Below are 288,358 nucleotides of genomic sequence, written 5' to 3'. Positions count from 1 at the left end.
TTCGCCCGAAGAGAGAACCTGGACCCTCCTCTTACTTGCCCCCCCAGTGGCAAGCAAGGCCTGCAAACGTCCTGGAACCGAGCACAGCCTGACTCACAAGTCATGGAAGTTGCACAGGGAGGAGGCTGGGGTGAAGACGTCCAGGAGCCCGATGACCTAAAGAGAAGATGGCCAGTGAGAGCCGGGCAGCCGCTGCGCCCCTCTGCACTTGTCCTCTGCGGCCCCAGGCCTGCACAGGGCCACCTCCCCTTTCCTAGAACAGCATCTCCAGAAGGAGGCAGGTTCCCAGCCTTCTGGGAAGAAGCAGTAAAAGGGGCAGGGGTGGGGGAGGGATTCCCCCACCTGGGCAGGAATTTGTAGCGCACTGCGATGGAGAGTCAGGCTGGGATAAGGGATGGGGGACATGTCTGTGCTCACTGACCCCAAGTCTGGTGCTCAGAAGAAGCGGCACAAATGCAGTCTCGGCTCAGACAGGGAACCTCGAGTGGGGAAGGGAATCGAGGCGGGGACAGAGAAGGGATCTTCCAGCCAGCAGGCTCCCTGTCCTTGACCTTGGGTCTCACCACATCCAACCCTGCCTGCCAAAGGGCTGATGCAGAGCTGGGGCGAGACTTCCCAGCTGGAGGCCATGGAGAGGAGCTGACTGAGGAGGAATGGGACTTAAAATATGCACAGTGCACATGTTGGGTTTCCCCTGGTGGTTTAGCAGTAAAGAATCCACCTGCAATGCAGGAGCCGCTGGAGATGTGGGTTTATCCCTGGGTCGGGAGGATCCCCTGGAGGAGGAAATGGCAACCCACTCCAGTATTCTTGCCTGGAGAATCTCATGGGCAGAGGAGTCTGGCGGGCTACAGTCCATGGGGTCACAGAGTTGGACACAATTGAAGCGACTTAGCAAAACGCTTGTCTGCCAATACAAGTCCCCTGCAGCAAAGCCTGGGGGCCAGGTTCAGCACTGGGTCACTAGTTTCCTGGCTGTTTCAATCAGATGGGACAGTCTTGAGGTCATGCTCTGGGGCCTGGAGCCAGGCTGTCTAGGGTCAGATCCCAGCTCTGCCACTGACTAACCATATAATCTGTCTGTCTACGGCCATACCACCCTGAACGTGACTGATCTCGTCTGATAACCTGCGAGTCTTTCTGTGCCTCAGTTTCCCTGTCTGTATAAGGCGGTAATGGTACTTATATGACACTGTGAGGATTAAACATTCTAGTTTCTGCAAAGTTCTTAGAACTGTGCTTGGCACATAAGTGCTCACAGGTTTCTATTATCCTTGTTGTAATTATGTGGAAACAGCATTAACCAGGATCCTGGGCACCAGGTCTTAGATCTAGAACAACTACGGAGTTCCTCGGTGCCCATCTCCTCATAACAGTGAGACACCAAGGTCATTCTGCGCCACTGCCAAAAATTCCTTTGCACCTTACCTGGGAAGTAGGCGGGGTGGGTCCTGGCACATAGTTTTAATAATCAGGTGAGGAACAAGGATCAGAGGAGCAGGGAGGAGGTTCCTTTTCTGCTGGCGCTGTTGGGTCATCATCTTGGGGGATCTTCCATGTGTGGGCACATGCGCACACACGGAGGGGCCTGGTCAGGACCCTCTCTGGGGCTGCCCTCCCGCCCCTGCCTCCCCGAAGCAGCCCCCAGGCCCAACCTACATTCTCATGCTGCATGTGTTTCAGCAGCAGCAGCTCCCGATAAGCCCGCTTGGCAAAGATCTCAGACTGGAAGGGCCGGCTCAGCTTCTTGATGGCCACCTTCTCCCCTGACCGCTTGTCGATGGCTGAGCTGTAGGGTCAAAGGCAGGTCAGCAGGGAGCACGCCACCCCCCTCCCCAGACCAGAGGCAGGCAGGGCTCCAGACCCTGGGTGGCATCTCCCAGGCCATCTGGGGCGCCACGGCCATCCTCACCCCAATCCCTCTGGGCCAGCAGTCTTAGCTGGGAGGAGCTGATGCCCACCACCAGGAATGTGAGTGAACCACTGGAAGCACAGTGGGACTGGGAGAACGAGGAGGGAGCAGGCAGGATCTGAGAGAGGTGCCTACACCAGGGTCAAACAAGTTAATGTCAACAGGATCCCGAACAACTTGGCAAGTCGCTTCTTGTTTGCGTCTCCGTGTACCCATGTGTATTAAATAACAATCAATCGGGATTCGGCCAGATGAGCTCTGGGGTCCCTTGTAAATCCTGGACAAACAGATTCAGTCCTAATTCAACCCACAGAGACCCCCACCAAGCAGGTGCGAAAAGCGAGCTGGCGCCTGGGGCGGCCCCATGGCCAGCCTCCACAGCCCGAGGCTCCTACTCCACATCGAGGTCCAGCCTGCTGCCTCCTCCAGTCCCAGAGCTCAGCCTGGGAAAAGCACCCGTGAAAGTCTTCCCAACCCGCCGGACTCTGGGCCTTGGGGTCCTTGATCAAAGGTGGTGGGCGCACAGCTTCGCGCGCCCAGCAGGTGAGGGGGACACGGGAGGCGGGTCCGGGAAGCCGGGGCGGGGGGGATTGGCCGGGCTCTGGCTCTTGCGGAGGTCCCGCCCGTGTCCCGGTGCCTGGGCGCCCACCAGCGGCCTGGCCGGATGCCCCAGGCGCCCCCGACGCCCCAGTGGCCGCGCAGGCGCGGGGGGGGGAGGGGGGTCTCACCATACGGAGCCGTAGGCCCCGCTGCCTATGTGCGTCAGGGACACGTAGGTCTTGGGCAGCTCCCAGGCGGTCTTGTTGACGTCCTGCTTGTAGAAACCCTTTTTCCGGGTGAAGCTCATCCCGGGCACTCGGCGTCGGCGGCCCCAGCGCGGTGGCTGCGCTCGCGGCCCGCCGGGCTCCCAGCACCTGGCGCCCGCCCGCGGTGCCCGCCCAGGTCTCCTGCTCCTCCCCTGGCGAGGGCGGGTCCCCGCCAGGCCACGCGTCCCACCTGCCGGCGCGCCCAGGTGCGCTGCGCCGCGGCTGCCGGGAACCCCGAGTTTCCGCCGGGGTCGAAGTTCGAAACCCCGGCTACAGACCCGCGCGAAGCGGCGGGGGCGCCGCGGTGCAGGGGGTGGGGTGGGGGGGGCGCTTCCCGGCCCCCACGGAGGGCAGAAGGCAGGAAGACAGCCTCCCAGCTGCTGCCAGCAGAGGATTCTGTAGGAAGATCTCGGAGATTTTTAAGACAATTTTGGGGTAAAAAAAAAAAAAAAAACCCACAAAAACCCGTAACTTGTTGAGTATGGGAAGTTTCAAACATACAGAAGTAGCCAGTGCTGCTCACATTTGAATGTGCACACGAATCCCTGGGGTATTTCATTAAATACAGATTCTCGTTCAGGAGATCCGGGGTGGAGCCAAGATTCTGCATTTCTCACCAGCTCCTGGGCTCAGGGATCTCTGAATCACACGTTGATAAGCAGATTCAAATGACCCCGCATAACCCCAGTTGCAAACCCCACAACTTCAACAAGTACATCAACTCTTTTAGACAATTTTGTTTCCTCTATATACTTCCTCCCCCATTGTTTTGAAGCAAAACCACGCATCCTATCATTTCATCTGAAAATAATTTTTTGTATCTCTAAAAGATAAGGATTGTTTTAAAAACACAACTACAGTATCTTTTTTACACCTAGAATCAATAACAGTAATTCTGTAATATGAACCATCCAGTCTAGATTCACATATTTGGTTTCGAATGTGTTTTTGCTTGCTTCCTGCTGCCCTGTGAAGGCAATGACAAGCCAGAGCCTTCAGCCACCTGTGTCTGGTTGTTTGTGCATCCTGAAGAAGATTCTGGGCTCAGATTAAATCATGGAGACCTCCCAGGAACAGGGTCAGCAGCAGAGAATGGCTGCAGGAGGTCCAGATGCCTGACCTGGCTCGTCTGACCCCTTGCTGGCCTGGGAACTGGGTTGTGGAAGGGATGGAGATGCTGTGCTTCAAAGCCAGGGAGCACCCCCTGAGGGAGTCTTCAGAACCCAAGCCCTGTGCCACAGCCCCACACAGTCCTGCAGCATCAGACCCTGGGGGGGCGTGTGGGCGGGGGGTGCTGGGATCCCACAGAAACGCCCAACAAGCATTGTGGGCAGGGGATCTGTCTTACGTGTGTCCGTCACACAGTAGGCTGTGAAAAACTCTATGGAGAATGAGTGGGAGAGTCAGCCCATCAGAGGTGAAAAAAATATTTATCTGATGAACACTTACTTGTGTCTGCCGTGTACCAGTCATTATTCTAAGTGTTTTACATACCCAGCTCCCTTAATCCTGGTGAGAGGCCTGTGAGTCAGTAGTACTATTATCCTCATTTTACAGATGAGGAACCTGAGGTTCAGAGAAGTTAAGTCACTTGCCCAAGGTCAGACATCTGGGAAGAGGCAGAGATGAGTTGAAGAAGTTAAGACCATCTGCTTTGAGACTCCAAGTCTATGCAGTGTCTCTGGTTGAGAGACATTACTTTTTTTTTTTTTTTTTTTTGAGGTATTACTTCTTAAAGGAGATGGCCTGTGTTTCAAATTATCTGCCTCACCCATCCTAAAGACATGTCTACTGATCAAACCATGTCTCCCTCATACATCCTGCCCTGGGGATCTGACAAATTCCCCACCTTCTCCCCTACCTAACCTTCTGCTCCAGCCTTGAGACCCTGTAGGAGGAAAAGGGAAGGGGCTAGGAGCCTGGTGGAGGAGGGAGGCTGCAGGAGTTTTGGACCTTGGGGGTCAGTGACGCCAGTGGAAGGCACTCTGATTCAGAAGTTGGCATACTATCCTGGAGCCAGAGTCTAGGGCTGGGTACAATCAAGAGAGAGTTGTCCAGGAGACTCGGGTCTCCTGGGTTGAGGATCCAATTCTCCAGGGGACAGACAGGCCTTGAGCCTCTCGAAAACCTGAGTGTGACAGAGGTGAGCCCAGACAGGTGATGAATGTCAGGGAAGTAAGTGCTCATTGCCCAAGTGGTTGCAATCCTGAAAAGGCACGAGCTGGTCACTGAGGCTGTGGCTCTGGACGCCTCTTAAGCAATGGTCAGGAAGTGACTCAGGCCCCAGGCTTCGGACACTGACCCCCCTTCAGCCTCCACTGGACCTGTGTTGACTCAGTAGCCGGGCAGCCTTGGAGAAACAGCCTTAGGCGATCCTATCTGGGAGGTCATGAATGGGAGAGGAAGAGGAGGGGTCACCGAGGACCTCCTGGGTGCTCCCGGTTCACAGCCCCTGGGCTCCCTTCTGTTTGGGCTCCGAGGCCCCTCTGCACTTCTCCTCCCAGACACTGACCCTGTGTGGTTGGTTTCTGTCCTGTTAACATCGGGGCAGGGGGCATCTCTTTGGAATGAGACCCGCATTTCCATCCTGCCTCTGCATTACCAGCTGTGTGACCTGGGCCAAGTTCCTTCCCCTCTCTGAGTTTCAGTGTCCTCCTTGTAACATGGAAATGATGTTAAAACATGCTAAGTATATTTAAAGGGTCCTAGGGATGGTTCATTCTGAGTGCAGTAAAACAGCAACCCAGTGAGCTAGGGGCTGTCAGTATCTCCAGCCAAAGATCCTCCCAGAAACACACCTGTGGGTGAACAAACTGAGTTTGTCACTGGTTGCATCAAGGGAGAACATGCACATGGGAACCGGCAGGGGGCGGGGAGCCGTCTCAGTAAGGGAGTGTTGGGAAGGACTTGTTGCAAAGTTAGGTCATTTGGTGGAAGGTGTAAGGAAGCCGGACTTTGTTCCGGATGAGATGAAATCAGGAAGCGGAGGTGATTTTATGGTTAGGTGTCTTAATGAGTCTTACCTGGAAGGAGGAGCAATAGAATGAGGAGGGAGACACAACTGGTAAAGCGCCAGCCTTCGCTCAAGCGTAGCTGGATGGGGGTGTTTGGTCATGTTTGTGGTTTGGACGACACTTCTGTTTTCTCTGTGCTCAGACACGATTACAGAGTGTCTTGTTTTTGTCTCGATCCCATTGTGGTCACAGATGGCCTTGCCTGCGTTCAGTGGGAGCACATCAAGATGAGCTGCGCCAGGCCAGCTCTGAGCCATGCCAGGGCATGGCTGACGGGCCTGGGCAGCTCCCGGGTGTCAGGATGCAATGTTCGCCTCCTCCAGATGGACAAACTGAGGCCCAGAGGTGTTAAGTGATTTGCCCAAAGTCACATATGACCAAGAAGGTGGTGGACATGGTCTTCTAACGTGGTGTCCTGCCCCAGAATCTGCACGTTTAACCACCAGCCAGGCTGCCCAGCAAGTGTCTGAGAAGTGCTTGTTCTTGTGCGACTGTCTTCCCAGTGAGTCTGTGAAATGCTGGAAGGCAGGGACATGGTGTGGGGGATCACTGACCGCTTAGGGCTCTGCATTGCCATTGCAAGGAGGGTGGGGTCGATCCCTGGTCAGGGACCTAATATCCCACATGCTGCGTGGTGCGGCCAAAAGAGAAAAAGAAATGCAAGAGATAGAAGTCCCTGCCGCGTGGAGCTGACATTCTAGTGGGGAGGCAGATCAGAGACCAATGAGCACATGTACAGTATTGGGTTGAACCGAATGGCACTGCTGATATTTGATAATTTTATGTGGTTCAATCACATGTAATGTCAGGCAGTATTAAGTGCTATGAAGAAAATGCTTCCCTCATAGCTCAGTCGGTAAAGGATCTGCCTGCAATGCAGGACATCCTGGTTCAATCCCTGGGTGGGAAAGACCACCTGGAGAAGGAAATGGCAACCCACTCCAGAATCCTTGCCTGGAAAATCTCATGGACAGAAGAGCCTGGTGGGCTGCAGTCCATGAGGTCGCAAAGAGTGGGGCATGGCTGAATGACTAGCACTTACTTACTTAAGGATATATAAAGGACTTGGGAGGACTGTTTTGAGACGTGGGGGAGGAGTGGGAGAGGCAGAGAAGGTCTGTCTGAGAAGGCGTCATTGGAACAACACCTGGACAAGCACAGGGGTGAGGCAGGAGGATCGGGGGGGCGGGGTGCGGGGGGGTTGGAGCAGGTGTCTGCCTTCCTTCCAAAGGCTTCCACTCTGTTCCCACGTCTGACCTGCCCTCCCCCTCCTCCCGGGCCCCAACAGTCTCCGTCAAATCCTCCAGCTCAGAACACCTGGGGGTAGTTTCCTGGCCTCTGGTTTACCTGAATGTCTCCCCCCGCCCCCCACACCTCTTCCACTTCGAGGGGACTCAGGCCCGGAACGGAACATCCGTCCCAAGAACAGAGCATCAGACGCCCAATGCTCACCGGCCCCCCTCCTCCGAGGAGCTGCGGACTCAGCCTCCCCGCTCCTGACGCCGACCTGGTCCTCTCTCCCTGCCACGGCGTTAGCACCCCCTGGTGGACAGTGCGGGGTACGGCCGGCTCTGCTAGACTGGCGGCGCCCCCCGCAGCCTTCGCGGGACCCAGAAAGCAGACCGCCCCTCTTCACACCCTACATCGGCCTGTCCCTCCCACCCTCCCTACTCCACCCCAAGACCCACCTCCCTTCACCCAGCCTACAGGACTGGGCCTCCCGTCCTTGACCCAGTCCTGTGAAGACGTGGCCTGGGGTCCATCTGGTGGAAGATTCCAGCCAAGTCTGGGTCTCAGCTCCCTCTGATCTCTGCATTGTCCTTTGTAGCATCTATCATCCTTTTGAACACTTTATTTTTTTTTGGCCATGCCGGGAGGCACACAGGATCTTACTTCCCCAGGTGTATTTGTGCATGCTCATTCGATTCAGTCGTATCCAACTCTGCAACCCTACAGACTGTGACCCACCAGGATTCTCTATTTGTGGGATTCTCCCAGGCAAGAACATTGGAGTAGGTTGCCATGTCCTCCTCCAGGGGATCTTCCTGACCCAGAGATTGGCCTCTGCTTGCAATGGCTCCTGCATTGCAAGCAGATTCTTCACTGCTGAGCCACTGGGGAAGCCCCTTGTTTCCCGGACCAGAGATCAAACTGGGGCCCCCTGCGGTGGAAGAACAGAGTCCAAACCACTGAACCATCACTTTCAACTAACCTGCATTGTCCTCTGTGAGGTGTCCATCTCCCCCACTGGACAAATAGCTCTGGGAGGGCAGGGATAGTGTCTGGGTCACTGCTGAGCCCCCAGCACCACCCTGGCCCCCAGCAGGTGCTCAGTACAATAAGCCCCCTACATGAGAACCTTCAAGTTGCGATCTTTCCAAGATGGAAATGTGCATTCCATCACCTTAGGCATGAGTGAAATTGCAGCTTGCCCTGCAATTGGGTTTCCTTGGTGGCTCAGATGGTAAAGCGTCTGCCTGCAGTGCGGGAGACCTTGGTTTGATCCCTGGGTGGGGAAGATCCCCTGGAGAAGGAAATGGCAACCCACTCCAGTATTGTCTGGAAAATCCCATGGATGGAGGGGCCTGGTCAGCTTTAGTCCATGGGGTTGCAAAGAGTCAGACACGACTGAGTGACTTCTCTTTCTTTTCTTTCTGCAATTGTGTTAGTTGGGCACTTGGCTAACTTAGGTTGGACTCATTTATATGTAGAGGACTTACTACAAAGACTTAGTGAAGGAACCATATAGATTTGTCTCTTATGGGTACCAGAGGTGGTGAGGGGTCGTGGTGTGAAGACCCAAATGGTGGATCTGAAGGAGCAATGGTGGGGAAGATGCTTGGCGTCTGTCTCCCAGGAGGCAGCCGGGGTGCGGGGTCTGTCAGTCAGACACCATCTGCCCTGCGAGTTCACTGTTCTGCCATCGTTGCCTGAGGCGAGGCCCTGGCGTGCTATGCTGCGTGTGCAAGGCTGGATCCCTGTGTGGTGGTGAAAGGCGCTTGATTAGGAACCAGGGTGCACAACCCGAACTTGGGGACCTCTTCTCTGCCCAAGAATTTGCATGCAACTTCATTCCAAAGTGGGCCCCTCCCTGTCTATGACCCTCACTGCTCCCACTGAGGTTCTAGAGAAGCCAGACCCTCCACCCTTTGGAGTTGCCCTTCCTTCCTGGTCTTTAAAGACGGACTCTAAACTCACCTCTTCTAAGAGGTGGTCCCCAGTGAACCACAGACCTGCTCACCCCAGGACCCCAGTTGCTCCCCACCCCACACCCCCAGGCTTTATGACACCCACATTCTTGGATGGACGTGTACTCCCCCAAACCAGTGGGGGGTAGATGAGGACTGGGAGCAGAGCTGGGTTTGAATCTCAGGCCAACGCATTGAGGTGTGTGGCCATGAGCTGCTGAATGCATGTCTCTGAACTTCCTCATCAGTCCAGTGGGAGAGCGACACCTACCCGGCTGGAGGGTTTAGTGAGACTGGGGGTGCTGGGTTGCAGGCCTGTGCCTGGTATTCCTGCCCATCCCGCAGGACCTGCTCTGAGAGGCCCCCCGACCCGCCTCAAGCCATACCCCACTTGTCTCTCCCGGCCTCAGTTTCCTTCAAGCCTCTATTTATCTTATATGTTGTGTGAAAAGTCAAAGTGTCAGTCGCTCAGTCATGTCCGACTGTTTGTGACCCCATAAACTGTAGCCTGCCAGGCTCCTCTGTCCATGGAATTCTTGAGGCAAGAATACGGGAGGGTAAAAAACAAAAAAAAAAGAATACTGGAGTGGATTCCCAACCCAGGGATTGAACCCAGGTCTCCCACACTGCAGGCAGAGTCTTTACTGTCTGAGACGCCAGGGAAGCCCGTTATTTGTCTTATATCTACACCCTTATAAATGTCAGGTCTACAAGAGTCAGAATTTTATGTTTTGTTTGTTGCTGAATCCCAAGTTCCTAGAGCAGTTCCCTGCATACGCTGAGTGGCAGGTACATAGTAGGGACTTTATAACTAGGAGCTACTGTCATCACCATACACCTCTGTCTTGTTTGTAATGGGGATGTTGGCCAAACTCATCTTTATGCCTGGGGCAGTCCTGGCTCCAGTGACCTGCCAAACTTCGGTAATGGGGTCACCGTGCAGACTTGGCTCTGGTGTGACCTGCTCGGCCGAGGAGGTTATGCACCCAGAGTACATCTCAACAACCTGCCCTTCCAGAACAGAGGTCACTGGGTCAGCCTGCTCCACCCTCTCGATGTAAATATCCAACCTCAGGACACATGGACCATCCCCACAACCCTTGTCAGGGTCAAAGAAATCCAGGCAAGACTAGTCAGGCTTCCGGCTGTGTCAGAGGCTTGGGCTCTGATTCCAGTTCTGCCTCTGACTTGCTATGTGACCTTCAGTAAGTGACACTGCCTCTCTGAATGCGTATCTTTCTGTTTTATGTACTGAAAAAATATTTTTGCCAGAGCACTAATTATTTGCCAGAAATTGTTCAAAGAGCTTATGTACATGTAACTCATTTCTCTCAAGAACCATATGAAATGGGATAAGAATTGCCTTTATTTTACATAAGACAAACATGAGGCACAGAGAGGTTAAGTGACCTGCCCAAGGTCACACAGCTGGTAAATAGCAGAGCCAGGATCCAAGCTCAGGAGGGTCGCACTGCAGAGTCAGTGCTAGTAAGTACCATGCTCAATGGCATTGGATGGTGCCAGTAAAGTCACCTTTTGCTCCTTAGGGATCTGAATTTATTCCTCCTGATGGCGGCTCTATTATTTGGCAGACACTGATTTTCCTAAAGACTCCATTTGGCTTCCTGAAATAAGAATCTCCCGGGACTTCCCTGGCAATCCAGTGGTTAGGAATCTGTGCTTCCACCGCAGGAGGCAGGGGTTCAATCCCTGGTCAGGGAACTAAGATCCCATGTGCCGTGCAGTGTGGCCAAAAAACAAGAGAATCTCGCTTCCTACCCTTCTCCAAATCTAATAACTGAATCCCCCTGACTTCCAGAAGGAGACAGCCAGTGCTGTGTGGGACAACCAGCGTTGGGGGATGGGAACGCCGATGCCTAGTGCTTGTCAATCTTGGCCAAGTCCACACTACCAACCTGACATCACTGAACACAGAATTGAGCAGACAGACATAAAATCAGCTCCCATGAGCCACCGAGAGCAGCTCCAGCAAAGATGTGGCAACAGGGATTCGTAAGGGACTCCTGGGGTACAAACCACCAGCTGGTCCCCTTCACCCTGCCTCACAGGCCCTGCCAGGCCTCCCCTGAGGCCTCGCCCTTCCTAACCTGCAGGGGGCTGGGGATCCAGCTTTGGTCACCTCGGGAGGGCACACCAGCTGGGCAGCCTGAGAGCCGGGATGAGCAGGTGTAACAGGCGAACCAGCTGTGACTCATCTTCCTGGTTGGAACAGCCTCGCCTCCTCGTCACTCCCCACCCTCTTAGCTTCCAGTTGCCTTCAGGATCAAATTTAAACTTCTTAGCCTGTTGGACAAGGCTTGCCCTCATCAGGGCCCTGCCTTTCTTGCTAATCGGATCCTTCACAGCGTCTAGGCTAACCATCTCACAAACATCTTACTCATCTCCATCGCCACACCTCTGCTTGAGCTGCCCTTCTGGAATGCCATTCCTCTGCTTTGCCAGGATGGAGAGGACCCTCATGCCTCAAGGCCTGGCTCAGGAGCACTTTTTGAGGCGGGCCACTCCTCTCCACGGGCCTCTCCCTCCTCTGACTCCCGTAGGATCATGGCTCAGCAGGCCTAGACTTGAACTGTCGGTTAACTTTCAAAGTTAAACTCTAAGTTTCTTGAGGGCATGAGTGTCTTGTTTCTCTCTGTCCTCAGTACCTACTCAGCAATGCTTTATAAAGCTTTAATCCATTCAACCAAATTTTGCTGAACACCTATGGGTTTCCCAGGCGCTAGTGATAAAGAACCCGCCTGCAAATGCAGGAGACATAAGAGATGTGGGTTCGATCCCTGGGTCCAGCCCCTGAAGGAGGGCATGGCAACCAACTCCAGTATTCTTTTTTTTTTTTTTTTTAGAAACGGTTTATTTTCCATCTTGGTGGAAGTCTGTGAAAGAACAGCTTACGACCACTCCAAAAATATGGAACCCTTCACGAATTTGCGTGTCATCCTTGCGCAGGGGCCATGCTAATCTTCTCTGTATCGTTCCAATTTTAGTATATGTGCTGCCGAAGCGAGCACCAACTCCAGTATTCTTGCCTGGAGAATGCCAGGGACAGAGGAGCCTGTTGGGTTAGTCTATAGGGTCAAAAAGAGCTGGACATGACTGAAACCATTTAGCATGCCCACAGAATGCAGGCTCAGAGGGATGGGTAGCTTCCACCTTTACTAAATCCTGCCAGACTGTGTGTCACCAAGTTTATTAGCCTTTGTCTTTATGGCTTCTGGGCTTGGGATATGCTTCAAACACCTTTCTACATTTAAATCTTCGATTTGCGTGTAAGTGATCGTGGCTAAAGGGAGGAAAGGAGGAGGTCCAGTTGTTTCAACACCATCTACTGACACAGATGACTGAATAATAACCATCTGTTTTTTATAAAAGTTACATATATTTACAGATTCAGGAAAATTTTCTAGGAGTTACATCAACCTGACAACAGCTATCATTTCCAGGTAGTGGGACAATAGATGTTCCATAGCTACGTTCAAAAGTTTTCAGCAATACACATGTTTCATCTGTGTCATGAAAGAGCAATAACAATACGTTGTTAGAAAAAGTACCCTAGTAGGTGCCTTGACACTAGTTACGCTTGGTGCAAGTTACAAGGACATGCTAGAGTGGGTATCTGACTCCCAAGCAGGCCTGGGAGAGGCTGGGTGGAGCGGGGAGCAGGGTGGGGCCTGGGGGGGGAGGACAGCCTCCAGATGGGGACACTCCCTACCACAGGCACCTTGTCAGCAGCTATTATCAGAGAGTCACCGCCTTGGTCACTGGGCAGAGCTGTGAGCTTGCGATGGGTCACGTCTGAGCAATGGCAGCACGGGAATGGGCTTTCGTGCCTGGGTACAATGACATCACATCTCAACCAGAAACAGATGGCCACGTGGTCGGCAGCCCTGCTAGTGGAGCCGGCTGATCAGGTCAAGGTAACGCCCGAGGACACACAGGCCCAGGACTCCCACGGGAGAACCCCGCTCCCCGTCTGCTGAGTACCAGGAGGATGTAACCAAAGGTTGCATCTGGCCCAGAAATGGCCACAAGCAACAGATGCTCAGAGGTTCTGTTCTGCCATGCCAGGAAAGCAAGCAGTACAGTCATGGTTGATGAGTCTTACACCCCATTAGAACCTCAACCCCAAGAGGAATCTTATTTTTTCCAATGTTCTCAGTGCCTGATAGTGGAACTTACCCCAAAGCTGTTTGTGGAATGGCTGAATGAGTGCAAGATACCCTAAAGACTTCCAATTCCATTCTTTGCCCCTGGTATTTTCACTTTAAACTGGCAGATGGGTGAGAAAACTAATTATCTAGATCATGGACAACAGACATCTTCAATAACAGTTATTTTCAATAACCTTTGGATTATTGTTCCAGTTCATTAAGTTGTTATGCATCCAAGTTGAATGACAAGCAAGATGAAGCCAAGAGAATCAGAAACTCATTCTAATACTTGTTTCTTAAACTGGAAACTTCCATACAACACAGTTTCTTAGGGCAGATAATCTGTACATATTTGGTTTTCTTCTTTAGATGGTCTTTGCTTCTATGGACTGTCAGCTTTAAAAACAGGAAACAGAGGACAAGATGATTTACAAGTGATAAAAAGATGACAGTCATTCACTGACTCAGTCAATAAAGATGAGATGCCTACTGTACATCAGGTACCATGTGAGGTGATGGGGATACTCTTACACAAGAGTCTGTACCCTCAAGGACATACAGCCCTAAGCTAACATTGAGCACTTACTGTATGCTAAGGGTTTTACATACTTTTAACTCATTTAACCCTCATGACCCTGTGAGGTAAGTTCAGAGAGAAAAATAATTTTCCCAGATTGAACCACGAGGAGAGGCTGGGATTTGAATTCAAGCAGACTGATTCCAGAGCCTGTGTCCTTAAGCTTCGTGTTTTTTCTCTTGAGCAGGTGATACGGACACCAGGCAATGGCCAAGCAACATGATCAGTGCCACCCCTGATCAAGGCAGATGAGTACCAAAAAAGCACCCAGAAGGCACGCCTAGTCCTAGCTTGGGGATGCTCAGGGAAGGCTTACGGAGGAAGTGACAGGGAAGTTAGCCCAGAGGAATGGGGAAGGAGAAGGCAGGGGGTCCTAGGCAGAGGGACTGTCACCTACAAAGACCAGGAGACAGAGAAAGCACTGTGCCTCCAGAGCAATGCCATGGCGGGGGGGCGGGGGTGGGTGGGAAGTGACATGAAGCTGTGGAGAGAAGCACTGAAGGGAGGGAAGAAAGTGGCCGCTGCAGCCCTTCACTGGCCTGCCTCTCTCCAGGCGGAGGTGCGTGTCTATCCCTGATAAGGAAGCAGGGGAGGGCGCTGGGACCTGGGCGAGGTCCAGTGTGGGCTGCATGAGATATGGCAACAAGTGCCTATCCTACCCATTCGAGTCTTTTGTTACTCTCTAATTGATCATATTGTAAGCATATGACAGACAGCAAACATAATACAGATTAACTGCAATAACTGCAAATTTTGCAAATAGTGGATTTGATGAACAAGTAATGCTAGAAAACTGCTCCAATCTCAAGCAAAGGCACTGGCAACTGGGACCTGGTAGACTCAGTAAAGGGAGAGGCGATCGCTTATAAAAGAGTGGTGTGAATATCGAGAGAGTGCCGACCACAGGAAAACTGAGGGAGATCTCAGTCTTGTTTTTGGCCTTGTTGAGCAGAATGAGGGATCTTAGTTCCCTTTCCAGCAATTGAACTTGTGCCCCCTACAGTGGGGGTGTGGAGTCTTAATCTCTGGACAGTCAGGGAAGTCCCAGGTCTCACGTATTTTGGAAAAAATTCCCTCTGTGATTATGCTGCAAAAATGAGATGGGAATAATATTGTAGGATGCTAAACATGGTTTCACTCAAAAAATAATCATATAATTCTTTAATATTTTTGAAATTACAAGCTTTTATAATTCTGTTCAGTTTTCATGATGAAAGTCCCCATTAGACTTCCACACCACCCCCACCCGCCCCCCACCGGCCATCCCTACCATATACAATGAAACTCTGGTTCCCATTTTAAGTGGATTCACTTTTAGGTGAAATTTTTCTGGTGCCAGCCCTCTCCCTCAGCTAAGCAGGTCCTCTGCTCTCAGCAGCCTAGGAGGAAGGCTGTGTCACAGCAGATTTTGTATGGAAAGGCAAAATATTTCCTACAACGGTCGGCTCTTTATAGGGGCTGGTGTATCACATGTAAAAACGGAGTCCTTTTTCTCTCACCCTTAAGAAGTCACTGGGGGGGCGGGGGTTAAGCATGAAGACAAGAGCCTGTGCTTGGTTTGCCTTCTATCCCTGTCATTATTCCCAGCTGCCAGTCAAGGACCAACAGAGCACAGGACAAAACCCCCAGCTGCACACTCTTCACATCCTCACTGGCTGGGCCTCACGACCCACCCTGGGACCCCCGTCAGCATTCCTGGGCTACTGAGAAAGGGAACGCCACAATACAGGCCCTGAGAACAGCTGTGAGACCTCGTGACTCTTTAATCCTGTGATGCAATCCAGTAGTTTTGAAGAATATTGTCAAGGGCCACCATGCAACAGAAGAGTTATCAAATACATTTGCTCAAAAGTCTATGAACAGTGTACACATCCAAACTTCTCCCTACAATTTTAAATAAAAGCATAACTCTGTACAGATAGTCTGAGAATGTCAGAGCTGAAAAGAACTCATACTTAAAAAGACTTCATGTTTCAGATGAGGAAATTCAAATGCTAGGCCTGGGTCAGCAAACTTCTGTAAAATTAGTGAGTAAACAGTTTAGACTCTGTGGGCCATATGGTCTCTGTCACAACTCTTCAACTCTGTTGTAGCAGAAAAGCAGCCGCAGACAGTACATAAACAAATGTGTGATTGTGTTCTGATACAGCTTTATTTATGGACACTGGAATTTGAGTTTTACATTATTTTTCACATGCTACAAAAATATCATTTCTTCTTTTGACTTCAACCATTTAAAATTGTAAAGAGCCCGCTTTTAGTGGGCTACACAAACAGGTGGTAGGTAGACTGGATTTGGTCCCTGGGCCCCAGTATGCTGACCTCTGTCCGAGGCCACTCTGACACCCAAGTGTAGACTGTAGTGTGATATCTTGTTTATTTGTCCTTTGCTTTTCCCACCCACATTGAAGACTCTGATCTGCTTCATCATAAACTGCACAAGGAGCTCTATAAATGTCTTCTACATTTTAGAGGAGTCATACTAAGATCTGTCAGAAACATATGCCAGGCAGCAGCTGAAAGACCACTGATATAATGCTATATTGTGCATTGAACAAAAACAATCAAGAGGAAAATATAATAAATTTGAGCAACTCACTAAATTTGAAAAATAGGCTTTATTTTAACCAGTGGTATTGTATGATATCCTATATGGCATAACTGATTACAGTCAAGTTCATGAATACAAATAAGACGGCATTTTCCTTCATTCTCTCTTTTGTTTCCTGTTCAGAGAAATCAGGAGATGGGAGCATTGCGCTCAGAAACCAAGGAGCTCTTCTTCCACAGGCTCCTCCAGCTGAGTCCGGGCTCCTGGCACATTCAGCCTCTTAACATGTATATGGTCTCATGTGCAAAGACCTTTACGAAAAAAAGTATTCAGAGCAGTATTTCTGTAGGAAATCACACTAGCATTTACAACAAAACATGGCTGATAAAATTCATCTTGCTGTGGATCATGAGGATTTGAACTGCATATAGAGGAGATGAGGACTTTGCGTTCATTTTCCTTTAAAGAGGGGGCAGATCTTGGGTGAGGTGTGATCACCACCAGCTGCCTCCTTCCTTCTTGCTCCAGTTGACTTGTGGGTCCTACCCTGTCCCTCTGGAGTGCAGGCAGTGCTGCACCGTGAGAGAAATGGAAACATCTTGGCCCAAATATGAGATTCTGTCACACAGCCAACACTGGAAGTGGATCTACACTTTTTTCTTTCACAAAAGGTTTAAATATATGGGCCCTTATGTATCACAAGATGCCTGAAATTCAGAAAATTATGAAAACAACTCTTCTCCACCCCTGAGGATATTTCATCTTTATAAAGTTGAAAATACAAAATATTAAAATAATTTGCCCTTTCTCCCCATCAAAAGGAATCACATTCTCAAAGGATTCCTGCCATATAGAAAATTCTGAAACAAAATTTACTTCTCCCCAAACCAAGACCAGGAAGTCAATGTTAAGCTGCCAAGAAGACCCTTTTCCAAAGAAGGGTGGAAAAGATACCTCATCGCTTTTTAAAAAAATAATCATATTTAGACAACGATAGCAAAAGGAGTTTCTGGCCTCATGAGCTTTTATTTTTCACTTTGATTTTCAGCATGTCTTAGCATTGGTTACTGGGAGTGAAGAGAATGACTTGTTTTCCAAAGTCTAAGATATTCCTGGGACAAACCCTGATCTTTCCTGGTTGACGGCTCCCCAAAAATAGTCTGTTGGAAACCAGATGGCAAGAATGGAAATGCTATACATCCATCTGTTCCATTTCTTCATAGTTTTCACATCAAAAGCACCTGGAGTTATCACTTGTGTTCAACACAAAATAGTACTGGGGGCTGAAGAGAGGATGACGTCACCTGCCCTTAGCATCAGCCGAGGTGACACGGGTCCTGAACTACCCATAAGGTCTTCACTGGCAAACCTGCCTGGCACCAGGGCCTCCCGAAGAGAAGAGGACAAGCAGCCGTGCATGCTCAAATAGCAAGACGTGCAAAACAGATCATCACTCTGCTAGGAATAGAGAGCACACAGCAGGGACACTGACAGCAGGAACCAGCTCTGACTACTGGGCCAGTACTTAAGCAACCTCTGCACTGAAGGTGGGGTGTGCAGAGGAGTGGCAATGGCACCTGGGGGTGGGGCGGGGTGAGGGAGGAGGAGAGGGGAGGACGTACACGCATGCCCACACATGCACACGGGGTGCCTTCGAAGGCGCCCTGGCTCCTCGGGGCTCACAAGTGGCCGTCCGACAGCCTGACTACTTGCCTGGCTCAGAACTTCATCTGCTGCACTCTCTTAACCACACTTTCTTCTCTCCTTTTAAGGCACGAACATATTTAATGGTTTCAGGTATACCTGCTGAGTTCCGAGAACCACACTAAGCAAGTTAGTCACAGACTTAGTGCACAGAAGCCAGCTGGTCCTTTTTGGCTGGCACAGAATGAGGGACGGCTCCCCATGTGAAGCAGCCAGGAGGTGTGAGCCTTCTCTCTGTGCCACCGTGGGATGTGGTCAAACCCAACCCTCAGCATCAAGGCGGGGCCACAGAGAGGCCAAGATGGCAAAAGCATGACTGGGGTCTGGGATGTTTAATATTTTTTTACTTTGCTTTTAACAAACCATACAAGGTGGCAGCTCTTGCCTGCTTCACGGCCTCTCACGAACAAGAGCAAGCAGAGGCTGCCACGGAGCATCTGTCACTCCACATAGAGTCACTGTGATAGTTTGTTCATCATGTTTTACCCTCCCACAAAGTCAGACACACACACACACACACACGCACACATGCACGCACACGCACACACACACCCCTTCCACCATGGAGGAAATCTTTGCGACAAGAGGCACTTGAATGATATTTTGAGAGTTCTCATGAAAAGGCGTTCCCCTCACAGTGAAGTGGGATCAACAGAATAGAAACCAGACACTCAAGACTCCATCTCTTCTTGGTCAAGGGGTGGCGGCACGAAGCTGATGACTTCATCATAGGTCAGGCCTAGAAACCAGGAAGGAAAAGGAGGATGTGAGAGTTCAGACAGTCACTTTGCTGGGAAGCCACCCTAACTTCTAAGCTCAAGACCCTCCCCTCCCTGTCTAGGCTACTGGTTCAACGGGCCTCACTGCTTTTTGTGAACGTGTGATGACCCAAAAGTTCAAGGATGCATATAAAAGAACTATTTTTTGTGTCATCAGTGCCTCCTCTTTAAAGCTCTCTGGAGAAGATGCTTAAAAGTAGCAAACCAATTATTTGGGAAATGTACTAACAATGTGAAAGTCGTTTAGTCGTGTCTGACTCTTTGCGACCCCATAGACTATACAGTCCATGATATTCTCCAGGCCAGACTAGTGAAGTGGGTATTTTTTTTTTTCCTTTCCCTTCTCCAGGGGATCTTCCCAACCCAAGGATTGAACCCACATCTCCCGCATTGCAGGCGGATCTTTTACCAGGTGAGCCATAAGGGAATTCCCCCATATGCTACAGCAACAGATTATCCTGGCTTTGGGATTTGACTCAAGTTCTGGATTTGTGTTTTATGAAGAGAATATGAGCCTGGGTCTAGGAGACCTGGGTTCCATTTCTGGCTGTATCCTTAACTAGGTCTAAGCTAAGAGATAAGATATAAATGCTCTTCATTGTTTGTAAAGCTGTAAAAATTTCCTATTCCCTACTTAGCTCAAAGAGATGGTATAAATGCAGACATTCTGAGAACCTCAAAGCTCTATGCAGACGTAAGGGGCTGTGCACAAAATCAGACCAGACAGAAGCATCTCAAAGGTCCAGACAGGCATCATCTACAACAGAGGAACATACTCATTCCACGGAAGAGACCCTCACTGCAAGTTTTAATGAGTTGGATATAACCAGAAAAAACTCCCCCCACCCTCACAGCTTTTGGTTAGTGGCTCACCTAGGAAAGATTTTTAAATCTAGGTTCTCAAAAAGCTAGATGTTCATCTTGCTATGACTTACTTTTCCATTCGTCTATAAGGAGGTCCCTGCTTTCAAAAGACTGATCGTAAGGATCAGCCACTGGTTCGTCATCAGGATCGTGGTACTGGGCAAAGTAGGCATGTGCAAGGGCTTGTGCTGCTGTAATTCTCTTATCTGAGTCCAATACAAGCATCTTCTCCAGCAGGTCGACAGCTGGGAAGGAAAAATGAAGAGTTTTTAACACATTACCAAAATTTATGCTTTATTAAGCAAACACAGAGTTTCAATCCTTCATACCCAAAGAATTCTCTGAAGTTTCTGCTCTGAGATATATTACTTATATCTTATTTACTTTATAGCTTTATCTATATATAGAAATTTTGCTGAATCATTTTAAAATAAAATTACAGACATGCATTTTTTACTTCTAAATATTCCACCATAAAGACAGCTTCCTATACAATCATAAAACTGTTATTACATCTGACAAATATATAATCCCCAAACATCACCTAAAATCCAGGTCATGTTAAGTTTTCTTCAATTATCTTAAAGTTGTTTTTTATATCTAGTAACTAGTTCAAACCAGGATCCAACTAAGGACCATGCATTTCATTTTGTTGAGTTTCCTTAGTCTCTTCTATTTCTAGAATAACCGCCCCCACCTCTAGCCCCTATTTTTCCTAACTTTGACCTGAAAAGGCTTCCCCCCAAAACCGTTCTGTGCTATCACGTATCCGGACCCTTGTTTTCCTCTGTCCTCTGTATTTCCTGAAAACCCTGGTCAATTAAAATCTGGTAAGAACTGGGTTAAACATTTTTGGCAAAAATATTTTATAGGTGATGCTGTGTACTTAATGGCACATTAGGGCCATCTGTCCCATTAATAATGATGCTAAATTTGATCACTGGGTTAAGCTGTTTCTTTTTTGCTTTAAGCAAGTACCCTGTCAGCACTAAGTGAGTATCAGTTTCTTTCACTTATAGCTTTCAGCATCCATTGATTTTCCTTCCCAGCAACTATTTCATTAGCTGGGGGGGTCACAGAACCGTGGGTTTTTTTCCCCGTCTAATTCTTATAAATGATGATGTTTTGAGTTTCAGAATGGTAGCACCTGGGAGGACAAATAATAAATGACCACAGTTATCACTTTTGTGAAGCAAAGGCATTTGTGGCCTTGCAAATTATTGATTGTTCTTTAAATGTGGGAGGGCGCAGGGATGGGTAGTGAAGGCGGGGGTGGTGGTGGTGGTGGTGTGTGTGTGTGTGTCCTTTTCCTGAAGAGATCCACACTGCGTACACTGGAGGTTGTGAAAGACTCCCATCCTTCAGGCTCAATTCCAGAGTTGAATCTCTTCCAAAAGAGAATGTGGGTTTCCAAGGAATACAGTAACAAAGGGAATATTTATGTGTCAAGTTCATAAGTTTACACCTTGAAGCACTCAGAAAACTGCCTAGACATATATCCTCTTCTTAGAAACAATCACCTCATCAGGTGCTGTCTCGAGCATATGATCTAGAGTCTCTGCCACCCCAGGGTAAGATGAACTATGTCCTTATAACCAACACCTTGATAAATTAAGATCAAGGTTAAGAAAAAGATTCCTCTAAGATCCTGACAGATACAAATACACACGCATCAAACAGCAACTTAAGTTTTACTTCATGTTTTGAGAATAATGGTGAAACATGAAGTCAGTGACGGACAAAAAAGGGCTGTCAACCTTTACAGTGTTGGTGTATTCCTGCTGGGTTAACATGCTGGGCACGAGTTCCTGGTCAGGCTACACCATGTTCCGCCTGTAAGAAGAGACTCTACACGATGTCAGCGTCTGGCAGTGGACTGGCAGAATCTGTGTAAATACTGAGAGCTGCAGTGCTGGGCAGCAGGTGGCCCAAAGCCTCCTTCACTCACGTGCCGTCTACAGTGCTAAGTGGTATCCAGTTTTTTTTTTAATGATTAAATGTCACGATCCCAGAGAAGGGGGATGCTTATCAGGATGGAAGTGACTCCAATAAACTGCCGGGACACACATATCCCCCCTTCCCTGGAAGAATGAATGAACAAATCGCTTTGAGCCAACCATCAGGAAATCAAACAGTGAGCACTGCCATGTCTAAAACATGAGCTGAGATGATGAAAAAATTCATAACAGAATTAAAGACAAGGAAGCTACCAGCTTACAACATAATTTCCTAATATCCTACAGTCCTTAATGACTCAAAGAGAGCTTCTCACAGACCCTTGAACTAGATAATACAGTATAAATAAATCATACAAAGCCAGTGAGAGCAAACCAGGGCAGATGCAAACCCAAACCAACCCTGGCAGAATTCTGTATACCCCTGATGAGTCCATGGATTTATTCTTAGACGTAAGCGTGATCCAGCTGAGACCTGACACATTCTCCATCTCCAAGGCCGACAAGCTCAACACTTCAGAAAGCATGAGCATCTCTGCTATTGTAAGAATTATCATAGCAACACTAAACCGCTCTCAAGCAATCACTGTGGATGAAGTACTTAGAAAGGTAAAGCCACTTAGCCTTCACTCCAACTTCTGAAGAGGCTGTCGTCAGCTCTCGGATGAAACTAAACCCGAAGCACAGCTGCTGGGACCCTTAAGCAGAGGAATGACTGAAACCGAGATTTAAAAACATACTACTAAGATACAACTTCAGAAAAAGAAGAAGGTTGATCGTATTATTATCACAGCGTTGCTCCACTCTTGTCATAGGGAGGGCCGTGTCTGATTTTTCTGTTGTTGCTGTTGTTCAATCCCTAAGTTGTGTCCGACTGTGACAGCAGCAGGTCAGACTCCTCTGTCCTCCACTATCTCTTGGAGTTTGCTCAAGTTCATGTCCATTCAGTTGGTGATGTTGTCTAACCATCTCATTCTCTGCCGCCCCTTCTCCTTTGGCCTTTAATCTGTCCCAATATCAGGGGCTTTTCCAATGAGTTGGTTCTTTGCATCAGGTGGCCAAAATATTGGAGCTTCAGCATCAGTCCTTCCAATGAGTATTCAGGACTGAATTCCTTTAGGATGGACTGCTTGGATCTCCTTGCAGTCCAAGGGACTCTCAAGAGTCTTCTCCAACACCACAGTTCAAAAGCATCAATTCTTTGGCACTCAGCTTTCTTTATAGTCCAACTCTCACATCCGTACTTGACTACTGGAAAAACCATAGCTTTGACTATACGGACCTTTGTTGGCAAAGTGACGTCTCTGTTTTTTAATATGGTATCTAGGTTTATTACAGCTGTCCTTCTAAGGAGTAAGCATCTTTTAATTTCACTGCCACTGTCTGCAGTGATTTTGGAGCTCAAGAAAATAAAATCTGCCACTGTTTCCACTCCTATCTGCCAGGAAGTAATGGGACAGGATGCCATGATCTTAGTCTTTTGAATGTTGAGTTTCAAGCCAGCTTTTTCACCCTCTTCTTTCACCCTCATCAAGAGGCTCTTTAGTTCCTCTTCACTTTCTGCCATTAGAGTGGCAACATCTGCATGTCTGAGGTTGTTGATTATTTCTCTGGGCAATCTTTGATTCCAGCTTATGACTCATCCAGCCTGGCATTTTGCACAATGTACTCTGCATGTAATTAAATGAGCAGAGTGACAATATACCGCATTGTCATACTCCCTAATTTTGAACCAGTCATTTGTTCCATGTCTGGTTCTAACTGTTGCTTCCTGACTCGCATACAGGTTTCTCAGGAGACAGGTAAGGTGGTCTGGTATTCCCATCTCTTTCAGAATTTTCCATGGTTTGTTGTGATCCACACAGTCCAAGAGGCTTTAGCATAGTCAGTGAAGCAGAAAGTACATGTTTTTCTGGAATCCTCTTGCTTTCTCCATGATCCAATGAATGTTGGCAATTTGATCTCGGGTTCCTCTGTGTGTTTTCTGAATTCAGCTTGTCCATCTAGAAGTTCTTAGCTCACATACTGCTGAAGCCTAGCTTGAATGATTTTGACCATAACCTTGCTGGCAATGAAATGAGCTCAGCTATACAGTAGTTTGAATGTTCTTTGACACTGCCTTTCTTTGGATAGCACTGTCCCCCATCTTTTCCTAGAGTCAGGGGATTAGAACCTCAGGCAAATGCCACTTTTGGGGACCAAAAGAAGTACACAACAGCCCCCAGTTTTAAGGAACAAAGCAACTCCTTTTCAGCCAAGGTAGTACACATCCTGCAGCTGCCACGGTCACGTCCCTTTGCCAAAGACCCTGGGAATGGTGGTGACAGGAAGGAAGGTAGAGCCGTTCTTCAAAGCTTCACAAAGAAGAGAGAATGGTTAGGTGTCTGAAGGCAAAAGAGGACAGGGGAAGGGAAAAGGACGTGAGGATGACAGGATCTGTAGCACTGGGGAGCTGCAGGCCGAGTGGGCCACACTGTAGGGTGCACGGGGGGGGGGGGGGGGTCGCTAACTACACTCTGTGCTTTGGTTGTTTCCAGCTCAGTGCTGACACCGCGAAACGGCAGCAGTGATGACCGAGTTACAGGCTTTCCGTTTCTCTTCCTTCCGTGTCCCTCGATCTCTTCTCCCAGCGTTCCCATTACTTTCTTTCCTTCCTTCACGTTCCCGCTTATTTCCCCCATCAAATTCTGTGATCATAATTTAAATGATATAAGCATGTCATGAGATAAACAACCTGACAGTACAAACATGGATAACACAGCATTACTTATCACCTTCTGAGATTTAATTAACAGTACATATTTAGTCAAAAGGATCCCTAACTTATGTCACAGCCAATTCAATATCCACAAGACGAGGATACAGTCAACTTACCCAAGGGATTGGCACCAATAAATACATTTGCAAAGTTCATCTTCGGCATCTGGGTCAAAGACTGAATGTAGTTTCTTGCCTGCAAAACAAAGGGTTTTCAAAATGGCTTTGTTCAATATTTTTACTGCTCTCAAAGATCCCTGGTCCTGTCATAGAGCAAGTGTTAACTGACAAAGTCTGCTAGCTTCAGTGTTTATGAATGTTGCTGATATTCATCACAGACTTCTCTCTCCCGCCATCCTAACCTTCTTATTTACCATCATCATCTTTATTTATTCCTGCTCTCTCACAGTTAAATTTCAAGTGAACAAAAGTGCTAACCAGCTAAGTTCCCATTCATTAGCATTCTGGTCACATGATCAGAAGTTTAAAACAATGAGGCCAAGATACCTGAGAAGTAGCCCTTCCTGAGACAGTCTTCCTGAAAAAGCTGAAGTTGGCATAGGGTTTAGTATTCCCAAAGAAAGTCTAAGATCAACCATCTTTTGATGAGCTGATCTTATCAGGGACTCTCAGTATATTAAAAGGATGTCAGTATTAAACCTTGTTAACAAAATATTTTTGGTAACAAGGAAATAAACATAAGCTTTATATTATGCTAAGAGGTTCAAACACATTTAAAAAAAATACTAAACCAACTTAATAAACATAATAAAGAATAGTGGATTATAAGTTACACAGCTTAGGCTTTCCCCTACCACTTATAAGATACATCTTCTTGGGCAAGTCTTAACTAGTGTATCAATGACCTCATCTTTAAAATATTAGTATTACTATTAGATATTAGTATTTGGCTTGCCTATATCATATGGTTATCGTGATACTCAAGCAAGATAAAACTAGTGAGAGAGCTTCCAACTAAAATTTTGACACAAAAGAACATTTATATACAAATTCAGATTTTATAATGTTTGGTTCTTGGGGTGGGACAGACTTGAATTACTCTCTTTTAAGTCTTGAGCTCTTCATCTATAAAGTGGGATTAACAATAGTGCCAACCTCAAAGGGCAGGAGAGAGGACTTGTGATAACAAACCAATACCCTCCTTAGCACCATACTTGGGTTCAGAGGGAGAGCTCAAATAAACATCAGCTGCTATCACTGTTGCCTTTAGAAAGGAAAGCCTGCTCTCATTTTCTAAGGATGTTTCAACTTGATAATTTCTGACTTTATTCTAAGGAACTCAAGGTGTTAAAATACTTTCAAGGGCTGATAGCTCTAAATAAAGGCAAAAATATACACACACATAAAAAGATCAGAAAAAATTCTAGCTGCTAGGGCAACTTCACCTTTTTAAATTTAAAAAAAATTACATATATATATAAATTAGATCACTAATATTAATATATATAATATTATTTACAGTCTGTAACAGTGATTCAAACTTCTTGTCAATTATATTCCATGTAGAGTTATGCTATATTTCCTATCCTTGTAGCTTTCTTTTATACATAGTAGTTTGTTCCTCTTAATAACTTCACCTTCTTCAACACTGCATGCAGAGCAAACAGGAGAGGCCCACTTTGAGAAGCAGCTGAGAATCTTTTCAATTTGAAAAGAAAGCTCTAGGAATTGAATTATTGACAAGCCTGTTATCTCTTCCTATGTGAGCATGTAGATAAGAGAAGAAAGGGAAAACAGAGGTGAGAGAGACCATGTCATACAGAGAACAGTCTTACCTCTAATAAGATAAATAAAAAGACTACCTGAATAAAGCCATGTGGCTAACCTGATTCCCCAAAAGATTAAGGACATCTTACAAAGAAGTGCCCCAATCACCTCTGATGGTAAAAGTAGACTTAGGTTAAGTAGTCAAGCATTGGTAAAAAAAAAAAAAAAAAAAAAAAGGCACCTAACCCTCTCAAAGTGTTCCTGATTTTCTACATTATTTGCATATTTTATTTCAAATATAGAACTTTTCAGCGTTAGATATTTTATAGGTGTTTTTAAATAAAGGCTCTTGTTTTGGTCATTAAGAAAATGGATAAATAGGAAAATGTGCTAATGGCCTTCAGTTAATACACCTCCAATTAAAAATTATTCGATGGTAGCATACCCTGACTGTAGGCATAGGACCCTAGGAAAACACAAACCTCCTCTTGAGCACTAAATTCATAAATAACATCATTTTCTATGTACAAGCCTATAAATTATATTCTCCATTCACAGGACTGGGTGACATTTTAATCCCAAACGTCAAGTCTTGTAATAGCACATAGACAGTCATTGCCTTAGTCGCCCTAGAGGCGCATGCAAACATTCAGTGACGTTACAATCTGTGTTGGTTATACAGTGGCAATAAAATGCGAATGTGGCCTTCTGAAATAGATACTCCTCAACAGTCAATCTGTTCTCACCTCATGGCTTGGCATCCTGTTAATGAGATAAGCAGGGGGAGTCCCCGTCAGACGCATAATCTGCTGAAGCTGGTTAATATCTTAAGATGCCTAGTCAAGGGCATTGTTAAGCATACAGTGCAAAAAATAACTTTCAACTCAAAAAGTTTTAGAAAAGGCCAAAAAGCCACCCCCAAACAAAAAATCTACTCCCACCCACCCCACCCAACCCAGGTCAGAGCCCAAGGCTGCATGTGAAAGCATGCATCTGTGAATGGCATGAGAGTTAGTAGCCATGGAGCCAGTGATGGGCCAAGTGGAGAAGAAAAACTTTTTTTTTGGTTTTAGCATGATCTTTAACATGAAATATTTACGCTCCCTGGAAAGAGACTGCCCCTTGACCCGGGATGCCAGCCAGAGAACTGTTTCCAAGTACTGATGGCCACAACCTATTTGCTTGTGGGGTAAATGAAGAGGATTCAGAACATTTTGATCCAACTTCAGACAAAATAAAATATCCAATGTAACCATTTCAGGTACAGGTTAAATTTCTGTGGCACAGGTTCTGGTGATTCTCTAAAATACCACCCCTCCTTAATGTAAGACCAAGGTGGTATGTGTGTTGACACGCAAGGCCAAGCTTTAAAGACAGTAGTTAGTGATACATTTAAAATACATGCCACAAACACACAATGTAAGTGAAGGGGAAGTGGGGGGAAAATGAGAAGCTAACAGCAGAGACAAAACAGAAGTCACAGCTGCCGATGGTATTACAGCATGCCACAATGATTTCTCCCACAAGTCTCTTTTTAACAGGTGAACAGACTGACTTCGCTTACAAAACATCCGGGAGGAAGCTGGCAAAATACTCTGAGTATCTGATCTGACAAAGGCAGAACTCTGAGGTTTTCCCAATGTATGCAGACATAGGTACACTGCACTCTAACCTTCTCTCTTTTAGCTGGCCCATCAATATTAACACAATCACAGGAACTATTAGTTTATCATGGATTGCTGTTAAAGCAGAGTGGTGGGATTTTTAAAATCCTCAGCACAATAAAAACCTTTTCATATCCCCTTTCTTGGTATTTATTAATTCCCTCCTTCTCTTGTAGCACCATTTTCAGTAAGTACCGTAATCAAATAATTTCACTTCTTTGTGGCTTCTCTCAATGATCTTTCCAGTTGAGCTCATCCTCAGAACTTAAATTCCTTAGTGGTCAGATTACTACAAACACATGTTTAAGGCTGGCTGTTAGGAAAGAGCTGGAGCCATGGCTCCACCCTGCCTCTCATGCTCCCTGGCCCAAAGACAGGCCAGCAAATCCAAAAGATGGTGTGAAGTTCTTCTAACGTTCTCAATAAATTCAGGTTTACCTCTAAACAAATTACAAACAGTACTCTGCATGCTAAGAGAAAGAAACAAAAGGGGGTCACTAACTAAGCCAGCAATAATAGTATCAGCTGCGTTTTAAAATGTTGAAATCCTGCCACCTTTCTCTTCTTTTCTGTGAACAATAACTTGGTCTGTACATTTCCGTGTTTTTTTTTTTTTAATCTTCTTTAGTCAAATAGGTTATTATATCCCTTTTTTGTCAGGAGTTCAGGAAGAAAATATTTTCAGCAAAATTTTGGAGAGTGAGTCAGTGAAAGGGCTTTTGTTTTCTTCATATGATTTATTTTTTATTTTTGTCCTTTCACTGATTACTATAGGTATTGGGTCACCAACCAAAAAATATTCTCTGGACATCCATCATGACTCATTTACCCTCTTTCTCACAGCACATTCTAATTTATTCTCAGTCAGTCCAACTATTCCTATACTCTCTTACTCAGAATGTTCTCGTATTTATTGACCGAATTCCATCAATCAATAATAATGGCATCACTTCACTACTTTTCAGGAGTAAGGAAAATAGCTATTGGCTTTCTCGGTTTACTACATTCCTTCTCTAATACGTTTTTCTTTTCATGTTGAAAAGCTTTAAACAATTTTACTCACTTGGTTTTGCTATTTAGACATCATGTTTCACACATCACATGCTTCTAAGATAAACTGGTACTTGAGCAGTATTACTAACATCAAATTAATCTTGTCTACTCTTTTCAATGTTTAGTTTTTGTGCACTCACCGTAAGGGAAAAAAACACATTTTCTTATTCCTATACTCAGTGCAATGTTATTTAACTTCTGTATTCTGATACTCAATTTTATTAAGCTCAACTTCTATGCGAGAGATGTTGAAATGTATGATGCGCTCTATTTCACATAAATACATTTCATTATTAGGGCAGGCAATTAAAAAAAGGATTACAACAGGTAAATATTATCATTTTATACCCACCCTTTTTCTTCTGACTAACAGCACATATCTATAGGGCAGATGGCTAAGGGTGGGTGAGAAGATTGAGAAAGAGCTGCTAGTGGGCATCCCCAGACAGAGGATGCATTTGCTATCTCATGAGGCTATTCAGTAATAAACTGAGCTCCTCCCTAACCCTACTCCCTTGCCCCCATGTCCTATTAGACAATCTTTCTAAGCAAAAGCATTTAAAACAAAAAGGCACCATCCTCTCTAAGCATCATCTCATCTCTTCTTTGATTCATTCCAATCCAGCTCCTGCACTTCAAAAAGCAAAAAGAAAACACTCCTTCTGGCTGACACTCTGGTCAATAACTCTGACAATGACTTTCAAAACAGTGTGCAATCGCATGAGATTAAAGTCTAGGACATGCTATCAGAACATCTGGGATGTAAACTCGGCTCTGCCAAGTGACGTGGTGCGTGACTTGGGCAAGTCCCAGTCTCCCTGTGCTTTAGCTTCCTCATCTTAAATCAGTGAAACAAATGAAAAGCCTGCCTCTGGCTACCCAGCAGGCTTTCCAACAGGGCAAAGGAATCCTTCAGTCAGAAACACTGGGAGGAGAACCCAGAAGGCAGCACTGTAACCTGGCCTCACAGCTCTTTTTCCCTTTTATCCAACTGCCTGGCAGCAGACAGATGGGAAAACGGGAGAAAGACTGGGCTTTCCTCATTTCTCTCACGTCTGTGGCCCAAGAAAATGACCAACAGTAGGAGCCAAAGTAAGCCAGAGTCACATTCCCATGGCTTCCCTCTAAAAGCCTCCTTAGAAGCAGGAAGGCATTAGCTCCAAAGCTTTTTCTCAGGGTACTCAAACTTGTAATTACACAGGCAGGCTGTGGGAGAAGGATTTACAACCCTCATCCTGTGGATCCGAGGTGTTAGGAGTGGGGATGTTACCTCTGATGGTCTGGAGACGGGGTAGACACAGACCGCTGTGGAGGACAGACACCTTACACAGGATGTACAAGTTGTCTATTCTAAAGCAATAAAAAGCAAGTAACTTCTGGAAAAGGGCAAGATAGTGCAGGCAATGCACTCTTCATTCTTTTAGTGATAAAGCTAGACTGATATACAGGAAAGCTCATGCTTTGAGGATAAGTATTAACCAAAAAAGTGAAAGGAGCCCTTGAGTGAAACTTTGAGAAAGATGATGTCAGGGCTGGAGAATGGAGACAACAAATGTTCCATCTCCTGGAATGAATTAGAATCTCAGATCTCACTTACTGTGATAGTACTGCCCAACACAAGCTCCCATGCTCTAGTACTGTACCCAGATAGAGAGAGAGAAAACAAAACACACTCATGCATGTGAGCAGGCAGGTACACGTACACACACGCCTCACCCTGGAGTCAGCACACAAAGGGCACATGTGCTTACAAACATACCCAGGTCAAAGTACAGACTGACAGAAGGGAAGTGGCAGAGGCTCCCAGCAGGGCAGATAATTACAATCAAGGCATCAACTCACAGACTCTGAGGAGATTTTCTTCAAAAGCTCAGCCCCTGGGGTTCCAACGAGTCTTAAAATGAGCTTCAACTGATCAATATCTAATGGTGGACTATAAAGGAAAATGTTGGGACAAAATAAAAATGAAAAGCAAACAAAACAAACAAACAAAATACCCCAATAACAAAAACTTAAAACCCCAAACCAAGCCAAAATGGTGAATTCATCTAGGTCAAGGTTTCTGCAGGATGGTCACTTCAAGTAGAACATGCTCCCCCTGTACATAGTTTCAAAAGCTACCACACACATACCCGACTTACATTTATTTTGTGCATGTGTCAACATCCCCTGTCAGTAGAGTTAAGCAGCTGTGGCTGGGTACTTAGCTGCCAAAGACAGCAGGTGAAAACATAAAAGCAGCACTCAGTCCATACGCTCAGCCCACACCTACCTCCTTCCCTTCCACCGAAGCACCAGGAGCCAGTCAAGCAAAGAACACGAGTCAGCAGAGGGCCACAGAGAAGAAAGCAGCAGAGAGCACAGGAGTGAGGGATATACACAAGCCTGCCTGTGAACACTCCTCTAAGGCGTGACCCAGGGCGCCTGTAACATGACAGGCTGCACGACCTGCAAAGGTCCCAGGGCCTAACCAGTTGGGATGCCCTCCCGAGAACCTCTCCTGGCTGTGGCAGGCAGTGGTCTGTGAGCGACAGTGGCCAGCAGAGGGCCCCACCACCCCACTGCAGCACAGGTCCTACAGGAGTGCGGCAGTAACGCAGTAACACAGAGCGTAAGGCTTCGACCTTATATAAGTGCGCTACAAACCTCACACACCCCAGAGCTCTACATAATAGGCCACAACACCCAAGCCTTTTACTGTGTCGCCAACTCTTCTATGCATACTCACTATGCAAGTGCATGTACTGACCAGAAATCAGAAACTTTCCACTTAATTCTGCTTTTCGCCTTGCCTAAACAGCTAAAAGGAGAAAAAAAAAAAATCTTGTAAAATAGCTCTCAGTATTTTTTTTATGGAAACTTGAATGTTATCCATGTCTATACTGACATTCAGAGGGAAAAGGAAGAGAGGATGACGATCTCCTGACTCTTGTCATAAAAAAACCTGTCAGGTTTTGCAGGATTAGCTCGTTCTCAACTTCGGGCCTCAGCTTAACCTTCACTTCCTCAGAGAAACTTCCCCTGCGCTACATACAGAAGAGGCACTGCCTTCCTGGTCACCCTCCATCTCGGCACAACGCTTGAGCTCCTCACAATCCGTAACTGCTTTGTTTGCTTACTGCCTATCACCTCTACTGACCTGAGAGAGGGGCTACTCTGCCTGCTCACCACTCGTCCCCAGTGTTCACACTCTCATCTGCTACATGCTGAGCACTCAAAATATTTGAGAAGGTACAGCAGGATGGAGAGGAGGGAGAATGAAGAAAAGACTTCTGTTTATGATTAGAAATATGAAGGCAGCACAGTGTAAAAGATAATGGCCACTGTGGGCCATAGTTGCCGGAGTTACAGGAATTGATTACGCAATAATAACTTGCCCTATTCTTTTCTCCCCTCCAGATATGAAATTGGCTTAAATGCAAGAAAATTCTAGACAAGAGTCAGCAAACCTCAATCTGCTGTCTGTTTTGAAAATAAAGCTGTACTGGAACACAACCCTGCCCATTCGTTTATGGGCTGTCTATGGCTACTTTCACCTTATGTGGGAGAACTGGGTGGTTACAACAGAAACTGTATGGCTCCCAAAGCCTAAAATATTTACCAGGTGGCCCTTTAAGTAAAAGTTTTTAGAGTCCTATCCCAGACCCAAACAATATGTTCTATAAAAAAATAAATTAAAATCAAGTCCACTCACAGACGGGCTTCTGTGGTGGCTCAGATGATAAAGAATCTGCCGGCAATGCAGGAGACACAGGTTTGACCCCTGGGTCAGGAAAATCCCCTGGAGGAGGGAATGGCTACCCACTCCAGTATTCTTGCCTGGAGAATCCCATGGACAGAGGAGCCCACTCACAGAAGTTACTTCTGAATTAAGAACAGTAGAGAATAACATTATAAATCAACTATACTCCAATATAAAATAAAATTAAATTAGAAAAAAAAGAATAGGAGAGAATTTTATTCTTTGCAGGGGGCAAAAATCAATGAGTTCTGGAGGCTAAAATTTCAATACTGAGGGAAAAAAACTGAACTACTTTAAAGAGTCAAGTTTTATGCCCCCACTGAGGAAGACTCTGGGCTGTGGGTTTCTCAAGAGTCTTACCTTCACCCTGAAAAGTAAACCACTCCTACTGGTCACAGTGGTCATGATCTGGAGGACCCCATGTCCTTTTCCCACCTCAGCCAGTAACAAACAATCTCAGGGCTGAAGAATAAAGTAAAGCCCTGAATCCTCAACTTCAAGTCACAAACAGCAATACCCTCCATTCTCCCCTCCTACCAAACCTTTTCTCTCCTTACTTTTCAAAAGTCCTGCTCAAACAAGAACTCTGCCATGAAGTCTTCCTGGGTATCTCGAGCTTGAATTAATCTCTGCTTCTTCTCCATAACTTATTTATACTCTATTATAGTATCTGTATCACTCTGTCTTGTTTTATAAGCAGAGAACAGACAATTCATTCAAACGACTCCTATAACTTAGGTTCTGCTAAGTATGATCATTCTAGTTTGGAGGACAGGTACCATCTTATCTTTAGCACCTTCCACTGAATAGCTCAATAAATATTAACTTGAAAGGTCTTCCTATAATAAGACTTTTCAAAGCAGCTCCACCCCTCTGTATTGCCCTCAAAAATCTAGAATGACTACTCTAGTGGGAAGTCTATATATATACAAAAAAAGTTAAGAAAAGTTGCTTCATTTCATATGCAAACACTCATCTTAAATGCTTACACTATAAAGAGTACACAAATACAGTGCGATGACAGCATATAAGGGGTACAGATAAACAGAGTTGGTACAGCATGACAGTCAATACTTAGGAGATTAGTAAACACAGTGCAAAATAAAAACCTACTTAGTAGCTAAAAGCACTTGCATCAAGAAAGTCAAAGCTGCAAACTTCAGAAGAAATCACCATTGGTTCTCCAAGAGCTGGCAAATCCATTGAAATACAGGTCAGTCTTCCAATAATACCAGCTACTGTAAGGCCACTATAATTTGTCCAGGCAGTTAAGGCCAGAAGGAACTTCAAGTAACTATATAAGCAGAGCAAAGCAAAACTTACCACATTATGACATATTAGTTATTTCCACAGCAAGCCATTCTTCTTACCACGTTTAACCCCTTTTTTCCCTAGATAGCAGATATTTTTACTGGTAGTTAAAAATGTGTTATAAAATTGTAATAAAAATAAATAAAATTGTAATAATCACAATGTCAAAATTTTAATTATAAATCTCCTGATTCTTCCTTAAACAACTTAGGCCTAAGGTTACTCTTTAGGTCCTCTGTAACAAAAGTAAGAGGTAGCCAGAATGAGTAGGTGAGGGAAAAAACCTAAGGGTAATGGGTTATTTGGAAGAAAGTAACAGAGAGATAATCTACTCACTTCTAAGTGTTCCAGGCAACTCCCAGGAGATTTCTGTAGACCAGAGAGTTGAAGATACTGAGAAGCAGGCTAAGTCCCATTCTAGTCCATCCTGTCTGTCACCAGAAGAATTTCCACAGGTCAGTGTTCCACCTTTGCCTCATGGATTTTTTTAAAACTGCTGCTCTTAAGCAGCCGTAGTCTCAGGTTCTACAAATGGTCCTTTTAATTTATCTAATTTGATACCACTTATGAGCAGCACTTTTAAAAAAATCCATGAGGCAAAGGTGGAACACTGGCCTGTGGAAATTCTTCTGGTGACAGACAGGATGGACTAGAATGGGACTTAGCCTACTTCCTTCTCTTCTCAGTCATCAAATAGTCATTTTCACTGTCATACAAGGAAGATTTCTTAAGGTGCTTTAGGTTTGTGGAGAAACCTGAGAATTCCAGCCTTTCAAATGGGGGAATATCATCTCAAGTTAGAGAAGAAAAGGCAAGAAGTAACCTAACATTTTTCTTCTTCAACATTAGGATACTTGCTTTTAGTGTCTGAAGGAAAACGGTTGTTGTTGTTTTTAATGAGAAGCTATTTGAAACCAACGTCTGAAAGAGAGGGGTAGATGTGACAGGAAGGGATATACCAGAAGTTTTGGCTCTGCTAGCAATATTTTATCTTGTAATCTGGGCTACATATACACAGGTGTTCATTTATAATTCCTAGTCTTTTTGTATGTCTGAAGTAGTTCATAACATGTTTGAAAAAAAACCAAAAGAAGAAATAAATGAACTAGAATTAAGGAGCAAGTTTAATACAGAGAAAATTCATTATGGAGTAGGGCAGCAAGCTGATGGCAAAAACCCCATTATCTTAGTTAATGTCTTAAGAGTACCATTTCTATAAAAATGAAAGAAAGAAAGAAAAGTTTTACATACGAAGGAAATTCTTTGATTACCTAGAAAAGGAAAACAACAGTGAGCCAAGGCTGAGACTTTTGGAAGGGAAAACAGTATTTGACAGGTTATAGGGCTATGAAACTCTAATCTTTTCCTTAGGCTGCAGACTGCTAAACATTAGTACTAACATTTCCTAACTGGCTTACTCTTTTCAGAGCCAGTGGCTTTTGAAATAAGTTAGCACTATACCTGAAGAACACATTCTGTGTCCTCACTCTCTTCTAATATAAAGTTCTCTCAGGTGTGTTCACTCGATATATATATATATACACCTAGTCAACTAGACTAATGAGGAAGGGCTCCATTCTTAAATATAATTAGCTTTAATACAAAAATTATTGTATCTTATCTCTTTAGGGAAATGCTAAGGATTATTAACAACTAGTAACAAAGGAATCTTGGGAATTCCCTAGAGTCCAGTGGTTAGGACTTGCACTTTCACTGCTGGGGCCTGGGTTTGATCCCCTATAGTTGGGGAACTAAGATCCTGCAAGCCATGTGACCCAAAAAGAAAATTCTATCAAGACTAATCACAGAGGAAAAAAAGAGAGAGGAAAAAAAGCAGAATGGGAAGATGACTTGTAAAGATCTAAAACTGCATAAAATATCAATACTCACAGGTGATTAAATTTAAATGTAATCTAAATAAAATCTAATAAAACTTAAAATTCAGATCAACACTCATAAAACTATGAATAGAACTCCTTGCCATGATAAAGAGTATTTATGAAAAATGCAGAGCTAAAATTATATTCAGTGGTGAAAGACTGAAGGATAAGAACAGGATAAAGCTGCCCACTTTCACTACCGCTATTCAACCCTGTGCTGGAAGTTCTAACTAGAGAAATTATATAAGAGAAAAAAAAATAAAAGCATCTAAATTGGAAACGAAGAAGTAAACTCTCTATTTGCAGATGACTTGATCTTACATGTAGAAAAACCAAAGAATCCACAAGAAAGCTATCAGAGTTTTCAGCTTTCAACTGTGCAAAGTTGCAGGGTACATGATCAACAACTAAAAATCAGTTGTGTTTTTATACACCAACAATGAACAAATCAAAAAGAAAATTAAGAAAGCAATTCCATTTAAAATAGCATCTTACAGATGCTAGGAAAATACCTAGAATAAATTTAATTAAGGAGGTAAAAAACTTGTCCACTGAAAATTATAAAACATCACTGAAAGAAATATGCCACAGAGCAACCAAGTCCACGTGCCACAACTATTAAGCTTGTGCTCTACTGCCTGGGAGCCCCAACTACAAAACCATGTGCAGTAACTACTGAAGCCTGTATGCCCCAGAGCCCAGGCTCTGCAAGGAGAAGCCCCCCACACACGAGAGTAGCCCCCACTTTTAGCAACTAGAGAAAAGCCAGTGTAGCAACAAAGACCTAGCACAGTCAAAAATAATAAATAAATATAATTCAGCCTTCTTTGCAGACATGTTTAAAGCCTACCCTCAAATTCATATAAAATTATAAGGGAGCCAAAGTGCCCCCCCCCAAAAAACAATCTTGAAAATGAGAACAAAGTTGAAGGACTGAGTGACTGACTGACTATAAAGCTACCATAATCAAAGCAGTGTGGTACTGCTAAAAGGGTAGATACATGGACCAATGGAATAGAACTGATCTTTGACAAGGGTGCCAAACCTATTCAATGGAAGAAAAAAATAATTTTCAAAAAACGGTCCTGGGACAACTGAATGTCCATATGCAAAAGTATAAAGCTGGACCCCAACCTCACATCACATACAAAAATTAACTCAAAATGAATTAGAAACCTAAGTATAGGAGATACACAGATAAAATTCTTAGTAGAAAATGCAGTAAATCTTCACAACCTTGAATTTGGTAATACACTCTTAGAAATGACACCAAAAACATGAACACAAAAGAAAAAATATGTTGGAACTTCATAAAAAAAACTTTCGTACATCAAACGATATTATTTAAAAAAATGAATAGGCAGCCCACAAAATGGGAGAAAATATTTGCATATCACATATCTGGTGAAGGCTTAATATACAGAATATATAAAAAACTCCTAAAACTCAACAACAAAAAGACAACCCAATTAAAAGGTGGGTAAAGGTCTCAAACAAATATTTTTCCAAAGACATACCAACAGTAAACAAAGGAAAAGATACTCAACATCATTAGTCATTAAGGAAATGCAAATTAAAACCACAAAGAGATTCCACTTGGTATCTCTAGGATGGCTATAATTTTAAAAAGCGGGATGGAAGGAAGAAACAACTGTTGGTGAGGATGTGGAGAAATTGCCCATACATCACTGGTGGGCATGTAAAACGGTGAAACTGCTGTGAGGAACAATGACTGCTCTGCTCCTCAAAAAGTTACACACAGAGTAACCTCATGACCCAACAATTCCACTCCTAGATATACAGCCAACAGAAGGGAAAGGAGGAACTCAGAGAGGTACCTGTATGTTAGTGTTCACTGTAGCACTATTCACAACAGCCAAAAGGTGGAAACTACCAAGTGTCTATAAACATATGAATGGATAAATAAAATACGGTATAGCCACACAATGGAATAGTATTCAGTCATAAAAAAGAATGAAGTTCTGATCCATGCTACAATATGGATCAGCCCTGAAAACATGCTAAGTGAAATAATTCAGACACAAAAACACAAATATTGTGTGAGCCCACTTAATATTAAATATTTAGAATAAACAAATTCATAGAGACAGAAAGTAGAAGAGAGGTAATGAGAGGTTGTAAGAGGGACTAGGAAGTTTTTGTTTAATGGGTACAGCTTCTGTTTGGGGTGATGAAAATGTTTTGGACATAGACAGTGGTGGTAGATGCACAATTTTATGAATGTAATTAGTGCCACTGGATTGTATACTTTAAAAGGATTAAGATGGTAAATTTCATGTTGTTTATTTTACCACAATAAAAAAATAAAGTGGCAAATTATATGTGAAAACACTTGACTGCAAAAATATTTTTAATTCAGCTTCTAAGTTCCACTGGCCACATTTTAAGTGTTCTATAGCCACATGTGGCTGGTAGCTACCCACCACCGTATTGAACAGTACATATATAAACCACTTGTAAGACCACAGAAAGTTCTATTAGATAGTTCTTATCTAGAAGCTAAAACCACCAGTTCCAAATGCAAGATGAATAATAAATGAGGAAAACAGGGAGCAAACTGTGCACTCAAGTAAAGAGCACACTCTAGAGGATGCCTTGGCATTCAGCTGCATTTTAAAATCATAAATAAGCAGTAGCTGTGTGCCTTTCTGAGCAACAGAAGAATGTGTGGGGCCAGCACATTCTGCAAAGGTTTTAAGAAAATGAGTTTTAGAAATCAGGAGAACAGGCATCAAAGAGAATATTGGAAAGAAATGGAGACCTGAGGCAGATAGATTTGTATCTATCTTTTCTGGGTTCTTATAACTTCCTCATCTATAAAAACAGGGGGCCCAACTAGATTTTTTTAGCATCTTTTAGATCCCCAAGTCGATAATTCTAGATTCTTAACTTTATCTCATTGGTACCTAAAAAAATAAGGAAGAACTACTACGTAACTTTCAGTCTGAAAGATTACAACTAAAATTCAACTTGGTTAAACTCTAGTTGTACTCAACACTGGATGCACACTAGAATCAACTGGGGACTTGAAAAAGCAACAGAAAACACTTTCCTCCCCCCTTGTCAGGCAATCAAAGCTACATCCACATAGACAGCAACTGACAAGAAGGGAGTTATGTATATTATAAATACAAATCTTCCAAATTTGAGTTTCCTGATCTAGGAGAACATCTGCCTGAAAAGGAGCCAAGTAGAAAAGAAACAGTGTATTATTAAAATAAAAATTTTGAAAAGAACTCTCATGTATTAAAAAGAGAATCTCCTAGTAAAAAGCTTAAATGGTAGGTTTTCTACCTAAAGCTCATAGAGGGAAAAGAAGTATGCATAAAAAGGAACACTTCTTACAGAGGCTGAAAGTTAGCATTTTAAAAGGGTCAATCCATCAGTAGGCACTTGGTACTGAGACAGAACCAAAGGCACACACAACTGCTTTGAAACCTTTATACCAGTAGCCCGTCGAGGGGATCCATCCTTTACTATCTATTAAAAAATTTAAATAAAACAAAAAAACATAGCCTTTAATGATTTATAAGTAGACAATAAAGTGGGAAAATGAAGGGAGAAAATCTTCCTAAAGATCACTGATGAGGATGATGGCTAACATCTACTGGCAGGCCCTGTTCTGAGTCCCTTTCAGATCATCTCACTGAATTCTCACATGAGGTATGTACTATTATCAGTATTTTACAGTTAGGGAAACCAAGAGACTGAGGTTAGACAACCTGCTCAAAGTCAGGGCCGGAAGTAAAAGGGCTAAGTAACACCAACCCTGGAAGTCTGCTTCCAGAACACGTGCTCTAAACTGGCATGCTTTACACTCCCTGTCTCTCCACCACTTTGTGTCTCTATGTAGGTACGAGCGTCTGCGACTGACTGTAGATAGAGATACAGGAATAAAGCAAAGGAAGGGGCAGGAGGAACAGAGGACATCAGAGCAGAATGAGCAGGAAGACAGAGTAAAGAATGGGACACAGAGGAAAATGAAAATCATAAAATGTCCCTGATTCTCTTAGCTTAGACTATAATGTGCATGTCAAATTTCTAAGAAACAGGTATAAGGCAAATGAAACAAAGGACAAAGGGGAAACATTAGGTATTAAAATTAGAATCCGGGGATGAGAAGGAATAAGGTGAGCCATATAGGGAAATTATACTCTATCAATCCAGTAATATTTAGAGGGAAATGCACAGCTGAGGAAAGAGGCTTTTCAGTTCATTAGCAAAGTACATTCTAGCAGAAGATAGTGAGAATATGTGGATTGATGAAATGAACATCACAGTCACCCCAGAAGTATTATATCAACTGTAAGCCGGTAACTGACACTCTGGTTTATAAACTCAGTCTGTTTGCTTAGGTGAGATGCTAAAACAGCTTTTAGATCTCTAATTGTGATAGAACACAGGAAACGGCAGCATCTCTAAATGCTCAATCAAACTGGTGGAGAGCAAGTCAAATGAATTTTACAAAAATCTTCAGATCTAATTCTAGATATAAATTTAAAAATTCTTTCTTGCCTAAACATCTTCCCCAAGTGGAACTGATGAGGGTTACGACAAATCACATTTTGATGATATTATCAGTAAAATGTGAAGTGGGCATGCAGCAGATAGAAAAGAGACTAAAATAAAGGGGTCATGATAAACTATGAACTAGACAATAAATCTGCAACTGAATTAAAGTTTGGTTTCAATCTGGGATAAAAACAAAGTCATGCTGAGGGGAGACAAAGGTACACGACAGGGTGACCTTATCTTCTTGTTTTTGTTTGTTTTTAAGCAACAAATATAACAAGTCAGCAAGTACATCATTACAAGGACCAAATACCGCCTTTTTAATATGTAAACCAAACATAAAAGCAAGATATGCCTGATTTATAAATGGTTATCTTGTGCTCACTGAGTGTTGGTACAAACAGACTTAACAAGTCATTGAGGTCTAGAACTTCTCACCAACACACTCAGTCACAGAATGGCTGTGGGAAGATTAATAAGGAATCTGCTGCAAAAAAGATGACATATGAAAGATTTTAAAGGTTTTCCAGATTATGAGGAATTTTTCCAAATCATAAAAGTAAACTGAAGCCTCTTTCTTGGCACGGCAAGATACTCCGCAGGAGGGCAGATCTCACAATGGACGACAGAAACAAGTAACTGAAAGTCCTTCCCAGAGGCAAAAGCGATACACTTCCACAGACACTACAATACAGACAATAAACAAGAACCCAAAACTTTTTAAAGGATACGGTCTGTACCAGGAAACAACGTTCTTCCAGTCAACAGCTCGGCCATTATGCATCCCACTGACCAAATATCAACTGGCAAAATTAAAGAGAAATAAAAGTATATACAAAGTCACTCTTACCAAACTTGGCTACAAATGGAACTACAGCTAGGGCTGAAATACTCTAATTAATATTTAAGGTATCTGAAGTTCAACAGTCATACTCAACATTTTTACAGAAATAAATAAGCTAAAACCTTCACCACAATTAAAGGCCTTCACAGGTGGGCTAAGTCAAAACACAGTTACGGCAAGAGAAATAAGCCGTTCACAAAGGGGCAGAGATTTCTTGCTGGTAGAAATGGTGGATTCTCCCAAGTAATATTGAGAGTTAATATTATGAACCCGATGTCTTCAGGTAGAATATGAATATGAAAGAACATGTTCAAAATATGTAAAAAGTCAATTAAATCAAAGAGTCTAAAAAACCCTACTTTCTCTGAGCAACTGAAATATCCTCTTTTTGTAGACTTAAATGTTTCCTGAGGGAAGAAAAAGAATGTTTCCTTCTACTCCCCCATCTCCACTTCTGGGAACCCCAAATATACCTAACATGTATTAATAAGGCCCTAAGTAAGCAGTTCAAGGAGTACCTGTCTGGTTGTAATGCATCCAGTTCAGCATGATCTCAGGAGCCCTGTACCACCTGGTGGCCACATAGCCTGTCATTTCATCATCTGTATGTCGAGCCAGTCCGAAATCCAAGATCTAAGGGAGAGGACAGAAGCAGGCACTGAACAGTCCAACTCTCAAGGCTTGTAAAGCGGGAGGGAAAAAACTGTAGTGCAAATTAAAAAGCAAGAACAACAAAGCATTTGCATAACATATTTCCTGGCCCATGCTTAGAATGCATGGGGAACACAGCAAGAACTTTAAAAAAAAAATGAAATTACAAAAAAACAAAGCAAAAATGCCCTGCTTTTGCATTTACCCAAGAGCAATGAAAATATGTGTTCCACACAAACATGAATATTCATAGCAGCTTTACATAGCTCTGAACCGAAACTGAAGCACTTGTGTCTATCAGTTGTTTTGTTTACTTGTCAAGTTGTTTCTGACTTTTGCAATCCCATGGACTGCAGCCTGCCAGGCTCCTCAGTCCATGGTGTTTCCCAGATAAGGATACTGGAGAGGGTTGTCATTTCCTTCTCCAGGGGATCTTCCAACCCAGACCCAGGAATTGAACGCGTGTCTCCTGCACTGATAGGTGGGTTATTTATGGCTGAGTCACCAAGGAAGCCCTGTCTATAAATAGGTGATAGATAAACAAATTGTAGTATAGTCATAAAATGGATCTACTTGGCAACAAAAAGGAATAAACTACTGATACACACCATACAGATGGATCTCAATAATATTACACTAAGCAAAAGTCAGACACACACTGAAAAATACTGTATGATTCCACTCGTATAAAACTCCAGAGAAGACAAGTCTACTCTACAGTGTCAGAAAGCAGATCAGTGGTTGTCGGAAGTAGGGGTCGAGGGGTGGGACTAGCTAGGAAGGGGCACAGGGAACTTTCTGGAGTGATGGACATGTTCTTTATCATAATTGTGTTGGTGGTTACAGAGCTATATAAATTTGTCATATGCACACTTAAAATGATACATTTTATTGTAAATTTTGTTTCTAAAAAATTGAGTAAAATGAGAAATGAAACAAAGAAAAAAAATTCCAGAGCTGCTTGCTCTTTATAGATTATCTCTTATTTGAATTATTTTGAAAGAGTGGGTTTCTGCCTTTTTTTCTCTTAGAAACTTATATAATCCCATAAGTACCTCAAAAGGACTGCTTTCTAGATATTCATACTAGAATTCTCCTTTGTTATCACTAGTATATTAAATTTCTAATTTAACTTCATTTTAGAATGAAAACAAGATACCTGATACTACCTTCAATATCACTCAAACTAAAGCTTACTAAATTTCCAGTTTAAATTTCAAAGTATAATGATATTCCTAAGGACAATACAATATGAATTTCCAGATAAAAAGTCATGGCTTTATAAACTCATTCCCTTTATAAATTTGCCTGGTTAGTCAAACATATAATTACAAAGTGAAACAAACAATTACTAATGTCACTTCATCCTACCTTCAGCTCACAGTCTTCATTCACAGCTAAATTACTAGGTTTTAGGTCCTAGGAAGCAAGAGAGGACAGGATCAACTTCATGATGCTTGGTAAATTCTCTCGCTAAAGGTAATGATGAAGAGCTAAACAGAAAAGACTTGATCCAGCTATAAACAATTTCCATTCTAGAGTCACTACCTAGTTCTAATTAGCCTTAAGTAGGTAAACAAAACAAAACAAAAAACCTATACATCCTCATTCTTTAATTAGTTTAAACCTAGAGTAAAGTTGCAATCAGTCAATATTTCAATGGCTAAAATGCTTAGACTAGGATCTTGCTAACCTCCCCACCCACCATCCCAATTATGTAATCAAAATACAATACCTACCCTGTGAATTATGTCGGCTGAATGTATATACTGTGAAAAAGCACACACACATACAAAAAATAATCAGTGAAAGAAAAAGTTATCTCCAATCTCCTATCATGTTATATGACATGTCTGAAGTGCATTTTTACTTTTTTATGATTCAATAAGAAATGTTAGGATTAAGCAGGATTAGAAATCAGAACACGTAATTATCAGTAGTCTATAATCTTATCGTAACTATGATTTCTATACCATTAACTTTATTCACAGAGCTGGAGTATGAGTGAAATAGAGCTTTCAACCTATTTTCTGGTGGGTGCTCTAGAGCATAATAAGGACTCAAAGCTGCTAAATATTAAAGGTGGTTTAATTTTAAAACATTGTGTATCTGCCCTTTCCACAGGGGCAGATAACCCCTTTGAGGATATTTTCCCCCCTTTTAACCCCCAAATTAACCCTTTTGAGGATATTTTCAAAGTTTCAACATGACACTCAACAGATATCAGATTACATCGAGAAATTATTATTATTGTTTAAATGTAATAATGAAGAGTCCTTAACTCTCAGACATGCCTATACAGAAGTATCAAGGGGGTGGAATGTTATGAGGTCTAGACTTGCCTTAAAATAATCCAGGGTTTAGGGGAATACGAAAGGAACAAGATAGCTGTATGTTGGTAATTGTGGTTGCTGAGTAAACACAGGGGTTCATTATACTATGATTGTACTTGTGATTGTCGTATTTGAAATCTTCCATAAGAAAAGCTTTGTTTGTTTTCCTTTAAGCCCTAAACAGGAGGGAGAGAGGGAGAATTCATTTCTCAAAATTATTAGTCTGTACCTTGAGACCTCTGAGAATCTGGTAGATAAGGAACTGAACGTGGTCATCTGTAAGCTTCTGGCATTTCACAATGTTGTTCAGATCTGCCCCCATGAGATGGGTCACCAGGTACCTAAAAATTAATGGAGAGTTAACACAATCATCCAGAACCCTAAGAAAGCTCTGATCTTCATAAGACTATCAGAAGTCCACTCAATAAGTACCAGCTAAAAGTGACAGCTAAAAGCTTAGTAACTATTGATGGGGGGCTCATTTTCAACATCACTATTCTAACTTTACTGCCTGTCGTCTATTTTTCTAAAAATTTTTATACTTGCTCCAACTTGCCATCTTTTCCTCAGTTCTCTAAAGGAATGAGAAGAAAAAAAAAAAAAAAAGCAGGGACTTCCGTGGTGGGGGGCACTTCTCTGGTGGCTCAGTTGATAAAAGAATCTGCCTGCAATGCAGGGACCTGGGTTCGATCCCTGGGTTGGGAAGATCCCCTGGTGCTCAGTTGATAAAAGAATCTGCCTGCAATGCAGGGATCTGGGTTCGATCCCTGGGTTGGGAAGATCCCCTGGAGAAGGGCATGGCAGCAGGGCATGGCAACCTACTCCAGTATTCTTGTCTGGAGAATACCACGGACAGAGGAGCCTGGCAGGCTACTGTCCACAGGGTCACAAAGAGTCAGACACGACTGAATGACTAACACTTTCACACTTTCTGTGGTGGTAGAGTGGATGAAAATCTGCCTGCCAATGCAGGGGACGTGGGTTGGATCCTAGGCCCAGGAAGATCCCACATACTATGGGCAACTAAAGCCTGTGAGCCGTAACTACCGGAGCCTGCGTGCCTAGAGCCTGCGCTCCACAGCAAGGGAAGCCACTACAACGAGAAGCTTGTGTATCACAATGAAGAACAGCACCTGCTCACAAGTAGAGAAAGTCCTAATGTAGCAACAAAGGCCCAGTGCAACCAAAAATAAAAATAACTATTAAAGAAAAAAAGAAAAGATGGAGATTAGAATGACATACGTGTTTCCATCAGTTTTCTTAGAAACAGTATTACTGCATGAGAAATGTACACTGTAACTAAATGCATGGCCATATTTTTAAATCCACTGTTACATTTTCCACCTCATATTGCACGGTCTAAAATAGGAGTATCTTCAAATAAACTTATTTACAAAACAGAAACAGACTCACAGACATGGAAAACAAACTTATGATTACCAAAGGCAGGGGGGGAGGGATAAATTAGGAGTTTGGGGATGAGCAGATACAAACTACTATATATATCTGAATCACTTTGCTGTATACCAGAAACTAACACAACATTGTAAATCAACTATACTTTGGTTAAAAAAAAAAAAGTATCTTAAAGTTTTCAAATTATAACTCTCCTTTTTTAGGAATGACTGGAAAAAGGATGCTGGCCACTGACAATATTCCTGCACTTACTTTTAATGAAATATGTTATCTACAAGTTAAGTCAGGCATTCTAGAACTTATCCTCGCAGGTGCAGCGCTGGGTATTTTTCATCCTGTCCTCACATCACAGGATTAGGGAATGATCCCATTCAAGTCCAACAGGTTTACCAACAGATATTCTCGATGCAATGCCCTACCCACTCATTACTGTATCACACTGCTATGGGAACATAAAAATCACAGTCAGTACTAAACAAGTGGAATTTTTAAAAATTCGGTTGGGTTTTATCTATTAGGAGAATCATTACCCATTCCTGAGGCAGAATATATATCAGCTGAGCTATTAAAAAAGAGGTTGTGGAGAAGGAAATGGCAACCCACTCCAGTATTCTTGCCTGGAAAATCCCATGGACAGAGGAGCCTGGTAGGCTACAGTCTATGGGGTCGCAAAGAGTCGGACAGTTAGTTTCAAGTGTACAACATAGTGATTTGACATTTGTACACATTATGAATTGGTCACCACAATAAGTCTAGTAACCATCTGTTACCAAAGTTATTACTGTATTATTGACTATATTCTCTATGCTATACACTATATCCCTGTGCCTTATTTATTTTATACCTGGAAGTTTGTACCTCTTAATTCCCTTTGTCTATTTCACCCAACCACCTGCTTACCTCTGGTGACCTCTACTGTGTTCTCTCTATTGGTGTTTCTGTTTAGTCTGTTTGATTTTTAAATTCCACATATAAATGAAATCATATAGTATTTGTCTTTCTCTGTCAGACCTATTTCACTTAGCATAATACCCTTAGAGTCCATTCCTGTTGTTTTACATGTCAAGCTTTCATTCATTCCACTGTGTGTATGTGTGTATCACATCACCTTTATCCACTTATCTATTGATGAATACTTAGGTTACTTCCATATGTTGGGTATTGTGAATAATGCTGCAGTGAATGTTGGAGAGCATGTATCTTTTCAAAATAATATTTTTATTTTCTTGGGTAAATACCCAGAAGTGAAATTACTGGATCATATAGCAGTTCTATTTTTAATTTTTTGAGGAACGTCTACATTGTTCCATAGTGGTTGCACCAATTTACATTCTCATAACAGTGCATAAGGGTCCCCTTTTCTCCATATCCTTGCCAACACTTGTCATTTGTTTGTTTGTTTGATAACAGTCATTCTGAAAGGTGTGAGGATAGCTCACTGTGGTTTATATTTGCACTACACTGATGATTAGTGATGTTGAATACCACTTTATGCATCTGTTGGCCATCTCTATGTCTTTCTTGAAAAAGTGTTTGTTCAGGCTTTTTGCTCATTTTAAAATCAGGTTGGGATTTTTGATGCTGAGCTATGTAAGTTTTAAAAATATATACTTTAGATATTAACCCCTTATCAGCTATATCATCTACAAGTATTTCTTCCTATTCAATAAACTGCCTTTATGTTTGTTGATGGTTTCCTTCGTTGTGCAAAACCTTTAAAATTGATGTACTCTTATTTTTGTTTTTCTTGCCCTTGCCTGAGGAGACAGATTCCAAAAAAAAATACTGCTAAGTCTAATTTTAAAGAGTGTACAGCCTATGTTTTCTTCTAGGAGTTTTTTATGGTTTCAGATTTTGAGTTTATATTTTGCATACGGCATTGTAAGTGATCCAGTTTCATTCTTTTGCGTGAAGCTGTCAAGTTTCCCAATGTCATTTATTAAAGACACTATCTTTTACCTATTGTAAAAAAAAAAAAAAAAAAAAAAAGAGGTTGATTTCTCTTCAATTACTATTTTTTTAAAATATATTATTTTTGTTTGTTTGTTTTAGGCCACCACATGGCTTACAGGATCTTAGTTCCCCAGCCAAGGATTGAACCCAGGGCCTTGGTAATGAAAGTGTGGATTCCTAACCACTGGATTGCCAGTGAATTCCATTTTTATTTTTGATAAATTTGGATGAAAAGAAACCAAGCCAGCAATTTAAATATACTATTAATGTCTTATATAGTTATATATGTGTATGACCTGTCTTTACACACACACACACACACACACACACCCCACTATATTTATTACTTTCTTTCCTCAAACAAGAATTAATTTTCTTTTTTCTGTTTCTTAATTTCACTGTTTGCTATTATGGTCAGTTCACAATTTCATAAAGAGCAACAGAACATAGCATAGATGTAACCTTAAGTAAGATTTTAGCACTTCACACACATATATATATTTTAAAGATTTTTCATTATTTATTTATTGTGTTTGTGGCTACACTGGTTCTTTGTTGCTGTGCATGGGCTTTCTCTGGCTGCAGCGAGCGAGGGCTACCCTCTTTGGTTGGGTGCGCAGGCCTCTCACTGTGGTGGCTTCTCTTGCTGCAGAACGTGGCCCTAGAGCACAGAGGCAGTAGTTGTGGTGCACAGGCTTAGCTGCTCCATGGCATGTGGAAGCTTCCGGACCAGGGATCGAACCCATGTCCCCTGCAGTGCAAGGCAGATTCTTAACCACTGGACTACCAGGGAAGTCCAGCACTTCATATTTTTACAGCTTGCATTTTTGTCTATATTGCCTTGAGGAAAGATAACTCTAAACGTCATTTAAACTATGCTGGATGTTTTGAAATGTTTTCATAAAGGTTGTTCTGACTTAAGAGATGTTCCAAGCTCAACATAACATAACCAAAGGCATTAGTGCTTATTCCATGCCAACTACTATTTATTATGCCTGTGTCTCATACACTCTTCCCAACAACTCCGTAAGTTTCATTAGTATTACCATTTTGCAGAGGAAGAAACAGACAAAACAAGTATATATTATCTGTTCAAGGTTAAAAGAGTGGTCATGTCAGGGGTTGAATCCAAAACTGTTTGATCTCAAAGACCATGATCTTATATCACAGCCCATACAGCCTCCAAGTTCTTTTAGATGACACAGAATTTAAGTCAAGAGAATGATTTAAGTTTTACAAATACTGTAATATTCCATCCTAATCAGTCACTGTATTTTTAATCCCAAATTGATACACAATCCAGTGAATATGAGAACACTGTGAAAAACTGGTTAATACTGTGGAATCAAGACTTCTCTCAGAAAATCTGGGATAATGTTGCCATACCCATCATAAAAATTTGCAAAGCTCAGGTTAAGGAAAAGGGAATCTAACTTTTGTTTAATAAGACTGTTTTGCAAATAATTACATTTTATGACATTGAATAGTGAGAGGGTTATTTCAAGTTTCAAAAATATTTTATTTTTGAGGAGAAAAGGTAAACAAAAGAAACACTGTTCTATGTGATTCTAACTAGAATCTACCTTAATTTGTCTTGAAATAAAACCTAAAGATCTTAAGTCTCTAATGGCAGTGCTAGTTCAGAAAGGTGTTAAGCAGTATTACCAAAGCAAACATAGTAATTTTAAGTCTAAGTATTGTGTTTAAATAGTTACCAACAACTCAAGAAATTCTATACAGTCAGAAGACCACTGACTGCACAGCCTGAGAGACAGTATGGGTTTTGGTTGGAATATTCCACCACTATGTAATTCCCTTTAAATTGCCCTCCCATCAGAGACTGCATCCATTTTATCACTAAAATTTCCAGACAGCGAGACTGTCAAGACATTATGTAAGTACATAAGGTTAATCAGTCTACACAGTAATAATTGTCAAACATTGCTGCTAGGCTCCAGTCAAACCAACTGAACCACATTATTCATGGCAGACCTGTCTGGCAGGAACTAACCTAATCACTACACGTTGTTTCCATGAAGCCCAGAAGACCAATCCAAGAAAACCAATTGTCAAATTCCAACTCATCACATACAGAAAGGTTTTCGAAATAAATTTTGCAACAGTGGACAAAAGCAAGTGTCATGAAAAGTTACCGAATGCTTACGGAAGACACGTCAACTTTTAAAAGTAGTGAACAAGGGAGTGGGAGGAAAATATAGGTAGGCACATTTTAAATAAGTCAATCCCAAAGGAGCATTAATAGATGCCACATAATTTCTACAGTATTAGTCCCTGGGAAGCAAATTTAATTACATTTTAGTCAAGACACGCCTATTATTGTTGGTGTTCATGCATGCATGCATGCTAAGTGGCTTCAGTCATGTCTGACTCTTTGCGACCCTATGAACTGTAGCCCATCAGGCTCCTCTGTCGGTGGGGATTTTCCAGGCAGAATGCTGGAGTGGGTTACCATGCCTTCCTTCAGGGGATCTTCCCAACCCAGGGAAACCTGTATCTCTTACATCTTCAGCACTGGCAGGCAAGCGCCACCTGGGAAGACCCATTGGTGTTCATACACTTCCAATAATTAAATCCGACCAACAGCTGGAAAGTTATCTAGTTCCCTCCCACATTTAAAAAGGAATTAAGTAAGTAGGACTTTATTAGACTGAAGGCTGAAAATATGATTTCACACCCTGATGATACAAATTCTGTTTGCCACTTTTCTTGGGAAGATGTTCTCCTTTAAACTTAAACTATAAAAAGCATAAATGATCATTTCTCAAAGTAAAATGTATTGTAACCAAAAGGCAGAACTCTACAATAAGTGGTTTCCAGTACTCTCTAGACAGCACCCCTTTCAGAGCTTCATTTACTAATCACTTCTTGGAAAACATACAACTGTCAAGACTCCTACCCTACTGCCCCCACTCCCCCGCCTTTAAAGCATAATACAATCAGAAAGAATCTATGGAGAAAAAAATCTATAGTTTGGCATTTCTACTTCTGTCAGCCCTATCTGACAAAGAAATTACCAGAAAGGGAAAGCAGCATATCCATATTAAAACAAAGTATTTAAAATAATCACAAGGATTGACAATTTGTAATGACATGCTTCTGAAATACATCCAATGATTCTTCGGTGAAAGCAGCAGATAGAGTGACTCTATAAAAATGAAAAATAGATCATCTCACTCTTCTCAAAAGGCTTCTCTTTCACTTGAAGACAAAATTCCTTTCAGTAGCAGATAAACCCACACATGAACCAGGATCTTGTTCCCAATAATCCTTCTCCTTTCTTCATCTGCTTCTCTCCCCTGCTCTCACTTAGCTCCACACTGACCTCCTTACTTCAGCCATGCAGGCCCCCTTGCTGCAACTCCAATACAGCATGCAGTCTTCTGCCTCAGGACCTTTGCACTGGCTCTTCCCTCTGCCTGGAGTGCTCTTCTCCCACACATATATACAAGTCTAATTTTTGTATTTCTTCAAATTTTTCCTTAAAATTCACCTACTCAATGAGGTTTATCCTTCAGTTCAGTCGCTCAGTCATATCCGACTCTTTGCGACCCCATGAATCACAGCACGCCAAGTCTCCCTGTCCATCACCAACTCCCGGAGTTTACTCAAACTCATGTCCATCGAGTTGGTCATGCCATCCAGCCATCTCATCATCTGCCATCCCCTTCTCCTCCTGCCCCCAATTCCTCCCAGCAACAGGGTCTTATCCAATGAGTCAACTCTTCGCATGAGGTGGCCAAAGTACTGGAGTTTCAGCTTCAGCATCAGTCCTTCCAATGAACACCCAGGACTGATCTCCTTTAGGATGGACTGGTTGGATCTCCTTGCAGTCCAAGGGACTCTCAAGAGTCTTCTCCAACACCACAGTTCAAAAGCATCAATTTTTTGGCACTCATCTTTCTTCATAGTCCAACTCTCACATCCATATATGACCACTGGAAAAACCATAGCCTTGACTAGACGGACCTTTGTGGACAAAGTAATGTCTCTGCTTTTTAGTATGCTATCTAGGTTGGTCATAACTTTCCTTCCAAGAAGTAAGCATCGCTTTATTTCATGGCTGCAGTCACCATCTGCAGTGATTCTGGAGTCCCAAAAAATAGTCTGACACCGTTTCTACTGTTTCCCCATCTATTTCCCATGAAGTGATGGGACCAGATGCCATGATCTTAGTTTTCTGAATGTTGAGCTTTAAGCCAACTTTTTCACTCTCCTCTTTCACTTTCATCAAGAGGTTTTTAGTTCCTTTTCACGTTCTGCCATAAGGGTGGTGTCATCTGCATATCTGAGGTTACTGATATTTCTCCCAGCAATCTTGATTCCAGTTTGTGCTTCTTCCAGTCCAGCATTTCTCATGATGTACTCTGCATATAAACTAAATAAGCGGGGTGACAATATACAGCCTTGATGTACTCCTTTTCCTATCTGGAGGCAGTCTGTTGATTCATGTCCCGTTCTAACTGTTGCTTCCTGACCTGCATATAGGTTTCTCAAGAGACAGGTCAGGTGGTCTGATTCCCATCTCTTGAAGAATTTTCCACAGTTTATTGTGATCCACACAGTCAAAGGCTTTGGCATAGTCAATAAAGCAGAAATAGATGTTTTTCTGAAACTCTCTTGCTTTTTCGATGATCCAGCCAATGTTGGCAATTTGATCTCTGGTTCCTCTGCCTTTTCTAAACCCAGCTCGAACATCTGGAAGTTCATGGTTCACGTATTGCTGAAGCCTGGCTTGGAGAATTTTGAGCATTACTTTACTAGCATGTGAGATGAGTGCAATTGTGCGGTAGTTTGAACATTCTTTGGAATTGCCTTTCTTTGGGACTGGAATGAAAACTGACCTTTTCCAGTCCTGTGGCCACTGCTGAGTTTTCCAAATTTGCTGGCATAATGAGTGCAGCACTTTCACAGCATCATCTTTCAGGATTTGAAATAGCTCAACCAGAATTCCATCACCTCCACTAGCTTTGTTCGTAGTGATGCTTTCTAAGGCCCACTTGATGTCCTTCTAAGGCCCAGGATGTCTGGCTCTAGGTGAGCGATCATACCATCACTCACACCACAGAAGCTGAAGTTGAATGGTTCTATGAAGACCTACAAGATCTTTTAGAACTAACACCCAAAAAAGATGTCCCCTATAATGAATTATAGGGGACTGGAATGCAAAAGTGGGAAGTCAAGAAACACCTGGAGTAACAGGCAAATTTGGCCTTGGGGTACGGAATGAAGCAGGGCAAAGGCTAATAGAGTTTTGCCAAGAGAACGCACTGGTCATAACAAACACCCTCTTCTAACAACACAAGAGAAGACTCTACACATGGACATCACCAGATGGTCAACACCAAAAGCAGATCAATTATATTCTTTGCAGCCAAAGATGGACAAGCTCTATACAGTCAGCAAAAACAAGACCAGGAGCTGACTATGGCTCAGATCATGAACTCCTTATTGCCAAATTCAGACTTAAATTGAAGAAAGTAGGGAAAACCACTAGACCATTCAGGTATGACCTAAATCAAATCCCTTATGACTATACAGTGGAAGTGAGAAATTGATTTAAGGGACTAGATCTGATAGACAGAGTGCCTGATGAAATACGGACAGAGGTTCATGACACTGTACAGGAGACAGGGATCAAGACCATCCCCATGGAAAAGAAATACAAAAAGGTAAAATAGTCTATCCTTATCATCCCTTTTAAAATTGCATCTCTCCCCTGCCCTCACACGCCCAATAATTTCTCTTCCCTGTTCCACTTTTCTTCTTGTCCATAGCATGACTGCCTGCTAAATGCTATCTAATTTCCTCTTTTACATGCTCATTGCTTATTGCTATCTATGTGTACAATGTTCAAGGAGGACAGGGCTCTTTTTTGTTTCTGTAGTATCTAAAGTACTTAAAAATACTGTCTAGCAGATATCAGGCACTCAATTACAACTGAACTGAATTGAATGACCCAGAACAACTCATACAGCATTACTAGTAAGACCAGGCAAGGGCGTATCTTATTGAGATACTCATGCCAAAGATCTTATCTGGTAAACAGATCAGACTGTTTTAACGTAAGGGGTAAAAGCACCAGCAGCCAGGTAGGCAGCTTAGCCAGTTTATTTTACAACAAACTACTCTCCTCATTTGAAATGGAGATTACTGAAAGGTGCCCCCTACATTACCTGCAACAAACAAATCACACTCAAAATGTTACCATATGGTCTATATTCCAGGATAAAACAAAAAAGCTAGTCAAAAGAGAATGCACTGGGCATGCATTTAGACAACTAGATTGCCAGCGAGTCATAAACCAGAAAGCACAAGGTTATTCATTCATTCAACTGCTCCCTCAACAAATCCTTATTGTCAAGCACTGGGAATACAACAGTGGAAAAGATACAGAATTTAGATGGGAGGAAGGCATATACACACATGTAACAGCGCATGATTAGAGCTATAAAGGGGGCATCAAGGAGCTGGAGAGCACACGGGAGGGCTACAGCCCAGGATCATGAAGCAATTAATTAGGGAAAGCTTTCTTGAGGGTCTCAAACTAAAAGCCAGACCTTGAAGTTGCCTTACCTTTTTACAGCAGCTAATCTGAGAGAAAGAGGGCATCTTATTGATTGTATCAGACAAAAACGGAATCGTATTTTCTTAACGATGTATACTTGTTTAGATTTCAAAGGTGAGTCTGTGACAACACCTACACGCTTTACCAACTCTCTATGCTCATTTTAGCAGACCTCTCTGATAAGGAAATAAACTTCAAATATAACTGTCAATACAGATAACTCATTCATCGCTCTCCCAGATTGTTTCTGTTCCTGTATTACCTATCTTGAGCACTCAACCTATTTTCAAAGAATAAGTATTTCTGTAAGCTCAAGCCACTGGGCTAGGAATTTCTTTCAGTGATGGAGGAAAGCAGTATTTCCAAGCAGACAACGCCAATTAGTCTAATTAGGAAAACAACTCTCCTCTGCTACACACATACACACATACAAAATCAGGATTCAGTAACACAATTTTTATCCAAGTACAGAAGAAAAATTAAGGGTTATCTACTCCTTTAATTGTCTCCATTTCACAGAAATCTCTTTTTTCTGTATAATTTACACATTTCCTTCTTTGACTATCTGGAATATATTTCAACCTCTACACCCAATCCTTACTCATCTGTTTCTTTAAATACAGTTATTACCTTCTTTAGAGGTTTTCCTCCACTAAGGTTCTCTCATAGTCTGAGATCACTTGATACTCTGTACACTGCTATGACATGGCCAATTTGACTTTGATTTTTAAGTTGTTTTAGGTAAGCATTTATGCTTCATTTTATTAATGAGACCATATGCAACTGAAGGCCTTTAGTTTTGACATCGTGTCTATTCAAGAAGGGTCAGCAAACATCCAAATAATAGAGCTCCGGATCAATAAAAATGCGGTTAGAAATAGAGCCAAAGAGAATTAAGATATGTACAATTTTATTTGTGGTATTATATAATTCAGTTCATCTCTCTCAACTTCTGAAAATTTGTAACTACTAAAGACTCAACAAGAAAGAAAATAAACTCCCTGCTCTAATAATAGAGCTTGCAAGCTAGAGGCAGCAGACAGACAATAACAAATACATGATGATAAAATCTGCTAAGAACAAAGTAGGAGTAGGCCCCGACAGTGTAATATTTCAGCTAAGATGGTGAGGGGGAGAAAAGCTTCTGATGAAATGACCTTTCACAGTCTTGAAGGAAATGAAGGAGCCAGTCATGTGGATATGTGGGGAGAGTGTTTGAAGTCAACATTAGAAACCCGGGCAAAGGTCCTACTGAGAATGTGGATGTCTGTATTCAGGGAAGAATAGAGAAGCCAGAGTGGCTGGAATGGAGAGAGTGAGTGGGAAAGTACTGGATGAGGTCAGAGAGTGTACAGGAGCAAACATCATGCAGGATCTTTCAGAACTACCACACTGTATTTTGTTTGGTCATTTAAATTGTTCTTCTCTCCAATTAACAAGAGTCTCAATCTATCATTAAGGATCATGTTTATTTGCTACATTCTCCATAAATGAGTACTTAAATATAAATCTAAAAATGTCCTTTACCTATTCAGTACAATCAGCAACTTTTACACTGATATAAAAGGCTACACCTAGTGGCTGAACAATCATTTTCAGTTAGTGGAAGGCTAAATAAACTAGGTAATTATCTATCCATTGGCTTTCACGAAAACAATGGCTTGCTGACTGACCCTGTTACAGGTCTTCTGCTCAATCACAGTAGAATCTAAAATCTCACTTCCATAACTCTTTTCACGAACCAAGCAGAGATAAGGAACTGTAACAAGGGAGGTAAACAAACCCTGGATGGGAAGTTGTAAAACAAGGGGGAAAATGGCAGAAAAGAGTAGGCAAAGACTGTTTTTTACCTAACCCTTGAGTTGTTTACATTAAGAGTCCAAAACTCTTCATTGTCTAGTAAACTTTTTTAGTATATGTGCTGCCGAAGCGAGCACATTGTCCAGTAAACTTGATCACAGAACCACTACAGTTAACAAGAGGCAATGTCACTGCAGCACAAAGTTGCAGCTGACTCTATGGGTTACATTCTAATACTGGCTATTTCAAGATTCTGGATTTCTATTGACAAGTAAATATTTGCAGAATGCATAAGGCATATACAGGGCTTCCCTTGTGACTCAGACGGTAAAGAGTCTGCCTGCGATGCGGGATACCCGGGTTCGATCTCTGGGTCAGGAAGATCCCCTGGAGAAGGAAATGGCAACCCACTCCAGTATTCTTGCCTGGAAAATCCCATGGATGGAGGAGCCTGGTGGGCTACATGGGGTCATAAAGAGTCAGACACAACTGAGTGACTTCACTAAGGTATATACATGCCACCTCCTGCCAAATATTACCATCAAGAAGCAAACAGAAATGTCCAAATGATATCTAGTCATTAAAAATATCTAGCTATATCTTATAAAATTTTGTGATCTGTACAACCACATCACATGGCAGTCAAGAACAACTTGGAGTACTCATCTTTTAATGCCACATTTTCCAAACGCCAGGTCTATCTATCAGATTCAGTAACTGAACATTGTTTCTAACGATCAAAACTCACTACCTGTTTATTATTCCTTTCTGAAAAGTATAGTCTTACAAATGAAAGTACGTAGGGTGCCTAAATTAACTAGAAATTTAAAATTCAGTAAAACGTTGAAGTGCATGATAAATGAAAAGTGCTGCCTGAAATGTAAAGGGACAGATACACACAAGACATGATTTAAAGCCAACTATAAATATGCAAAATTGAGATTTTAATTAGCACAGAAAATTCTTGTTGAAAATCACTGTCTGCTCTAAACATGGCAGCCCGCAGAATCATTTGCGCCTTCAGCCTGTTTGATTTGGCCGGAACACTGGGTCTTTGTTTATGCTATTTTAATGTGTATTTGAACGAGTTTAGGAAATGCAGGTATTGTGTTGCCAAACACCGAGCCCAGGTTAGGCCAGCTTTCTAAAAGTATTTAAATTTGCACACTCTGCAACTGTCAGTGAAGATGTTTGACCTCTTGTGCAAATTCCAAAACGACTTTGGCAAAACCTGAAATAACCCCAGTCTTAAAAAAGCACTAATTTTCTTTTCAGTGATACATACACCATAAAAAGGTAACAATGGAACATTTCCCAAAAGATATCCCTTAGGTTCATCATTATATTTTCAGAGATTCTCTGGGATTGAAAACACTTCAGAAGAGAACGACCCCAATTTTCATCATTTTACACAGACATTAACTGGGACCCAGAAAGGCAAAGTGACTTGTCCAAGGTATTAACAAGGTATAGTCAACTTGTTAGGTAGTTAGAATAGGGAAAAGGAGTCCAAAATGGCAGTGGCAAAAAGACAAGGAAGGGAAAAGCCCACGAAAATAGAACAGAGGAAGGTCAAAGGAAGGTCTGAAGACCGGAGAGAGGACTTCGGGTAGAACAGCGCTCCTGCCTAAGCCCAATTTGCATAGGACAGGCCCAGGGGGAAGAAAAAAACATAAAAAGAGGAGCCAAAGGGTTCTCTCTCTCCCATGCGTGCATATGCTCTTTCTCTCTCTGTCTCTCTCTCTCTCTCTCTCTCCCACGCGTGCATATGCTCCTTCTCTCTCTGTGTGTGTGTGTCTCTCTCTCTCTCTCTCCCACGCGTGCGTACGCTCTTTCTCTCTCTCTCTGTCTCTCTCTCCCGCACGATGTGGTGCTCTCCTCTTCGGGTCTTTGGATCAACGTGCCCTCATGCCTTGAAGATGGATTTTCCTGCTCTTATCTAAATAAAAAAGAGCTGTAACACTGAACTGTAACACTGATTTATTTAAGAGCTATAACACGGTCTGTCCAAGACCCGAGAGCTGTGACGCGCTGAGGGGGCTGTAACGTCCGTCACTTCAAACCTTTGTTGTGACAAGACAAAGAACGGAGAAGCATACACTTGCCTGACATCTATGGTGCCATAGAAACTGATAAACGGGTTCCTAAAGTGTCTTTAACTTATTTCCCCCAACAAGATTTTGATTCATCAGGAAAAAGACCAGTGTTTCTGATTATCCTGAGCCCTGTTCTAACACTCTGCTCAGCAAGTATTCAACACATAGTCCTGAGATTTGCTCCCAACAAATAAACTAAAATCTTGTTTATAAAGAATCATGACCCAAACCACACAGTGTTGTATGTCAGTTATATCTCAATAAAGCTGGAAATTAATAAGTAAATAGAACCTAGCTACTGTTAAGTAGAAAGAATCGATTCCTGCTTGGTATTTGTTGAATGAATGAAGAAATAAATGCAACTTCTGTTCAATGGGTATGCTTGTAGTCAATGGGCCTTCAAATGGATAAAAGAGCCAACAGGCCCTATAATGGATAAAACTTAACCTCTCAAAAACAAAAGCCTTATATGCCTGTTGACATAGGAAAACAGACTCATAATCCAATTTTGTATGCCTGAGAGAGGCAAAATACAGCATTAGCCCAGGTCAACAAATCAATTCCTTTCTTAAAAAAAAAAAAATTCAATCCTCATTGCACCTAACATTTTGAGCTAGCGCTCAATCCTTATTCAAATGTTTTCCAAGTATATTATTAATACTTTAGCAATTTTTCCACACGTAGAATATAAAAAAGCATCATTCCTAGGGCAGTAAGAATACACTGTAACATATTATAATGGTATGACATTATATATTTGTTTAAATCCATAGAATGTACAATACTAAGAGTGACTCCTACAATAAACTATGAACTCTGTGTAATTATGACGTGTCAGCTTCATTCTTGGTAAAAAAATACATATACATATACCATTCTTGTTGAGTGATGTTGATAATGGGGAAAGCTCTCAATTTTGTTGTAAACCTAAAGCTGCTCTAAAAAATTAATTCCTCAAAAAAGTAAAAATTAATTAATGTTAAAAAAAAAAAAAGCATCACTGCAATACTCTCTTTTCCGAGCACAGTCTACAGCAGGACTCAACAACCTGCAACACCCGTGTCCCTGCCTGGGCAGCATCCAGTAAGGAGGCTTTGGAGGCCTCCACAGTAATGTCAAGCAGGGCTCAGGAAGCACAGATGTTCTTGGTTATTATCTCCTACCCCCCCTTTGCTTGAGTCTCAAACTCTCATCAGCAGGATCCAGGCTAATGTGGGTGGGAGTTCTCGCACTTAGACCGAACTCCCCTTTTCTCATCGTCTCCTCTCAGGCATATTACATTGCAACTAACCTCAAGTGGTGGGAAATTTTTTGTTACCTTTCTTCCTTCTCTTTCTAATTAATATTCTACATTTCTTTTCCCCTTTCATTAGACAGAACACACAAGCTCAAACATAGTTTATCTCCCCCACCCGCCAAGCTTGCTCTCTGGGAAATGGGCACTTGGCCTAGGATAAGGGAAGGAGAAACTGAACTCAGGATGGGTGGAGTTAAGTTCATCCTCGGCGTCAATAGAGAGTAGAGGCTGTGAAGGGCAGCCAGGACCTGCAATTTCTTACCACAGTCATCCTTTCCAGTAATACCAAAATTTCAATAGGACAAAAAGGGATCGGGTAGAGAGGGAGGTGGGAGGGGGGATCGGGATGGGGAATACATGTAACTCCATGGCTGATTCATGTCAATGTATGACAAAACCCACTACAATACTGTAAAGTAACTAGCCTCCAATTAATAAAAATAAATGAAAAAAACCCGTGTTAACTCTGAACTCAAGGTGTTCCTTCTCTCTTATGGTATAGCATATCTGTGAATTGGGGACCAGATTTCGGAAAAGGAACAACAGAGAACTCCCACAGGCCCAACTCCCACGACACCTTCTGGACTCTGTCTTGCACACACACATGTGCATCCTGGGCATGTGAGAACACTACTGCCCCAGGTGAGGGCACTCTTCACAGTGGAGTCAGGAGCCAGAAATAAATGCTCTCCATCTGAGCTGCGTTCCGTACAGCTTTCTACAAGACCTTGGTAATTTTCATCCCAGGTGCTCACAACGGTGACCAGCTTAATAACATATCCTCATAGCAGCTTTCTCTCCCTCCCTGTTGCATTTTCCCTAGACCCTGACTACCGGTTCCTGAGAATCTCAGGCTCTGCTTTCCAGGTGTCCCAGGCTAAAATAGTGGAGATGGTCACAAAACTGGGACATCAGCACTATCTATCAGCTGTCTGAACTTGTCCCTGAACAGAAACCCAGTACTTCAAAGATCAGCCTGTATTTCCCAAAGGATAAAAGAAATGGAAGAAATGATATGGAACCGGGCTCCACTACATTTCCTGATGTAAACATGTCCTTTTAAAAGCGAGGACAGGCGATTTGAGAATAAAAATTACGCTCAAAACTCCCTGCACTCTTCTCCATGGAACTCTTGCCAGGACTCACCACGGTCTCTCCAAATAGGGCACAACGTGCCTGAGATGATGAAAATACGAATATATATCACCCAAATACACTCTTCTGTATCCATCCCCCATCCCCCAGAAGAGCTGGGTGACAGGAATAAAGAATCTAAATCTAATACTGCAAAGAGGTTCAGGAGTAAAGATGGGCTGGTAATCTTCAAACTCTAGCTGAGGAAGGCAAACACAAAAGATTTACTCACACATCATTGAATTCCTCCAGAGACCTTGCAGGTGTGAAAACATCCAACAGACCAATCACCTGTAACAAAACATAAAAATCAAACAGTAAATAAATATTGAACTTAGCCATAAGGCCTCAGTCATTTTAACAGGAAATAATTCCTATTAAATCCTGCTCCTAGTTCAATAACGTCACATCTTCATATACTTAATGACTCCAATTCATTTTTTACCCAAATTACACTTTTGCTTCTTACTTGTCAAACATCACTTTTCATAATAAACCATTAAAATCTTCATGTCTTTAGAATTTAGTCACATGTAGCCATTAGATTATCAGGAAGCAAAAAGATTTAGGACTCAACTTACACATGCACTAATAATTTAACAATTAACAGAAAAAAGATGTGTTTTTACAGTTGTTGCTATATTATCATTTTTCCTTTTAAAATGTTATTATTCAATAAAAATTACCATATAATCTTCAGCACTGACATTTTAAAGCCCCAATATATCCTCTCAGTATATTCTTGGTACTATTCTTATAACATTCTTAATATTAAGATCATTTTTTTATTTTTTAAAAATTTATTTATTGGGACTTCCCTGATGGTCCAGTGGTTAAGAATTTGCCTTCCAGTGCAGGGGACTCGGGTTCGTTCCCTGGTTGGGGAACTAAGATCCCACGTGCTGTGGGTCAACTGAGCCCTGGAGCCACAACAAAAGATCCCGCATGCCTCAGTGAAGATCCTGCCTCAACTAAGGCCCAATGCAGCCAAATAAATAAATGTATATTTTTAAAATTTATTTATTTATTATGGCTGCACTGGGTCTTCATTACTGCGGGTGGCTTTCTCCAGTTGCAGCAAGCAGGGGCTATACTTCGTGGCAGTACCTGGGCTTCTCACTGCAGTGGTTTCTCCTGTTGCAGAGCAACAAGAAACCCTTGAGCTCTCAGACTGCAGCAGCTGTGGCCCGCGGGCTACAGATCGAGGACTCAGTAGTTGTGACGCACAGGCGTAGTTGTCTCACGGCATGTGGAATCTTCCCCCATCAGGGATGAAACCCATGTCCTCTGCATTAGCAGGCAGATTCTTAACTACTGGACCACTAGGAGAAGTCCTAAGGTAATTCCCTTAATCAGTATCAGGTATTTAGATCAGACTATAAAAATGGAAGGAAAAAAAAAGCTAACTTTACACAAAGATAAAACAAAGAGCTACTTAATACTCAGTAACCTACTGTCTTTGAGCAGTTTTTCTGGGCATGGATTTATGCTGATTAATCTGCTGGAGAAGGAACAGGCTACCCACCCCGGTATTCTTGGGCTTCCCTGGTAGCTCAGCAGGTAAAGAATCCACCTGCAATGCAGGAGACCTGGGTTCAATCCCTGGGTTGGGAAGACCCCCTGGAGAAGGGAATGGCTACCCACTCCAGTATTCTGGCCTGGAGAATTCCATGGACTATATAGTCCATGGGGTCTCAGGGTCGAACACGACTGAGTGCCTTTTACTCATTCAATCCACATTTACCATACCCCTCTTCCCCAGTTCCTCCTGAAACCCAGAAGACTCATTTCTACAAAGCTAGGCACTAAGCAGGCAAGCAAGACACATAACTCATGTGTAATATGCCCAGAAAGATTTAAGAGTATCTGGAAGTGAAACATACAAAAGCTAAATGGCCTTCATGAAAACTGACCCATAGCTGCAGACTTAGCATGCTGCTCTAACCAACCAAGCTAAATAAACAGCTCTAAAAGTAAAATACACTAACACTCGAAATATTATCATGAAAAAGAGCACTTCTAATCAGAAAGTTATGTCATTCAACCAAATACCAATTTTTCAAACCAATTTCTATTACAGGCTGAACCCAAAAGAGAAACAAACTAAAAAAAGGCCCTGGAAAGTCTTTGCATCTTTTTCCAAAGGAAAGATAGCTATCAATCATCTTCTTATTAAGACAACCAGACATAAGAAAACCAAAATTATCTACAATAGTACTATCCATTATCACTAACACTAATATTTTGAGATACTTCGATTTTTCTGATGTACATAAATTAAACTGGAGTAATACTATGTATACTTCTGTATCCTTCCTTGTGACTTAACATATGACTATTCTCATGTCAATTGTTTTTCAATTGGGTTTCCCTGGTGACTCAGTGATAAAGAATCTACCTGCCAATGCCAGAAACATGGGTTTGATCCCTGATCCAGCAAGATCCCACATACCGTGGAACAACTAAAACCATCAATTGTTCAATACTCAGCTGTCTTTATGGTCCAACTCTCACACTCGTGGGCTTTCCTGGTGGTTCAGTGGTAAAGAACCCGACCTCCTATGCAGGAGAAGCAGGTTCGATTCCTGGGTCAGGAAGATCCCCTGGAGAAGGAAATGGCAACCCACTCCAGTATTCTTTCCCAGGAAATCCCATGGACAGAGTAGCCTGATGGGCTGCGGTCTACGGGGTTGCAAGAGTCAGACACAACTGAGCAACTAGACTCACGCCCTTACATGACTACGGGAAAAATCATAGCTTTGACGATACAAACCTTTGTCTGCAAAGTTATGTCTCTGTTTTTTAATACGCTGTCTAGGTTTGTCTAATGAACAAGTGTCTTTTAATTTCAAGGCTGCAGTCACCATCTGCAGTGATTTTGGAGCCCAAGAAAATAAACTCTGACATTGCTTCCACTTTTCCACAACTATTTGCCATGAAGTGATGGGACTAGATGCCATGATCTTGGTTTTTTGAAAGCTGAATTTTAAGCCAGGTTTTTCACTCTCCTCTTTCACCCTAATCAAGAGGCTCTTTAGTTCCTCTTCGTTTTGTGTCATTAGAGTGGTGTATCATTTGTACATTTGAGGTTGTTGATATTTCTCCTGGCAATCTTGATTTCAGTTTGTGATTCATCCAGACTGGCATTTCACATGATGTACTCTGCATATAAGTTAAATAAGCAGGGTGACAATATACAGTCTTGACGGACTCCTTTCCCAATTTTGAACCAGTCCATTGCCCCATGTCCGGTTCTAACTGTTGCTTCTTTACCTGCATACAGGTTTCTCAGAAAACAGGTAAGGTGGTTTAGTACTCCCATTTCTTTAAGAATTTTCCAGAGCTTGTTGTGATCCACACCGTCAAAGACTTTAGCGTAGTCAATGAAGCAGACGTTTTTCTGGAATTCCCTTGCTTTTTCTATGATCCAATGGATGTTGGTAACTTGATCTCTGGTTCCTCTGCTTTTTCTAAATCCAGCTTGTACATCTGGAAGTTCTTGATTCATATACTGCTGAAGCCTACTTGAAGGGTTTTGAGCATTACTTTGCCAGCATGTGAAAGGAGCAGTATTGTACAGTAGTTTGAACATTCTTTGGCATTGCCCTTCTTTTGGATTGTAATGAAAACTGAACTTTTCCAGTCCTGTGGCCACTGTTGAGTTTTCCAAATTTGCTGGCATACTCAGTGCAGCACTTTAACAGCATCATTTCAGGATTTTAAAAAGCTCAGCTGGGATCCCATCACCTCCACTAGTTTTGCTGGTAGTAATGTTTCCTAAGGTCTGCTTGACTTCAAGCCCAGGATGTCTGGGTCTAGGTGAGTGACCACACCATCGTGGTTATCTGTCATTAAGATCTTTTTTTATAGTTCTTCTGTGTATTCTTGCCACCTCTTTTTAATCTCTTCTGCTTCTGGTAGGTCCTTGCCATTTCTTTTACTGTGCCCATCTTTCCGTGAAATGTTCGTCATATTTATGGAGTATTAAATATTAGAAAATACTATGAAACAAAAGTTTCCCAGCATTAAAGTAGATCAGGGGAATATTCCATAATCAATTCATTTCTCATTTTTTAAATGGAAATTTGCTTGTAATTCAAATTATATTTTAGCCTATTTCCTTACTTTTTCTGCCACTATATGCTTTCAGACACTTTAAAAAGTAACTTAGGAATTAAATACTTTAAAAAGACATTTATAATGCAAATAATCAGCAAATATCTCTGATGACAGAGATATTTGAATCACTGTTCTATAATGATCCAAAAGTTAACAGACAGAAGTTATACATCTTTATTAAACTGACACAACTCAAAAATCACTTTAGCTCAGTGACCAAAGACAATATTTAATGTATTTAACACAAAACACAAAAACCACTTGCTCTATCATAGTAAGATCAAATCTAAGACTCCCAAATAAAATTTATAAAAGGATTCCCTTAATCATTTTTAAATTTTAAAATGCACAGATCTCCAGGCCCTTAACCAGGCAATAATAACTTAGCAAAAGGATGTAGCCAGCAGTCTGCTTCCCTTTAATCTGCCTTAGACCAAGTGTTGATGAGATCAAGGTCAAAAGTTCAGTCAGGAATGGGCCAGGTTAAGTTTGTTGTGAGTAACTCTTACCACTCATAAAGGACATCCCCTAGCTCTTGTAAATCCATATGAAAATTGTATATGCCATTCATTATCACTAATAATATAAATAACTTAAGATAAACTATGAATTGTAAGTCAGAGGCATTTTTGTGTAAAAGATCATTTGTATACCTGGCACCTAAAAATTCTATTTGGTAGCAATACTTAAATTTTTTAAGAGTTTTAAGTTGCTATTGCTGCTGCTGTCGATGGAGGCCTAACAGTGAGCTAAAGCTTGGGACAGTGGCCCAGAACAGTTATTTTTTAAAAAATGAAAGAAAAAGAAGAAGAAGATAAAGGAATTCCTCTTAAAATCCTCAATTAAACTTGTAATTGCATCCTATCACCGTGGCCTCTTCGTTTCTACAAACACAGAATGGTCCAAATGTAACCAGCCCAATATCATACAAGACACACTTCAAAGGATCTCAGAACAGAAAATTAAAATAGAAAATACTAAATAAGGTTGCTTTAGTGATCATTAGAAAAGCCAAGGCATGGATTCAGATAACCCAAAATAATTTTTTGCCATAAACACTGGCTTAAAATGACCATGAAATAAAGCAGAACAATAAATTATAGTGCTGGTAATCTTCTAAAACTAGACGGTCTTAAATTAGTATAGGCAACATCAGTGGGATCCTGGGGCCTCTTGGAGGTGCTTTGGGGTTCCATAAATGTTTGGCTTGCATTCCATTTTCAAAGTGTTCTTTATATTTAAAAAGCTATGACAGTGTCTCTGTCACATTTATTAACGTGTAATGAAAAATAGCATACATAATCAATTGTGTTAAAACCATATGTAAACCCATCAGTTAAGCTGCCAGGCCACCTTGATTTTATGCAGACTTCGGAATGAAGCTTCTCCAGCCAGCTCTTTCCACATATTTCAGCTTCTTATAAACATGTCACTGATTAGGAAGGCTGCAGCTCTGCACTGAACTTTTTAAAAATTCAAGTTTGCACATGAAGCTCATATAAAACTACACCTAGGAAAGGAAGCTGTCTGTGGAAAACGGGACTTTCTCACAGTATGCAATTAAAACATGAAAATAAATAAGCAGAATCCATAATCCAACTACAAATTTAAGTCACCATGCTCTCAATTTAGAAGAAATCTGCACTTTGTGAAACAAATGTATTTTGATACATTTTTCTTACTCTGAAGACAAAAAATTTCAATAATTGAAACAGAAAAAAGTCTGAATAGCCAGGTAATTTTTAGATTGTGATTTTTTTCCTACACAGTAACCATCAATTGGGTCAAATGATTCTAAAATCTCTATGGCCACTATTTCTAAAATGCTACAAATTTTACAATTTCTTTCATACAGCAATCACATAAATCTTTTTAAACTTGATTTTGAAATGGAAAATAAGTGCCCTCAGTCAATTTTTTTTTTTCACTTTCCTCTAATAATCCAACTGCATTCATTTATTTATGCTATTAGGATTTACAAGCCCTCCTTTGCAGGATGGCTTTGTTTTCAAATTTCCAAACTGACAGCAAAGAAAACATTATATTTAACTTAAACAATGTCTGTGTCACATTTATTAAAATACCTGAATCTGGAAAAGCTGTCTTTTGAAGATTCAGGGGAAAAATTATAATATTAAATTATCTAGAAAATAATACCCATTCAGTGAACCTAAGGCACTCTTTCTCAAACTTCTCTACTGAAAACACCCATAACACCACAAAATACCATGGATTCCCATACTCTGATAATATAGTCCTAAGTAAAACAAGAATACTAAACTTCTTTGTAGTACTTTCTCTTAAAAATCCTTGTGAATTTTGCTTTATCTCATAATACTCATTTTTATTTAAAAAAATTTTATAGGCTTTCCCTGTAAAAATCTTTAAGTAAAACTCAAACTCCAGGAATATGTACCAATTTAATCCCAAGTCTTTCAGTAGCTACATGACATAATGCAGTGGCCTCTAACACCCCAGTATAAGAAGGATGGTCCAAAGTTTAATGTACTCTAATGCATTTCCATTTGCAGTAATTAAAACACAATTCTTCTAGTCTATTAAACAGCAGAATTTATTCTGCCTGAATTAATAACTTACATTTTCATGCTTCATATGTTTAAGTAACCGCAGTTCTCTGTAGGTTCTTTTGGCATGAATAATGGACTGAAATGGTCTGGATAGCTTCTTCACTGCGACACGTAACCCAGTTTTCGTGTCAAAAGCAGCACTAAGGGAAAAAAAAAAGAAAACCATAAAAAATTCATTAAATGTTCTCTAAATATATCAAAATTAGCATTTATAAAGGCTATTTGATTTCTAAATTAAATGGGCTTATAATAAAATACAAAATAACTGAAAATAAAACTTAAAATGATCTATAAGCCCACTAAGCAAAGTAATCTGTTAATCATTTTTGGTGTTTCCTTCTTATCTTTTTTTTCCTATGCATCTAAATCAAGGATCAGCAGATTTTTTCCGTGAAGGGCTAGAGAGTAAATATTTTAAACTTTGTGAGGCGTAGGGTCTGTGTCTCAACAACTCAACTCCATGGTTGGAACTGGAAAGCAGCAGATAATAAATTTTTAAATGGATGTGGCTGTGTCCCAATAACACAAAAATAGGCAGCCACCTGATCTAGATGAGCCAATAGATTGGGACAAAGAGCTGGATTCCATCCATCTCCTTGGCCGAGGCCTCACTGTCTCTTTGCCACCAAATGCTGCCTGATCAGAGACCTTGAAAACCACCATGTTTTCAGGACAGTGAGTTGGCATAAAAATTTCTTTATGAAATACAAAGTATTTGTCACTTTCTAGAAGCTCAGGTAATAGTCGGGAATAAATTAACATGTCTCTGACCTCAGGGAATAGGGGGAGAGCGGAAGAGCAGAATAATAAAATAAATTTCAAATAGTGATAAATGCTATGACTGACTAAAACAGAATAATGGGATAAAGAGCGACAGAAAGCTGGTGGAGCTAAGCTACATTAGCTATGATGTTGGAGGAAGTACATTTGAGCTGAGGGAAGTGAATGATAAGTAGCAACCATGTAAAGATAAAGGGGAAAAGAGCTTCAAGCAGAAAACTATTATTAATATTAACGTTTACTGAGTCTTTAGTATCATTCCCATTTATAGATAAGGAAACTGAAGCACAAGGAGGTTAAATAACTTGCCCACAATCACAAATCTAGAAAGTAACAGTGCAGGAAGGCTGGACCCTGAGCTCCTGCTATCAACCACTTTGCTACGCTGCCTCTCAGAAGAGCAAGGGCATGCTGGAGTGACAGGAGAAACAGCTTGTGTAGACAGAACATAGGGGATATGGGGAGCTTGGAAAAGAGTAAGATCAGAGATATAGACAAAGGCTAGACCACACAGGACAGCTACAACAAGAAACATGATGTGTATTTTAATTATTTTTAGAGACTGTACAGGCTAATTCCATCATGTCTCACTCTCCTGCTTATCTCAATCTCTAATCTGCACATTCAAGACTTTCTGATTATCTATTCTTACCAAACTCTCTTTCCCATATGACTATGTAATGGCTCCAGAAGTTCCCCTCCCTTCGCTCCTAAATGCTCATACTCTGTCCCTGCCTTTCAATTCCCAGTGTGTAATAAACTCTGGTAAATCTTCAACTTCCGAACTTTTCCTCCATCTCCTTGCATTAACAGAACTAGGCTGTCCCTTGAAGACACTCCTCTGACAGCCACGCCTTAGAGTGGACTCTCTCGTATCCCAGGCGCCTCGCCGCTAGCAGGTAGGGGGGTAGGTGTTCTCTTTGCCAACTGTTTCCACTTCCAGACCATGACTTTCCCTTTGATTTACAAAAGCTCCTGCTTGCCACCATCTTTCCCTCTCAGTTGCTGTTATCCACTCACTTGGAATTTTCCATCACTCACCAAAAAGTTAGTTCCTATCTCAAAGTCTCTCTCCCCTCCCAACTTCTGTCATCATTCTTGGCAACTTCAGCATCCAGGTGGAGGGTACAGGCAACTTCCTGGCCTCTTGGTTTCCTGGCCTCTCCAGGAAACTCCACCCTGTCCAAGGTCATCCAAACTCCACCTCCAGGGTCACACCCTGGGCCCTCTATCACCACCAAAAGCTGCCTGCCTACAATATGGAGAATGACATCGCAAACTTCCTATGCATTTTAGTCTGCTCCTATTAGCTTATTTGTATTCTGACTACAACAATTCATTGACTGTTTCTATCCTTCAGCCCTCCCGTCTTCATTTCCCTTCTTGCCTGCCTTAGACTGTATTCTCTTATAAAACTCCCTACCCCCTCTGATATACTCACCCAGATAAATTAACTTTGGATGATCTTAACTATTTATTCTCCTGTCGAGAATCCAAAAACTGTGGTTGAAGAAAAAAGAATGCACAGTCATACAGAATGGTTTCGTTCTTAATTTCTGATCTTAATCATAAATAAGGCTCCCAATGCTGCCACTTTTTTACTAAGTCCATTTTTCTACTCAAACTCCATCTGACACCATCTCTCTCCTCAAACCTCCACTTACCCTCCTCCCTCAGGAGCTGCTCTTGCTTTCACTGAGAAAATAGAAAACATCAAAAGGGAGCTCCATCTGTCTCCCAGTAAATCTACCTACATACCCATCTACACTGGGACCCATCTTCTCTGCTTTTTCTCGTTCTGTGACTAAGGAGACACTCCCTTTCTTACAAAAACCCAAGACCTCAATACATGCTTTGGTGCCACGTTCCCTCATATTCTCAAGGAATTCACTCCTTGGTTCCCTTTTTCTCTTTATTCTTTTCTCCTGGATCATTCTCACCAGTGTAAGTATGCGCAGTTATTTCTCATCCTCAACAAACAAAAAAATTTCCCTTGAAACCTCCCCATTACAGTTAAAATCCCCCAGTAGTTCTCAAAGTGTGATTTCTAGACCAGCAGCATCAATGCCACCCAGGAACTTATAAAAAATGTAAATGCTCAGGTGACATCCCAGAACTACTGAATCAGAAACTCCAAATCCTATTTTTTTATCAAGCTGACCACATAATTCTAACACACAGTGAACTCTGAGGACCACTAGTCTATACCTCTGGTACTTCATGAACCAGCAGCACTGCACTATCTGGGGGGGGTCTTTAGAAATGGAGAGTCTCAGGCCCCAAAGTAGAATCTCATTTTGACAAGATCTCCAAGTAATTCACACACATCTTACGGTTTGCGAAGCACTATTTCCTCTGCTTCCGTTCTTTCCTCAATCCAGTCCACTGAAACCACTCTTTTCAGGTCGTTAATGACCTCTATTAACAAATGGCCACTTTTCTGTATTAGCAACTGACATGGTTAACACTTTCCTTTCCTCTAAACAACTCTAACCTAGGGTCCCTGTCAGCACATTGTACTGGCTTTTTCTTTATAGTACTTATTAATTTTTAAATATTTATGTATTGTCTATTTGGCTGCACCAGGTCTTAGCTGGGACACCGGGGATCTTTAGTTGTGGCGTAAGAACTCTGAGTTATGGGATGTGGGCTCTAGTTCCCTGACCAGGGTTCAAACAGGCCCCCTGCACTGGAAGCGTGAAGCCGCAGCCACTGGCCCCCAGGGAAGTCGCTCTCCTGGTTTCTATGCCTCCCACAGTAGCTCCTTCTCTGGGGTTCCTCTACTCAGGCTCTGCATGCTGGAGTTCTTCAGGACACAGACCAGGCCCTCTTCTCTTCTCTCTTCCATGTTCTCCTAGATGTTCTCATCTACACCCATGACTTTAAATTAAATGCCATCTGCATATTGAAAACTCCCAAATCTATGTTTCCCACTGAAATCTCTTCTCAGAACCTGACTACCTAGCTGGACAACTTCAATTTAGCCAAGTTCAGACACCCAGAACTGTTCCTCTCCCTGCCTCCTTTATCTCAACAAACAGACTTTCCCATTCAGTTGCTCAAGCTAGACATTTGAAGTGTCATCTTAATTATTATTCCTTTTCTTCCAGTCTCCTGGCCGCACCCAAATCCATCAGAAAGTCTTGTGGTATCCACCTCCAAGATACACCTCAAATTCAACTTCTCTTCATTTTCAGGGCTTCATCCTAGTCCAAGTCACACTCATCAGCAGAGCATCTTCCAATACTCATCTCCTGCCTCCTGTTTCATTCCCTTCTAAAGGACTCTCCAGCTTCCCAGGTGGCTCAATGGTATTAAAAAAAAAAACAAAAAAACAAACAACCCTGCTAATGCAGGAGACACAGGAGGCGTGCTTTTGATCAGAAATGGCAAGCCACTCCAGTATTCTTGCCTGGGAAGTCCCATGGACAGAGGAGCCTGACGGGCTATGGTCCACGGGGTCGCAGTCAGACAGAACTGAGCACGACACACACAATGTACCCCCCTCCACCACCACCTAATACAATCTTTTAAAAATATAAATTAGATGACACCACTCCCCTGCTTCAAATCCTTCAAGGAATGTCCTGGGCATATAAAATAAAATGCACATTTCCTGTCACAAGCTACGAGGCTCAGGTGACCTGACCACCATTAACCACTCCGGCCTGTTTCTATGCAACTCCTTCCTTCCCCTCAACATGTTCTGAACATGCTACTCCTTTCAGTTCCTTAAACTCCTCACAGAGGCTGTCCCTGGTCCCTGAGAGGCCTTTCTCCCCCACTTTCAACTCTACAACGCCCGCCCCCCGCCCCAGCCGAATCCTTATCCTTCAAGCCCTGCCTTAAATGTATCTAAGAGATGTTTCTAAGAGTTATTATAACTCCTAAAGCAGCTACGCTCTGTCACAAACACCCTCCTTGTTTCCTTCCTTATTCTACATGAAGGGACAGGGGGCCATTTTTCTTCCGCTCCCCTGTTCCTACAAACCCAGGAAATAGGACCTTCTTCCTTCTTGGACGTACCAAGGAAGTTATACTCCTCTCAGAACCCCTCTCAGGTTCTCCTGAGACTGGGAAAACGGCCACTGCTCCTGTGTGACCCAACCTCCTCAGCTCTCCACCTCAAAGTCTTGCCAGCCTACCTGCAGGCTGAGCGCTTCCTCCCTCTCCTCTGCTGGGGAGCCTGTTGGTGCCTCCAGGAGCAAGGAATGCCACAGGTTTCTAGCTGGCCTGTGCCTGAGTGTGCAAAGTCAATTCACTGGGGAAGAAAGAAGAGGCCCATTGGAGCTGCCTGTCCAGATCATTCCCCGTATCAGCTGTTCAATAAAAAAGTACACATTTTTATCTCTATTTGACTTCTGTATCTATTCAGCAAAAGGAAGGCTAGGGTTAATCAGTACCCTGCAAACTTCAATAATCACAATTTATTACTGTATGTTTATCTACCATCCAGCAGAGTGGTTAAACAAGGACTGGGGCTTTGGTATTAAGAATACCTGAATTTTAATTCCAGTTCTGCCAGTCAGAAGCTATATAACTTTGAGGAAGTTAATTAAATTCTCTCAACCTCATATATAAAATGAGGATAATGTTTACATCTCATCTGTGGGATGTTTGTTAAGATTAAATGTGATAACTTTTGTAATAGGTTTAGAAAAGGGCCTGGTCCATGGTAAAGTTCAAATATGAGACATGATGATGTTTGTCTTTTCCACTCATCATAAGCACCTTGCAAGCAGAAAGGGTCTTCTGTTTTATTCAGTACTATATTACATAGGACTTATAGTAATGCCTGGCTTATGGTCCAGTCTGAATAAATGCTTAACAAAAATATAAAAATGAAATATAAAAGAAAAAACTTCAACTTTATCATTTGGCCCTCAATTCTTATAAGTTCAACAGCATCCAATAAGAAATTGATATTAATGTTAAAAGCTTACATTTGTATTGAGTGTTTATTACTGTTAAGCACTGGCTTTAATTTTTACATGAATGAACACCTGCATCACAACTTTATAAGACATTATTATTATTTCCACTTTACAGATAAGAGGTTGACTAAAGTACCTACACAGACAGAAAATGGCAGAGCTGGGATTCTCCATGTGTGTGTTTCAAGCATGAACTCTTTAGCCACTATACCATAACAGAAAAGCAAGTTCAACTTAACAGTTCAGTCCATTTAAAATATATTCTAATTGTATGGACTCTGTTTCTTTTCTAAAATGTGTCCTACTATTATTAATTGCATCTCATACAGAAAAAGTTTTCCTGGTGATCTTACATTGAACTTAGAATAATATTAACGAAAAGTATTTCAAAAGAAATAACTTTCACTCAATATACATTACTTTATCAAGGGGAAATTTTTAATCTCTAAAGTTATACTACTTCCTGTGACACTAAAACACTAAAATAGTCAATGATGTGGTACCTCATAATTACCAAAATATCACTTCCTAGGTATTTACTGAAATTTCTCCTTCATGAGATTTTTTTGTGGATACAAAAGAAACATTAAACATAGTACCTGATATCACAGAACTTAACCATCTAACTACTGGGATGATGAAACATACATGAAAGGAAAGAATGCCCAATAATATAGTGTAACTATTACACTTTTTAAAAAGTGGGGTTTAAAAATATATAAGTTGGGTTTAATGGGCTCCAGTTTCATCCATCTCATTAGAACTGATTCAAATGAATTCTTTTTAACGGCTGAGTAATATTCCATGGTGTATATGTACCACAGCTTCCTTATCCATTCATCTGCTGATGGGCATCTGGGTTGCTTCCATGTCCTGGCTATTATAAACAGTGCTGCGATGAACATTGAGAGTGAAGTAAGCCAGAAAGATAAAGAACATTACAGTGTACTAACACATATATACGGAATTTAGATAGATGGTGGCGATAACCCTATATGCAAAACAGAAAAAGAGACACAGAAGTACAGAACAGACTTTTGAACTCTAGGGGAGAACGTGAGGGTGGGATGTTTTGAAAGAACAGCATGTATATTATCTATGGTGAAACGGACCACCAGCCCAGGTGGGATACATGAGTCAGGTGCTCGGGCCTGGTGCACTGGGAGGACCCTGAGGAGTCGGGTGGGGAGGGAGGTGGGAGGGGGGATCGGGATGGGGAATACGTGTAACTATATGGCTGATTCATGTCAATGTATGACAAAACCCACTGAAATGTTGTAAAGTGATTGGCCTCCAACTAATAAAATAATATTAAAAAAAATAAATAAATAAAAAAAAATAAAAATATATAAGTTGGGTTTAAAATATAAATATGCAACTGAAATAAAAACAAACAAAAAAGATAAATATGTAAGTTGGATTCAAAATACACAAATGTTCACTGCAGCTTGTTCACAAGAACAAAACTATAAACTACTGTAATATCCAATACAGGAGAGTTTATAAACTATGGTATATATTACATGTACCATACACTGCAACCATTAAACTCTTAAACTCTGCAACCATTAGACTCTTGTTATACTGCTAATGGGAAAGAGAACAGGTTTTAGAAGTGAAGGATTAGCCCATCTATGGGGAAAAAATGTAAACTCATTCAGGTACATACACATAAGCAGAGAAGCAGTGTCTAATATACTCAAGATTTTAACACTTTTGCTTTTTAATATACATTTTTCTATCCTTTTTTTAAAAATGAACTTATATCTTTTAATAAGGTTGTCACTAAAGTTAGAAGCATAAGTCATCTGTGCTTTTTTGTTACCCTAAAACAAACAAAAAGAGGCATATTTTCTAACTTTCATAAAACCACTACTGACAACTATATTTCCATCAAATGATACCTATATGGCTATCCTCAAAGTATATAAATAAATTTTACCCTCATTATCTAAGTCATAAGCATTTTCCATTTTATCAAACATTCATTTACCATAATTTCAAAAATATGTGAACCACAATCTACTCACTGTCTTATTGATGGGCATTATAGCTATTTCATTCATTCATACACACTAATAATATAAACACTACTAAAATAGACATCTTTGCTCACATTGCTTCTTCCATAATTGCATGATTTCCTTAGAACAGACTAATAATTTTTACTTCAAAGGACATACACTCCCACCTTTTAAAACATATTTTACCTACAAAAGGGAACAAACAGGAATTCTTCAGAGAAACTGCTCTCAGATTATTAGTAATCCCATAGCCAAAGCTGCTAAAGCAAATACATGTTCCATCCCTTCCTTCATCTTTTTAAGCATTTAACTTGCTTCAACCTAACCTGTTTTATCACTAATCAAGGCAATATACAAAGAAAGAGGAAACCACATTTTTCATCCTAAACTGTAATTACCCAAAGAAGAAATTCCTAATAATTTTTTAAAAATCACCTGATAAAATCAATTGAATACTCAGAGAAGAAGAAATTCAAATTACTGAATAGCTGATCATGCCACATATTATTTGGGAAATATTTCATTTAATCCTTACGATAACTTTGTGAGATCATTTACTTCCAAAATAAGAAACTAATGGTCATAAATATTAACAACTCACTGAAGGGTATATAATTCATTTGCAGTGGGATTCAAATTCAGATCTAATTTCAGTGCTCACTATTTTTTCCAGGATGCCAAGCTTTCTGAGATAAGGACAACCCCAGCTACTGGCTTTGCCTTTATTATTATACTTATTTGTATTATAGTTGGGAAGGTTCTTCTTAATCACATCTTAAAAACTGTAACTACAAATAAAACCATGTTTTCATGAACAACATCATAAAATGGAATTATCTTTATGAAGATCAGGTTCTCCAAACTAAAATCCAGGACACATTGCTCAGTAAGTTTTCCCCCCAATTGTAAAGTCATAAAGTCCTAAAATTAATTCACACCTTATAAAAAACAATTGCTACAGTAAAAAAAAAAAAGGGGGGGGGGGAATATAAAATTCATTAAAAATCGTTTTTATAATGTGAGAACGCCATTGTCACTTATCTACTGTTACTATGAATCTACTGCCTAGGACACAATAATATTCATTAAATAAAATTAAATGTTTTGTTATCCGTTCATATTTGCCTCCCCTCTCTGAAAAAAAAATTGGCTTACTAGATCCTTAATACCCTAATTTTGTTTAATTTCTAAATTTACTTACATATATCCAGCTTTATTTTATAAGGGATTTAAAGTAGCTTAGAATGATAGATATACAATTTGACATAAGAGTACATGATTAGGGGAAAATAAACAAGATAAATAAGAAATTATGTATGGGCGAGGTTAGTGCAAATGCTTATCATGAGGTCCTTTTTAAATACCCGTTAGAGGTGGGCCCCAAATTTGGCTCTGAGCCGAATAAAGCCATCGCAACGAGACTACAACCAGTTAAAACATGAATCATAGGAACCATATAATAAAAACAATCCAGGTACTTGGAGAACTGAGGAGACGCATAATTATTCCTGTAGTAAAACCAGAGAAGAGTTCCTCCTGTGTATGTTTATGAAGGAGACACTATATAATGTGGCAACAATGTCCTAATCAACATCCTTACACAATTCTAATAGTGGGTTTCAGATGGTTCTTCACTTAAGAGTATCCATCAGCAGAGACTGTCTCATAAGGTCAAAACACAGTTCATGAGCAAAAGCAGGAAGGAGAGGACAAAACAGCATGGCCTACTGCTCTCTGACAGACTCAATCCAAGAAGAAACCTTAGAAAAATAGATAATAAGCTCCATATTCCTCAGACAATCTTCCAAAGATGACTTCCATCAACTGCGCTCTTGACAGGTAAAGAGACACAGGAACTTTGTGTTTATGCTCTATGACTGGAACGTGGCTTTAAGAGTGACTGCATTCCAAGGTAAAGGCAGATCAATATGCTGAGTCAACCGGTACTTAAAGCAAGGGAGACAACCTCTTAGACGGTGAGATGCTGTCTAAGCAGGACAACTGCCCACATCCACAGAGCATGAGAGCACAAACAACTGTACAAAGATTTTCTCAAAGAACAATTTGGCTTTTCCCCAACAGAATGAAGAATGAGCAATACCTGCCAAGTATCTGAGTAATTTGTGGGAACCGTAAGTGATTTAGCAATGTTTCTTAATGGTCACAGATCACTTCTCTAATCCCTGAATGATGTTAAGGAAAAAGGAACTTTCAACAATGGTTAAGAAGACAAGACAATTTTACTCATTTTTGGAAGCAAATATTTAAATATATTAAAATCTGTTGTTGTTTAGTCACTAAGCGGTGTCCAACTCTTTTGTGACCCCATGGACTGTAGGCCACCAGGCTCCTCCTCCCTCCATGGGATTTCCTAGGCAAGAATACTGGAGCGGGTTGCCATTTCCTTCTCCGATTAAAATCTGTAGTTACGCTGAATTAACAAATTCTCATTAATACACTAAATTAGTTAAAATATCTACTTGGGGAGAAATAATTTGCAAAGAGATAACATCTCCATACAATTTGAGGCTCTTTTCCAACTGAATCCAGGTTAACTAGTGAGTTTTCAAAATGTGCCTTCTAAATAACTAAGTAATTCAGATGACTAACTGAACTTTCTCTTTACCTGTTATACTTGACACAAATTTCAACAAACACCATACTGGAAATATTTCTTTTTGACACATTTCTCTCTACTAGAGAAAGCTACTTGTTCTTTCTTCTAAATTCAGACAAGTGTGCAAGTATCACTGTACTTTTGATGCTTATGCTCTGCCCCTCCATTTTAGAAATAATGTCATGAAACTAAGGGCTACTTTGTGCAAAAACTGAAGTTTATCATTTAAGAACTTTAAAAAATATTCTTCAGAATAGCAAGGGATTTAACACTGACTTTAAATCACAAAATGATCTACTTGCACTATATATAGTATTTTTAAATGGACTTCAGCTTCTTACAATTACACTTTCAGATTGATTAGGAGAAAACCAGATGTTATTAATACAGCTGTTACAAGTTCGTGCAATATGACCAATCCCCAGCTTTTTGGTTTCTAAAAAATACCTCTCAGAGACTTAAAACACAAATGACATATGAAAAATCTTATCAATAGATATATAGCCCACAATGGGAAAGTTACATAAACGATCACTTACCTTGCCTTCCAGACTTTACAGTTCTAAAACTTTTAGGCAAATTCAGTATTTTCATGAAAATCTCACTCAGACAGGAAAATATATTTGCAATAGGATTTACTAGGGACATTAGCCATGTGGCTGGCAGTCATGGAATGGCAACATATATGCTAATACTTGCCATTTCTAATCTGGTCCAATTCCTCCTGCAAAAGCTTCTAAACTATTGAAACAAAATTTTTTTCATAACTGCTTCAATGTCTACTAGGCTGATGAAAAGTGAAGTGAAGTGAAAGTTGCTCAGTTGTGTCTGACTCTTTGCGACCCCATGGACTATACAGTCCGTGGAATTCTCCAGGCCAGAATACTGGAATGGGTAGCCTTTCCCTTCTCCAGGGGATCTTTCCAACTCAGGGATCAAACCCAGGTCTCCTGCACTGCAGGTGGATTCTTTACCAAGCTGATGAAAACTAACATTCAAATAATATAGAAATTCACTTAGGCATACAATCTAAAAATCCCAAATCATTTGCAATTAAAATGCACTTACTCTTCATTTGCTGAAAGTTCCGTTTGAAAAACAGTAATTCTGTAAGATATTTCTTCAATGAAGCTTTAAAAGCTCTGTGGTGTCAATTAACATAAATCTCTGACTGCCAATGTGAAGTATATATCTGCAATAGTTATCCCACGTTGAACGCAAAAATATTATACATGGATTATTTTACTTCTTTTATTGGGGATTATTTTCCAAAGTCTTGTTAGAATGTTGCCACCATGGATATGTATCTTCTCTACTTTTATGTGTTTGAAAATTTCAATAATACATGTTTTATAAGTTGTCATTAGTTTTTAACTCCTTTCAAGAAAATCTGAAATAATAACATCATATATTACATTGTAACTATCAGGTATTGCCATCAATGAACCTTGCCTTGCTGCTACAATTAAGTCTTTTGCAATAATAGTGTTCATAGGTTTCACATCCAGAAAAACACCCTACAAACTAGAGATGCACATAACAGGCATTAACATGACTTCACGACTTTCAGATTTTGCTATTTCTGTGACTCTCATATTGAATATATATTTTTACAGTAACACTTAAGAGTATTAATTATCTATCACTATATAATAAATTATCCCAAATTTTGCTGCCTTAAACAGGATTAGGATTTCAGTTTCTGTGAGTCAGGAATTCAGGAGCAGCTTAGCGAGGTAGTTCCGGTTCATGGTCCCTCCTGAAGCTGCAAGATGCTGGCCACTGCAAGAGTCATCTGACGCCTGACTGAGGCTGGAGGACCCACTCCCAAGATGGTTCCCTCAGTACTAGCAGCCCTTAGTTCTTTGCAATATGGACCTCTCCACAGGGCTGCTCCACAGGGCTTCTCAACATAGTAGCTGGCTTCCCCAAAGCAGTGGTTCTCAACAGAGGTCCCTCAGGAGACATCTCACCCGGGGGTGTCTGGTGGGGATGAGAGGGTGATGCTGTTAGAATCTAGAGGGTAGAAGCCAGGGATACTGTTACATATCCTTCACCACAAAGAATTATCTGACCCCAAGTACCAATGGTACTGAGGTTGAGAAACTGCCCCAGAGCAGATGATCTCAAAGAAAGACAAAGGCAGGAGTCACAATGTCTTTTATGATCTACCCTCAGAAGTCACACTCCATCATTTCTGCCACATTCTATACTTTAGAAATGTGAGTCACTAAATAACCGCCTTCACACAAGGGGAGGAGAATTAAATACTACTCCTTTGAAGCAGGAGTATCAAATATTTTTATATCATTACACTTAGCAATTTGATTTTTTAAATCAAAATACTGGAAAATATCTTGCTTACTTTTGCTAATACCGTGTAAGTACTTTTTATTGTTCCAGGAATAAAAAAAGTCACCAAAATTCCACTTAACAAAGCTATGTTTGCACCTCAGTGAATGGTCTTTCAATGATTTGATCTCAAAAAATTCTGCTAAGCATAAACACAGGCAGTCCCACATAGAGAAAAGTAAACTAGTAGTAAAAAGATTTCAATTCTAGTTTTGGTTCTGGAACTTCCTAGCAGATGACCGTGGCCAAAGCGTCTATGAGTCTGCATCCAAATCAATAAATGGGGGTGTCACTAGCCCTGCTTATCTTACAATGTTGTTTTGAGGCTCACATAAGATAATTATGTATGAACTATAACTTTATGAACAATAAAAGACAGGTAGTAAATGTTCCAAATGGATATGAATGTGTTATTATATAAGAGTTTCATGATCAGCTTCCAGTATGGGGTTTATCACATAGCAAATTCTCAATATGTATTTTTAGATCTCTTACTGTGAAATTTGAAGTTGAGTGTATTTCTGAAGTAACAGTAAGATAGAGCAGTTATTAAAACATAAACGAGGGTTCAAATCCTCGATCATTTGTTATTATGCTATGGAAAACTAAAATATTATTTCTACAAGTTAAAATGCACATTCACTCAGCAGTTAATAGATAGAATCTAAGAATTACTACAATCAGCAATATAATGCAGCCAATTCTTTAGAGACTGAACTGAAAAAAAACCAAGGTATTACTGTATATATTTGTTTCCCAATTTAGACTTTAAACGAGAGCAGAAGCTATAATGTATTTATCTGTTTATCCTTAAGAACATAATGCAAGATTAGTAAATAAATACCAAAGATCCTGACCTCAAGGAATTAAGAAGACCAACTGCGGAGTCAGGTTGAACAGAAACGCACATAAATTACTACAGATTTTCCAAAGCAACATACTTGCTTCCTGCAATCCATTCTGTAATACTCTAATCAGATCAGTTTTAAAATACTTCCTCTCCTACTTTACAACTCAAGAAACTATAGCTAGCTCTCCACTGCCTAGAAAAATGCAATTGCTTCAATCCTACTCCAGACCTAATTATTTCTGGAGGTAGGACCCAAGCACCTGTACATTTAAAGGCTCCACAAGTGATTCTGAAGCACACGGCGAATGAAAACCAGAAGTGGGTTCACCCTATCTGAGATATTCCTCCTGTCAGGCTAGTCCATCTCATATCCAATTTTCTTAGTTACGTTTTCTCCTGTTACCTAAAAATGTTCCCTTTCTAGAAATGTTCCAAACACTACCCATCCTTCAAAATAATCCTGAAATCCTTCTTCCTCCATGAAACATTCTAGCTACTATAGCCCACTGGACCTTCATATTTCTGTATACATCAATACTTTTAAAAAAATCTTATTCATTTATGTATCTGTGCCAGACCTTTGTTGCTGGTTGGGCTGTTTCTCTAGTTGCAGCAGGTGGGGGCTACTCTCTAGTTGCATAAGCTTCAGAAGCCGCAGTCCACGGGCTCAGTATTTACGGCTTCCAGGCTCTAGAGCACCAGCTCAGTAGTTGTGGCACATGGGCTTAGCTGCTCCACAGCATGTAGATCTTACCAGGTGAGGGATCAAACCTATGTCTCCTGCATTGGCAGGCAGATTCTTTACCACTGAGACACCAGGAAAGCCAGTATACACATATATATACACACACATACATACATACATATATATACGCACACACACACACCTTCCAGTGTATAAAAGAAACAGATACAACGCATTCGTGAACATATATATATATATAAAGTGAAGTCGCTCAGTCATGTCTGACTCTTTGCAATCCTATGGACTGTAGCCTACCAGGCTACTCCATCCATGGAATTTTCTAGGCAAGAGTACTGGAGTGGATTGCCATTTCCTTCTCCAGGGGATCTTCCCGACACAGGGATCAAACCTGGGTCTCCTGCATTGCAGGCAGACACTTTACCATCTGAGCCACCTGAGAAGCCCCATATATATGTATATGAAACATATTCACTAATCTTTTATATCTGTTTCTCTTATACACTGAAAGCCATTAACACATTACACTGGAATGTCGAACAGATCTTTTTCACTAAAGCAAACCTATATAAAACATAAGTACAAAAATACACATATTTCAAACTTCCAAAATTATGCTGCCTTAATACCTAGATACCCCACTCCAGTACTCTTGCCTGGAAACTCCCATGGATGGAGGAGCGGGGTAGGCTGCAGTCCCTGGGGTCGCTAAGAGTCGGACACGACTGAGCGACTTCACTTTTCACTTTTAACACCTAGAGTTACAGAAATCTTTAGGAAACTGGCTCATTTCCTGATTGTAATTTTCATGACCACTGTCATTCAACAGTGTTAATGAAAAGCTTCCTTCAAGTATCGGCTCCACATATCTAAGGCTGAACCATACAAGTTTATAACCTGAATCTAATCCTAAGGTAGTTAATATCTCAGAGACTGTCCTCAAGAAATATGTAGAAAAATAATCAGGGGGAGGCATGAAACATTACTTTTCAATAGCCTTGAAATCCAAAGGGTTAGACATTCTTGACATTAGGTTTGGAACTATAAACTTGGATGTACAGTATATGAACAAGGCCATTGTTGCGACTGTATTGGACAATGATTCAAAAGGAATATGCACAGAAAATATAGTGTTTCCTTTTGCAGGTGGAAAGTTCAACTTATCCTATCAAGTTTTCACTCAGGGCTAATCAACCCAAACATATAGGGTTTATAAACAGTGCTCAACCAAAGGTTATTTTGCCCCCAGATTAAATGTGGCAATGTCTAGAAACATTTTTGGTTGTCACATGGGGGTTCCGACTGGCATCTAGTGGGTAGGGATACAGGGATGCTGTTAAATACCCTACAATGCACAAGATATCCCCCACAACAACAAAAAATATCAACCCAAGATGTCAACAGGATGAGTAATCCTAGTGTTACACTATATTTGTGAATGTAAACACAGTTTGATAGATGCTCATAATAGTTACTGTCTATTCTCTTAACTTGCTATTTTTTCCCCTTTTGCATCAGTTCAGTTCAGTCGCTCAGTCATGTCCAACTCTTTGCAACCCCATGAATTGCAGTATGCCGGGCCTCCCTGTCCATCAGCAACTCCCGGAGTCCACCCAAACCCATGTCCTTAGAGTCAGTGATGCCATCCAACCATCTCATCCTCTGTTATCCCCTTCTCCTCCTGCCCCCAATCCCTCCCAGCATCAGGGTCTTTTCCAATGAGCTAGCTCTTCGCATCAGGTGGCCAAAGTATTGGAGTTTCAGCTTCAACATCAGTCCCTCTAATGAACACCCAGGACTGATTTCCTTTAGGATGAAGGTTCAAGCTACTTAACAATCCTATATGAGGGAATTGACAGAAGAGGGGAAAAAGAAATTGCTACTAGGGATATTAAGGATAAAGCAATTATTTATGAGAATAAAGTTATATTTACCACAAGGATAAAGAAATATAAGAATGAAGAGTTCAAAAAATACTGCATAAACCAGACATTTCAACTTAAGTGTCACCAGACAGACTTGGGGCATCGCATCTGGTCCCATCACCTCACGGCAAATAAAGAAAAAGCGGAAGCAGTGACAGATTTTATTTTCTTGGGCTCCAAAATCAGTGTGGACGGTGACTGCAGCCGTGAAATTAAAAGATGCTTGCTCTCTGGTAGGAAAGTTAAGATAAACCTAGACAGCATATTGAAAAGCAGAGAGATCACTTTGTCAACAAAGGTCGATATAGTCAAAGTTATCATTTTTCCAGGAGTCATGTACTGTGAGAGTTGGACCATAAAGAAGGCTGAGCACTGAAAAATTGATGCTTTCGAATTGTAGTGCTGAAGAAGACTCTTGAGAGTCCCTTGGACAGCAAGATCAAACCAGTCAATCCTAAAGAAATCAACCCTATTGGAAGGACTGATGCTGAAGCTGAGGCTCCAATACTTTGGCCACCTGATGCAAAGAGACAATGCACTGGAAAAGATCCTGATGCTAGGAAAGACTGAAGGTAAAAGGAGAAGGGGGTGGCATCGGATGAGATGGTTAGACAGCATCATCAACTCAATGGACATGAATCTGAGCAAACTCCGCAAAACAGTGGAGGACAGGGGAGCCTGGTGTTCTCCAGTCCATGGGGTGGCAAAGAGTTGGACATGACTTAGCGACTGAACAACAGCAAACAATTTGCGGGTGAGAAGGTCAGAGACATTACACTATATGGAATTACAGAGCTGCATTAGGTATCTAGACCCTGGAGAAGGAAACGGCAACCTACTCCAGTATTCTTGCCAGGAAAATCCTAAGGACAGAGAAGCCTGGTGGGCTGCAGACTATGGGGTCACAAAGAGTTGGACACGCCTGAATGACTGAGCATGCATGCACCTAAGTGTCTAGAGGACTCTTATCCTCATCGTCCCTTTCTTCCGCAAGACACAGCCTCCCTGAGCCCTCAGCAGATCAAAAGAAGAAGTTCTGACCTCTTGTGGGCACATGTTGATGTCATCACTTTCTAGTTCTGAATCAGACGGAAAGGTCTCTGACAGAGATTTCAAACACATACCCTTGCAAAAAAAGTTGCCCTTGATGTACCAAAGTCACCAGTATGTCATTAGATTCAACAGACACCGAAAAATCTAAAAGAAGATTTTAAGATAAGCATTAGAAATAGAAAAGTAGATTTGAGATGGCAACTAAAGCTGAAAGAAGGAGGAAAAGAAAAGCTACAAAGGACTTCCAAAAATAATCTCTGAGAAAGCAACGCAAAAGTGCCCCTTCTAGACTGCTGTTTTCAAAAGCAAGAACCCTTTCTGCTTTTTTGTTTCTTTTCAATCTTTATAAACAGAACACCTCCAACAGTGCTTTAGCACTGGCCAAACTAAATTAATGAAGTTAAGAAAGCAAAGAAGAAATTGGTGTGGGTTTTTTCATGATTTTTTTTTTTCCTGGTATAATGATGTGTGATGCCTATACTCTGGCCCTTAAGCTTGGGAAAACACAGACGCATCCTTGTGGGCAGACTGACAGTAAGACACACACACTCACGTATCTTCCTCTGTGTCCCAGGCTCAGTGACAATGTCACCAAGGCCTAAGGGGAGAAGGTTTTGAGGAAAATAAGGAAATCTGGAACATCATTCAAAGCAACAGGAGCCAACATGCTCAGGGTATAAAGTTACTCAGACAGCAGGCTTAGACAAAATAAACACTTGTTCTATTACCTTTTTGTTATGTTGTCATGGGAATCTGTGTTTAGGAATACTTATTTTCTGCAACTAGATGATAGAGCCGTAAAAGGGGGATGGCTTTCATAAGAGAAAGAAACTTTTATCTGTAAAGGCAGAAAAGAAAATAAATAAATCCTACAGGTCTTTAATGGGCCACATGTGTAGAACCTTTCAATCCATTAGATTTATTCAAGTTAACAGAGAAGTTCATTGGGGGCTCGGAGCCAAAACATTGTTAACAGGTAATAATAATCCAACAGCTACTAAAATTATTGTAATAGCAGAAATCAGAGGAATGTAAAGCAGATACATGGCCAAATAAAACAGAAAATAAATGAGATCTTAAGAGCTGAAAGAAGGTAAAAATGACTTTTTAAAAATAACCCAATAGCAAGAAAAAACCTAGAAGCCCAAACAAGTTAGAAAACATTCAGCCTGCCAGCAGGCTAATCTTCTTTTGTCACCAGAAGTCTAGAGCTAATCTCTTTGCTCTCTTCCATCTGGCAACAGAAACCTGAAAAGTGAAGTAAGCTTTACATGTTATTTAAAGAGCTAGATCAGAGTACCCTGAATTTCTAGGGCCCACCGAAAAGTACTGGCTCGGGGACACTGAACCTTCTGGAAGGAGCATGGGTCACGGCTGCGCACCAATTCATCTGACTCCTCCACTCCGTCCTAAAGTACGATTGGCACCTCTGAATGGGTAAGAAACAGAAATGAAAAAGCAGGGACCCCAGTGCAGAGTAAGCTTGGAGAATAGGGCCTTTGCATGTGGTGATCCCTCAGCATGGAATGTTCTTCCTTCCCAGCCAAGTCCAACCAGTGTCTATCACTTCCTTCAGGTCTTTGCTCAGCTGTCACTGGGTCCCTGAGGCCTAGCCCGTCTACCCTGCTTAAAGTGATCCAGTGATCCAGGACTCCCTCCCTTTTCCTTCCTTCATTTTCCCCGTGGGGCTTATCACCTGACCTGCTATGAATCTTACTTAGTTACGGTCTACCCCTGTTTCCCCTTCCCCTATAGCTTCTTACAGGCAGAAATTTTCATCTGTTTTGCTCACACTCCATCTCTAGCACTTAAAAAGTGACCCCCTACACACACACAACAGGTGTTCAAAGTATCAGTAAAACACATGAGAGTCCTATCCTCAGGGAGATGAGCATGAACCCATCCTTCTCCATCTTTAACTCCACAACCATACACCCTATAAGACCCCAAAGTTGAGACCTATCCATCTGTCCAAGGCCAAAACTTAGGCATCATTCTGGACTCCTCTCTTCTGTACTTTTTTCTCCCCAACATTCAGCCTAGGAGCCAAGTATGTCAGAACCCAGGATTCACTGTCAAAAGTGCAGAATCTACAAACCACCACCTACTTCCTCCCTAGAATAAATTATTTAAAGGCTAAAATGCTGGGAAATTGGTTAACTTTATAAAATCTTAACGCACCCGTACTTACTTTATGAAAACACTATGCAAAGACAACTACTTCTAATACTAAAAGCTTCATTTACTTAAACAAACAAACAAAAACTTCAGGTTTAGAAGTTCTGTTTTCATTTGTCCTGAAGAAACACATGAATCACTTCCAAGTACATGATAACCATGAAAAGATTTCTAGGTTTCAGAGCCAAGGGAACCCACTTCATAACAAGGTGTGTTTTTTTGTTGTTTGGTGTTTTGTTTTTTTTTTTTTTTTTGAGCTCGACAGTAATTATACCTCTTGGATAGGAAAAAATCAATACCAAATTTCATGGCAAAGAGCAAAAATCCAAGGTATTTTCAAAGGCCTAGAGAAGCAGTTATTTCTATTTATATCCTATACTTACATAACAGAAACATGTACAGATAGTCTCAACTTTCCAAAATGCGCACAGAAGAATTTCAAACCAAAGGGATTCATAAATTCACGAATTAACTGTTTGCACTGATAATTCTTTGGGAACTGGTCCATCAATTCTGAGGAAGAGATGTGACTTTAATAAGTCATTACCTCAGGTTAGCCAGGTTTACACTGGTGGGATTGGTTAGTCATAGCTCTACTATTTCAAATGATCCAGCAACCCCTTTCTTCTCAAAAGGAGGGTGCGGAGAGGCAAACAGCATCCGGGAAGGCACCACCGGACAGTCTTAGCAGCCTAATGCATAGGAAAGGAGGATTCTGAAGTACTGAAATCACAGAACCAAATCCAAAGCAGCACTGGATACCACTCCTTTAACAAGTCCAGTTCCTCATCTATAAAACTAGGTTAATGCTAGCCTTCAGAGCCAGTGAAAACTGAATAATGCTTTGAATGCAAATACATTATAAAGTATAAAATCCCATATACATGTTTGTTAATACTAAAGTGAGATATTAATAGATCTTTGAGGCTAAAGTAGAGGGAAACGAAGGCAGAGGAGTCCTCAGTATCAAGGAATGAAACTGGCTGAGAGGTTCAGGATACCCTTATTTTCAAATGAGGCCCGTGAAAAACGGGAATCTTACAAACAATGACTTTATAGCCAACTTAAACGAACTCTTTCTTTAAAGTCTTTACATATCAATAATACAAATATTTTGCCATTGTGTTTAAATATTTATTGGCTGGTACTGGTAACATGCAGCCAACCACCATGCTTTTGGTTACAAAGAAGAGCAAATGGAAAGAAAGATCAGCATGGGCTTACTATCCCACTAGAAAAATGAAAGGCTACCCCTCTCACTCTAGTACTCTTGCCTGGAAAATTCCATTGATGGAGGAGCCTGGTAGGCTACAGTCCACGGGGTCGCAAAGAGTCGGACACAACTGAGCGACTTCACTTTCTTTCTCTCTATAGTTCCTTTTGGAGAAGGAAATGGCAACCCACTCCAGTGTTCTCGCCTGGAGAATCCCAGGGATGGAGGGGCCTGATGGGCTACAGTTTATGGGATTGCAAAGAGTCAGACATGACTAAGCAACTAACACACACACACATACCCCTTTCACTGATTAGGAGTCAGTAAAGTCACCGCTGCACACTCTATAATGACATTCTTTTATTTATTTGTGCCCTGGCTCATGCTTTTTTTAAAAAGGATTTAAAATGATGAGTGGCTATTAATACTAGAAAACTTAGCTTCACTTATCTTTATTACATTTATTTTCACAAAGCATTTAGGATGTTGGATTTGACCTCTTAGTAAATTTTGCCATTCTTTTACCAAAGTTTTGGTATATACTGATGATAAATATAAACAGCACAGAACAATGCCCAGAACATAGAAAGCAATCCAGAAAATGCAGTTATTATTCACATCACACTATAAACCCTACCAGGGAATGAACTGTCTTTTGTCTTGTTTAACAGTCTAACTCAAGAAACCCTAGCCTGCTATCTGGTCCATGAGTGCTAAGTCATTTCAGTCATGTCTGACTCTTTCCTATGGACTGTAGCCCACCAGCCTCCTCTGTCCATGGGGAGTCTCCAGGCAAGAACACTGGAGTGGTTTACCATTTCCTCCTCCACAGGATCTTCCCCACTCAGGGATCAAACCTGTGTCTCCTGCATTGGCAGGCGGGTTCTTTACCACTAGCATCACCTGGGACGCCCCTAAAGATGTGTGCGTGTTAAGTTGCTGGTCCATAGTTGGATCATACTCAATAAATATTATTTAATAAGTGATTAAATATGATTTAAGAATAATTCTGATCTCTCACCTGTTTTATGGTTACCACCTCCTATAATCAAAGGCAAGAGTCTGGAAAACCCATACACCAGAGGAAAGGCATTTAAGTTCCTGTTTATATTTCCTTAAACTCACCACAAAGATCCTCTCCCGCCCCTTTAGTCCCCAAACCACAAAATCAATGCTTTGCAACACCATAGTCTTGAACAATTTTGCTTCATTTCCCCTCACTGACAGCACACAAAGTTCCTTAAAGTTGCAAGCTTCAGTTTAGTTCCCTTTACCCCTTAAGAAGGAAAGGCATATTTGTAAAACTCTAATACTCAAATTTCTATTTCGATTCCTTGATCTTTAATTCACGATTAGTTATCACACTTGCTTTACTAGATACTTAGTACAAATGAAAACACTGAAAATTGGCTTCATATTTTTTTTTAATTTTTAAAGTTAACACATCAAAGTGTATCACATTTCAGAGCAATCAAATTAGGAAACTGACACATTATTTCAGTGACGTTGCATTCCTTGAAATACTTTCAGAGATTCTTTTTTGGAACAGACTTCAATCCAGTTCTACAAGTCACACAGGAAATTCTGTGTCATTACTTAATGGTTACAACTCCTATTTGACCTCAAACAGTATCACCAACCTGGCTGCCTAATCTTTTTCACCAGACTTGAGTCCAAATTCTCTAAATTATTTGGATTCAATCTAACTTGTTATTTCCTAAAATCAAATCTGCTCTCAAAAAAATGAAGATAGTGAAAAATAACACAGGCTCCAAAGTGGATTCTAAGAGAAGATTAAAAAACATTTTTTTTTCTGCCACACCTGAAAGCTGCTGGCTGAAAGAACAACTTGAAATAACCGCTCTGAATGAGATAACACATGTGAATGTAAATTCTGATATTTTCAATCCAAAATCAACTACACTTGTTTATGGTCAATTATCACATAACATTGGTTATTTTTCTCCACCAATATGCTACAGGTTACACCTTAAATACCCTTAGCAGAACTGCCTCCACAGAAAGACACTCAATAAACTTAACAGCAGTTGTCTCTTGAGAAAAGAACTAGTACAACCGGAGAAAGAGAAACTTTTCCCTGTCTTTCTATGCCTTTTACATTTTATACAATGTGAATGTATTACCTACTTTTAAAACCTGTTTAACAAAATTACTTCCAAGTGTCAGTTTTGATGGCTTCTATAAACCAGAAAGATAAAGCACTAAAAAATGTGGAGTTCGTGTTTTATCAGCACTTCACTGGATCTCTAGTGCCAGGGCTGACTTATTCACATCAATAGTAGGGAAACCTTGCAAGCAGTTGAGTCGTAATGCTCCACTAAAGTTTAAACAATAATGATTGGAAACAAAAATTCAGTACCACAAAAATTAACGTGTCAATTCCAGAATGAAAACTGGTGGTAAACAAGTGAGCTGTTAAAGGAGCAACGATCCAAACACATCTTCGAAAATTAGCAAATCAACAGCACGCTATAAAAATGGAAAAAAGATGTCAAGCATAGGGCCATCAGCAACATCACTCAAGCAGTCTGAACTAGAAAATGCAATATGATCTGTTACTGGACACAATTGCACAATCTCAATTACCCAGAAGATTCTACCAAACAGGAAATTCACGCTGGGGCTTTAAGAAACACAGGAATTATATTTAAAGATTAACAAGTCTAAAAGCCTGGAATCTGCCGCGAAACAAAAAACTAATTTTGGGGACCTCTTTGCAAATAATGCATGCAGAGGAATTACATGAAATAGCTTCAGATCAGCTCTCAAATTACACAAAATCTAAAATACAGTGTATAAAACCTTAGAAGTTAGAAAAGTTAATGAACTGAAGTCTTGAAATTTTACAGTAGTGCTTAAAAGACATTCATAGTGTGAATTAAAGCTGAAAAGTGTCTCTTCCTTCCTTGGCTATATACTCCATATCCCATGAAAACCATTATGTACCTCTCAGGGTGTAAGTGCAGATTAAGTTCTCTGCAAACCCTCTAAGGGACTTTAAAAACAGTGTTTCACAAGAGTTATCACGATTAAAAAATATTTATAATACATCGAAGCATTGTTAATAACTTTTTGATCCTGAGGGCGTCCAACGGATCTGAACCTCACTTGCTCCAAAGGAGAAAATTGTTTTGTCAAACAATACTTAAAATGAGCAGTAGTATGTGACTAATCAGCGAGGCCGCCAGCTTCTCAAGCTGCAGTGTGTTTGCAGGCACTACCACCACCCCCAACTCTGCGAAAAGGAAATACGCTTTCAACTGAATCGGAAACACACTACTCAAGCTGGCACAGGGCTCACCGAGATAAAGTCGGTATTTTAAGCTCCCTGGATAGCTGCTAATTCAAGTGCGAATTCAAAAAGAACCCTTCTCAAAATGCAATTTCGACAGAGGTTTGCAAAAAAGCCCGGACTCAACGCCCTTCGTCTTCAGTTTTGTTCAGATGACCGCAGTCGAGCTTTGCCCTTCTGCTTCTCCGAGCAGCTCCCCGGGTTTGTCTGCTCCGAGGGCAGGCACATCTCGAGAGAGTCCTTCTGCTCGATGCCAGCAGGGAGACCTCCGAAGAGGGACCCGTGTTCCTGCCCCCGCAGCAGCACCCACCCCCCACCCCCGCCAAGGGAACGCGCAGGGTGCGAGTCAGGGCCCGGCTCCAACACCATGACCCACCGCCCACCGTGGACCTGCGTCCTACACACAGCTGACCATCTACGTGGGCGTGCAGGGCGGGGGTGCAAGGGGGACAGGGAGTGCAGGACAGGGGGCGAAGAGGGCTGGGATGCCCTCCCCCCAAGGAAAATTCCTGCCGCTGGGTGCATTGCTGAGCCGTGGGGGCAGGCCTGACTCTGGGGCATACGGAGCCACCCAGCCCGGCGAGGCCCCCGGCCCGGTGACACTCACCACACAGAGCCATAGGCGCCGGAGCCCACCGGGGACAGGTTCTGGTAACGTTCGGGCACCTCCCAGATGGTCTTGTTCAGCTCCTGCCGGTAGAACGTGGGCCTCTCCTGAGACATCTTCCAGCGGTGGCCGCGGGGCGAGGAGGTGGCCCTTGCGGGGCCCCGCCTGCACCCGCACCCGCTTCCCCTGACCTCGTAGCCCGCCCGGTCGGGCGGGGAACCCTGCGCTGGCCGCCCGCGCAGGTGCGGCTGCTGTGACCCTGACGACTCCCGCGCGCGCGCGCGCGGCCCCTGTCAGCCGCAGCGGCTGGATGCGCCTCACCGACGGCGGGGGAAGCCCTGCGAAGGGCCGGGGCACGCTCCGGGGCCCTGGGCTGACGCCCCGCCCAGCTCTCCCTGCACTCTCTCCACACCGGGCCGACTCCCGGCTGCGCGGCGGGGTCACAGCTCCAGCTGCAGCGCCCTCGGAGCTTCCAGTGGTCGCCTTTCCCAGAGCCAGCGAACTGGAGCCTCCCGCCGTGCTCTCGCGAGAACAGCTCCCGGACCTCTCCTCGAGCCGAGATTTTACCCAATATGGAACCTGCCCGCGGGAGGGGGGGTTGATGAAGGGAGAGAGCAGGAGAAGTAATTCTCGCGAGAAGAGAGCAACAGCTGGCCCCCAGAGGCAGGAACTCCTAGGGATTGCTCTCCTTTAGCGCGCGAAGGCGGACCCGGGAAGGAGCGGAGAAACAGACGACACAGGCCGCGCGCGCCCCACCGTGGTCGGCGGGGCAAGTGCTTGGCTCCCTGTTGGAAAGAGACAGTGACAAATCAATCGGGTGTCTGGGAAAAGAGCCAGAAGACCTTTGAACGGTGGGTGGTCACCAGCAGCTGAGCACCTGCTCGGCGGAAAACCCCCAATTTCCAAGAAGTACTTGCATAAAAAAGGAGAAAGATTTCGGCCAGAAAGCCGTTGCAGTCCCATCTGCTCAAGGACATACGCTTACTCTTTGGAATGCTGACGAAACCTGTCCCAAAGGTAAATATTAGCCCTGAATTAAGGTTGAGGTTTTTCCACCCAAACACTTCTAGTAGTTCTCAAACTTTTAAGTGCAGAAGAAGCACCTTGGGCGCTTAAAATTGCACAACGAGTTTGATTAGATGAGTCCCAGAGAGACGCCAAGACTGCATTTTTACAATGTGCGCCAGGTTCAGAAAAGTCTTTGGTATCTCCCTTGGAGAAATATTTTTAAAACCTTTACCCTGAAGGCTTGAAACCGATTCCTACCCTGAAGAACTTCTAGCAAAGAGGGTTTTAAGAATTGTAATCATGCCTCTCAGAGTAAGAACAATGCAGACAGTGGTTTTCTGGCAGTGTCCTGTTGGGCAAGTCAATTGACCTTTCTTAGACCTTAGTTCCAGTTTATGCAAAAAAGAATTGCTGCCCTACATTCCCACCTGAAAGCTGAACAAGATAATAAATGTGAATGGGCAAGGTATTATAACCCCATACCTTCACCTCACTATTAACCTAGTCCTACCCTAAAACTTGTTACAATAAGCAGCATTGGACCCTATCTTATTCTTGGTCATTTCTTTTAGAAATAGCTGGGTTAAGCCAGGACACTTCCCGTCACTATCCATGACTATTCTCTTTTGTGTTATGCATCCCTTGAAGTGCTCAAATTTTGCCTATCTTGTCCCAGCATCTAGCTCAGGGCCTCCAACATAGAAGTTACTCCATAAATATTTGTTGAGCAAATTATGAACAAGGACATGATCTCAACTTAGGAGGCAGTGCAGGATCATCAGTTCTCAAGGAAAAATAAAACCCAAAACAAGGGTCATGGGTGATTTGCGGAAAGCTTTCTTTGGATTCAATGTGACAGCCTAGATTCTCTTGCCTTAGAAGACATGTTGCTTAAAAATGTTCCAAGCCAAACTGCAGATAGTGAGCTTTCTCAGAAGTATTGGAGGTAGAAGGAGGAAGCAAGAGCAAAATTGCAGCTGTAAAGATATGAGAGGTAAGAGTGGGGGATCAAGGTGAGTGCATGGATAAAAGGGAGAAAACTTGGAAGCTGGAATTCTAAGAAATTCATGTATTTATCCAACAAAATGGGATGATGACATGAGAGTGACCAAAAGGGTAAAGATGAGCGATACACTCACTCACTCAGCAAATATATATTGAATGCCTACTAGGTACCAGGCACTTCTAATGGAAAATTGGTTAAAAGGAAGATAGAGGCTGCCTACACAGAGCCTACAGTGAATAATGGTGCAATCATTCAATTCTTCAACACAAATTTATCGAGCACTTACTAGATCTACCACATTGCTTTGGCACCAATGATACGGCAAATAAGAAAGACATAAAAATTCCTGCCCTTCTGGGGATGAGACAGATTACAAAAAGGTATAGGTAGGGACTTCCGGTTGGTCCAGTGGCTCAGACTCCATGCTCCTGAAGTAGAGCGCCTGGGTTGATCCCTGGTGGGGGAACTAGATCCCACTTGCAGCTAGGAAGATGGAAGGTCCACGTGCTGCAACTAAATCCTGATGCGGCTAAATAAAGACGTAAGTATATATTTTAAAGGCATAGGTAAAGTGAATAATATATTAGACATTACTACTACAGCAATCAAGCAAGTGGAAAACTGCAACTGGGCAAAGAAGGAATGCAAGGCGCAGGGAGACAGTGACAGGGAGTGAGCTTCGGAAGAAGGTTAAGGGGTTCTGGGGAAGGAGCTGGGCAGGAGAGCGTCCTCCAGTCGAGACTGGAGATCTCGGCGACCGTCTTAGCCTCCAGTTTCCTCCTGCGTCTTCTGTCCCCAAGAGTCGTCGGGAGACTTAGAGCGAATCACTTAGGCCAAGTGCGGCGCGCGAGGCCTGGCATCAAGGAGGCCCGCGGGCTCGGCCGCAACGGCTCGGGAACCGCCGGCGTCCGCGTCCACAGCGCCGCCCGCCCGGTCAAAGCTGCCTCCGGCTCCAGCGCCCGTCCTCCCGCCGCTGCCCGGGAACCAGGTGAGCCGAGGGACCGGGGAGCCGCCCGGGGCCCGGGGCCGGGGCTGCCGGTGGTGGCGGCGGCGGGGCCCGGGCTCCGGCCTTAGGTGCGGGGACCACTCCGCCCAGCCCCGCGTTACACTCGGAAGTCCCCGGGCCACTGTCACCGCAGGGTCAGGCTCGTCGAGGGCACTCAGTCAGTGTTTGCGGAATGAATGAATGACGGTCGTCCCTGGGAGCTTCTCTCTCCGTGCGGTCGCTGCTTTTGAAAGTCCGTGAGGAAAGACGGCGCGTGCGTTTGGCAGGCTGACTCCTTCCACACTCGCTGGTCTGAAGTCATAAGCCCCAGAACTGGTCTGCTGCCCGAGTCTCCCCCTGATCAACGCACCCCGCCGCCATCCTCCTCCTTCCGAGGCTTGACTGCCCAGTCGCGCCCTTTCTGCTTGTTAGACCTCACTGCTCTTCTTGTTGTTCCTTCTAACTGAGCCCCCACTCCCACCTCTCTTAGCCCCTTTCTCTTCAAGTTCTGTTGATGGATCGCAGCAACCCCTTCTCCAACATCCCCACCCCAACAATGAATTTCTCTCCAACCAGCCCATTGGTAATATTCTCACCAGGTCGAATTAAAGGCAGTGTGTCGGAAGGTCAGCTCCTTGAGGGTCGTCCTCTGATCATTCATCCCCAGCCACTAGACCAAGTGACGGGAAGGTACTGAAAGCAATGCCCTTTGCTTGTGCCTTTCTTTTTCCACATACATTCCACCATAAAAGCGTAGTCAGAATGGGCAAAGGCCTGTTGTTTCTGATGGAATTACAAATATTTATTTTGAAATTCTGAAAGTGAATTTTACTTTCCCATGATTATAGAGAACATGTGAAAGTTGACCATATGAAAGGATAATCTTGAAACTAAGTTTCACGATTTCACATCAATTGGAGTAATAGAAAATTGGGTTGAATTGGGTTGTATTTAAATATTTTACTCTTGGCTTTTAAAATACTTTTAGCACATTATGTAAAAGAATCAGTGGATGACTGGATGGATAGGGGTAGTATGGGGATGAAGGAGCTAGGTCGTAAGTGCCTATATTAACAGTGCCCCAAATTTAATCCTGATTGTCTGACTGAATAAAGATAATTAGCTACATTTACAGTGGTCTTCATACTTCACTGTGTACCAGAATCATCTGGAGGGCTTCTTAAAACAGACTGCTGGTCCATCCTCAGAGTTTCTGATTAATTGTGTCTTGTTAGGTGAGGTCTGAGAATTAGCATTTCCAACAAGTTCCCAGATGATGCTGTTGTTTGTAAGACCAAGTATGGCCTATAGAGATTAATTTCTATTAATTAGTAGTGAATCGAGGTGCCCCAAATTATGTCACATTTGTAGAATATGAAAATGAAACTTTAAGTTGTTCAGATCATGGCCCACCCACCTGAATGTTTTTTCTGATGGCAGGAAGCATCAGGGAATTTTAGGAATCAGTAAGAGACTGTCCCTCTTGTGTTGTGTCTCAGCTAAAAGGTTGTTATTCCATCAGTGTGGTTTGGATGACCTTCTTCTGAAATGCATCATCTTCTCCACATTAAAGTGCGTCTGCCACTTGTCCGTAATATCTTCTGACCATGATACCTTAAAGGGAAGGGTCGTGTTAGTGCAGAAAACAAGCCAGTGAGTTTTCTGTGAAGTCAAGAAAGACTAATTGAACTGAGGAAATTCCGGAGATGACTACTGGAAACAAAGCAAGAACTAAAAAATATTTTCCTTTGCTGCCGTTAGCCAGTTATATGATAAGCCCTTTGAAGACAGCTTTCCAGTCGCCTCTCCTAACCACTCAGACTGTGGTCCCTGAGTTGTAACTTGACTGCCTCTCTGTCGGACTCCCATAATAGTAAAGGGCTCTGACTGGTCTTTTTGCCTCAGTCTCTCCTGTCTCCAGTGCTATCCAGTAGAACTTTCTATGAGGATAGAAGTGTTTAACACCTGCCCTGTCTAGTTGCTAGTCCCTACCACACATGGCTATTGAGCCCTTGAAATGTAGCGATTGTGACTAAGGAACTGAAGTTTTCATTTTATGTACTGGCCATGCCACAGAGCGTGAGGCATTGACACGCGTTTTCCTGACCAGGAATTGAATCCGGGGCTACAGCAGTGAAACAGCTGAGTCCTAACCACTGGACTGCCGAGGAATTCCTTCATTTTATTTTAATTAAGTTAAATTTTAAGTTTTCACAGGTAACAGTGATTACTGTACTGGTCAGCACAGCTCTAGACTCTACCACTGACATGATTCTTCCAAAGCATGTCTGTGCATGTTACTACTGCTTCTTGAACATTTTAGCTTGCCGAAAAGTCCAGGTTCAACCCAGTATTCAGGATTCTCCAGAAATAGGCCTCAACCTTTTGGGTTTGACACTGACTTGACTTAGACCTGTTGAATGAGTTGCCTTAAATTATGTCTGTAATTTTATCCTGTTCTCTTCCTGAAATACCTTATTCTCCTACCTGCCTCCAGTTTAGCCAGAGCAGTTTAGCCATATCTCCCCAGAGAGGCCTTCACCTAGCTGGGGTTATTAATCTCATTCTATAGGACATCATGGTGGCATTAGATGTGGCATCCATTTTAGAATCAGAAAGACCAGGTTCAGATTCTTGCTCTGCTGTTTAATGGTTGTATGACTGAGGATCTCACTAAAGTCACCAGTAAAATGAGGATAATTATTATCAGGAAAATAATACCTATCTTTTGAGACGATGTGTGTGAAGAAACTGGTTATGGCAGGCCAGCAATAAATGTTAATTTCTGCCTTTCTCACCTCTAAACTCTGATAGCACCATATTTTGGTATTTTTATTCTACTAAATTGTAGAGTCTTTGTCCTTTTGTATCCTTTGAGCACCTAGCATTCAGCAAGTGTTTGGTATTTTTATTCTACTAAATTGTAGAGTCTTTGTCCTTTTGTATCCTTTGAGCACCTAGCATTCAGCAAGTGTTTAGCATTCAACACTAAATTAATTGACCAGGGCTTCCCTGGTGGCTCAGTGGTAAAGAATCCACCTGCCAGTGCAGAGATGCAGGTTTGATCCCTGGATTGGGAAGATCCCCTGGAGAAGGAAATGGCAACCCACTCCAGTATTCTCACCTGGAAAAATTCCATGGACTATAAAATAATTCCAGTGGGCTATAGTTCACAGGGTCACAAAAGAGTCAGACTTGACTTGGCGACTAAACAGCAACAACCATGAATTAATTGACCACAGGTGGAAAAGCATTCTTCAGTCAGAAATAAATGAAGGCCAAGACTGCATATGGTAGAAATTTATAAGATTGTGAAAATTATAACAGGCAAACTTACCAAATCCTAGTCTAGTAGAACATGGCTACCTTTTGAAATATAAATGATGTAGGTTGAAGACAATAAGGAGAAATGCTTTTTTCTATAAGTCAATTGATGAGATATAATACCTCCCAAGGGTGTGACAACAGAAAACATAAATGCTTTAGCTTTGAGAGAGAGAGAAATTCTTGAGGGATAAGTTATAATTGTGATGGGAGGAGATGAGAGTATTTTGTTTTTTAACAACAAGTCTCTGGATCAGCGGTCACATGCTGCTGGGTCAGACTGAATCTGGCCTGCAGAGATGTTTTGTTAGATGCATACTGTGTTTTTAAAACTATGTACGGTGATTGACAACATTTCAAAGTCAGAAGTTTTCACATAAAAATCTGGAATTATGACTTCCCTGGGGAAAGATCAGATCTGGCCATCCTGAGCCCCATATCCCCCATGACAATGATTGCTAGAGCTGAGCAGCTGCAGCCACCTTCGCCTGGCCCATTGTTTCCATTATGCTTGTCCGTACGTTGCCTGCTTCATGGCATTTCAGAAACAAAGTGTCGGATTCTAGACTCTCCATCTAACCCAGGATGGCAATTTTTTTTACCTTTTATTTTCATTTATTTATTGGCTGCATTGAGTCTTCATTGCCACCCATGTTGAGGCGAGGAAGGGCTGCTCTCTAGTTGTGGTGCACGGGCTTCTCATTGTGGTCGCTTCTCTTTTTGCAGAGCACAGGGTCTAGGGCATGCAGGCTCGATAGTTGTGGTGCACAGGCCCAGCTGCCCCAGGGCATGTGGAATCTTCCCAGACCAGGGATGGAACCCATGTCCCCTGCATTGCCAGGTAGATTCTTTTTTAATTTTATTTTAACTGGAGGATAATTACTCCACCGTATTGTGATGGTCTCTGCCACACATCAACATGAATCAGCCACAGGTAGACATACATTCCCTCTCTCTTGAACCTCCCTCCCCATCCCACCCCTCTAGGTTGTCACAGAGCACCAGCTTTGGGTTCTGTGTGTTACACAGCAAATTCCCGCTGGTTATCTGTTTTACATATGGTAACGTACATGTTCCAGTGCTACTCTCTCAAATTATCCCACTCTCTCCTTCCCCGACTGTGAACAGAAGTTTGTTCTTTATGTCTGTGTCTCCATTGCTGCCCTGCAAATAGTATCATGGCACCATCTTTCTAGATTCCAAGTATTTGCATTAATATATGTAGTATTTGTCTTTCTCTTTCTGACTTACTTCACTCTGTATAATAGGCTCCAGGTTCATCCACCTCATTAGAACTGACTTGAATGTGTTCCTTTTTATAGCTGAGTAATATTCCATTGTGTAGATATACCACAACTTCATTATCCACTTATCCATCGATGGGCATCTAGGTTGCTTCTGTGTCCTAGCTATTGAAATAGTGCTGGCAGGTGGATTCTTTATCACTGGACCACCAGGGAAGTCCCAGAATGGCAGTTTATATAATCTCAATATAATAAGCAGGTTAATTAGGCTTTTTTAGTTGCCAGGAACAGATAGATTCTAGTCATGGAAGTTTATTGTAAGATTACGTAGGAAAAGTAAGGAAGGATGAATCAGTATTCCTATGGGTGGGGTAAAGAAAGGGGAAAAAGTTACCTGTGTTTTAGTGTATAGTTCTGTTTTTTTCTGGAAGACACAAAGTACTGATTCTCTTAAGTAATACATTGTAAAGCAGCTCTTCCATCCTCTTCTGTGTTCCCTAACTATACTCTCACTCCTTTATTGCATTTGTGATCATTGGTTCATAGTGTTATACAATACATTCCTGCTCCCCTATGTTTTGAGAGTAAAAATGCATTATATAAAACTGTGGCTGAGTTACCTAACATTTCCAAAACCTCAGTTTAATCACCTGTATTCTTGGGCTTCCCTGGTGGCTCAGCTGGTAAAGAATCCTTCTGCAATGCGGGAGACCTGAGTTCAATCCCTCCGTTGGGAAGAGCCCCTGGAGAAGGAAACGGTTACCCACTCCAATATTCTGGCCTGGAGAATTCCAGGGACTTTATAGTCCATGGGGTCGCAAAGAGTCAGACAGGACTGAGCGACTTTCACTTTCACTTTCAAAAGTAGTATTAGGATTGTTGTGGGAATTAAAAGAAATAACTCATGAAAAAATCTAGTGCAATGCTTGGTATATATTAAGTGCTCTATGAATGTTGTATGTGATGTTGATGATAAATATAGATCTACTTTTTTACATTTATGTGGAAGAATATTAGCTGTGTGCCCTTTTTATTATTCAAAAACACGGACAATCAAGAACAGTTACACTTTCTCCAAGAGATGGAACTATATCCATCCTCATTAACTCTTTCTTCTCATTCTTTTTAAAAGAGCAAGATGATAGTACGTATTTTTAAAGTTTGATTTAACTTTAAAGCCCTTAAGGGGGCTTCCCTGGTGGCTCAGATGGTAAGGCATCTGCCTGCAATGAGGGATACCTGGGTTTGATCCCTGGGTCAGGAAGATCTCCTGGAGAAGGAAATGGCAACCCACTCCAGTGTTCTTGCCTGGAAAATCCCATGGACAGAGGAGCCTGTTAGACTACAGCCCATGGGGTCGCAGAGAGTTGGACACGACTGAGTGCCTTCACTGTCTTTCACTTTTCATGACCCTTAGAGATCATACAGTCAAACCATGTCATTTTATGGACAGGAAAACTGAAACTCAGTTTCTAAGAAACTTGCCCCCAATCATAGAGCTAGTTGTTAAAAAAAAAACAAAGCCAGAGCTAGAACTCCAGAATCCTGATACCCTGTGCCATACTTTTCCTGCTACGTTATAACGCCACTGACTAGATACTTGACCATCATTCAGAGACATTTGTTGAGGGCTTACTAAATGTCACACAGTATTTGGGGCCCTGGAATAAAGTCCTGCCTCTTGGAATTATATTTTAGTGTGGGAAACAAACAATGAACAGACAAATACTGAGTCAGGCACTACTAAGTTTTGTGAAGAAAAGAAAAAGATAAAGGGATAATGATGGATGCTATTTTAGATAAAAAAAGTTAGAGTTAGAAAACCCCATGTTGATCCCTTAACCTTTAGTAGTTTCAGTGAAAATTAGTGGTTATACTTTTGCCTCTTAATCTTTTCCCTGCAACAGAACAACATATGAAGAAAACTAGGCTTTCTAGCCAGACATTTGGGTTCTAGTCCTGACTCTAAATATTCAGCAGCCAAAGCTGTTTAAACTTTCAAGCTTTGGTTTCTCCATTTGGAAAATGAGAAAATACACCTGGCTTTTTTAAAAAATTTATTTATTTTAATTGGAGGCTAATTACTTTACAATATTATAGTGATTTTTGCCATACATTGTACGCCTGGTTTTTTTAATAGGGTTGTTTTAGGTATAAAATTATACACTAAATGCGAAAGTTTTCTAGAACTGTGATGCTTTATGGAGGTATGCTTAGTCGCTCAGTCGTGTCCGACTCTTTGTGACCCCATGGACTGTAACCCACCAGGCTCCTCTGTCCATGAGATTTTCCAGGCAAGAATACTGGAGTGGGTTGCCATTTCCTCCTCCAGGGCATCTTCCCAAGTCAGGGATGGAACTTGCATCTCCTGTGTCTCCTGCATTGCCCATAGATTCTTTCCCACGTTTTGTAGATATGTTACCATTACATGGAAATTTTATCTCCATAAAAATGTGTCAAGGATCTAGATTTTTTTTAAAAATGTCACTTGTTCAATTTCTTTCCACTCTTCCAGGAACAATGCAACCAGACAGGAGCTTCCAGAGTTTTGCCTCAAGGTACAGGCAGAGTTCTTTCACATATGATGTGAAGCGAGACGTGTACAATGAGGAAAACTTTCAACAGGAACACAGAAAGAAGACCACTTCCTCTGCGAACGTGGACATCGACATCAGCACCGTCAATCACCAAGTGCAATGCAGGTGCGTGTGTGCATTCAGCCGCAGCCAAGCTGGCAGCCCCAAAACTCTACTTGCTGCCTTTGGTGCCTACTTCTGTTTTTCTCTTCTGGATTCCTGTCATCAGAACCCCTACCTTATTGCATAATTTCTCTTCAGTTGTTTTTTGTGGTTTTTTTGTGTATGTGTGCGTGTGTGGTTTGTCCTCTATCGCCTTCTTTTTAAATTTTTATTTATTTTTTTATTTATGGCTGAACCGGATATTTGTTGGGGCACAAGGGCTTTCTCTAGTTGCGGCCAGTGGGGACTACTCTCTCGTTGTGGTTTGTGGGCTTCTCATTGCGGTGGCTTCTCTTGGTATGGAGCACTGACTCTACGGTTCTTGGGCTCAGTACTTGGGGTACATGGATTCAGCTGCTCTGAGTCATGTGGAATCTTCCCCCACCAGGGATCGAACCCATGTCCCAGCATTGGCATGTGGATTCTTGTATCACCTTCTTGATTGTAAACTTGGCATAAAGACCTTAGTTGTCCCCCACAGCATCCAGGGATGATATTTAATAAATACATTGTTTGGTTAACCACCATTGCCAGACTCCTAACAATAACAACAAAAAGCAACCATGGTGGACTAATTAATGATACCAGAACAACTCTGTAAGTTCTATAGTTCAGGGGCTTGTAACCTGTTTTTGTGTTTGAACCTTTTAGCTATCTATCAGACCTAATGAACCTCTTTTCAGAATAATTTTTTTTAACTTTTTTTATTGTGGTAAAGTATATACAACATAAAATTGGTCATTTTAACCATTTTAAAGTGTACCAATCAGCAGTATTAATGACATTCATGATGTTGTGCAACCATTACCGCTATCTATTTCCAAAACTTTTTCATCACTGCAAACAGACATTTTGTACCCGTTAGGCAATAACTCCCCATTTCCCCCTCCTCCAGTCTCTAGTAACCTCTCTTCTACTTTCTGTCTCTCTGAATTGCCTATTATAGATATTTCATTTAAGTGGAGTCATACAGTATTTGTCTTTCATGTCCTGTTTATTTCACCTAGCATAATGTTGTAGTTCATCAGTATTTCATTTTATGGCTGATGATATTCCATTGTGAGTATAGGCCTTGTTTTGTTTATCCATTCATCTGTTAATGGACACTTAGATTGTTTCTACTTTTTGGCGGTTGTGAATAATCCCACCATGAGTATTGGCATAGGAGTATCTGTTTGAGTCCCTGCTTGTAATTGTTTTAGGTATACACCTAAGAGGGGAATTGTTGGATCAAATGGTAATTTTACGTTTAATTTTTTGAGAAAATTTTTTTCACAGTTGCTGCATCATTGTCCATTCACATTAGCAAGTATTCCAGTTTCTTCAAATCCTCTCCAATAATTGTTATCTTCCTTTTCTAAAAAATTATTGTTATAGCCATACTAGTAGGTGTAAAATGGTATCACATTGTAGGGTGGTGCTTTTGTTTTTTTTTTGCATTTCCCTAATTATTACAGATGACACCACCCTTATGGCAGAAAGTGAAGAGGAACTAAAAAGCCTCTTGATGAAAGTGAAAGAGGAGAGTGAAAAAGTTGGCTTAAAGCTCAACATTCAGAAAACTGAGATCATGGCATCTGGTCCCATCACTTCATGGAAAATAGATGGGGAAACAGTGTCAGACTTTTATTTTGGGGGACTCCAAAATCACTGCAGATGGTGATTGCAGCCATGAAATTAAAAGACACTTACTCCTTGGAAGGAAAGTTATGACCAACCTAGATAGCATATTAAAAAGCAGAGACATTACTTTGCCACCAAAGGTCCGTCTAGTCAAGGCTATGGTTTTTCCAGTTGTCATGTATGGATGTGAGAGTTAGACTGTGATGAAATCTGAGCGCCGAAGAATTGATGCTTTTGAAGTGTGGTGTTGGAGAAGACTCTTGAGAGTCCCTAGGACTGCAAGGAGATCCAACCAGTCCATCCTAAAGCAGATCAGTCCTGGGTGTTCATTGGAAGGACTGATGTTGAAGCTGAAACTCCAGTACTTTGGCCACCTCATGTGAAGAGTTGACTCATTGGAAAAGATCCTGATGCTGGGAGGGATTGGGGGCAGGAGGAGAAGGGGATGACAGAGGATGAGATGGCTGGATGGCATCACTGACTCGATGGACATGAGTTTGAGTAAACTCCTGGAGTTGGTGATGGACAGGGAGGCCTGGCATGCTGTGATTCATGGTGTCGCAAAGAGTCAGACACGACTGAGCAATTGAACTGAACTGAACTGAATAACTAAATATGATGAGCCTCTTTTCATGTGCTTATTGGTCTCTTATATATCTTTTTTTGGAGAAATGTCTATTCCTTTGCCCTTTTAAAAACTATATATTTTTTCCTTTTTGTTGTTGAATTGTAAGAGTTCTTTATTTATTCTGGATATTAAACCCTAATCAGATATGTAATTTGCAAATATTTCCTTCCATTCTGTGGATTGCCTGTTGATAGTGTCTTTTGGTGTGCAACAGTTTTAATTTTAATGAAATTAGATTTATCTATTTTTTTTCTTTTCTTGCTTGTGACTTTGGTGTCTTATGTAAGAAACTATTGTGAAATCCAAGGTAATGAAGATTTTCCCCTATGTTTTCTTCTAAGAGTTTAATAGTTTTAGTTCTTAAATTTAGATCTTTGATGCATTCTGAGTAAACTTTGTATATGATATAAGGTAAGAGTCTGACTTCATTTTTCTCCAAGTGGCTATCTCATTTTCCCAGCACTATATGTTGATGAGTCCATTCTTTTCCCCATTAAATGCTCTTGGCCAGAATATTTAAAAATGCATAAAATGCATAGTATTATGAAGGAAACCAGTTATGTTGAAGTATAGTTATCAACATATGAAAAAATACAAAAATCATGGTATTTAATAGTTGTGGGTCTAATAACAACTATAATTTCTAAGTAATGATGAGTATAAATTATATCTTAAGATATCTGCTGCAGTTTTACTGTAATGTGAAAATATTTGTGATTCTGTTGGTGACAAAGTCAAAACTCTGCTGATAACGACTATGGTTTGTTGTCAACATTCATAACTGAAGGAAATACTACATTTCAGTTAGGAGGTTAGTGAAAATAAAGATATCATTTTTCCTAAAGTCACATACCGCCATGAATTTCCACTAGAGATCCCTTGGTCATCTACAGACCTCAGGTTGAAAACCCCTTGTGACCTGCATCATCATATTAACCCTAACTACTCAAACTGTCCTCACTCACACTGCACATTTATTAGCCCCTGTCATCCCTTGATTTCCTCACCCAGAGTTGGCATGTGTCGGGTGACAAGAGAGGAAGGCCTCCACGCAGCCCTGTTGCAGACCTTCCTCCCCGTGAGCCTCCTGCTTTGCCCACATCCTGCCTTTTGCAGGTTGTGGTCTTGGATGTCCTTCCCTGTCCTCTATCACAACTCTCATTTCTCCTGCTCCAGGATGGGTCAGAGGTCATATGACAAAGAGAGCACTTGGGGGCCGCATTGACTTTGCTCTGTGAAAGTATAGTCTTTTCCTAATTTATCCCTCGTCATAAACAGGCACTACCAAAGAAGTTTCAGCCTATTCCCCTCCAGCTGCCCTATTCTTAGACATTTAAATCTGACCTGCACTGCCTCCCATGGGCTTTTATGACAGTTCTCATTCCTTACTTATAAAGCACACAGTTATGTCTATTTCTGAATCTTAACCCGAAAGGTAGCCCAGCGCTGTGGCTAAGAGCAAGAGTCTGAAGCCAGATTGCCTGGTTTTGAATCCCAGTCCTGCTGCTTCCCAACTGTGTGACCTTAAGTAGGCTATCCAACCCAGCTGAGCCTCAGTATTCTCATCTATAAAATGGGGATGATAATAGCACCTACCTTACAAGGTGATGGTGTGGATTAGAGAGTATTTGTAAAGCAGCTAGCAAATAGTAAAAAAAAAAAAAAAAAAAATTATAATCTTTAACTTCATCTCTTCCTTTCTTCAGGAAACTTCATCTCTCCCTTCATTTTTTACCTTTTGGTTAGCAACTGAAATACTCTTTTTCTTTTAGAGTGCTCCCTTGTGCTTTCACATCAACTCTCACATCCCTCACTTTTAAGATGCCTTAATTAAGACCTAGATTCATGTTGAAGTGCTTATACTGTTCCTCCACCAACTTCAATTTCTATTCCTCCAGCTCCTTCCTTGATTCCCTTCCATCTTAGGTCCTCGTTATTCCAAGTCCATTTTATTTTTCTGGCATGCTAAAGAGTTTTGATGACTCTCCCTAGGGTGGCAGGTCTTCAGTCAAGTGGCACATGGAAAGGAAGGAACACTGGACGAGATACGAAACAAATTGTCCCAATGCCGTGGTCTGCTCCCCCCGCCACCCACAGAGAGGGCCATAATTGGAGAGAGCACACTCTCTACACCTGCCTATCACCCAGGGGTTCTCATAAGAATCACAACACGGGATTCTTTCCAAGGGCTTTTTCCAGGTGGCGCGGTGGTAAAGAATCTGCCTGCCAACGCAGGAGGTGCAAGAGACACAAGTTTGATCCCTGGGTCAGGAAGATCCTTGTAGTAGGAAGCGGCAGCCCACTCCAGTATTCTTGCCTGGAGAACCCCATTGACAGAGGAGCCTGGCAGGCTACAGTCCATGGGGTCACAAAGAATTGGACACGATTGAGCACCTACTAATGCACTTTCTCTGAAAACCTATGGTCTTGCTTCTGGCTCCTGAGCAGAATTTGACCACTGTCAATAGGAACTGTAGTGGTAACAGAGTGGATAGAACACTGATCTAAAAATCAGGAGATCTGGTTTCTAGCCCCAGCTCTGCCCACACGTATTACTGTGACCTTGGTAAAGACACTTGCACTTATTTAACCTTAACTTCCTTATGGGACAGTAATGCTCATCATTGTGAGAAACAAGCATGTTGAAATTTCTTCTTTTCTGAGCACACATTTTAGCCTTGTATACACCAAAGTTACATTTATTGCTATGGTCAAATTCCAGTTATTCAGCTATAGCTCATACATGGAAAATCTCCATACTCTGTTTTTAGCCCATCCTGAGATATAAATAGCAAAAAGCAATTTAACACTATTAATTTTACTGATGGGTTGATGGATTAACTGATTGATTGATTTACAGTGATTCTGCTGTATTAGATGATCTAAAGGTTAAAGTAGGTTTTCTTAATCTCAGGGTCGTTGACATTTTCGACCATAAAATTGTTTCTTATGGAGGGCTGTCCTGTACACTGTGGGGTGTTTGATGGTATCCTGGCTTCTGTCCACTAGATGCCAGTCGTGATAATCAAAAACATCTCCAGACATTATCAGATGTCCCTCGGGAAACAAAACGCCCTCCAGTTGCTACCCACTGAGCTAAAAGATAATAAGGCCTTATTGTATTGCCTTTTCTTTACATGGCTAATGCCATAAGCACAAGATTCCATATTATATATTCTCCATAAATTTCTACATGAAAGTGGTACTCACTCAGTCTTGTCTGACTCTTTGTGACCTCATGGACTGTAGCCTGCCAGGCTCCTCTGTCCATGGAATTCTCCAGGTAAGAGTACTGGAGTGGGTTGCCCTTCCCTTCTCCGGGGATCTTTCCAACCCAGGTATCACACCTGAGTCTCTTGCACCTGCATTACTGACAGATTCTTTATTACAGGTCAAAGCCATGTAGAGTTAATGCTTGGTAAAAATTTTAGTATACAGGAATGATATGAATGTGTTAATTCCCTGCCATCCACTAATATCACATCTCAGAAAACTGTCCTTACCAAGAGAAAGTCGTAAAAGTCAATTTTTCTACTGGAAAATTTTGATAGCTTGAATTTTCTTCAAACATTCTGTAAAACTGCACACCTGATTTGTATACTGGACTTACCGGGCTTTTGTTGTTGTTTAGTTGCTAAATCATGCCTGACTCTTTTGTGACCCAGTGGACTGTAGCCCACCAGGTTCCTCTGTCCATGGGATTTCCCAGGGAAGGATACTGGAATGGGTTGCCATTTCCTTCTCCAGGGGATCTTCCTGACCCAGAAATTGAACCCATGTTTCCTGCACTGGCAGGCAAGGATTCCCTTGCCACCAGGGAAGCCCTTATAAGGCTTAGTTCTTATCATGTATGGCACTGACCCTCGCTTGGAGGTGATACTATCCCCCAGGGAATGTTTGGCAGTGCCTGGAGATATTTTTGGTTATTAAGACTAGGGGAGGGGATGCTGCTGGCATCTAACAGATACAGACCAGAGATGCTGCTAGACATCCTACAGTGCATAGGACAGCCTCACAACAAAGACTTGGCCAGTCCAATATGTCCAAATGTCAATAGTATTGACAAAAAACTCTGTTTTATGGGAAGAAGAAAGTACTTGGTGTGGCTTTTCTTGGCCCTGTGGACTTTTTCTTTGGAGAACTTAAGTCTGTTCTTTCTCGCAGATGCTCATGGCACAAGTTCCGAAGATGCCTGCTTACAATGTTTCCCTTCCTAGAGTGGATGTGTTTCTATCGATTCAAAGATTGGCTTCTTGGAGACTTACTTGCTGGTATAAGTGTTGGCCTTGTGCAAATTCCCCAAGGTAAGAAAGATACAAGGGCTTTTCACACAGATAATATATCCCTTGTCCAGAGTAAACAAGTTACTTGTACTAGATAAATAGGAAAAAAAAAAATGCGATTTCCATTCACATCATTACCATTTGTTTCCTTACCTGCCAAATTTCTAACTCGTCGAGGGTGGTTGCAAAAGTCTGAGTTTAGTTTGGAACCCTGAATTCTTGTAATGCCTTCTCACAGTCATTTTTTCCTTAACTAGTCATTTCATACTCACAGGACTCCAATGGATCTCACTTGGCGTTGATTTTACTTAGAAAGGTGAAGAATAAGAAACCCAGCATGCTAACTTCTCTTTAGCAAGTCACACACAGCAGTCCAGGGGCCACTCTTTGGTCTTACAAGTGGCAGTTCAAATATAAGACAAGGTCATATAGATAGGTGGGGGAGCTATCTGGGCTTTAGAAGTCCTGTTTCCCAAGTAGGAACCAACATCTCTTGTAATTCCCATAGCTGATGCCTCCAGGGGTCCCATATTGACATGTTCAGTTGCAAGTGTCATTGTGCTCTGAGAAGCTCAAAGTTAGGGCTTCCCACCAGATATTAATCTTTCATTCACCCTTGGTCCAGCTAGAATATACTAATCAGGTTCTTTTTTACCATAACTAGTATTGCTTGGTGACACAGTTGACATTCCACCATTATCAGGTTTCCAAAGAAACAACTAGAAAGCTAACCCAAGATCAGCTTTATCAGAGAAAGGATTTTGTGTTAACTCTTTACTCAGTGCATGCTAAGTTGCTTCTGTCATGTCCAACTCTTTGGAACCCTATGGACTGTAGCCCATTAGGCTCCTCTGTCCATGGGATTCTCTAGACAAGAATACTGAAGTGGATTGCCTTGCCTTCCCACAGAGCATCTTCCCAATCCAGGGGTCGAACCCACGTCTCCTGTGGCTCCTGTATTGCAGGCTGATTCTTTACTCCTGACCCACCAGGGAAGCCCCTCCTTTATTCAGAGTAGTTCACAATTGCCTACATAGTCTTTAAACACTTCTATTTATCTTTTCTTGGGGCAAACCAGGCAAGATTGAAATTTGTGATCATACAGGTTGTGTAAGGCACAAATGAAGGGAAAGGGGCCAATGGTAGCTGAAATCCAACTCTGGCAAAAGGGCTGTTAGTGGGGGAAAGGGACCCCTTTAAAATAATTATCTGACAGTAAAATTTACTTATTTCTTACAGTTCTGTGAATTAAAACACAGGCATAAATTTGTATAACCACTGCCACAACCAGGCTACATAGCAGTTCCATCAGCCCCCAAACTCTCTTCTGCCATCACTGCTTAGTCACGTTGTCTACTAACCTCTGACCCCTGGCAACCACTGATCTCTTCTCCATCACCATAGCTCTGTCTTTTTCAGAATGTCATATACATGGACTAATATACTATGTAACTTCTGAAGGATGGCATCTTTAATTCAGCATTATGAAATCAATGCAAAACTGCTATATGCATCAATAGTTTATTCCTTTTTGTTGCAGAATAATATTCCATGATATGACTATATCACAGTTTGTTTATCCATTCATTTATTGATGGACATTATGTTTCCAGTTTGGGTCCATCACAGAGTTGCTGTGAACACTCATGTACAGTTTTTGTGTGAACATAATTGTCATTTCTCCAAGGTAAATACCTCAGGAGTGATATTATTGGTTATATGGGAAGTGTATGTTTAACTTTACAAGAAACTGCCAAACTGTTTACGCAGAGTGGCTGAACCTACCATTTTATATTCCCATCTGCAATATATGAGAATTCTAGTTCCTCCACACCCTTGTTAGCACTTGATATTGTCAGTATCTTTAAATTAAGCTTTCTGTTTTGAGGTAACTATAGATTCACATTAATTTGTAAAAAAAAAAAAAAAAAAGAAAGAAAGAAAGAAAAGTTTACAGAGATCCCTTGCACCTTTTTTTATTTAAAGGTTTTTTAGGGACTTCCCTGGTGGTTCAGTAGTTAAGAATCTACCTTGCAGTGCAGGGATTATGGGTTCGATCCCTGATCAGGGAACTAGGATCCCATAAGCCATGGAGTGACTAAGCCCACATGCTGCAACTACTGAGCCTGCACACCACAACTAAAGCCCAATGCAGCCAATTTTTGTTTTTTAAAAGAGCAAAGATTTTCTAATTAATTGATTATTTTTGGCTGTGCTGGGTCTTTGTTGCTGTGCATGGACTTTCTCTAGTTACAGTGAGTGGGGACTGCTCTCTAGTTGCGGTGGGTAGGCTCCCCATAGCATTGACTTCTCTTGTTGCAAAGCACAGGCTCTAAGGTGTGTGGGCTTCAAGAGCGCATGGGCTTAGTTGCCCACAGCATGTAGACTCTTCCCAGACCAGGGATCAAACCCGTGTCCCCTGCAATGGCAGGTAGATACTTATCCACTGTTCCACCAGGGGAGTCCTTTATTTTGTTTGTAATTTGCGTTTCTCTAATGACTAATGAAGTTGAACGTCTTTTCATGTTCTTATTTGCTGTCCTCTGATCCTCTTTGGCAAAGTGCCTGTTCACGTTTTTTGTTCATCTTTTAATTGGATTTTTTTTTCTTATTGTTAGTTTTTGAGAATTCTTTTTATATTCTGAGAATATGTCCTTTGTTAGATATATAATTTTCAAATATTTTCTCTCTGTAGCTTATCTTTTCATTCTCTTGACAGTATATCTGACAGAGCAAAGGCATTTAATTTTGATGACATTCATTTTTTTCTGTTTATGAATTGAGTTTTTCCTGTCATATACAAAAACTTTTCACTTAATCACATTAGGTCACAAAGATTTTCTTCTATGCTTTCTTCTCAAAGTCTTATATTTTGCGGTTTACTTTTAGAACCAATCTGTTTTGAGTTAATCATTATGTAAGATGTGAAGTTTAGATCAAGGCTTTATTTTTTGTTGCATCTTTAAAGACTATTGTCAACTGAATTGTTTTTGCACTTTTGTCAGAGATCAAATAGCCATATTTGTGTGGATCTATTTCTTTTTTTATGTATAATGGATGTTATAGTATGTTCTTCTAAAGAAGATTTCTATTGATATAATCACTTATTAAAAATTATTTGTTTACTTATCTATTTGGGGCTGCACTGGGTCTTCCTTGCTGTGCATGGACTTTCTCTAGTTGTGAGTGGGGGCTGCTCTCTAGTTGCAATAATCAAGCTTCTCTTGTTGTGGAGCATGAGCTCCAGGGTGCATGAACTTCAGTAGTTCTTTGGAGAAATGTCTATTTAGGTCTTCTGCCCATTTTTTAAGTGGGTTGTTCATTTTGATGTGTTAAGCATCACAAGCTATTTGTAAATTTTGGAGACTATGGATTACATTAATTTCCATGTGGCAGGGACTTCACTGGTAGTCCAGTGGCTAAGACCACCAGTTCAGGGAGCCCAGGTTTGATCCCTGGTCAGAACACTAGATTCCACATGCCACAACTAAAGATCCCAGGTGTCGAAACTAAGATTCAGTACAGCCAACTAAGTAACTAGGTTTTGTTTTTTTTAATTTCCATATGGCAGATACAAACCAAAATGGTCCATTTGTATAAATATATTCACTTCCAGGAAAGTATCAGAATGTCTCTAGAGCATTCCTGTGGTTCCGGAATGAGAGATCTGAACTCTTGTAGCTTTACTTGAGAGTCCACTACTGAACCCCACTTATCAAAGATCCTTCACTTATGGTCAAGGTTTGAGGATATTTCTCTGCTAAATTCCCAAGTCATCAGTATAACTTCATACCAAAATAAGAGTAACATTAGGGTGTATAACTATACCTAACATCTATCACAGTATTTGGCACATAATTGGTACTCAAGGTATTTGTTGAATAATGATTACATAACTGTATGAATGAGTAAATCCAAGCAACTCTTGCTGACTGACTAAGGGACTGTGTGTTATTTTAAGTAGTATGAATAATGAAATAATTTGTAGGGTAAACAATTTGAAAGTTCTACTTGCATTTAAACAAGTAGGACCAAACAGTAATTTTCTTCAAATGAAACAAAAATACTGCACAGTGGGGCTTCCCTCGCCATCCAGTGGTTAAGACTTCACCTTCCAATGCAGGGAGTGCAGGTTCAGTCCCTGGCTGGGGAGCTAAGATCCCCATGCCTCACCACCAAAAAAACTAAACATGAAACAGAAGCAATATTGGAACAAATTCAATCAAGATTTTAAAAAATCTTTAAAAATACTGCACAGTGAAAACCTTATTTGAAACATGCTAGCTCTTCCTTACAGTAGAACCCAATTTATAAATGTAAAAGAAAATAGAAAATCACCATCAGTGAAAAACTATAGTCACACTTGTTGGAGATAAAATCCACTAAGAGAGGTTAAAGTCAGTGGGTAAAAGTTGGCAAACTGTGTAACAGGACTTGAAAAGTGAAAGGGTTGTTTGCTTGGTTGTGTCCGATTCTTTGCGACCCCATGGGCTGTAGCTTCTCTGTCCATGGGATTCTCCAGGTAGAATACTGGAATGGTTGCCATTTCCTTCTCCAGGGGATCTTCCAGACCCATGGATCAAACGCAGGTCTCCTGCATTACAGGCAGCTTCTTTACCATCTGAGCCACCAGGGAAGCCAGGACTTGTTCCAAATATCTTCCTCAAGATATTTATTAACTCCTCTACTACTTTACAATGAAGAACCTGGGAGCAACTACCTTTACCAAGAATCAATGCTGTCATCACCAAGAGTAAGACATTTGGAGATCATGAGCTCTCTGATATGATGCGCTAAGAAGGACATAATATCATTTCTGTCTTATTCACATCCAAAGCATTTAACCTTAGTGTGATCATGAGGGACCTGTGCTGGGCTGTGCTAGTCTTTCTGTCATGTCTGACCCTTTGGGACCCCATGGACTGTAGCCCGCCAGGCTCCTCTGTTCATAGGGATTCTCCAGGCAAGAATACTGGAGAGGGTTGCCATGGCCTCCTCCAGGGGATCTTCCCAACCCAGGGATCGAACCCAGGTCTCCCACATTTCAGGCAGATTCTTTACCAGCCTAGCTACCGGGGAAGCCCAACCCCAAACTGAGGGGCATTTAGCAAAATAGCTCATCTATTAATACTCTTCCAAAGTGACAAAATCAAGAGAGACAAGTAACAACTGAGGAACTCTAACAGATATTAGCATTAAGAAGAAAAAACAGCTAAATGAAGTAGGGAACTCTGGATGGAATTATGAAACAGAAAAAGGAAATTAGGGAGAAAGCTGTTGAAATTGAAGTAAAGGATTTATTAATAGTTATTTTCTAATGTTAATTTCCTGATACCAATGATTATACTATGATTATATACAGTGTTCACATTAGAGGGATCTAGGTAAGGCATATATTGTTGTTGTTCAGTTGCTCAGTCCTGTCTGACTTTGCAACCCCATGGACTGCAGCACACCAGTCGTTCACCATCTCCCAGAGTTCTCTCAAACTCATGTCCACTGAGTCGATGATGCCATCCAACCATCTTATCCTCTGTTGCCCCCTTCTTCTCTTGCCCTCAATCTTTCCCAGCATCAGGGTCTTTTTCAATGAGTTGGCTCTTCGTATCAGGTGGCCAAAGTATTGGAACTTCAGCTTCAGCATCAGTCTTTCCAATGAATGTTCAGGATTGATTTCCTTTAGGATTAACTGGTTTGATCTCCTCGCTGTCCAAGGGACTCTCAAGAGTCTTCTCCAACACCACAGTCCCAAAGCATCAATTCTTCAGCACTCAGCTTTCTTTATGGTCCAACTCTCACATCCGTACATGACTACTGGAAAAATCATAGCTTTGACTAGATGGACCTTTGTCAGCAAAATGATGTCTCTGCTTTTTAATACACTCTCTAGGTTTGTCATAGCTTTTCTTCCAAGGAGCAAGCGTTTTTTAATTTCATGGCTGCAGTCACCATCTGCAGTGATTTTGGAGTCCAAGAAAATGTCACTGTTTCCACTTTCTCCCCATCTATTTGCCATGAAGTGATGGGGCCAAATGCCATGATCTTCATTTTATGAATGTTGAGTACTAAGCCACCTTTTTCACCCTCGTCTTTCACCTTCATCAAGAGGCTCTTTAATTCCTCTTTGCTTTCTGCCATTAAAGTGATGTCACCTGCATATCTGAGGTTGTTGTTATTTTTCCCAGCAATCTTGATTCCAGCTTGTGAGTCATCTATCCCAGCATTTCACATGATAACAATATACAGTCTTGAGGTACTCCTTTCCCATTATATGGAAATGCGCTATTATCTTTGTAACTTTTCCATAAGTCTAAACTTAGTTCAAAATTTAAAAATTTTTTAAGGTTTTGGAAAGTTTAGAGACTTGGTTTCCCTCTATTTCTCCACAGCCTAACCTTAAGTAAGACTTAGATAATTTAGTTCTCGGGCTGTTACCAAGAAATTCTCTTACGTTCCCTGTATTGGTGAGTTACTTGAAATCCTACATTTCAAAAGACTCAGTCTTCACACCACGTGTTGGTTGTAAAGAGTAAATAGGGTGGGCTTCCCTATGGTCCAGTGGTTGAGAGTCTGCCTGCAAAGCAGGGGACAAGGGGTTCAATCCCTGGTCCTGGAAGATCTCACGTGCCACGGGGCAGCTAAGCCTGTGTGCCACAGCTACTGAAGCCCATGCACCTAGAGCCCGTGCTCCACAGCTGGAGAAGCCACCACAGTGAGGACCCCTCACACCTACTAGAGAAAGCCCATGGGTAGCAATGAAGACCCAGTGCACCCACAAATAAAATTAAATTGTAAAAAATTGCTTTAAAAAGAGTAAATAAGGCTATTCAACATTATACTGAATTCAGAGGCAGTGTATTCAAGCAAGAAAAAAGGGTAAAAAATTACATAGCAATTACAGAGAAATAAAACATCATGCATAGATGATTTTTTAATGTAGAGAATTCAAAAGAATCTACAGATAAATTGATAATAAGATTTTTTCAAGGTTGCTGGGTACAAGATGTGTAAATAAAAATCAATTATATTCTTTCATACCTGCAAGAAATGAAATGTGGTAAAAAAATTTAAATATCATTCACCAAAGCATAGTGAATATGAAATAACTTGTAATGAAACTAAGAAATGATGTGCAAGACCTCTACAGAGAAATTATTAATGTACAACTTTACTGAGAAATATTAATAAGGACCTAAATTAATTGAAAGATAACATTTTCTAAGAACAGGAAAGTTCTCTTAAAGTACAACATAGGAGGACTTGCATCTCCAGCTATCAAGACTGAATATAAAGTGAGAATATTTAAGATGATGTCCATCAAAAGTAGAATGAATAAATAAGCATTCATATATACATGTATTGGAATACACAGAAGGAACAGGAATGCTCTCAAGCAACTCATGACAGCATGGAAGATGCTTGTATACATAATAATGAGAAAAATAAGCAGAAATAAAAATTGTATGCATTATAATTCCACTAATATAAACTTCAATAGTGGGACCAACTGAACTATATTGTTTAGGGATTTGTACAGTGGTGGTAAAACTATGAAGAAAAACAAAGACTTTTATTATCGCAAAAGTCAAAATAATAAATACTTCTGTGGGGAGGGATGGGGTTGTGATGAAAGATCTGAGTAGGTGGTAACATCAGTGTTTGTTTTATAGATATATATTAAACTCAACATCTATTTCTATGTATATATTTCACAATAAAATGGGGATTATTATGTTTATTACAAAATATTACTAACTACTAAAAAACATAATTAAACAGTGTGGTATTATAGAAATGAACAAGTAGGCCAGTGGAACAGAAGAGTCACACATGTATACATTGCATGGTTTGTATCAGATGTGTCACTATAGAAATAGGTTTTTTAAAAATGATGTGGAACAGAATATTTCATATAAATTGAATATTTATATGAAAAAAATTTTTTAGACCCCTATCTCACCCATACACAAAAATCTATTCCTGGTAGGTTAAAGACCTAAATATGAAAGACAAAACTATAAAGACTTTTTTTGAATAATAGAGGAGAATATCTTTATGGACTTGAGGTAGAAAATGTTTCTTAAACAAGGCACAAAAAGCACTAGCCTAAAAAGAAATGACTGCAAAGTTGAATTAAATAAAACTTAAGAACTTCTGTTTATTCAAAGACATGATGGGGACTTCCTTGGTAGTCCAGTGGTTAAGACTCTGTCTTCCAATGCAGGGGATGTGGGTTTGATCCCTGGTTGGGGAACTAAGATCCTGTAAGCTGCGGGGCTGCAATGAAGACCCAGTGCAGCCAAAATAAAAAAAAAAAAATACACAATGAAGATTGAAAAGCAAACCATAGAACACCCAACAAAGGACTTAAATCTATAATATATATATGAATATATATATATTCCTACAAATCTGTAAGAAACTACACATGATTGACCAACATTATTGGTAATAAATGAAGTAGAAGTGGAAATTAACTAACTCATACCCACTGAAATAAAAATTCTGATAGTATCATGTGATAATACAGATGTAAATAATGAGAATTTTCATAGTTTTGGTGGGAATGTAAATTGTACAACCCTTTGGAAAACAGTTTTGCATATTCTGTTAAATGCCCCCGCAATTATGCTTCAGGGTGTATCATCTCGAGGGAATTTATCCACTTATGCACCTAGAGTCATGTACAAGAATATACGTGGAAGTCTTGTTCATAGAGGCCCCCAAACTGGGAACAAAACAGGAGACTATAAGCCTGTAGACAAAGAGAATGGGGAAATAGCTGCCTGGACCCTGATGGCTATTTAGTTCTGCTTCCAGCCTCTGATGAGGTCCAACTGACCTTTGTCCTCTTAATATATCTCCTATTTTGGAAATTCCCTGGTGGTCCAGTGGTTAGGACTCAGTGCTTTCAATGCCATGAGCTTCAGGTCCAGCTCAGGTCAGAGAACTAAGATCCAGCAAACCATGCTGTTCAGCCAAAATTTTTTTTCCTATTTTGCTCAGGCTGATTTGAACTGGTTTTCTGTTACTTGCAGTCAATAGAGACTTGCTCAGGGGAAAAATGTGGAAGGGGAACCATAAATTACAAAAGACTTAAGAGATGTATCAACTAATGTGAGGACTTCATTTGATGTAAACACAAAGTTTGTTAAAAAAAAAAAAAAAAGTATGACAACCATGTAATAGGAAATAACTTTTTTTTTAAAGATCACCCCAAACCTGCCATACCTCTGGCTCAAGGTCTCTCATAAGGTTGCAGTCAAACTGTCATTCATCTCAAGGCTCTACTGAGGCTGTCGGCTCAGCTTCCAGGCCCACTCCTGTTTGCTGGCAGGTTTGGTATTTTCACCATATGGGCGTCTATATGGCTGCTTGAGTATCCTCACAACATGGCCTCTGGCAGGACCAACTGATGTGTGAGGCCCAGTGCAAGTTGCAAATGCAGATTCCCTAGTTCAAAAATTATCCAGTATTTTAAGATAATCAGAGTAGAGCATTAAGCCAAGCATGGAGCCTTCTAAGCCCAAGATACTCTGTGACTGTGTAGGTAACATACCTTTGAAGTCAACTTTGGCAGCTGGTGACCTGAATGAAAGAGAGAGCCCGAGAGCAGTGAAGACAGAAAACAGTCTTCTTGCAACCCAGTCTCAAAAGTGACATCTTATCATTTTTGTTGTAGCCTATTTATTATTAATAGAAGTAAATTATTCCCATATGACCCAGCAATCCCACTGCTGGGCATACACATCGCAGAAACCAGAAATGAAAGAGACACGTGTATCCCAATGCTCATCACAGCACTGTTTATAATAGCCAGGACATGGAAGCAACCTAGATGTCCCTCGGTAGACAAATGGATAAGAAAGCTGTGGTACATGTACACAGTGGAATATTACTCAGCTATTAAAAAGAATGCATTTAAATCAGTTCTAATGAGGAGGATGGAGCCTATTATACAGAGCGAAGTAAATCAGAAAGAAAAGCACCAATACAGTATATTAACACATATATATGGAATTTAGAAAGATGGTAGCGATGACCCTATATGCAAGACAGCAAAAGAGACACAGATGTAAAGAACAGACTTTTGGACTCTGTGGGAGAAGGTGAGGGTGGGATGATTTGAAAGAATAGCATTGAATCTTGTATATTATCATATGTGAAATAGATCGCCAGTCCAGGTTCGATGGATGAGACAGGGTGCTCAGGGCTGGTGCACTGGGGTGACCCAGAGGGATGGGATGGGGAGGGAGGTGGGAGGGGGGTGCAGGATGGGGAACACATGTACACCCATGGCTGATTCATGTCAATGTATGGCAAAAACCACTACAATATTGTAAAGTAATTAACCTCCATTAAAATACATAAATTTTAAAAAAAGAAGTGAGTTATATCACACTTAAGGGGTGAAACTCACTCAAGGACCTGAGTACCAGTCAGTCATTGTAGATCATCTTACAGGTTGTCTACAAGTACAACTATATTTGAGAAATCAGGGAAATTTGAATATGGAATGTTTGATAATGGTGAAGAACCATTATTAGTTTCTTAGGTGTGATGATGGTATTGTACTTAAAAGAGGGCCTTTTTCTAAAACACATATACTGAAAATATCTACAGATGAAATGACTTAATGTTTTGGATTTGCCTCAAAATAATTATGGGATGGGAGAGGAATGAGGACATTGATGAAACAAGATTGGCCATGAGTTGACCGTCGTTGAAGTGGGTGATGGGTGTTTGGGGGTTCATTATATTCTATTTATGTATAGGTTTAAACTTTTCTATTAAAAAAAGCCTTGCCTGTTTAGGACAATAAATTTGGCTCACTAGACTCATAACTGATTTCTGATGAGCACACCAGTATGATGTAAATTGAAGAGAGTTGCTCAGGGCAGGAGTTGTGGACTTAAGAAGACATCAAAGGATGACACCATGTAGGTCAGTCCATTTGCCTCAAAATTTCCAAAATCTCACGGTGCTTCTTAGAAAAGAAATCAAGTACTGAAGAAGGAGCTGAAGGAAGATGCTGGAGTGATTGGCATATGAAAGAAAGACAACACATACCAACTTGGAGTCAAGTTAGTTAAGTGTGACAATTCCTGCTTTGCCCTCTAGCTTTATCTCCAACCCAGGAGGATTTCTAGGGCCTTCTTATATGAGACTGAGGGTGAGAATGGTCTGCTTCTGAGCTGTTGAGATTAAAGGTCTTACTGCTTTGATGTTTGCTTTCCATGATTCACATGAAAGGTGTTTAAGCCTATGATTTAGAATTGAAGTGTAAAAACATGTGATAAAATAGGAAGAGAAGCTAGAAATCAAAGCAGATCATAAAAAGTGCTAATTAAGGGCTGTATGCCAAAGGATACTGTTACCATATTCAGCTGTGTACATGGGTCATTTTTATTTTAAATATTCTTTACAGTTTTTATTTCAGGTGACTTTAAAAAGCCAGGCTACCTTTGCTTACTTAAATTATCTTGCTTTTCAGTCTTGATGCTTGGTTTGCTGGCAAGGCATCTGATTCCTCCTCTCAATGTCTCTTATGCAGCTTTCTGTGCTTCAGTAATTTATGGAATTTTTGGATCATGTCATCAAATGTCCATTGGTGAGTTCAGTGCTAGAATCACAGGAGGTATATGAAGTCTCCATCTTGATTGTTTACTTATTGCTAAGGAACTCAAGTTAAAGCTATGTTTAACAGATAAAGAAAAGAGACAGAAGACGGATATTCTTTTTTTTATAATTTATTTGTTTTAACTGGAGGCTAATTACTTTACAATATTGTGGTGGGTTTTGCCATACCTCGGCATGAATCAGTCACAGGGGTATTCTATTCACAGGGTTAGTGTTCAGATTTTAGAAACTGAACTTTCCTGCTGTTATTAATGTCCCTACCAGACAAACAGGCCCATGAGCTATTAAAGGAATGAAAGGACAAGAGGCATCTTCCTTGCGGAAATTTCCACACTTTGGAATCTGATTATCCTCGACCAAGAAGATCCAGAAATGATTTTGCCAAAACTCCTAGAATGGATCCACTTTTCAGCTGAACCCATAATAACCATACTCCATGAGCCTGATTTATAATAATCATATCAAATTATTAATTTACATTGAGAAAATGTTATCATAGTAATCAAAACACTGAAACCCACAGGGTAAGCACTTTTCTTCTCTGAGTCTAAGATCCATCTACTAATTTATAACTTGAAATGACTGTTGCAGAGGCCAGACCCAACTGAAGGTCCTGTGATCAGCACAATTACTTCCCCTAGGTGAACCTGTATAGAAATCAAACCTTGACAGTCTCAGAAGGGCATCACCAGTGTTCACGAGTCAAGTGCCTTTTTCTGAGCTTCCACGCTGAACAACTGACCAGGCAACCAACGTTGACCATTCTGACTGGCACTCTTTTTTCCTCCAGATGTGTTTGTATATTCAGTCCAGTTGCCATCCCATTCTGTGGCGCGCGCCTGTGCCTTTTTAAGGACGATATTCCACATCTTTACTAAAATTTAGTGTCTGTTGATTTTTACATTTAAACACTAAAACAGCTGTTTTATTCCAATTACACCAAGTTCTCAGAGCTCATTACAGTCACCTCCAAATACTAATAACAAGGGCTACTAGAGTTTTGCTTCTGTTAGGAATTTAAAGGTAAAATTTGCCTTTGCCTTCCGCATTCATGTTGATATGAGAAGTAAACAAAATTTTGTTTGAAACAGGTTTAGCTCCATGTCATTTTGCACCCATTACATCCTTCTTAAGTGTTTAGGTATTGTTTTTCTTATTATTATTGATTAGCTTTGTTTTCTGATCCTTTTCCCACCATCTCATTTTTCACCATTTCTAAGAACAGGCACGGTAGCTGAGCCAGATATACATTTCCAGTCAGTTTCTCTTTCTTCCTACTCCATATGCCCATTGATGGAAAGAGGTTGTTACCTAGGCCAAAAAGATCTAAAATTTCGGAGTTGGTTACAGTATGTGAAACCAGAGAGCTTTTCCCTGCTCTTTCTTACTTCTCAGTGGCCACTTTCAGATAAGAAAAGTTGATCAGATCGAGGACAATGTATGAGACCATGTTTTGCTTTTGTCAACATCTGTCAGTTTACCTGGACTTAAAAGCTCACCCTCTGCCCAACCTTTTTCTTTCATAGGTACATTCTTCCTTGTGAGTGCTCTGACAATCAATGTCCTGAGGACAGAGCCATTCAACAGTGGCCACTTATTACTGGGAACTTTCATCCAGGATGACTTTTCTAACATGTCGTTCTTTGAGAGTTATAACAAATCCTTGAGTTCTGTGGCATCTGTAACTATGCTGACTGGGATTATTCAGGTAGGTCCTGAGTCTCTGAATCCCTGAAGGAAAAAGAAATAAATAAAGGGGCTGTGCATGAACCCTTTCCTTGAACTGCTTCTGTGACCCATTGTGATATATCTGGAATTTAAGTGATTTTCATTTTTTTTCCAAAACTTATGGGACGTATGGATAGACTGACTCCTCAGTGACAAAACTTCTCCCTCCCCAGAAATCTACCACCCCTGGTTGAGGATGAGATACTCAACATTCTCCTCAATTTCTAATACTATAAGACTAAAGAAGGGTCCAAATAGAACTTCCCTGGTAGTCCAGTGGTTAGGTCTTCACCTTCCAATGCAGGAGGTGGGAGTTCAATCCCTGGTGAGGGAGCTAGGATCCTGCATGCCTCGTGGTCAAAAAACCGAAACCTGAAACAGAAGCAATATTGTAACAAATTCAATAAGGACTTTGATAATGGTCTATATCAAAAGAGTCTAAAAATAAGAGAAGGGTCTCAGGGACTGTGGCCTAGAGTTCTACTCATGATTTCATGTTTTAAAAAATTCTTTTATATTCTTTCACCAAGAATAGCACTTGTGGGCTCACATACTGTATTTTTGGTTAGTGGGCATTAGATGTAAAATCCTTTCTCTACAATGACAGGATACAGCTAATGGATGATGATATCAATGATTTATTAAAATATCCAACCTTATTTTGGGCAGTGTCTTTGATTTCTTCTGAGAATTTACCATCTAAAGCATCACTGACTGAACTAAAGTCATATATTTCAGCTTTATTTCTCTGTCTTCTCAGCTAACCCAACTCTAGCTAACTTTCTCTGATTTCCCCGAAGCCATCCTTTATTAGGTAAAACCTTATTGGGAGCCTACAAAGGCAAGCTATCCTGGCGGGCTGACCCCAGCCCTGTCTCTTACCAATTGTATGACTTACTTGCAGGCCTCAGTTTCTTCATGTTTAAAATGGGAATAATAATATTTGTATTGCAGAATTCTTGTAAGGATTAAGTGAGAAAATGTATGTAAAACATTCAGCCCAGAGCCTGTCGCATAACAAGCATTAATAAGTTATAATTACAGAGTACAGAGAAAAGAAGTTGGTACTTTAATAGAGACCAAAAAAAAATTTTTTTTAAGATATAATACCCATGCTTTAAAAAGTCAGTCTTGTAGGAAAAGACAGAATAACAGGCATCAAGTCAGCAATCTATTAATTATAAGTAGCCTTGGCATGTTCTTTTTTCTTTTTCCATGTTTGAGCATCACTTTTTTCATATAACAAAGAAGAATATTCCATTTATAGGAAGATAGACTATATGTACTTTTCCCTATTCCTCCTCCTAAGAACAACTGAAAAATTTGGAAAGTTATATATAAACCAAACATAAGAAGGCTCTGAAAGGTGGAGAGAAGACAACAAACTGGCTCAGACCCGAGAAACAACACAGTGGAGAGTTCCCTGGGTTTTCTTTTTGCCCCGTACACCTTAGACTTGGTGCTAGAGAAGCCAGAGAACCAAAATGCCAATGGGGCAGACCAAAAGAAAAAGTCCCAACAAAAGTCTGTTCTATACAACCACAGGACTAGGAAAAAGTAGCAATTCTGAAAATGTTTACCCAGTAACTGCTCTACTCCAGACAAAGACCAAGAAAAAAACAAAAATACTCTGTGGTGTTATTCCTACTCATGCCAGTGTGGTGGCCAAGTGGGGAGCCCAGATTTCCATCTTCACCTAGCTGTAATGAGGCAGCTACCCAGGGTGTTGTCAGAGAAGGCCAAATAGGGAGTCGAGACTTTCATCTCCACTGGGTAATAATGAGCTTCTCTTCCTACTCTTTGCTGGGGTGTGTCAGAGAAAGCCCAGTGAAGAGTCAGTTCTTTCACCACAACACAGCATTAATGATGACAACCCCCTCTGTAGCAGTGTCAGTGGAGGCCATGTAGGGAGAAATAAAGGCATTTCTGTCTCTCCCAGTCAGGATGGTATCAGTGGAGGCCTAGTGGGGAGCCACGACTTCCATCTCCTCCCAGTAAAAATGAAGAGTCCCTACTGCCTCAGGTGTCAGTGGATTTTAAGAGGAGAACCTGGACTTCTACCTTACCAGGTAGTAACAAGGTAACACCTTTCCCTCTCAGCACTTTATCAAAATAAGGTGGCTGAAAGAGAACATTTCAGTAAGATCCAGAATCTTACAGCATAGTACATGAAATGTCAATAGCTGAACTGAAAATAACTTGTCATATCAAGAACCAAGAACATTTCAACTTTAATGAAAAAAGGCAATAAAAAGATGCCAGCACTGAGATGAGAGGTGTTAGAATTATCTGGGATAAATTATAAAGCAGTCATCCTAAAAATGCTTCAGCAACCAATTATGGATATGCTTGAAACAAAGTAAAAAAATAGAAAGTCTCAAAAAGTAAATAGAAGATGTAAAGAAGAACCAAACAGAAATTTTAGAGCTGAAAAATACATTAACCAAAATTAAAAATTCAAAGAATGGACTCGACAGCAAAATGGAGGAGACAGAGTAAATAATCAATGAACTTGAAGAAAGAACAACAGAAATAGTCTGAACAATATAAAATAGACTGAAAAAAATTTAACAGAATCTCAGGGACAAGAAGGACTATAACAGAAGCTCTAACTTTGTGTCTCATAAGCATCCCAGAAAGGGAGGGGAAAAAAGAGGGGACTGAATTCCTTGAAGAACTAATAGCTGAAAATGCCCCAAATTTGACAAAAGATATACTTCTACAGTTTTAAGAACCTTGTAAAATCCCAAACAAGATAAATCCATAGGAATCTACACCAAGAGAAATCATACTCTACGTTTGAAAGCTAAAAACAATGAAAAAAAATCTTGAAAGCAGTGAGAGAAACACTTTACTTTCGGTGAGAAAATAATTTAAATGACAGCAAATTTCTTATCAGAAACCATGTAGACCAGAAGGAAATTGCACAATATTCTTTCATTTGCTGAAAGAACTGTCAATCCAAAAATCATTATTGTTGTTCAGTTGTGTCTGACTGCAACACACCAGACTTCCCTGTCCTTCACCACCTCCCAGAGCTGCTCAAACTCATATCCATTGAGTCGGTGATGCCATCCAACCATCTTGTTATCTGTCATCCACTTCTCCTGCCTTCAATCTTTCCAAGCATCAGGGTCTTTTCTAACAAGGTGGCTCTTCACATCAGGTGGCCAGGTATTGGAGCTTCAGCTTCAGCATCAGTCCTTCAAATAAATATTCAGGATTGATTTCCTTTAGGATGGACTGGTTTGATCTCCTTGCAGTCCTAGGCACTCTCAAGAGTCTTCTCCAACACCAAAGTTCAAAAGCATCAGTTCTTCGACACTCAAGTCTTCTATATGGTCCAACTCTCACATCCATACATGCCTACTGGAAAAACCATAGCTTTGGCTAGATGGACCTTTGTTGGCAAAGTAATGTCTCTGCTTTTCAATTGCTATCTAGGTTTGTCATAGCTTTTCTTCCAAGGAGCAAGTGTCATGGCTGGAGTCACCATCTGCAGTGATTTTGGAGCCCAAGAAAGTAAAGTCTGTCACTGTTTCCATTGTTTCCCCATCTATTTACCATGAAGTGATGGGACTGGATGCCATGATCTTATTTTATTTGAATTTTGAGTTTTAAGCCAGCTTTTTCACTCTTGTCTTTTACCTTCATCAAGAGGTTCTTTGGTTCCTCTTCACTTTCTGCCATCAGGGTGGTGTCATTTGCATATCTGAGGTTATTGATATTTCTCCTGGCAATTTTGATTCCAGCTTGTATTTCATCCAGCCCAGCATTTCTGAAAGTAGCCTTCAAGAATGAAGGAGAAATCAAAACATGCTCACATGAAGGAGAACTAAGAGAATTTATCACCAGCAAGACCTACCCTAAAAGAATGGCTAAAAGAAAGAAGTTCTCTAAATGGAAAGGAAATGATAAGAGAAGGCATCTTGGAACATCAAGTAGGAAGAAAGAACAATGGAAAAGGGAAAACATGGATAGATATGGTAGTTTTCTTTGTTTTCTTAAGTGTTCTAAATTATGTCAATGGTTGAAGCAAAAATTATATCATTGATGTGGTTCAAAATGCATATGGAAGAAATATTTTAAGCAATTCTTTTTTTTTTTTTTTTTTTTTTTTTTTTTGGGCTTGGCTATTTCTTTTTTTTTTTTTTTTTTTCCTTTTTTTTTTTTTTTTAAATATTATTTTATTAGTTGGAGGCCAATCACTTTACAACATTTCAGTGGGTTTTGTCATACATTGACATGAATCAGCCATATAGTTACAAGTATTCCCCATCCCGATCCCCCCTCCCACCTCCCTCCCCACCTAAGCAATTCTTTTATAAACAAACATGGGAGGTAAATTTTCTGTAATTTGCTCAAACTGGTAAAATGTTTACACCAGTGGACTGTGATAAGTTATATATATATAATGTAATACCTAGGACAATCACTTCAAAACCTATACACTCAAAAATGCTATAGATAAATCAAAATGAAATTCTAAAAAATGTTCAAGTAATGTGTGAAATCAGAAAGAATAAAAGATGAAAAGTAGAGCAAACAGAAAAATGGCAGAAAGATGGTTAACCCTTAACATATCAACATTTACATTAAAGATATCGACTAAATATTTAGAACTATGCTGTCTGCAAGAAACAACAAAAATAATGATTAGGTTGAAAGTTAAAAAAATAGAAAGATATATCATGCAAATATTAAAGGAAAGCAGGATTGACTATATTGATAACAGATCAAATAGACTTCAGAGCCAAGAAGATTACCAGAGGTAGAGAAGGACAGCACATAATAATAAAAGGCTTGCTCTTCTGAGAAGGTGTAGCAGACCTGCATATGTCTGCAGCAAACGACAGAGCCCCAGAATGTGTGAAGCAGGAAGTGACATAACTGGAATGGAGACACAGACAAAGAGAACTCCACAATTACAGTTGGAGACCTCACCACTCCTCTCTCAACAACTGATAGAACAACCGAACAGAAAATCAACAAGGATATAGTAAAATTCAAAACATCAACAACACCAATAGGACTCGAGACATTTATAGAATACTCCAACTAGTAACAGCATAATGCACATTCTTTTCAACAACCCATGGAACATACAGCAAGATAGACCACATCCTGGGCTATAAAACAAACATCAATAAATTTAAAAGAATTGAAGTCAGTGTGTTCTCTGACCACAGTGGAATCAAACTAGAACTCAATAACAAAGAGTTAACAGGAAAGTCTCCAAATTCCTGGACACTGAACAACACACTTCTAAACAATCCATAAGTCAGAGAGGAAGTTTCAAGGGAAATAAATACACTGAAGTAAATGAAAATAAAGTGTACCAAAATTTCTGGGACACAGCTAAAGTGGTGCTGAAAAGGAAATTTATAGCACTAAAATGCATATAGTAGAATAAAGAAAAAGTCTCGGATTAATAATATAAGCTCCCTCTGCAAGAATCTAGAAAAATAAGAGCAAATTATACCCAGATTAAGCAGAAGGGAGGAAATAATAAAGAGGAAAAGTGAATGAAACTAAAAACTGGAAAGTTCACATTCTGATGGTTCCATTTATGTAAGATTCTTGAAGTGACAAAATTATAGAAATGGAGAACAGGTTAGTTGTTGCCAGAGATTAAAGATGAGTAGAGATCAGAGGATGGAGGCTGGAGGTAGAGATGGGAGATGAGAGGCTGTAATAGGACAACAGGAGAGATCCTTGTGCTGATGGAATTGTTTTTTATCTTATCTGTATTTGATGTCACTATCCTACTTGTGGCACGTAGTGTAGTTGTGCAAGATGGGGAAAACTGGGTACACAGGATCTCTGCATTGCTTTTTTACAACTGCATGTCAATCTACAATTATTTACAATAAAAAGTTTTAGAAAAGTCTGAACTAAATAATAACAACCAACGTTTATTGCTATGTGCTGTCAGTGTTCAAAGCACTTTACATGTCTTATCCTCATTTGGTCCTCACAACACCCCCCTGTATGAGGGTAGGTGTTACTCTGTACTTATTTTAAGGAAACAAAAGTATAGAGAGGTTAAGTGAATTGCTCAAGATAATGTAATCAGTAAGATCCCAAACTGAGATTCAGGCTGTTTGTCTGCCTCTAGAACCTGTGCACTAGATAATCTTAAAGTGCACACAAGTATTAATAAAAGTGAAGACTTCACTGTCAAAAGAATATGAAGTGGGGATTTTCCCTGGCAGTCCAGTGGTTAAGAATCCATGCTTCCACCACAGAGGGCATGGGTTCCATCCCTGGTCAGGAAACTAAGATCCTGCATGCCATGTGGCATGTCCAAAAATAATTTAAAAAATATGAAGTGAAGGAATAGTTTTTAGTTGGGATGGAGTTGTCTGGGAAGGAAACAACCATTTACTAAACCTTTCCTTCATTCGCCAAACATTTGGTACAGAACTTCCTTGACTTATGATGGGATTACATACTGATAAACCCATGGTAATTTGAGAATACCGAAATTGAAAATACATTTAGTAAACCTAGCTTACCAAATATCATAGCCTGGCCTGGCTTACCTTAAACGTGCTCAGAACACTTACATTAGACTGTATTGGGAAAAATCATGTAATACAAAGCCTATTTTATAATAAAGTATTGGATATCTCATGTTGTTTGTTGAATATAATACTGAGTGAGAAACAGAGTGGCTGTCTGAGTACAAATAGTTCTTAGTGTACGAGTTGCTTCCCCTCATGTCTGTGTGGCTGAGTGGGAGCCGCAGCTCACTGCCACTGCCCAGTGATCACAAAAGAGCATCATACTGCATAGGGCTAGCCCAGGAAAAAAAAATCAAAATTCTATGTACCGTTTTTACTGAATGCGTAGTGCTTTTACACCATTGTAAAGTCGAAATTAAAAAATGTTAGAACCATTGTAATTTAGGAAATGTCTCTACCTGTTTTCAATAAGGATGACAGAGATAGGTTTCATATCACAGACCAGTTCTGCCTGATTGACAGTGATGTCTAGAAAATTATGTTAACACCAGATTCTGATGCCACATCACAGTTGGGCAAGGAGGAGTTCTATGGTTCATTATAGATATTTGCCATTTACAAGGTCGAAGGAAGGGATGGCATGAAGCATGAGTGATATAGGGACTTCCCCGGTAATGCAGTGGTTAAGGCTCCACCTTGCCACGCAGGGGACAGAGGTTTGGACCTCTGGTCGAGGAACTAAGATCCTACATGCCGTGGAGCAACTAAGCCCTCAGCCGCAACACCTGAGCCTGCACGCCACAAGTAGAGAGTCCTTGCGCCTCAACAAAAGATCCTCCATGACACAAGGAAGATCCTGAGGGCCGCAAGTAAGACCCAAGGCAGCTGCCCCAAAAAAGAGAATGAATGATATATATATATGCATCTGTCACTATTTTCAGATTTGAGCTAAGTGTTTTACATGTATTCTGTCATGTAATCCATACAAAACACTCACGTTGGGTATTATTCATTTCATAGACAAGGGAAATGAGGCTCGAAGAATTTAAGAAACTTGTCCAAACGCACTCAGTACCTACCACACTCTCTGAAGGAGAGAAGTTTTATTGAGCTCTATTTACAAGTTTTGTTTATTGATTGACTGCACTGGGTCTTCGTTGCAGCCCGTGGGCTTTCTCTAATTGTGCGGAGCAGGGGAGGCTACTCTCTAGTTGCAGCGCATGGGCTTCGCATTGTGGCGGCTACTCTTGTTGCAGAGCAGAGGCTCCAGGGACCGCCAGCTCAGTAGCTGAGGCACACAGGTCCAGCTCTGGAGTTCTCCTGGAGCAGGGATTAAAGCTGTGTCCCCTGCATTGGCAGGCAGATTCTCAGCACTGGACCACCAGGGAAGTTCTGTTGAGCTCTTGAAAGAGATGATAAACCTGGGTTGGCAGAGAGGGAAGAGGGGGTTGGGCATAAGCACAGAAGAAATCAGTCAATCACACAAAAGACAGGAAACAGATTGGCCTGACTAGAGTCAAGGAGCACTCTGGACAGTAATGACCGGAGATCAAGGGAGACAAAGTGCCCAACTAACTGAAAGCTTTGAAACAAAAAGCTCTTAAAGTTAATAGATTTGTTCCTCCAAGTTTGTTTTCTGAGAGTTCCTAGTGCAGCTGAATATGAAGCAATGACAAGAGAAGGTTTCAAGACTTTGCTTTTCTTTTCCCATCTTCTTCATTGGGCTGTGTCATTTTTCTTAACTTGCCCTTTTAAGAGGATTGGAGCTTGTCCTCTAGCCATAATTTCCCACTTATTTTTATTTTAAAAGATGAACAAGTATATTGCAAAAATCTCTAATAAAAAGATTGTATAAATTACAAAATATTGCCCATAATCTTTAATCAACCATTCCCCAAAGGCAACTTCTGTTAATAACTTGGCATCTATCCTTTTAAATCCTTTGCTTGTGTATTACATAGCATTTAAAACATACATTTACATACATATACCATCTTTTATGTGTATTTATATTTAATCTTAGAGACATAAATTCAGTTTAATCGTTCTTCATAAACATCAAAGGCCCAAATGTTTAAGCTGGAGCCCAGGTTGTTTTAATATTTTCCTTTGCGAAAAGCTGCATTCCTCACAGGGATGTTAACATGTCAGAGAGGGCTATCAAAGCTTCCATTGGGGCTTCCCTGGTGGCTCAGTGGTGAAGAATCTGCCTGCCAATGCAGGAGACACAGGTTCAATCCCTGATCCAGGAAGATCCCACAGGCTGCAGAGCAGCTGAGCCCGTGCACCACAGTTGTAGAGTTTGTGCTCTAGAGCCTGGGAGCTGCAACAGTTGAAGCCCAGGCACCCTAGAGCCTGTAACTGGCAGCAAGAGAAGCCGTCTCAATGAGAAGCCCTCGCCCCACAGCTAGAGAAAAGCCCACACAGCAACTAAGACTCAGCACACGCAAAAATAAATAAATAAATAAAATTATTTTTAAAGAAGATTTTAGTGAAAAGGACTTTTAAAAAGCCAAGTCTTCTTCTGATCACTTTGTCACTGATTACCCCACATCCACAAGATCACTGGATCCTAGGGTAAGAACGTCAGCTTACATACTCATGAAGAAAGAAAGGAGTGTGGTCTTATGTTTATAAGGGAGCCTGTGAATCAATACCAAGGACCTGCTCTTAGCGCATCAATTTCAGTTGACTAGGGAAAGAGAAACGAGTAATCAAAGGGAATTTCCCTGGTGGCCCTGTGGTAAATAATCCGCCTGCCGATGCAGGGGACACGGATTTGATCCCCGATCCGAGAAGATTCCACATGCCACGGGGCAGCTAAACCTGTGCACCAACAACTACTGAGTCTGACTACCGTGGGCCTGCGTGCCACAACTGCCGAAGCCCACACACACACAGTCCGTGCTCCACACCGAGAGAAGCCACTGCAACGAGAACCCCACGCGCTGCAACTAGAGAGTAACCTCCCCTCGCCACACCTAGACAAAGCCTGTGCGCAGCAGCAAAGACCCAGCACAGCCCCAACTCCCAATGTTGTAAGTTAAAAGAAAGTTATTAAAGGGGCCTAAGCTAACCTTTTTTTTATTGGAACCTCTGGAGATGGCCTAATGCGGTGCCATTGCTGGTTTGATGACATTCCTCCTCACTCTGGTTTTCTTTTCCATCTGAACCCCCCCACAGCTGTCTATGGGCATGTTAGGTTTTGGCTTCATTGTCACATACATTCCGGAGGCTGCAATCAGTGCTTACCTGGCTGCTACAGCCCTGCACGTTATGCTGTCCCAGTTGACCTGCATCTTCGGAGTTATGATCAGTTACAATTCTGGTCCCGTCGCCTTCTTCTACGTGAGTAATTTCTACCCTCACCCAGAGTAACAATTGCTCCTCCCCTTGCCTCCAAAAAGAAGTAGACCCAAGTGGAGGGACTCTTGCATTGGTGGCTGGGTCAAAAGGGTCCTAGAAGTAATTTCACCTCTTCCAGATTTACAGTCTTGATTAATTGCAGGTGCCAGTTGGACTGTGTTCTCAGTTGCATTAATCATTTTACCCCCCCCAGCCTTTTAAACTAACACGATTTGTGTTAAAATTTGGTCTTTTAGATAACTGTATCTATCATAATTCTCCCCATCATGTAACTCTTAACAGATATGTATCCTAAAACATCTTAAGAATATAAAATGCAGCATTGTCCCTGAATGCAAGAATGGCCCAGAAGTCAAGTGAAACATACATGGTCTGGGCAAATTAATAAAGAGTAGGCTAATAAACAGAACTCCTGGGTCCTTTCCATCACACTGAAACACAGAAAGTGTATTCTCTTCTTGTTGGACATTATTGTCTTTTAATGTATTGTTTCCAAATTAAAAAATTATATACCCACCTACTTGCTCTCCCTGTTCTAGTCATGCTCATAAAGATCTCAATGCCCAGCAACCCTGCCCAGGGACTTCTGTTTGAACTAATTTAGAAAGTGTCATTTTCTAGATTTAGGCAATTATTACATCCTTCCCTAAGCCTCTGTAATTTTGTTTTCTTTCAGAACATAATTAACTACTGTTTAGGTCTTCCTAAAGCTAATTCCACCAGCATCTTACTATTTCTAACCTCTATTGTTGCTCTGAGAATCAACAAATGTATCAGAATTTCCTTCAACCAGTACCCCATTGAATTTCCCATGGAAGTTTTTCTGGTAGGTGTCTTTTTGCTTTTGTTTTGTTAAGTTAATTTCTATTGGAGTATAGTTGCTTTACAGTGTTCTCTTAGCTTCTGCTACACAGCAGAGTGAATCAGTTATACACACACATATTAATACATTCCCTCTTTTTAAGATTTCCTTCCCATTTACGTCACCACAGAGCACTGAGTAGAATTCCCTGTGCAATCAAGTAGGTTCTTATTACTGGTCTGTTGTATCCATGGTAGCGTATATAAGTCAATCCCAATATCCAAATTCACCCCACCCCCTTCCCCTCTTGGTATCCCTAGGTTTGTTCTCTACATGTGTGTCTCTATTTCTGCTTTGCAAATAAGTTCATCTGTACCATTTTTCTAGATTCCAATATAAGCGATATTATATGCTATTTGTTTTTCTCTTTATGATTTACTTTACTCTGTATGACAATCTGTAGATCCATCCATGTCTTTGCAAAGGGCACTATTTTGTTCCTTTTTATGGCTGGGTAATATTCCACTGTATATATTGTTGTTCAATCATTAAGCCATGTCCAATCTTTGCAACCCCATGGACTGCAGCACACCAGGCTTCCCTGTCCTTCACCATCTCCCAGACCTTGCTCAAACTCTTGTCCGTTGAATCGGCGATGCCATCCAACCATCTTGTCTTCTGTCATCCCCTTCTCCTCCTGCCTTCAATCTTTCCCAGCATCAGGGTCTTTTCTAATGACTCAACTCTTTGAATCAGGTGACCAAAGTATTGGAACTTCAGCTTCAGCATCAGTACTTCCAATGAATTTTCAGAGTTGATTTCCTTTAGAAGTGACTGGTTTGACCTCTTTGCAGTCCAAGGGACTCTTAACAATCTTCTCCAACACCACAGTTCAAAAGCATCAGTTCTTCGGTGCTCAGCTTTCTATATGATCCAATTCTCATATCCATACATGACTACTGGAAAAACCATAGCTTTGACTGTACAGACCTCTGTTGGCAAAGTGATGTCTCTGCCTTTTAATATGCTAAGTTTGTCATTGCTTTTCCTCCAAGGAGCAAGTGTCTTTTAATTTCATGGCTGCAGTCACCATCTGCAGTGATTTTGGAGCCCAAGAAAATAGAATCTGTCACTGTTTCCATTGTTTCCCCATCTATTTGCCATGAAGTGATGGGACCGGATGTCATGATCTTAGTTTTTGAATGTTGAATTTTAAGCCAGCTTTTTCACTCTCCTTTTTCACCTTCATCAAGAGGCTCTTTAGCTTCTCTTCACTTTCTACCATAAGGGTGGTGTCATCTGCATATCTGAGATTATTGATATTTCTCCTGGCAATCTTGATTCCAGCTTGTGCTTCCTCCAGCCCAGCATTTCTCATGGTGTGCTCTGCATATAAAATTAAATAAGCAGGATGACAGTATACAGCCTTGATGTATTCCTTTCCCAATTTTGAACCAGTCTGTTGTTCCATGTCTGGTTCTAACTGTTGCTTCTTGACCTGCATACAGGTTTCTCAGGAGGCAGGTAAGGTGGTCCGGTATTCCCATCTCTTAAAGAGTTTTCCACAGTTTGTTGTGATCCACACAGTCCAAAGCTTTAGTGTAGTCAACGAACAGAAGTAGATGTTTTTCTAGAATTCTCTTGTTTTTTATATGAGCCAGTAGATGTTGGCAATTTTATCTCTGGTTCCTCTGCCTTTTCTAAATCCAGCTTGCACATCTGGGAGTTCTCAGTTCATGTACTGTTGAAGCCTGGCTTGGAGAATTTTGAGCATTACTTTGCTAGCGTGTGAAATGAGCACAGTTGTGTGGTAGTTTGAACGTTCTTTGGCACTGCCTTTCTTTGAGATTGGAATGAAAACTGACCTTTTCCAGTCCTATGGCCACTGCTGAGTTTTCCAAATTTGCTGGCATATTGAGTGCAGCACTTTCACAGCATCATTTTTTAGGATTGAAATAGCTCAGCTGGAACTCTATCACCTCCACTAGCTTTCTTGTAGTGATGCTTCCTAAGGCCCACTTGACTTCGCACTCCAGGATGTCTGGCTCTAGGTGAGTGATCACACCATCGTGGTTATCTGGTTCATTAAGATCTCTTTTGTATAGTTCTTCTGTGTATTCTTGCCGCCTCTTCATATCTTCTGCTTCTTTTAGGTCCATACCATTTCTGTCCTTTTTTGTGCCCATCTTTGCATGAAATGCCTTCTTTGTGTCTCTCATTTTCTTGAAGAGATCTCTAGTCTTTCCCATTCTGTTATTTTTCTCTATTTCTTTGCATTGATCACTGAGGAAGGCTTTCTTATCTCTCCTTGCAGAATATTCTTTAAAACTTTGCATTCGGATGAGTATATCTTACGTGTATCACATTTTCTTTATCTAATCCTTTGTTGATGGACATTTAGGATACTACCGTGTCCTGGCTATTGTAAATATTGCTGCAGTGAACATTGGAATGCAAGCGTCTTTTTGAATTATAGTTTTCTCTGGGTAATTTGCCCAGAAATGGGGTTTCTGGGTCATATGCTACCCAATAGAATGGCAGTTCTAGTTTTAGTTTTTTGAGGAACCTCCATACTGTTCTCCCTAGTGGTTGTACCAGTTTACATTCCCATCAGCAGTGTAGGAGGGTTCCCTTTCTCCACATTCTCTCCAGCATTTACTGTTTGTAGATTTTTTGATGATGTCCATTCTGACCAGATGAGGTGATACTTCATTGTAGTTTTGACTTGCATTTCTCTAATAATTAGTCGTGTTCAGCATCTTTTCATGTGTCTTTTGACCATCTGTATGTCTTTGGAGAAGTGTCCATTTATGTTTCCCTCCCATTTTTTCATTGGGTTATTTGTTTTTTCGATACTGAGCTGCATTAGTTGTTTGTTTATTTTGGAGATTAATCTCTTGTCAGTTGCTTCAATTGCAAATATTTTCTCCCATGCTGTTGTCTTTTTGTTTTGTTTATGGTTTCCTTTGTTGTGCAAAAGCTTTTAAGTTTAATTAAGTCTCATTTATTTCTGTTTTTTATTTTCATTACTCTAGGATGTGGGTCAAAAAAGGTCTTGCTACAATTTGTGTCAAAAAGTGTTCTGCCTATGCTTTTCCTCTAAGAGTTTTATGGTGTCTAGCCTTACACTATAGTGGACAGCCTTATAGGTCTTTAATTCATTTTGAATTTATTTGTGTGTATGGTTTTAGGGAGTGTTCTCCCTAACATTCTTATACATGTAGCTGTCCAGTTTTCCCAGCACCACTTATTAGAGAGGCTGTCTCTTGGAGGAGAATGAATACACGTGTAAGTATGGCTGAATCCCGTTGCAATTCACCTGAAACTATAAAATAATAAGTCTTTAAAAAGAAGCTGTCTTTTCTCCATTGTATGTTCTTGCTCCCTTTGTCATAGATTAGGTAACCATAGGTACTTGGGTTTACCTCTGGGCTTCCTATCCTGTTACATGTATCTGTGTTTCTGTCTTTATGCCAGTACCACACTGTCTTGACTACTGTAGCTTTGTAGTACAGTCTGAAGTCAGGGAGTCTGATTCCTCCACCTCCATTTTTCTTTCTCAAAATTGCTTTGACTAGTTGTAGTCTTTTATGTTTCCATATGAATTGATAGGGATTGCATTGAATCTGTAGATTGCTTCAGTTGTCTAGTCATTTTCACAATATTGATTCTTCCAATCCAAGAATTGGGTATGTCTCTCAATCTACTTGTGTTGTCTTTGATTTCTTGCATCAGTACCCTATAATTTTCTGAATACAAGTCTTTTGTCTCCTTAGGTAGATTTATTCCTAGGTATTTTATTCTTTTGTTGCAGTGATAAGTAGGATTGTTTTCTTAATTTCTTTTTCCGATCTTTCCTTGTTAGTGTATAGGAATACAACAGATTTCTATGTATTAATTTTGTATCCTACAAAATTTACCAAATTCATTGATAAGCTCTAGTAGTTTTCTGGTGGCCTCTTTAGGATTTTATATGTATAGTATTATGTCATCTGCAAAACAGTGACTGTTTTATTTCTTTTCCAATCTTGATTCCTTTTATTTCTTTTTCTTCTCTGATTGCCATGACCAGGACTTCCAAAACTATGTTGAGTTATAACTTAGTGATAGTGATGAGAGTGGACATCCTTTTCTTGTTCCTAATCTTAGAGGAAATGCTTTCAGTTTTTCACCAGAGAGAACAGTATTTCCTATGGGTTGTCATATATGGTTTTTATTATATTGAAGTAGGTTCCCTCTATATCCACTTTCTGGAGAGTTTTTATCATAAATCAGTGTTGAATTTTGTCAAAAGCTTTTTCTGTATCTATTGAGTTGATCATACAGTTTTTATTCTTCAATCTGTTAATATGGTGTATCACATTGATTGATTTGCATATATTGAAGAATCCTTGCATCCCTGGGATAAATCCCACTTGATCATGGTGTATGATCATTCAATATTTTGTGGGATTCTGTTTGCTAGTATTTTGTTGAGGATTTTTGCATCTGTGTTCATGAGTGATTTGTTGTTGTTGTTCAGTCGCTCAGTCATGTCCGACTCTTTGCAACCCCATGGACTGCAGCACACCAGGCTTCCATGTCCTTCACCATCTCCCAGAGCTTGCTCAAACTCATGTCCATTGAATCGGCGATGCCATCCAACCATCTTGTCCTCTGTCATTTCCTTCTCCTCCTGCCTTCAATCTTTCCCAGCACCAGGGTCTTTTCAAATGATTCAACTCTTCCTTCGAATCAGTTGGCCAAAGTATTGGAACTTCAGCTTCAGCATCAATACTTCCAATGACTATTCACGATTGATTTCCTTTAGGACTGACTGGTTTGATCTCCTTGCAGTCCTAGGGACTCTCAAGAGTCTTCTCCAACACCACAGTTCAAAATCATCAATTCTTTGCTGCTCAGCCTTCTGTATGGTCCAACTCTCACATCCATACATTACTACTGGAAAAACCATAGCTTTGACTAGATGGACCTTTGTTGGCAAAGTAATATCTCTGCTTTTTAATATGCTCTCTGGGTTTGTCATTGCTTTTCTTCCAAGGAGCAAGCGTCTTTTAATTTCATGGCTGCAGTCACCATCTGCAGTGATTTTGGAGCCCAAGAAAATAGAGTCTGTCACTGTTTCCATTGTTTCCCCATCTATTTGCCATGAAATGATGGGACCAGATGCCCTGATCTTAGTTTTCTGAATGTTGAGCTTTAAGCCAACTTTTTCACTCTCCTGTTTCACTTTCATCAAGAGGCTCTTTAGTTCTTCGCTTTCTGCCATAAGGGTGGTGTCATATGCATATCTGAGGTTATTGATATTTCTCCTGGCAATCTTGATTCCAGCTTGTGCTTCCTCCAGTCCAGCATTTCTCATGGTGTACTCTGCATATAAGTTAAATAAGCAGGGTGACAATAGACAGCCTTGACATACTCCTTTCCCAATTTTGAACCAGTCTGTTGTTCCATGTCTGGTTCTAACTGTTGCTTCTTGACCTGCATTCAGGTTTCTCAGGAGGCAGGTAAGGTCGTCTGATAGTCCCATTTCTTGAAGACTTTTCCACAGTTGTGATCCACACAATCAAAGTCTTTAGCACAGTCAATGAAGCAGAAATAGATGTTTTTCTGAAATTCTCTTGCTTTTACCATGATCATCAGTAATATTGCCCTGTAATTTTCTTTTTCTGTGTGATATCTTTGTTTGGTTTTTATATCAGCGTGATGATGACCTTGTAGAATGAGCTTGGCAGTTTTCCTCCCTCTGCAATTTTTTGGAAGGATAAGTGTTAACTCTTCTCTAAATGCTTGATAAAATTATGGTCCTGAACTTTTGTTTGTTGAAAGATTTTTTTCTTGGCTGCACCGGGTCTTCATTGCTTTTGCATGGGCTTTCTCTAGTTGCAGTGTCAGGGACTGCTTTTTGTTGCAGTGTGCGGGATTTTTCACTGTGATGACTTCTCTTGTTGCAGAGCACGGGCTCAGGCCCAAAGCCTTCAGTAGTTGCACCACCTGGGCTCACACGGCAGCAGTCATTGCGGTGCACGGGCTTCGTTGCTCCACGGCATGTGGAATCTTGCCGGAATAGGGATCAAACCCATGTCCCCTGCATTGCCAGGTGGATTTTTATCCATTGTACCACCAGGGAAGTTCTGCTTGAGGACTTTTAATCAGTTTCAATTTCATTACTTGTGATTGGTCTGTTCATATTTTCTGTTTCTTCCTGGTTCAGTCTTTGAAGTTTGTTCTTTTCTAAGAATTTGTCCATTTCTTCTAGATTGTCCATTTTATTGGCATATAGTTGCTTGTCTCTTATGATCCTTTGTATTTCTGTGGTGTCAGTTGTAACTTCTCCTTTTTCATTTCTAATTTTATTGATTTGAGCCATTTCCCTTTTTTTTCTTGATTAGTCTGGCTAAAGGTTTTAACTCTTTAAGAACTAACTTTTAGTTTCATTGATGTTTTCTATTGTTTTCTTCATCTCTATTTCATTTATTTCTGCTCTAATCTTTATGACTTCTTCCTTTCTATCAACTTTGGGTTTTGTTTGTTCTTCTTTCTCTAGTTGCTTTAGGTGTCAGATTACATTGTTTATTTGAGATTTTTCTTGTTTTAGTGAGGAAGGATTGTAATGCTATTAGCTTCCCTCCTAGAACTGCTTTTGTTGCATCCCTTAGGTTTTGAATCATTGTGTTTCCATTGTCATTTGTTTCTAGGTATTTTTATTTCCTCTTTGACTTCTTCAGTGATTAATTGGTTATTTAGCAGCATATTGTTTAGCCTCCATGTGTTCATGTTCTTTACAGTTTTTTTTCCCTGTAACTGATTTCTAATCTCATAGTGTTGTGAGGAGAAGATGCTTGATACGATTTCAGTTTTCTTAAATTAACAAGACTTGATTCGCGACCCAAAATGTGGTCTATCCTGGAGAATGTTTTATGTGCACTTGAGAAGAAAATGTATACTACTGCTTTCAGATGGAATGTCCTGTAAATATCAATTAACTCTATCTGGTCTAATGTGTCATTTAAGGGTTGTATTTCCTTATTAATTTTCTGTCTAGATGATCTGTCCATCCACTTGGTGTAAGTGAGTGTTTTTTTTTGGTAGGTGTTTTATACTCCAAACTCATGGCTCAGGTCATTTAAAATAAAACAAAAAGCAAGTAACCTAGGAAGGGACATGTTCATAGGAGAATTGTAAAAATAATATTTTTAAAACATATGCTGATTCATAATAAAGCTGATATATACATTTAATTTTCAATGCTAGCTTATATTTTTTAAACATGCTTATTTTTTAAAGGATTTTATCTGTTACATCTTTTTCGTACTATTTGAAAAATAGGGTTTTTGTTCCCTCTTGTGATAGTAATACAGGCTCATTCTATCCATTTTTTTGGGGGGGGGGCTCTGCTACACAGCTTGTGGGATCTTAGTTCCCCAACCAGGGGTCAAACGTGGGCCCCTAGGGGTGGAAGTACAGAGTCCTAACCACTGGCCGGACTATCAAGGAATCCTAGCAATTTTTTTTTTTAAATAAAGAAGAAAAAAATGGAGGAAAAGAAATTCCTATAGCTGCACTACCCAAAGTCAACTACAGTTGATATTTCTGTACTTTCAGTTATTCACATCTTTTTTCAAACAAATACATAACAGACCTGTGCGCAGGTGAATTTCTGTGTTCTTCTATGTAGAGGTTTCATTTCTATTTTAGTATAGCAGCAACCACAACCACACTCTTATTCAGCCGCCTTTCACTCTCACTCTGCTACAGTAAAGAAACTGTGGGAGATGAGATGTTAAGTGAATCCGTGTCACTAAGTTGCTGAGCTGGATTCAGGGAGGAAGCGTTCCTGGTGGAGGTGTGCGCTTATGTGTATGTACTAGGTTTTCTTGACATCTTTTGTTTTTTTAGATCAGGTTGGTTGTGTTAGTCAATCAGTTGTGTCTAACTCTTTTGTGACCCCATGGACTATAACCCACCAGGCTTCTCTGTCCATGGGATTTCTCATGCAAGAACACTGGAGTGGGTTGCCATTCCCTTCTCCAGGGGATCTTCCCAACCCAGGCATCAAACCCAGGTCTCCCACATTACAGGCAGTCTCTTTACTGCCTGAGACCAGGGAAGCCCAAAATAAGCACTATGAGCCAGCCAGGAGTCAAACTTGGAATCTTCTGATCCATCTGTAGTCAGACGCATTATCCATTGCACCACTGGATAAATATGACTCTTTTTTCTTTTTGAGAATTTTTTTTTAATGTTGTCTAAATCATAACATTTCTTGTTTGTTTTAAGAAATCTAGGGGATTTCCCTGGCAGTCTGCTGATTAGGACTCCTCGCTTTCACTATGGATGATGTGGGTTCAATCCCTGGTCCGGGGAACTAAGATCCCACAAGCCATGTGGCATGGCTGAAAAAAGAAAAATTTTCTTTTTAAAATTTATCTTAAAAAAAATTTATCTTGTGCAGTTATATTTAACATTTTCACAATAGTAAAGCCATTTTCATAAATAAAGCTCAGGTTTTTAAAGTCAGCATTTCTTACAAGGATCGCCAAGTCTTTGGGGATCCATGAAAATTATTTTCCCTTTAGGAAGAGTTCTGTGACAGAGATATTTAGAGTTCACCATGTGCTCCCCTATATTTTCCAGCTGCCCTTGTAGTTAGGCAGGACCATGTGACTTTGGGGCCAAAGCTTACAAGAGTAGGCACAAGTCCCCAGTGTTCTTTCTTCCCCTGCTGTGGTAATCGTAGGGGCTATACATTGAGATGATAGAGTCTCCAGGTGGAATTAGCCTGGATCTCCAAGGCACTGTTTGCAAAGAAGCTACCCTGAAGAGACACTGACCCACAATGGAATTCTCATGGGCAAAAAAATAACTGTCACGTGTTAGGGCACCAAGATCCCATGGTCTGTATATTGCCACAGTATAACCTAGTCTATGCTAACTAACCCAGATCCACACTCTCCATGATTGAAAGAGCGTGGGAATTGCTTTGGAAACTGACTCCAAGCTCTGTCTCGTAACTGTTGTCTATTCTCGTAGGTGTACATTCTTTCTTCCCTGGAATAGTTAAAAAGCTATCAGTTAATAAAGGCCAATGGTGAATGACTGCTTCTACAAAAGACCTTCCGAAACACTGTACACAAATAGTGGAGGCCTAGAACCCAGGGACAGTGTGCATGTGGAGTTTGGGGAGTGGACTCAGGGGCAGCCTCTCCTTCTCATGGAACCCAGGCCAGCTCCTGCGTCTTAGGAAGCTGAGGCTTTGGAGTGACCAGCAGATGGCATCTGTGACACAGGCATCAGTGCACTCTCTCTGTCTCTGTTTCTATGTCCCTCTTTCTCTCCAGCTTTATTCAGGTATAAAATTGTAAGATACTTGATGTGTACATCATGATGATTTGATATACATACAATGTATATGTATACATACACAAAATATGTATGTATATTATACATATATACACACATCCATACCTCATATATTGATCCTTATTTTTTTTCCTGGTGAGAATATTCTCTCTTAGCAAATTTTAAGTGTATATTACGATGTTATCAACAATAGTCACCATGTTTTATGTCAGAGCCTTAGCTCTTATTCATCCTATACCTGAAAGTTTGCACTGTTTCCTCAACTTTCTTAATGCCCAAACCCTCCAGTCCCTGGCAACCATTTTTCTACTCTTTGTTGCTGAGTCCAACTGTTTTCTTTTTCTTTTTTTTTTTAGATTGCACACATAAGTGATTCCATGCAGTATTTGTCTCTCTCTATCATAATGCCCTTAAGGTCTATCCACATTTTCCCGAATCAACCCTCTTTTAAGAGACATCAGCAGCAGGGATGATAGTGATGTCCCTTTAAGCAACCTCAAAGGCTTTAATATTAATGTTAACCAGGGTTATTAGGAAAGGGGAGAAGCAAGTGGATAGAGGATGCTGTGGGTTGACTGTGGCTCACAGATTGGTTTGTGAGCCACAGTTAAGATGTTTCTTTGGGGAATGCTATAAATAATTAGGATGCACAATGAAGTGAAGTGGGGGAGCAAACTGAGCTCCAGCCTAAATGTTGGTGGAGACTTTGAATTATTGCAATTAAGGCATCAAACTTTGTTGTGACCTGATTTATACTTGAAGGTTTTTGAAGCCTGCAATACATTATTATGCTTCCCTGATGGCTCAGTGGTAAAGAATCTGCCTGCCAATGCAGGACACACAGGTTCGATCCCTGGGTGGGGAAGATCTCCTGGAGAAGGGAACGGCAGCCCACTCCAGTATTCTTGCCTGGGAAATCCTATGGACAGAGGAGCCTCGGGCTACAGTCTGTGAGGTCGCAAAAGAGTCGGACACAACTTAGCCACTAAACAACAACATTACTTATACACGTGTCAAGTCAAGTGATAGGGAACATTTTCTGCTACATAGCAGGGATTTAAAATTGGAAAAAGACAAGACCTCCATGTTTCCCCCGGAAATGAGGAAAGTACGGGACAGAGGATGAGAGCTGCTGTGGTGTAGGTGGTGAAAAGCTCACAGCACCCCCTCAGAAGCTGTTCAGATGTGCTGGGAGGAAACTGTACATACCCAGCAATCTGTCCTTCAGATGGTAGTCTCAAATATTAAGGGGAAATTTCAAGGCAATATTTGAGATCCAGGTTAAAAAAAAAAAAAAAACCTGACAACTCAAGAGTTCCACAGATATGAGAAATTGTAAATACTGTATGTTCATAATTAATGTATATGTGTATATTTAAGCTGTATAGCTAACACCAAAAACAGCATCATTGGTAGTTGTCTTTGGGTGATTTATTTCTGGTTCTAAGCTTTTCATATTTTCTCTCTTTTCCTTTATGAGCAAGAGTAACCTTTCCACTGGGAATGAAAGTTTCCTGGCCACTTGCCACACTTCTTGCTCCTGAGCTCTCTAAAGATCACAGGGCTTCTCTGATGGTTCAGATCTTCCTTCCGTTCTCATCTATAGACCTCCTAGGGGTCAACATCTGATCAGAGCATCACAGTTAAACCAACTGCTGTCCTGCTCAGTATCTGGCTGAACTCTTAAGAGTATACGCTGGGAAAAGATTTATGTGTTAGTAGGGAGAACAAGGTAAAGCAACTATATAACTATTATTTTAAAACTGGGGCATTGACTTCTTTTGTCTCTGCTTTCATTTGCTCTGGTGTGAGATCTTTATAAGGTGTAACAGCTTCTCCATTGTCTGTTTTTACTCTAGTTGAAATGGAAGGGAGACTTGGCATTTCAGAAGGAAAGGAACAGAAAGGAAAAAGCAAGCAAGTAATTGCTTTGCTAAAGCAATTTTTTTGTATGGGCTATCAAATACCTTATCGACAGCTATTAATGATTATCAATACATGTCAACAATCCCCCAGAGGGCTTATTTATATTAAGACAGTGTACCTAGATTTTAGAACTTTTAAAATTGAAGCCTTGGTACAGCTATTACCTGAAACCATGTTTATACTTGGTCCAGATGTTTAAAGTTGGTGAGGAAAGAGAAGCCCAGGCCATCCATTTGTTCCCATTGTTAATAATATGTCAAACGTGCAGTTGCTTTTCATTCTGGTTATGTTGCTAAAAAGAGCTCAGGGAACCAAAATGGTCAGGAAGGACTTCTGCACTTGTCGCTCCACTGAACTGGCCCTGCCTCTTTCTCCAGCCTTCATGCACAGGCACGGCCATATATTGCCCTGTTCTGCCAGAGACTATGGGCACCTCTGCTTTACATAATGTATAGGTGATCACATGCCTTTTCTTTTTAAACTCCTACAGATTCTTGGCTTCGCTGCATTTTCAAACAAGGTAAACATGGCCACAGAAAACAGCCTGATGATCATTGAGATGATACCTTATAGGTTGGTAATTCCACTTTTCAAGACTACTTTCTCCTTCCTGTTACCTCCTCTTAGCCTCTGACCACATAGCCTGATTTATATCGCTGACCAAAATCAATAGCATGCCAGTTATTTCTTCAGCAGAGACGGGTTTCCTTGAGATCAGCAGAGAATGCAGTTTGGGGTGTGGGAGCATGGCAAGCCACATGCAAGTCCTCCGACATTAGGCGAATAAGTGTTTATAGAGGGAAGGATAAAACTGGGGAGGGAGGGTTGGCGGTGGTAAACAATCTATGGCTTCTCATTAGCTGAGTCCTTTGCGGGCGAGGAGTCTTCTTCCTATTGGGCTCTGCAATGGTCACAGGGTGTGAGTGCTCCCCCTGCTGGTCTCCAACTCTACTTAATTAGTTTCTATGGGAAAAAAAAAAATTCTCGGCTCACAGTCTCTGGCCACAGGCAAATTTGGGTCATGGACTCAAGTTCATTTTAGAACAGAGGTCCTAAGGGACAGTGGCTGAGACAAGCCTGTGTTTCTTCTCTGGTCAGCCTTTGACTCTCTCCCCATGGTTGTGCCAATCCCCTAAGCCAAGTAAACTCGAAAACCAGGGAGACTCGTGCATTTTTCTCACAGCACATTATGAACCTTCTCAACTTCCAAACCTATCTGATTAACCCTCAGGGATGGGACAAAGCATACCTCTGTTTTCCAAGCCTCTCTCCTGGGGTTCAGTCTTCAGCATCCCTTCTGTCTTCACCTCCTTAGACTGATTCAGTGTCCTGGTGCTACATCACTTTATCACTCTCAGTGGAAAGCCTTCTCCAGGTAGTCTGGCATTATAGAGTTCTTAAGGACTTGCAGTTAACTTACATTATGGTTCCTACCAGTGACTGTGGGGCCTCACTCTTGCTTCTGTTAGGGAATTAATTCTTTAACCTTGACCAGATGAATCATTTCAGCTAAGAAAGGCAACATGACACAGTTTCTTGGCTCATGAGAAGGTTTTTGAAGAGCATTGTTCACTTCCTCATGCTCTTCACCAGAGAATATAGCAACGAGTCGGTGATACTGGTTAACTTTCAGCATACAAAACAGAGACTACTTTGATGCAGCCAGATAATCTCATATACTACCACTTCTCAGTGAAATCTGGTGATGATTAAATACATTTAAAATATTGTTCAATTTTTTAAAACTGTGAGCAGACAACCTAGGTACCAGGAAATGCTATGGTAAATAAGTCTCTGCCCTCTGGGAAAAAATGACAAGGGCAACAATGAGATTGATGCTTTACATAATTATTTTATTTCATTCGTTCAAGATATTCTCTTTTTGGCTGAGGAAACTAAGAGTTACCAATTTTAAATTACTCATCTACGCTCACATAGCTGGTCAGCATCAGAGTTACTTTCTGAACCCATTTCTATTTAATTCCAAAATCTAGTATAATAACCCCTCTATTATACTTACTCAGCATTGCTGCTGTTATTAATGACTTCAAAACCACACAGTTAACCTCTGCTTATATTTTATCAGAAGTTTCAAATGTACAGATAGAGAAAAAGCATTTCAGAAATGTATTTTAGGTATTGCTTTTAACCTCTCCTTATTGCTTATCTATCCAAGGTTGCTAGAGATTAGGAAAATTGAATAATTTATGTTAGCATCCATATCCCTCTTTAACTAAATTGCTAACAAAGAACTGAATGTACAGAGACCACCAGGAAGGAAAAAGCAGTAGGTTTGTACTATTAATGTGATCATAATAAATATTTAAGGTTTACTGACACAGACTTGGGCATGAAATTAAACTTCATGAATTTCATTAAATTCATGAAAATTAAAATATCTTGCATATCAAGAGACACTATCAACAGAGAAAAAAGACAACTCATCGAATAGGAGAAAATGTTTGCAAATTATGTATGATAAGGAATTAATATCCAAAATACATAGAGGACTCCTAAAACACAACGGAAAACAAACAACCTGACTCAAAAAGTGGGGAAAGAGTTTGAATACACGTTTTTCCAAGGATAATATACAAATGCCAATGAGCACATAAGATGCTCAACATCACTAATCATTTGGGGAATGCAAATCAAAACTACAGTGAGATACCACCCCATATTCATTAGGATGGCTACTATTTTAAAAAAGACAGAAAATAACAAGTATTTGATGAGGATGTGGAGAAAATGGAACCCGTGTGCACCATTAGTGGGAGTATAAAATGTACAGCCACTGTGGAAAGTAGTATGCTGATTCCTCAAAAAATTAAAAATAGAATTGCCACATGACCAAGCAGTTCTACTTCTGGAAATATCCTTCCCCCAAATTATATTCCCCCAAAAGCAGTATCTTGAAGAGATATTTTTGCACCTATATTCGTAACAGCGCTGCTCACAATGGTTGAAATGTGGAAGAAACAATAAGTGTTCATCAATGGATGAATGAATAAACAGAATGTGTTATATCTGTCCAATAGAATATTATTGAGCCTTGAAAAGGAAGGAAATTCTGGCATTAACTACAACATTGATGAACCTCAAGGGCGTTATTCTAAGTGAAACAAGCCAATCACAAAATGACAATTACTATTTGATCCCACTTATCTGAGGTACTTAGTAGTCAAAATCATAAAGACAGAAAGTCAGATATTTTTTGTCAGGGCTGGAGGGAGGGGGGGAATGGAGAGTTATTGATTAATAAGTATAGAGTTTCAGTTTTACAAGATGAAAGAATTATGGAGTAGATGGTGGTAATGGTTGCATATTATGAATGTATTTAAAAACCACTGAACTGTCCATTTTAAAGTGGGTAAAATGGTAAATTTCATGTTATGTGGATTTTACCCAGTTTTTAAAAAACTGGATAAAAAAAGATGTGGATAAGAACCAGAACAATTTTTATAAAGGACAATAACTAAAATTATAATTGGAGTGATTTGAGTTCAACTAGAATGGAATACATTGAGGTTTTAACTCTAAACCATCTTAGATACGATATCTGCCTATCACTTACCCACTGGTATGATCTCAAATAGGGTAAATAAGCCATTTTTCATCAAGTTTTGTCGTTTTTGCCTGCTCTATTTGTTGCCACTGGCTCTTAGCAGAAACCTCAAACTAGAAGATAAGCACATCATGTTCTCTTAACGGCTTTTGTAACTTGGCTTGATTTGCTGGCAGTTTTGGCAAGCTGCTGCCTCAGTTTCTTTTCTTAACTCTTAATTTTTTGAAAAAAGGTCAGACCTGGGGCTTCCCTGGTGGTCCACCGGTTAAGAATCCGCCTGCCAGCCTGGATGGGAGAGCTGTTTGGAGGAGAAGTGTGTGAGCACTCAGTCATGTCCAACTCTGCAACCCCATGGACTGTAGCCCATCAGGCTCCTCTGTCCATGGGATTTCCCAGGCAAGAATCCTGGAGTGGGTTGTCATTTCCTATTCCAGGGGATCTTCCCAACCCAGGGATCGAATCCTCATCTCCTGCATTGGCTGGCGAATTTGTTACCACTGAGCCACCTGGGAATCCTTGAGGGAGAAGGGAATCCTTGTACGGCTGAGTCCCGTCGCTGTTCACCTGAAACTATAACAACATTCTTAACTGGCTGTTTGCTGTCGTTTAGTCGCTCAGTCGTGTCCGACTCTTTGCCACCCCATGGGCTGTAGCCCGCCAGGCTCTTCTGTCCATGGGATTTCCCAGACAAGAATACTGGAGTGGGCTGCCATTTCCTACTCCAGGGGATCTTCCCAACCCAGAAATCCAACCCAAGTCTCTTGCTTGGCAGGCAGATTCTTTGCCACTGAGCCACCAGGGAAGCCCTTAATTGGCTATACCTCAGTATAAAATAAAAAGTTAAAAAAAAAAATCCACCTGCCAATGCAAGGGATACTATTTCGATCCCTGGTCCAGGAAGATCGCACATGTGGCAGGCCAACTATGCCCATGGGCCACAACTACCAAACCAGTGCCCTAGAGCCAGAGCGCCGCAACCACTAAAGCTCCTATGCCTAGAGCCTGAGTTCTGCAACAAGGGAAGCCACACAATGAGAAGCCCATGCACCACACTAGAGAGTAACTCCCGCTTGCTGCAACTAGAGAAAGCCCACATGCAGCAATGATAACGTAGAGCAGCCAAAAATAAGTAAATAAATATGTTTGAAAAGTGTCAGGCCTTTTGATATGGATGATAAAGGTATGATAAGAATAGAGTGGGGGAGGTGCCCATAATGATTCCTGCTATCTAGGAATAATTCCACCATTTTATTCCAGCTTCCTGTTTCCTGTAACGCCAGATATGAGCCATTTTACTGAAATTCTTATAGAATCGTTCTCCTTAGCTTTAGTGAGCTCCTCTTTGCTCATATTTCTGGGCAGGAAGATTGCCAGTTTCCATAACTATAACGTCAATTCCAACCAGGTGAGAGGACAAGCCTTTCTATTACTTTCTCGGACCCTTTAATCTTTGTTCTCTAACCTGAGCCTTCTGCTAAAATGAAGACTGTAACCAAAGAGTCACTTGAACCACTATTTGAGCTATAATTAAACAAAGGTTTTTGAGAAGTATGACATCCTTAACTCTGAAGCTACTTGAATTAATATGCATGTTGTTACTCTAGAACAGATATGGGGTAGGGAGGCATATGTTGTTAAGTTGGCAGGGTTCCTCTCCTCTCCTTTTATCTTCCTTTCCACCAAGTCCTTACAAGTCTACCACGTACCAAGGCACAACAAGAAATACAGTGGAATGTCAAAACTAGGCTAATAACATAATTCAGTTGGTCTCCCAGAAATAGTCTTTGTCACTTTTTTAAAAAAGTCTCTAACCATTCTGAGTTTGGCCCATTCCCTAGAAATCAAAAAGGAAACAGGGGGATTTCCCTGGCGGTTCAGTGGTTAGGACCTGGTGCTCTCACTGCTGTGGCCCAAGGTTCAATCCCTGGTCAGGGAACTAAGATCGCACAAGCCCCTTGGTGTGGGCTGGTGCCGAGTGGTTAGGATCCCAGGCTTTCACTCCGAGGCCCAGGTTCAATTGGTGTCCCACTTTGACTTTAGGATAGTATAAAAGGAAATGAGAAAACAGTACTTTGTGTCTCTCTGTCATCCTAGTGATCATGTGAAAGAGAATAATAAGGCAAAAGTCTCATTTTCTCACTTTGGATAAGGGCTTTCCTTGTGATCTTTAGCTAAAGTGAAGAAATCAAATTTGCCATCCTTCAGTTCTTTCCAATAATCTTTCAGTGTTATTTGAAGTGATATAAACAACCTTACCTTCATATACAAGAAATAACAGTGTAACTTTAGAGCAAACTCAAGTCAGCCTTCTTCCTCGACAAATAACGGGCCTAAAGTATTTGCCATTTCTTTACAGGATTTAATAGCCATTGGCCTTTGCAATGTCGTCAGTTCATTTTTCAGATCTTACGTGTTTACTGGTGCTGTTGCCAGGACCATTATCCAGGATAAAACTGGAGGAAGACAACAGGTGTGTGCAATAGAATTTGATCTCTAATATACAGAGATAATTATGTCTATTTATATGTATATTCACAGAAGGGGATTATATTAGTTTAACCTTATTGCTGTTTTACAATTATGCTTGTTGGGAGGAATTTGTATTATGCTTGTTGGATCTCATGCTTGGCTTAATTTTTGCTTAGCTTTTGTCTTAAAAGCTATCTGTCAATGAGGAATTTGAAGATCATTTTCTGTAAAAATATTACTGTTAAAGGCTTTTATATATTAGCCCACAAGAAGCTGCTTTCCATGTAATAAAGCTAAAAGATAATATTTCAGGTAAACCAACTATCACCTATTAACATCTTTTTCTATGGGGAGATACATTCTCAGTCCTAGTCAGTGAAAGTAATAAGACAACTCTCGCCTTCCTGACAGCAGGACTAGAAACTTTTCTAACTCCTCAAAGGACATGACAGGAGACTCTAGTCTTTGTCTAGGTGAGCTTAGGGAATTTACGTTCATTCTGCCTTTGTGTAAGAGAAAATTGTCTAGGTCAGATCCTCTTCAGATATCTTGAATTAGTAAACTAAATATACAGGTGTATGGAAGGGAAGAGGAAAAGAAGAATAATGGCAAAGTTTTAAAGGGAAGCTCTCTGTTCAGTTTTCTGGCATGAGATTTTCTAAGTCCAATATTCATGTGGTTTAGACTGACCAGATAAAAGTTAAACAGTATACAACATGAGAGGTAGCCTATCTCAGTTACGTAGCCTGAATAAGTGTCAAAGAACTATCAGACTTGAACCTGGAATAAGCCCATGGACTGAGTCAGGGTTCAGGAGGCAGAGAATCAGAAGCCACAGACAAGCTGGAGCCACACCAGCACAGTAGGGGGAGGAATTTCTGTGGTCAGAAAGAAAAGTGTCAGGGGCTCCCTGGTGGCCCAGTGGTTCAGACTTTGCCTTCCAGTGCAGGGGGTGTGGAATCAGTCTCTGGTTGGGAAGCTAAAATCCCACACATACCTTGGGGCCAAAAAACCAAAACATAAAGCAGAAGCAATAGTGTCACAAATTCAATAAAGACTTTAAAAATGGACCACATTTTTAAAAAATCTTAAAAAAAGTAAAGTGTCAGAAGAATGGACACAAAACTCGAATGGGGAGCGAGAAAGTGTCACAGTTTATGGGTGAACTATCAGGTGAAAGCTAATAAAAGAAGATTGGGTAGTGGTGTGAGCATGGGTCTAGAGTAAAACTGTATGATTTTATGTGGACTGAGTTTTGTCAGAGAGCTTCTACCAAAGACACTGGCCTTTTAAGGAGTAACTCTTCTGCACTACTGTCTGATAAGAGAAGGAAGATGAGTTTTGTTGAAAAACAATGATGTTCTCTGCAAGTGAAGTCAAAATAAGAGGATTTTATGATAAGAAAAAATGGTAATAGCTTTTCCAGACATCAGTTCCCTTTAACTTGTGACCACACACTTTGTTTATTTAGTATACAAGCATAACAAATCTGGGGAGAAAAGATGTACATGGTCGGAAAAAAATAAATCACAGTGCAAGTAAAATTAAGTGCAGCATAAACACAATAAATGTTAAAGTGCCATAACTACTTCAGGAAGGAGAACGATGGAGGAAGTGGGGCTTTTCTGGATCACCATGAGAGGTTTAGAGTATGTATAGATGGAGGGAAGGAAGATGGGCTTCAGTTCAGCTTTGGAGTTGCCTTTAGCCTGTTGGGCAAAGTGACTCTCATTCTGTTTTCTGCTGTGGCTTCGTTCTCCCCTGCCAAAGACATCTCTCTCTGTGGTGAGGTGACCCTTCACAGGGAAGCATGTCCCTCAGGATGCTGGTAAGCTCTTCCCCAAGACCCCGACTTCCCCAGGGCAAATCACCAGTTCAAGCAGAGAATGCCCCTGGCCCCTGACCCTCCACATTTGAGCTTCCCCACCTCCAATCTGAGTTTCTGATCTGGACTCACTCCACCTTCATCCCCTAGCAGGGGTTCTTCTCTCTACCCTTCTCCTCTGGGGACTTTTTAATTCAGCCTGCCTGAGAACACCCTCATTTTTTCAAAGCTCCCCAGGACCGCAGGAAAGAGAAGCTTAGGGGCTGACTCTGAACCTATTTGATATGACCGGCCACTAAGAGCCACTTAGGTACGTGTGTATGTATGTATGTCTGACATACATACACACGGTGTAAAATGTGTCTGGATTTCACTTTAATTTCTCCCTGTCTAGAAACTTGTCTTCACTGGTTGCAGCAAAACCTATCAGCCCTTCAGCCCTGGCCTGAACCTTAAGTGATGGCAGGCCAGCCGAACTGTCCTCCCTCTTCTCGCTGATCCAATTCTGACCCTGTGCTCCCCTCTTCTCTGTGATTGTGTTCCTTTCCTTGTTCCCTGCTTTCCAAGGATGAGCCTTCTTGCCTTGTCCCCAGGCTCCCAGAACTGCTTTACCCTATTCCTTCTTTTTTTTAAGTCGTAGCTTTGCAATGTTGTGTTAGCTTCTGCTGCACTGTCATGAATCTGTTTTATGTATACACGTAACCTCTCCCTCTTGGGTCATCCCCAACCCCCTCCCCAACCCCAGGTCATCACAAAGCATCGAGCCAAGCTTCCTGTGCTACAGAGCAGCGCCCCACTAACTATTTTACACCCAGTATGTATATATCACACGTCAGTCCTACTCTCCCAATTCGTCCCACCCTCCTCTTCCAGGTCTGTGTCCAAGTACGTGTCCATTCTGTCTGTGTCTTTATTCCTGCCCGCAAATAGTCTCATCTGTACCATTTTTCTAGATTCCACATTTATGCGTTTGTTTTTCTCCTTCTGAATTACTTCACTCCCAGAACTGCTTTTTAAAATGAGTTATTATTTTTAAAAAAGAAAAGAAATAAATCATCACAAAAGGAAATGAGTTGCATTCTCTTTAGAGAAAGCAGATGGGGCAGTGGAGAGAGCCTGGATTTTAGAGTCAGTTGGTCAGGTGGATTGAAACCTGACTCTGTAGTTCCTAGATGTGTGACCTTGGGAAGTTACTTGCACTTTCTGGGGTTCTAGTCCTCATCTGTAAGATGGGGATAAGGATAACCTTTCAGTTGTGAGAATTAAACTGGGTGACAATAGAGCTTCTGCCCCAGGTCCCTAGTGTGCTTGTCGGTGTATGGTAATGTTCTGTCCACTGCTTGTGGAGCAGTTGTCTGAGGCTATTAATGTCACTAGTGGCTGTGCTTCATGAGAACTCGCATTGCTTTGAGTCCCCGGGAAGAAGGTAGGGTCAGTCTTGGTTCAAGAAAACCTGAAAAAGTGATGGAAAATCAAAGCGGAAAAGCAAAACATGCATGAGATGTCAAGTTGTATTAATATATGCTTGCTGCCTCTAGGCCCCGTTCATGCACTGAGTCTGGGATTCTGAGAATCACCATGCATCCTCCTAAGGCACAACGCCACTAAGGATGGCCTTCTGATCCCAAAGCCCACTCCTCTGCGTGTGCAGCCATGAAAGTGAAAGTGAAAGTCATTCAGTCGTGTCTGGCTCTTTGCGACCCCATGGACTATGCAGTCCATGGAATTCTTAAGGCCAGAATACTAGAGTGGGTAGCCTTTCCCTTCTCCAGAGGATCTTCCCAACCAAGGATCGAACCCAGGTCTCCTGCATTGCAGGCGGATTCTTTACCAGCTGAGCTAGCAGGGAAGCAGCTATGGCGGGCAGACAATTATTGGCAGGCCTCCCTGAGCAGCCAGATTTATGGGATTTCAGTGTTTGGTTTATCGTCATTTTAAACTAGGTTTTATACAGCTAATTTTGGTGTCTGTATGTCTTTGTTCCCTTAAAAGTAATCCAAAAAACTTTGGAGGAAAGGACTAGGAAGGAGAAGTCCTGATATGTTTTCCTGCACTAAGCAAAGCCGTTTCTTCTATAGCATGAGACCGCCTGAAACTCGACCCTAAAATTCAGTGTGGCAACAGGCTGAGTTGTACACTGGCTGCAGGAGCTTATGGCTTCAGTTACCTTTTTCAGTTCCACAGTGTATAAAATGTTTGCCATGAGAACTTCCTGAGTTTCAGTTACAGTGATCCATTTTGCTGAATCCTTCTGCCTACATTCTTCTCTCAGGGTTCAACTTTTCCACCTTGGGTTGGTCCCATAGCTGTGTATCAGTCGGGGTGGGGAAAAAAGGAAGCAGGACATTGATTTCATTGCAATTATTTTCAATGACATGTTTCTATGGCAAATAGCAGTGAGCCGTGAGAGAGAACCCAGTAGGAAGTCTTTTTCACACCTAATAAAAAAGAGAAAAAAGATTAGACAATCATTGCTGCATGGTCATTTAATGGTTTAGATTTAAAGTTGCTTGTTTGTGCTAGTATATGCTATTGTTTTGATTTGTGGCTGCAGTTTTATACCACCCCCCCCATCACCATGGGAAATTACACTGCTTTGTATTATTTTTTCTGTTTAAGTAGGGACTTATCCAATGGAAATTTATCAACAGGGGATACAATGAGTTCAAGATTATGTCCAGGGAGCCTTAAGATTATAAAGAGAAGTATGTTTTTTAGCTTTCTACCTGTATTTGACAATCTGAATCACTGCTTCCTAAGTAGTACGAACCCAGAGGAGTCAATCCAGCTGGAACAGGATCCAGAGCTGCTGTCAACAGCCCTGACTCATGTTCGTTACCTTTCTTTTTTTTTTTATGGTATCGAGGCAGAGAGAAACAAAAGTAGGAAAATCAGAAGTGAATATCATGGTATTAAGATGAAGCACCACTGAAGTTGTTAGATGGGAAGCTATGCAAACCCCAAAAGAGCGAGGTGGAACAGTTGGGATTTTAGGGCTGGCAGTGATGGGTCTACCAGGGCTTTTCAAAACTATTCAAGGAAGGTTAAAGTCCAGAGGAAATGAAGGCCGGATTTTAGGAGACTTCAGATTCACAGCACAAAGCTATGGCAAGAAAGATTTGTATATCCAAGACCATCTGGAACTTTTCAGGAAACCTTCATACATTCAGTCAATAAGTATTTATTGAGTACCTGGTATGTGTTGAGCATTTTGACAAGAACTAACAATGTCAGTTCACCGAAAACGCACTTATGTTAGATGGTTATACATACTCAGCCCCTTTTAAGAAAACAAAAACAAAAACAAAAATGACACGCTTGTCACCAAGCAGAAGGCCTCAGATGCAGACAGGGACCAGTACATTCCTGATGCTTTCTCCCCAACTGGCTCTGTCTCCTCAGTTTGCATCTCTGGTGGGCGCAGGCATCATGCTGCTCCTGATGATGAAGATGGCACGCTTTTTCTACAAACTGCCAAACGTAAGTAGGCCTGATCGGATGCCTGAGTCAGATCACATCTTGGTGGGGGCCTCTCTGAGGGGAACTGCATTCTGCTCATCTTCAGTGGTTGCCCCAGGCTATTTCTGGTTCCTTTCCTTTAAAATAACTGCCTCTACCAAAAGAATCCACCTGCAATGCGGGAGACCTGGGTTTGATCTGTGGGTTAGGACGATCCCTGGGGGAGGGCATGGCAACCCACTCCAGTATTCTTTTATTTATTTATTTTTTAATTGAAGGATAATTGCTTCACAGAATTTTGTTATTTTCTGTCAAACCTCAACACTCCAGTATTCTTTCCTGGAGAATCCCCATGGACAGGATCACAAAGAGTTGGACACAACTGAGTGATTCAGCACTTCACAGGATTAGGAGTTAAACACGATAATATGTATAATGTAGAGAGAACAGCTTTGAGCTAATAATAAGCGCTCAAGAAACAATTGTGATTCTTCTCATCCTCATTAATCTTTTTTAAAAAATTGCTTTAGCTATAAAGTAAGCTTTTAGAAGTAAGGATTCAGTTAAATATGACCAAAATAGACTTCAGATGCCAGAACGCCCATTACCAACACAGGCTTGGAAACTCATTGTGCATTCATGCCATCTGTTTTCCTAAACAGTTTCCATAAGTCCTTGTTCTGCATTCATGTGAACTCAATCCCCCTACCGCTGCCACCCTGTCTTTTGGTCGGTTCACAACACTGAAAGTTGAGTTTTAATTCTGTATTCAGCTAGAATGCCTCTATGTACTCCCATGCCATTTCTTCCCTTTGTGTGAAATGAATGATGACTTTACATTTAGATATGCCAGTTGCATTAATTACTGACTATAATCAATTTGTTCTAAGTTACAGTATAGGTCAATGCCCAGTGTCTGTGATTTCTTTTTAAATTTCCTCCATGTTCCCTTTAGTCATTTTTAGATAGTACTGGGGAGGTGGGGCTTCCCTGGTGGCTCAATGGAAAAGAATCTGCCTGCAATGCAGGAGACCTGGGTTCAATCCCTGGCTTGGGAAGATCCCCTGGAGGAAGGGCATGGCAACCCACTCCAGTACTCTTGCCTGGAGAATCACAAGGACAGAGGAACCTGGCGGGCTGCAGTCCGTAGGGTCGCACAGCGCTGGACATGACTGAAGCGACTAAGCAGCAGCAGCAAGGGAGGAGATTTTATTCCTGGTGCAGCAGCTTGGTTACCCACTGACATAGCAGCCCCTAAGCTGGAGTGGTTGTAAATATTATACCCATCCTTTTGAACATGTTTGGGACTTCCCTGGTGGTTCAGTGGTGAAGAATTCACCTGCCAAGCAGGAGATGCAGGTTCAATCCCTGGGTCAGGAAGATGCCCTGGAGAAGGAAATGACAACCCACTCCAGTCCAGTATTCTTGCCTGAGAAATCCCATGGACAGAGGAGCCTGGCAAGTTACAGTCCATGGGGTTACAAAAGAGTCGGACACGACTTAGCAACTAAACAACAATTCCACCTGGTAACTATCACGTTTCAGTAGAATAGGACCATCTTAAGGCTGTTGCTGCCTTTGGTTCTTGTGATTCAGGGATCTTGGAAACCAGCCATGGAATATATGCATGGTGGGTGGGATTAAGCTTGTGTTTATCACACAAGCTGTCCTCTGATTCCTAGCAGAAGTCATCTCCAGAATGAGGCTTATGTAGCATCTTTGGCGCTATAACTCTTGGGAGTCTATTTTTGGTGGCCCACTCACTAATTTACTTTGGACAGTGATATTTTTCCTTTATAGCCTGAAGAATCAGAATTTTTAAAAAAATCTCCAATAAAAATCTGTCCGAATTCACTGCAGGGTAGTGATAAAAGTAAGGCTTCCCAGATGGTTCAGTGGTAAAGAGTCTTCCTGCCAAGGCAGGAGATGCAGGAGATATGGGATCGATCCCTGGGTTGGGAAGATCCCCCGGAGAAGGAGATTGCAACCCACTCTGGTATTCTTGCCTCGAAAATCCCATGGACAATACAGTCCACCTTACAGAGGTGTGTCACAGTGGGGTTCCAAAGAGTCACACATGACCAAGCACACAGGCATGCATGCACAGTGATAAAAGCAGGTAAGACCTTCCTTACTATAAATATGTTGGGGATAGAACAGCCCTTGCTTTTGGCCAACCAGGTTCTGGCACGTTATTTTTACATCGTCTAGTTAGGATGTTGCTGGGTGAGAAAATGCGAACACAATCCGATCAGTGGAATAACTGAATTTCTATAACCATGGCTCTCTGTGAGGATTAAACCATGAATGTTCCTTCCTGTCTTTATTGGAGTATAATTGCTTTACAATGTTCTGTCGGTTTCTGCAGTACAACATCGTCAATCAGTCATTTGTGGTCTCCCTGTTGAGCTTCCCCTCCCATTCCACCCCTCTAGGAAGCACCTATCCTTCCTTCTTTGAAGGACTATGGGTAGTTTGTTGCAAAATTCTTGGGAGAGTAATTGGTAGAGCATCCTGGCAAGGATCTCAACTAGTGAGCAAGGGACCCAATATACATTTTTTAAATGTAATACAAACAGTGTATTCAATATTGTTCCAGTTTTGTGTGGAAAAAAAATACATAGGCTACACCAAAATGTTATCTCTTGTATGATGGAAAATATATACAAATTCAGTTCTTCTTTGCACATGAACATGTTTTATCTTCATATTCAGAAAATTTATTGTATATTTCATGAAAAAGCTTTGTCTCCCTGTCATGCTCTGTGTGTGTGCTCAGTCACTCAGTCCTGTCCGACTCTTTGTGACCCCACGAACTGTAGCCGCCAGGCTCCTCTGTCCATGGAATTCCCCAGGCAAGAATATTGGAACGGTTGCCGTTTCCTCCTCCAGAGAATCTTCCTGACCCCGGTATCAAACTCACGTCTCCAGTGTCTCCTGCATTGGCAGGTGGATTCTTTACCACTGAGATACCTCGGGAGCCCTCATACTTCACACCTCAAGTCAAAAGTCTTGTAAAAGTTGAAGTTGAATTTCTTCTTTCCTACCACATCTCCCTACTGATTGCAGAAATTTGGGGAGATTCTTGACTGGTAAGGAGATGAAGCTGGAAAACAAGTAATTTTTGCTGACTTCATTTTTGTTCCTCCCCCCTCTGCTGACTTGCTGCATCCAACTGGTTACTGAGTAACCTCAGAAAACCAGAGTAAGCCTGGATCCAAGCCACTTCCGAGAGTGGGATCAGTTCTAATTGGCTAGATGGCTAGGAAAAGGATGAGAAATGTTTCTTAAAGTATGTTAGATTCTGCTTTGATGATTTTATACCCCTATGAATATTGATCTTCATTTTCTTATATTTAAGACACTGTCTTTCCATTACAAAAGGAGACATGCTTGTTTTTTAAACTTTGGGAAATTCATAATAGATAAAAATCTATTTTTTAGATAGATTGGTCACACACTGAGGTGGCAGTCCCTGAAGCCACAATCACAAATAAACCACTATTAACATTTTGGCATATACCTAACCAATATTATTCTCTATAAACAGATAGTATTTACTTTGTATGCTGTTGTTGCTTAGTCACTAAATCATGTCTGACTCTTTGCAACCCATGAACTGGGCTCCTGCCAGGCTCCTCTGTCCATGGGATTTCCCAGACAAGAATATTGGAGTGGGTTGCCATTTCCTTCTCCAGGGGATCTTCCCGACCACAAGGATCGAACCCACGTATCCTGCATTGGCAGGCAGATTCTTTACCACTGAGCCACCAGGGAAGCAGTCTTTACTTTGTGTAATTGTGTACTCACAATCTGGTATTCTTGTTAATTTCATATATAATGTGATACTCTTACTATCACTTATTAATCATCTTAAGTTAGGTTACCTGAGGGTTTTTTTAATTATAAACAACACAACAATGAGCAATTTTGTACATCTGCCCTTTTCTATATTTAGGATTGATTTCTAAGGGGAAAACAAAAGTTTTGTATGAAAGCATATCAATCAATATTTCTTGCTCAGTCGCTTCAGTCATGTCCAAGTCTTTGCGACTCTATGAACTGTAGCCTGCTAGGTTCCTCTGTCCATGGGCTTCTCCAGGCATAAATACTGGAGTGGGTTGCCATGCCCTTCTCCAGGGGATCTTCCCAACCCAGGGATCAAATCTGCATATTTTAAGTCTCCTGCATTGACAGGCGAGTTCTTTACCACTGAGGCCCCCCTGCGAAGCCCTAGTATTTCTTAATATATTGCCAAATTATTTTCCAAAAGGGCAATACCCATTTTTAATGGAATGTCCTTTATGTTTTAAATTTGCTAATTTAATTTGATGGACCAAAACAGCGGTATCTCACTGTTGAAATAATCATAGTACATCATGATTAGGCTTGGGGTAAAAAAAAAAAAAAAACACCAAATTGAAACTCTTTCAGAATTTCTGTGAGTGGACATTCTCCTAATTTGTCATCCCATCTGAGAATGGTTTCTAAGCAGTATCAGTCACATAGGTTATGTCATGCAAACTAGACAAAGCCAGGTCGAATAGGCACAGAATAGGACAAATGGCCAGAGGTGCCAGCCGGCCTCCCTGTGGGTCTTTCCTCGTCCTTACACCAGAAGTGACAACATGGAAACAGAAGGGGCGAGAGGATCATAACTTGTGGCTACTCTTCCTCTCGCTGTTTGTGTGAGTAACCAGTGACCTGAATCTAAAAGGGGCATGTGGGGACTTCCCTTGTGGTCCAGTGGTTAAAACTTCGCCTTCCAATCCAGCGGGGTATGAGTTCAGTCCCTGGTCAGGGAGCTAAGATTCCACATGTCTTGCAGCCATAAAAAACCAAAACATAAAACAGAAGCAATATTGTAACAAATTCAATAAAAATGGTCCACATTCAAAAGCTCTAAAACAAAAGGGGCTTTTGAGAGCTGTCACTGGCCAAGTGAGTCACACGGCCTGACTGTGTCTTGTGTGTCTGATAAATTATAAAGGTGAGCAGAGACAAATGTGGGGAATAGTTATTTGATTGGACAGTGAGTTGCAGCACAGACCTGGTATTGGTATGAAATATTAGTGCAGAATACCTCTGTGTGGCAAGACTGACCAAGCCTCTGTGGTTCCTTTGTGGAAATTTGGAAGCTTTACCCATGAAGGGAAAATGAAGCAGGGTTTATTTTTTCCCCACAGGCTATAGTGGCTGGTATTATCCTGAGTAACGTCCTGCCCTACCTTGAAGCTGTTTATACCCTACCCAGTCTGTGGAAGCAGAGCCAGTATGACTGTGTGAGTGTAGATGCGCTGGGGAGGTTGGGAAGGATGGAGGGGAAGCCTGCAGAGAGAGGACGAGAACAAGCGGAAGTGACCAGTGTGAACCCACCATCTGATGTGTCTCTGCTGTTGCTCAAAAAATGGGAGTCAAGGTTATTGGGTGCACAGAAATACTGAGACCCCATTTCAACTATATGAAGTTCGATAAAACTGAAGTAATTAAGCAACTGCAGTTACACACAGATCTAGTAAAAAAGCGTTCAGCATACATGGCATATTTGAATGACTTTTAATCTGGTTAATAGAACTACATTGCAGGAGGCAGGAAACAAATCCTAACAAGAGAAGAGGGCGTCTTGCCAGGAAGGGTAACTGATGGAGTGCTCCCCTTTTCTCTAGAGAAGAAAACTAGAGGACATATAGGGGAAATCGCAAGAAATGAAAGATAGGGGATGGTGATGCAATGAGAGGCGAGGGACCCAAAAGAGGAAAGAGATCATTTTTGGATCCAGGTCCCTGAGAAGTTAAGAGGGGAATGTGGTCCAGTATACAGTTAGAGCTTCTAGTCTTTGGAGCGGAGACAGCACTTCCAACAGCCCTGGAGAGAACAAGGGAAGGTTGAGTGCAGATACTAACAAACAGTAAACAGTAAAACTAACAAACAGTAAACAGGAGTAAACAGTTAAGGGATTTTCAACCCATCTTCTTTTAAAAAAAATTTTTTTGTTGGGGTATAGTTGATTCACAATTCTGTGCTAGTTTCAGGTGTACGAAGTGAATCAATTATACATAAACATATATCCACTCCTTTTAAAAAAATTCTTTCCCCATATACACAGTAGCGTATAAATGTCAGTCCCAACCTTCCAATTTATCCCTCCCCCTCAGCCTATCTTCGTTATGAAAATGAAAGTCAAATTACCTGCTGAGAGATGGAGTAGGTGGTGGGACAGGGGCTTGAAAAGGATGTTAAAGATTCCTAATGACTATCATGGGTCTTAAAATAGCAACCAGTAATTTGGTCAGTGTTCTGGGTTGCTTTCCAAGCAGTATTTCTAATCTCAATAAATTCTATAAAGCAGATATTATTGCTCCAATTTTTCATAAGCAGAAACTGACATTTTAAGAGAAAATTAAAGAGAGATGTGACCAAGAATGCATAAAAGAATTGCTAGGCAGCCCTAGGGCCCAATCATTTGTGACAGCAGCAGTCCATGTGGCTGTGGAATTTGTTCTCTAAATCCTAGGTGTTAGGAGAGAAAGGATAAAGGTGAATTGAGGAAGAGGACTTGTGATTGTCTCAATTCTGCTTGTTGTCACGGTCTCCCTTTCTCTTCCTTCCTCTTTTCCATAAGCTCATTTGGATGGTGACATTCTTGTCTGCAATTTTACTGGGACTGGACATTGGACTAGTTGTTGCAGTAACTTTTGCCTTCTTCATCATCACTGTTCAGTCACACAGGTATTTTGTCTGGGGTAATAGGAGGTGGGCCATGTCAAGGTGAAGCAACTGTGACCCAAAGGCAAATGCATTTCCTTACAGAACTAAGATTCTCCTCCTGGGTCAGATCCCTAACACCAATATTTATAGAAGCTTCCAAGACTATCGGGAGGTAAGAATCCAAATGAGTCCCACTCCTTTGCCCAAAGGATGGGATGGACCACACCTGCTGCTTAGTTTTTCTACAAAAAAACCTAAGCTCCTTTGTTCCTCTCTGCTGCTCTGCAGATATGCATTTACAAAGGCGAGGAAAGTGATGCAGCCAGTTAAGGATAATTTTAAATGTACTTCAGAGGGAGGAGGGCCAAGAAAAAGAGAGGTGTGAAGAAATAAGAGGGGAAAAGAAGAAAGCAGGGGGTGAAAACCAGAGGGAGGAATTTGTTAGTTCTTGATGCTTATAAAGAACACAGATTCACCAGGATGTTCTAAGGATTTTTTTTTTCCTTACTCCATAAAAGAGCTGAAAAATTGCCCTGAAGTGTACATTTATTTGTCTTGCAGGTTACAAACATTCCAGGGGTGAAGATCTTCCAGTGCTGCAATGCCATCACGTTTGTCAACGTTCACTACCTCAAGCGCAAGGTGTTAGAGGAGGTGAGGGCTGTCCTCTGCTTCTCTGCCACCTGCTTCCCTCTCGGTCCCAGAGTGTTCTCCCCTCCCCCACTCACCACTTGAATTAGACCCAGCATATGTCTTTCAGATTGAAATGGTAAAGGTGCCTCTTACAGAAGAAGAAATTTATACCCTGTTCAGTCAAAATGAAGAGGGCGCACAGCGAAGAAGGATTTGTCGGTGTTACTGCAACTGTGATGATCCAGAGCCATCGCCCAGGGTTAGAGACACCTCGTCTTTTCTCCTACATTTTATAAAGAAATGCACTAGTAGAGTGTTTTCTTAAATTATTTATTTGTTTGTTTATTTGTATCATTGTGCTGGGTCTTCGTTGCTGTGAGCAGACTTTCTCTAGTTGCAGCAAGCGGCTACTCTCTAGCACACGGGCTTCTGTTGCAGTGATTTCCTTTGTTGCGGAACAGAGACTCCAGTGTTCTTGCCTGGAGAATCCCACGGACAGAGGAGCCTGGCGGGCTGCAGTCCATGGGATCGCAAGTGTTGGACACGACTTAGCGACTAAACCACCAAGCACCACAGACTTGAGGGTACACGGGCTTCAGCAGATGTGGCTCACGGGCTTAGCTGCCCTGCGGCAGGTGGGATCTTCCCGGACCAGTGATTGAACCAGTGGCTCCTGCATTGGCGGCCAGATTCTTATCCACTGTACCACGAGGGAAGCCCCGCACTAACAGTTTTCTAAAAAAAGGAGAGAAAAAGAAAATCTAAACTCCTTCAGGGATTTTAACTCATAGAAGAACCATGAATAATCAGAAATCTCCGTTTCTACTCAGAAATGGAGACAGAGGTTCCCTTTCAGGTCAGATCTTACCCTGAGAGTAGGAGGCGGGAGGAGATGTCTCCAGTTCTGACTCCCTTCTCAGCCAACGACCAGTGACTTATCTGAGCTCAGAGCACAGTCTGCTTGTTGAGATTGTCAGTAGCTCCCTGGTTGTCCCTTTTTTTCCTTGACTTTAATCTTAGCTCCCTGGCTGTAGATTTCTGAGAACGAGTGATTGAAAGATTGTTTCCTAATTTGCAGCAGGGTCAAGGGCAGGGTCAAGCTGGCTGGGGTTCCCAAGGGTCTGTCAAGGTCTCCTGATATCAGGCTGTGACCAGGGAAATGATGATGTGGTAGGGAGGGCGGAGAAGAAGACATGCTTCAGAAGATTATTCTAGCAGCTGAGTTAAAGTGCTCATTCATTTCCAACTCAGACTTGGTCTAAATATTCCCTTTCCCCAGAGCAGGGCTGTTCTTTTCCATCTTTGAGGACTTCATGTGTACGTACACCCTGGAGTGGCAGTTTTATCTACACACACACACATACATGCACACACACATTTCCCATCCACCTCCTCACATGAAGTGAAGTGAAGTCGCTCAGTCGTGTCCGACTCTTTGCGACCCCGGGGACTGTAGCCTGCCAGGCTCCTCTGTCCATGGGATTCTCCAGGCAAGAATACTGGAGTGGGTTGCCATTTCCTTCTCCAGGAGATCTTCCTGACCCAGGGATCGAACCCAGGTCTCCTGCATTGCAGGCAGACACTTTAACCTCTGAGCCACCAGGGAAGCCCTCCTCACATGGGCACCAACAAATACAGAACATGCACTTGTGTGTGTGTGATGCAGCATGGACTATAACCCATCAGGCTCCTCTGTCCATTGGATTTTCTAGGCAAAAATACTGGAGTGGGTTGCCATTTCCTTCTCCAGGGGATCTACTCATTCTGGAAATTGAACCCACGTCTCCTGCATCTCCTGCATTGGCAGGTGGATACTGAGCCACCCGGGGAAGTCCATTCGCGTTCCCATACAGCTGAATGGAGCATACTTCTCCTGAGCTCCTGGAAAATACCAACTTCCCTGCCAAGAGGACTAACTCTACTAGTAGAATTAACACTGTCTCTGATTTTTATTTTGCATCCACATTGCACTGATTATGGTAGAGGGTGTTTATAGGGCATCAGAGAATATATTTTAGAGTAAGGATACAAGCATCTAGTATTTGTTGGGCTCATACTAGGTACCCACAACTATGATACTATGAAAAAGAAAGCCAAATGCTTTAGGGGCTTCTGCCTCTAGGTCTTTCTTTTTAATTGTGGTATAAAGCAGATAACATAAAATCTAGCATCTGAACCATTTTTCAGTGTACAGTTCAGTAGTGTTAAATACATTTACATTGTTGTGCAATCATTACCACCATATATCTCCAGAACTGTTTCATCTTGAAAAACTGGAACTCTGACCCATTCTACAACTTGGCATTTCCTCTTCTTGCCAGCCCCTGGCAACCACCATTAGACTTTCTGCTTCTATGAATTTGACTATTCCAGATACCTCATATAAGTGGTGGCAACCACCATTAGACTTTCTGCTTCTATGAATTTGACTATTCCAGATACCTCATATAGTGGTAGCAATCATCATTAGACTTTCTGCTTCTATGAATTTGACTATTCCAGATACCTCATATAAGTGGTGGCAACCACCATTAGACTTTCTGCTTCTGTGAATTTGACTATTCCAGATACCTCATTTGAGTGGAATCATACAGTATTTGTCTTTTTGCAACTGGCTTGTTTTATGTAGCATAATGTCCTCAAGGTTCATTTGGGTTGTTCTTTATTTTAAAAGTTTTTCATGGAAAAATCTGAACATATACAAAAGTAGAAACAAGTATAATGAGCCTCTATGTACCCACCAGCCACTTTAAGATTTATCACCTCATATTCAATCATTTCATCAATACCCCTACCCACCTATAACCCATCAAAATCACAGGATTATTTTGAAGCAATTCATGGAATTTTAAGTCAACTGAGGGCATTCCCTGGCAGTCCAGTGGTTAGGACTCTGTGCTTTCACTGCTGCGGGCCCAGGTTCAATCCCTGATCAGGGATCTAAGATTCCACAAGCTGTGCTGTATGACCAAAAAAAGAAACAAACAAACTGGAGAGACAACACTCTATTAATGTGACATTTAAGGTTATTATTGTATTTTATCCATCCAAAAATATACATTATTTCCCATCTCTGAAATTTAGATACATTATATAATCAATGGAAATATTATAGTTTAATTTGCAGTGTTTTGTTTCTTTTTTTTAAATTTTTTTAAAAATTTATTTAGCTGTGCTGGGTCTTAGTTGCAGCACGCAAACTTTTGAGTTGCAGGATGTGGGATCTAGCTCCCTGACCGGGGATTGAACTCAGGGTCCCTGCATTGGGAACCCGGAATCTTAGCCACTGGACCACCAGGAAAGTCCCTTATTTCTTTCTTGATAGCACAAAAAGTAGTAGTGATGAAAATAGTATGGTGAAGCATACCATGCAGCATATTACTATGTTCTAAGTTGTGTGTCTATAACAACTCTGACTTCAGGTAAAGAAAGATGGCCATGAACTCAAAAAGACAGGGAAACATCACGGTAGTAATGGACTTAAGACGGGCAGGAGAGAGAAAATTGGATTTATGTCCGGTAGGAAAAAAGAGGACTCCCAGTCCATGAATAGGCTTGGGCAGCGACACAGAGGTAAAAGTGAGCATGGGGTTGTCGGAGTAAGGGCTTCCCCAGAGGCTCAGCAGTGAAGAATCCTCCTGAAATGCAGGAGACATGGGTTTGATCCCTGGGTCGGGAAGATGCCCAAACACTCCAGTGTTTTGTTTTGTTTTGTTTTTTGGCCTGAAAAATCCCATGGACAAAGCCACCTTGCAGGCTACAGTCCAAAGGATCGCAAAGAGTCAGACACGACTGAACTACTGATCACAAGCACGTCAGAGTAAAAGGCTTGGCCTGGGCAGTGAGTTCAGGCAGACCCAGAGGGAGTGGATTGTGAAAGCTCCTGAAAGAGTGTAGAGCAGATGGAGAAAAGTGGGGAGGCTCTCGGAGGTTTATTTATTTATTTATTTTTCATTTATTTTTATTAGTTGGAGGCTAATTACTTTACAATATTGTAGTGGTTTTTGCCATACATTGACATGAATCAGCCATGGATTTACATGTATTCCCCATCCCGATCCCCCCTCCCACCTCCCTCTCCACCTGATTCCTCTGGGTCTTCCCAGTGCACCAGGCCTGAGCACTTGTCTCATGCATCCAACCTGGGCTGGTGATCTGTTTCACCTTAGATAATATACATGTTTCGATGCTGTTCTCTCGAAACATCCCACCCTTGCCTTCTCCCACAGAGTCCAAAAGTCTGTTCTGTACATCTGTGTCTCTTTTTCTGTTTTTCATATTGGGTTATCATTACCATCTTTTTAAATTCCATATATATGCGTTAGTATACTTTATTGGTCTTTATCTTTCTGGCTTACTTCACTCTGTATAATGGGCTCTAGTTTCATCCATTTCATTAGAACTGATTCAAATGAATTCTTTTTAACGGCTGAGTAATATTCCATGGTGTATATGTACCACAGCTTCCTTATCCATTCATCTGCTGATGGGCATCTAGGTTGCTTCCATGTCCTGGCTATTATAAACAGTGCTGTGATGAACATTGGGGTGCATGTGTCTCTTTCAGATCTAGTTTCCTCGGTGTGTATGCCCAGGAGTGGGATTGCTGGGTCATATGACAGTTCTGTTTCCAGTTTTTTAAGGAATCTCCACACTGTTCTCCATAGTGGCTGTACTAGTTTGCGTTCCCACCAACAGTGTAAGAGGGTTCCCTTTTCTCCACACCCTCTCCAGCATTTATTGCTTGTAGACTTTTGGATAGCAGCCATCCTGACTGGCGTGTAATGGTACCTCATTGTGGTTTTGATTTGCATTTCTCTGATAAAGAGTGATGTTGAGCATCTTTTCATGTGTTTGTTAGCCATCTGTATGTCTTCTTTGGAGAAATGTCTGTTTAGTTCTTTGGCCCATTTTTTGGGTCATTTATTTATTTTTTTTAGTATTTATTTTTCTGTATTTATTTGGCTGCACTGGGTCTTCATTGCAGCATGCGAACTCTTAGCTGCAGCATGTGGGATCTAGCTCCCTAACCAAGGATAGAACCCAAGGCCCCTGCATTAGGAGAGTGGAGTCTTAGCCACTGGACCACCCAGGAAGTCCCTCAGAGGTTTATTCTGCCTGGAGAACCTTGAATCTCCCCACCACTGAACCCCACTGTCAGCTGTCCCCCAAAGGCCTGGCCTCGGTGACTGTCAAGACTTGGGGAACATCTGTCTTCTTTGAACTGTAATATTATCACTTGTCCACACCATTTTTAGCAATACAATATATACTACCATGTATAGTTATCTTTACATTTTCCCCTATTTTTAAAGTTTATTTCACAAGCAACATTATTAGAACAGATTTTTCTTGAAGAAATGTCATCCCAAAGTATACTTCTGTAGCAAACAGATTCTTCATTTTCCCACATGCCTTCCAGTTCTTGTCCATATAGCTTGCTGGTTTTGCTCAGTCACCAAGTTGTGTCCAACTCTTCGAGACCCCATGGACAGCAGCACGCCAGGCTTCCGTGTTCCTCACCATCTCCCAGAGTTTGCCCAAGTTCATGTCCATTGTATTAGTGATGCCATCCAACCATCCCATCTTCTGTTGCCCTCTTTTCCTTCTGCCTTCAATCTTTCCATGCATCAGGGTTTTGTGTTTTTTTTTTCCCAATGAGTCAGCTGTTTGCATCAGGTGGGCCAAAGTATTGGAGCTTCAGCTTCAGCATCAATCCTTCCAATGAGTATTCAGGGTTGATTTCCTTTAAGATTTCCTTTATAGGTTTTTACTCATCCTTTAAATGGACATGTGCCCTCTCCCCAGGTAGAATCTGGCCGCCATGACTGCAGAGGTAACATTCACATCTTTCTTGCCATTGTATTCCTAAGGCTTGGTTCTGTCCTTAAACAATACCAAGCACCCCAGGCCCATTAGGAGGGTAAGAGGAGTGGAAGGTAAATACAGCCATGCTCTAGGAACTTCTGTCTTCTTGAGGAAGTTTGACAGACAACAGTTTCACTGTTGAGAAAGGAGGGTTGAGAAAAGGGACTGACGGAAGAAATACCGGCTTGGCCAAAAAGTTTGTTCAACTTTTCCATAAGCAGCTATAATCCAATACTTCAAAGTTATAGTAGGTGCTGGAGACTAATTAGAACGCAGGGATGAGGGAAAAGAATAAATCAAAGATGATTTTGAGTCTGACTCACTAGGACAATGATAATGTCACTGATGCATGTGGGGGAAGTTGGTAGCGGAGGGGGATGCTGTGAGTGGTGAGGATCAGGGAAGATGAATGTGGCTTTACATACATTGTTGTTGTTTAGTAGCTAAGTTGTGTCTGAATCTTATGACCCCATAGATTGTAGCCCATCAGGCTCCTCTGTCCATGGGATTTCCCGGGCAAGCATACCGGCGTGGGTAGCCATTCCCTTCTTCAGGGGATCTTCCCAAGCCAGGGATCGAACTTGTGTCTCCTGCTTGGCAGGCAGATTCTTTACCACTGAGCCACCAGGAAAGCCCATGCATAAACAGACGGCTAGTGGGAAGCTGCTCTAAGCACAGGGAGCTCAACACTGTGCCCTGTGACAACCTAGAGGGATGGGAGTGGAGGGAGATTCAAGAGGGAGGGGATGGGGATACTTGTGGCTGATTCACGTTGTTGTATGGCAGAAGCCAATATAATATTGTAAAGCAGTTATCCTCCAATTTAAAAAAAGATCAACATGGTTTTAGTCACAAGCTAGAAGTGACAATGAAATATCTAAGGAGAAAGGTATAGTGCGTGGTCTGTGAAGTTTTCCAAGAGCAAGGGAAGTGAATTAGTAGCAGAAACAGCATAGTTGCAGATACTTCCAGCCTTATTGGAGTCTTATCATAGTCCTCCCCTAACTCTGTTGTCCCAGGTTATTTACACCGAACGATATGAAGTTCAACGGGGCCGAGACTCCTCCTTCATTAACCTGATCCGTTGCTCACGTTTCGAGAGCATGGACACAGCCCAAACTGTGTCTGAAGACCAAGTACCGTACATAACATCTTCCACATCTCAGAGAAACCCAAACTATGAGGAGGTGGAGAAAGTTTGGCTTTCTGATGACCCTTCCAGGAGCATGACGATCACACTCCCTGAGGCTTCTGACACTCAGGTCAGGGCTGCAAAACTGCCTTACTCGACTTCAACTATTCTACCCAGCGTCCACACCATCATCTTGGACTTCTCCATGGTACATCTTGTGGACGCACAGGCTTTGGTCATATTAAGACAGGTAAGTACTGAGGAGGTGTTCACAAGAGCTCTGATCCCTGACTGAATCCTGTTAGTCACTGATCAGCTGCTCTGTGACGCCTAGGCCACTAGAAACGTACATACCAAAGACAGTTTAAGGTAAACCAGAATAAAAAGAAAATGAAGCAACTCTGTTTTACTAAACAAGGGTTGGTTCCCTAAGCATGGCACGTTGTTCCTCAAGGACTAAAAATCAGAAAATTCTTAACACCACTGAAACAATGATCTGTGTCACACCCAGCAACTCACATCCTGGGAGTTAGCTACAAAAAATTTCAAGGAATAGGTTCATATGCTCCAGGAAAATGTTCACACAGAATTCTCTACTATTCAGTTGCTCTAAAAGGCACTCAGGAGGTTTGAAGAAGTTGTGATGAAGTGACACATCAAGGGTGAGGTTGCCCAGTCCAATACCCCAGTCCAGACCCATAAGGATCTTCCCCAGTTCCCTCTTCATTGCCTCTTTGGGTGAAAAAGGCAGGAAAGATTTTTCCTTCAAAAGCAGTGTTCCCTGAGTCCTGATTTCTCTCCCACCTTCTAGTTTCTCAGACAGTTTTCATTTCTCTCCTTCTTGTACAAATATGGGCAGTTCAAGTGTGCAACCAACCATACTGTTTTTATTGCTTAATGTCTCAGAAGCACAAAATGGGCTTTCTTGGTGGCTCAGATGGTAAAGAATCCGCCTGCAATGCAGGAGACCTGGGTTCGATCCCTGGGTTGGGAAGATCCCCTGGAGGAGGGCATGGCAACCCACTCTAGTGTTCTTGCCTGGAGAATCTCCATGGATGGAGGAGCCTGGCAGGCTGCAGTCCGTGGGGTCGCAAAGAGTTGGACACAGCTAAACAACTAAGCACAGCACACAGCAAGCACAAAATAGTGCTTGTGGGAAGCTGCTAACGGGGACCTGCTGATAAAGCACGGGGGCTCAGCTCGGCGCTCTGTGATGGCCCAGAGGGGTGGGATGCAGGGAGAGTAGAAGGGAGGTCCAGGACAGGGGGGATGTATTATACACATAGCTGGTTCACTTCATTATACAGCAGAAACTGACGCAACATCGTAAAGCAATCGTATTCCAATTTTACAATCGCATAAGTATCTTTTTCTCAGGCAGCTTCTCTCTTTTCATTCTCTCTCGCTACTGCTTCTGCTGGCTCAGTTTCACATATCCTGAACCCACTCGCTTCCCGGCTCTGACTGCACCCACTTTTCTTTTTTTTTTTTTGAGAGCTGCTCCTTCAGCTGACTTTCCTTCTTTGATGCTCAAATTTTATGTAACAAAATATTTATAAATATTTTATCCTATTTCTTATTCCCAAGCAAATATGATTCTGTTTTAAGTGAATCCAGCTCCTCTTTGGTCTAAGGCAATAGGAAGCTTGTCATAGCAGAAAGTGGTCTCTGGATGTGTGCTCTGTCCTGGCTTGACTGCCACCCCCTGTCCATTGGACCCAAGGTAACTTATTAAATTGTTTTGGGTCTTGGTTTCCTCATCTATGAAATGAGAGGCTGAGAAGAGATTTACATTAAGGGTTTTCCCATCCATGAGACCCTCTCCCCTCCAACCCCCCGCCAACTCCATTTGTAGGTTCAGATATACTTGATTATAGCTTATCTTTGGGACTTCCCCATTTTAGGTTGTAGTACTGGGCTGTGTTCTCTTCTCCCGGTCTTACACTGTAGATGCAACTTTAGATTTCATTGACCTTCCGTTATTGAATGTCTCTTACGTGCCAGACTGAGTTGAGCATATTTATATACACTCTTTCATTTAGTTCTCACAACAGCCCTGGGAGACAAGTCACATTTCCCCCTAAGAGTCCTGGGCTCACAGCCAGGAAGGGACCTGTCCAGCACTGGAACTTAAAGCCTCTGACTTTATATCACTCTTCCCCCTGTTCTGTAGCTGTGCCGCCTTCTCTTCCCTCTCTCTCTTGTCTTTCTCTCTTGTGGAGGTACCGTGTGTTCTGGTCCTTGACCCTCCCACACCTGGCCTGCTCTGATGCCTCTCTGCCCCAGATCATGTCTGGGACCTTGACTTTGCAGCTGTCAGAGGCTCACAGCACACTCTTGCACTTTAAAAATCACAAGTTACTCCCCAGGGGTCTGACTCCGTGTTTGTTTCCAGTTTGGTTTGTAGCTTCTTCGGTCAGGGCATTGGAGAGGAGTGATTTCTTTGATCACATCACCAAGGCCCAGCAGTTCTTTGTCCTCCCTGACACTGTGCTGTTTGTTTTGCTCTATACTGCTTTGTTGGAGGAAATGATTGCTTTGTTTACTTCATAATTGATAACTTACACTCACTAAGAAAAATCCCACTGGTTGGTCTTATTAGAGATAATTACTCCATTTAAGCTTCTTTTTTTAAAAAAAATTTATATATTTATTTATTTTTGGCTGCACTGAGTCTTCACTGCTGAGCTTAGGCTTTTCTTCAGTTGTGGTGAGCAGGGGCTACTCTTTATTGAGGTGCAAGGGCCTCAACAAGTGCAAAGAACTTTCAGCGCTGGAACTTAAAAACCACTGCAGTGGCTTTTCTCGTTGCAGAGCATGGCCTCTAGGCACACGGGCTGCAGTAGTTGCGGCTCACAGGCTCCGGAGCTTGGGCTCAGTAGTTGTGGCACATGGGCTTAGTTGCCCCACAGCACGTAGGATCTTTCTGAACCAGGGATCAAGCCCATGTCCCCTGCATTGCAAGGCAGATCCTTAATCACTGGATCACCAGGGAATTCATCAGCTACATTCATGAGTTTGGAGTCTCCCACTGCTTGTCATTTAGAGTATGTCTACGGTGGCTCTTTACCTAATCACTTTGTGATTTACCATTCGATCAAGAATGACTTTCTTATTTCTTCCTGGTAGTGAAAGAAGTAGAGTCTGTCTATTTTGTTTCTTTTGACAATTCAACTAAGTGCCCAGGGTTAGAACCTGTTGAGCGTTAGAGTATTAAGGTTAGTGGTGACTTGTTTTGAGTTGAGCATTAAGATTTATAGTCCCAGAGCATATGTGTGTGTGTGTGTTTGTGTGTGTGCGTGGGCTGAAATGTATACTTGAGGTCAGTATTTGATGTTTATTAATCTGAAGTTAAATATCTGATGTTTTACTAAATTCAAATACAGGTTTGCAGAGCAGTTCTGAATATGACCCTTAGGGTCCCTGAATACCGTTCCCAGCTGTATCACTTGACCATCTCTGGACCACAACTTGCCGCCTCTGCCCAGTGAGCTCCGGAGAGAAGGGAGTCACGTGCAAACACTAAGCAATGACACCAAGTTGTGGTTGTTTGTGAGGACTGTCCAGTGGTCCCTGTCACGCCTGTGCCCACGTCTAGCCTAGCACCATCTTCACTTGAACACTGTCTCTTTATGTGAACTGTTTCCCCACTTCAGATCATGGACAACCCTCCCTCTCACTCCCCACCCGACACGTGACCATATGATTCTCTTCTGTATTCCTGGCACTTTGGCCATTTCCTGGCCCATAGCAGTTTGCTCATCAGATGTTTACAGAGCTGAATGGGTATGAGGTACAGATAGCCCAGACAAGTGAATGACCAAAGAGATTTGAAAATTCAGCTAATTAAAAGGCCCTTTTCTCTGCCGAGCATGAAGATCTCTATCACTGGTTTACTCTCTCCCCACAGATGTTCAGTGCTTTCCAAAACGCCAACATCTTGGTGCTCATTGCAGGGTGTCACTGTGAGTATCCTTCCTCCTATGAAGAGGGCTGCGTTTTGAATCCTGGATCCTCTCCTCCCCAGGCGTCTGACCCTGTGTATGTTCCTGGTTTGGTTTGTAGCTTTTGTGGTCAGGTCACTTGAGAAGAATGATTTCTTTGACACTGGCATCACTAAGGCCCAGCTGTTCCTCACCCTCCACGATGCTGTGCTATTTGCTCTGTCAAGGAAGTTGCCAGAGTCCTCCGAGTTAAGTGTGGACGAATCAGAGACTGTCATTCAGGAAACCTTCTCAGAGACAGACAAGGTTGGATGATGTGAAGCAACGGGGGTTGGGGGGGAGGGAGGGAGGGAGGGGGGAACATCTAATCAGAGAGAGATGAGCAATGTGCAGGGAAGGTTTTTGAGTGTGGCTGTCCCAGAATGTGAGATGCTGAAGAGTTCCCTTACCAGTTGGTAAAGAGCAGTCAACCTGGGTCCCCAGGTTCTCACACTGCCATGACATCTGCATGTCATTCAGGATCCTTTCCTAGCCGAAGAAGGGTTACCCCACTCAGAAGAGGCCTCGAGAATCCTTTCACGGCAAGCTTGGTTACTGCCAGTGCCATACCGATTAATACCTATTTTAAATATCTCCCTATCCTTGGGATGAATAATAAAACTGACAAGCTAGCAGACGTAAAGATCTGGTAGTCTAACTTTATGACTAGAGGAAAAGGTAGGGATTATGGACAGAGACAAAGCTAAAGAAGACAGCAAGGGTCCAGCTCACGAAGGGCCTTACACACCGTGCCGTGGATTATACTAAGTCCCCTACATACAAATGAGCTCTGCTTCAAGAGTGTGTTCATAAGTCCGCCACAGCTAGCCTTGGTACCCAGGTGACACAACTGGCTGTATAGTACTGTACTGCAATAGGTTTATAATACTTTTCACACAAATAACACATAAAAACAAATGCAAAAAGTAAACATTTTAAGTCTTACAATACAGTACCTTGAAAAGTACAGTAGTACTCCAGGGGGCTGACATCAAGTGAACAGGTAAGAAGAGTTACTGACTGGAGGGGGGTGGGGGGAAAGATGTGGGAGAAGGTAGAGCTGAAGGATTGTCAGCAATAAGGAGATGGAGGGCAAGCTGAATGTCACTCATGCCTGACATTGATGGCAGAGGTTCTGGTTCCTTGCTGGAACCAGATGCACATTCACATCTTTGAAAGCTCGCAACTTGAAGGTTTGTATGTAGGGGACATATTATACATTAGGGGGTTGGAAAGACAAGTAAAATCAAGAAGACAAGACATTCGGGAATGCTGACAAAACCACTGTGGTTTAAATGGATGATCATGAAATCTAGGCTGGCTTAGAAAAACTAGAGGAGTTGGAAGTTATGGATTAATGGAGCCTGAAGCATAGTAAGTAACTGGGAAACTAGAAGGTGCTAAGAAGATGAAAAGCAAATTTAGGCCAGAAATATTTTCTACTTTGCCAGGAACCCATGCTTTCTGGTACCATTAAGTCCTACTATATTCTGAAATTCCTTGACTGTTCAAAAAATTAAATACACTTGGGAAATTTTAACCCATCTAACTGTGTGTATTTCAGAAAGAAGAATCAAGACATAAAACAAGCAGAAGTCTTACAGAAGCCCCCAGAGGTAAAATTCCAGCATTCTCCTTACTCCCAGACTCAGAGATGGAGGAGGAATCAGACTTGGATCTGTATTCCACAATACAGATGTCTAAAGACCCTGGGCTGGATCTGGACCTAGGCCTGGATCATGAGGTGGAGCCTGAGTCAGAGCTGGAGCCTGAATCTGAGCTGGATCAAGAGACAGAGCTCGAGCCTGAGCCAGAGGCCAGTCCCAGGCCGAATAGGCAGAAGTACTGGTCTTTGTTTAAGGCTATAATTCCTAGATCCCCAACTCAGACTCAGGCTAGGACACAGTCAGTAGAGAGGAGGCATCAAAATGTGAAACCATATACATCCAAGGCTGGCACCAGCGAGGATACCTTGGAGATGAGCTAGGAGTAAGGCATCACGTTTCCTTGGCAAATCCTCCCCACCCAAACAGGGCCACTTGGTCCGGAGATGCAGGCTAGTTACAAACGAGCAGTACTCGCTTGGCGACTCCCCCACCTGCTGGCCTCCTTCCTTGCTCAGCGCTAGGATCGCACTCCCAGATCACAATGCTAACCAACCAAGACTTATCTCTGAATTCCTTATCCAGGCTCACTTCATCTTTTTTTTTCTTTTCAGTTTTAAAAATTAAAGCTTTATTTAAAACATTTGAATCCATTGTGGTTTTTACACAATGTGTTATTTTGTTTTTAAATTTTATTAGAATATAGTTGCTTTACAATGGTGTGTTCGTTTCTGCTGTACAATGAAGTGAACTGGTTATACATATACATGTATCCTACATGTAAGACCTTTTTTTCAGATTTTCTTCTCGTTTGGTTCACCACAGACCCTTGAGTTGAGTTCCATGTGCTAAACAGCAGGTTTTCATTAGTTATCTGTTTTATACTGTTTTATATATCTGTTTTATAGTGGTATATGTATGTCAATCCCATCTCCCAATTTGTCCCACTCCTCCTCCCCCCGCCATCAGAAACCATGTTTGTTACCTACATTTGTGACTCTATTTTCACTTTGCCAATAAATGCATCTGTACCATTTTTCTAGATTCCACATACTAGAGATATACAATATTTGTTGTTTTTCTTACTTCACTCTATATGACAATGCACAATGTTTTTTACACTTCTGTTCAACTATGTGAGATATATCTGCAGTTCTGATAGAATATTTGAGATACAGATGGTTAACCTTTATAGAAATTATACATCTTTTCATTGATGGTGAGGGTAATATAAGGATGGTTCTTTAAATGAAAATTAAGTATTACTGAGAAAAAAATGCTGTTAAAATGAGTATTCTCGTATTTACTGCAGGAATGAACTGGAAGACGTCATAAACTGTCATTTTTGTTGTTCTCCATAATAGAAGACTATTTGTTGGAAGTTGACCAAAGCATCCTATTATCCCACTGTGTAGCAGATTAATGGAGTTTAAAATAAACTTCCTTGTATTATACAAGAAAATGGAGGGCTCCATACTGCTTGCTATGTAAATAGAGGTTTAATTAACATTTAAGGTTTTGCACCTTCAGACATTGCAAGTGTTAATTAAATCTGTATTTACATGGCATGAAATGCAGATTATGTGCTTTTCTTTTTTTTTTTTTTTTTTATAAAAAGAGCTTTTATTTTTTTATTTTATTTTTTTATTTTTTTTATTAGTTGAAGGCTAATTGCTTCACAACATTTCAGTGGGTTTTGTCATACATTGACATGAATCAGCCATGGATTTACATGTGTTCCCCATCCCGATCCCCCCTCCCGCCTCCTTCCCATCCCATCCCTCTGGGTCCTCCCAGTGCACCAGGCCCGAGCACTTGTCTCATGCATCCCACCTGGGCTGGTGATCTGTTTCACTATAGATAATATACATGCTGTTCTTTCAAAACATCCCATTCTTGTAAGAGTCAACAAAATTTGTTCGAAGTACAACTATTCCAAAGTGTAGTCAAAGTTTTGTGAAGAATAATCTCTTTTTTTTTTCATTTATTTTTATTAGTTGGAGGCTAATTACTTTGCAATATTGTAGTGTTTTTTGCCATACATTGACATGAATCAGCCATGGATTTACATGGGCTCACTTCATCTTACCTTCACCAGATGTTCCACTGAAGGACTTCCTTCTTCATACCCCTCACCCTTGTGATTTTTTTCAGATCACCTCTAATTTATTCCCCTCATCTCTGTTCCGCTTCCTCCAAAGAGATGAGGCTCAAATAAAATACATAACTCTAGTTATATCTGGACCCTTCCTGCATCTTCTCCCTTCTCTGAATTCTGTATGCTGAAGAAAATATCAGGTGGAAGAAATTCCAGAAGTAGGTAGACATGGTGGGGAAGAAAGGAGCAATAAAAAGAAAAACTGCACAGCATCTGTACTTTATATGTAGGTTATCTCCACTGTGGCTTCCCTGGTGGCTCAGATGTGAAAGAATTCGCCTGCACTGCGGGAGACTCAGGTTCTAATCCCTGGTTTGGGAAGATCCCTTGGGGTAGGAAGTGGCAATCCACTCCAGTATTCTTGCCTGGAGAATTCCATGGACAGAGAATCGGACACAACTGAGTGACTGATACTCTACTATCTCCACTGTACAGGAGAAAATAGGTTAAGTTAGGCCAGCCTGTGAAGGTCTGTAGTACAAAGAACCGTTAAGCTGAAAGCAGTTTTGCCATCACTCCAAGGTCAGGATCTTATCTTGACAGTTTCAGAAGGCCCATAAACTGGACCACCTGATGTGAATGTTAGCTCTATACAGCTCCCCATGGTCTTCAGATTATCTTCACCATTACTTCTTCCATACAATTTTTTAAGATGCAGGCAACCTAGAACCTGTACTGTCAGTGGGCCAAATTTAGTTAAAATCTGTGACAGACACAAACTTCTTAGGAATGGAGAAAGTCAATCAAGTCACTAGTTTGGTCCAAATTCATTAAAAAAAAATTCCCCTCCTCCATTAAAAAAGTCTAGTATTAAGGTACAACCTGAAGAGAAATATAATCTCCTGGGCAAAGGCATATGGAATACTGAATTTTATTTCCCACTCAGTAAACAAGATTCCTCTTGCTTAAATAATCAACTTCTCTCACCTGTTCGATGAAAGAAATACTTGTTAAAGTGTGTCTCTTTTCACAGAGCTAGCAGGTGCATTTACTCCTTCTGCAGACATTTACTAAGCATCTGCCACAGCACCCCAAACTGTGGGGTAAGTAAGAGAGTATATCCCTCCCTACTTGAAACACGTATAAGGTGAGACATAAGTTTTGTAACTAGCCCAAGGTCATGTACAATCAGAGACAGCCTTAAAAGAGGTGGGAGCCCAAGTCACAAGCTTCATTTGTTCCTGTTTACTCAGCACATTTACTGAACTCCTACTGTGTGCCAACCATCATCCCTAGTGCTGAAGACACAAAACAAGCAGGATAGATAACAAAAGTAATTATAAATTGTGATAAGTACCTTGAAACCCAGAATACCAGAAACCCAGAGGGCATAACGTCAGGAGGACCTGCACCTATCGTGGGTGTCAAAGAAGCTCTTCCTATGGTGATGGCATGTGGTGCGTCTGATGGACAAGAAAGAGACGTAAGGCAGGGCCCAGTGACTGCCAGGAAGGCAGAGCCAGACGGGTGCCCGAGAGTGGTGACGGTGGGTTACGTACAGAAGCTGGGCACTCAGGGGCACCCACAGTTGGAGCCTAAGGGTGATTACCACGGCCAAGGGTTCAACCAGAAGCTGGGTCAGACCAGGAATGAACTGTCAGGAGCACTGAACGGTGGCAGGAACAGGCACAGAAATGTTTCAAAACCAAGAAAACATTTCACATTTAAAACAGGAGTTACTAGGAAGGTCATGCAGAGCCCAGTTTCTGTGAATGGCTGCCCTCTCATTCCAGCTCCCTTTCAGGCCCACACTTCCATCAGAGGAAGGTCTTTCAACACAGAAGCAATGGCTTTGGACACTCTGGTAGAGTTTAGACTTTGGTCCTTTCTGTTATAACTGCAACATGGCTAAAAATTGACTTTCATGCATGTCCTCAGATAGACCAATCTGATGCCTGGAGTACAGTCTATCTTTAAAGAACACTCTCTATAAACCCATAGCATCCATCCCCACCCAAAATAAGAATAAAAAATGGTCAACTGATTGTAAATAGTTCAGCATTAAAGAAAGAATAAAGTGAGCAACAATTCAAAGGCTGAGTCTTCTTCCAAAATGCAGATCACCTGAAATTCTGACATTTCAAACTTTACAAAATGCCATGGTTTGGATTGGTTGGCTCACTTTTCATTGCATGGTCATCATTGCAGATTTTATATCTCTCATGGGAAATTGGAGAAAAATTCTAAAGCCAAAAAAACTAGTATAGGCCGGATCTGAAAGTATAATTATTTTCACACAAATCCCTGATGGCTCAGTTGGTAAAGAATCTGCCTGCAATGCAGGAGACCCCGATTTGATTCCTGGGTTGGGGAGATTGGCTAGAGAAGGGATAGGCTACCCACTCCAGTATTCATGGGTTTCCCTCGTGGCTCAGCTGGTAAAGAATCTGCCTGCAATGCAGGAGACTTGGGTTTGATCCCTGGGTTGGGAAGATCCCATGGAGATGGGAAAGGCTACCCACACCAGTATTCTGGCCTGGAGAATTCCATAGACTGTATAGTTCATGGGGTTGCAAAGAGTTGGACACGACTGAGCAACTTTTTCACTTTCACTGGAAAAAAAGACCTCAAAGTGGCTATGTTCTACAGTAAATGGATTATAGGGGTAGGATTTATATTAATATATATTAAAAAACTAAGTGAAATCAATAGAATTGTAGAAAAGTAGGTTTGGAAAAAAATATTGGTCAAAATAGGTGGCCCTAGGTAGCTATCTCTAGATCCATTAAACATCACAAAGCCCAATGGATTGTAACTTGATCTTACCCATATCTTATTTAGATGATATTTAGATGAGACTTTGCACTTAGACCTTTTGAGTTGCTGCTATGTGAAAAGGTCATGAAGTTTGGGGAGCCAGAGATGAAATGCTATGGTCTAAATGTGTTGTCCCAAATTCATATGTTGAAATCCTAATCCCCAAGATAATGGTATTAGGAGATGGGGCCTTTGGGGGGTAATTAGGTCACCCTTATAATTATTAATGGGATTACTGGCCTTATAAAAGAGGCCTCAGAGAGATCCCTCCTCCCACTATATGAGAACACAGCAAGGAAACAGCCATCTATGAGCTAGATAGTGGGTTCCCACCAGACGCCTAACCTGCCAGCACTTTGATCTTGGACTTACCAGCCTCCAAAACTGTGAGAAATAAATTTCTGTTATTTATAAGCCACTCATTCTATTGTATTTTGTTATAGCAGCCCAAATGGACTAACATGCCCAAGGACTTAACTATACTGCATCTAGATTCAGTGCTCATTTATCACTAGAAATACAGGAAGCAATGGCAAAATCCATAATCCATGATGGCATAATAATCTTGAGATCATAGAATCTCAGTGCTAAAAAGGACCATGAGGATCATTTAGACTAATTTTACTCATCCAGGCTCCTACAATTAAATTTAATTAAACACATACTTATTGGAAGACTCACTGTATCCCAAATACTCCATGTTTCCATAATCTATTACTACATAACAATGGACCCAAAATTTAGTGGCTTAAACAATAGTCATATATTTGCTTACAATCCTGCAATCTGGGCTGGGTTAACCTGGACCCATTCATGAGGCTGTAGTCATCTAGAGATCCGCCTGGAGCTAGAAATTGAAGATGGCTTTGCTCACAAGTCGTGGCGTCTCTGCTGAGATGGTGGGAAGAGCTGGAGACTGGCCAGGTAGTGATCTCTCTCTGTGCAAGATTTCTCCAGAAAGGTACCTGGACTTCACACGGTGGCTCGAGGCAGCGTGTCATCTGCCACATTTTGCTAATCAAAGTAAAGTGACAAACCCAGCCTTGATTCAGTGTGAAAGCAAATCCACTCTACTAATTTTTTTAAAAGTCTTTATTACAATATCACTTCTGTTTTATGTTTTGGTTTTTTGGCTGAAAAGGCATGTGGGATCCTAACTCCCCAACCAGGGATCACACCTCCTTCATTGGAAGGCAAAGTCTTAACCACTGGACTGCCAGGGAAGTCCCATATACTCCACTTCTTGTAGGGGAAATAATTTATGGCCATTTTTAATCCACCACACACTATGAGAAGCATGAGGATAAAAGAATAAATAAAATATGATGTCTCCCCTCAAGAAGCTCCTAAGCTTACAAACAAGCCATGTGGGGAGGGAGTGTCATGCCTCCTAAATGAAAAGATGATGATAATGAGAAGTATGGAAATACAGATGACAGGAAGGGTTAGAAAGAAAATGAGAGAAAACTGCTGAGAAGAAATGACACCTGAGCCGGGCTCAATTGAGACTAAGTGGGATAAACCCAAGGTTCTCGATGGACCAAGGATGAGCAAAGGCACTACATCTACTGTGGAGCTAGTGTCCGCTTGGGGTGGGCACCAAGAAAAATCTTGAGTTTTGTTCTGGGAAACAGTTTGATCACTTCAGGTATGACTTGTATGCATTGTTAGGTGAGACTAGAGCATCATTTGTATAGGACTAAATTATTCCCCCAAATTGGGACAAAGTCTTTCTAAAAACTCTCTGAATACTGCTCTGAATATTGGACTTAACAAAACCAAAGGAACCTCATGCTTGAATTAATTTTGTCTTATCTTAAAAATCTGCTGATGGAGACATTTTTGAGCTTGTGATATAGTTTTGAAGTGAAAGTGAAAGTCACTCAGTTGTGTCCGACTTTTTGGGAAATAATAGCTTTTTGTGTCTTTTTTCTGGCCGAGTCACACAACATGCAGGATCTTAATTCCCAATCAGGGAATGAACCCCGGCCCCAGCGATGGAAACGTGGAATCCTACCCACTGGACCTCCAGGAAAGTCCTCAAAATACAGTTTTTCATTGTAAGAATAATACTCTTTAATGAAAATCTATAAAATACAGAAAAGCAGGGAGTAGAGGGGAAGAATTTTTGAACTGTGCTTTTGAACTGTGGTGTTTGAGAAGACTCTTGAGAGTCCCTTGGACTGCAAGGAGATCCAACCAGTCCATCCTGAAGGAAATCAGTCCTGAATATTCATAGGAACGACTGATGCTGAAGCTGAAGCTCCAATACTTTGGCCAGCTGATGCGAAGAACTGACTCATTGGAAAAGACCCTGATGCGGGGAAAGACTGAAGGCAGGAGGAGAAGGGGACGACAGAGGATGAGATGGTTGGATAGCATCACTGACTCGATGGACATGAGTTTGAGTAAACTCCGGGAGTTGGCGATGGACAGGAAGGTCTGGCATGTTGCAGTCTGTGGGGTCTCAGAGTCGGACACAACTGAGCGACTGAACTGAACTGAACTGAGAGGGGAAGATCTCCTGTACTTTCATTCCCTAGAGGTAAATCCTGTGAACATTCTGGAGTGTTTCTTTTGCTTTACTAGAAAGCATGGAGTTGTCATATAATAAAGGGATTCTTCCCTCCCAAATTTATAGAACTCTAAAACTTTACCAAATTCGCGGATGCTCTGATTAAATCTAAAATACTCTCATCCCAGCATGAATTTCTTGTTCTCAAAGACTAAGATAAACAACCTGGAACTCCACTGGATGCTCCCACCTGGCCTCAGCCCTCTAGGCAGCTCCAGGCCCACAAGTTTGTTTCCAGTATCCTTTCTTCAATATCATAAATTTAAGGAAACACTATGGAGTTGACAGAAATCTGGTTTACTGAACAGTAACTTTTATGAAAGCGACTAGGAGACTGAATATAAACTACAGCAATACTTAAATGCACTATGCCCTTGTGCCAGAAATTAGCAATTTTTTTTCTAAAAGGAAAGCAGTCTTTATTTTGGGGGGCTTCCAAAACTTGATTTATAGTAACTACAAACATTGCTACTTTTGAAAGTTTATAGACAAATTCTTAGAAAAATTTCAAACATTAGTCACACTGTTGTAATATTCATCCAATGTTAATAATTTGTCCTTCAGTAAGACTGAAATTCTTCATAGCAAATGCCCCAAAGCAGGCATAAAAAACTTGCATGCATGCATGCTAAATCACTTCAGTTGTGTCCAACTCCTTGTGACCCTATGGACTATATAGCCCGCCAGGTTCCTCTGTCCATGGGATTCCCCAGGCAAGAATACTGGAGGAGGTTGCCATGCCCTCCTCCAGAGGATCTTCCTGACCCAGGGATTGATCCCACGTCTCTTGAGTCTCCTGCATTGGCAGGCCCGTTCTTTACTACTAGTGCCACCTGGGAAGCCTTTTTTTTTTTCATTTATTTTTATTAGTTGGAGGCTAATTACTTTACAGTATTGTAGTGGTTTTTGCCATACATTGACATGAATCAGCCATGGAGTTACATGTGTTCTCCATCCCGATCCCCCCTCCCGCCTCCCTCCCCGTCCCATTCCTCTGGATCTTCCCAATGCACTAGCCCTGAGCTCTTGTCTCATGCATTCAACCTGGGCTGACGATCTCTTTCACCCTTGATAGTATACTTGTTTCAATGCTATTCTCTCAGAACATCCCACCCTCGCCTTCTCCCACAGAGTCCAAAAGTCTGTTCTGTACATCTGTGTCTCTTTTTCTGTTTTGCATGTAGGGTTCGTTACCATCTTTTTAAATTCCATATATATGCGTTAGTATACTGTATTGGTCTTTATTTTTCTGGCTTACTTCACTTTGTGTAATGGGCTCCAGTTTCATCCATCTCATTAGAATTGATTCAAATGAATTCTTTTTAATGGCTGAGTAATATTCCACGGTGTATATGTACCATAGCTTCCTTATCCATTCGTCTGCTGATGGGCATCTAGACTGCTTCCATGTCCTGGCTATTATAAACAGTGCTGCGATGAACATTGGGGTGCACGTGTCTCTTTCAGATCTGGATTCCTCGGTGTGTATGCCCAGGAGTGGGATTGCTGGGTCATATGGCAGTTCTGATTCCAGTTTTTAAGAAATTTCCACACTGTTCTCCATAGTGTACTAGTTTGCATTCCCACCAACAGTGTAAGAGGGTTCCCTTTTCTTCACACCCTCTCTGGGAAGCCTATTAAAAACTGACTGTTAACTAATCAGCTAAATATTTGTGAAACCTTCCTGAACACCTGTAGCTCTATCCTCTGTCGTCTCCATAGGCACCACGTTTATCTAAGTAACAGCCAATCATGTCTGACAGGTTCTGACACTAAGCTCACTTATTGTACAAAAGAAGCCTAACACGGATATGTGTGCTTTCGTAGCTGTTCTGTTCGATGCTCATGAAAGTAGATCTAAGTAACGCCCTTTGGGGATGAGAGTTTACTTGGCCTTGACTGTCTCTCATTCTAGCAAGGGAACTCTTTGTTTATAATAACACTTAAAAAAAAAAAACCCTGTAGGGGACTTTCCTAGTGGTCCACTGACTAAGACTAAATTCCTAATACAGAGCACCTGGTCTGGAAACTAGATCCCACATGCCACAACTAAAGATCCTGCATGCCACAGCGAAGACTGAAGGTCCCACATGCTGCAACTCAGACCTGGCCCAGCCAAATATGCATAAATATAAATAAATAAGTAAATAAAAATCCTGCAACACTGAGGGTAAGTAAAGGGAGCCCATCAGTTACACAATTTGTGGTGTACCTGCAGAGGACTGCACGGCAGATCCATTGCAGCCTTAAAGAAAATGTCCTATTTGCTGCTACAGTAAGCAATGGTTCAAAAACCATGCAAGAACTAGCATCTTCATCAAAAGTCCTGTTACAGTGAATCATGTAAGGGTTGTGAGCATTAAAACTAAAGTTGGGATTCCACTGTTCAATTCAAGTAGGCGGGGATCTGTTGTCATGATGGAGGCTCACAGAAAAGAGAACTCTTCATAGAGCCCCTGAGCACAAATGGGCCTTCGGGTTTCTCTTCAAGAACAGCTTCTGCTTTGAAATGGTCCATCACTCACTAGTGACAGGGACTGCCTGTAATCTGAAGCAAATCAGGCATGAGAGCAGTGTAAATAATCAGCCTGTTTATTGATGTAATCAACACTGTTTATCCCAAGCTCCCTGACTGCAAACATGGGCATGGCTGTCTCCAGATAGTAATACCTGACGTTGCCTCTTCCTACGTGTCTGTAAACACTGGGTGGTTGTATCCTCTTCTGAGTCACAATTAGCTTGTGAAATTGCAGAATCGTTCTGATTTATTTCAGTCATTCCAGGAGCTGACTTTGGGTCCCGTTTATATAACAAATTAACCTAACCTGTGAAAGGTCTTAAAATGCATGTATTTGTGCATTGGGAAGGGGATCAACCTTTTTCAATACTAAGCTGCCTTGTCTCTCTAGGCTTATCCTTTTCATCTTCTGCAGAAGCCAAGGATGGGGCAAATGTATCAAAAAATGCTGAATGTGGGCTCACAAGATTATGCTGGGTTTTTTATATCAAAATTAATTTGTTTATTTGGCTGTACTGGGTCTCAGCTGCAGCATGTGGGATCTAGTTCCCCAAACAGGGATCTAACCTGGACCCCCTGCATTGGGAGTCCAGAGTCTTAGTCACTGGACCACCAGGGAAGTTCCAGGAATGTGTTGTTTACTCAAAGTCCATTTTGGGGTTAAACCTGAGCCCGCAGGAAAAGGACATTTCTCAAGCATTAATCTAGAAAGGTGTGTTTTTCTTGTATTAGAAAAGAGGAGATTCGACTGTTAGTTAGTCCTCATAGGAAAACCCCAGCCCACAGTATCCTGCAACTTCTGTCTCAGAGTGACTCCTTTTGGTGCTGCTGGAAATGATGTTCATATCATGTACAGAGCTTATGCCATTTTGCCCCTCTCTCTTTTGAAGTCCACTTTGAGTACCACCAAACCTTTTTAATTTATTTCTTTTTGCCATGAGAATTGCGGGATCTTAGTTCCCCAGCCAAGGACTGACCCCAGGCTCTGGCCATGAGAGCACTGAGTCCTAGCCACTGGACACCAGGAAATTCCCTCCACTGAGCTTTCTGCAGAACATATCCTGTGGAATATGGCAGTAGCAGAAACCTCCTCTTGCAAGTCTTGTTCCTGGAGTGACACATGAATTATTATCAATTTCAATGCTTATTTCAACACCCTGAGGAGTTTCAGTGGCACAGTTTTGGTTTCTCCATGAAGAATTCTTTGAAGGGCTTAATCCCTATTGTAAGGCAACATTTCCTCTTCAGGCACTGCTCTGTGGCTGAGAAGTGTCTCCTATACTGATATTTTTCTCTTTGACAGACAAGCATCTGTTGGAGCTCAGGCCCACATTTTCACTACAGCTTCCTCTCGTGGCTGAAAAGATTCTGACACCTGGATTGGAAGTTATTCCATATTTCCCTCACTTTACCCAGTGATTATAACCACTGCTATTGTGACCAATAGCAGGCAGGGCTTTGGGGCGGCGGGAAACTTGAAGGAAGTATGCTGTTCTTGTGGCCACAGATACGCATGGTGCCCTTAACCTGCTATACTCACTGAAACTCGCTCCACTGGTGTTCCTTCTTCCATAGAACCCGACTCTGAAACAGTCTGATTAACAGTACATGGGAGGGACTTGCCTGGTGGTCCAGTGGCTAAGACTCCGGACTCTCGATACAGGGGGCCTGGGTTCGATCCCTGATCACGGAAATAGACCCCCACATGCCGGAACTAAGAGTTCGAGTGCCAGAATTAAGATCAAAGATCCCAAATGTCACAACAAAGACCCAGTGGGACCAAATAAAATATCAAAAAAATAAAGACAGGGCAACTCAGATGGTCCCCACTCTTCCACTCTGCTATGATCCAGGGTGCACCTCCTCTCCCAGGTAGCACTCATTTATTAACTCTATTGTGTGTCAGGTTCTGTTCTAAGCACTTTGCAAGTTAACACATTATTCTGCACAACAACCCTATGAGGCAGGGCTGTTATGCCCCTCGTTTCCTAGATGAGGAAACAGTACAGGAGGTCCCCCTGCCCTGGACTCCAGCTGAAGCCTCAGCTCTACCATCTTTGTACTGCTTAACATCTGCAGCAGTGAAGGTTCAGAATAAATCCAAATGAAGGAAGATGCCTGTTGACTGAGTGCATGCAATGCTGCAGGTATTTGATGGGTAGTACCTCATTTAATTGTCATTTCCTCCAATGCCTCTCCTTGAGAGCAACAGTTATTCTTTTTATCCAGGGTAAGACTCTAAGACCAAGAGTTTGCCCAAAGTCATAGCCATTCAATGTCAAAGCTGAAATTCAACCCCAAGTAAGCTGCCAAAGATGAGGCTTTTTATTTTTTATTTTTTTTGGTTCCATCACTTGGCTTTTGAGATCTTAGTTCCCCCACCAGGGATCAAACACGGGCCTCTGACATGGGGGCACCAAGTCCCAACCACTGAATTGCTGAGGAATTTCCAGGCTTTCTCTTTACACAGTGCTGCTTCCATTTGGAGAGAGGTGGCTCCTTGGTGCCTTTAAACTGAAAAATGCAAATCAGTACACTGAGTGCCTCTGTGTCTCTGCCTCTTCTCCCTGCCCCCACCCACCCCCACCCCCGCCCCACCGTACACACACCCAGACACCCACGGTTTTCACATTCTTCCATGGTGATATTGTTCAGTCACCAAGTCACGTCCAACTCTTTGAGACCCTGTGGACTGCAGCATACCAGGCCTCCCTGCCCCTCACAATTTCCCAGAGCTTGCTCAAATTCATGTCCGTTGAATCGGTGATGCCATCCAACCATCTTGCCCTCTGTCACCCTCTTCTCCCACCCTCAATCTTTCCCAGCATCAGGGTCTTTTCCAGTGAGTCAGCTTTTCGAATCAGGTGGCCCAAGTATTGGAGCTTCAGCTTCAGGCCTTCTAATGAATATTGAGGCTTAATTTCCTTTAGGATTAACTGGTTTGATCTCCTTGCTATTCAAGTGACTCTCAAGAGTCTTCTCCAACACCACAGTTTGAAAACATCAACTCTTCGGTGCTCAGCTTTCTTTATGGTCCAATTCTCACATCCATACATGATTACTAGAGGGAATGGCAAACTGCTCCAGTACTCTTTCCGTGAGAAGCCCATGAACTATATCAAAAGATATTTTTTTCATAACATTTCTGAAGATAATTTACTGAGCACCTACTATGTATCTGACACTTTTCTTTTAGACCCTGGAGATACAGCAGTGAACAAAAGTCACTGTTATTCCAAGGAGCAGTGAGGCAATCAAAACAAACAAAAAGGCCTCTCCCTCCCCCCAAAAATGCTCAGGTACACTGGCTGAGGGTGTATAACCCTCTCAAGGGTCCAAACGAAGGAATACATTGAAATACTGCTGTTTGGATTGAGACAGTAAATAACTTCAATGACTGGATAACACATCTTTTTGCAAGTCAGATGGTTTCAAATTACCTGCTTTCAACAAAATTGAATAAGGACCTCTTAGAATTGTCTGTAGATGGCCAGGAATATAAATTTTGATGATTACCATGTGATTTTTGACACATTTGGAAGGAGATTTTTTAAATTATATTGCTGTGCCAAACCCTTTCTATTCCCATATATAAAAATTTTTATTTTATGTACCAAGTTTTCTCAACCATTACCAAAAAAAATGAATAGAATGATGAAGACCTCATTAAGAAACATAAAAAAAAATTTAATCTATCACAAAATGATCTTGTATGTTATTTTGATTCATCATGCAGTAATATTCATAATGATAGGTAAGAGAGTTTTTAGAGGACCATGATCTTAGGAAATGTCTTTGCAAACTAAATTACAATGTTAATGCACATTTATGTGGTGAGGATGACAGGATGAGCAAGACTTTTTCTTAAAATTTATTTGACTTTGCCAGGTCTTAGTTGTGGCACTTGAATCTTTGTTGTGGCATCCAGGATCTTTTTTTCTTTTTGGTTGTGACATTTAAACTTTTAGTTGCAGCATGAGGGATCTAGTTCCTTTACCAGGGATTGAACTTGGGGCCCTGCATTGGGAACGTGGAGTCTTAGCCACAGGACCACCAGAGAAGTACCAATACAAGACTTTTAAACATAAAATTGTATTACCTGAGGATGAACTTCTGTGAGAGTAAAATGAAATAGAAATACAAGTTCAAGGAGAAAAGGAGGTAATGTAAAATTTTTTTTTCTTTTTTTCCATTTATTTTTATTAGTTGGAGGCTAATTACTTTACAATATTGTAGTGGCTTTTGCCATACATTGACATGAATCAGCCATGGGTAAAATTTCTTATAATTAACAAAATGATTTTATTTTTTTTTACATATAAAAGTGTATGATGATGGGCATCAAATTGCTATTGTATTTAAATTCCGCTGAGTGGCGTTCAAAACTGAGATGTAACACTTTTAAACTGTCAATTTCCTTTCCAGTTTGTATGCCTCTTATGTAATTTTCTTGTCTAGTGACCCTGGCTAAAACCTTCAGCACGTGACGGAATATCAGTGGTGAGAGTGGACATCCTTTTCTTGTTCCTGGTCTTAGAGAGAAAGCGTTCAGCCTTTCATCATTAAATATGCTGATAGCTGTGGGTTTTTTCCTCAGCCTTTATCAGGTTGAGGAAGTCCTATTTCTAGTTTGTTGAGTGTGTTGCACAGGGATAATTTCAAAAAGTTAATTTTAGTGAGGAAGGAGACAAAGTGCTTTTGTGTTTGGGGCTGTGCTGGGTCTTCGATGCTGTGCACGGGCTTACTCTAGTTGTGGCGAGCAGAGGCTCCTCTCCAGCTGCGGTGCGAGGGCTTCTCATTGCAGGGGCTTCTCTCTGTTGTGGAGCATGGGCTCTAGGGCTCGCAGGGTCAGTAGCTGTGGCACGAGCTTAGTTTCTCTGAGGTATATGGAATCTTCCTGGACCAAGGATCGAACCCGAGTCCCCTGCATTGGTAGGTGGATTCTTTACCACTGAGTCACCAGGGAAGTCCAAGGAAGTAAAATGTTGGAAAGCTCAAGTTCAAGTTCCTTAGAAGCTCCAAGCTCCCTGCTATACCCCGCCAGCACCAAACACAGTGCCTGCATAAAGAAAGGGCCCCGTCAGCATTTGTGGAGCAAACTACCTCCCACCTTCCCCCTTGCACTTTATACTTCAGCAACGCTAAGCTGTTTATGGTTCCCCCACATACCACGTGGGGCTTCATCCCTCCCTTCTGTTTCCAACTGACATCTATTTGATGCTCTCCAATGCTGCACAGGGTCATCTCATTCAGGAGATGTCTCTCTTCTTACCCCTCCTCAAATCCTGAACTGAGATGGCCTCTTTTTTGTGCTCCTGTGGTACTTCATGCATCTACTTATATTTAGAATATGGTGTGTGGTGAAGAGTAGGAATTTGAAAGCCTGGATACTCTGATTCAAAACTCTGCCTCTTGCTATGGAGTGTGTGTGACTTGGGTTGTACCTCAGCTTCCTCATCTGTCAAACACAGAAGATAATAATAGTATTGACCGCATAGAGTTGTTTGAGGGATGAGGGACAACAGCATCCAGGAAACAATCATTACTATATAAGGATTAGCAGATATCTGTATATGTATAAACGGCTCACTTGGCTATACCCCTGAAACTAACACAACATTGTCAGTCAACTATATCCCCCCTGAAATTTTTTTTTTTAATAATTAACTATTAAGTTCTACTGGGCAAGGTCTATGTTTTCTTCTTCTCTGCTTCTTGAAGCCCTTAGTCTCATGGCCTGGGCTGCAGCAGGTACTCGATAAATGCTTGTCCTGAGGGTGGGCCTAGTGGAAAGGATTTGAAAGAAGGAAAAGAAGAACAGATCAGATATTGCATAGCAGGTAGAAATCAGAACTCAAATGTCTAAACCATGTTGCCCATTTTTATGTGTTTCCTAAACTGTCTTTATTTTGGCCCCAAGATTGCCAAACTTTAGAAATTAAACCTGCAGTCAGAGCCTCCAAAAGGGCAGAGACCTCAAAGAACATACACAGGTCATAGGAGCGGTTCTGTGCCTGCCTGCCAGTGAAGGTTAACAAATGTGTGTGGCAGATTTTAGTCAAAACTCGCTTCCTTTATATCCCGGGAGTGAGGATGTGGGGCAGACAAATTCTCATCACTCAGACTTGTCTGGTAGAAGTTCATTACCAAGTATAAAGAACTTAGACTTGGACCCGATCAGCTTAGGTCAGTTTGTAACATCCTACTGCCTCCCCAGAGCACCTCCAGGGAGCAGAGAAGGGGCTCCGCCTGCCTCCAGAACCGCCAGTCTCTGCAACCTCCTCATTGTTAGAGAACCCAAACCCCCAACCTTCATGCTGTGACCAGAGGAGCCATCTGAGAGGAGGCAAGAGTTTCCCACCCCACCAAGTCAAGGTTTTTATTCTTATATCTCCTCTACCTACTCCCCTCTTCAGTCCAGCACAATTTCCTTGTGAAGTTTAAGATTTTTGTTGTTGCTGTTGTTGTTGCACCACACAGCCTCTTAGTTACCCAAGCAGGGATCAAACCTGTGTTGCTTGCATTTGCAGCTCAGTCTTAACCACTGGACTGCCAGGGAAGTCTCAAAAGTGAAAGTTGCTTAGTCCTGTCCAGCTCTTTGCAACCCCAAGGGCTATACAGTCCATGGAATTCTCCAGGCAGAATATTTGAGTGGGTAGCCTTTCCCTTCTCCGGGGGATCTTTCCAACCCAGGGATCGAGCCCAGGTCTCCTGCATTGGGGGCAGATTCTTTACCAGCTGAGCCACCAGGGAAGCTTTTATAGTACAAAGCCAGAAAAGGGTTTATATCTCCAAGCAACTTCAGTTCTCAACCCTCTCCAGGGACAAGGGAGTCCAAGAGGCTGACTTACTCGCTCGGAAACTGCGGTCTGCTTTGGGTGGAGCCTGCTGACTGCCCAGACAGGCTGTGCTGGATATTGTTTGCTCCTCCAGACTCACCCCCCGCCCTCTTCGCCCTGCTCTGTGCCCTGGGAGGCTGGCTTGCCTGGACTGTTTCACCCAGGCACCCCTGTCTTCTAACTTCCAGGTGGGTTTTGTGAATGGGAGGCACTAGCCAGAGAGGATGATTAGAGAAAGAAGCTGGGTATTAATTTCCCTGCTGGTGACAGCTGAGGCTTCCCCGATGGTCCCAGTGTAAAAGAATCTGCCTGTCAATGCAGGAAACATGAGACACATGTTCAATCCCTGGGTCGGGAAGATCCCTTGGAGGAGGGCATGGCAACCTACTCCAGTATTCTTCCCTGGAGAACCCATGGACAGAGGAGCCTGGCGGGCTACAATCCATAGGGTCACACAGACATGACTGAAGCGACTTAGCACACACACACAAGTGATGGTTATATCCCTTTATCAAAGGGCACAGCTGTATTCAGGCAGTGCTTCCTTACTACAGCTCTGCTATGGGTTGAATTGTACCCCCTCCCTGAAGACTTATTGGTATCCTATCCCCCAGGACCTCAGAAGGTGACCTTTTGGAGATAGGGTCTTTACAGAGGTAATCAAGTTAAAATGAGCTCTTGAGAATGGATCCTAATCCAATATGGCTGATGCCCTTATGAAAAGGGGAAATCTGGACATAAATCAAGATACACAAAAAAAGATGATCTGAACAGACATGGACCAGGAAGTCACCCACAAGCAAGGGAAAGAGGACAAATCCTTCCTTCATAATTTTCTGAAGTAACCAACCTTGCTGACACCTTGATTTCAGACTTCTAGCCTCCAGAGTTGTGAGACAATGCATATCTGTTGTTGAAGCCACCTGGTCTGTTTTACCTTTTTTATGGCCTCATGGCATGTGGGATCTTAGTTCCCCTACTAGAGATGGAACCTGTGCCCCCTGCATAGGAAGGGCAGAGTCTTAACCACTGGACCACCAGTGAAATCCCTATGGTACTTTGTTAAGGTAACCCTAGCAAACTAATACAAGCCCTCATTGGGTTCTGGTAACACCTCCACCCCTTGTTTCTTCAGGCCTAGGGTGGTAAACACTCCCACTGGTGCTAGGCCCCGGATGCCTCGTAATCACTACCTAGCTGGTTCCCCTTAAGCCCCTCAATCCCTTTATTCAATTCTCTCCAATTATTCTGTTGATTGTGCCATGTATCCTGATACTCAAGCCTACAATGTAATTGTATTTTCCCAATATACTTCACAAAACTATCACAAAGGCAAGAGAAAGTTCTGTTGGGGTTCTCCAATCATGCAGATGTCTATTGGGAATCTTGTTCAAATAAAGCATCTGTTTTATTCTCACTTTCTTCTTCTCTTGTCTATTTCATCTCCCAGGACACAGGGAAAGCCATAAGGGGAAGTGATACTTTGGATTTAATTCAGATCAAAACTTTGAGAGTTTGTGGTAATCAAGCCAGGGAATGTTGGGGTATGATGAAATAAGTATGCTACACTTAGGTGCTCATATTTCAAAATTCCAAAGAAGCATTAGGGAAGATCCAGGACGGTCTTAAAAAATAAATTAGCTCATAAGGAATGGGATCTTTGCAGAAATTAAATTCTCACACTGCCCATAAGCAACAAAACCACAACGATATATGTTCTCTGAATAATTCTACTTTTAAAAGAACTTGCAGAAAAACAGTTGTGGGAGAGGGGTATGCATGTAATTGAGAGTAAATAGCAAAAGACCACCACTTTTTTTTCTATTTATTTTTATTAGTTGGAGGCTAATTACTTTACAATAGTGTAGTGGTTTTTGCCATACTTTGACATGAATCAGCCATGGATTTACATGGGTTCCCCATCCCGATCCCCCCTCCTGCCTCGCTCCCCATCCCATCCCTCTGGGTCTTCCCAGTGCTCCAGCCCTGAGCACTTGTCTCATGCATCCAACCTGGGCTGGTGATCTGTTTCACCCTTGATAGTATACTTGTTTCAGTGCTATTCTCTCAGAACATCCCACCCTCGCCTTTTCCCACAGAGTCCAAAAGTTTGTTCTGTACATCTGTGTCTCTTTTTCTGTTTTGCATATAGGGTTATCGTTACCATCTTTCTAAATTCCATATATATGATGTGTATTGGTCTTTATCTTTCTGGCTTACTTCACTCTGTATAATGGGCTCCAGTTTTATCCATCTCATTAGAACTGATTCAAATGAATTCTTTTTAATGGCTGAGTAATATTCCATGGTGTATATGTACCACAGCTTCCTTATCCATTCATCTGCTGATGGACATCTAGGTTGCTTCCTTGTCCTGGCTATTATAAACAGTGCTGTGATGAGCATTGGGGTGCACGTGTCTCTTTCAGATCTGGTTTCCTCAGTGTGTATGCCCAGAAGTGGGATTGCTGGGTCATATGGAAGTTCTAATTCCAGTTTTTTAAGAAATCTCCATACTGTTCTCCATAGCGGCTGTACTAGTTTGCATTCCCACCAACAGTGTAAGAGGGTTCCCTTTTCTCCACACCCTCTCCAGCATTTATTGCTTGTAGACTTTTGGATAGCTGCCATCCTGACTGGCATGAAATGGTACCTCATTGTGGTTTTGATTTGCATTTCTCTGATAATGAGTGATGTTGAGCATCTTTTCATGTGTTAGTTAGTCATCTGTATGTCTTCTTTGGAGAAATATCTGTTTAGTTCTTTGGCCCATTTTTTGATTGGGTCATTTATTTTTCTGGAATTGAGCTGCAGGAGTTGCTTGTATATTTTTGAGATTAATCCTTTATCTGTTGCTTCATTTGCTATTATTTTCTCCCAATCTGAGGGCTGTCTTTTCACCTTACTTATAGTTTCCTTTGTTGTGCAAAAGCTTTTAAGTTTAATTAGGTCCCATTTGTCTATTTTTGCTTTTATTTCCAATATTCTGGGAGGTGGTTCATAGAGGATCCTGCTGTGATTTATGTCAGAGAGTATTTTGCCTATGTTCTCCTCTAGGAGTTTTATAGTTTCTGGTCTTACATTTAGATCTTTAATCCATTTTGAGTTTATTTTTGTGTATGGTGTTAGAAAGTGTTCTAGTTTCATTCTTTTACAAGTGGTTGACCAGTTTTCCCAGCACCACTTGTTAAAGAGGTTGTCTTTTTTCCATTGTATATTCTTGCCTCCTTTGTCGAAGATAAGGTGTCCATAGGTTCGTGGATTTATCTCTGGGCTTTCTATTCTGTTCCATTGATCTATATTTCTGACCTTGTGCCTGTACCATACTGAAAAGACCACCACTTTTAAGAATAACTTCTGTTAGGGTAAAATCCAAAATAGATTAAGCCTTGTGAAATGGGGGGGGTGGGTGGGATTTTTAAGGTTACATTTAAAGGAGGAAGCATAAAAAAAGGTATAAGCTTTAGAATAGGGAAAAAACCAAGTAAGCTAGCTTATGTGAACAATTATAGAAACTGTAGAAAAAGTGTGAAAAACTGAAGCATGCTGGGAGAATGGGGAAAACAGAAGAAAGAAAAAGAAGAAATAGTCAATCCCAGGAACTCAGTCCAATAAGCTTGACATTGACTCTGGAAAAATTCTCAAATGAGTTATTAAACAGAGGACTGGCAAGCTCTTAAGAGAGAGAAGCAACAGTCACTCAGGGTCAGAATAGGTGTGACTGATTCATGCCAAGTTACGCATTCCTTTTTGATGGATCCGCACTAACCTATTTGGGTTTTAGCACAGCTCTCCGATTGTCCCTCTGTGTTTTCTCTCCCTCATCCAGACCTTTCTCATAAACTGCACATCATTTTTTTTTTTTTTTTGCCACACCCTGTGGCTTGTGAGATTTTTTGTTCTCTGACCTGGGATCGAACCTGGGACTTTAGCAATGAGAGCTTGGAGTCTTCCGCTGGACAACCAGGGAATTCCCACATCATTTATTCTTTGATTAGACAAATATCTGAACACCTAGTAAGTGTCAGACACCCTAATAAGTGCTTGTTAGTAAGGAGACACCAAGGAAAACCCAAGCAGCACTCCAACTCCCATAGTTTACTTTCTGTGGGAAGTAATTTCCCCATTCTGGAACTTTTCCTGAGCCACCAGCACTCTCCTGTCTTTTCTAAATCCTGAGCAGGCAGAATCCTCAGACTCCAGGGTTTCACTGTCTGCCCCAAATCTCCTTTTGTTTTCAAGGGTAGAACTCAGAGGAAACTGGGTTGTAGTTTTCCTTGGACAACAGGTGCTGTCCTCTTTTGCAATCTACCTAGAAATGCTATCATTCAGGTTCCCTGCAACAGATATTAATTATCTAAATTTCAAATTTGGCAAACCTACATTTCCAGCCTCACGTTCTACTTCATCTCTTTAGTCATTACCAGCCTCAGTCCCCACCTGTAGGTGTCCAAGCCTGTGTCTTTTTGCTCAATTGATTTTCTCATTCAGGAATGTGTGACATCTCGTCCACCTCTGGAAATTCTACACATTTCCCAAGACCCAGCACAAAAGCTGTCTCCTCCCTGGCTGGACTTAATGACCTACTTTACTCAATAAAATCCTGTCTAAGCCCCCATGCTTGACCTGTGCAGCATTATTGTACTTTCATCTTCCCTTCTCAGTTAATTAATTACTTCTCGGTCTTCCCCACTAAGGTCTAACTTCTAGAAGAGCGAGGATCTGCAGGCTTCCACCTGTCCTGCTATATAGTACTTTACAAAGGGGTTGGCAATCTAAGGCCCGAACCAAGAATGGTTGAAATCATGGGAAAAGATCAACAGAAAAATAGTATTTCATGATACCGGAAAATTACATGAAATTCAAGTTTCAGGGACCACAAAGAAGGCTTGTTTTGAGCACTGAGAAGCTTTTGAGCTCTAGTGGCAGAGCTGAGTAGTTAACAGATCTTATGATCCCCAAGTCTTTAAGTTTACTACATGGCCCTTAACAGAAAAACTTTTCTAACCCTGCTATACAACAAGTATTTGATGAATGATCACTGTGTCAGGACACCAAGGTTCTGAGTACATATCCCCTCCGAGTTAGCTTATTTGTGTAGTGGAAGTAATAACTATCTTGCCTTTAAGCCCTCATGAACATCAAATGAGAAAACGCACTTAGAAAGTATAAAACTATTCTATAAAGACAACTGCGTGTATCTGTACTGAAAAGTTGATAAAGTGGTAAAATAAGAAAACACTAAGTTTTATTCTCCCGCTTCCTTCCTTTAACAGTCTTCATTTGACTTTGAAATTGTACGAGAAAACTCACTTTTAAAGTCTTTGCTTTTCAAGTAACGATAAAGTCACAGGTTCCTTCCTTCCAGTCCCTGTGATGCTCCTACTCCTTTTTCTTACTTTCTTGTAATTTCTCCCTCAGTTTTCCTCACAGTTTCTCAACTGGCCCTCACAATAGCGCAGTGGAGGGACTGGGACACACCTGATTATTTCCTTTTACACATCAGGAAACCAAGGCAGGTTACAGTCAGCCACGGTGCTCTGACTCAGCACGCAGGGAACCCTTCTATGCCACCCTGTTCACCATTCCTCAGGAGGCGACCGCCCGGCGAACACACTAAAGCTCGTACTGCGAGGCTTCCAGGCTCGCTTCTCAAACACCCCGCGCGCGCTCACCCTCGGCGTTCTTCCCCTCCCCTCCTCCCCCGTTCTTCACGCCCTCCCCTCCTCACGAGCAGGTGGTAGGCTCCGCGCTCAGCGCGCAGGCGCGCGCCGTCGGGGGCGGGGCGGGGTGGGCGCCGAGGGGCGGGGCGTGCGCGGGCTGGGTTTGGGGCCGCGGCGGGAGCGGGAGTCACCGCCACTCGAGTGCGCAGGCGCCTGGCGGTTACCGGTCTCGCCATGGAGCGGAAAGGTGAGCGGTGGAGCGGCCTCTCGCCACGAGGGGCAACGGCCGCCGGGGGCGAGGCCCGGGTCACCTCCGGGAGCTTCGCCTAACCGCCGCCGTCCGGTCCCCGGGCGTGCGGCACCTCTCCACTGAGGTGGCGCCGCCCCTCACCCCCCGCTTCTGGGCTGCGGGTCCGCGCCCCTCAGCTCGGGCGTCCTTCCGCGCCGGCAGTCATCGCCCCTTGTTCCCCGCCAGGCCGGCCCGCGACTTGGGGCCGCTCCAGGGCCCGGCCCTCGCCCGGCGAGGCCGACCGCTGCTCGCCAGCTCCCTGACCCGGCCCGAGCCCCCTCCGGCGCGCCCCGCCTGCGCGCTGCTTTGCGCCCCGTGGGCCGCCAGCCCCCCGAGCGGCAACCCAGCAGACGCCGCGGCCCTCGGCCCAGAGCCGCCCCTCAGGCAGGCCCGGCGTCCGGGCCTCGCACCCCTGCTGGGTCTCCACCCTCACCTTGGTCGCCTCCTTTTCTCCCCATTCGCCCTTCATCCATCCCTCTCTCCTGCAGTGCTTGCGCTCCAGGCCCGAAAGAAAAGGACCAAGGCCAAGAAGGACAAAGCCCAGAGGAAGTGAGTCTCGCACCCCAACATCCCGTTCTCTGGGTCTATCCCCGCACTTCCTCTCCTCCGGTTTCACGCCTGGAACGTTCACGGGGTCTGGGGCACCCGGGCGGCCCCGGCCACATGGCCTCGGGGCGGCCGTGGAGGGTTGCGCCCCTGGAACCATGTGGGAGGGAGCTTCGGTTGCTGAAGGTCTGGTTCTGAGCAGCCCGGCGCCTGCTGGAAAAGGGCTATTGGTGGAGGACCGGAGCAGCCCGGGCCTTTACCTTCCCAACTGCAGGAGGAGGCACCGGCTCCCCGAGTTTGGGCCTCCGCATCGAGCTGTTGGATCATGATCAGTTTGTGAACTCTGTTCTCTTTCCATACCTGCTTCGCAGCGTCTTAACTTGCCTCCTACGTGTGCAGGGGAGGCGGCCAGGGAATTCTTGAATGAATTTTCCGACTTTCGGTCTGCCAGCCTACACGCTCCCTTTTATAGAGGAGGGCAGGAGCTTCCCCCCAGGGTTAGGCAACTTCCTGAGTCTGCAGGCGCCTCGCCTTACTCGCAGTGTGCAGGCAGCCCCCTGGTCTGCAGCCGGTTTCGGTTGCTGCTTGTCTTGGGCTGAATGCCGAGGCCTTCTGGAGTGGGCATCGCAGCAGTGGCGGGGAAGTTGTTTAGCCAACGCCGTTTCGGATTCTGGCATGGTTTGTTCAGTGCTACAGGCCCCTTTTTTATCAGCAGGATGCATAATCGTGGTTTAGCGCTATTGTGGGAAACACAAAAGTTGGTCAGAGCTTCATAAAAACGCCCAGTAGAGGGCTTCTGCAAGTGAGGCTTAGTCTGAAGAACTTTTATCTTATACTCACGTTTAATTGCAGAGGGCCTTGGGGGAAAAATGCATTATTTTGTGGACACTTTTCCATTTACTTGGGTCTACCTGGAGTTGTACACCATCTACGTCTTTCAGAGCTGATGAAACTCATTTCCGAGGCTTTCCTAGGTTTCCTTTCTTGAGTGATAATACAAGATCCGGGTATATGTGCGTGTGTGTACGTATGTGTATTGTTTTTGGCGGCTACCTAATGTATCAGGAGAGCAAATAATGACTTCTATCAATAGAGCTAAAGTAGAGGAACTCACAGCTTGCTTCGTTTCAGTCAACCGTTTTATGAATTTATTTTGTGAAGTGCTTAGTAACCAGTGTGTTACATGAGTTTGTATATGTTTGTGTATGTATTTAATTATTTTGATTATCCGTATATGGATGATTCAAAAACCAGTTTTTACTCGGATAGGTTTAATAGAAGCAACAAGGAGTTAACCTGGTTCTCCTGTGCAGTGGGAATTTAAATGTTTCTCTGTGTGTGTGTTGTTGTTCTCTGTGGTTCTCCTGTATGTGTGTGTGTGTTATGTTACTCTCTGTGGAACTGATATGAATGTGTTATAAACCAGTATGTTTTCTTCTGATGTAAGGAGGTGGTAATTTTATTACTTACTGTATTATTTAGAATTCTTCTGTGTTTGTTCTCTTAATAAGGAAATGAACCTTGATATCAGCCTGAATCAGCCTATAATTTGGGAGGTAAATATAGTAGGGGTGATCATATACTTTATTTTTAACCAGATATTCATTACTTTTTTATCTATATAGACCATATGTTTTTTCGTAAAGCTGAGTATATATATTTTGGATTATCTGTTACTCTTCCATTCACCACCGTGGGTAACTTAGAGTTACTTGTACAAAAACAAGTGAATACAGCATATAATTAGCAGTTACTGTACCACCTTGATTCTTTGAACCACCCCCATTTACTTGTAGTTTCAGAGGTGCTTTATTTATTTATTTTAATTAATATTTTGATTTGGGGGGTTGGGTTTTCTCCAGCCTCCTTTTAAATACCTGAGATGTCTAATTAATTAGCTTGGTTAGAGCTATGTCAGAAGTTCAAGCCCCATTTGACTCAGGTAACCTGACTCTATTCCATGACTTCTGACTGCACTCCTGATTTCCAGTCATTTTGCAAAGGCAGGCTGCTAGTTACCATATTAGTCAGGGAGAAAGTCTGAAAAAAGCATGCCATAGTTTATTTAGTCTTTGGACCTTGGATTGCTTAGTTAGGGAAACAGTCTTACATGTTACACTTGGTAGCTCAGTCATAATGAAAACTGATCAGGACTTGAAGTTTAAAAAAAAGCAAGCATTTAAATGAATAATTTTAGAAATTTTTCATGTAAAACAGTAAATGACATCCTAGTAATTTAGCCCTGGTGTGGTACAGGTGGAAAGGATTTTTAGTCGGTTTATTTTGTGGATCTTAATACTGGAATTGACATACTTTAGAGAATATGCCCAGGGAGCTGCACCTGTTTGTAGCAGTGTCAAAACTGGAATCCAGTGTTCCTGTCTTCCAGTTCAGTGCTCTTTAGGATTTGTTTCCTTTCTGTTCTTTTAACTCTGCTGAAATACCTGACTTGGGGAGCTTTAGTTGTCTTACTTGGGGAATTCCTTATCCACTTCACTTTTTCACACACTGTACTCTCATTTACTGATGTTAACTAGCTGGTGACAGTCTCTATTTTATTTATAGATAAGGAAATTGAGATTCACCAAATTAACCACCTAGAAAATTTGAAGCTAGGATTCTAACCCAAATCTGACACGTCCCAAAGTCCTGGTATATCTCCCAGTGACAATTCCTTTTGGTGTATCTAAGGACAATTATGGTAGAGGCCAAGTGAACAGAGGCTTCTGAATAAGGGACCTCAGGATGCCTTGATGTTGAGGTACACGTTCATCGCCCCCTGGATATGTCTGTTTATAAAGGATAGTGTTCTATCTCCCTTTGAGCATTCAGTTTTCAATGTGTATATCAAAAGCTGTGTGCCTTTATTTGTTTATTATAGTTTTATAATTTAATGTGATTTACATCTGCATTTGAAATTGTATGGAATAGAAACATACATAGATGTAGATATATATTGTTTAGAAATATATGTGTTTCTATTCCACAGAATCATATAGTTCCAGAATAGATTTCATAACTGATTATTACGTAGCTTAGGAAGTTAGTTTGGACAGTAATTTACACTGTATTTGCAGTTAAAGAACCTTATGGAGTTAGTATAAGTTTGGTAATAAAATTTTTTGAGCTGGAGAAGTGCTTTTGCTCATTTTAGCACTCATATATGGTGTCAGAGGGGAGTCTTAATTTTCCAAAAATGTAATTGAAAACTCAGAAGGGACAATACTTTGAAAAAAAATTTCAACATTTTTATCCAGTAAAGGGTAGAGTACATAAACTTGAAAGCATTTTTTTTAATTAAATGGTATTAGATGTGTTTTATGTTTAACAATGTACCTTGAAAATTGGTTCTGCTCCAGTTCCATATAGTGCAAGATTACCATTTTTTTTTTAAAGGTCTACCTTTTTCATTATCTTAGGAACGGTTCCATATCAAGACGCTAGACAGTAGCTTCATTTAGCATTCCATCAAATGGATGGACCATAATTTATTTTAGTTCCTATTAATAAACATGCATATACTTTTAAAGACAAAAATAGAGTTATTGAATATACTTTTCCCTAGTTAACATTACCAGGAACATTTTTCACAGCTTAAGTATTTCACATTTTAAACATTCCACTATAGGCTATTAATTCACAGCTAAGATGAATAGTCTTTTGGATTACCATTGCTCCCATCAGTGATTATTTCCTTAGGATAAATTCTTAGAAGTGATATTACTAGTGTGTACATTTTAAAAATTTTAAGTTCATGTTGTCAAAGTTTTCTCCAGAAAAAGTTAACCAGCTCCTGTTCATTAAACACTTAAAGGCAGTTTATTTTAATGAGAGGATACATAGAATAAACAATAGACATCATAGGTAAATTACGTAGTATGTTAAGTGATAAGGTGGAAAATAGAGGAAGATAAGAGGGATTGAGAAGCCGAGATGGGGGTGCAGCTTTAAATAGGGTGAAGGAAGCCACATTAGTAAGGTGACACTTGAAGGAGGACGGCTGCAGGCAGAGTGTTAGGAATAGGAATGTTCTTCCAGCTCCTGCTTAGCCTCCAGGACTGGGCAGTATTACTTGAAAAAGCTTCGCAAAACTGGTAATCTATGCGATATCTTAATTTCTTTTATTACTAACAAAGTTGACCATTTGGAGAATATTATTGGCCAGCTACTATCTTTTGCCCATTTTTATGTTGGATGTTGATTCTTTTCTTAATCTTAAGAGCTGCTTGATAAGAATATAGCTTTTGTTATGTGGCAGGTTTGTATTTCTTTCAACTTCATAGCCTTTCAGATTGCATTTATAGTGTGTTTTTGACATAAATTGACTTTTTAAAATGTGGCTAATCTATCTTTTTCTTTGCTTTTTGAAATTTTCAAAGGTAATTGTCAACTGTCTGATGTTTAAAAAACAGTGGCATTTTTAATTTTGTGTGATTCCATTAAAATATGTACTTGAAAAATTATATACTACTAAAATTTCACCTTTAGAATTGCTGTTATCAGAAATGTTTTCTTGTATTCTTTCTCAGTAAGTTTATATATGTTAGTAAATTTTATTTCTGTTAGTGTTTCTTCTGTAGCAAGACCCAGAGGCTTTATCGTGTTCCTTTAGATTGCTTGAAACCAGCAACTTGTTGAAATGCTAAAAGTGACTGTTGCTTAGGAACTCCTTTGTTAAAAATGAAAAAAAGACAGGCTGGTCAACAAAAATTCTTTTTTACCATATTTTTTAGACCTGGTAGAATAACTGTAGCAAACATTTTTTTCCTCCCACCTTATATAGACTTTTGCCCAGTGTTTCCCAGATCCTGTCTACCACCAATGCTGGTTTGGGGACTAAGTTCATTTTTATATTGATTCAAGTATTTTAATGCTTCTCTCACTGTATCTGAAGTAATCCAAGCATATAAAAAAATAACAGATAGCTATTAGTTTTAATGATTTAGCTGAAGAGATATAGGTATCTAAAAATATTTTTACAGTTTTTCTTTGAATTTAAGATGCTATTAGTTTTTAATTCACCATTTTATTAAATACTCACCGTTAACCTGATAGCACCATTCACTATAAGATGTGTCTTTATTTCAGAGATGTGAATTGGTGGGAAACATTTTCATGTTTGAATTTGTGAAATGCAGTAATTCCGAGGTTGTGCAGAATTGACAGCTTGATTGTCAAGAGAAAATGGCAAAATACGCCTCAACTTCAACAGTTATCAACTATGGCTGATGTTATTTCATCTTTATCTTCTACTTCCTTCCATCTTATTTTAAAGCAAACCCCAGACATATCATTTGGTAAGCTTGGGACTCTTAATTTTTTTTTCTTTTAGGCCACATCATGTGACATGAGGTATCTTAGTTCCCTGATCAGGGATTGAACATATACACCCTGCAATGGGACCACGGGAGTCTTAACTACTGAACTGCCAGGGAAGTTCTGGACTCTTCCTTTTTAAATACATAACTACAGTACTATTATCACACCTAAAATTTTTTGTCATACACGGGAAAAAGACCCTGATGCTGGGAAAGGTTGAGGGCAGGAGGAGAAGGGGACAGCAGAGGATGAGATGGTTGGATGGCATCACCGACTTGATGGACATGGGTTTGGGTGGACTCCAGGAGTTGGTGATGGACAGGGAGACCTGGCGTGCTGAGGTTCATGGGGTCGCAAAGAGTCGGACATGACTGAGCGACTGAACTGAACTGGGATCTTTTATTAGGTTGGTGCTAACGTAATGGCCATTTCAGACTGTGGATTTTAAATCATTTTAATTAGGCTCAAACATCTTTATTAATCAAAATAGGAACCACTAGCATCAACCTATTTTTGCCAACAAGAATTAAGTTTGTTTATTCCCATAGTGTAAAAATCCATGCTTTGGGGTTTGATGAACTCTTAGAAAGCATTTTCTGCCTTCTGGTTGTGAAAGTGTTTTCCCTACAAAAAGTTTTCTAGATGTTTGAAGAAGTGGTAGTCAGTTGGGTAGAGGTCAGGTGAATATGGCAGATGAGGCAAAACTTCGTAGCCCAATTTGTTCAACTTTTGAAGCGATCAGGTGTTGTAGTGGAGAAGCATTGGGCCCTTTCTGTTGATCAGTGCCGGCTGTAGGCATTGCAGTTTTCGGTGCATCTCATCGATTTGTTGAGCATACTTCTCAGATGTGATGGTTTCGCCGGGATTCAGAAAGCTATAGTGGATCAGATGGGCAGCCGACCACCCAGCAGTGACCATGACCTGTGCTTTGGAGCTTCTTCTCGGTTCAGCTACTGAGCCGGTCATTGCCAGTCGTCATATAAAATCCACTTTCGGTCGCACATCATGATCTGATTGAGGAATGATTCATTGTTGTTGCATAGAGTAAGAGAAGACGATACTTCAAAATAATGATTGTTTTGATTTTCGGTCAGCTCAGCTTACCGAGCTTTTTCATCTTTCTAATTTGCTTGAGATGCCAAACAGTTGTAGAATGATTAACATAGTTCTTCAGCAACTTCTTGTGTAGTTGTAGGAGGATCAACTTCAATGATGGCTGTCAGTCAGTCATTGTAACTTCCGCTGGCTGGCCACTGTACTCCTCATCGTGCAGACTCTAACCTCCTTTGCAAAACCTCTTGAGGCAGCCCTGCACTGTTAGCAGTTTCTGGGCCAAATGCTTTGCTGATGTTGTGAGTTGTCTCTGCTGCTTTACGACCAATTTTGAACTCAAATAAAATCGCTTGAGGGACACTCCTGGTGATACAGTGGATAAGAATACACTTGCCAATGCTAGGAACATGGGTTCAGTCCCTGGTCTAGGAAGATTCCACACGCCTTGGAGCAACTTAGTCCATGCATCACACCTACTGAGCCCAGGCTCTAGAGCCCGTGAGCCGCAACTGCTAAACCCATGCACCTAGAGCCTGTGCTCCACGACAAGAGAAGCCTGAGCATCGCAACGAAGAGTAGCCTCGACTTGCTGCAACTGAGAAAAGCCTGTGAGTAGCAGTGAAAATCCAGGGTAACCAAAAATAATAAATAGAAGTAATAGAAAGATAAGAAAATTGTTAAGATTTGCTTTTTGTCTAATATCATTTCCATTATCCAAAATAAATATAAGTAATGTCATTAACAGCAAGTAATAAATTAGCAAAAAACCCCATAAAGTGAGAAATGCACATTGAAATGATCTATGACATAACCACTTTCATTTAAGAATGTATTCCAGCATCAAATGGCAAATTTCAACAATGCAAAAACTGCTGTTGCTTTTGCACCAATCTATTAGTTGTGGCATGGAAGTCGTGGCATGGGGGATCTAGCTTCCCCAACCAGGGATGAAACCTGGGCTCCCTGCATTGGAAGTGCGGAGTCTTAGCCACTGGACCACTAGGGAAGTCCCTGTTTTGTGCAGCTTTATGGAGGTATTGTTTATATACCATAAAATTCACCCGTGTAAAGTGTATAGTTCAGTGGTTTTCAGTATGTTCACAGTCTTGCAAGCATCACCACTATCTGGTAAGTTTGAAATAGTTCCATCACCTCAAAAAGAAATGCTGTACCCATTTACAGCTATTCCTCATTACCTCCCATTCTGTCTGACCTCCTGCCATCGGCAACCACTAATTTACTTTCTTTCTCTATAGATTTGCCTAGGCTGGACATTGTGTATAAATGGAATCATACTTTATGTGCGTCTTTTGTGACTGACTTCTTTCACTTAGCTTGTTTTTAATGTTCATGCATTTTGTAGTCTGTATAGTTATTTCTATCGATTGTCCTATTTTGGGCCAATTGGAGTCCCTTCATGATGGCTGCTGAGTAGTTTTGACTCAACCTGAGGCATTTTTGATAGTTTTTGGTGTCTGGTGTGACAGTTTGTCCAGACTTGTACATTTTCTGCCCCAGACTAGGAAGTAGCCCTTTCTCTAAGAATACTCTTTTAGTGAGAAATGACATTTAGAAATCACAATCTGGGCACTTATTTCTACTAAATTTAGTCATTGTTTCTAGGACTTGTCTGTGGTTAGGAAATAAGTTGTGTTTTTTCTCTTTTAAAAAAATAATGAGTTTATGTTATACTTAAAAATCCAATTGAATGACCCAAGGGTTTTCCTTAGATCTTACATCTCTTATCTCCTTTCTCCCACATTGAAAACCCCAGTTCTCAATAGCAGCAACATAATTATTCATTTTCTTTTCCCACAGCATGAATACAAAATAGTCTGAGAATGACAGTGTCAGTACTACCACCAAGTAAGATGATTATTGAAGAAAGCGAATGATTTCTTAAGATTGTTGTTCTTAGGGCATAGTATTGGGGTGGAGAGTCAAATTCCTGAGTTTTAAAGTTATGTGAGCTAGTTCCTTGCTGTGTGATTATGTTACCACCTGGTACACAGATTCATTTATTTAATTTTTGTTTCATTTTATATCATCTTTGACTTTTTAAAAACCTTCTTGTAGAGTTTGGGTCATTTGTGTTCTTAGTTTAGAATGAATATTGTATGTACAGTAATTTGTGATTGTGATGATTTACTTTTAGAATATGGCTTCTGAAGCATATGATTAATAAGGCCAAAGGGAATGGTGATTATTAGAAAATGGGGTGGGCTTTCTCATTTGTTCTGTGAGAAGATGAGTCATGTTACCAGGTCTTTTGATTTTTTGAGAGACCCTGGACATTTTTGTTTTAATGTGACTTTTAATTTTTTAAAAACTCTTATAAAAGTTAGAGGCAAGATTTTACAGTCTGCAGTTTGTTCAACTCAGTCGTGTCCGACTCTTTGCGACCCCATGAACCACAGCACACCAGGCCTCCCTGTCCATCAACAACTCCCGAAGTCCACCCAAACCCACATCCATCGAATCAGTGATGCCATCCAGCCATGTCATCCTCTGTCGTCCCCTTCTCCTGCTTTCAATCTTTCCTAGCATCAGGGTCTTTTCAAATGAGTCAGCTCTTCACATAAGGTGGCCAAAGTATTGGAGTTTCAGCTTCAACATCAGTGCTTCCAGTGAACACCCAGGACTTCTCCTTTAGGATGGACTGGTTGGATCTCCTTTCAGTCCAAGGGACTCTCAAGAGCCTTCTCCAACACCACAGTTCAAAAGCATCAATTTTTCGGCACTCAGCTTTCTTTAGAGTCCAACTCTCACATCCATACATGACCACTGGAAAAACCACAGCCTTAACTAGACAGACCTTTTTTGACAAAATAATGTCTCTGCTTTTTCATGTGCTGTCTAGGTTGGTCATAACTTTCCTTCCAAGGAGTAAGCGTCTTAAAATTTCATGGCTGTGATCACCATCTGCAGTGATTTTGGAGCCCAGAAATATAGTTAACCACTGTTTCCCCATCTGTTTGCCATGAAGTGATGGGGCCGGATGCCATGATCTTAGTTTTCTGAATGTTGAACTTTAAGCCAACTTTTTCACTCTCCTCTTTCACTTTCATCAAGAGGCTCTTTAGTTCTTCTTCACTTTCTGCCATAAGGGTGGTGTCATCTGCATATCTGAGGTTATTGATATTTCTCCCTGCTGTCTTGATTCCAGCTTGTGCTTCCTCCAGCCCAGCGTTTCTCATGATGTACTCTGCGTATAAGTTAAATAAGATGGGTGACGATATACAGCCTTGACTGTATTGTACTGTATTGTACTCCTATTTGGAGTACAATTTCCTATTTGGAACCAGTCTTTTGTTCCATGTCCAGTTCTAACTGTTGCTTCCTGACCTGCATATAGGTTTCTCAAGAACCAGGTCAGGTGGTCTGGTATTCCCATCTCTTTCAGTATTTTCCAGTTTGTAATCTCTGCCGTAGAGTCTTCAAGGTGAGAGTTAGTCATTAATTGGCCTAATTAATCATTAGGCCTAATACTGTCTTTAGCACTTCTCCCTAAAGTTATAGTAAGCACAGTTGTGGAAAGGCCCTGTGGTTCTGTGTGCCTCTTACTAGAGGATTAACTTGGAATTTGAAAAAGATCCATGAGATTAGCTATGAAGACCACAGCATCTAGTTTTTTCAACTCCCTCAACGAGTGGTTTCAGAAAGTTGTCAGAAACCACAAAATAAGTGGTTTATACACAAAATATACACAAAATAAGTGAAATATGCTTCATTTTCAGAAAAGTATAGTAGCACTGGACAGAGAAGTTAGCTGGCAGGAGCTAGACAAATTAAAATACTCATTTGTAGCATGGTGAGCCTGTGGTTATATAGATGAAGGTTAAGGTCAGATGTAATTCATTGCCATTGGGTAATTTATTGGTGGCTTAAATGCTTTGCACAATAGATATTTAAAGATTGCCTACCAAAAAGTTTGACAACATTTGATACATATTTTAACTAGTATGTGAGAATTGTCACCAGTAGTGGTGAACAGTTATCAGTGACATGAAGTTTGGTGGTGGTATATGAGTCATGTTGATGACCTTTATATATTGTTTAATTCACTCAAATTCTAAATTCTTTGTTTTGAGTGACTAGACATTTTGAACAATGCTACCTGTCCTTTTGGGGGTGGACTTATGGACTTAGAACCTGAAATACTAAAGTAGTCTTATTTTGTAACTAATAATAAAGGTAATTTTGGGGCAGCTGTATCTTCTTGTTCACTTTGCTCTTGATTGTGGTGCTGCCCTTCAGCATGTGAAGGATCTTGAATGTCTTTTCAACCAAGCTGTTTAACCACAGGTGTCGGGTCCTTTCTATACACGAGCTTGGTGGCAAGATCCCTTGGTACTCTTTGTCTTCTATGACTACCTTTGCTTTTGAGAATAGATTTTGCAAGAACTGTATGTTGCATATTTCTTTGCTAGTGTTAAGAATATAATGACATAAGTTAGATAACTTATGCTTGTGTTGCTTCCCTTCCCTGGTGGCTCAGCAGTAAAGAATCTTGCAGTGTAGGAGACCCCATTTCAATCCCTTTGCTGGGCAGATCCCCCTGGAGGAGGGCATGGCAACCCACTCCAGTATTCTTGCCCTGAGACTGCTAAGGACAGAGGAGCCTGGCGGGCTTCAGCCCGTGGGGTCGCACAGAATCGGACACAACTGAAGGGACTAAGCAGCAGCATGCTTGTGTTGCAGGTAGGAAGGTAGGAGAAGTGTATGCTCTCCTGTGTGCGTGCACGCGCGCTCATTTGTGTCTCACTCTGCGACCCCATGGATTATATGTAGCTCGCTAGGCTCCTCTGTCCATGGAATTTTTCAGGCAAGTATGCAGGACCGGGTTGCCGTTGTCTGCTGCAGGGGATCTTCCTGACCCAGGGATAGAACCCACGTCTCTTGAGTCCCCTGCATTGGCAGATGAATTCTTTACCACTGTGCCACCTGGGAAACTCATGTTCACATACTGTTTACCAAAAAGAGTTTGTCTTTTTTAGTCACATAGTCCTAGGTTCCAACTTGCCTCTGACGTGGTTGTTGGGTGAACTTGGACAATATCATTTGACTTCCTTGAGTCTGAGCTGCCTTATCAGCTGATGGTGAGATTCTGATGATGAAACTGTACTTGCGTGCCTGGATCAGTGCTCAGCTAGAGTAAAGTGCTTTGGTGACTACTCCTATGTTCATGTTTTCTTCCTTACCTTAAATGGGTTTACCTTTGACTCTTATGTAACGTTTACTACTGTTCATGTGTTGCGCTAATGTGCTTTAAACTCATCTGTTGGTATTTCTAATATGTACATGTATGAATCAAGTCTAGATTGGAGTAGAACTGCCAAAGATCAGGGATAGTTTGTTTAATTTGTGTACATACTATCTGATAAATTTAGGCACTCAGATTTTTGTTTCATTGTTGCCAAACCCTTTTTTGAGGGGGATATAGTTGAACCCATAATATGGTTCCTTGATGATAGTTCTCTGCCATAGGAGCTCCTGCAATTATTCATTCCCCAAGGCAGAAAGAAATAGAAGACTAAAGTCTGCATGTAAGTAAACTAGTTTCTAAGGTGCTTTTTCCAGTCAGCTTTTAGTTTGTCTTTGAGGCCAGAGCTAAATCATTTCTAAGACCCCAGATACATCATCTTCAAATCAGTTCTTCCTCCTGACTTTTGTTTTATTTTTGAGTCATTCCAGGTGAAACTGTAGCATCTCTCACCTCTTTAGTCAAATATCACAACCTTATTTAAAATAATGTCAGCATACTCTTGTCTCCTTACCCTACGTAAGTTTTCTTTATAGCCCTTCTCATAGCCTGACATAATAGAACATGTATCTCCTTGAGAGACAGTAAGAGAGAGGACTTGATGGGAGTTCTGTCCTCCCCAGTTGAGCAGTTCACCCGCTGACACTCAGAAGGCAGACAGCTCAGATAAACAGGCTCCTTTAGCCACCTTGTGCTAGCGTGTAAACATAGTAAAGGCCCAGAGCTCTTTTTCCTCGCAGCTGCATTCCCAGGGCCTAGGACGGAACCTGGCATACCTGTAGGCCCTCAGTAAAAATCAGTTAAATGAACAAATGTCTGCTTGTTTCTTTTCCCTTATTTCATATATGTAATGCTAAAATGTATGCATCGGCCACTGATACAGGATAAAAAGAACCACTGTGTTCCTCAGGAGGTAGGTGTTTTTCTGCCCTCATTTTAGGTACTAGGCAACTGAAGCACAGAGAGCTTCTTGAATTAGCAGTTCACCCAAAGTTGCGGGGCTCTGGCAGACTATAGAACCAGGATCAAACCCAAGTCTCCTAACACCAAAGACCTTGACTGTGTCTCCTGCATCTTTGGTTTCCAGCCCTCATACACTTTTACCATCTTCTTGTCAGAAGAATTTTTCTAAAGCATCGCTTCTGCTGCTTAAGTTTCTTGATTTCCTTCCACATAAAACACTTCAATATTTGACATTTAATAACTCTTCACAGTCTGATTCCATTAGGTGATTGCTGGGGTTGGGGTGGGGTGTAATGCTTTTCAGTTGAGTGATGAGTAACAGCTAAAAAGGGGAGAAGATACTTGCCTTGTATATGTACCTTTTGTAGGTATTTATATCCCATTTTACAGGTAATGAGCAAAATAAAGTCTGTCCTCATGAAACTTAAATTCTGGGAGTGTGTAGGAAAAAACATCAATCGCTGAAGAAAAATGAAGCGGGGTAAGAGGGCAGGGGAGGGCATGCCCCATCTACTGTTTTATGTAGGAGGGTCAAGGAAGTTTTCTGAAACGGCAACCCGTTAACATAGATCTGAAGAGATACATGGTCAGTAAAGTGGGTTTGCAGGGGCAAAGCTGGACAGCGTAAAGATTATGTCAGGCTTTGTATAAGCCATTATGAAAACATCTATTTTGAGTGTAGTGGTTACCTAATACATAGTATGTTATTATATATTAGTGCTTTATTAAAGATTACCAGTTGTTTTTTTGGTTTTGTTTTTTAAGTATAGTAAGTCCAAAATACTCCCTGTAGAAGCCTAGGCTGCTGAGATTAAATTAAGAGATCACTCAGATTGCCATCTAGTGGCTGTTGAATCATAAATGTGGGTAAACCTTCCAGACAATAAGCAGGCTCTAAGAAGTTTGTGCTGCCATCTTAGTCATATAAGTGCGAAATGTAGATGCCTGAGGGGAAGAAAACCTTTATATATGAACTGTTTGAGAGTAAGTCACAGATATTGTGTACCTCTATCCTCAAACACTTTATATAGTCCCTTTGAACAAAGACATTCATTTATATATTCACAATTTAATTATCACAATAGGAAATAAAGTGTTAATACAGTATTTAATTTAGATCTTACTCAATTTTTGAATTTTTGTCAATTGTCTCAATGTCTTTTGTAGAAAAAGGGTTTTTTTCTGGTGTAGTGTCTAACCCAGGGTCATGCACTGCATTTAGTTTTTGTGTCTCCTAAATCTACAACAGTTCCTTGCCTGCCTTTGCGTTTCCCGACATTGGTGCTCTTTAAGAATATAGGCCATTTGTTTCTGGAATTTCTCTCAGTTTGCTTTTTTCTGTTTCCTTGTGATTTGGCTTATGTTTGTTGGCATTGCCTAAGTGAAATGGTGCATCACATCAGGACACAATTGATACCTGTCTCAGTATTGGTAATGTTATCTTTGCTGAGTTAACGTAGTGACTACCATGTTTCTTTACCATAAAATTATTATTTTTTTCCTCTTTGCAATTCATAACTTATTTCTGGGGAGATATTTTGACCTGTATGTATTATTTTTTCCTTATCAAAATTTCACCATTTCAGCATTCATTATTGAGTCTCACCTAAAACAGTTATTGATACGATGGTTTCAAAATGGTAATTACCTAATTTTACGATTTCCTTCTATGGTTAATTGGTCAGCATTGTGTTACTAGAAAACTTTCCCTTTGCACCATTCATTTATTTATCGTTCTAGCTGTCGACATTAGCATAAATTTATGGGATCTCTTTTATTCAGTAGAGTTTAATCAATTGCACTTGTTATTAGGATGCTCAAATTCTTTCATATTTGGCCATTGGGACCCCTTCACACTGACTTTTGGTTCTTTGACATGTCTCCTTTATTCTTTGAGTACTTCTGTACTTTCTGGTACAAGATAATTATGTGTTTATCTTGTGGTTTTTCTGCACCAACTCTAGAGTCAGTCATTTCTTTGAGGAGCCCTGGTTCTTGTTAGTGAAGACTGGTGTTTAGAAGCCAAGATTTGGGTATGATTTTAAGTAAACTTTTGAAGTATGATTTTAAAACTTTTATATCACAGTATGTTGGGATAATAGGTTTCTGTGATATCACAGTGCTTTATTTCTGATGAAAAACCTAGGTGGCAGAAGCTGTAATAATTCTTGGGCCCATCCTTTGACATTGCTCCAGTAACCTACTTTAGTGTAAGGCAATGATTTTTAATGTTGTAATGTTGTAATTGAAGCTCCATATTTCCATTTTGAAATAATACCACTGTACACTGTGTAAGTAATCTAAAGTACTGAATGCATGAAGACATGTAAATTTCCTATCCCTGTAATAATATTCTGTAAAGCCAATTCCAAACTTTATGGTGAACATAATCTAAAAAAATTTCCAGAAAAGTGTATTCCATTTTGAGACTTTTTTGTTATGTGGTGTGAGAAAATGTTATAATTTGATTTTTTTACATGTAGCTGTCCAGTTTTTCCAGCACCACTTTTTTTTATTGACCCATGCCCCTTAGCATACACATAGGCTAGTATTTCTCTTATTTTTGTATGTATATAATTTTATTTATTTTTGACTGTGCTGGGGCTTTGTTGCTGGGTGGGCTTTTCTCTAGTTGTGGTGAGGGGGCTGCTCTGCAGTTGCAGTGTGCAGGCTCTCAATGTGGTGGCTTTTCTTGTTGCAGAGCATGGGCTCTAGGGCACATGGGCTCAGTAGTTGTGGCTCCCAGGCTCTAGAGCACCAGCTCAGTAGTTGTGACGTGTGGGCTTAGTTGCTCTGCAGCATCTGATATCTTCTAAGATCAGGGATCAAACCCATGTTTCTGGTGTTGGCAGGCAGATTCTATACCACTGAGCCACCAGAGTAGCCCCAGCACCACCTATTGAAGAGCCTGTCTTTTCCCCATTGTATATTCTTGCCTCCTTTGCCATAGGTTAATTATGTAAGTGCATGAGTTTATTTCTGGGTTCCCAATTCTGTTCCATTTGTCTATGTTTCCATTTTTGTGCCATTACTGTACTGTTTTGATAATTGTAGCTTTGTAGTATAATTTAAAATCAGGGCACCTGATTACCTCCAGCTCTTTTATTCTTTCTCAAGATCGTTTTGGCTTTTCAGAATCTTTTGTGTTCTAGACTTTAGAATTACTAGTTCTATGGAAAATGCTATTGGTATTTTTAATAAGAATTGCATTGAATCTATAGATTACCTTGAGTAGCATGGTCATTTTAACAGTATTAATTCTTCCAGTTTGTGAACACAACTAGTTTTCCCATCTGTGTTGTCTTCAATTTCTTTCATTTGTGTATTATAGTTTTCTGAGTACAGATCTTTTTCTTTAGTATTTTATTCTTTTCGATGTGATGGTAATTTGGATTGTTTTTAAATTTCTCTTTCTGATAGTTTATTAGTGTATAGAAATGCAACAAAGTTTTGTGTATTAATTTTGTATCCTGCAATTTTACCTATGCATTGATGACATCCACTAGTATTTGGGTGTTATCTTTAGGATTTTCTATGAATAGCATCATGTTATCTGGAAACAATGACAGTTTTACTTCTTCCTTTTCAATTTGGACTCCTTTTATTTATTAGTCCTAAGACAGAGAGCCTGATGTTCGTGAGTGACATTGTACAGGAGGCAGGGATCAAGACCATCCCCATGGAAAAGAAATGCAAAAAGGCAAAGTGGTTGTCTGAGGAGGCCTTACAAATAGCTGTGAAAAGAAGAGAAGCGAAAAGCAAAGGAGAAAAGGTAAGATATTCCCATTTGAATGCAGAGTTCCAAAGAATAGCCAGGAGAGATAAGAAAGCCTTCCTCAGCAATTAATGCAAAGAAATAGAGGAAAACAACAGAATGGGAAAGACTAGAGCTTTCTTCAAGAAAATTAGAGATACCAAGGGAACGTTTCACGCAAAGATGGGTTCAATAAAGGACAGAAATGGTATGGACCTAACAGAAGCAGAAGATATTAAGAAGAGGTGGCAAGACTACACAGAAGAACTGTACAAAAAAGATCTTCATGAGCCAGATAATCACAATGGTGTGATCACTCACCTAGAACCAGACATCCTGGAATGTGAAGTCAAGTGGGCCTTAGAAAGCATCACTACAAACAAAGCTAGTGGATGTGATGGAATTCCAGTTGAGCTATTTCAAATCCTGAAAGATGATGCTGTGAATGTGCTGCACTCAATATGCCAGCAAATTTGGAAAACTCAGCAGTGACCACAGGACTGGAAAAGGTCAGTTTTCATTCCAATCCCTAAGAAAGTCAATCCCGAAGAATGTTCAAACTACCACACAATTGCACTCATCTCACACGCTAGTAAAGTAATGCTCAAAATTCTCCAAGCCAGGCTTCAGCAATACGTGAACCGTCAACTTCCAGATGTTCAAGCTGGATTTAGAAAAGGCAGAGGAACCAGAGATCAAATTGCCAACATCCGCTGGATCATCAAAAAAGCAAGAGAGTTCCAGAAAAGCATCTATTTCTGCTTTATTGACTACGCCAAAGCCTTTGACTGTGTGGATCACAATAAACTGTGGAAAATTCTGAAAGAGATGGGAATACCAGACTACCTGACCTGCCTCCTGAGAAATCTATATGCAGGTCAACAAGCAACAGTTAGAACTGGACATGGACCAACAGACTGGTTCCAAATAGGAAAAGGAGTACATCAAGGCTGTATATTGTCACCCTGCTTATTTAACTTCTATGCAGAGTACATCATGAGAAACGCTGGGCTGGATGAAGCACAAGCTGGAATCAAGACTGCCGGGAGAAATATCAATAACCTCAGATATGCAGATGACACCACCCTTATGGCAGAAAGTGAAGAGGAACTGAAAACCTCTTGATGAAAGTGAAAGAGGAGAGTGAAAAAGGTGGCTTAAAGCTCAACATTCAGAAAACTATGATCATGGCATCTGGTCCCATCACCTCATGGGAAATAGATGGGGAGACAGTGGAAACAGTGTCAGACTTTACTGGGGCTCCAAAATCAGTGTAGATGGTGATCGCAGCCATGAAATTAAAAGACGCTTACTCCTTGGAAGGGAAGTTATGACCAATCTAGACAGCATATTAAAAAGTAAAGACATTACTTTGCCAACAAAGGTCCGTCTGGTCAAGGCTATGGTTTTTCCAGTGGTTGTGTATGGATGTGAGAGTTGGACTGTGAAGAAAGCTGAGTGCTGAAAAATTGATGCTTTTGAACTGTGGTGTTGGAGAAGGCTCTTGAGAGTCCCTTGGACTGCAAGGAGATTCAACCAGTCCATCCTAAAGGAGATCAGTCCTGGATGTTCATTGGAAGGACTGATGTTGAAGCTGAAACTGCAATACTTTGGCCACCTCATGCGAAGAGTTGACTCATTGGAAAAGACCCTGATGCTGGGAGGGATTGGGAGCAGGAGGAGAAGGGGGCGACAGAGGATGAGATGGCTGGATGGCATCACTGACTCGATGGACATGAGTTTGAGTAAACTCCGGGAGTTGGTGATGGACAGAGAGGCCTGGCGTGCTGCGATCATGGGGTCGCAAAGAGTCGGACACGACTGAGCGACTGAACTGAACTGAATGGGTTTTTGATGGAGTTGTTAGATTTCTAGATGTAGTGTCATGTCATCTGCAAATAGTAACAGTTACACACTTTTTCCTTTCTAAATTGGATGCCTTTTATTTCTCTTTCTTGCCTAATTGTGCTGGCTGGGACTTAAGTTGAATACAAGTGGTGAGAGTGGGCATCCTTGTCTTGTTCCTGATTTTAGAGGAAAAGCTTGCAGCTCTTCACCATTGAGCATGATGGTCATTGTGGGCTTGTCACATCTGGCCTTAGTGATACTGAGATATGTTTCCCCTATAGCCGCTTTCTTGTGAATTTTTAATCATAAATGGATGCTGAATTTTGTCAAATGCTCTTTCTGCATCTATTAAGAAGATCATGTGATTTTTATCCTTCATTTTTTAATGTGATATATCATGTTGACTGATTTGCAGATATTGAACCATTCTTCATCCTTGGAGTAAACCTTACTTGATCATGATACATGATATTTTTAATGTATTATTTAATTTGGTTTAGTAATGTTTTGTTGAGGATTTTTGCATGTATATTCATCAGTGATACTGGCCTGTAATTTTCTTTTCTTGTGGCATACTTGTCTAGTTTTGGGATTGGGGTAATGCTGTCCTCAAAATGAATTTGGAACAGTTCCCTTCTCTACTGTTTTTTGGAAGAGTTTGTGAAGGATTGGTATTAATTCTTATTTGAATATTTATTAGAATTCACCAGTGAAGCTGACTGATCCTGGACTTTGGTTGTTAAGAGGTTTTTGGCTGCTGATTTAATCTCCTTACCAGTAATCAGTCTGTGTTCAGATTTTGTATTTCACCATGATTCAATATTGGTAAGTTGTATATTTCTAGAAATTTATCCATTTCTTATAGGTTGTCAAATTTGTTGGCATGTAATTGTTCGTAATATCAGTTACGATCCTTTGTTGCATCAGCTATAACATCTTCTCTTTCATTTCTGATTTTGAGTCTTCTCTTTTTCTTCTTGGTGAGTCTAGCTAAAGGTTTGTCAGTTTTGTTTACCTTTTCAAAGAACTGGCTCTTACTTCCATTGATCTTCTCTTGTCTTTTCAATCTATTTCATTTATTTCTGCTCTTATCATTATTTACTTTCTTCTAGTAATTTTGGGCTTTGTTTGTTCTTTTTCTAGCTCCTTGAGGTGGAAAGGTAGGATGTTTACTTGAGACTTATTTCTTCAGGTAGGCATTTATCACTCTGAACTTCCCTCTTGGAATTGCTTTTACTTCATCCCACAAATTTTGGTATGTTACTCTTCCATTTTCTTTTGTCTCAAGTTATTTATTTTTCTTTTGATTTTTTTCTAAAGAAGAAACAGCTCATTTGTTGTTCAGTAGCATATTGGTTTTTGTTTTTAATTTTTTTTGGTTGCACTGGGTTTTCGTTGTAGTGCACTCTCATTTCTGGGGCGTCTCTTGTGTGGCGCACAGGCTCTAGGCACACGGGCTTCAGTAGCTACAGCATGTGCGCTCAGGCAGTAGTTGTGGCTCGCAGGTCTAGTTGCTCCTTGTTATGTGGGATCTTCCTGGACCAGGGATTGAACCCGTGTTCCCTGCATTGGCAGGTGGATTTTTATCCTCTGTACCACGAGGAAAGTTCAGCATGTTGTTTTATCTCCACATATTTGTGAAATTCAGTTTTCTCTATGTACGTAATTTTTAGTTTCATATCATATGGTCAGAAAAGATGCCTGATATAATTTCAGTCCTCTTAAATTTATTAAGACTTATTTTGTGGCCTAACACATGATCTGTCTTGGAAAATCTTCCATGTATACTTTAGAAGAATGTGTTTTCTGTTGGTTTGGATGGAATGTATCTGTTACGTCCCTCTGGTCTAATGTATCATTTAGTGCTTATTTTTCCTAATTGATTATCTGGATGGTGTCTCCATTGACTTTAATGGGTTACTAAAATCCCCTACTATTATTGTATTGCTGTCTGTTTCTTTAATAATATGTCGGCTTTATATATTTAGGTGTTCCTTTGTGCATGCATGCATGCAAGCAAGTTTAGTTGCTCAGTCATGCTGACTGTTTATGACCCTTTGAACTGCAGCCTGTCAGGCTCCTCTGTCCATGGAATTGTTCAGGCCAGAATACTGGAATGGGTTGCCATTTCCTTTTCTAGAGGATCTTCCTAACCCAGGGATTGAATGCATGTCTCCTCTGTCTCCTTTATTTCAGGCAGATTCTTTACCCACTTAGCCATCGAGGAAGCCTGTTGGGTGCATAAATACTTAAAGATATTATATTTCATATTGGATTGTCTTCTTTCTCATTATGTAATACCCATATTTGTCTGTTTAATACAGTCTTAGGTTTAAAGCCTCTTTTGTCTGATACAGTTATAGCTACTCCAGCTTTATTTTGGTTTCCATTTGGATGGAACATCTTTCCCTTTACTTTCAGTCTGTATGTATTGTTTCATCTGAAGTGAGTCGAGTTACTTGTAGATGGGTCTTGTTTTTTCTTTTTTTTAATTTTTAAATCTACTCAGCCATTCTGTTGACTTTTGATGGGAACATTTTGTCTGTTTACATTTAAAGTAACTATTGGTAAGTATGTGCTTATTGCCATTTTGTTAATTGTTTACTGGCTGTTTTTGTAGTCTCTTTATTTCTTTTCTTGTGTTCTTCCTTTGTGGTTTGATGACTTCTTTTAGTGGTTTATGTACATTCTTTTCTCTTTATCTTTTTTAATTTTCTGGGTTTTGCTTTGTGGTTACTGTGAGGCTTACATATGTAACAGTCTATTTTATAAAGTTAATAGCAACTAAGTTTGATTCTGTTCTGAAGCTCAGCATCTTTATTCTTTCCTTTCCTTCCCTCATTTTTTGATCTTGCATTTTGCTTGTGTATCCCTTAATTATTGTTACCATAATTATTTTTACAACTTTTGTCTTTTAACCCTCATACTATTAATAGCTATAATAGTGATTCGTCCACTTTATTTTTACTTTCCCAGTGAAATTTCTTCTTTCATGTATTTTCTTATTACCACTCTTTCTTTCCACTCTTTCTTTCCAGCTTAAAGAAATCCCTTTAACATTTCTTGCTAAGGCCATTTTGGGAGTGGTGAACAATTTTAGATTTTGTTTGTCTGGAAGACTCTTATCTCCTTGAATTCTGAATCCCTTTCCTAGGTAGAGTATTCTTGGTTAGAAGGTTTTGTCCTTTTGTTTTTTCCTTTAGCAGTTTGAATATATTGGCCATTTCCTTCTAACTTGCAGTTTTTTGAAGAATCTACTGATAATGTCATGGGGGTTCCCTTGCCACATAACAAGGTGTTTTTTTCTTGCTGCTCTTAGTATTTCCTCCTTGTCCTTAACTTTCGAGATTTTACCTATAATATGTTTTGGTGTGCATCTCTTTGGGTCTGTCTTCTTTGGAACCTTCTGGGATTCCTGGTTCTGGATGTCTGCTGTGTGGAGGGTCAACTTTATTATACAAACTTTCAGTTAACCTCCCTCTTTACCATCCCTCTTCTCAACCTGTGTTCCTGTCCCCTTTCTCCACTTTAGGTCACCTTACACTTTTTTTCCCCCTAGATTGCCAGAGCATTGCTCTCTCTCCCTGTCTCTACATTGTAGTAGACTTATCATTTTATTTTAGTTTTATTGGCTTTGAGTGAAGAGATGATATAAATGTAATCGTGCAGTCTGTTATAGTCTGTTTCTAGCTTTTTGCTGTAATAAATGCTGTGATAGCCATTGTTACACCTAAGTCTTTGTGAATGTGTTCATTTTTCTATAATAAACCTATCTTTGCTTTACAATAATTGCAGCTTCACAGGAGGTCGCAAAGACAGGAGAGGAGGCCCTAGGGAGCCTCGTCCAGCCGCGTGGCGTGGCTGCTGCTTGACGGGAGAGATTGCCTGTGTGCGCTTGGCTAGATCGTGCGAAGTGATTGTGACTCTTACCTGATGATACAAATGACCTATCTAATGCTGCTTGTTTTAAGTGACCAAATTCAAACTCACTTCCCAGGCTGTATCTAGAGGGGTTAATGGGGCTTCCCTGATGACTCAGCGGTAAAGAATCCACCTGCAATGCAGGAAGCATGGGTTCGATCCCTGAGTTGGAAAGATTCCCTGGGGAAGGAAATGGCAACCTACTCCAGTATTCTTGCCTGGAAAATTCCATGAACAGAGGAGCCTGGTGGGCTACAGTCCATGGGGTCGCAGAAGAGTCAGACACGACTTAGCAACTAAACAAAGAGGGGTTAATCTGTGAGGCTGGACTCTGACTATATCTCCGTGGAGTTGCCTGTTTTTCTCCACTCCGAGCCAGTAAATGGCTTAGCTTAGTTTCTCTGTATTTTAACATTGTTTTCAGACATTTGCCTCCTATTTGGTGGTAGTACTCCCCTCTGACAATTCTTTGGTTCTTATTGCTGAAGATTTCAGACGTAGAGCTTTCAACATCCATTCTTTCCCTAAAGATTTCTAGATCTTGCAAGGGAGGTATTTACCCATGGGAAGCAAGGGTAGTTAGGGCTAGGTGATTGGCAGCCTTGCCAAGTTGTAGAGGGTTATTTCCTAAAAGTAAATGATACCAGACAGAAGAGGCAGCTGAGCATGAGAGAGTCCAGTCTCCATGCACTCTTCCCAACCTAACAGTAAGTTGTATTTTTTTTTAATTTTGTCTATTTTTGAAATGATTTGGCTATTTACTGAGTAATTCTCATAGGAAAAGATGCCACCAATTCAGAATTGTACTATATAAGACAAAATTTTTAATTTCTTTACTCTTTCCAAGAGGAGAACCAACCCTGTTAACAATTGTCTGTATCCTTGCAGTTCTTAGTTTGTATACTAATATATGTACCTGTATACATTTTTTTTAAACTTAAAGCACACACACATACATATATTATCCAGTTACTTGCCTTTTTCATCATAATGGTGTGTCTTAACTTTCCTTGAATAGTACCGCTCCAGTTACATGAATGTGCTGTAAATTACTTAATTGCTAATATTGATTACTAATTATATTCATTTATTTTACACTAACAATAAAGTGATGACTTTTTTTGCTTTAATCTTTATTTCCTGCTTAGTTAAAAGATCTAGGAGTCTAGATATTGTTGTCACATCACAGCATCATTCTGTTATATGTTCTCTCATAATGTTTTGGGATTGGTTTTTTCCTGTTGATTTTTTTGTCCCCAAATTGTGGTAAAATACACAAAACAAAATCTACCACCTTAACCATTTTAACTGTTCAGTTCAATCATGTTAAATACATTCACACTTTTGTACAACTATTACCACTGTCCATCCCCATAACACTTCTCATCTCATAGAACCGAAACTCTGTATCTGTTAAAACATTTTGAGTCTTTGCTTTCAACTCTTTAGGTATATACCCAGAGTAGAATTGTTGAATTATATAGTGATTTTGTTTTTAATCTGGGAGGGGGGGCGACCCACCATGCTGCTTTTCATAGCACCTGCACCATTTTTACACTCCCAGCAGCAAAGCACAAAGGTTCTAGTTTCTCCATACTCCTGTCAGCATAGCTATTTTTAAATATGTACCTGTACTTTAAAATGCATTAATAATAAGTAATATATATTAATCACTACCTCTGTACAAGGTGACTCAGTGGTCGAGAATCCACCTGCCAATGCAGGAGACATGGGTTTGATCCCTGACTCTTGAAGATCCCTTGGAGGAGAAAATGGCAACCTGCTCCAGTATTCTTGCCTGAAAAATCCCATGGAAAGATGAGTCTGGTGAGCTACAGTCCATAGGGTCACAAAGAGTTAGATATGACTGAGCACACACACATACATAATAAGATTATGCTAATTATTAAATGTCAAGTTCTCGCAGCAGCTAGTATCCTCATTCTGTAGATGAGTTGCTTGTGACTGCTTTGGATGTCAGGGTTTCTGCTTTGAATGTCAGTTTGTGCTAGTACTCTCAAATTAACTGGAGAGCTTTTCTAGCTCTTAGAGATACACTGGTACACTTTATTTTAAAAGAATTTTTAAAAAAAGAACTACTCAATTAACTCTTCATTGAAAATGTAGTAGCACTTGACCTTACTGTCTGGACTTGTTGATTTTTAGGAGTAGCTCTTCAATTTTTTAATCTACATGATTGTTATATCCATGTAGGTTTTTTTTTTTTTTAGTAAAACTGGAATAGATTTTAACATGTAATGTACTCATATCTAAATACTTTGAAATTTTATATTTCATTTCCTTTTTAAATCAAGATCTACCAAGATATTTTCATTTTATTCTATAGTATGCCAGTTTTCTTAAATGGATATAAAATTATGTATATGAATGTATCAATTTAGATCAAGCTTGTTTGTTATTTAAATTCTCTGTGTACACTTTTCATTTATTTGAATTTTTATTCTCCATTAAAAAAAACTATAGAAAATTTTTTTGCAAGTACATTTTTTCCCCATGAATTAGGCATGCAATTGAATCTCTCCCCATTGCCGCCATTTGTATTTTGTTATGAAAACATGATTAACCTCAGGCAGTATGAAGGCACTTTTTGGGGTAGTTTGATGGGTAGGGTCAATAAGATTTCCAAATGTATAATAATGATTTAGCCAAATGTCATTAAGCCAGCCATGTGTTGGAGTCATACTTAAAGCAATCAGAGCCAATATTTTTTAAATAAAATATTTGAACTATAAACAAAAATAAAATAACAAATAACAGTAGTGCCTACTCAGCCTAAGAAAATCTCATTGCCTTACATGATGCCATGTGTACTCCTCCTTGATCATTTCTCTATATTAATAGTTTGTTCACTTGTGGAATTAATAGCTATCCTGAATTTGTCTTGTGTTTTTTTTGTTATTACTTTATTCATTCTTTTTACTCAGCTTTTTAAAAACTGAAATGTGATTGGCATATAATATTGTATAAGTTTAATGTGTACAACATGTTTGATGAATTTATATCACATTATGATTGACATTGTAGTGTTAATTAATAACTCTGTTATATCTTATAATTATTATTTCTTCCAGTGGTGGGAACAGTTAAGATCTAGCCTCTTAGAAAGTTTGATGTTTGTAATATAGTTTTATTGTCTATAATTACCATACTGTGTGTCAGAGTTCCAGCAATTCTTTAGGGACTAGTTGCAGTTGTGCAATTATTTATATTTTAACTACACATTGGCTCTTTTGTATGTTTTTAAACTTTGAAGGTGGGATACATTGTATTTATTCTACAGCTTGCTGTTTGCACTCCATCTTAAGTTTGTGCAGTTCATTCATGCTGATGGATGTAACTTCTTCATTTTTACTGTTGGATATATTTTATCAAAATACTATAACTTACCTGTTTCTCCTCTTGATGGACATTTAGTTGTTTCCTGCTTTTCATTATTCCAGACAGTGCTACTGTGAACAAGTAATGAAGTACTGATAACACCCTATAGCTTGGATAAACCTTAAAAACATGCTAAGTGAAAATAGTCACAAAAGACCACATAATATGTGATTTTCTATATCTGAAATATGCAGAATAGGCAAATTGATAGAGACATAAAGTAGACCAGTGTTTTCCAGAGTCTGGGGGAAGAGTGTAATAGTGAGTAACTGTTGATGGATTTGGGCTTTTTTTTGGAGGGAGGGGGATAAAAATGTCCTAAATTTTTTTTGTAATGAGATTGCACAACTCTGAGTATACTTTAACTAGTGAAGTATACACTTTAGATTGGTGAACTTATGACATGTGAATTACATCTTCTGCGGTGGCTCAGATGGTAAAGAATTTGCCTGCCATGTGGGAGACCCCGGTTTGATCCCTGGGTTGAGAAGATGCCCTGGAGAAGGAAATGGCAGCCCACTCCAGAACTCTTGCCCGGAGAATCCCGTGGACGAAGGAGCTTGGTGGGCTACAGTCTATGGGGTCATAAAGAGTTGGACACAACTGAGCTACTAACACCTACACAAAGAAGTTAAAAGTAACTCCCAGGAAAGTGTTTTCAAATCCAACCCACGAGTAGGTTATAAGCCAATTTAGTGAGTCAGAGTGGACTTAACAGTTTCTTTGGTTTTACTTTTTGTTTTGAACTACAGGAATTTCATCATCATTTATTCTTTAGAAAATGTAGGAGTAGGGAGTTTGTGTGGCTAATTTGAATATATGAATTCATGACATGTGTAAGTGAAAATTCATAAATAACATTCTTTATGATGGTTATGAATATATAGTATTTGACTACAAAAGATTCAGTAAATTTTTGTTTAGTACTTTGGTTTTGCTATTGAGTGATTAGTGATGATTATACCAGAAATGGAATCTTGAGTTGAAAGGATCCTTCGAAATCTGAGAAAACCTTCTGACTTGGCTTTTATTACCTCTCCATTCACACTCCAGACTTTGTGTCAAAACAAGCTTGGAAGTATAAGGAGAGCAAAACTGTCAAGCTTTTCCACTGCTTTCTGCTTTCTTCCCAAATTTTTGCCTTGATTCTGCTCTATACCACAGCCAAGTGTATTCCTGTTTCTAATATTACTGGTGTTTTAATTGGGTTATAAGTTAGAGTTTCTTTGAAAGCATACTGCTATAAAATTTTGATCTGTTGTTCATTTCAGTTTATATTGGAGATTTTGTAGATGTACTGGGTTAAATTTTGTATGGTTTGAGAGCTTTACTGATAACAGTGGTTTTTCTTCTAAATATAGATAGCATATACTTGTATGAAATATTGATAGGTATCCTAAGTTTTGAAGCACAGACTGAAACTATTTTAGAACTCTCCCTTTTCTAGGAAGACTGGTTTTTAGTTTCAAGTGTTAATAAGCTGAAATTCTTTCTGTAGTATTTCTTCAGAAATTTTATACTGTTATAACAACCATCAATCAAAGTTAACAGTGATATTGAGCTCTTTAATCATGTTATCATCACTATCTAGTAGTAACTGTCTCTTGTCTCAAATTTTCTTTCTTTTTTGGGTTTTTGTCTTTTTCTGGCAGAGGCTTTTATTCAGTTGTCTGATGTTCATTGACTGACATCATGTGTAAAAGCATGACATGGGCAGTTTGAGAAAGCCAGGGATCTAAAGGAATCTTAGAGACTATAAATCCTATCCTAAAGATAAATGAAGGTGGTACATCATTGAAACAGTGCAGGAGTCTGTAGAAAAGGAACATTCAAGAGAAAAAAGAAGTGGGAATTTCATGTCTGTTTTTCACAACTTAATATTTCACTGCTTTTCAAAAATTTCTCAATTATAGTTCTTGAAATAAAAATTGTAAGACAACAAGTTTGAAATCAGAGAATTTGTTTTAGAACCCCGTCTTAATAAATTTGGAAATGTTAATTCAGACTCATTATTCTCACTTAGGAAAGTAGGCCAGGTAAGTTTCCCAAAGACAAGCTTTCACTAAGAATTGAATCATGCAGTTTTGTAACTACTTTTGTATCCCTTGAGGGACAGAAAGTATGAAGAGTTGAGGCAGGTTGGAATGGCCACTGAAAATCCAAATCTAGTCATGCTTGCCAATGTAGTTATGTCTCAGCAGCCCATTAATTTTGCTATTAAATTTTTTTCTGCAATTGAATCTTTTGAAAAAAACAATCTGATGAAAAAAGTTTGAAAATTCAAATAAAATACTGGGAAATGGGAATTAAAATTCCCTTTTCTGCAACTGCTGAAAAGAGTGATGTGGACACTGCTTCTTTTGCTCAAAGCTTTATGAAGCAGGCAGCTTTTACGTATCAGAGCCTGAATGCAAATCCAAGTCTTTCTGCCTCCTGAACTACTTACTCAGTGCTCAAAAGTTTCAGTATAACTAATTGATGGCCTGTAGAGAAAGGAATCAGTTTCAAATGTTTAGCACATTAGAAAATAACATTTTAACTTGTCAAATAAACCAAATTTTTTAAACTTAGCAATACTTGAATACTTGGAGCCCATATGTGGCTGGAGATGTAATTCATTACAGCTCTTTCAGAAAAGTCATACTATATTAAAAACCATTTGTGGGCACAGACTAGAAAGAAATAATCCAAAGTGTTAGTATGTTCAGAGTAGAGATGTTTTAGAACAAAATAATTATTTTTAAAATTTCCTATATTTAACGTGTTATTTTTATAAACAGGAAAAATGTTTCTATCTTTATCTGGTAGTTTAAGGGAATAATTCTAAATACAGAATAAAAATTGTCTAAAAATACTCAACAGCTTTAATTTTTAGTACTGAAGAGTTAGAAACAAGTTTCCAGCTGAACAGAATGTACCAGAGTAGACAGTGATACCACCAAGGGAAGTAAGATTTAAGGGCTTGTGGAGGAATGAGGGGGAAAGTTAATAATGTAATAGGAAAAGCAGGGTACAAATTTGTTTATAAATGATGTATGTTTATAAAAATAACAGCAAATAACTGGAGGAAGGTCTAGTAGTTTTACCAGCAGTTTTGTTTGAATATTGAGATTCAAGTCATTTTTCCCCTTTGTACTTTTATATATTTTCCAGATTTTGTTTAACCGTGTACTGACTTTTTAAAACTAGGCTTTTCCTAACAAGAGGTAAAGTGATAGGTAATGTTTTCCTAGGCTGCCACTGTGTAACATTCTGTTTGTGTTATCTGTTCATGGGTCCTGTTTTCTTCTGCTCACATGGAATGAATATGTTTGTATTATTTCTTAGATCTGAAACTCAGCCCCGAGGCTCTGCTCCGCACTCTGAGAGTGACCCGCCCGAGCAGGAAGAGGAGATCCTGGGATCTGATGATGATGAGCAGGAAGATCCCAATGATTACTGCAAAGGTAAGGTTTTCTGTGAGGGAGATACCAAGTAAGATGTAATTCATGTGTACACTCTTTCATTTGAATATTTGATCTGTCAGCATAAACGGTATTAATGCTTTCTGCTTATTGCATCCTTTTCTCTAAGTATAGGAATTAGTATTTCCTTTTAGTTTGACTTAATTAAAGCTTGGTTTAAATTAAATGTATTCACTCCTTCTTTCCTTAAAAAATGATAGTGCATATTTTCCTTAGAAAATTTCAGAAATATATTAAACAAAAAGAAAACAAAAGTCATTTATAATGCTGTCATCCAGAAGTAAACAGTGATAACATTTGGTATATAGACTTTTGAAAAACATATTTTCACTACTTTTTTCTCAAAGTGATGATTGCCAAGCTACATTATATTAGACTTATGGATACTTAAAAACTGTGGCATAAGATTGCCTGATATATTTTGTTTCTTTTACAAAACGTTCCAGGATTCTTGGCTAGGATCGGATCTTATAACAGAATGTTATCTTACCATCAAGGAGAACTTGGTTCTTCTCAGCAGGCAGAGATAGATGTTTAAATCCTTTGATTCCTGCCACTGTTGCCAGTCTTTTCTGGTCTTCTGGTTGCTGTTTGCTGTGTTTTGGAAAAGTAATTTTTTTTTCAAGTTAACATGAGCTCAATAATACTGTGTTGCTGACTTGATTTAAAATTTTCTTTTGTTGAATTGATTGTATTAAAAGAAACCATTTTTATTTGCTGAAGATGTATACATGTTGGAAAATGTGAGTTTTTGGGTTTTTTCTACTTAAGTGATTATTTCCCTCTATTGTTTCTTCCAGGAGGTTATCATCTTGTGAAAATTGGAGATCTGTTCAATGGGAGATATCATGTGATCCGAAAGTTGGGCTGGGGACACTTTTCAACTGTGTGGTTATCATGGGATATTCAGTAAGTTTTAGTACAAGAGGATTAGGTGATTCCTAAATGTTTGTGTTTAATTTTCCGCTTTTAGTCTAGCTCTAGACTGATTTCTTAATAAAAATCTTACAGTCAATAATCTTTATGTCCTTGGGCAAATGACTTTCCTCTGGTGAAGCAGCACCTTAGAGGAGACACAAGATTGATTGAATTATTATCAGTAAGGCTCCTGAAACTCCCAAATTAAAAACATTACAGATACTCAAAGATAGTATAGTATATTAGTTCATAGTTTTTCCCACTGGACTAGAGCTAAATTTTTAGATGGTGTCCTAGACCAACCTGTGTGAAATTATTTTCTTGTGTTTTGTTTCTATAACAGATTTGCTCAGCCATACAGTCTAAAACCTCTACATGAAAATCACAGGCAGTTAACACTGGATGTTTACCTTAAAGTGTACCTTCTATCTTTGATGAGACAGCAGTTGCTATCTATGCACTGTTTTTATGAGTTTTTCACCCAAGTATTTCTTCTTGCTTCTTAGAAGAAAGAATAATATTATAGCTTTTAACCTTTTAGGTTTTGCTATATAAGTATACAGAATACTTCTGATTTGGTGAGGTTTCCCCCCTTATCTCCATTTCATGGTTTTACATGGGTTCATGGAGCATTCAGAAAGTAGATTTTAACTCAGAGAAAATGTTTGATGACTGACATTACCTAGGAACAGATTTTCTTCTTCATATAAGTTAAATTTGGCCAGTTAGTGCTATTAACAGGTACAGATAATCCCACAGAAGTAGTAGTTTGTGTTTGACCAGGGGAACATGAAATCAATATTTTTCTGTCACTGTCTCCCAGTTATGGTTAAATCTTAGCTTGCTAACGGAAAGCTAAGGCATTTGGTCTTAATTGCCTGTGTTTGTTTCTTAGGGGAAAGAAGTTCGTGGCAATGAAAGTAGTTAAAAGTGCTGAACATTATACTGAAACTGCACTTGATGAAATCCGGTTGCTGAAATCAGTAAGTATTAGATTGTATGTGTGAGCTGCATTATAAATAAATAAAGTTTTATTAAAGTTAAGGCATACCAAGTATATACTTTTTGGCATGGATAAGTTTTACTGTGAAGTTCCGGTATCCTTAAAGAGATAGAAGAAGACAGTATTTACACAGTCTGTGTATTTGGTAGGGAACTGGTAGAATATGCTGTGATGGCAACTCTCCCTATGCATGCACACTGAAAAGAAACCTTGCAAATAAAAATGTTTTGAGCATGTTTTATGTGCCAGATAACACAATGTTTTTCTTTCCTGTCATGGTTAAAAGAAAAGGAGTGAATAAATACATAACTTCTATTTTGTTTTAAAATCTTTAAAAATATTTAATAAAAAAATAAGCACTATAGTTATTAATTCCCTTATGTTACCTGGAAACTTAGGTAAATATTTTCAAAACTTATTTTTAGTTTTCTTAAAAATTAGGAAATGTCAGTGAGGTAGAAGAAACTTGAATCCCAAGTGAGAAAACATGAGTTTTTAGGACCGGCTCTATCTGAATATATCCTCAACTTTATTTCCTCTGAGCCTTAGATTTTTCATTCAGAAAAGTGAGGATGCTAGACCAAGAGAGCTTCAGGGAAATACTTTCAATGTGCTAGTCTGTAACAAGATGAGCTCATGCCCCAAAGTAAATCAGGGTACTGCTTCGTTCCCTGAGAAGGTTTTTCTGTGAAAAAAATGAAGGCTGCATAAGCAGTATGGTTAGTGCTGCGGTTGATTGGCATCATGCAAAAGCTCCTGAATTCTTCCTGGCCTGGTAACTAGCAGTTAACTTGGGAGCAAAATTTATAATTAGAACAGTGACTATACAATACAATCTTTGTTAATTGTATCTTCTTTTGTGAACTGTTTATATTAAGTTCTTTGAACTATTAAAATTTTATGTTTGTCTTATAGATTTGTATGAGCTCTTTTCTGAAGTAATGCTTTGTTACATATGCTGCTGGTATCCCCTCCCTCACCATTTGGTTTATTTCTATGCTTTCCCTTTTTTAAAATATTGTCTCCCCTATTATAGGTTCGTAATTCAGATCCTGATGATCCAAACAGAGAAATGGTTGTTCAACTACTAGATGACTTTAAAATATCAGGAGTTAATGGAACACGTATCCTTTTTAGAACCTATTTTGAAAACAAATCATGACATAACTTTATTTCAAAGAAAAGAATGAGATTTGCATTGGTCTCTTTTCTCAAACTATAATCAAAATGTTTTTTATTTTATTGTAAACTTTTGAACACATTGTGAATCATGTCTGTCTTTTGTATGTTGTGTTTTTAAAGGTATTGCTTTACACTTTTTCCTTTTTTGAGGCAAATTAAAACTGAAGTCAAAAGAAACTTTAAGAAGAAAGACTAGTAGTACTAAAACTAAGTAAAGTTTCTATTTTTTTATCAATTAACAGATTTTAATGGAATTATTGAGAAATAGGTTAAATAAGAATTCAGTGCACTTTATTATCTCAATATTTAAGAGGCTGTACATGTAGATTATGCTTAAAATCTAAATGTAATTGTTTATATTCTGTCGTAATGAAAAAAACTGACTAGTTTTATGTTTTGATCTGAAATTTTAGAATTTTAAAGTTGGAAGGAATGTTAGCTGCTTTTTCCCCCATAAGTTAATATCAGTGTGACATGCAAAGAGCTGTTTGAAAGATTGTTGCAACAGCTATGCTTGTAAAGACCTATCAAATTTTTCGGAATAAAAGATGAAGAATTTCACTTGGATTGGAGAGTCTAAAACTGTTTTTTTAAAGTGTATTAAAATGTGTAAGGAAAGATTTCATGTATCATTTCTACTTTCTCTGCATGTTTAGCTTCTCTTAACACACACTGTTTGTAGCCAGTGACTTGTTAAAGGAAATGGGCTACATAGGACTCTCTAGTATCATGTGGACTGTGATTTAAGAGATTTGAACTAAACTCATGGAGAAAGGATAAGAAACGAGACAGAACAGGTGATAACATGAAGATTTTATCTGTCATTCTGAAGTTAGTTTTCAGTTATTTCCTAGGAGAAGTATAAATTATATCCCCTGCCCTCCGTCTCTAAGGAATACAGATAGAAGAATCATGCCATATGAATCATCAATTTATGTCTGTTGTGGTCATTTCATAGGTGACTTACTTTGTGTGTGTGCACACACATTTTTTCAAAGAATTAGGAAGGCTAACCAAGAAATAAACCATATAGGATATTGTGATGGCTGTTAGATTCTATTTCCCTATTATTTGACCTTGTAATGCTTGTCCATGTGCCAGATTTCTCTCTTAATTTGGGAACATTATAGTAAAACTGTAGAAATAGTCTGTATAATCTTAGTAATGCAGAGTACCTTTTAACTGTTGAAATATCTTAATAGATTTGAATTTCAAGTTCTAAGATGTTTTCCAAATATCACCATACGGTTTCTCTGTAGTTTCTGTCCACTGAGTTCCTATTTTATTCATTTCACCCTTTATCCTTAGCCATTTCTCTCTGCCCTTCCTCCTACTTGTCTCCCAGCTGTCTCAGTTACAGAATTACTTGCTGCTTCTAGAGATTGAAAAGGATAAAACTCAGAGCACTGAGTTAAGGTTTAATGGGTTACGTCATTCTCCTGCCCCTCATCTCTTTTCACAACACAGGCATAACTGTATGGAGCTACATATCTGATTTTCTTTGTATCTGGGTATACTGCCTTTTCTCTGGAGCACTGTTCTTTCTCATTTTGAAGTCTCACAAGGACTCTGAACTAGAAAGCTAGTCATAGACTTCAGTATAAATGGGTTCGTTCTACTTCCATGGGTGGTGAGGGGAGAAGAGTGATTAAGAAGTAACAGCTGATCTTTACATAATATTAACATAAGTCATTGTCGTTTTTGGTCACCTATGTGCAACCTATGTTTTTAGGATACTTTTTTTCTAGTGTGTGTTTTACCTCTTTTGCTAGCTCTTCTTGTTCATAAGGCACTCTAAATGTGGCTCTTAATTAATTTTCAGCCTTTTTTCTTTACACCATCTCCCACAAAATTTTTTTTAGCATATGCTTTTGCTGTTTCACCCAGTTGATTTTGTTTTTAAGCTATTAAATGTTTGATCATTTTTATATCACTACTTGCAGATTAAAACAACATTGTTGTCAAATTGTAATGCTTCTCTCAAAGGAAAGTTAATAATAAAGCTAGGAACTTGAGAATAATTTAAAATTCTCTTTTTCTGGTTTGTTTGTTTAAGCAATCTGCATTCTAAAATATCTTACTTTGGTATATTTCATATATACAGAAATAGAATAGTTTGAATCCTCAGAGATCCAGTACTCATTCCCAAATTTATCAACTTATAACCAATGTTGTTTTGTCTGTATCTCCTGATAATTTTGTGACCAGTCTTAAATATATTACTTCATCCATAATTATTTTAGAAAGTATTTCCAAAAGATAGAGACTCTTAAAATATAACCCCAACATAGTTATTATTCCTTAAAAAAAATTGGGGACCAGTTTCTTAGTCCCTTTATGTAGTCAGTATTTCAGTCTCTCTAGATGTCTCTTTTTCTTTTTCTTTTTTTAATTTTTAACTTCAGTCAAGAGTCACATAAAGTTTTTAACAGTTCCTTTATTATTTGGCACGTCAAAATGTTGCAGGTTGATTTTGTATATTTATTGTCCCAGACCTGGGGTCAGCCATGTATCTACAAAGCCCTAATTCCTTTTAGTGGGAAATGGGGGGCAGAATCTAAGCACAGCACACAGTTTGCCACTGGGTTGGTTATACTGCCATCACTTTTATGATTTGTCAATCCTCTGCAAAGAGCAAGTACCTTCATTCTTTTCCTCCCCTCCCATTTTTTGTGTCACTTGGAAGTTCCCCTTACAGCTTACTCTTGTGGGTCTGTGGGTTTGTTTGTTTGGATTATTTTTCTTTCTGTGTTGCATTTTGGATAGTTTCTATTGCTGTACTTTTGGGTTTACTAATCTCATTCTGCAGTGCCTGATCTGCCATTTATCCCACCCATGATATTTTTCATCTCTCACTTACTGCTTTTCATCTCAAAAGTTCAATTTGGGTCTCTCTTTTTTTCCAGTTTTATTGAGATATAATTTGATAGTTATCACACACACTGTGATAAGTCTACTAAGGTTATCATACAGAGATGTTAAAAGTTGACTATATTCTCCACACTGTACATTTCACACCCATGACTCACTTATTTTGCAACTGGAAGTTTGTAGTTATTAATCGGTCTCACGTGTTTCTTTCGTCCTCCAACCGTCCTCCCTCTGGCAACCACCTGTTTGTTCTCTGTATCTGTAACTGTTTTCTGGTGTTTGTTCATCTGTTTTTGTCTGTTACTCCACATTATTAAGTGAAAGTGTACAGTGTTTGTCTTTCTCTGTCTCATTCATCTCACTTAGAAGCATACCCTTTAGGTTCATCTATGTCACAAATGGCAAGGTTTCATTGTTTTTATGGCTAGTCCATTAATATGTATACACCACCTCTTCTCTGGGTCTCTCTCTTTTTAAAAATCTTTTGTATCTCTTCAGCATATGGAGTACTACTATGACTGTTTAATTTCATTGTCTGCTAATTCTAACAAGTGGGTCAGTTCTGGGTCAGTTCTAAATGATTGATATTTCTAATTTTCAGATACATTTTCCTGCATCTTTGTTGCCTGGTAGTCTTTCATTGAGACATTTTGATTTTTACCTTGTTGACTGTTGGATATTTTGCATTCCTTTAAATCTGGAGCTTTGTTCTGCAATGCATTTATTGTCAGGAAACAGTATGATCCTTTTCAGATTTTACCTTTATGATTTGTTAGATGGCTAAGACTAATCGTTCCTTCCACTGAGGCAAGGTCTTCCTAAATATTCTGCCAAATGCCCCATAACTATGAATTTTTCCAGGTTTTTTTTTTTTATTGGACTTTCCCAGTGGCTTATATGATAAAGTATCTGTCTGTAACGTAGGAGACCTGGGTTCAATCCCTAGGTTGGGAGAAGGGAATGGCTACCCACTCCAGTTTCTTTCCTGGAAAATCCCATGGACAGTGGAGCCTGGTGGGCTATGGTCCATGGGGTTTCAGAGCCGACAAGACTGAGTGACTTTCACTTTCTGTTCATAATTGATACACAACATTGTATTAGTTTTTGGTATATAGCGTAATGATTTAATAGATGTATATATTGCAAAATGATTACCATAGTAAGTTAACAGCCTTCACCACACATAGTTACACGTTTTTCTTGTGTTGAGAACTCTCTGAGCAATTCTCAAATATACAGTATTATTAAGTACAGTCACCATCCTGTACCTTACACACTCAACACTTACTCATCTTATAACCGGAAGTTTGTACCTTGTGACCACCATCACCTGTTCCCCCACCTCCCACCTTTGGCAGCCACTCATCTGTTTTCTGTGTCTGCATTTGTTGTCTTGCTTTGGTCTTAGATTCCACATATAAATGGATCATACAGTCGTCATCTTTGATTTGGCTGACACCCTCAAGGTACATCCATGTTGTCCCAAACGGCAGGCTTCCCTTCTTACGGCTGAATGAGAATATCCCGTTGTGCATGTAGACCACATTCTCTTCATGTTCATCCATCACTGGACACTTAGGTCGCTTCTGTGTCTTGCTGTTTGTTTTGCATTTCCCTGGTGATTAGTGATGTCGAACTCTTTTTCATGTACTTGTTGGCCATCTGTTTGTCTTCTCCGGAAAAATGTGTTCAAATTCTTTGTTCTTGTTTTAATCAGACTGAGGTCTTTTCCCCCTGTTGAGTCATGTGAGGTTTTTTTATAATTTTTATTAACTCCTTGTCAGATCTTTGATTTTTAAGTATTTTTTCCCATTCCATAGGTGGCCTATTCATTTTCATTTTGTTTCCTTTTTTTCTGCAGAGGATTTTTAGTTTGAAATAGTTCTTGTTCATTTTTGCTTTTGTTGACTTTGTTTTTGGTGTCAGATCCAAAATATTATCGCCAAGCCCAATGTCAAGGAGCTTAGCACCTGTGTATTCTTTTAACAGTTTTACTGTTTCAGGTCTTATGTTCAGGTCTTTAATACATTTTGAGTTGATTTGGGGATATACTATAAGATAACAGTCTAGTTTCATCCTTTTTCAGGTGACTGTTCAGTTTTCCCAGCATGACTTATTGACGTTACTGTCCCCATTGTATATTCTTGGCTCCTTTGTTGTAAGTTAATTGATCACATATGTGTGGATTTATTTCTCACCTGTAACTGAATTTTTCTAGTCTTCCTGGTTGGAGCGCTGTGGGGGAACTGGGCACTGTTCCCTCTAGTCCTTTCAGATGGTTTCCCCGCCGCCAGTAGCTTCCTCATATGCCTGTGCTGACTGCTGCTCTGCTGAGTGTTTGAGCCGGACCGCGTTGCAGACCTTCAGGACTCCCTACAACTCTCTCTAGTACCTTGTGCTGTGAACCATAGCTGCTGCCTTGATCTCCCAGGATTCAGTTCTATCTGTTTAACTCAGAGGGGTTTGCCTGGAAAGTTTCAAGGCAGTAAGAAGACAGTAATCTGTCAGAGATCACTGCCTTATTTGCCTGACATCCAGGGTTGTTAAATCTGTTGCTTTATGTATTTTGCTTGATTTTGTTGTTGCTTAAAGCGAGAGGGTAAACCCAGTCCCTGTTACTCTATCTTGACTAAAGAAGTTCCTAAGACGTATGTTTAACTCTAAGAAATTACCGACCAGTTTTCCAAAGCGGTTGTACCATTTTACACTTTTGTTAGTGCAGCATGGGAACTCCAGTTGCTCCATTTCCTCACCTACATTTAATCGTGTTAGTCTTTTTTATTTTTTTAAAATAGGTTTTTCTTTTTTTTTTTTTCTACTCTGCTGGATCTTCTTTGCTACACAGGTGTTTCTGTAGGTGGTGGCAAGCAGGGGCTCCTCTTTGTTGCAGTGTGCGGGCTTCTCATTGCAGTGGCCTCTAGTTGTGGAGAACAAGTTCTGGGGCATGCAGGCCTGTCCTTGTGGTTCCCGGGCTGCAGACTTCAGGCTGAATAGTTCTGACGCTCAGGCTCAGTTGTTCCACAGCATGTGGGATCTTCCCCAACCAGGGACTGAGCTCGTGTCTCCTGCATTGGCAGGCAGATTCTTTACCACTGAGCCACCAAAGAAACCCTAATCTTTATAGTTTAGTCATTCTGCTGAGTTTGAAATGATATCTTGCTTTAATTTTGATTATATTTTCTAAGGTAGTCGATGGACATGAGTTTGGGTAAACTCCGGGAGTTGGTGATGGACAGGGAGGCCTGGTGTGCTGCGGTTTATGGAGTCGCAAAGTCGGACATGACTGAGCGACTGAACTGAACATACCCATTTTTTAAATCTTTAATTGAGAACAGTTTCTTTCATGCATTCACCACCACCACCCTGCTACTGACCTCAAAGAATCCAGGCCAGTTGTATTGTTCCTTAATTTGGATTTGCCTGATTGTTTGCTCATGATTAAGTTCATTATAATCATTTTTGTCAAGTATACTACATTTTTTCTCATTGTATTACATCAGAGGGTACATGATATGAATTGATGCTTACCATTGGTGATAATATGTTTGATCACTTGGTTAAGGCAGAGTCTTCTGGATTTCCCTGTTTAAAAGTACCTTTTTCCTTTTATAATTAGTAAGCAGTCTGTGGGGTGATAGGGTAACTCCATGAGAATTCTTTCTCCCCAGCAGTCTTTATCAACAGTTTTAGTATTCATTGATTCTTACCTGAATCAGTTCAGTTGTTACTGTAGTGATTATAAAATGGTAACTTTTATTTCTGTCATACTTTATGTATTTATTAATTGACCTTTTATCTAAAGAAGACATTTTTCTGCCCTGAACACACCCTTATTTCAGTATCTTGTTTGGATTCATTCTGTTTTTAGTTTAAGCGAATTCATAACTTCACTTTGCAAAATGTTCTGAACTTTGGCCCGTGGTTTCTTCAAGCTGGTTCCTATTTCCTCTTGACGTGTTCCCTTACTGTTGGCACCAGCAAGGTATTCCAGGTTGCCAAAAGGCCCTGGATTTGGCTTTTTTAAGGAGTCCAGGTTTTCCTTTAGTGGAGAATCTTATTTAAAACAGAAGTCTGTTTTAAAACACTGGATCATTATTACATACAAATGTCTTGACTTTCAATTTTTATAGAAACTTCTGTCGAAAATACAGAAGGAAATCTTCCTACTAAAATCCCTACAGTGCCCTGGCCCTGGCACTACAGGCCCACAGAGTAGTTCCGTCAGGAAATGTGGTTTTGGGTGTTCATACATGAAGAGAGCACATGGTGTCAGTAGCATCAAGGTTAGTTTGTGCACTACAGAGAATGAAGCAGGTCGGCTTCTTGTTGTTTAAAAATGTTGACATTTACACTTTTTAGGTTGTTCTGGTGTATTGTTTTCTGTAGCTAAAGCAGAATTTATTTTTCCTTGCTCTGATATTAGGAGAGTTGGAGTTGTTACCCTGGACATTAATTTTGACATAAGGGAAGAAGCTAATCAGCACCTTAAGTCTAGTGCTTTCACTAGCTTTATGTACATATTTCGCTCTTATTTTTATCACTGTTTAGATGCATAATTTTATTGATAAACCATCCCCCCAGAGTTTTCCATATTTGGTGTATTTTCAGTGACAAAACATTAATTAACCTTTGAAATTTCAGAATATTGACAGCTAGATTTTTTTTTCAAGTAAAGCACTGTAACTTTTTATACCGAAAGAATACAATAATAATTTCCTTGGGGTGGAGCGCAGCTTGTCTTGCCCTTTTCTTCTGTCTCCGTTTTCCTTCTTAACAAACTCCTAGATATCTGCATGGTATTTGAAGTCCTGGGGCATCATCTACTCAAGTGGATCATCAAGTCCAATTATCAAGGGCTTCCTCTGCCTTGTGTCAAAAAAATTATTCAGCAAGTATGTATCCTACTATTTTCTATTTTTTAAAGGTTTGTACTCCATTTATAGTTATTATAAAATATTTGGTATATTCCCTGCGTTGTACAGTATCCTTGTAACTTATTTATTTTATACATAATAGTTTGCATGTGGTAGTTTTTTTAGTTTCTTAAAGTGTCTGGAGTTTCCTGTTTCCAATAGAATTTTTACTTCTAAAACTAAGTTTTTTATTTTTTTTTATCTTTTTTTAAATTAAAAATTTTTTTTTCCCATTTATTTTTATTAGTTGGAGGCTAATTACTTTACAGTATTGTAGTGGTTTTTGCCATACATTGACATGAATCAGCCATGGATTTACATGTGTTCCCCTTCCCGATCCCCCCTCCCTAAAACTAAGTTTTTTAAATTGCTGAAATTGTTTATTCAACCTCTAGGGTTTATTGTGTTTGTTTTTAAATGTTTTAGCACAACCATTTCCCCCCCAGTTCATCTTCTGTAATAATTATTAGATGGGGAGCTGTATTTAATGCCTGATTTTAGAATTTTGGACCCTTATCTAGAAGTTCTGATTGCAAAAATGGATTATATATTATAGAGAATACTTTGTCAAATTACTACCAGCTCTTTATATAACATTATTCATGAGCATTTTCTCATATTATAAACAGCTTTCAATATACAGTAAAAGAGTTTTATCATCAGGAAAGTAGTAATATTTTAACGGCAAACAGTTTGTTTAAATAATGTGTTTTGTTGGACAGAGCGCCAAACTGGGAAGCACAAGACCTCAGTTCTTCAATAAGAAAATTTAAATTTAAACATACCTAAATCTCTTTCATTGTCGCCTACATTTCAGTAGTTAAAGGACATGTCAGCCATTTATTCTCAGTCTCTATAATGTACTTAAAGAATATCTTCACATAGAATTAGCTCTGTAAAACTTGGAAGAACATTTCATTGCAAATAAACTCTTGCCTTTGTTTATAGTTTAAAATTAATCTTTCTGGGAAAGTTCTTTAAAAAAAAGGAAAAAGCTTTCTTCTCTGTAGCAAACTACCGTGTCATTTTTACATCTTTATTTTTCACAGTGTTGTATTATAGTTTTTTCTTCTCCAGGTAGACTTGTATTCAGTGTTTGCAAGTCTACTACTCTGTTCCCCTTCAGGTGTTACAGGGCCTGGATTATTTGCACACCAAGTGCCGTATCATCCACACTGACATTAAACCAGAAAACATCCTCTTGTCAGTGAATGAACAATACATCCGGAGGCTGGCTGCAGAAGCAACAGAATGGCAGCGCTCTGGAGCTCCTCCACCTTCTGGATCTGCAGGTATATTTTCTTTGGGGACTTGGTTTTCATTAGAAGTTAAGAGAAGTTCCTGTTTTTATTCTATTACCTGGCAGTTAAGTAAAGCACCACTAATTCACTTAATAGTAAGGTACAGTAAGTACTCATGTAAGAAATAGTTTCAGCCTTCAAAAGACTTTTTTATACTGAGTATTATTTCCACAGGGGAAGAATACTGTGCCTTTTAGGTTCAAAGATGTTGTGTATTATAAAAGCTGATTCGTGTTAAAATGTTTTCTCTTGTGATTTGATTGTCCTTTTTTTTGACGTTTATATATGCTGACCTATGTGAATCAGTGATCCTTGTGCAGGAGCATGATAGCATTGCTGTTAAAAGTATGGATTTGAGCACTGGAGTGGACATACTTGTTTTGAATTCTTGCTTCATTGGTTAATGACCTTGGGCAAGGGACTTGATTGCATTTTTCCTCATGCATAACTTATTGGGATTAAATTTCACATGAAGCAATTAGTAGTATGCCACACAGTATTATGTGTAAAATAAATGGTGGCTACTATGATTACGATTGATGTTTTTTTTCTATTTGTGGTACAGATTTTAATTTTAATAAATTAATTATATTTGAGGAACTCTCTTGATCCTCAAGGTGAAGGCTCAGTTGTTCATAGACCTCCTTTAAAAAAAAGAATACCTCCACAGGGGCAAGGGGCAGCTGTTAAGTGGGCATAGAGTTTTCATTTTTGCAAAATGAAAAAGTTCTAGAAATGTTGTGCAACTATATGAAATGAACACTGCTAAACTGTATGTGTAACAATAGTTAAAAGGGAAATTTTATGAGTTTATTTTACCACAATTTTTAAAAAATTATTTTTTTTTTAAGGAAGACTGAAGAGTCTACCTTCCAGCTAAACTAAACTAATATCTGTAACGTATTATGTAATTACTGTAACTGTTGATACTACTTTTAAAACTGACAAGTGCCAAGGAGAACTAGTCTTGGGTAAGAGATGAGATGGTTGTTGCCTCTCATTTTCCACTCTTAAGCACTACACGGGAAGGGGATTTTAGCAACGTTAATAGTGTAAATTAGGCTACCCTGGTGGATCAGTGGTGAAGAATCTGCCTGCCAGTGAAGGAGAGGCAAGTTCAATCTCTGGGTTGGGAAGATCTACTGGAGAAGGAAATGGCAACCCACCCCAATATTCTTGCCCGGGAAATCCCATGGACAGAGGAACCCAGTGGACTGCAGTCCATGGGGTCACAAAAGAGTCAGACACGACAGCGACCAAACAGTAGTATAAATCAGAAACGGGAACTTGGTTCTTTGCATGTACTGATGCTTGTCTGGAGAAGAGTTTATTTAAATTTATTTTAAATGTGTCAACTTTTCTGTGCATTGTTCTTTAAATGTTATTTTTTTAATGTTTCTAACAGTTGCTTAACAAACTGTACAAAAAGACTTCTTTCTGGTAGGGTGTCTTAGTTTATATAGCCTGCTGAATGCCAAGATTCTGACTTGGTTTTCTTTTCTTTTCAGTCAGTACTGCACCCCAACCTAAACCAGTAAGTATAAGGTGTTTGTACATTTAATTCTGCTCTACGGGCAGTGGGCAGGGGTTCTTCTGTTATGGATCACAGTTTATTTAGAGTTTGGAAAACAAAGAAAAAATGTTCCTGCACTTCTGTTATTTTCTCCAATAAATTCCTGTGAATGTTTGTACTGGTGAGGCTTCCGTAAATTTGAGCGTGTATGAGAGTGAACCAGCCCCACAGACTGTTCTGAGGACCAAGATTTGTTGTGTATTTTGTTGTAATTTGGTTTCATAAGAGTATCTGCCTTTTTTTAGTTAATGAAAAACTTAAGTGTTATGTTAGGGAAAGAGTGGAATTTAATTAGGAAGTAATTAAAATTAATAGTTATCTCCAACTGGGAATAATGGATTAGTCACCTGAAGGCTTTATCTGTTTGTAATCTCCGCCCAGGCTGACAAAATGTCAAAGAATAAGAAGAAGAAATTGAAGAAGAAGCAGAAGCGCCAGGCAGAATTACTAGAGAAGCGAATGCAGGAGATTGAGGAAATGGAGAAAGAGTCGGGCCCCGGGCAAAAAAGACCAAACCAGCAAGAAGAATCAGAGAGGCCTGTTGAAAGACCCTTGAAAGAGAACCCACCTAATAAAATGACCCAAGAAAAACTTGGTATAAATAGAGCATCACAAATTACTTTATAGCAAACTTTAATTTATCATTGTTATATAATGTGGTTTCATGCATACACAGCATCTCTTGGGGGTGTCCTTACACAGTAAGAATACAGAACTTCTCATAAATGTTAGGGAGGTAATATTCAAATGTAATTTCTAAGTTTTCTCAGGAAATGCAACATAGACGTTTTTTAGCAATTGGGTAAGAATTAGAAGATCTTTGTCCTTCTATGACTAGGCTTTCGATATGCAGTCATGTTTTTATGTCACTCTGTATAAGTTCTGGAAATGTTTTAATATATGGAGAGATTTTTTTTTGCTCTTTCATGCATATGCATACATGTACATCCTTTTTGTCTGTTTGTTCCTTAGAAGAGTCACGTACCATTCACCAGGATCAGACACTTACAGGACGTGGTATAGAGGGTGGTGCAGCAGAAATTAATTGCAATGGCGTAATTGAAATCATTAATTATACTGAGAACAGTAATAAAGAAACGTTGAGGCTTAAAGAGGATCTGCGTAATGCTAACGACTGTGATATCCAAAATTTGAAGCAGGAACCTAGTTTACTAAGTTCCCAAAATGGAGACAGCAGCACATCTCAAGAAACAGACTCTTGTACACCTGTAACCTCTGAGGTGTCTGATACCATGATGTGCCAGTCTTCGTCAAATGTAGACCAATCATTCAGTGAACAGGACATTAGCCAACTTCAAGAAAGCATTCGGGCAGAGATACCCTGTGAAGATGAACAAGAGCAAGAACATAATGGACCACTAGACAACAAAGGTAGTTTCCCATTACTCCTTCCCTACATGAGATATTTATGAATTTCTAATATGTCAGACAAGACAAATAATGTATGTTGTGACTTACATGTGGAACTTAAAAATTAAACAAATTTAGCAAAACAGAAGTAGACTTTCAGGTATAGAGAACAGGCAGGTGGATACAAATGAAAAGAGAAGGGGAAAAGAAAGATCCAGGTAGGTAGGGGATTGAGAAGAACAAGCTACTATGTATAATAAAATAGGCTAATAGGCATACATTGTACAATACAGGGAAAAACAGCATTATATGTGACTTTAAATGGAGTATAATCTATAAAAATGCTGAGTTGCTATGTTGTATACCTGAAACTAATATGTTGTAAATCAACTATACAATTTTTTAAAAATTACCACATAGAAAAAATTTTTTCATGAGTTTCTAAAATAAAAGTACCCCCCAAAAATAAAATAAAAGTACCATTGTTGTCATAAATACAGCTTTACAGCAGGTGTCCAAGTTACCTTCAATGTGTAGATGTGTAGTTCAGTTTGATCTTTATTGGTCATATAGTGAGTACACAGCATTTTTACTTGTCGCTTTGAAGGCAGAGGTTTTATTTCTGGAAACTCAAGGTGTTGCTTTTACTTGTTTTCAGTCTTAGAAAATGTATTAATAGGTGGCCAGTTGGGGGCCTAGATATGTTATCTCACAGTTTTATTAACCTTTGGATATTTCTGTGTTCATTGAACAGTCTTATTGATGATACTTGTTGTCTATAGGAAAATCCACTGCTGGAAATTTTCTTGTTAACCCCCTTGAGCCAAAAAATGCAGAAAAGCTCCAGGTGAAGATCGCTGATCTTGGAAATGCCTGTTGGGTGGTAAGTTAAGCTTGTCTCAGTGTTTTGAATTGACTGGGGATAAATAAGAATTTGGACTTCGTTGTGCTAAAAGAAGAAAGCATCTGCAGTTCTGAACCTAGGTTGCCAGTGACCATTTTAATTTTCTCTTAACCTTTGCATGGGTAGAGGGAATGAATGATATGCTGAAACAGTCCCCTCCTGCCCCTACACAAGGCACCTGTCACCGACATTCAGTCATATCCACTCTTGGCGGTTTTATCTGTATCCTCATTGACTTTCATAGTCTAAATGCCCACATTCAGACTTTCCCTTCTGTTTTTTAAATCAGCATCTAACCAACTTACTAATTGTAACCTTTTAATTCATTTAACATATTTTGGACACTTTTGTCAACCGCAGATTTATATCAAATTCAGTTTTATGAGATACTTGCTAATATACTACAACCCTCACATATTCTTGACAGTTCTTTGTGATGAGCATCTTTGCTCATGAGTCTTCTGCAGTTGACCTAGAACGTGCCCTAGACGTGAAATTGCTAAGTCAGAAGTTGAGTGCTTTTTTAAAAGGGAGTTTTTGATATATAGTGTCTTATTAATACTTTTGTTTACCAAGTTAAGAGTGCTTTTTATATTATTTTTAATGAATATCTTTTTAAAAATCTACAGTACAAAGATTTGCACATAAACAGGACCATAGCAAAGAACCATATGCTTTGTAAACAGGGATGCTGGAGACTATTGAGGTGAAATCCAGTTTAATAGATCTGTTTATTTCTATATTTCAAATTCCCTGTTCCACATGATATCCTATATCTAATGGTTCATAACCAAGTAGGATCTCAATTTCAGTATTGATTCCAGAATATTGTGGTAACATTTTAGAAAACATGAAGTCAGTACTTAGCAGTGACTGATAGGAATATGGAAAAGCTTTTTAGGTAATTGGAATTATTTCACCAGGCCACCATATTTTTGCCTGCATGACTACAGTGGCTCTTCATGTCTCTTCATTGCCCTTGTGTCTTACAGACTGTTCTCAACTCAACTATCAGAGTGATCCTTTTAAATGCATGTCAGATATTCTCAAAACTTTGTGGTGGCTTCCTTTAGAATGAATAGAATGTCCTTACTGTGGCCCACATACCACCACACCAAGCAAAAAACTTAGTTTCTTCTACCTGGAATTCTCTTCCCAAGATAATGTGTATAATCTACTCTTTCAAAAAGAGTAGATTTTCTTCAGTTTCCTGTTCAGATGTCATCTTACCAGGGGGATCTTTCCCCGAATACCTAACATAAACCACTACTCTTCACACCCATGCACCTTTTATATTCACTCACGTATTTTCTTTTTTTTCCTCTTTCCCTCTCCCCTCAGTTTTCTTTCTCCACGGCACTTAACCCAATCTGATTCTATATATTTGTTTAACATCCCTTTCGCTATAATGTGTGTCCCATCACAGCAGAGACTTTTTTCATTCATTGCCGTATCTTAGTGCTTAGAACAGTACCTCACACATAGGAGGTGCTTGTTAAGTATTTAAAACAATTACAGAGGAAAACATTGACTCTGTAACAAAAATCACGTGTTATAAACTTCAAATGTTTGTCAGTTTTCTGCTCACGTCATTTCAAGCTCCTTTGCCTTTGTCTTTGGAACACCTTCCGTCATGGCTGCGTTATGCGTTTGGCATACTCTGCTTTATTTGGTTACAGTCTTTCCTGTCATTTTTCTACAACAGAATTAATCTCTTTTTTTAGTTGTCACATGTATTTCTTTTTTTAATGAGTCTCTATGCTAAAATGACTTTACATTCTTTTCATATGTTCTCGCTCATTAAACAGATGTGTGGGCACATCTTTGACCTGGGCACTAGGACAGTGGTGATCTAGACATAGGTGCCTTGTCCTGCTGGATCCTGGTCTGATCTCACATCTTGTTGGTTTTTTAAGCACAGCAGCATCTGGTATTCTGTAATGGAATTTTATATTGTTTTCAAAGAGCTTGGTTTTTTAAAATATTATACTTTTGCTCCTCACTTACGCACATACATGTATAGCTTAGGATAACTTACATTGATTTTAGCTTGAAAATCCGTGCCCTTCCTTTGACAGTTTTTCACTCCCCGCATAATGGTATTTACCTTCATTATTGTTAATAAATAACTTAAGTATATTGCTTCCAGTTCTTTTCAGTTTTAGCTATTTCTTCCTTCTTTCCAATAGGACTTACCTGCCATTACACCTATCCCCTATCTCGTCAAATTAATACGACTTTGGGCTCAATAATTTCATGTTTATATTATTGGGACTCTAATGCTATCCTCAGCTGAACTAAGTGTATATTGTGTTATGATTCCTTTTCCCTTTTTGCCTAACACTGTTGTTTCATTTACTTAGTTGTTGTTGTTTTGTTTTGTTTTTAACTTTTATCAAATGATAAAAAAAATTCCACCCCATACTTTGACCCAGTGCTTTGAATACATACACTTTAATACACATGGATACCTTGGGTATTGGTCAACTTTTTCTTCCTAAAGAGCTCTATCCTAGAACTTGTTGTCTTCTAATCTGTGTTCATCTCTTTGGTTACCCTGTGGGCCTGCTGCGTCACTGCCGTTTGGAACTTCCTTTCATAGTCATCCTCGAGATTATTGCTAATTCTCTCTATATGTCCCGTTTGTGTCTCTCTGATCTTTCTTGGTTTACTCCATCATGGTTTTTGTTTGAAATATATACAAGTTTTAGTGGCTTCCTAGAGGAGTGGGCATCCTTGCACATCTAATAATGTCTTTATTCTGTTTTTACACTCAGTTGACTGCATGTAAAATTCTAGGATGAAAATCATTTTCCCTCAGAATGTTTGTCATAACTTCATTTTTTTCCTAGTTTCCTGTCGTTGCTGCTAAAAGACTAGAGTCATTCTGCTTTTTGGACCTTTGTATGAAGCCTTTTCCACTGAGGAAGTCTGTGGGATCATTTAACAGCCATGTGCCTCATGACGTCTGTTTTCATCCATTAGCTAAGAACCCAGTGTGTGCTATCAGTATTGAAACTCTGGTTCTTTGGTTTTGTTTCTTGATTTGTTTTTTTCTTTTCTAACTCTGGTACCTCATTATTCAAATGTTAGATTTTATTCAGTTTCTCTAATTTTCTTACATATCTCTTCTATTTTCTAGCACTTCCTTTTCCAGGAGATTTCTCAACTTGTGCTTTTAAGCCTTATATTTTCTTATTTCTCTTATTATATTCTTACTTTCTAAGAGTTCCTTGGTTCCATGATTATCTCTGAGAGGATATTATGTTTCTTTTTCTTCTTTATATGGTGTCTTCCTTGCCTTCTTTGTTTAGGGTCATTAAACAAAAGACTGACTGACCATTTGAATGGAGTGCCATAAAGCTGTTTAGAAGCTTTGTGCCTGGTGGGTCTTGTTGAATTATTCACTATAAAATGATCTGAGCTGTTTCATTTCATCCTCAGATGTCAAGGTCTTGGATTGGTCATATTTCCCACAGAAAACTTAACTCTTCCTCAGATCTCTTACCCAGAGAATAAATGCCTGACTATTAGTGTTTTGAAAACTGAGTTAAGCTAGAAAACTGGGGGTTCAGCATACAATTACATATAGTCACTGAATTGCCCTGTATTCAGAATAGTACTCTCCCCTCAACCATGCCGAGCATCCTCCAGGAACTGTTTTACCTGCTCGAGACAAAACCTCTGTGTCGGGTCAGGGAAGGGCTGTTACTGCATCATGCCCATGTTCTGAGGGTAAAAGGTGTTCTAACGCAATGTTCATGTTTCAGTCCCACTTCCCCACCTACTTCCAGAAATACCTGATACCTCTTAAGTCCTTATCCTTGGGAGGAGGAGTACTGTGGTATTTATCACCGTGCTTCTCAACGTTCACTAGTGGCTTATTATTGAGGTTCCTTGTATCCATTAAGACATTTAACAATGATCTCTCTGCTTTCCAGCTCCTAATTGTATTGCTGTGACTTCTTTGCCATTCTTTGTCTTTGTCAGTTTATTCTTTCTTTCTTTATTTAAATGTATTTATTTATTTGAATGTGCCTGGTCTTAGTTGCAACATGTGGGATCTAGCTCCCTGACCAGGCCCCCTGCATTGGGAGCACATGACTTAACCACAACCTACAGGGAAGTCCCTGTCAGTTTATTCTTTAAAAATTTAACACTGGATTCTCTCTAGAAGCGAAGTTTCAGGAATAAGTGGATGTGTATGTTTCCAGTTCAACTTCTTTTGTTGATTCTTGACCTCATTTACCATTTACAGTCAGTAGGCAGTAAGTTGTATGGCACCATGAGTAAAGATGGCTCCCTTGAAAACAGCATGTCCATTTGTCTAAGTGTATCACCTATAGTACATTTCCACTTCAAACTCAGTGTCTGAACCCATTGTTCTCCTGTAAAACCACTGCCTTCTCTAAGTCTCTCCACCCCTGTTTCTGTTGACAGCCTCTACCAGAGTTCCTTTTGACTCTTCCTCCTGTCTCCCGCTTCTATCCATTGAATTTTTAAATTGTGCTTATTCTCCCTGTGAATGTCCTTGGTTTTTACTCTTCTCTCTCCTGTTTTCACAGCCATTGTTCAGATGTTCATTACTAAGCCTAAATCTGGCCACAAACCAGAAGATTACTGGAATGGTGTTCTCAGAGATCCTGTCAGTATTCTTACAGGACACTCTCTTGTTTCCCAACATACAGTGGTATTCTCTTGTTGCCAGATAAAATCTGAACTCTTCACCCTAGCAGTTAACTGTGTTTGGCTTTTGCCAATGTCTTTCCATGCCTTTGTGATGTTCCCTCTACCTGAAGTACTTTTGGTCAAACTTAAGTCCAGTACCCTTTGGAGCTCCCCTCAGTGATGGTTTTCTGCCTGAAGCTTACTCTGCCTAAATCCTCCTGTTCACAAATGGCTGTTCCCCTTTTTCTTTATTTTTAGATGTTTTCCCTTTTTTCCCCATATATGTGTTAAAGAAACTGTTGCATCCCCATAGTGGTTAACATGGTCCCCGAGATCAATATTTTGTTATTTTCGGAGGGGTGAGGGAGCAGGAGGAGACTGAAGGCAAGAAGCCTTTTTATGGGCGGCGTTTGTAAGGCTCTTAAAACTTGAAACCTACATCTTTCAATGTCTCATGAGCACACAGCAAGGAAAAGTTTGAATGGAGCCTAAATTGGTAGCATTTATATGTTGAAATGCAAATTATTTTACACAAACGAACAACTTAACTTTTGTTTGGGATAATAGTTTTCCATTTTTTAAAAAACAATTTGTTATTGCCTAACCTGTGTATCTATATATAAGTTCAGGCTCATGTTTTCGGAAATAATTTGGAGCAGATGGCACGTAAAGAAAAGTGCTATTTGAAGCTAATAGCATGAAAATGATACTTAAGAAATGAACTACATGAGAACTTTGGTTTAGGGAAAACTTTGGTGAATTTATCTTAATCTCTGTTATTAAGCAATCATGACTTGTTACTTTTTAGAATAAATGAATTTTAAAATACTGTTTCCTTCATTTACTCAGCACAAACATTTCACCGAAGATATTCAAACAAGGCAGTATCGCTCCTTGGAAGTTTTGATAGGATCTGGCTATAATACCCCTGCCGACATTTGGAGCACAGCATGCATGGTAATGTTTTTCTTGTTGACTTTAACTTGTTACGTGGTAATTTGCTAATTTCAGTAGACCAGCAAATTAACAAATAGGAAAGGAATTTTTTTCTGACTTACCACTGGCATGTCTGGAGATATCTGAATTCAAAACCTTAGGTATAAACATCTGGCATTCCATTCGATTCCTGCCCAATTCCTGTTAGGTGAAGGAACTAAATGTTTCTTATTACAGATGGGGGCTGGGGGTGGGCGTTAAAAACAACTGCTCAGAAGTGGTATTGCTTTTGCAGGTTACAGGTACCCCTTGCCCTTTCAGCTCTATTATCAGATAGGGAAAACCCTGGAAATTGTTTATACAGTTCTGTACATTCAGCAGTTCTTCAGACATCTTTGCGTCTCACAAGATGACTGAAGCTCAGTCATCCATGGATTCTTAAGTTGCTGCTTTGTCCTTGTCAAGCAGCTACTCAAGTGATCAGATTTAGTTGATATTAAATGACTTCCCACAAATAGCCTCATGTTGGAACATACTATATAGTTTCCTGAAATGGAGGTACTCTTCGGTTTGTGATTGTGCGTTTTACTTTTTTGTCTCCTACTTGTAAGTGCCGTACTGGCAGGAGCCATGTCTGTTATTATGTATAGTTAAATGTCTGGTTCAGGGCCTGAGACCTTTTGAGTGGGTGCTTACAGTGCATTTCTGATGCTCACTACCCAGAGTCATCACAGACTTCACAGATTAAAGGCATAGTTTTCCACAAGACTATTTTCACTTCAGACACCAGCTGCAAGCTCTGGGGTCCGCAGGTCACCTACACTCCTGACCATCTGGCCACGAATTGGGGATTTCCACTATCCTTTTAGATTAAGTAATTTCCTAGAATCACTCACAGAACTCAAGAAAATGCTAAAATATTACAGTTCTGTTATAAAGGATATAAATCAGGACCACCCAAATGAAAACATGCATATATTGAGGCCTGGGAGGGTACCAGAGATGAAGAAGCTTCTGTGTCCTTAGAATACCTGACTATTGTGACAAATCAATGTGTGTCACCAACCAGGGAAGTTCACCCAAGCTTTCAGTGCCCAGAGTTTTTATTGAGATTTCATTACAGTCTCTAGCCCCCTTATCCTTATAGGAGATTAGGAAGTCAGTTATGACAACACTCAGTTCAACACCTCAAACTTCTGATTGTACAGTTGGTCTTACCCACCCTGGGGGCATGTCCATCCCCCTCTTGAAACTGTGTCTAGGGGCCCACTATGAGTCACCTCATTAGTATAAGCTGAAGTGTGGTCCTAAGGGGCCCACCATGAATAAGAGTCACTTTTTTATGACTTGGAAATCCCAAGAGTTTAGAGGAGCCCTCCCAGGAAACAAGAACAAGATCAAACAAATTCATTAGTATACAATAGTACTTAATAAAATTTGTAGGCCGTCAAATAAGTCAACTAAACCAGAAACATATTAAACTATAATTTCAGTTATTATTTTGTTTTGACACATCAGTGGTCTTTTAATCAGGAGGGCTACCTGAAATGAAGATAGTTTGATATTTTGTACACAAAATGAAAAAACATTGGGAAAAAAGCTTCTTTCTTGCCATACTTTAAAGCTTTGTATTGAGGGATTTGATTTGGTAGAGGAAATAACTGATAGAGATGCCCCCATACAAAATATAGCTAGTTTGTAGGTGGCCTTTGGTTTACTCTGATGCAGTTTTTAATAGTTTAATTGAGGGCAGTAAGTCCTGCTTGCTATTTAAGATAGTATTTACAATGTCAGACTTAAGAAGTAAGGCCAAAAAAATGAAAGAGGGGGTGGTTAACCTAGGCCCCTCTTTGGACCAGCTCACACACAGGAATTTTGTTGACCAAGGGAAAGAAAGCACTTAACTGACTTGAGACAGTATCACGAAAACTTTAGCACCATTTATTACCCCAAATTTCTCTCATTTGCTAATAGACGTAGAAATATTGCTTTAAATATCACCATACTCCGAGAATAAAAATAAATCTTGGAATATCAGAAGTGTCCTGGAGACATGGATCCTCCTTCATCCAGTGCAATTAATTGATGGAAAGATTGGGACCCTTTCTGAGAAGTAAAAAGGCAAGTTGTGAGATTGCCTACCACTTTGTAGTGATTGATTCTACGAAGTTAGAAGCACAGCTATAAGAAGGGAATGTTCTGTGAAGAGCTTTAAGAATGAATAAAGAATAGATATTGTCTCCATAGTTTTACCTTTCCCAGAGTATCATATAGTTGAAATCATACAGCATGATTTGTTAACTTTTTTTTTTTACTTTGTAATACTCATTTATAGTTCTTCCATGTCTTTTCATGACTTGATAGTTCATTCCTTTTTAGCTCTGAATGATATTCCGTTATCTGGAGGTACCAGCACACTGGATTTAATAACTGATTTTGCCTGTGTCTGTTAGCATGACCCTGACAACAGGCCCTTTGGTCAGCGTGAGACAAGGACAGGAGTGTAGAAACCAGAGCCCTTGATTCTGGGATGGACTTGGCCTTTCCATTCTGGTCAGTTTTCTCATCTGTGAAGGAAAGATGTTAAACTAGGTGTTTTGTAATCAAGTTTCTAGGGGTTTTTAGTTCTGTTGTGATCTTTTGGTTTGGGTTGGGTTTTTTGTACTGTTACTTATAAAATTATAACTAATAAGCAACTACCTTATGTTCCAAAAATAAAGTTCTTTTAGAGAACTTTAAGTATCTAGGTGGAAAGTTTTAGTTTTTGTGTTCTGTTTTTGTTTTGCCACACCACATGGCATGTGGAAGGAACTCTAGTTCCCCAACCAGGAATTGAACCTATGCCTCCTGCATTGGAAGGGTGGCGACTTAACCACTGGACTTCCAGAGAAGTGCCTAGAGTATTTTAAATTTTTAGAAAACTGTCTTTTTTTTTTAACTTGTAGTGTTTTCACTGAATCCCAACATGAGACAGAAAAATTAAAGTACTGTTTTTAGGAGAGATTGACAAATTTTGATGAACAAGAATCCGTTTGTTTCTGTTCTGCTTTGAAGGTGTAACAAGTATCTGCTTTATCAGTGTAGTTCAGTAACGAACTGCTGGCATGTAAAACAAGCTATGCTGAGCAAGAAGCCACAGCATTGCTGACATTTTAGAGACAATCCTGAAACTTCTGGTTTTGTGGTCTTGTTCTGGGCAGTAGTAGGGCCCAGGTGATACATTTTTGAGAAAGACTCTTCTGTTGTGACACTGGCACACCACCAAGACCTAGACCTGGATCTAAATTGAGAATGTGCCCCAACTAAATCCACCCCACATTCCTGAGATTGTCTGGGATACTTGGTACCATTGAGTCAGTCTAAATTAACCTGTGGTTACTAGCACTTGACTATTAACTGTCCTTTTTATATCAATAAGGTCCTTTTTAAAACTGCTGTTAAATTACTTGCTCTCTTGTTAATCACTGAAAAATTAATACAGCCCTATCACTCAGATGCTGTCCTCTTTACTGACACTTCTAAAGAAATCACTTTTTCGGACCCTCTTAAACTCTGTTTACAAATTTTCTTGTTATATGAGGCATGCCTCTCTTTTTCTGGTTGGTGGATGCATACCTGCTGATCAGTATGAGTGGCTCCTGACTCCATTTATACTTCATCTTTTTCTGATGCTCTATAGACCAAGGAATTGGGAACTCTCTATCCAGGACAGTTTAACAAGTGCTTTCCAAAACAAAACTTAACTTTAAAAGTGCTTTCTACCAAACTCTAAAGAGCCCTAAGTAGAAAAATTTCTGAATTTTTTTGGTTTTGATTTTAGGTACAAAATCTTAATTTCTAGCTGTGTGAATTTATTAAAAAACACTCACCTCATGAATAATTTAATAACTTAGATTCACCTTAGATACATGTCCCTCTCTGAGCAAAAAGAGAAACTTAAGAGAGTTGAATTAATGATTAAGAGATTGGGGCACAGGGAGCTTGGAATAATCCACATATTGATATTAACTGAGCTTTTGCAGTTTTCCTGCTCCATTCTATTAAGGTGCAGGTATGAAAGGAAAACTCTTTAAGAATAATCTTAGACAATGTTTTAAATGATCATTTGCAAGTTTTTCCAAGAAAAAAATTATTACTTAAAATTGAGCCAAATAGCAATAAACTTTCCAGAGGTTTTTTTTTTTTTTTTTTTTTTTTAATGCTTTCATAAGCTTTTCCTCTTTTTCTTAGGCCTTTGAACTGGCCACAGGCGACTACTTATTTGAACCTCATTCAGGGGAAGAGTACACGCGAGATGAAGGTAGGTCCTGTCTGTGCGTGGTGGCTGACACTTGTTAGTACTAAAGACTCTCAGTGTTCTTAGGGTGCTGAGTGTATGTACATCCCAGAAAAGAAATATATTTTATGTTAAGTATTAGATACAGTAGATGTTTTATAATAGATATTAAAGAATTCTGTGTAAGGGTTAGAGAACAGGCCACCACAGTTGATTGAACTGAAGCTTGCATTTGCCAGGTTTCTTCTAAAGCATCTAGTTGTCTTCCTTCCTGTATATTAATAAATCAGGGATTCATTCTTTACCCAGTTTGGATCTACCTGTTCATCAATTTGTTGCCTAGTTATGCTTCCAACTTTATTTGGAAGTCAATTTCAACATACATACACTCCTTGAATGCAGAGAATATATCCTCTTTGTCTATATAAATTATACAACATTTAGCGTTCTTTTTTATTTTCCTTTCTGAAAATGAAAGCTATATTTTTTTCTTTTTAAATGATACTAAAATTTAGAATTCCATAATGGCAATCCACTGCAGTACTCTTGCCTAGAAAATTCCATGGGTGGAGGAGCCTGGTGGGCTACAGTCCATGGGGTTGCAAAGAGTTGGACACGACTGAGTGACTTAACTTCACTCACTTCACTTTAAAATAAAATATTACAGATTTATATTTTGCAGTACCAGTAGGAAAAGCCTAAGCTGTCAGTTGCTCTATCTGAGAGGCTGTGAAACCAGACAACTAAATGTGTAATTATTTTTTTTTTAATGGTGGCATTCAAGTAACTAGATGTTAGCATGAATTTAAGAACTTTATTAAAGGAATGTTTTACCTTCTTTATTATATGGTTTTAGCACTTTTGTTTTCAGAATCAGTGGGGATTACTTTGAGAGAGTACTGCCACTCTACCCACCCAGCGTGGAAAATAGGTCTTTTACTTTCTGTGCTTTTCTTGATTATTTAAAAAAACAGGTTCTGTGCCGTATGGAACTGACAATGCTCTTTCTCAAACTGGGGTGTCAATAGGCTGTGTTAGTAAAACCTCCTGATAAGTACTGTTTGAAAAATGCTCTGCTAACTGATCCCCATAATCATATACCTATGTTAATGGGTACAACTTGGACATAATTTCAGTACATAAGCCCCTTTTAAGAATATACTGTAATTACTACCTCTGTACACACTTGGTTTTCCCTGTTATTTGCTTGCTTCTTTTCTGGATTGTAAGTTTGGGGGCTTAGACTTACACTGTTTTAGAAATGCCCTACTAGGGACTCCCCTGGTGGTCCAGTGGTTAAGATTTCGTGCTCCCGATGCTCAGGTTCAATCCCTGGTCAGGGAGTTGAGATCCCACGTGTTGCACTGCACAGCACAGCACAAAAAGAAAGCCCTCTGTATCTGTTTTTAAGGGTGATTAATTTTTTTTTCTTTATTTCCTTAGATTCCCTGTAAATAGTCTGTGGTACAAACCTCATAGTGGCTAGAATTATATTGTATGGGGTATTATGCAAACCAAACCTGAAAAGTGAAATGTAAATGAAAGTCTCAAGAGACATGAGAGAACCAGTTACCCTAGATATTTAGATCATAGCTTACTCCCTGCTGTTCTAGTCAATACTAATAGTCCTAGATAAAACCTCAGAGTACTAACTACTCTTTGACCTGTAGGAGCAGGAAAAAGTAAATGCTTACCCTGGCTAGTGTAGGCACAGTTAGGAGTCATGGTAGGACTGGGGTCTGAGTAGCATGTCTTCTGCTATTAGTGACATTCCACAGCCCTAAACCTTAGAATAATACTTAATCATTTTGCCTGTCAGGTATATTAATCCTATGATTAATTGATAAACCAGAGGTAGGTTGCTGCAACTAAAAGTAATGTAATGATTTCAAGGAAAAAATAATTCCTTAGTATAAGAAAAATATTAAAAGAACCAATATTTTACTTGGAAATTTATAGTAAGACAAATTATAGTCTCATTTACAATTAATTTATACAAAGATATTTATTTGCAGATCCTGCCTAAAATTGGCAAAAATTTCATGTCAGTGAAATACTTGTTACCAGATCATAAATTCAGTCAGACTGCCCAGAGGTTATAGTGAGTTCATGAATATAAAATTGCTTTTAAATGACACCAGTGAGTCCTTTACATGTAAAATAGGAAGCACCTGAAACCGTCCCAAATTCCCAGATATGTGAATGTCCCTAGCATATTATTCCCCTCTATGATACATTATTAGAAGTTTTAAGTGATTCCTTTTGAACTTGATTCTATAACTGCAGGATTAAAGTCATTTTTAAAACTGTTTTGTGGCTAGGAGCCATCGCTGTTTAAAATGTCTTCATGTGTTTATTTTCTGTCACCTGCAGGAAAAGGTAGTGGAGCTGTCTAGGGTAGATGCTGGCTAGTCCAGGCTCATCTCCTGGTGGCAGACTGCATGTCTCCCTAGCAGTGCTCATGGTCCATATTCCTGCTGTGACAGTTATAAGACACTACATGACTTTAGGGCCAAATGTAGTCAAGTATAATAGCCATGCTTTAAATGTTGGTGCTAATTTTTTCTTTAAAAATATGATTTATTAAATTACAAAAACCGTCTGGACAAGACATGATGAGATAGGGATTTTCATCTGAGCTGTAGCTCTCATTAGCTATGTAGATCAAGTAGTCCATTCTCCCTGAGGTTTTATTTTCTCAACTTTAAAATGTATTAACTTATTAATTTTTGGCCTGTTCTACAAGGTGATTGTGAAAACTTAATCATATATGAGTGCTTTGTCATGAACATTCTTAAATAAAGTGATATTATTTCCTGCAAAGCCCTATTGAGCACTGTTATAAATATCTGTTATCAGTATCTATCCTAGAATGTCTGAAGTATATTGATACACCTTTTACCTTACTTGTAAAACCCACCTGAACCTAGACATATAGACAAAATAGAAATAAAATAGATCAGCCTCCAAACTTTAGAGTGGGACTTGCCAACTATAGGTGATCAATCACCTGAAATAATTCTTGGCCTTCCCAGTCTTCCCTTGAGTATTGTGGGTTTTATTTGTAGTTACTTTTAAGTAGCTAGTTCTTGAAAAAGCTATTCATAGAAAAACCTCTTTTACAGCTTATCCTTGATCCTCTTCTTCTTACCCTTTTATTTTAGACCACATTGCGCACATTATAGAGCTGATAGGCAGAATTCCAAGACGCTTTGCCCTCAGTGGGAAATATTCACAGGACTTCTTCAATCGCAGAGGTAGTATTGTTAACATGAGTTTTCATCTAGGTCCCAGGGATGCAGCTTCAGGAAGCAGAGCATTCACACCAAGATGGTTTTTAGTTACCACTCAAGTCCCACTGGAGTGGTTACCTGATTTGTAATGGTTTTCTGGATTCTCCATTAGATGGATAGAGTCCTCTTCTCATTTAGGACAGAAAGCAAGCTGAAATGCTTTACAAAGAGGTGTGCATGCTACTCTTTCTGCCAGTGTTTAGAACTACATTCGTTATTCCTGTTATGTATGTCTTTTTCCCCCCTCTTGAAATGTTTGAAACATACAGATCACATTGCATTGATCATAGAACTTCTGGGGAAGGTGCCTCGCAAGCTCATTGTGGCAGGAAAATATTCCAAGGAATTTTTCACCAAAAAAGGTAAAAGAAGTGTGTTTGTTCCCAGACATTGAGGGGACAAAAGTGTTTGACAGTGAAGAGGTAAGTACTGCTGGGTACAGTGTCCTCAGCACCTGAGGAAGGGTGCTTCTGCCTTGACTGCAGAGCTGAGACTTGGCAGAGACTGGAGCCAGACCGTCTGGGTTCACATTCCAGCTGCTCTTCTACTGATGAGGTCTTTGACCCAAACTCAGTCTCCTGATTTCTAAATGGGGATTACTTCATATTAAATTAATAGCTGGCACGTGGTTTGTTGATTACTCCTACTATAGCATTTCTGAAAAAGGGGTAGATTTTGCTGAGACAGTTCTATCAAAAGACAAGTAGAATTAATTAACTTTGTACTTTCAATTTCATAAGTTTATGTTATCATTTATTAGTAAGGTAAACAAAGATAAAATTCACCTTAAAGTTTTTACTGGATAATAATGTTATGTTGGCATATTTAAATATGTATTTCTTATGCATTACAAATACTGAAATGTGAAAACCTGTTCCTACAAGGGGCTGGAAAACTGTCTAACCTTTTTTCCCTTTTTGTCATGGTTCCCTTTTTCCTCAAAATCTCTACACTTGTGCTGAGAAAAATCTTTTTTTGTCAGCACTTGAGAGCAAGCATTTCTTAATGTTTCTGTTTGGGGCAAGAAAATGGTGAAGTGCTTCCTGAGAGTTGTTCCTTGTGTGCAAAGTCAGGTTAACGGCATGTGTGTACCAAGTAGGTAATCAGGCACTCACTGTCCACAGAAGAGACTTCAAATAAGCGTTACATAAGAAAAAAATTTAAAGCAGCTTTAACCTTAGTAAGTCACTGATAATTGACTATCTTTAAAAAAAGAAAAAATTTGTTTCGAGGAGGCAAAAGGAGATTTACGTTCTCAAATGGTACAGTGTGATGCAGCTGTATCTGAAAATTTGTTTTTTTAGTTTTGTTACTTTTATACATGTTGGACATGGTTTTTAGCTCTTATTTTTGAATTACTGCCTTATTTTGAAACAACATTTACTAGATTGTTAAGCCAAAAATAGAGTACAAGCAAATTATTCTTAGTATGTGGTAATAAATTGCCTCTGAATACCATGAGACCATGCTGAGTATATTGGCTTTTAATTTTCAGTTTAGTGAATACCTAGTTCCTGATAGGCCTATTCAACTTGATCAGGATGAAAAATCCTAGAATGGTGGATCAAAATACTGTTTTAAATTTTTAGGCCCTCATGAAAAATGGAGACACTTCTTTCCCAGGAATGCATTAGATAAGAGAGGTGCTTTATGAATGGAGAAGGATTAGATTCTGCTGGCAGCTTGATTCTTGATAGACTCCCTCGATTAGTGCCTGGATTGCCACAGAACAGTGTCACCAGTGTTGGTGAGTTTCTTTGTACTGTCTTTACCGTAGGTGACCTGAAACACATCACGAAGCTGAAACCCTGGGGCCTTTTTGAGGTTCTAGTGGAGAAGTATGAGTGGTCTCAGGAAGAGGCAGCTGGCTTCACAGATTTCTTACTGCCCATGTTGGAGCTCATCCCTGAGAAGAGGGCCACTGCCGCTGATTGTCTCCGGCACCCTTGGCTCAACTCTTAAGCCCAGTCCAGCACCGCAGCAGAGATCACAGGCTGGCCCTCCACCCCTCCCCTCCAAGCATTTCCCCCTTCCTTTTTCAGGGTGAAGCTCTGCCTTCAAGGGTTTCTAGGGTGTTGTGTGTCTTTTGTTTAATCCAACATGTTCATTTGGGTGTGCTTACTTGACCCTGTGGAGATCCTCCCACAGCCATTGGCCATCCTAGGTGAAACTGGCCTTGATTGGGCTCTGCCAAAGACTAATGGACTAAAATGTGAAACAGCCTCATACCCTGTACCCTGTCTTTCCATTAGGACATCCTTTAAATTATAAGCATCCTTTTAAAAAGAACTATGAAGATGTATGAGCTCATCCTTTTATTCACTGACTCTAAGAGTCAAATATTCTAGTGCATATCCTATTGCCAGCATAAGGATGAGAAGGGGAAAGGGTGTTACTTCTGTGTAGAGCAGAGACATTAAACTTGCTGTATCCAGGCTGCATCATCTTCCTGGATTGTTTGTGTTGTTCTCTATCTTCACATTTTTTTCTGCGACTTTTAAGCTACTATGTTTTTAAATGAGCTGTATAAACACCAAATTTAGGTAACATTTATCACTGTTCAAAGCACTGTCAAATTCCTTTCATCCTTTAATAACCCTTAGGTCCTCGAATCTTCAGTCTGATTTTTGATGGAAACAAAACTGGAACCATTGACTAGTAATTTCTTCAGAACCACATATGTTCTTCTAACAGTCCTTTCCTGTGTCTTTTCTGTACCCTAATAGCAGAATTACTTTGATTGGCTGTTTGCTTTTTGTTTTTTTTTTTAACCCCTGGCTGGCACTTTACTCATTGCACTTGAGTTTGTTGCCCCATAATTAAAGAATTCAGGATGACTCAACAAAAGAGAACTAAGTTTCAGAGGTTTGTCCCATCTGAGAAGAAACTATCCTCGAGTTCTTGGTGTTTTTTTTTTTTTACAAACAGTCCACAGTTTTTATTTAGGGCCTTTGCTTTACCTCATCCAGAATTCAGCCATGAAGCAGTTTCCCCTATGGCTTTGCCCTTCTCATTTTCTCAGAGGCTTCAGGTCTTAAACGAAATCCCGGGATACAAGAACCAAGGGGAAGGGGTGGGATGGCACTTTTTTCATTGTTGTTTGTTTTGAGGGTTGTGTTTGTTTTTATTATTTTTCTTTCTCGATTGGTTTAAGATTAGCCATTCTCTGCTGCTATTTCCTTGTATAATGTAAGTTTTAAATTTTGAGATGATTGAAATGTACTTGAGGCTTTTTTTTTTTTAATGAGAAAAGGCTTTGTGAATCTTATTTTAGAATGAGCCTCTCCTAGACTTGCCCTAGACATTACATATATTCCTCGGGTCATATTGAAAAGCAAAAGAGGGGCAGGATTGGGGGTCACAGCTGCTGCTTCTGCACGGACCAAGTGGGCCTTGGGGATTCAGCATTCTCCAGAAGTGGCTACAGGACTGATTTACAGAAGGCCAAGGAGGTGCAACTCAAGGCTCCGCTAACAAAGCAGCGATGAGACTGCTGGGCGGCCAGCTTTCTGTACAGAAAATTGGAGTCTAGGTTCTGTCATTTACCGGCAAAGGCAAAGGAAAAGTGGTGCAGTTACGCACCCATTTAACTCACAGACGTGTTACCCTGAGTAACCGGCCAGCCAAGTGGTGCAGTTACGCATCCATGTACTCACAAATGTACTGCCCTGAGTGACGGGCCAGCCAGTGCATCGGGTCCCTGACGGTAATCCTGAAATCAGACATGTTCCTGTAGAAAGAAGTGTAAGTGAGGCTGTCTATGCACCTATCAAGAATAAAGAAAATAGATTGTATCAAACAACGGCAGGGAAAATCCTTCAGCAGTCCTAATCCACTTTTGGTTTTCAGCGATATATACATCTAAAGCAATACCAGACTAGAACTGAATTCTTTGCTACACTGTAAAATCACAATTGTGGAATGATAGGAATTCTGGTTGATGACATTAAGGTGAACTAAGCAAAACATATGCAAATAGAAGGCCCTGTTTTAACAACTAACATGAAGAGAAATGTAATGAGAGAACCTGTAACTGCATCTTGGAAATGTTTTCCCACCAAATAAGGGCTTTTCCCCCATCTCTTAAGGAGCCAGATGAATTCAAAGCCGTAGAAAGAGGCAGCTGTAGAATTTGATCTTCCAAGTATCCCATGTACCTTTATTGAACTTACTGTCAAATTGCCAGGATCTCACTAAAGGATTTCTATTTGCTCTCAGTAAAAAATAAAACCCCAAACACATTTTTATTCTTTCTACTGGGTGCATTGTCTGTTTTCTTTGTAAATGCAGTACAATAAAATTATTTAATAACCTACATGTTTCCAGAAGATTTCTGTTTGTTGCCCAAGTTGATCTGACCTAGCTTCAGAATGGAGGAACGGATTGGTTGAGTTGCTTTTTGAACTTAAATATACCATGAAACTGTATAACTTATAAAACATGTCATTTTGTGGGGTTTGTAGCTTTGCTTCTATTAAATTGGAGGTGTGGTGGGATTTACAAAGTACATTTTGGAAAATTCTAAGAAAATTGTTATCCCCTATAACTCAGCACTGTTTTTCCTATTTGTAGGTTCTTTTTTTTTCTCTCTCTCTACAGATCACAAAGTGCAAAATATCAAAATTTTGTGACCCTCAAGGCACTGGAATACACAGGTTTTCATATACTTGTCTCTCGCCCCTCAGTATAAATTCTTAGAAATGGATTGGCTGGGGCAGAGAGTAAGCACATTTTTAAGGCATTTAGTAAATGTTGCCTAACTTAAGTGGAGAACAACAGTTGGACTGCTTTGTGGTTAGCAACAGTGTTTGAATGACCCTGTTGGAAGCTTACTCATTTTATTCCTAATAGCCAGTTTGATTGCCCCAAAAGGGGAGTATCTTGTTTTAATTTGCATATTGCATGACTAGTACAGTCAAAAGCTTGTTTCATAGGTTTTATTGGCCTTTTTTTGGTCATTTGCCTCCATTACCCAACTTTTCTTTTGGCATGCTTTCCTGTTTGATGATTTGATGTTTGCCATTTTTCTGTCACATTTTCCAGTTTTTAATTTGCCTTTCATTTTTGTGATAATGTTTCTTCATAAAGCCCTTGTCTAGCCCTAAACTCTACATAAACTGCTTAATTATTTTGTTTTAATTGAATTGTGCTTTAAGGTATACGCAGTGTGTTCATATTGTAGTATAGACCAGAATGTAACCTGTTTGAAAAACAACCAAAAATTAAATTGAAATTCCTCAAACCAGTATGTTCATCAGACTGACAATTCTAGGCAGTCCCTCTAAGTCTTGTGTTAAACTGTCTCAAAAGAACCATCAAACTGAGTTGGAGTTACAGCCCTGAGTATCCACAGGGAAACCATTAAGCTGTTCCAGAGGTGAAATTCAAAAACTACTTAGATGATATGTATTTGTCCTTTAAGTCGTTGCACAAATATTAACCCACACCACCTGCTTATGATATCAGAAACATCCCAGTTAAAAAACCAGAAAACTTGAGATCATGTGTTTAGAAGCTTTAACTAAGCAAGTTTACATTAGTACCTACTTCTGTTACTGACTGAGGGTTTTCCATACATAGATTATCTGGCTTTATATCCTACCAAGTTCACTCTTTTATCATAATCTTCTCTTTTGTCCTTAATCACGTCTAGCTGTTGCCCATTTTAATACTGTAACAGTAACAAGCCTTGCTCAGTTGGCAGAACTGGACTGTGTTAGGAAAGTATCAGCTGCCTACAATTTGAGCCATGTTCTTAGAAGTTGTGCCCTTAAGACATTTCATTGGTTGCTTTGGATTTCTTAAATATGGAGGAAAGTATGGTCAGTGTTGGAAATTAGAGGACCTATTTATAGTAATAAATCCTTGAGGTTGGATAGCAAAAGTGGGAGGAATTTGAGGGTTAGGGCCCTTCATCTTCAGCAATTTATTACAAAACAAATGTTATCCAACAGCATGTAAGGTTACTAGAATATAATCTTTGTTGCAATAAGGAATTCTGGTAAATGCCCATTTCAGCAGAAAAGTAGTTTTTAATAACTGAGACAACTTTTTAAAGGGCCCCAATGATTCTTACCTAGTACTCAAGCACTTACACAATTCCCTCACCTTTAACGTGGGCTGGACTTTGTGACTGTTCAAAAGTAACAGGGTGTCACTTCTTGGTTACAGAGGGGCCATGGCTTCTGTCTATGCACCCTCTCTTGCTCTGTCTTGGAACCCTTGCTCTGGGGAAACAAGCTGCCAGGTGAATAGCCCTTAGGAGAGGCCCTCAGCTACCGAGGAACTTGGGCCCTTGGCCCAACCAATTGTAGAAGCTGAGTCCTACAGACAACCACTGAGCTTGGAAGCAGATTCAACACCTTAGTTGCAACCCAGTGAGAAATGATGCAAAGTCACCTGGCTAATCCTTGCCAATTCTTAACCTGAAGAAGGACTTCCCTGATAGCTCAGTTGGTGAAGAATCCACCTGCACTGCAGGAGATCCCAGTTTGATTGTTGGGTCTGGAAGATCCCCTGGAGAAGGGATAGGTTACCCACTGCAGTATTCTTGGGCTTGCCTGGTGACTCAACTGGTAAAGAATCCACCTGCAATGCAGGTAGACCTGGGTTCGATCCCTAGGTTGGGAAGATGCCCTGGAGAAGAGAAAGGCTATCCACGCCAGTATTCTGGCCTGGAGAATTTGCAGAGTTGGACACAACAGCAACTTTCAACCTGCAGAAACTGAAATGTTTTAAGTCACTGAGTCCTGGGGTAATTTGTTATGCAGCAACAGGTAACTAATACAGAGATGTAAGATAATGAAAGCATTTAGGAAGGACATCCTTCTGGTTCACATTTTAGATATAAATCATAAGGCCTTCCTCTGTTGACCTGCTCAGTGCTAGTCACTGTTCAAGCTTGGGCATCACAGTCATTCCTGTGTCCCAGCCAAAGGCAGAGGGAGGAGTACAGTAAGCTTGGTTAGGGGGTGCTGATTTTATTGATTTTTCTGTATACTTTCAAAGATGAAATCTGAATTTAAAGATCAAACCACTTGAGAAAAGCTGATGCAGTTACTGTCAGTGAAAATCATCACTTTATTGGAGAGGTTGAATTCTGAGTTTTCTTGAAGATAAAGCAAAAGATGAAATGCTGACTCGTGTGACTTAGATTTGCAGATCTTCTCCAGATTGGTAAACATCCACTCCTCCTCTGGTGAAACTCACTTTTGAGGGCAATGTGAAGGCTATTGGCAGATGAACCTGAAGCACGCAGAAGCTTCTCTGAACCTTCATGGTTGCCATTCTGGTGAGAAATCTTTTAAAGGCAAGGAGGCCTTAGAAAGTTTTCTTTTGCCTTTTATAAAAAGTTACAAGAAATAACAAACCGAGCTAGAAACGTCACTAAACTGCAGAATTGGCCAAATTCTGTCACTAGTGCGCAGTCCAGTGGTTAAGATTGCTTTCACTGCTGTGGGCCAGGGTTTGATCCCTGGTTGGGGAACTAAGATCCCACAGGCTATGTGGCAAAAAAAAAGAAAAGAAGCTTGCTTGCATAAAGTAGATGCCTGACAATGAAATTAAGTTTATCAGCACAAGAAAACATGAATGTGATCACTCGTAAGTCCCATCCCAATAGTTCCCATCATCAACCACTAGGACGATGCTGGGATACTCATACTTAGCCTATCTGAGCTAGAGGAGAAACACTGGACTGACTGGGCAGGTGTCCGAGTGCATTGGTTAAAAAGCATGCCCTGCAGCCCAGAATAGGCCTGTTTTCCATGCCACTGCTGGTTGATCAAGATCCATTACAGTTTTGTTCAGCATTTACCCCCTTTCTACCTGTGAAAGAACAGCACCCATATGTTACTAAGGAAATGTACCAAGGTCAGAAAAAGAACACTTGTTCTTCCTGGATCACTCACTGCACGTAATCAGCAAAACCCTGCTTTAACATACCATCCTGAGGACAGGGAACAGCCTAAAGAGCCTGTCTTTGTCTTGGCATTTGCTGCAATGAGGTATTACCTAAATTGAGTTTCCCTCCGGAGACTGGTAAGATTCACCAATTAATGTACCAAACCTAAAGGGGTTTTTTTGTTGTTTTTGTTTTTTAAACAAGAGATGGTCATCTATATTGTAACAAATTACTTGGCCACTAGTAACTTTCTGAAATTGGTAGCCCATTCTGACTGGGTCAGTGTGGGCACTGAAGAAATAAGATTTTTGGTTCCAAAAGGGGAAAAGTCAATTTAGTCTTGACAGTTTTTACATGTCTTTATGAGACTTTCTGATGGATTCAGGTTCTGGTAACCCCTCTAGTCGTTTCCTCTGTGCATCGATTAAAAAAAAAAAAAAAACCTGAGGAAAAAAGCAAATGACCCCCTAAACCTCAACCTGAAACAATCCAGCATGGTTACAGTCACCTCTTTTTAATTGCCCTCTAAGAGCTGGATGGCAATTTCTGGGTGCTTTCAAAGAAGTATCCTCAGTAAATTAGACTGTCGGGGACTCACCCTAGACACAGACTCCTGCTCTCATTTTACAGAGAGGCCTCGGGATGGTAACTCGACTTGCTGGGGTGAAGGGACAGGAAGAGAAGGTGGGTTCCTAGTCAGGAGAGTTAAACCATTACTCTGAACGTCTTGGATGTGGTCACTGCATTTTTGCCTCACTGGAGTTTTCCGAGTATAGTAAGAGGTCTTCTCTGGAAACTGTTGTCAGTTTCTAATCCTATAATGAAAGGCTCAGGACTTCAGGCCTAGACTAGCAGACACAGGGAAGCATGGAACAAGTTTTCTGAAGAATTTGATTCGCTCATTTTTCCATTGTCAGGGAAATAGATGACCTGTCATATTAAAAAAAAAAAAAAAAGCGCAACATTATAGAATTTGACATTGTTAAGCAAATAAAAATGCAATACTCACATTTTAATTCAGTTCTACTCCAGACATGCAAACTTCCTCAATAGTATATAATATCACTGTCCTTCAAGTAAAAATTCATAAATGTCTTTGAAGATGTAAAAAAATATATAGGGCAAGAAAAAGACAGCTAGTTTAGCTTTGATTCAGTAATGCCACCCCAGAATTTATCAACAGAAGCAAAAAGTTTTCCGTGATAGCAGTCCTAAATGGCTAACTAAGGTCTGGTTTAGCAATGAAATGGTACAACAGTGCTGTGGAGTTTTTGACTTTAAAAAATTTTAATAAGGAACACTGCAAAGTCATGAGAAAATGTTTATACTCTAATAGTTTGCTACTCAAAGTGTAACCCCTAGCCGGCAGCTTATCACTGGGGGGCTGTTAGAAAGAGTGCTTGGATTTCTGAACTTCAGCTAAATTAGTCTGAATTTTAACAAGATTCCTGAGGTAATTTATGCATATTAAAATTTTTTGTTCAGTCGCTCAGTCGTGTCCGACTCTTTGCGACCCCATGGACTGCAGGCATGCCAGGCTTCCCTGTCCTTCACCATCTCTTAGAGCTTGCTCAAACTCATGTCCATCGAGTCAACTGATGCCATCCAACCATCTCATCCTCTGTGGTCCTCTTCTCCTCCTGCCCACAGTCTTTCCCAGCACCAGGGTCTTTTCCAATGAGTCAGCTCTTTGCATCACGTGGCCAAAGTATTGAGGCTTCAACTTCAGCACCAGTCCTTTCAGTGAATATGCAGGGTTAATTTCCTTTAGGATGGACTGGTTTGATTTCCTTGGTGTCGAGGGGACTCTCAGGAGTCTTCTCCAACACCACAGTTCAAAAGCATCAATTCTTTGGCGTTCAGCCTTCTTTATGGTGGAACTCTCACATCCATACATGACTACTGGAAAAACCATAGCTTTGACTACATGGACCTTTGTCAGCAAAGTAATTTCTGCTTTTTAATAGACTGTCTAGGTTTGTCGTAGCTTTTCTTCCAAGGAGCAAGTCTCTTTTAATTTCATGGCTGCAGTCACCATCTGCAGTGATTTTGAAGCCCAAGAAAATAAACCCTCTCACTGTTTCCATTGTTTCCCCACCTATTTGCCATTAAGTGATGGGACCAGATGCCATGATCTCAGGTTTTTGAATGTTGAGTTTTAAGCCAGCTTTTTCACTCTCCTCTTTCACCTTTAGTTCCTCTACACTTTCTGCCATAAGGGTGGTGTCATCTACATATCTGAGGTTATTGATATTTCTCCTGGCAATCTTGATTCCAGCTTGTGCTTCATCCAGACCGGCACTTCCCATGATGTACTCTGCATATAAGTTTAAAAAGTAGGGTGACAATATACAACTTTGACATGCTCCTTTCCCAAGTTTGAACCAGTCTGTTGTTCCATATATGGTACTAACTGTTGCTTCTTGACCTGCATACAGGTTTCTCAGGAGGCAGGTAAGGTGGTCTTGTATTCCCATCTCTTTAAGACTTTTCCACAGCTTGTTTTGGTTCACACAGTCAAAGGCTTTAGCATAGTCAATGAAGCAGAAGTGAATGTTTTTCTGGAATTCTCTTGATTTTTCTGTGATCCAACAGATGTTGGCAATTTGATCTCTGGTTCCTCTGTCTTTTCTAAATCCAGCTTGAACATCTCGAAGTTCTTAGTTCACGTACTGTTGAAACCAAGCTTGGAGAATTTTGAACATTACTAGCGTGTGAAATGAGTGCAATTGTGCGGTAGTTTGAGCATTCTTTGGCATTGCCCTTCCTTGGGATCAGAATGAAAATCGACCTTTTCCAGTCTTGTGGCCACTGCTAAGTTTTCCAAATTTGCTGGTATATTGAGTGCAACACTTTCATAGCATCATCTTTTAGGATTTGAAATAGCTCAGCTGGAATTCTATCACTTCTGCTAGCTTTGTTCATAGTGATGCTTCCTAAGGCCCACTTGATTTCACACTCCAAGATGCGTGTTTCTAGGTGAGTGATCACACCATCGTGGTTACCTGGGTCATTAAGATCTTTTTTGGTATAGTTCTTGTGTATTTTTGTATAGATCTTGTGTATTCTTGCCACCTCTTCTTAATATCTTCTGTTTCTGCTAGATCCATACCATTTCTGTCCTTTATTGTGTCCATCTTTGCATGAAATTTTCCCTTGGTATCTCTGATTTTTTTGAAGAGCTCTCTAGTCTTTCCCATTCTATTGTTTTCCTCTGTTTCTTTGCATTGTTCACTGAGGAAGGCTTTCTTATCTCTTCTTGCTATTCTCTGGAACTCTGCTTTCAGATGGATATATCTTTCCTTTTCTCCTTTACCTTTCACTTCTCTTCTTTTCTCAGCTATTTGTAAGGCCTCCTCAGACAATCATTTTGCTTTTTTGCATTTCTTTTTCCTGGGGATGCTCTTGATCACAGCCTCCTGTACAGTGTAGACGAACCTCTGTCCATAGTTCTTCAGACACTCTGTCAGATCTAATCCCTTGAATCTATTTCTCACTTCCACTGTATAATCATAAGGGATTTGATTTAGGTCATACCTGAATGGTCTAGTGGTTTTCCCCTACTTTCTTTAAGTTAAGTCTGAATTTGGCAATAAGGAGTTCATGATCTGAGCCACAGTCAGCTCCCAGTCTTGTTTTTGCTGACTGTATAAGCTTCTCCATCTTCGGCTGTAAAGAATATAATCAGTCTGATTTCAGTACTGACCATCTGGTGATGTCCATGTGTACAGTCTTCTCTTGTGTGGTTGGAAGAGGGTGTTTGCTGTGACCAGGGCATTCTCTTGGCAAAACTCTGTTAGCCTTTGATCTGCTTCATTTTGTACTCCAAGGCCAAACTTGTTACTTCAAGTATCTCTTGACTTCATACTTTTGCATTCCAGTCCCCTATGATGAAAAGGATATCTTTTTTTGGTGTTAGTTCTAGAAGGTCTTGTAGGTCCTCATAGAAACGTTCAACTTCAGCTTCTTTGGCATTACTGATTGGGGCATAGACTGTGATATTGAATGAATATTACAGTGGTATTGAATGGTTTGCCTTGGGAAAGAACAGAGATCATTTTGTCATTTTTGAGATTGCACCGAAGTACTGCATTTCGGACTCTTGTGGACTATGAGGGCTACTCCATTTCTTCTAAGGGATTTTTCCCCACAGGAGTAGATATAATGGTTATCTGAATTAAATTCACCCATTCCGGTCCATTATAGTTCACTGATTCCTAAAATGTCGATGTTCACTCTTGTCATCTCCTCTTTGACCACTTCCAATTTACCTTGATTGAGGGACCTAACATTCCAGGTTCCTATGCAATATTATTCTTTACAGCATCAGACTTTACTTTCACCACCAGAGACATCCACAATGGGGCATTGTTTCCCTTTTGGCTCAGCCTCTTCATTCCTTCTGGAGCTATTTCTCTGCTCTTCTCCAGTAGCATATTGGGCACTACCAACCTGGGGAGTTTATCTTTCAGTGTCATATCTTTTCGCCTTTCCATACTGTTCATGAGGCAAGAAGGCTGAAGTGGTTTGCCATTCCCTTTTGAAGTGGACCACGTTTTGTCAGAACTGTCCACCATGACCCGTCTGTCTCGGGTGGCCCTACACGTAATGGCTCATGGTTTCATTGAGTTAGATGAGGCTGTGACCCATGTGATCAGTTTGGTTAGTTTCCTGTGACTGTGGCTTTCACTCTTTCCACCCTGGAGGGATGAGGACTACAGGCTCGTGGAAACTTTCTGATGTGAGGGACTGGCTGCGGGGAAAACTGGGTCTTGCCCTAATGGGCAATGCCATGCTCAGTAAGTCTTTAATCCAATTTTCTGCTGATGGATGGGGCTGTGTTCCCTCCCTGCAGTTTGGCCTGAGGTCAAACTATGGTAGGGATAATGGCAGTAATGGTGACCTCCTTCAAAAGGACTTATGTCAGCATACCACAGCTCCCAGGGCTGTTGTATTCAGTGCCGCTGACCCTGCAGCAGGCGACTGTCGACTCACGCCTCCGCGGGAGACTCCCGGACACTCACAGGCAAGTCTGGCTCAGTCTCTTGTGGGGTCACTGCTCCTTTCTCCTGGGTCCTGGTGCACACAAGGTTTTGTTGTGTCCTCCAAGAGTCTGTTTCCTCAGTCCTGGGGAAGTTCTATTATCATATCCCAGTGGTCTTCAAAGTCAGATTCCCTGGGGGTTCTCCCTTTGCTTGATCCCCAGGTTTGGAAATCTGTTGTGGGCCCTAGAACTTCTGCAACAGTGCACGAACTTCTTTGGTATAATTGTGCTCCGGTTTGTGGGTCGTCTGCAGCGGCTCTATTGTGGGGCTAACGGCGACCTCCTCCAAGGGGACTTGTGCCACACAGCACGCCTCCCAGGTCTGCTGCAGCCAGAGCCCCTGTCCCTCTGGCAGGTTACATCATCTAATAAAATTTCTGGGGAGGGGGAACAGTACTAATTTACTTTTTTCAAAAAAGTATGTTTATGTGGTCGGGGATTGGAAGGTTCTTAGAAAAAAATTAAAATAGTTAAACTGGAGATATCTCTCCTACCCACACACAGTGCCTGAGCAGCTTTAAGTCCTCAGTAAGTGACAGCTGTCAGGAATATGATGCCCCTGTGGGCTGTTCCTTCCCTTCCTTCCTCTGCCACTCCTTCCTTCCCTTCCCCTTCCTTTCTTTTTAAAAGGTGTTCCTTCATGTTCTTGTTAATTCACATCTTAGAAACCGAAAAGACAATAAGGGAATTAACATGTCATGTTTCCTTTTCAACCAGACATTAAAATTGATTAAGTCTTGTTTTGCTTTTTTCTTCAGCTATCAGGAAGCAGGGAACTAAATTTAATACTCAGTACACTAATTCTATTAGCCCAGATTTCTGTAATATTTGTTTTCCTCTCTGTGTCTTTTATTTTATGTTTCACTAGGTTTTCCACTATGCCTCTTATAAATCTTCTGAAAATAAGGGTCCAAATTACAATAATGACTTCTAAAAACAGCCTGTTCTTGTTGGCCAGGCTCCACAAAAAGAAGAGTTTATGAAACCACCTGCCTGTTTTAAATTATTTCTTCTCTCCCTGTGTTTTTCCCACTTCTCAAGACACAAGTAAAACTAGAGGATTCCTGTTTGCCCTTAGTGATGGTCTCCTTTGCCAGCCTGCCCATGCCCCCTCCTACCCCACACTCCACACTCATCCCTTGCCGCTCTCTGCGTCCTACAGCCTAGCCTCATGAGTCAGTCATTTTGCAAGGCTACAGCACTTCCAAAGGCACACAGACCACCCTCCAATGGAATTGCTCACCAATGTTCCAGCTGCTTCAGACTTCCTCTGCAATGAAAAAGAGAACAAACAGGATGTGTTTACAATCAAGCCTTGTTTTCGGGCTAATTGCCTGCACACCATTCCCTCTTTTATTCACTATCAGGAAAGCTTGCACTTTCTGTTCATAATGTTTATCAGCTTGTGCTTCCATATTGCATGATCCCCTCCCTTAATAGACCTGAGGTCCAGATGTAGACTTCCTCCCTCACTGGACCTCTGGGTCTGAAGGTGTCGGGGGAGATGGCTGGGCAGATGGATGATATAACGAGTGGAGGTACTAGAAGGACAGAACATGGAGAGAACTAACATTCAGCCACCACCTACAACGTGCAGGCATTGCTGGTGCTTTATATACACTATCTAGTCCTCAGCACATTTTTTTTTTTTAAGATTTATTTTATTTTTGGCTACGTTGAGTCTTCCCAGCTGCACGTGGGCTTTCTCTAGTTGTGGGAAGTGGGAGCTACTCTTCCCTGTAGTATGCAGGCTTCTCACAGGGGTGGTTTCAGAGCATGGGCTGTGGGTGGACGGGCTTCAGCAGTTGCGGCTCTCAGGCCTTAGAGTGTGGGCTTGGTAATTGTGGTCCATGGACTTAGTTGCTCCACAGCATGTGGGATCTTCCTGGACCAGGGATTGAACTTGTGTCCTCTGTATTGGCAGGTGGATTCTTGACCACTAGGCCATCAGGGAAGCCCTTTTTTTTTTTTTTTTTTAATTGAGATGTGATTTATATAAAATGACTCATTTAAACTGTACAAGATGGTGGGTGTTATGCAACTATCACCGCTGATTTTAGAAATTTTCATCACCCCCCAAGAAAACCCTGTGACTTTTAGTGATATTAATTCCCAATTCCCCTCTCTTCCCAGCCCCAGAGAATTACTAAAATTTACTTTCTCTCTCTGTGGATTTCCCTATTCTGAACATTTTATATAAATCAGATCATACAATATCTAGTCTTTTTTTATCTGGCTTCTTTCACTTAACAGTGTTTTCCTCCACATTGTAGCAATTACCAGTGCTTTATTTCTTTTTATGGCTGAAGAATAATTCAGTGTATGGATATACACATTTTGTCATTCAGTCATCTGTAGATACATGACTCTTAAAACTACTATGAACATTTGCACACAGAGTTTTCAATTTTGATGAAATCCAGTTTATTTATTTTTTTTTCCTTTTGGTACTTGTGTCAAATGTCAAATATAAGATGCCAAATATAAGAAATCATTGCCTAATCCAAGGTCTTCTCTAGGAGTTTTATAATTTTATATCTTATATTTAGGTCTTTGATCCATTTTGAGTTAATTTCTGTATATGATGTGTGGTAGGTGACCCAACTTTATTCTTTTGCATATAAATATCTGGTTATCCCAGCACCATTTATTGCAAAGAATATTCTTTTCTCCATTAAATGGTCTTCGCACCCTTGTCGAAAATCAGTCGTAGATGCTTGATTTTATTTCTGGACTCTCTATTTTATCCCATTGTCTATCCTTATGCCAGTGCCACACTGACTTGATCATGGTACCTTTCTAGTAAGTTTTGAAATCAGGACATGTGTGTCCTCCAACTTTGTTTTTCTTTAAGATTATTTTGGCTATTCCAGGTCTCTTGCATTTCTAAATGACAAGCTGATCCTAAAATCAAGCCTTGGATTTTGATAAAAATTGCATTAAGTCTGTAGACCAGTTTGTGGAGTATTGCCATCTCAACAACATTAAGTCCTCTGATCCATGAACATGGATATTCCCATTTATTTAGGCCTTTAAACATGTTTTTTTCATTTTCACATACAAGTTTTACTTTTTTATTAAATTTATTCCTAAGTATTGTATTCTTTTTGTTGCTATCATAAATGAAATTGTTTTTTAATGTCATTTTCAGATTGTTCATTGTTAGTGTATACAAATACAGTATATTTTTGTATATTGTTCTTATATTCTGCAACCTTGCTGAAGTTGTATATTAGTTTTAATAGTTTTTTAGTGGATTATTTAGAATTTTCCGTATACAAAATCATGTCATCTGCTAATAGAAATGGTTTTACTTCCTCTCCAAACCAGATTTCTTTTATTTCTTTTTCTTGCCCAGTTTCCCTGGCTATAATCTCTGGTACAACCTTCAGTAGAAGAGCAGACAGTCTTACCTTGTTCCTGAGTACAATCTTGTAAAGTAGGTATTTTTTACAAATGAGGAAAAACCTGCCTCCTACCCCCTAATGAAGGGAAATGAAGCTCAGATGAGAAAACGGATATATGGAGAATCCCAAGGTGACTCTAATCCAAGGGAGCTAGGCTCCCATCACCTGAAGTCCAGGAGTCGTCACATCTGCACCCTCACCTGCCTTTCCTCCTTCCAAAGCAACTCATCCCTTTGCTCCCCTATTGCTCCTCTCTCCACCAGCAGCCTCCCCTGTTATTCCAAGACCCAGCCTCAGTGCTGCCTTCCATGGGAAGGCCACACCTAGCTCTCCGGGCTGGACCAGGGCTGTCTCCCCTGTAGACCCTGAGAGTGCAGGGGGACGCGGGACACCCTTCTATCACAGACAGCCTCTGCCACGTAGGTCTGTCCATGCCTCATCACATGCCAGCCTGCAGCCCTCCACTGACCCTTGGGCTCTGGGACAAGAGCTGTGTTTGATTGCTTTTGGTGTCCCCACCCTTGGCCAGGGGACACACCTCAGGCAACTGGCAGAGAGGAAGCCTCGGCTGCCTGGGGTGGAGAGAATTACCTTTTCCGTCGGCCTTATAGTCATCAGGGAGCAGCTTGTCCTGACGGTAGCCCAGCACGAAGGCCAAGAAGGAGAGGATGAGAGCGTCTCCAATGCTGAGGATGGCAAGCATGAAGGCCCAGCGGATGGTGCAGTGCCCCAGCGTGTATTTGCCTGTCTGCTCCCCACACATGCGCCGGACCTCACTTGAGTCCCAGCCATCTGGGTAGACCAGGCAGCCGATCATCAGGCCTGTGGCTGAAGGGGCAGGGGGGGTGCAGATGGCGTCAGGCTGGGGAAGCGCAGTCTGCTCCCTCCCCCTCTGCACTGCGGTCACCTTGCCGCCTCTCTTCCTATGTTAACAGCCTTGAGAGGCACAAGAGACAGCTCCTGCCACCCTGCTTGTAGATCAAAGAGGAGAAAACAGGCTCCAAGAGCTGAAGTCATCTGCCCCTGGGAGCCACTGGTCAGGGGCGAAGGCTCAGAGCAGGACTTCTCAGCCTCGGGAGGTTCTGCCAGGACCCCCTGTAGTCCTGCCAGGCCCTCAGGTGTGCCCCTCACTTTGAACTTGATGAGGCACCGGCTTCAAAGTCCTCCCAAAATCCAATTCCAGCCCAGAGAACTCATCACTCCTAAGATGTAATTTTGTTCAAACCTCAGCATCTCTGAAATAAGTGTAATAACAAAACTTTAGGCTATAACTTGATTAGAAGCTTTTTTTCCTTTTTACAGCACATTGAATAATGATGTCTCCTACAACTCAGGTATTTTAGATTGAGTACAGGAAGTTTTCCAGCCCCATCTCTGGCTGCTTCCTCCATGAACCTTCCATTTAAGCAAATAGGATCTCCACACCTTTACCCACTACAGCACAAAGCAGTTATCCACACCTCTCTGAATGTGTTTAAAATGTTGATTCCTAGGTCAGGGTTGGGCTCAGGAATCCCTTCTTTAAAAGCAGTCTTCGGGTGACTCTCTCAACAGGAAAAGCTGGGGAACACTAGGGTAGACTGCCTGGATCTCAAGCCCGGCTCTTCGCTAACCGGCTGCGTGACTTGGAGCAAGCTACGTAAGCTTTTGTGCCTCAGTCTTTTCATCTGTAAAATGAGGATAATAGCACCTGCCTGTTTGGATTCAGTGAGGCTCAAATCAGCTCATACTGGCGAAGTGCTCAGAAGAGTGCCTGACGCACAGTTGGCATTTCCCGAGTGACAGCTAGTTTGCCACGCTGTGTTCTCATTGATTTAGTATCGACAGCCAAGCATTTCTTTTTCCCCACCTCCCCTCCACTTTTCCCACCAAACTTCCACCCCACCTTAGCCACACAAACAGGTGCATATTCCTGGGATGTGCCCAGGGCAACCTCTGGGACCACCATCAGGCAGACACGGGGCACCTCCCTTATCTGTGCCGCAGTCCCACCCCGGCCCTCCTTTCACAGCACCCGAGGCTCTTTAGCCCCAAAGCTGTGCCCTACTCGGGAGCCCCATGGAGAAGCGCCTCACAGCACCCAAAGTCACCGCCTGGGTGACTTCTTGCAAGGAAGGTCAGCAGATCAAACAAAAGCACAAAGTATACAACAAAGTATACAACAAAGTATAAAGATGGATATACCAGATCCCACCTACCCACCTTGATGAGCGCCTCCTTTGTTTCTTTCTAGGAGGAGCTGACATTAATACAGACTTCTCTTACAGATCACAAAATACTTTATATACCATTTTTCTGTCAATCCTCACAACAGTTCTGTGAAGTAGGCCATGTGTTAATATCCCATTTTACAGACTAGAAAACTGAGGTCCCAGAGAAACCAAGGGAGTTACCCAGTCCTTTCGCTATGGCAGAGCCAAGACCTGCACCCACAACTCCTGACTTTCTTGGCTTCAAAGTTAATTCCCCCAGACTCCCAGACAAACACCTCTCCAAAGAGCTGAATGTATTTAGCGATGACATTTCAGACTCAGGGACAAACAGGAAGATACTTAGGGTGGTTACCCTAGGGGTGACCCTCCCTGAACCCTTTGATAAAACCCGTGGCCTCCCCTACTTGTGTGATGAGTCCTCTGGTGACTGGCACAGCCCCCTTCTCCTATAGCACCTCCCTGTAGCGGTTTCAGAAAAGAGCCCAGGATCTCTGACTTGGAAACAGGTTGTTTCTATGGGTGCCACAGTGCTCTATGAGCACCCCACCTGTCCACCTAGTAGGGGGATCCACCCCACTGCGGTGTCTCCAGGCTCTAAGCAGAGGCCAGCGTGGCATTCTCAAGCAAGCTTACTTACCATTTCTGACTTCCAGTCTCTTGCTGGAAAAATAAGGATAATAATAACTGACTCAGAGCAGGGTTATGAGGATTAAATGTGATGAAGTGTTTACTGCAGTGTCTGGTATATGGTAAGTGGTCAGTTAATGTTAGTTGTTGCTATTATTATTGGCACTAAGGTCAGATGGAAGCACCCTCAATGGGTGTCGCTGTCATTAGAGCTGTTCACAAATATTCTAGGAACGTAACACGATTATACTTCCTCGCCTCCCTCCCTTGAAGTTGTGTGCAAGTGTGCGTGCATTCTCAGTTGCTCAGTCCAACTCTTTGTGACCCCAGGGAATATAGCCTACCAGGCTCCTCCGTCCATGGAATTTTCCAGGCAAGAACACTGGTGCAGGTTGCCATTTCCTGCTCCAGAGGATTCTCCTGACCCAGGGATCAAACTTGTGTCTCCTGCATTGGTAAGCAGATTCTTAACTACTGAGCAACCTGGGAAGTCCCCCTTGAAGTTAGGCTAGGTCATAAAGATTCCTTCAGCCAATAAAATGTGAGCAGAGATGCTGTGCACTTTTCCAGGCCAGAGCATTTAACTGCTGTCGGAGACTTTCCAGAGCTCTCTTTCTCTTTGCAATGATGACAGCCAGATGACAGCTGATGCTCCATTAGCCTGGGCTCTGGAAGGGAACAGTGACAGCAGAACCCTTAACTGATCCTCAACAAGCATGTACCGTGATCAAGAAATAAACTTTTGTCCTAACCCACGAAGATTTGGGAATTGGAGTATGGCATTCCCATGAAGATGTGGGAATTGGGGATGGGGTGTGGCATCACCCCATCCATCCCTGACTGAAAAAGCTGTTTGGGGTTTTTCACATTTACTGAACACCTACCACATGTCAGGCCTTGTGCAAGATGCATTATAACATCCCATTCCTGCAAGAACCATGTGATGGGGTACTTCTGTCGTCTTTAACAGATGAAGTTACCAGCACTCAGAGAGATGCATAACGTGCTCTACTTGTGTTTTTAGGAGCTGGGACCACCCTCGGCCTACACCTGGCATCCAGAAGCTCAATTAACTTTAAATGGCAGCTCCTCACTGCCCCAGTTTTCCTTCTGCACCCTTCCCTGGTCCTTAATCTTGGCAAGATTAAGCTAACTGGTTTAGGGCTCCTCTAATGGAGGAACCTCTCAGCAGCTGGCTGTGGGACACACCTCCTCCTCATCCCTCCCTTTGCGACCCCCCCCCCCCCCCCGCCTTTCCCCAGCACCAAAGAATGAAACACGACACCACCTTTGTTCTCCCCCAACATAAATGTTTCATGGGATGGCACCTGGCCACCTCTGCTATCAGTGTCTTCAGCTCCATGACCCAGACAAGGATCTGACTCAAATGGCCTGGTGATCCCTCCCCCACCCAGGCCCTCCCAGCACTGCCTGTTCAGCAAATTGCACCTGTTGCAGGAGGTTGGGGGAGTGGGACAGTGCAGAGAATGAGGGAGGGAGGGTGGTGTTTCCAGCATCCCACTGCTCTGGAGGACCAGCTGGCAAGCATGCCAGGGTTCATTCTGCTCCTCTTTGTCACGAAACTGCTAAACCTTCATTCTCCCTTCTCTCTCCCCACTGCCCACCAAGACTTGCCTCATCTCTGCCCCAGCCTCTCCCTCACCATTTAGAGAGACTACAGAGAAAGGGAGATGGCAGGGGGATTGGGAAAGCAGCTGTGGAACCAGGTCAGTAGCCTGAGTACAAGATACAGAGTTTGAAGGTTCTGTCTCTCACGACCTGTGTGCTAAAATACAAGTCACCCGCTAGGAGCCTCATCTATCAAATGGAAGGAAAACCCACCTCACTGGGTCATGATGAGGCTCCTCATCTAGTTCTTGGGACTCACTGCTATAAGTCTCCTACTTCCTTGGTTGCCAGGTGACCTATTACAGTCTTGGCTAAGTCTTGTCTTCTCTCAGCCCCAGATCCCTCATTTATAGTTGGGGGGAGAACGTTCTAGCTCTCTAGAGCCCCCTCCAACTCTGACTGTCCTAAGTTTATGTGTTTGGTTGTCTGGGATTCAGTTCCCTGTTCCATTCCCCCTGCTAAGGATAACACTGCTTCTCATTCTAACCAGTGATGTCAAGATGATTTCACTCTAGTCTGCAGTCCCCAACAAGGCTCCTGGACATCTCCCTAGTATGGACAGTCTGTATGTGGTGCTTGGAGTGAGGAGGGACCAAGGGCTGCAGGACAAGGTCTTAGGTGGGCAACCCTTCCTGGGCTCTAGAGGATAGCAGGACCAGCTGACCCCAGAACCCAGATGCCTGTCTATAGCCAGAAGCAAGAAGAGAGGGTCAGAGGAGGCCTTGCCTCTGAGCACCACAAGTAGCCACCCATTCCACATAGTTCTAAAACACCCTACTTCCCTCCCCCACCACAAAATATCACCTCCATTCACTGCCTCAAGTGCTCACACTTGCTGTATCAAGGATGGAATCCTGGAATTAGGGAACAAAGACCTTCACTCTACCATGAGTGATTTGCTCCTGGGCAAGTCACTTCCCCTCTCTGGACCTCAGTTCCTGATCTATAAGATGAGAGAGTTGAACCATTTGATCTTTAAGGTCTTTTTGGTCTCAGCCATCCTGAGACTTGTTACTCTGCAGAAGCATCTGAAGAGCACAGAGTACGGCTGGGCTATACAGGACAACAGCTGAGTCAGACACTCAGCCACTCCAGGGAAGGTGGGATGGTGCACCTGCTCCTGCGGCCTTGGGGTGGGGCGAGGGGTCCCTGCCTTCCCGCTATCCCTGCTCACCCGCAGCCAGTTGCATCCACGCACAGATCTTGTAGACAGTGGCCGTGTTGCAGACGAAGAACAGGCTGAAGCAGATGATGGAGCCAATGATGAGGAACATGGCCAAGGCCACAAAGAACATGGCCGTCTTGAAGGCTCTAGAAGGGATAGAGGAGAAGTCCAGCGGGCCACCCTTGCAGATAAGCTCAGAAGACAGCACGTTGCCCACGCAGTAGGAGAAAAGACCAAAGTAGCCCGCCTGGGGCGTGTTGACGCTGTCCCCGATCCAGTAGGGTTGGATGAAGAGCGCCATGACCAGCACGGAGAAGCAGATGGTGAGTGTGCCCCACATCACGCCCACAGCCCTGGAGTTACGCACGTAGTTGGTGTGGTAGATCTTGGCTGCCTCTTGGGCAGGCAGCAACTTCACCATCGCGAGGGCGCTGGGTCCTGGGGTGGGGACTTGTGGGCTGGAAGTGGCTTTGCGAACGGAAGGAGGCCCAGAAGTGGGTCTCCCCCTCAGCCGGGTGTGGGGAGGAGGCTGAGGTCAGGGAGGATGACCTTGGCTTCTCCAGGGGAAGCTTGTCCAGGGGGCTGTGTCCGCTCTGCTTGAGCCGGCCTGCCTCGGGTCTCCGTGCCTCCTCAAACCCGCCAGGGTCCAGGGCCTGCGGGCGCCGCCCTGCCCCGCCCCCTTCCAGCGGAGAGCCCCAGGGAGCTCCGCCCCCTTCGCTGGTCCCGGCTCCGCCCCGCTCCCTCCACCGAGAGCGCAGCTTTCAGCACCGTGGCCAGCGCCTCGGGCCCCGCGGCAGAGGACGGCGCAGAGCTGCCGCCCCACCCACTCCACATGCCAGCGCCCGGGAATCAGGGCCTTTCTTCACCCTCCGCAGCGGGGCTGGCAAGGACCGAAAGGGCGGGGCTGTGGTTGTCACCTTCCTCTCGCTCGGTGTCCTGTCGCCAAACCACTTCTGGAGCGCAGTCCCCATCCATCCCGTCCTTCCCTGGTTCCCTATATGTCCTCCTGGAACCTCCAATACTCGGAGGCCAGCAAAGTCTTCCGGGTCACTAGTTTCTCCTCCCTGTATCCTTCAGGGGACAATTACTAAGAGCCTTCTGCGTACTGAGCCCTATGTTGGAGGCAAGAACCATATACTAAAAAGGACAGGGCTCCTGCTCTCAAGGACAGTGAGGTACTTACATATATGTAAATACATATTTGAAATGCAGTCTGATAGTGTGATAATAGAACCGACTACACAAAGAACGGTCCTTATGAGCCTTCTCAGGCATTAACATATGCTTTTTGTTCAATACAATGTCTTTCACCTCTTGTGTATGTTTTTGTTGCATATTTCTTTTCTTATTTACTTTTATAAGTATAGTTGATTTACAATGCTGTGTTAATTTCTGCTGTCACTCAAGGTACATATGTACATTCTTTTTTATCGTCTTTTCCATTATGGTTTATCCCAGGAGATATATATATATACACATATCTGTATACATACATATATATATATATACATATATATTTTTTAATTTACTTATTTGGTTGCATGGGGTCTTAGTTGAGACATGTGGGATCTTTTCGGTGTGGCACACAGAATCTTTAGTTGCAGCATTCAAACTCTTTGTTTCAGCATGCAGGAGCAGGGATCCAACTCAGGCCCCCTGCATTCAGAGAATGGAGTCTTAGCCACTGGACCACCAGGGAAGTCCCTATCCCAGGATATTGAATATAGTTTCCTGTTCTGTACAGTAGGACCTTCTTGTTTTTCCATTCTATATAAATACTTTGCCTCTAGTAACTCCAAATTCCCAGTCCATCCCTCCTCCTCCAAACCCTTGCATATTCCTCCCCCCCCCCATCTTTTTCAAAATACCTGTATTTTTCCTAAATGTATAGGCAAATTCATGATTAACATACATACATAGGAAAATTCAAGAAAGTTACATAAAAGAACTCATAACCCAAAAATGGGAGCTAAGGACAAACAAGATCATTTTACAAACATTCACTTCAGCTTTAGATAGACCTGAATTTGAGTCAACCATTTGTTAGCTGACTCAAGTTAGATGGTCAATACCAAAATTAGATTGATTATATTCTTTCCAGCCAAAGATGGAGAAGCTCTATACAGTCAGCAAAAACAAAACTGGGAGCTGACTGTGGCTCAGATCATGAACTCCTTATTGCCAAATTCAGACTTTAATTGAAGAAAGTAGGGAAAACCACTAGACCATTCAGGTATGATCTAAATCAAATCCCCTACAATTATATAGTGGAAGTGACAAATAGATTCAAGGGATTAGATCTGATAGAGTGCCTGAAGAACTATGGACAGAAGTTTGTGACATTGTACAGGAGGCAGTGATCAAGACCATACCCATGAAAAGGAAATGCAAAAAGGCAAAATGGTTGTCTAAGGAGGCCTTACAAATAACTGAGAAAAGAAGAGAAGCTAAAGGCAAAGGATAAAAGGAAAGATATACCTATGTGAATGCAAAGTTCCAACAAATAGCAAGGAGAGATAAGAAAGCCTACCTCAGTGATCAATACCAAAAAATAGGGGAAAACAGTAGATTGGGAAAGAGCTAGAGATTTCTTCAAGAAAATCAGAGATACCAAGGGAGCATTTCATGCAAAGATGGGCACAATAAAGGACAGAAATGGTATGGACCTAACAGAAACAGAAGATATTAAGAAGAGATGACAAGAATACATAGAAGAACTATACAAAAAAGATCTTCATGACCCAGATAACTATGACAGTGTGATCACTCATCTAGAACCAGACATCCAGGAATGCAAAGTCAAGTGGGCCTTAGGAAGCATCACTATGAACAAAGCTAGTGGAGGTGATGGAGTTCCAGCTGAGCTATTTCAAATCCTAAAAGATGATGCTGTGAAAGTGCTGCACTCAATATGCCAGCAAATATGGAAAACTCAGCAGTGACCACAAGACTGGAAAAGGTCAATTTTCATTCTAATCCTAAAGAAAGGCAATGCCAAAGAATGTTCAAACTACTGCACAATTGTACTCATCTCACATGCCAGTAAAGTAATGCTCAAACTTCTCCAAACCAGGCTTCAACAGTATGTGAACCATGAACTTCCAAGATGTTCAAGCTGGATTTAGAAAAGCCAGAGGAACCAGAGATCAAATTGCCAACATCCACTGGATCATCAAAAAAGCAAGAAAGTTCCAGAGAAACATCTATTTCTGTTTTATTGACTACATCAAAGTCTTTGACTGTGTGGATCACAATAAACTTTGGAAAATTCTTCAAGAGATGGGAATACCAGACCACCTTACCTGTCTCCTGGGAAACCTATATGCAGGTCAAGAAGCAACAGTTAGAACTCGACATGGAACAACAGACTGGTTCCAAATAGGAAAAGGAGTACATCAAGACTGTATATTGTCACCCTGCTTATTTAACTTATATGCAGTGTACATCATGAGAAACGCTGGGCTGGATGAAGCACAAGCTGGAATCAAGATTGCCAGGAGAAATATCAATAACCTCAGATATGCAGATGACACCACCCTTATGGCAGAAATCGAAGAACTAAAGAGGCTCTTGATGCAAGTGAAAGAGGAGAGCAAAATATCTAGCTTAAAACTCAACATTCAAAAAGTGAAGATCATGGTATTCAAACCCATCACTTCATGCAAATAGATGGGGAAACAGTGGAAACAGTTACAGACTTTATTTTTCTGGGCTCCAAGATCATTGCAGATGGTGACTGCAGCCATGAAATTAAAAGATACTTGCTCCTTGAAAGAAAAGTGATGACCAACCTAGACAGCATATTAAAAACCAGAGACATTACTTTGCTGACAAAAGCCTGTCTAGTCAAAGCTATGGTTTTTCCAGTAGTCATGTATGGATGTGAGAGTTGGACGACAAAGAAAGCTGAGTGCTGAAGAATTGATGCTTTTGAACTGTGGTGTTGGAGAAGATTCTTGACAGTTCCTTGGACTGTAAGGAGATCAAACCAGTCAATCCTAAAGGATATCAGGCCTGAATATTCATTGGAAGGAGTGATGCTAAAGCTGAAACTCCAATCCTTTGGCCACCTGATGTGAAAGATTAATTCATTGGAAAAACCCTGATGCTGGGAAAGATTGAAGGCAGGAGGAGAAGGGGACAACAGAGAACGAGATGGTTGGATGTCATCACTGACTCGATGGATGTGAGTTTGAGCAAGCTCAGGGAGTTGGTGATGGACAAGGAAGCCTGGCGTGCTGCAGTCCATGGGGTCGCAAAGAGTCGGACACAGCTGAGTGACTGAACAGAACTTGAACTTGTTAACTGAGGGTTTAGTTTCCTGAGCCTCAGTTTATTCATCTATAAGATGAGTATGATAATAGTATCTATCACGTATAGGTTAGGTAAAATAACATATGGAAAATGTTTAACCCAGGGCTTCACATATAAAAATACTCAAAAATGCTTATTATTATTACTATCTCTGTTAACATTTTGGTGTATTTCCCTCTTTCTGGACATACTGCTTTATACAGTTAGATAATAATGTATAAGCATTTGTGCTCAGTCATGTTCAACTTTTTGCGACCCCATGAACGCTATAGCCTGTGAGGTTCCTCTGTTCATGGGATTTTCCAGACAAGAATACTGGAGTGGGTTGCCATTTCCTTCTCCAGTTTACATTTAGTATCCAATTATTTTCATTTAGCATTTCACCATCAATGTTTTCTCACATTACTAGTTTTTAAAAAACGTAATCTTTAATCTTTATATAATTGTTTAATTATTCTCCTCCTTGGGGGTATTTTGACAGTTTCCCATTTTTTACTATTAAAAAGAACCCTGCCTTAAGCATATTGTGGTGTTAACCTGTGTTTCCTCTTAAATTTCTTCAATTTTGTGACCAGTCCTCGTCATCAGATTGAAAGTTCCACAAGGCATGACGTGTATCTCCACCATCGGGCTGGGAGCTTCTCCAGAGTAGGGGCTGTATGCTCCCCGCTTCAGAAAGGGCAGTAACCTGGGCCAGGCTCTTCGGGACTAGTGGACACCTTTTGTTTGGCCTGATCACCAGAACTTCCCCTGCCTTTGGGAGAAGCCTCTCCTGCTTTCTGAGGTCCTGGTGGGACAGCCATCACAGGGCACATAGACCCTAGAGACAGAACTGAGTGTGAGGCCCAAGCTAGGCTATCAGCCTCCACTTAGGGAATCTGAATGGTGGTGGATTAAAAGGAGGGAAAATGGTGTTGTTAAGTCAAGCCTTGGCCACATCCTCAACAGATAATCCATGACCTCCTGCTACCGAGAGCTTCAGAGTCACCTGATACCTGTGCCCATCTAAGACAGGTGGCCCTGTTCCTTCAATTCTGTGACTCACTCACTATCTTTCCATTTCCTTCCTTTTGCTTGTATTGGCTAGAGTAGGTTTTGGCTGTTAGTACCAAAGAGCCCTAACCTGATCCAAAGTATTAGCACCAACAAAGGGGTTTCAGGCCCAGACTTCAGACAAAAGGCTTTGAGATCCCTGTTTATGTCTGGGGTTGGGAAAACAGCAGCCCATGGAACAGAGAGGAGAAACAGCTAGTCAGATTATCAGCTCTGAACTCTAGGGATCATGAGCCAACTGAGGGTCAAGTTCTGGGGAACTGCGTAGCTTTGGCTACAGACAGATTTAAAGGTAAGGGAGAAATCAGGAATACAGAGTGGGACAAGTACTTATAATGGCAGTGAATGTTAAGCAAGATAATAATGTCAAGCTCAGTTGTTTAGAATAAAATGAATTTCAAGACCTTTAGTTGTTATGGTTTGAAGAATCCATTGCCTTCTGCAAGATGGCATGAAAGTGAAAGTGAAGTCACTCAGTCATGCACGACTCTTTGGGACCCCGTGGACAGCAGCCTACCAGGCTCCTCTGTCCATGGGATTTTCCAGGCAAGAGTACTGGAGAGGGTTGCCATTTCCTTCTCCAGGAGATCTTCCCAACCCAGGGATTGAACCTGAGTCTCCTGCTTTGTAGGTAGATGCTTTACCATCTGAGCCACCAGGGAAGTCAAGAGGGCATAGGACCTTTAAAATAAGATTCAGGAATGTGAAAGGACTGAACTTCAAGGCTTGAACCCATCTCGTGTTCCTGAACATTTAGACCAGCTCACCTCAAGAACTGGTAGAATCCTCACCTTGGCCCCCTGAGCCTTAAGCTAAAGGGGTATATACTAGGAAGAGCTAAGCCAATGCCCCTGGTGCACCCTCTCACTTTCCAAATAATAAATCAAAAACAGTATTATGGGGCTTTCTGGTGGCTCAGTGGTAAAGAATCCTCCTGCTAACACAGGAAATGCAAGAGACTCGGGTTCGATCCCTGGGTCAGGAAGATCCCCTGGTGTAGGAAATGACACCCTACTCCAGTATTCTTGCCTGGAAAATTCCATGGGTAGAGGAGCCTGGCGGGCTACAGTCCATGAGGTTGCATGAGTTGGACACGACTGAGCGGCTGAGCATGGATGCACACACAAGCTGCATGTTGAGATGTGACCGTGACCAAATTAGAAAGGCGACATCACACAGACATGCCGGCTTAGCGCTGGGGCAATGACTGATGAGACACTGGGCCATCTCTCGAGCGTCTTACAGAGGACGGTTGTGATGTGTGTGAGAGGAACACTAGCAAGACTTGGGGACCATGAATATGGGGGAACAAAGAGTTCACATGGTTGTTGACCAGTGAAGGGAGGGACCATGCTGAGAGAACAGAGCGTGGATTTCAGCAGGACCAGAAGGATAAGGAGGGACAAGGACATCTTCAGAGAAGCTACTGAGAGCCCAGGAGATCAGAAAGACCCCTCCCCTAATTCTTAAATCCATATAAGCTTCACTCCATACTCGGTCCAATCTGGTCAGGAGAATGGGGTGGAAAGGGGAATCCTAAAAGTTGAGTACCAAATTTTAAAAAGAGTGGTAACTTGAAAGTCAGTAAATATCTCATTTTCTTCCCTCATCTAAATAAAATGGATACTGGATGATTGGTGTAAATTTAAAAGTTAAAATTATTGCACATCCCAGTTTCGGGTTTTTTTTTTTTTTTTTTGGCCGAACTGCTGCATGGCTTGTGGGAGCCTTGTTCCCCAACCAGGGAGCAAACCCATGTCCCCTGCATCAGAAATGTGGAATCATAGCCACTGGACCACCAGAGAAGTTATAACTTAAGCATGCCTCTTAGGGGAAAAAAGGTGATCTGTGAGTTAGGCAGCCACAAGTGGAATGGAAGGTGTATCTATTGTTCATGTGCACCCAGAACCCTTCCCCTTTCTTTGGTAACAAAAACGTGCTCTCTGTTTGAAGCACTGCCCCTGCCCGTTCCTTGAGGTCCAGGTGGGGCTGTCTGCCTCAGGGCCCTGACCAGTGCAGATCATGGGTAGTGGGCTGGAATACTCAAACTAAGTCAACCTGAGTCTCTCGTGGGGACTCTGACTCTTGAGTGGATTCCTTACCTGCTCCCCACGTGACTCCACATTGTCACACATCTGATCTTGTGACAGCTACGTGGAGCTACGAGCCCCTTCCCAGAATTGAGATGTCTGTGTTTGTCGCTTACACAAAGGGAATGAATTATTCGGGGGTCAGGGGGTGGTGTTTCGGGTACCTCAGGGCCAGGAGTACCATGGCAGCAGCCATGGGAAGGGTGTGCGTGTGTGCACGACACGTCTGTGTAACAAGGCCTGGAAATCCATCAGGAAGTCGAGGCACGGCAGCCGTTGCTTCTCCCCAAATGGCGAATCCATTCTTCCTCCCCTCTGCAGACCACTTTCTCCATTTCTTCATCAACACAGCAGAAAACTCCCTTCCTGGGCCTCCCTAGTTTCATGTTTCAGATCAGCTCGAAGGCGAGCTGTTGGGCACAAACCTACCACCCAGGAAAGTGCCTTGGGTCAGATATTCATTTCTTGTCTAATTCACCCGGTGGTGCGGAGCAAAGACGGACTCATTTACAAATGTGGCTGCCAAAAGCCCACTTTTGTGTGTCTGGAGTGGACACACCCCAGAAAGTGGAGAAAGTGGACTGGGTGACACCCAAGAGGAGTTTGCCACATCTCTGCGTCTACAGCTGCTGTGCCCCAAACCCTCAGTGGGAGGCAAGGCGCCAGCCATCCCCACTCTCCCAGGTGGTAAGACTTGATCGGGAGAATTCTGCTCCTGTTCTGTTTGTTTTTTTAATTGAGGTACAGTATCTACATTACATACAGTAAAGTACCAAAACCTTAAGTACACGACTAGATGGATTTTTACATGTGTTACCAATAGCCCAGATGAAGATTTAGAACAATTCCACTCTAGAGGCTTACTCCCTCCTGACCGCCTTCCCAGTCAACATCCTCCCAGAGATAAACCCTGCAGACTTTTACCACCAAAGGTTAGGTTTTGATTTATTTATTTGTGGCTATGCTGAGATCTTCACAACCCAGATAATCACGATGGTGTGATCACTCACCGAGAGCCAGACATCCTGGAATGTGAAGTCAAGTGGGCCTTAGAAAGCATCACTACGAACAAAGCTAGTGGATGTGATGGAATTCCAGTTGAGCTATTTCAAATCCTGAAAGATGATGCTATAAAAGTGCTGCACTCAATATGCCAGAAAATTTGGAAAACTCAATAGTGGCCACAGGACTGGAAAAGCTCAGTTTTCATTCCAATCCCAAAGAAAGGCAATGCCAAAGAATGCTCAAACTACTGCACAATTGCACTCACATCACACGCTAGTAAAGTAATGCTCAAAATTCTCCAACCCAGGCTTTAGCAAACGTGAATCGAGAACTTCCAGACATTCAAGCTGGTTTTAGAAAAGGCAGAGGAACCAGAGATCAAATTGCCAACATCCGTGCTCGCTTCAGCAACACACATGCTAAAATTGGAACGATACAGAAAAGATTAGCATGGCTCCTGCGCAAAGAGGACACGCAAATTCGTGAAGCATTCCATACTTTTATACACAATGGAATATTACTCAGCCATTAAAAAGAATTCATTTGAATCAGTTCTAATGAGATGGATGAAACTGGAGCCCATTATACAGAATGAAGTAAGCCAGAAAGATAAAGACCAATACAGTATACTAACGCATATATATGGAATTTTAAAAGATGGTAATGATAACCCTATATGCAAGACAGAAAAAGAGACACAGATGTACAGAACAGACTTTGGGGCTCTGTGGGAGAAGGCGAGGGTGGGATGTTCTGAGAGAACAACATTGAAACAAGTATACTATCAAGGGTGAAACAGACCACCAGCCCAGGTTGGATGCATGAGACAAGTGCTCAGGGCTGGTGCACTGGGAAGACCCAGAGGGATGGGATGGGGAGGAAGGTGGGAGGAGGGATCAGGATGGGGAACACATGTAAATACATGGCTGATTCATGTCAATGTATGGCAAAAACCACTACAATATTGTAAAGTAATTAGCCTCCAACTAATAAAAAAAAGTTTAAAAAAATTGCCAACATCCGCTGGATCGTCAAAAAAGCAAGAGAGTTCCAGAAAAACATCTATTTCTGCTTTATTGACTATGCCAAAGCCTTTGACTGTGTGGATCACAATAAACTGTGGAAAATTCTTCAAGAGATGGGAATACCAGACCACCTGACCTGCCTATTGAGAAACCTGTATGCAGGTCAGGAAGCAACAGTTAGAACTGGACATGGACCAACAGACTGGTTCCAAATAGGAAAAGGAGTACGTCAAAGCTGTATATTGTCACCCTGCTTATTTAACTTATATGCAGAGTACATCATGAGAAATGCTGGGCTGGAAGAAGCACAAGCTGGAATCAAGATTGCTGGGAGAAATATCAGTAACCTCAGATATGCAGATGACACCACCCTTATGGCAGAAAGTGAAGAGGAACTAAGGAGCCTCTTGATAAA

General features: G+C 41.0%; 5 protein-coding genes, 2 non-coding genes and 1 pseudogene across 8 annotated transcripts in view; 3 read left to right on the top strand and 5 right to left on the bottom strand.

Moving 5' to 3' along the window:
• Window positions 1–2,971, bottom strand: part of MAPK13 (mitogen-activated protein kinase 13) — an 8,517-nt gene extending 5,546 nt beyond the window's left edge. Inside the window, exons 1-3 of the mRNA XM_065912275.1 lie at window positions 2,641–2,971; window positions 1,660–1,789; window positions 98–156 (exon numbers count right to left, since the gene is read on the bottom strand). Of these exons, the coding sequence (XP_065768347.1) occupies window positions 98–156; window positions 1,660–1,789; window positions 2,641–2,759 (308 nt within the window). The 5' untranslated portion in view covers window positions 2,760–2,971. The remainder of the gene's footprint in view (window positions 1–97; window positions 157–1,659; window positions 1,790–2,640) is intronic.
• An 8,871-nt stretch (window positions 2,972–11,842) lies between these two features.
• LOC136151959 (U6 spliceosomal RNA) lies at window positions 11,843–11,949 on the bottom strand. Its single transcript, XR_010660121.1, has one exon. It is a non-coding gene; the product is annotated as a U6 spliceosomal RNA (small nuclear RNA).
• A 4,316-nt stretch (window positions 11,950–16,265) lies between these two features.
• On the bottom strand, window positions 16,266–91,686 carry MAPK14 (mitogen-activated protein kinase 14). Of its 2 annotated transcripts, none has more exons than XM_065913172.1 (12): window positions 91,554–91,686; window positions 67,015–67,144; window positions 60,530–60,588; window positions 44,245–44,356; window positions 43,422–43,451; window positions 43,054–43,101; window positions 41,550–41,664; window positions 40,919–40,990; window positions 30,564–30,643; window positions 24,394–24,472; window positions 19,636–19,809; window positions 16,266–18,660 (listed from the first exon to the last, which is right to left on the bottom strand). In XM_065913172.1, exons 1-12 carry the CDS (start codon window positions 91,667–91,669, stop codon window positions 18,593–18,595), a joined length of 1,083 nt encoding a protein of 360 aa, XP_065769244.1. In that variant the 5' UTR covers window positions 91,670–91,686; the 3' UTR covers window positions 16,266–18,592. The 2 variants fall into 2 exon arrangements, with proteins under 2 accessions (XP_065769244.1, XP_065769245.1); XM_065913173.1 differs by lacking the exon at window positions 30,564–30,643 and adding an exon at window positions 26,751–26,830.
• A 2,597-nt stretch (window positions 91,687–94,283) lies between these two features.
• On the top strand, window positions 94,284–175,509 carry SLC26A8 (solute carrier family 26 member 8). Its single transcript, XM_065913171.1, has 20 exons — window positions 94,284–94,555; window positions 101,636–101,822; window positions 108,274–108,413; window positions 119,887–120,003; window positions 121,559–121,740; window positions 131,411–131,575; window positions 132,270–132,419; window positions 144,175–144,257; window positions 148,507–148,654; window positions 149,606–149,719; window positions 154,946–155,023; window positions 160,189–160,284; window positions 161,625–161,731; window positions 161,813–161,882; window positions 162,272–162,364; window positions 162,471–162,602; window positions 169,231–169,593; window positions 173,254–173,308; window positions 173,409–173,593; window positions 174,891–175,509. Exons 2-20 carry the CDS (start codon window positions 101,641–101,643, stop codon window positions 175,311–175,313), a joined length of 2,883 nt encoding a protein of 960 aa, XP_065769243.1. The 5' UTR covers window positions 94,284–94,555; window positions 101,636–101,640; the 3' UTR covers window positions 175,314–175,509.
• Window positions 175,510–184,520: 9,011 nt separating this feature from the next.
• LOC136151859 (suppressor of cytokine signaling 5-like) lies at window positions 184,521–186,348 on the bottom strand (annotated as a pseudogene).
• An 11,326-nt stretch (window positions 186,349–197,674) lies between these two features.
• On the top strand, window positions 197,675–260,783 carry SRPK1 (SRSF protein kinase 1). The gene is given in 17 exon segments (XM_065912101.1): window positions 197,675–197,707; window positions 197,709–197,732; window positions 197,734–198,278; window positions 227,123–227,241; window positions 228,060–228,168; window positions 229,073–229,160; window positions 230,217–230,304; window positions 238,019–238,125; window positions 239,273–239,438; window positions 240,956–240,981; window positions 241,402–241,615; window positions 241,993–242,412; window positions 243,174–243,274; window positions 248,813–248,920; window positions 253,130–253,199; window positions 256,738–256,830; window positions 258,246–260,783. Coding segments are annotated over 17 exon segments (2,496 nt in total). The 3' UTR covers window positions 258,431–260,783.
• A 12,478-nt stretch (window positions 260,784–273,261) lies between these two features.
• On the bottom strand, window positions 273,262–278,877 carry LHFPL5 (LHFPL tetraspan subfamily member 5). Its single transcript, XM_065913293.1, has 2 exons — window positions 278,466–278,877; window positions 273,262–273,650 (listed from the first exon to the last, which is right to left on the bottom strand). The coding sequence occupies exons 1-2, from the start codon at window positions 278,875–278,877 to the stop codon at window positions 273,262–273,264; spliced, it is 801 nt and encodes a 266-aa protein (XP_065769365.1).
• An 8,436-nt stretch (window positions 278,878–287,313) lies between these two features.
• Window positions 287,314–287,420, top strand: LOC136151975 (U6 spliceosomal RNA). Its single transcript, XR_010660137.1, has one exon. It is a non-coding gene; the product is annotated as a U6 spliceosomal RNA (small nuclear RNA).
• The last annotated feature ends 938 nt before the right edge of the window (window positions 287,421–288,358 follow it).

The sequence above is a fragment of the Muntiacus reevesi genome, chromosome 20 (genome assembly GCF_963930625.1).
Source record: "Muntiacus reevesi chromosome 20, mMunRee1.1, whole genome shotgun sequence".
NCBI classification, from domain to species: domain Eukaryota; kingdom Metazoa; phylum Chordata; class Mammalia; order Artiodactyla; family Cervidae; genus Muntiacus; species Muntiacus reevesi.
The sequence above is the reverse complement of the archived record's forward strand: the minus strand, read 5'-3'. Positions and strand labels throughout refer to the sequence as shown.

Bases quoted from the DNA above. Each gene is read 5' to 3' on its own strand.
- MAPK14 (XM_065913172.1), bottom strand. From the start codon at position 91,669: ATGTCTCAGGAGAGGCCCACGTTCTACCGGCAGGAGCTGAACAAGACC. The intron at 44,357-60,529 runs GTGAGTAAATCT...ATTAATTTTTAG, and splicing joins CTGGAGGAATTCAATGATGT to GTACCTGGTGACCCATCTCA. The intron at 41,665-43,053 runs GTAGGATGAAGT...CCTCTCCCTTAG, and splicing joins ATGAAGACTGTGAGCTGAAG to ATCTTGGATTTCGGACTGGC.
- SLC26A8 (XM_065913171.1), top strand. From the start codon at position 101,641: ATGCAACCAGACAGGAGCTTCCAGAGTTTTGCCTCAAGGTACAGGCAG. The intron at 131,576-132,269 runs GTGAGTAATTTC...GTTTTCTTTCAG, and splicing joins GTCCCGTCGCCTTCTTCTAC to AACATAATTAACTACTGTTT. The intron at 155,024-160,188 runs GTAAGTAGGCCT...TTTTCCCCACAG, and splicing joins TTTTCTACAAACTGCCAAAC to GCTATAGTGGCTGGTATTAT.
- LHFPL5 (XM_065913293.1), bottom strand. From the start codon at position 278,877: ATGGTGAAGTTGCTGCCTGCCCAAGAGGCAGCCAAGATCTACCACACC. The intron at 273,651-278,465 runs GTGAGCAGGGAT...CTGCCCCTTCAG, and splicing joins GTGGATGCAACTGGCTGCGG to CCACAGGCCTGATGATCGGC.